This window comes from Festucalex cinctus, chromosome 10 (assembly GCF_051991245.1).
Source record: "Festucalex cinctus isolate MCC-2025b chromosome 10, RoL_Fcin_1.0, whole genome shotgun sequence".
NCBI classification, from domain to species: Eukaryota; Metazoa; Chordata; class Actinopteri; order Syngnathiformes; family Syngnathidae; genus Festucalex; species Festucalex cinctus.
This window is the reverse complement of record NC_135420.1, coordinates 23237527-23525884: the sequence shown is the minus strand read 5'-3', so window position 1 is coordinate 23525884 and position 288358 is coordinate 23237527. Positions and strand designations below refer to the sequence as shown.

The following is a 288358-nucleotide window of genomic DNA, read 5'->3' as shown; positions in this document are numbered from 1 at the left end:
GAAGGGCGTATCAAAGTCATTTGCGGAGCTTGACGGGAAATCGCAAGTGAGCGCACGCCGCTCGATCAACCCAACCCCGTCTGCAAAAAAAACAAAACACGTTCTCACGCGACGCTCATATGACTCAGCGCAGCAGCTATCCACTTGTTAGGGGAATTAAAGAATGCACTCATCATGTGGCATTGAAATAAGAGACGGTGAGGGGTGAGTCAGTGTTCCGTTGTGCAGAGGAATAGATAACCGTAGGGGATGAATTGCATTTCAGAGAATAAAATATATTTTTTTTACACAGATGTTAATGGTGTCATGTTGGCGTCAGAATATGGGTTTTGTTTATTTTTTAAACAATAACATCATAAGTATTTCCATGGACAAGTGATGAAAACGATGACATTTTACCGTTTGTTTACAGGATAATAGCATTTTTGGTGTCAGAAGATGGGTCCCAAAGTGGATTTTTCACAAAGATATAGAAAGTAGCTTTTTACACAAGTCTGCTTTCTATAGATAACTGCTAAAAAATTTCTTTTGACATCAGAAAAGGGATCCTAAGGTTAAAGGGATACTTCACTTATTTAGCCCTTTATAGCAATAAAAAGTTCATATTTTGTCTATAATTAATTTGATTCTTTCATTATTTTTCACGTACAATGAGTACCTTTAAAAACACACTTTGCAACTTACTGTCGACTGAACATGACATCACAAGGGCTCAGGCAACCAATCACAGCTCACCTGTTTTCTAGGTTTGGTCATGTGACATTCACAAGCTGAGCTGTCATTGGTTACCTGAGCCCTTGTGATGTCATTTTCAGTCGACAGCAAGTTGCAAAATGTGTTTTTAAAGGTACTCATTGTACATGGAAAATAATGAAAATATCAAATTTATTATAGGTAAAATATTAATATTTGACTGCCAAAAAGGGCTAAATAAGTAAAGTATCCCTTTAAATTATTTTGGTATCAGAGTCCCGATTTTTTTTTTAAACCAACATTACCATGTCCACAAAAAAACAAAAACAAACAAAAAAACAACGTGTGAAAACAAGCCATTGGTGTCAGAAGATGGGTCTCAGAGTCTACTTTTTTAAAGACAGACAGAGAAAGCGGTTCTTTACCCAGGAACTTGTTTTTGACATCCGAAAAGAGATCCCAAAAAATGTCTCCGTTTCGACATGAAACCAACATTGCTGCTAGTTTAAGGCTTTATGGCAAAAGTATATTTCTGGTGCCAGAAAATGGTTCCCTAATTGAACTTTTGGCGTTAATACAAAACACTGCAGTTTGGACCAGTACAATGTTGCTAGCCTACCATCCTGCACCTTTAAACATCCATTTAGTAAGTAATTGCATATACAAGGAAAAAACAAAACAAAACATCAAAGTCGGGAGGAAGTAAGAAGTCATTACGGCCGCAGCATTTTTCGTTCGGCCATGTGGCCTGCGGAATCAAAACATCGCGTTTCCTCAACAACCCTCAAAACACCACAAGCAACTCTTTGTGCCGCTGCACTTATCAGCGGAATGCTCTTATTATAAATATGCCGGCCGCTCGGCCTATTTTGAGGCCTGATCAAAACGGCTATTCTGAGGTTAGAATGAGGGGAACGTGACTCAGGGACGAGTGACGGTCGGAAAATAGACCCGAGCAACTATTTGGAGCCTTCTTTATCAACCTCTTGAAGGTGAACGCGGCAGGTCTGTCATCGTCATTGCGCTTTTCTGTTATGTGACGCTCCACTTCCACATGGCGCTAATATGAGGATGATGTAAGCTCAATGTTCTTATGTCACTCTTTATTCAACCTCGGTGGCTTTGAGTCGCTATCTACTTGGCTGCGGAAGCCTCTTGAGCTAGGCAGAATGCTAACATAACATGATGGGAGTAAATGGTCAAAATCGTAACCCCACGTGCTGGGTCAAATCCTAAACGGAATCAGCCAGGTTAGCAATGTCACCCATTTTAGGTTAAATTTGACCCATCAGTTTAAACAAGTAAGTAGAAAAAATGCTTAAGTACTAGTAGTATTAGTTCTTTTAACTCATTAATGTAATGTGTTCGACTCTCATTACCAGTAGTAGATTACTGGTTCAAATTACAAAATGCTAACATGCTAAAGATTGTGACTCTTCACAACGTTGATGAAATGTTAGCATGCTAACCGTTTATACGTTAACATTCAGTATAGCAAGAAAGAAAACTTTCAGTTCTTTGCTCCACAGTCAAGTCAAGTCAAGTCAAGTCAAGTCATCTTTATTTATATAGCGCATTCAAACAGTGGTTTTGTAGGAATGTCTAGTTTTGAATACTGGTGTATTAAAAATAGATAAAAATTGTGGATTTTGGAGAAACATAAAAATTTATATTTTGAATTATTATTATTACTATTATTATTATTATTATTATTAAACAAGTAATAAAGCTGTATTTTATTAAGAAAATTCTGAATCTTTCCTAGAAGAAAAGTATATTGTATATTTTCTTAAAAAAAAAAAACTGCAGAAAAAAGTAGTATTTGGAAAAAAGGCCTAATTATTTTGAAAAAAAAATTGTATATAAACATAAAAAATAAGTCACAGGTGTATTTTAAAGAAAAAACTAAACTTTTTTTTTTTTTAAACGGAGAAAAAAATGTGTATATAATTGAAGAAAAAAAGTGGTCATCTTAGACTAACAGTGTTTTATATTTTCGAGTAAAAGTCTTTTTTTTTTTAAAGAGATATTGAAAAAAAATGTCATAACTGATAGTTCATATCACAAAATGTGAACATGATTGTTACTCTTTGATATCGCAAAGTTGATAAAACGTTAGCATGCTAACTGTTTATACGTTGACATTCAGCATAGCAAGAAGGAAAACTTTCGCTTTTTGCTCCATGGAGCTGATTGGATAGTGCAGGTGTCCCTAATGAAGCGTCTATTGGAACACTGAATTGCATTCATTCAAGTTTGAGCTGTGTTGGGCTCACTCGTCTCGGTGGGACGTTAAAAAAAGAAAGAAAGAAAAAAAACAACAACATTTTTCTTGTCACTGAGTCGCATTTTTTTTCTCCGCAGAAATGAACCGGCGACGGCCGAAAACCGAGAACACTCATGACTCGTCTTTCACCTCCACTTTGGCCAGTGTGTGTGCGCGCGCATACTTTCATGGTCGATCAGTGAAATCTAGCACTCGCAACTCCACAGACTGAAAAAAAGGAGCAAAAATGAGAACGTTGCACGCAATCCAACTTGAGACCCCTGCTTCACATGCAAGGAGGTGAGCGGGGGTGGCGGTGGCGGTTGAGGGATGAATTATGGGATGTAAAACAAACCCGCTTTTAGCACATCAGGCCTGTCTGTACAGTGTGTCGGACTTCCTGCTTTGGCTTTCAGCAGTTATATAAGCACGATGATCAGCATACACTTTCATACAGAGCAAAAAGCAGCGCATGCCAAAGAATTATATATATCGTTTACGTAATAGCAAAGCCAAATGTCTTTAAGTCTAGATTGTCAGGTCAGCTGTCGTTTTCCCAAAATGTTCTAATGTGACTTGGGCCACGATGTTATTAAGCTAACAATAAGGAGAACATTGATAAAGAAAGTTCAAATAGTCAATTTGAATTTCCCAAAATGTAATTTCCGGAAAATAAAATTGTATACTTTCGAGATTTTTTTAAAATCTAATTATTAGGATGATGAAGATGATTATTATTATTATTATTATTATTATTATTATTTATTTATTTATTTACACATTTTCAAGAATTTGAAATGTTTTCTTTTTTTTTTTTTTTTTTAAATGTTTTTGTTTTTTTTGAGAAAAAAGGTTGTGTGCAGTATTTAGTAGTTTAATAAATATTCGAATTATAACAATTGCAGATTTTAAAGTTGGATGTTTAAGAAAAATAAATAAAAACTTACATATATTTACATATATTTAAAAAAAACAAAATATTTGAGATGTATGCATTTTTTTTTTCGAAAAACATGTTTTAAGCAATTTTAAAAAAAGTTTTATTATTTAAAACAAATTTATGACAAAAATTGCATTTTCAAAAACATTATTTCACAAAAAAAAACCTCACATTAAAAAAAGTAAATTAAAAATTCAAACTTTTTGGCGAGAAAAAGTTGAGAATTTTAAATTTTTTTATAAAAAATATAAAATATTTACGACATATACAACAAAGGGTGCATATTTTCAAAAAGTTGTATATTCTTAAAGGAAAATATGTTTAAAAAATAAAGTATTATATTTTTGAGAATTTGCACACACACAAAAAAAAAAAGTATTTCAGTGATTTTTGGGGCAGAAAAAAAAAGCTGCATATTTTAAGTAAATTCATGGCAAAAATTTGCATATTTTTAAAAAGTTGTAAATTGCTGCATATTTTCAAGAAAAATGTAGTAGACTTACTAAAAAGTTTCATTCTGGAGGTAGGATGTTTTTAATGAATGGATTTATTAGCCGATTAAGTGGCGTGTCCAAATATTGTCGACTGAAGTGTGAAATGTGAGCTCAAGAGGATAAAGAAAAGATTAAAGCTGAGCTCAGTAAAAGTCAGTACAAATGTTTGCCAAAGCTAAATGAACCAACAGCATGACTAAGGAGCACTTCAAAAGCAAATACATACAGTACATACAAGTGCTCCAGTGCGCACTGTGAAGTGTTCACTAGTTCTTTTGAGCATTCAGCATCTTTTTTTTTTTTTTTTTTTTGAAGTGCTTATTAGGCCTCGGCCCTTGAGATTTATGTTGCTCGCACGGTAACAGATAGATAACAGAACCCCTTGTCTCATAAGTTCTTGCATTCAATTAGGTCACATAAAAAAGGAAAATAAAAGTCGTACACTGACTGCAAAAAAGTTTTGAGAAAACAAATAGAATTTTGTACAAAAATGCATACAGTGTCATTAGTTGTTTTTTTTTTAAATTAAATAAAAATAAAATAAATAAAAATAAATATGCCCTATTCTCAACTTCTTACTTTTATTTATTTTTATAACAAATTTAAACATCAGGCAAAGTTAATCCATGTAAAAATAAAATGCACAGTTTTAGGTTTTATATTGTGATAGATTATAACTAATTCCCTGCCACTTGCCAATTATGTTTTTTTCAATGGGGATGGGTGGGGGAGCGTCTGATGCTGCTCCATTGTAAATTTCAAATTTGGAAACAAACTTTAATGATGCACAACCAAACAGAAGAGAACTGAAGTGGTGGTGGTGGTGGTAGTACAATGGTCTGCGGCTGCTATGTTACTTCAGGACATGGACGACTTGCTAAATCCATCCATCCATCCATCCATCCATCCATCCATTTTCTTAACCGCTTGCTCCTCACAAGGGTCGTGGGGGTGCTGGAGCCTATCCCAGCCAGCTTCAGGCAATAGGCGTGGTACACTCTGAATTGGTTGCCAGCCAATCGCAGACTTGCTAAAACCATGAATGAATTCTGCTTTAGCAGGAAATCCTGAGAACGAATGTCCAGTTTGTGACCTCAAGTTGAAGTGCAATTGGGTTCTGCATAAAGAAAAAATAACATTAAAAAAACCCACAAGCAAGTCACCGTTTCAATGGCGCAATGTGAAAATGTGGCTAAATTGGAGATGGAGCTCACCATTTGAAGGTCCGCATGAAACAGGAGCTTTAGAAAAATACAGAAATAGCTTTTCGGGGCCAAACTTAACCTAATGATTCACTGACTGCTTCATCAAATTAAAATGTTATATAAGCCGTTTCTTTATTCAGCCAGTCTTACACAACCACGAAAGTATTCTACCTCTTGAAAACAACCTTGTCTGTCAAAAGAAACCATTCGCAGCATTTTTCCACCAGTTATTCGGTTCAATATATTGATTTTTTTTTTCTTCTCATGAATAGCCTTGCTGGCATACAGTCTGCATCAATCGGCAATTGTTTGTTACACAATCATAGCTGCGCATGTGCGTGTGTGTGAAGGAATGTCATTAGGTCCGCGATGACTGAACGAGTGTGCCAGGTCACAATTTCTATTATGATTACTATTTGCTGATATATGCTGACGGTCAGTGATGGAGAGCAGGCAAACAGGTGTGTGGGGGTGTGCGTGTGTGGGGGTGTGTGCGCGCGCACCTCCGAACCGATCGCAGAGCCTTTTCAACACTTCTCAATTCAAAATCATTCCTGTGGTCCGACGTCAGAAACTGCATACATCAGGTTGTTCCACAGCATACAGGAAAAAATTGATTTAAATAGAAAGAAGTTTTATTTATATATTTTTTTACTCTTTAAAAAAAACAAAACAACAAACAAAAAAAAAAAAAAGAGTTGCTTGTAGAGAAAATTGTCCCGAGAATATTTTTGGGCAAAAACGTTTTTTTTTTACTTGTTCTTCTTAAAAAAAAAAAAAAAAAAAAAAGAAAAAAAAAGTGTCCTCTCACAAAGTGATTTATCTTTAAAAGTACTCAACTCTTTTTTTCTTTTATAATAAACAACTTCGTTAAAAAACGTTCAGTTGCTGAAAAGATAATAATAATAATAATGATAATAATAATAATAATCATAATAATAATAATGATGCATTATATTTAGAGGTGTCTTTCTTGCGCTCTAAGAAACCGTACAGTTTGTTGAGGGAATAAAAACAAAACAAAACAAAACAAAAAAGCACAAAACAATCAGCAAAAGTAGGACAGCACTGCCCTCCAGAGGGCCATTAGAAGTATTACACCAATCGTGACAACAGTTATTTTCAGACAACATACTTGTGCTTTTTTTATTTTTTTTTAAATATTGTGTCCTCTCAAAATGCAACTCTTATTTTCCTTTATAATATACAACTTGTGTAAAAAAAATAAATAAAAAAAATAAATAAAAAATAAAAAACAACAGTTGAGACGAGTAAATTGTGCACATAGCGCCCTCTGCCGGTCAAAAGGAGATTGACTCCTTACATATCAGCTGGGTTCACCATTTCCAGTCCTCAAGGTCCGGAGTCCTGCAGGTTTTAGATGTTTCAGCCCATCAGCATGCCTGATAAAAAATACCTTTGGTATCAGGAGTGTTAGTAGGCGGAAACATCTAAAACCTGCAGGACTCCGGAGCACGAGGACCGGAATTGGTGAACCCTGTGCTAGACTGCACACTGTCAAACTCAATTTCAATATACCGGTATACCACTAGAAATAACAAATACAATAATAACATGAAGCACCATAAGTAGCAACTGGGGGTTCAGTATCTTGCTCAAGGACAATTCAATATGGTCACAAGGGCCGAGGGTTGAACCCACAACCTTTGTTTGCACCATTTTAGCCATGCCGCTCCATATGCATATATATTAGTGGTCAGTGACAAGGTCAAAGAGGAGCATAGTGTGAACAAAACCCCCCCCCAAAAAAACCGACCTTCCTCGGGGACCAAACGTGCAGCTGGAATTTGCATCACTGGCGTGGACATGCACGCACACACAGGACCCTAAAAGTACCTGGGGGGCCCAAGGCCGAACCTCCCCGGAGTGCTGCCACACACTGGACTGGAGGGAGGAGGGGCCATCAATCAAAGAGGCCTCTCGAAAAAAAACACCTCTCTGAAAAAAAAAGTTATCGTCAAACCTTTCCTCTTGGACTGAGCTGGGGGGGGGGGGGGCTGCGATGGTGGGGGTTTATAAGGTCTTATTTTCACCGTCCGGGAAAAACACGGGCCTCGGCGCTGCTGTGTTTGTTTTCCAAGTAGAAACATGTGAACATGTTTGTTGCTCACTGGGCTAGAGTTACGCACCAGCATCCATTAACACATTGTGCACCGTTTAGTCACGCATGCACACACACATGGCTACAACAGCGTACAAATAAATTAGGCCCCCCCCACCCCCCCAATTGGAAATCATATAAACAATTACACACCCTCACATTCACATGCACATTGATCAGTTTCCTCTGGCGCCTGCGAAATTGAGCGCTGTCACCATGTAGATGGATTTCATAAATACATTTTTAAAAATCTGAGTAAAACTGAGAACCCTCCCGGGACCGTGGCTTTGCGCTCGTCAGACCGCCTCACAACGCTGGAGAAATTTTCCTCCATGTGTACGTAATAAATGGACAGTTCAAAAAGCTTTGAAAAAGGGCATCCTGCTCATTTACAAAATGACTTTAAGTACATTGACTGATGCAGTTGCTGACTTGGCCACAAGGGCGCACTGTTAGACAAGCCTGCAGCACATACTCTGTAACACCCGGCAACCCCCATCATTTCAGCCCCCCAACTTCTCAATCCATCCATCCAAAAACAGACCTCTCTGCCAGGAGAACTGGGGAGCTGTTTTTTCACGCTCTCCTGAGGGGGATAAGCATCTTTTTCTTTTTTTTTTTTTGAGGCGGCCCAGATGTGAGGCACCAAACCTGCTTGAATAAAAAACACAGTCACTTTCTCTGCTCCTCCTCCTCTTAACCTCCAACTATTCACTCCATTTTTAACACAAAGTGTCCAAGTGCATCTCGTCCTCCGCCCTTCCTCCCAAATTGGCCCCGTCTCCTTTTTCTTTCCTCGGCGTTGCGGGTTCCAAATAAACGCTCTCAAACACGCAACACATGCGTTGAAGAACAAAAGGCAATAAAGTGATACATAATGCCGAAAAAAAACAAATCAGAACCCGCGCTTATGCAGACGAGTCACACGGTCCCGACGACCCAGTGACAGACGCATCATTTCGCCTCCTCCACTTTGTTCTCCAGCTTATTGTTCCGCTCGTAAAATTCCCCACGTGTTTGTATGTGTGACATGTTAGTGCACATTTGTGATGGCACATCTGGATGGAGGGAGGGCGTGGCGGCTCACACGACTAAAAATCCATATGACGAACAAACATTTTTGAGAGGAACAAGGCAGAATTGTCTTATAGGGCGTCTAGCCTAGCTTGAATAACCAACACAAGTTGCTGCAAAGTGAATTTGGGATTTACAAGGCAAGGCCGAGACACCGGTAGGTGTGCTGTCTGCGTGGATTAAGCCTCTTTTTTTTTTCTTTTTTTTTTCCACGCACAGATCCCACAAAATTTCTGTATCTGAGGCGAGTAAGAGAAGACGTTCGTCCCCACTTGGCCTATTCATTCAGAAGCACGTTAGCGTTTGGGAGAAGTTACAGTTGAAAATTAAAAAAAAAAAATACTTCCAAGACCAGCTTCAACCATTAACCAAAAAAAAAAAAAAAAAAAGTCAATGACCAATGCCTGAAATCGAACAGGAAGTACACAAAAAAACAACAACTTCGAACCACAAACTTAGCGCTGAAGCTAATATGACAGAATAGTTAACAAATACAAGCCAAAAACACATACAAACCATCCAAATGCATCAAACTAGCATTTAAAAAAGTAACTCAGAGTGAAAAAAACCTGATGGCTAAACTTTAAGGCAAATAAACACACACATGGTCAAACAAGATAACGCGATATCAAATATGGCAGCCAAGCAGCCTCCAGTAAGCCCCCCCCCCCCCCCCCCCCCCCCCACTGCCGCTCCAAGCCGCCACGCCTCGCTAAACCATGCTAATGATGAGCTGGTGGGAGGGGCCTAGCTAAGGGCCCAGCCCAGGGTCACGTTGGGCCAATGTTCATTCCCGTCCCTTGACTGATTATAACACCAACAAAACAAACATGGACGCCGGACTTTTTTTTTTTTTTTTGGCCTATCAGATTTCAGTTTCTATGTTTCCAATACAACTTCAAATATATCAGAAATGTTTTTTTTAACCAATGTGATTTCATATTCTGCCTTCCGACTAATGAACCATCATTAGCGATTTGCACACGGCAGCCATTTTGAATCCCTGGCTCATTTAAAAAAAAAAAGGCTTTTGCGAATGAATAAGTACATCCCATTGAAGTTGATGTGCGGGCTCTTGTTCTTCTACAACTTCAAACCAAACGTACAATGCACTAATGGAATTAAAGAGACGTCAAATTATGTTAGCCTGCAAGTGAATCACGTTTACGACACTTAAATCAACAAAAACCAACAATGAGAAAAGAAAAAAGAAGAAACAATGGAGGACAGTAATGGACGCAGCCATTAGACAGGAGGAGGACAGATAGAAGCGAGGGTGGTGCTGCTGATGAAAAGACATGATTAACCTTTGATCCTCACTCACGTTTGTGACTGTGTGTGTGTGTCAGATGATAAGTGTGCTATGTGCTTTGGCGCTCCCAGGAGACACACATGCAGATAATGTTGAGGCTGCATGGTCAGACACTTTGTAATACTGCGTATGAGGTGGTGGTCGGGCCAAAAAGTTTCCATATTGTGCTTTTGAATTCAATTTCAGGATGAACCAAACATCACTTAATATGCAGTTCAGTTGTGTAACTTTACATTTGCAATTAATCTTTTGGAATTGTTTGTCCCCCCCCCCCCCCCCCAAAAAAAAAAATGGGCAAAGTCTTTTGTCCCCCCCCCCCCCAAAACAAAACAAAAAAACAAAAACAAAAAACAAAAAAAACAAAACAAAACAAAAAACCCCAAAACAAAACAAAAAAACTAGCTACTTAGCTAGCTAGCAAGACAATGTAATGTAGCAACTACATCGTTACTGTTTACAAACAAAACTAGCTACTTAGCTAGCTAGCAAGACAATGTAATGTAGCAACTACATCTTTACTGTTTACCAAAAAAAATAAAATAAAATAAAAACTAGCTACTTAGCTAGCTAGCAAGACAATGCCACGTAGCAACTACATCTTTACTCAGTCACAAAAACATGGACAAAATTCTTTGGTTACTAAAATAATTTCGATAGCTAGCTAGCGAGATTTAAAGATGTAGCTGCTACATTAGCTAACTAGCTAATAAGCTAACGTAGGAGCTACATCTCATTTCTTCATTTCGCTTAATAAAAAACAAATTTAACAGTTGAATTTATGCCGCATGTATACATTTTAATTCCTGGGGACGCAAATGGCACAAATTTGGTAGAAATTTTATTTGCACTGTGAATGCACCGTGACGCAACATGAAGCAAGATTACACACACGTGTTAAGATAAAAAATGCTGACTCACACATACTGTATGGTTTTCTTTATAGTGAAACAAATTAGTCACTGACATGCACTGACGGAGGACGGAGGACTTGCTTGCGCGCGCGCGTGTGTGGGTCTCGCACTGTTGCGCAAAGTCCACGCTTAACAAAGTGCAGGACCGAGAACAAAGACACATCTTTTTGTAGCGTGTGATCAGGCCGACTGATGACACATTCTTGTTAAGATGGAGCATCTCAACTTACACACAAACACACAGATGAGCACCAGAAGAAGACAGATGAGAGCAAGAAAGACGGAAAAATGCTGATGTTTTGGCCAATTTCGTTAAATATGGATACAAATGGCGCGGTGTTGAATATTTTTTGATAAGAAAACGGATGCAAATGTTTTGACAAGTTAAAACGGACGACCATAAGTTCATATTAAAACAGATACAAATTGTACTTTTGACCATTTGTTTACATGAAAATATACAAACTTTCGCCTTTGATAGATTGTTTACATGAAAAATTTTTATTTTTTTATTTTTTAAAAAGTGTCATTTTGGCTGTCTGTTGACATGAAAACTGATTTTAAAAAAAATGTAGTTTTGACTGTTTCTATGCATGGCAATGAATACAAATTGTGCAGTTTTTCTTTACATGGAAATGAATAAAAACCGCCATTTTGACTGTGTGTTTACTTGGAAATGGATACAACCATTTCCATGTGTGTTCTGCTTTGATTGTTTACATCAAAATTGACTCAGTGTGCTTTTGAACACTTGTTTGCATAAAAACAGACATCAACAGTATAAATGGTGTCACTGTTTCTTTGATTAAAACATTTTCTGTCCATTTGCTTACATTCAGTTAGTTTCTTCAAATGAAAACAGATACAGATTACTTCCAATGGGAAAAATTCAGTAAATCCCAACAAAACTGGACTAGTCAAATGGACGTTCCGCTGTATACGACAAGATACGAGGCGACTCCTTTATCTCAGGAGGAAGCGTCCTATCACAGGAAGTCCGATCCTCCTAATCGCGGCTGCGCTTCCCGTTCGGGTCCCTGAGCCACATCATCTGCAGACCTAAGAGGCCACGCGGGCAGGCGTCCCACACAAACATGCATTCATGCTGGGCTGGAGGAACAAGTGAAAGTGGATTACAGGGCGGACCGCTAGCAGACATAGCACTTAACGTATTATACGCTGACACTGTGACTTAAAAAACTAGCTAAAAACTCTGTACAAACTATAATTTCATCGTTTTCATGAAGTCTGTAATTAGAGAGTGCGCGTGTGTCATCCAGGTCTGAGAGGGTGATGCTGGGCTCGACCGTCGGCCACAATAACGTCTGATGATGTAGATGCTAACGCTTAGCATGACACAAATAACTCACACAGACATAAAGCTTGAACATATACTCGACTCTTACACACTGTGCAATTCAAGCTAAATAAATAACTATATTTTCCGGACTATAATTCACTCCGGAGTGTAAGTCCTAGTGTAGTCAAGACCTAGACCAGTACAGCTCGGATGCGCACCTGAAATCCGGGCTTTTTGGCATGGTAAAGAAGGTGGCCACTGGCATGAATGCATGTTTTTCTTCTTTATATTTTTCCTCTACTACTATTTCTACGACTACTACTAGTACATAGACTACTGCTACTACATTTTTGTGCATTACAACCACCTTCTGGCCACTAGGGGTAGGTATCGATTCTTATTTCCTCGAGTTCAGTTCGATTTCTTTCCCGATTCGATTCACTTAATTCAATCTGATATCGATTAATTATGGCACATCAATTCTTCTTCCATATCAAGTACATGATAAAAACTCCACAAATAGTAAATTCCAAAGTAAATTTTGTGGCGGCAGTAACTGCTCAAACGCTTTAGTTTATAAATGAAAACAACACATGTTGTAATCACTTAAATTTACACAAACATTGACATCAGCAAGGATGACACGAAAAATGTTCATAAACGTATCCAATTAATAATTGTAAATGAATTAAAAAGATTCAGAATTGTCTTCAAGGCGGGGTCTTCCGTTTTCACTCAGGAAAATGCACCTCTGGGCTTCTGTTAATTTGTGGTGGTGATTTTTTTCCTCAATATTTGCAAACCGCCCAAATAAAGTTAATACGATAAGAGATCAGGGATTTTAAGTGCCAGTCCGACTTTAAGTTCATGTTGCATACAAATTGTGTAATTTAATTATAATTGAAGACCAGTCAAACAAAGAAAAAAAAACAAACAAACAAAAAAACAAAACGTATGACTATAGAATGAAATTATGGAAAAAAAAACACAATATCAATCCAACGATAGTAAAATAAACGACAGTAATCCCCGCTATTTCTTGGTTCAACATTCTTGTCCATATTGCGGGTTCAAGGCCTTGTCGAGACAGACCACTACGAGGGCCAAACCTCGGCCAACACTTGTGGAAGGCATGCGTGCGACTTCTGATGTGTTTATTTTCTCAGGTGGGGGGGACATGAGCCGCAGACGGGCCATTATCGCGGCACACGTACACGCGCACGCCCACACGATAACACCAGCGACGGCTCTCTTGGACCAAAACGTTTCCCACGAGTGGAGGAACAGTGCTTCATTCATGACCTTCATCTCGCCACATCAGACACGGAATGGAACGTCTGCTCGGACCAGAGTTGGACGCCAATTGGACGATCGACCCGCAAAGAACATTCATTATTGTGGATTTAGGATGAGTTATAGGTAAAAAGCATCCATTTGCAATCTTCAATCATATATAGTATTGTTTTTTTTTTTAGCTGATCTTCTTCACTGATCCTCGTTCATGTTGACACCATTCCGATAAAACTGTTGCGATGCTAGCATCTGCGCTAAATTGAATCCCAACAAGACCATCCCCCCCGCACTCGAATGCTGTCGTGCCAGCCCATAATAAACAGCGCGCATGAGAACCATACACATGAAATAATACACGCAGGGTGTCCGTCCGTCCTCCCCGCTGCATGTAAACCGAACCATGGACACAAACCACAGAGAGAACAATTGAGTAAGTACAAACATTTGTAGTGCAAGATAGGGGAGGGGGTTGTTGGCTTTTTGGGACTCTTCATCCCTGACTGACTATCTTTTGGCTGGGCCTGCATTCCTTTAATGGGGACATTTTGATAAGACCCAACATTGCTCTTTTTTTTTTTTTTTTTTTTTTTACAATGTATGAAACCAAAGAGGGGGGGAAAAAGGGGGGAGTGTATTTGTTAGCTGATAGATGAGGGCGTGCAGGGGAACAAGGAGGTTTAAGGGGTGGCGTTCCCGTTGGCTCGGGCCTTGATTAACACCAGGCCTCCTGACAGGAAATGACCGGGGCCGACTCAGAGCGCCAGGAGAGCTTCCATCTGGTGCTGCCGAGGAGCCTTGGAGGAATTCTCCAACACGAGAATGAGATATCTGCGCGAAAAAGGACACTTCTGCTGTTCCGGGGCGCCGAGGACACAGTTTAAAGCGATCATCTTTTACACTATTCAGAAAGGACAGTTCAAATTTAGAGTTGCACACCTTCAGTGTAGTACCTCGTTGTGCCACAACATGCCTGGGCAGCACTGAGTTCTATTGGAAGAGATGCAGCATAATTTAGAGCAAGATGAAGAAGCATAGACCCTAAATCCTGTAACTCCAGCTAATCTGCATAAATACTGTAATGAAATAAAAAAAATAAAAAATAAAAAAATAAATATACGTTTTTTTTTTTTTAATTTCGCTGCACTTGTGTATAATACAGTGCCCAAATTTGCTAATATTTTAATTATTAGAGTGAATAATATGAATGACTAAAGATTCCAAAAGTTTCAATGCATCCTGTCGACGCTCTATCCAGTGTTTGAGGGGGGTCACGATCTGAGCGAACTGACGCGTGCGCGTCCGCGTGCGCTAATGTATTTTCGGAACCTTGCGTGGAGCGTATTTGCGCTCGTACGAGCGAGCGCGTGGGCCGCCGTCTCCTATTTCCATCGACACGTCCCCGCGGACAGACGGGCCGTTTTATGACGAGCATTTCCTGTCGTAAATAAGACGCTGAGGAATTCTAAAGCAAACACAGGCGTCAACAGCACACGAGGATCCGGAAAGCCGCGACGCCTCGCTACTGCACAGACTCGGATATGACAGACAAGGTTTTCTGGAACATCATCATGCTGCGTTTCTGCCAGTTATTGTACATATATAATTTTAAAGTAAACATATTATGCATTTCCTTCCCTACAGTCAATTATTGTACATATATAATTTTAAAGTGAACATATTGTGCATTTATTTCCCTACAATTAAAAACAGTTCCCACAGTTCCACTGTGTCAAACTAAATACCAAACAAAGTGAATTATACATTGTGTATTTATATTCGCTAGCTGAATGCTTACACAAAATGCAAAATGTCAAATGGATTTTTTGGCAGGGGAATGTTTGAATGTCAATATCTTTGTCTTGTATTCGAATGCGTTAATGCCTTTTTGAAAAATCAGCAAAAAAAAACCCTGCCATTTCTTTGCCGATTTTTTTTGAAGGGGGAATCTTTCAATGTCTAAAAAAATCATTCAACAACAACAAGAAACAAGTTTTTGTTGCATGAGTTTTTGGGGGGTGTTTGACTGTCATATTTGTCCTTGATAGTAATATGTTAATGTGTAATAAAAAAAAATAATAAAAAAAATCAAAAAAATCAGCAACAACAAAAAAATTGGCTGATTTGTACCAATTATTATTTTTTGTGGGTCGATGTTTGCTCCCCATTGCAATAGGTTAATGTAAAAAAATTAATAAATAAATAAATAAATAAACAATACAGAAAAAAATGTCCCCCCCCCCCCCCCCACAAAAAAATAAAAAATAAAAAAACATTTTTTTTTCAATTTTTCAATTTTTTATTTTTTATTTTTTTTGGGGGGGGGGGATGTTTGAATGTCATGTTTGTCCTATGTAGTAATGTATGAATGTTAAACAAATAAAACAAAATTTTAAAAAATCAGCAGATATCTGGAAAAAAATTATCGCTGATTTTTGCGATTTTTTTTAATGGAAGGAAATGTTTTTTGTAGCGTGTTAATGTCAAAAAAAGAAAAACAATCGGGAAAAAAAGAAAAACAATCGGGAAAAATTTGCAAAAAATAAAAATAAAAATCCTATTTTTGTAATATTGGGGGCAATGATTGAACGTCATTTTCTTTGTCCTATGTTGTGATGCATTAATGTCTGAAAAAATAAAAATAAAATCAGCAAAAACCTTACGTCATTGTTTTTAAGACGTTAAAAACAATTGCATAATCCGCCTCCTTGAAAACATTGCGTCGACAGTGAAGAAGGGGTTTCGTCTGGCCACACTTTCCTTCTTTTCCTATGGGAAAGCGGAGATAAAAAGAAGGCAACCGTGGTGGAGCCGCGACCACGAAGCTCACCACTTGGTGTCGGCAGGGGGTCTCCCACCACAGCTCGCTGTGTGGTCAGAATCTGAGGAGCTAGACGGTCTGCGATGGACCTCCCTTTTTAATTATGGCCTGTTCTCCGTGCCACCAGCTTATCTGATCAAGTCAACTAGCAGGAACAAGGCTAGCGGCTGCTTTACCAGTGAGTGTGTATGTGTTTATACAGTATGTGTGTGAGAGGAAGTGAAACAACGACCGCCAATTAAAAATAATTGAGACTAATTTCATAAACACGGTGACTATATTTAATCAGGCGCGATCGTTGCACCGACTTGAGCTCCACTTCCCTCGGCGACAAGCCCCGGCGGACCCTTTTGGGGTGAAGAGGAGGAAGCCCCATGGTAGTGGTGGTGGTGGTGGAGGAGGATGAATGAAGGAGTGCAAGCAGACATGGACAAGGAAATGAAGGAGAAGAAGAAAAATAAAGAGGAGAAGGGGAAAAAAAAAAAGTTTGAGACGTAGGCAAAATAAAACCGAGTTCAATGCGACTTCTTTCATGTCGCTCGCTTGGTCCGTGCCAAGCCAAATAGCGGCCTTGGGGGAGGTCCGGAGCTCTCGCTGAGACAACCCCCCCAGTCTTTCTTACAACACACACACACAGAACAGGATGAATAACAAACCTAGCGTTGACTTTGCAACTCTTTTTTTGTGCATATCAGTTATTTTCACGTTTTGCCGTTACAGTCCGCTTGCATTGGGGTCAAGCAGGGCAGTGAAAAATAGCGCAGCGTAATCAATTTCTGTGTAACTTTGCATTGACCGAGAAGGAAGTTATTCAACTTTGGTGCGGCTCAAGATACTTTTGCTGTTAAAGTCTGCTTGCAACGGGGCAAAGAGGGGCAGTGAACCGTCCGAGCCACCAGATGGAGCTGTGGAGACCTTGCGCCAAGATTTAGTTCACTAAAAGTAAAACACTAAAAAAAATTTAAAAAAAAATAAAAAAGAAAAGAAAAATTTCGTTCACGAAATAAAATAAAAACAAAAATGCTGAAACTACATTTTATGTTTACAAAACTAAAACTAATTAATTATATCAAAAATGTCCTTTGTTTTAGTCTTTGGTAATTAATTTAATCTTAGGGGATGATTTTAAATGTGATTTTTAAGTAGATTTATTTTGATATTAATCGGAATAAAGACGTTTGAAAGTGTGTCACACAGAATTGACGTCATCTAGCAGTAGCCAATAGAAAAGCACCTCAATATGATGTCGCTCCCATGGTGTTTTTTAAAATATTGCACACAAGTAATATACACTTAAAAAAAAAAAAAAAAAACTAAACTAAAACTAATACTGAAATTAACAAAAATTAAAACATTTATTAAATAACTAAAACTACTAAAAACTAACAGAACCAAGTCAAAACTAATTCAAAAGAACTAAATTTCAAAAAACAACCTCAAAACAAAATAAAAAAAAACTAAAACTAATACTGAAACTATCTAAAACTAAATTAAAACTAAGCATTTATTAAATAACTAAAACTACTAAAAACTAATAGAACCAATTCAAAACTAATTAAAACTCTAAATTATACTCAAAACAAAATAAAAAAAACTAAAACTAATACTGAAACTAACTAAAACTAAACTAAAACTAAGCATTTATTAAATAACTAAAACTACTAAAAACTAACAGAATCACTCTGAAAACTAATTAAAACTAACTAAAATAAATAAATAAATAAATAAATAAATAAATAAAATAAAATAAGAAAAAAAAGTAAAATGAAAAATTCCCAAACTATAATAACCGTTCCTTGCACCAATCGACTTCTTGTCATTTTGACCATTCCCATCTAGGGAGTGGGCATTAGTTCCCCGCAGTCAAAGTCAGGCCTCATCCCACTGAGCCGATGTCCCGGGGGTGAGGAATTAGGAAGGTTTGGCTTGGCCCGCTCGCCTCCTCTCTTGCTGAGGAGGAGGATGTTTGAGGGCGCCGCAAAGACAACAAAAACGCCAGGAAACACGTCCGCGGGGCACTGCGACACCAGCGTTCTGACCGCAAAAGCGCCATTTCCAAGCAGCGTGGCGACAGCCAATCAGGATCAAGCCTATGGGAAGCCCTTTGAGAATTTATTACCACTAATTACATGTACTAGTATGGCCTTTATCTTCACTTGTAAGACATTTCACTAGTAGAACGACTGTCTAACTAGTAACCTTTTTTTTTAACACTACGGTATGACGGCATTATAGCATGACAACTACATTACTAGTGGCATATTCACGCCACTAGTCAACAACTAGATTATTTGAACATTACTAGTCTAGTAGTACTAGTACCACACAGTCAACTAGTGCACAATTTTGCCTCACGTAGTGCAGACCAGAGCGCACTAGTAGAAAGACTGTCTTACCAGTGATGTTTTTTCCACTTCTGCAAGACAACACTCCACAATAACTTTGGCAAACTAGTAGTACAACTACAGTATTATAAATGTTACTGGTGAGGTAAATCTACTAGTGGGCATTTTGATGCTATTAACTCATTCACTCCCAACCATTTTTACTGAAGCAACCCCCTTTGCTACCGACTGTTTTAATAGATTTTGACTGATTTTGTAAGCCCCACAGACGATTGCGTTCTATTGTATAAAAACATGGAACCTACCAAAAGAAAGATTAGAGTCTCTTCTTTCATCAGGAATAAAAAGTATATTGGTATCGGTTTCCGTTTTTCAACAATTAGCATTAAAATATAGCTAAGTTTCATATTCCTGGTGAAAAGACTGGCAAAAAGACCTTGTTGCAACAAAGCCCAGGCTGATCTCTTATACTCTGCTGTCTCCTGCTGGTCGTTTTTTGTAATAACTACCATTTCTTTCAGCCACCTCTTCATGTCAGAAGCTATTTCAAAGCTTTCTGTATGCTCGAGCATAAAAAAAAACAAAAAACAAAAAAAAACATTTAGAAAAAGGTTTTTGGGCGTGCAGAACAAAGTAATAAAAACACATTTTTTACGTTTTTGGGTTAGAATGAGTTAAAAGGGTCTTGGACACTAGTAGTGGAAACATGTTATTAGTTATTAGGCATAATCGCTGGAAATTTAGAACAAAAGCTCCAAAACCAGGCATGACACTGGATGGGTATCGGACGTGTTAACAGGACGCATGGCTAAATTAAGCAGGAAGTCAGCCATTTTGGGCTGATTTTAGTGCTTTTTCTTTGACAAACTTCTGATGGAGAATTCTGACAAATAAGCCCCAATCTAATGGCACAAAATTTGTTGAACATGTTTATCATAACAGGACACATAAAAGTCTGCCCTATGTTGAACAGGAAGTCGGCCATTTTGTGCGAGCTCGGTGGCTCATACTACGCCAAAATCCCTACTATTCTCTCGCTCTCATGGCGACCAGGTTGCGCACAAAGTCTGCTTCTCATTTTAGGGCTTTAATTGGGGGGAGGGGAGGGTCATGTCACGATCAATGTTTTTCTCCGAGACGGCCGTCCGCCTCATGTTACTTCATAAAAACTCACTCGGCGCGTACACACGCTTCAAAAAAGGGAGGCACACACATATACGCAAAAAAACACAGCTGGCACACTACGACGGGGTCACTTGCAATGAAGTGTTTATAACGGAGAGTCGGGGGGGTTTGGACGCGAGGCCCCTCGCGGAGAACATGAAGTCGGCACAACTCGCGTAGGGAGGAAAAAGAAAAGAAAAAGAAATAAAGAGCACGCCTTTATTAGCGCTTTACATTAGATTTGTACGTCTAAGTGCAATATGAGAAGTTTGTTATTTGAGGGTGTGTGTAAAGGTGCACGAGCAGACCACAACTAAAAGTAGCTGTAATTATAAAGCAGAGGAGTGTCTAAGCTCAAGGTTAAAGACGCTATTATTGCCGTGCGGTTGCAGACAATCCATCCAATCTATATGGTCGACCTTCATACGCGCCGCCACATACCAGACTTATAAACACACACTATTGCAAGTTGACCGGACAGGTACAATGGTCATTATTGTGCTGATTGAGGGCTTGTTGTTGCTAGGTGAAAGGTTATTATGGGGTATATGCACATCTTTTCGTTATTTGTGACCATGGTGTGAAGAAAGAGGAAAAGGCTGTGAAGTTCTAATACAGTCCAGACAGTCACAGCCTGTAAAAGGACGCTTAAAAAAATAAAATAAATCAATGACTGACTGTGATGTGCGAAAGAACATCCTCCCATTAAAGTCAATGACGATTCACGGACCTGCACTTCGTGAATATAACTCTCACCTGTGAGTTTTTGCAGCAAGGGGCTGAGTCTGGTCTCCCTGGTAATGGCCAATGTGAGCCCTCCGATCAGCTCCCTCTCCAGCTTCTCCACCTCCGCCCCCAGCCGGGTGTCGTCCCGCTCCCCCGTCGGCTGGGCCTCGTCGGCCAACGAGTACAAGTACGCCAGCAGAAGGATCAGCTCGTCGGGGCCGCACTCGTCCCGCGCGAAGCCGCCGCTGTCGCCGTGCTGGCCCGCGCGAGGCGTCACCAAGGGCAGCATCTGACTCAGGACGGACGGGAAGTCGGCATCTCCGAGAGCCTGAAATGCAAGCAAACAGATGTGGGAAGGTTATGACAAGCCGATACAGTAAAAACACACAGTAGACCTTCCGCCAAAGCCTTATTTATGCACCTGAATATTATTATTATTATTCTTATTTTTTGCAGTTGTATATATAGTCAAGATATTCCTAAATATATAGTACATGTCATGAATTTGCTGTTGGGAGTAGCACAAGACAAAATATTAGGAACACTTAAATTAAACCAAGTCAAGTCAAGTCAAGTCAAGTCAAGAATGCCTGAAAATACTTAAAAAATAAAAATCGAAAAATACAGAAATATTGGAAAAAACAGCACTACAATATTTGAGGAAAAAGGCAAATCTAATAAAATTATTAGACAACAATATTGGATGAAAGATACACAAATATTTGGGAAAAATAGAAATATTTGCACAAAAAAATATATAATTATTACAAAAAAAGCAGAAAAAAAAACAAACTACAATAATATACTAAAAATTGACAAAATATTGAATGCGAAGTACAAAAGCACTTGATGAAAAGAACACAATATTATAAAAAATATGGTAAAAAGAGAAAAATATTTAAAAATGATTTGGTTGAAAACCAAAAAAATGGCCAAAAATATTTTAAAAAATGACAAAAATGCAATAATAGATTAAAATAAAAATACACATGAGGAAAACGTACAAATATATTAGGATGAAAAATGACAACTACTGGATGAAAAAATACATATGAGATATATGACCACGATGGAAATATATTCTGACAAAGTAATTTTATAATTATATTATCTGGAATTAATAAACAAGCACACAGATGTGGGAAAACTTTTATGAAAATTGATTAAAAATAGAGAAACATTAGAAAAAATCTCAAATTTAAAAATATTACAAAATAAAATACAAAATTTACAATAATATTATATAAAAATACATATTTACTGAATAACGGCTGGAAAAAATATATTTAAAAAAATATTAGGGTTCGAATAGAAGAATATCAAGAGAAAATAACTAAAACACAATAAGCTTACACTTTTTGTTTTTAAAAATATTTTTTAAAACCAAAAAGGTTCAAGGCAACTTTTTTTTTTGGGGGGTGGGGATTCACTGAATGGAAACAATAGGCCTTAACCCTAAAGGCCACACCATTCTTCAATGTCAGCTAACCATTGCATATTCAAGGCAAAAATAGTGTGTCAAGCCACTGAGGTAACACACCATTCACATTCATTGTGTTGCTTGGCAGGGCGGCTGAGCAACGTCCAGCCTCCGCCAACATTTCAGGGCAGCGTTTCAGACCAGTGACCTGATTTTGGGGGCCAGAACTATAACTGGTCCCAGTCCGTCCCTCACATGTGCAGCTGCAGCCCGACATGGCGTACCGTCGATCGGCAGACTGTTTATAACAGGCCGGGTGCTCGCACAACAGGGATGAGCTCATAGGAATGAGAACACAAAAGGGCGGGGATCTACTAAGCTGCCTGACCAACAGCGTGAACGAGGGAAGGGAGAAATGGGGAAAACGAGGTGGTGTTGACCATCTTTTTGAGTTGATCTCTTTTGAGTATATGACTCCACCTAACTGTGAAACTTAAGAGAAACGAGTCCTTTTGTGATCACCTCACTTGTGATCAAAAGACAGAATTTGTGTCATATAAGAGCAATTTTCAGTATGTTCAGGTTTCATTTTCAGTTGGAGCCAGCTTTTTGTGAACAATTGGCTCTCTAAGCTAGCTTGCTTGTCAATGCTAATCTAAAGGTAGAAGGTGGAATTTATGTTATATTTTAATCTTTTACATGACATCCGTTATTGGTCCTCAGCTAGAGCCAGTCTCGAACAACTTTTCGTAAACAAAGAACTAGCTTGTTGTTCATGAATTGTAATCAAAATGTAATGTGCTTTATTTGTATTTTGTATTAATATTTTCCATAAAAAAAAACAATGGCTAGCTCGCTTGCTTGTCACTTCTGATAAAAAGGTGAACTATTGTATTTATGTTATGTTATACATTTTAAAGGGAAACTTGTTGATCCTCTGCCACAGCCCGTAGCAGCAGCTTTTTGTCAACAAAGGACCGACTAGCTTGCTTGATTGTCACTTCTGAGCAAAAGGTGCGTTATATTTTAACATTTTTAAGGACACTTGTGATAAATCCTCACTTGGAGCCAGTATGGACCAGTTTTTTTTGTAAACAAAGGACTAGCTAGCTAGCTTGTTTGCCAACTGTGATCAAAATGTGTTTTGTGTTATCTAATATTTTACACTGAAATTGGGGTTGATCCTCAGGTAGAGCCTGTATCAAAGGTAAAGCATTTTATTTGTGCTATGCAATAATATTTTCCATGAAAATGTTGGTTGATCCTCAAACAGAGCCCGTATAAACCAGCTTTTTGTAAACAAAAAAAAGACATTGCTTATTTGGACCTTCTGCAACTGGCTTGTTTTTTAAACTACTTTCTACTGACACTTTCTACTTTGTACTGGCACTTGCATGACAGCTAAGACCGTTAAAATGAATATTTAAGTACCACCGCGGTGAAATAATACAGTATTTACAAGACAGTGCGTTTGTTTTGAAAGGATGTACAGTATTTCATTTCTAATGCGAGCGAGCGGCTTTGCGAGAGTCCGGGCGCAGTGGTGGTCCCGCTTGGGGGGGGGGATCCAGTGTCTGACCCAGAAGAAATGCGCTCTGAGCCAAAGAGGAAAGAGGCAGGGATGGAGGCAGGCCAAAACCTGACTGAATGACTGACCCTCGTGAAGAGAAGTCACATGACTGCAAGTTGAACTTGCCAACTCATCCTTTCCAAGGTAATCGCACCGCATCGCAACATGCCGTATCGAAGGTTGGGGAATTTCCAGTGAGTCAGTCAGTGAAAAAAAAGGGCTACGAAATACTACAATGGCCCAAAAAAACATTATCTTGACTTACACATGATGAGACTGAGAAATTTAACGAGACTTAAAAAACAGTGAATGTTTTCTGATGGCAACAGTGGAGTGAAAAAGAGCAGGAAGAGGAGCTGCGCGAGGAATCTTCCGGCACCATTCGTCAGCCGACACTCCGAGCTCCATCCAAAGTGCGACTTCCCGAATCCTCCAAATATTTAATATGCGCTCCACATTTGACATATCGCCCCGTTCGAGTTCATAACGACTCAACATGTGCTCCACAACGAAAAGCTGTACAAAGGTTACAGCTTATTCTTCCTCTTGCTAGCATGCAAACAGCCTATAGTCAATTTTGAATAGTCATCGTGAGCTAAGGACAGTTTTCAGTTTTGCAATAAATATTTAATATGTCAATAGATTTGGAAATAAGAGGAAGTTTGGCAATTCTAACTCTATTTAAACAACTGAATCGACAAAAGTAACTATCACTCGTTGTGACATCTGTTGCATGTCCACTTTGTCCTGTGCCATGTTTGCGAGCACGGGCCGTGACTGGCTCTCCTCAGCAGCTCTATAAAAGCTGCCTGTCAGCGGCCTGCCGTGATGGCGCCACGGCAGGAAATGGAGGCCTTAGGTAGAGAGAAGCCAGCTTGAAATCCAGAGAAGCCGATCTCAGTCCTTCCAGGGCCGAAGCAAAAAAAAATAAAAAATCAACACACACGAAGGTGTTGAGACAGTGGCGCTCGGCTAGCCATGATACTTTGGATAGCACAAGTGGGGGCTCTCAGAAATGGTTTGATTTATGAATTGGGGCCAGTTGGCTTGCCAGTTTTGCAGATAATACACCAGGAAGACAAAAGCGTTGAAACACATGGCCATTACCCGGAAGTTACATTGGACAGTGGGAATAAAAGAGGGCTCATGACTATCATCAAATTATGATGCCATGCACCCAAACATCAGGTGCCAAAATGGTAACCAGCTTCAACTCTTCAGCTCGCCCAAAACCAACTTCAACCCAATCTGCTAGGTCAAAGTAATTAACCCAACCTTGGGTGAAAGTAACCCTAACTGCTCAGGAACTACAACTGCCCAGAGAGTGGGTTGGGATTTATTTAGTTTTTTTTTAGTATGCATTTTTTTAAATGAGAAATTTTCAAAAACGAGAAAAATACTTGTATATAATTGTTTGATTTAACGTCTATAAAAGTGCATTACCACGTAATGGGCATGGGAATTGTGTCTATACTTTTAAAATGAGTTTTTACAGTATACAGTAGTTATTTTAATGCCCTCACGTGTGGGAAAGGAGAGCCATAGCTGCTGATGCAATTTTCAGCCATTTATTGAACACCAGGAAACCAATTAACGTAAAAACAATACACGAGGAGGGAGCTACTGTTGTCCATAGCTCATGTCCAGAAACTCACACACACCCGTCACACGTCGCCCCAACAGGCCCCGCCTCTTAAAGGCATATGCACAGACGGTGCAATTTTAAATATACATTAGGTGCTTGCACTTTTTTCTTGTGTTCAAATGTGTTATTTTTTTTTTTTTTACATATTTATTTATTATTATTTTAATGTTCATGTGCGTGTTTATAGAATGTGAATGGGGTAAAAATGTGAGAATGTTTTTATGCGATATCTTTAATTACGGCTTTCGCCAATTGTGGGTAGGTCTGGAATGCATCCTACACAAAAAACATGGATTACTTAAATGATTAAATTACTTAAATTTGAATAGATCCAAAACATTCAGTAAACAAACAAACAAAGGAAAACAGTATTTTAAGTGCAGTTAACTCATAGCTACTGCCTCATTCTCGTAATAACATGAAATACATATGATTATAAATTCAAATGCTCATGCTGCGATGTTTGAATGGGACCATTACTTGCAATTACAGAATAACCATCACAACAAAGTTAAAACTGGGACTCGCAAAAATTCAAACACAGATGTCACATTAAAATAAATAGTGAATGTCCAAGTTTCTTTGTTTCAGATAGTTTGTCGGAGAATTCCCGTAGCTGGCTCATTGGATCCTTGTACCAATCACATTGCACCTCTCTGCATAGGGTTCTGGTTTAAATCTGCGCGCGGCTGATTGACTGATCACCGTTTGGCCGTTGTTACCATCCCCGGGATCCATCAAGGCTCAGAGTGGCCCAATCACAGAGGCGGGCAAGGCTCAGCAAAAAAAAAAAAAATCTCCCTTCAAACAGGAAACCAGCTCCAGATGCAACCCCTGGAGGAAGGTAAGCGTCTCACAAGCAGCGCTAACCAGAAGCAGGCCTCGCTTGCCGCATTCACAATGAACCTTTTTTTGGGTGCGGCGACTGGCGCGGCGATGGGGGGGAGGAGGGGCAGTTTGCGGAAGGTGGCTCGGCGCGTTCGGCTTGCCCGTCCGTCAACGCCAAAATGCTAAATCGCATTCTTTGACAAGCAGTCTTCGAAGCGCAAATATGTAATCATATCCGCCAATCTGGAAGCCATACATGAGACCTCGAGAGACGGGTCGTAAATCTCCATGTCGGTCTCAATCGTGAACAGCAGGGCTGCTGTTTTTTTTTTTTTTTTTTTTTGACAAACAAATGTGTCCTCACCCTGACACACAACATGAGTGTCATGTTCCTCAGCAGAGGTGGCAAACGTACTCACATTCTGTACTTAAGATGAAGTACAGATACTTGTGACAAAAAAGGACTGGAAAAAAGTACTGAATTGTACTCTGTATTCTGACCGTCTCTGGAAATGTACTTAAGCACAAAGGCAAAACTGAATTTTTACTTTCAATTAATGAGGTGCCATATTGAACTTGCAGTGACCAGTCTAAGAGTGTGAGAGCGATAAAACCAAATTCAACACATCTGCTCCCCAATCACACAACACCAGAGCTGGAAAACGGATAATTGGGCCCAATTCGGACATTTTCACACTCACTTACTTTTGTTACCTTCAGTTTAGACCAATGGTTCTTAACCTTGTTCAGGGCTGGACTGGCCATCTGGCGTACAGGGCAGATGCCCGGTGGGCCGATGTAGTGCTTTTTAATTATTATTTTCCTCCATTTTACCCCAAGAGAATGGCCCACAATTTAGAGGGCACAGTCCATTAATCCATTTTAATATACACTTTAAAAATAATTGGGTCAAAGTAATCCAATTATGGATCACAAATGGACCGATCCATTTTATGGGTCAATTTGGCCCAACTTTGTAGGTTGTTTTATCCAAAATGACCCAATTTTTTTGACACAAGTAAATGATCTGACCAATATCTACGAGTTGTTTTACACTAAAAGACCCATTTTTTTTTTATTTTTTTTTTACCCATAGTTGGATTATTTTTGACCCAACTATGTTTAGAGTGTAGACAGCAAACGAAACCAACAGCCATCAATATCAGTGGCAGAACTATGAGTTAGAAAGGACTGGTCAGGAGTTAGGCTGGCAGGCTTAATGCAAAATGCCTGGGTTGATTTTTTGTTTTTTTGTTTTTGTGCCAGTCCAGCCCTGACCTTGTTGGAAGTACTGAACACCACCCGTTTCCTATGCACATTCACCAAACCCTTCTTTATTGAAAAATAAAATCAAATCTATATTTAGAGAGCAGTAAAAAAAAAAAAAAAAAAAAGGCCTCACAATTGAACCCTGTGGAACACCATACGTTCCGTTATACGTGATTTCATATTGCACATATTTGTCCAACCACTTTTTTTCTGCTCGACATAGTCATTTCTTAAGCATTTGTTAAGTGCGACTGTACACAAAAAATGGATTCAAGTACATTACAAAATGTTTGAACATTGTTACTTCCCAATCATAATCGAGGTTATTATCTGCTAGATGGCAATGATGAATGTGACAATGGGAAGCTTCTGCTTAATAAAAAAAAAAAAAGACAATTTTCTTTCCGAAAGTGGAGCATAAACGGAAACGTTTACTTTACGCCTATAAAACTGCAGTGATGGACAACATCCCCATGCAGGCCATGGCGGAAATGTGTGATTTTAAACAGAAAGACTGCAAGTTATAAATCTAACCCGAATCCAAAGTATCAACAGTGGAAGAGCAGAGATTTAACATGCATTTTTTTTTTTTCATTCACTTGTGAGAACTGTTCCATCGCGACTCACTTGGTAAAAAGACAAATTGCGCATTTCCTTTCTGCTTGCTTAAAACTGTTGGGTCAAAAGTAACCCATATTGTCTGAAAATGCTAACCCAGTACTTGGTTTGAGAATTTCCATCCATTCCCATCCTGACACGCATGTTTTAAAACCCCCGACAAAAGCCGTGAAATCGTGAGAAGCACTTAAAAGTAAGGCGACCTCTCGCTTCGGCTGCGTCTGTGTGTAACGGCCCGCATAAATCTCTGGCCTGCCTCACCACACAGAGTGAAAGCTCGCCCGGTTTTGTTTCTGATCGTGGCGTGCTAACATGTTCAGCAGCACAAATCAAAACGCAGCGCACTGCACACGGCCGGAGATGCACTTGAACGTCCTCGCCCTGCACTTTCCTCGTTTGTAATTTCGAAGCGACTCACAGACACAAACAGCGGTCACTGCGGCTAGAACATCTGCTTGGCGCACGGCAGCCCCCCCGCCAAGTGGTATGGTCCAGTTTAGTTCGCCACGCCACAGTATGGCTTGGAGCGCTAAATCTTAATCTGGTTTGTGTTTATAGGGTTTTATAGACACTATAAAATGTGTTTTTGTAAGAAAAAAATGTAAGTATAGTGGTATCCTGAATTAAGAGTTTGATTGGTTGTGTCACCAAGCTTGCAACTCAATTTATTTCTACAGTCAATTCAACCAGACCAGAACCAAAAGACTCCGGATTTAACTGACAGAAAATAAGTGTCCAATCCACTCAAAACAACACATTCTACAGTATCTTTCAAAGTTTCCGGCTTGCGCTGCTCTTTTGTCATAGATAAACAAACAGAGTAGATTAAAACAAGTGCTACAGTGGCAGCCATGTTGGCAGGGGCAACTTTCCTAAGAAACCAATGCAGGTACATAGGTAGCGGCCATACTAGCAGGGAAAACAGTCCCATAAAAGTTCATGAAAAGCATGGACATTAGTTTAGCATCAGGCGCTGGCCGTGTCTCTCAAACATGCTTTTTGTTACAGTATTTTTATTTTGTTTGCAAAACCCTTATCAGTGGCATCTAATTGTAACAGAGGTGAAAAAAGGAAGCGCTAACATCATAAATTTGGAGAAACTTTTCAAAGAGTTCAGAGCTTTTTAAATTCATTGAACAGTTTTGCACTGTATTGGCCATTTTTAGGATTTTGAAAAAGTACAAAACAGTAATTTTGTACTCTTGGGTGTTTTTAGGCCACTAAAAATAGTACTTCGATGTAATGGACAATCAGCCATAATGAATGACCCCTTGTCTGTTAAACTGAGGTTTCACTGTATATCAAATAAATTTTTATAAAAAAACAAAAAACAAAAAAAAAACACAATCAAAGACAATGTAAATTCTCATTATTATTATTGTAAAGTGGAATTCATAAATGTACTGTTATGTTCTGGGGTTGGCACTTTATTCGCATAACATCAAGAGGTGCGGAATTAACTTGACTCGACCAGAAACAAGGAGTATGTATCAAGAATCATGAGACGCTAAGCTAACTTGGGCTGTGGAGGTGCACAGGGAAACAGAAGAGCAGGTGGCCAGCTGGACAGAGGACTACATCGGCGCCAACAAACTTCACTGTCAGACTTATATAGACAGCGAATGGATCTGATTGGCTGTGGCCAGACGTGGCTAACAGGACTGACATGGAATTATCTGATTGGCTGTTGACCAGATACAGAGATTAAAGATTCCTGACATCACATAGCTTCTGACTTCACATAGCTTATTACCAGTTGAAACTAGTTGCTGTTACGTGCTGATTGCGTCAGACCCCAAACAAAGCACAGTCATGACAACTGTAATGTGTTGGATGTTCGCATTCAAGGAGCAGCTTCATTGACTTTTTAAAAAATATATATATATTATGAACACATTAGGACAAAAAAGGTAATGACTATTCGTTATATAATTTTTAATTAATCAGCCTATTAATTGTTTAGCGTAATTTTATTCTGTCAAATTTCACAATTGCCATCAGCCTAAAAAAATTCATATAAAAAAATTAATAATAATAATTATATAACACTTTGCAGGCAGGCAGTGCTTTAATGAACTTCCCACAAAATGTACCGTAGTTTTCGGACATTTGGGGCTCCTTTAAAAAGGCAAATAAATTGTCCAGATGATAATAATAAACACACAGAAGGTTTCCGCACCACGACCTAAAAAAGCGAACTATTTTGGTACCCTTGACAACGTTTGACAATGGGAAACCCCTCGTGGGAAAACACATGCTCGCCAACCCCACAGCTCTTTTGCTCGACTCCAAAGCTCTGAAGAAAGACGGCGCACTTAGATTGCGGTACTTAATGGGCCTAATGCGACACATTATGGCGCTCGTCCGCTTCCCACGCACACTGCGAGGAATCACGATGGCTCATCAGTAAACAAGCAGCCAGGACAGTTACATGCCATCCTCTAATTGACTCAGCAGGCTCCGGCATGGAGGAAAACATCCTGAGGTAAACACACGCTTGATTACAGTAAATACACCAAAGAGAACAGTTAACATTGCCAACTTTTTTTTTCCATTTTATTTTAATGTATACTGCAAATACAGGTGCCTAATTCCCAATCAATTTACATTAGCCCATCTACATTACGTTAGCATTAAGCTAGCCAAGTTTCGTTCAATGAAATGATACGGTTTATTTGAACACTTTGATGTTTCATTAAATATACGTGCTTAATTCTTTCAACTGGGGGCAACAAATAAACAGCTCGAAGCAAGCACACTTGACCTCTTATTTGAAGAAAAACGCGCAAGTGAGTCCCTCTTCATTTCCTCCATTGATTTTTTTGAGCGCCTCATTTCTTGACAGTAAGAACCGTCAGTAATGAACACTTTAAAAAGTGTGTTTTAATCCGTTTTAGCGCGTTTTCAAAACTTCAAATCTGTTTCAATCAATGGCCAAAACGCGAAACAAATTTTTCCTCAAACAAAATTCCTACAAATACAAAAACTATTTTTTCCCCAATAAATAAATAAATAAATAAATAAATAAATAAATAAATAAATAAATGAATAATTTTTATTTATTTATTTAAATGAATAAAAAAAAAATATATGTATTTATTTGAATAATTAATTACTAATTAATTTATTAAATACATATTTATTTATCTAAATAAAAAATAAATAAATAAATAAATAAATATTCCAGATAGGAGGTTTTGCATTGCGGGCCTCAATTTATTGTCTCCATTTTTGCAATAGTTTCGAATTATAGTGGATTTTTATTTGTGTTTTTTAGGCAGTATTTTGATGAGTTCAAGCTGGTACTGAGGTTGTCAATTTGCACATTAATGATCCATTTGGACAAAGCCCGATTCCGGTCTGAAGATATCTGATTCCATGCTTTTGGAAAAAAAGAAATAAAATATTTACACTTCCATGATACATATTCCAATTGCGTCACTTGAATCATGCGGTGTAAATTCAGCCTATGAGTTCTTTTTATGTGCGTGCTTAATTAAGAATTGTGAGGGATAAAAGGAGTCGGTTTCTGTCTCGCACATGGACAGCAGCAGGAGAAGGGTGGGGTAACCAAAAGTAGGCTGAAAAAGGGGGGTGGGTTGTACAACGAAAAGGCAATTCAGAGTGATTCCAATCCCTGTGGACGTGAGCCATATTATTTGCAAAAGAAGGAGTTAATTTCCAAGAAACCCCCATTCAAACATTAGGGGGCAATGTTGCACCACCTCAAAGCCCACCGGGGCTCCGGACAAGCTTTCCCTCCAAAACAAACGGCTTTCGGAGCGTTTCAGCCCATGAGCTGTACCTTCGGTGCATCCCAGCTGTGTCGTTAGGCATTCTGCAGTCCTGAGATCAGCAGACGTTTGGAACCGGGCACTCGTCACCATCCACCATCGTTCAGTTTTAACTAAATGGAGGGAACGCGTACATCTGGATGAAATCAGAAAGGGTGCGAGAGCCTCGCTAAGGGCCAGTGAGGGATGTAACAAAGTATAAATACTTTGTTAATATAGTGAAGTAGATTTGTCAGATATCTCGACTGAGTATGTAATTTTGCTAGGACTTTAAGCCCAAAACCGCTTGCTGTACATTCTACTCCTTTGACAAAATCTTGATCTCACACAACGTAAAAAAAAAAAAAAGACAGAAGTACAGATCAAAATCAAAACAGATATATAAAACTGACTATACTTACTAAAGTAGTTGAATTTGTGTCTGAGAAAAAATCCACGAGTAATTGATAATCCACCACATCACACAAAATATTTATAATTGCCGATAGTTGCCACAAGATGGTGGCAAAGTCCTACTTTTGTCGAAATGAATCTCCTCAATGCTCTTGAACATAGTTCCTTGGCACCAAGATGCCATGTGAAGGCAGCGAAGAGCTAATTTCGCGTAAATTAAGCTCCTTAACTTTCTACCACAAGATGGCGGCAAAGCACTATTTTTGTCTAGATGAAACACCATCTTGTTTCAACATAGTTCCATTGCACTAAGATGGCCGCAAATCACTACTTTTGTCTAAATGTTGCTCTGACTCATTTCAGCATAGCTCCTTGGCACCGTGATGCTGCAAGTTAGTTGCATTAGTTTTGTGTAAATGAAGCTCCTCAACTTTATTTAACATAGTTCCTTGGATTCCGTAAGACAGCAGAAAAGCACTATTTTTGTCTAAACGAAGCTCCTCAACTGTCATTAACATAGTGCCTTGGCACCAATATGCCCAAAATGGTGGTAAAGCACTACTTTTATCTCAATGAAGCTCCTCAAAAACATCTACGTGAAGGTGAAGCTACGAATGCCAAGGAACAAGTAGGCGTCGTGTTTCACTAAACCACTTTTAGTACTTTTTTTAAACAAGTATTTGTACCTCTACTTAAGTACAGTATGAGTACTTTTACCACGTCTGACGCCACGTTTACTTTTTTTCCCCATACAACTGTTGTGCAATGTGTACAAACTCCGTATCATTATCCCGACCTCTGTCACCGGCACGGACAAACATGTCGCCTACACACAGCTGAAAATCCCCTAAACATTTATAAAACTTTGCAAACGCATCCAACGGGAAAAAAAAAAAAAAAAAAAAAAAAAAATCTGGCTGGAGTACACACCTGGGGGAAAATGAATTTCGTGAACAGCGCCAAAAACCACAGGAATGTTCAAAAACTAAACAAAATGAGGACAGAGAGGGGGAAAGTAATCAAGTTTGGAATGATGGGAAGAAGAATTAAGATGGTATCACTGCTGGTGTGTGTCTTGTGAGTCAGGGAGATGTTCAATTACAAGTCAATTACAATCAATTAAGATTATTTACTGTCTGAGCCCGGGCTAACGAGGCGGGCATCCGAGTCAACAAAAAATGGACGACGCGTTCCCACAAGAATTTCAGTCAGTCAGTCATATACAGTTAAATGTAAGCTCACATTCGTAATTGCTTAAATCTTTTCTTGCAAGGAAAGTGAAACAGCAACAGTTTGTCTTCATTTTTGCAACATTAAAATTCTGTCTTCTGTTATGGAAAGTGCAATTAAATTAAATTAATTAAATTAATAATTACATATATTTTAAGGAAAGCGTAACCTCAGTAAGTCTTCTTTTCTAGAAAAGTGAAACATGAAGAGTTTGATTTCTTTTTAGAAAAATGCAACATTAATAGTTTGTCTTGTTTTTAATAAAGTGCAATGCCAATCATTTGTCTTCTGTTTAGAAAAGTGCAACATCAATAGTTTGTAATGTTTTGAAAGTTTACCAGTAATAGATTTTCTTGTGAGAAATGTTTCATGTCACTAGTTTGTCTTCTTTTTAGACAAATGTGACATCAAATGTTTTTCTTTTCTGAAAGTTCAATGTTAGTAGTTTGTCTTCTTTTCTGTAAAGTTCAATACGTTTTGTCTTCTTTTTGAGAAAGTATCACAATGCTTTGGCTTCTTTTTCGGTAAGTGTAAAATAGTCATTTTAGGAAAATGCAACATCAAAGTTTTTCCTTTTTTACAAAGTTCAACATGAATAGATTTCTTCTTTTTAGTAAAGTGCAATAACAGATTTTTCTTCTTTTTCGGAAAGTGTCATTAATGTTTTGTCTTCTTTTCGGATAGTGTAGCAATAACGGCTTAGTTTCTTGTTTGGGAGGTACAACATCAATTGTATGTCTTCATAAGAAAGTGTAACAACAAGGAGTTTCTTTTTCAGAAAGTTCAATGTTAATCGCGGTTAAGTGCACTCCCAATTTTTCTCTTCTTTTTTGTCACATTATTCTTTTGTCTTCTTTTTAGGAAAGCGTAAAATAAACAGTCTCTTTTTGTGTGTTTTCCTTTTCAGAATGCCGCACATTAATGCTTGTGTCGCAATAATGGTTTGACTTTTTTTTTTTTTTTGCGCAAAGTACATCAATGGGTTGTCTTCTCTTTAGGAAGGGAAAACATCAATTGGAGAGAAGTTACCTTATGATACGCAAGGAACGCCTGAGTCTTGATTACTGAGACCTCTGGACTGTGATGCAGACGTACGAACTACCAGGGCCACGCCCGTGTCTTATTACATCGATTAACAATAAATAGCACTCTATGACTGCGCTCACTTTCAGATTAGGGCGCTGCTGGGAAAGACAGCATTTACACTCATTAGATGTACAACCAAGAAGTGTCTTTGTATGAAAAGCAAGCGATTGTTATGAAAACTGATCGGAGGTCATTTCTCAAGCATTGGCTCGGGACGGGTCAGTCAAACTAACACAAAAAAACAAATATGGCAACATTCGCACGCCAGGTTTCAAATCAATCTAGGTCAAATGTAGCGCCACCATCTGACCATGTGCGCTGCTGTTATTCATTCCCTGGGTTCCTGTCCCTGGCTTGCGGCGATGCGATCCGCGGCGGAAGACAAACAGCGACAATAAGCCAGGAAAAACACAATGGGACTTGGCAGCCGCGGGGCTCGGCCGGAGCCTTTAAAAAGCGCACACACATAAATGCATACACAATTACATTGAGGCATTCATGAGGACCAAAAGGCATAATAAACACTCGCGGGCTTATTTTCCCATCCTGATTCCACATACAAAAAAGATAGCAAAGGGGAGGAAATGATCAAAATGAAAGAAAAAAAAAGGGAATTTATGATTTGTTTTTCATATTATTTCCATAATTTAACTGTCGAGCTGGGTCCTTTTTTCCAAGCTCATTTTCACACATGAATTTCCAGCGTATGATGAAGTGTATCATGTCAACACAGGGATACTTTACTTATTTAGCCATTTTTGGCAGTCAAACATTAATATTTTGCACATAATAAATTTGATATTTTCATTCTTTTTCATGTACAATTAAGTACCTTTAAAAACAGATTTTGCAACTTGCTGTCGACTGAAAATGACATCACAAGGGCTCAGGGAACCAATCACAGCTCAGCTTGTGAATGTCACATGACAAAACCTCAAAAACAGGTGAGCTGTGATTGGTTACCTGAGCCCTTGTGATGTCATTTTCAGTCGACAGCAAGTTGTAAAATGTGTTTTTAAAGGTACTAATTGCACGTGAAAAATAATGAAAGCATCAAATGAATTATAGACAAAATATTAACTTTAATATCGTCTACATGGTGGCATTCTGTGCGCATACAGCGGGCTTCTGTCACACACACACACGCCCACCCCAACACTTGGTCCAACACACGCATACGCACACACAAAGATAGATGTGTTGCGCTGGTGTTTACTCGGGTGTCACGGGCCGAGCGGACAGGACGCGCAGTGAAAGAGCGCACGCACCCGTCGTAATCCTCCTGCAGTCTGCATGTCTGCACTTGCAGAATGCATTTGCATGAATGATTCAAATGTTGAACTATAAAGACCGTTAAGAGACGTCACACTTCACATCTTTTTTTTTTACGGACTATTTTCAACAGCCTGCAATTGGCTGGCAATCAGTTCGGGTTGTACCCCGTCTACTGCCCACAGCCAGCTGGGATAGGCTCCAGCACCCCCATGACCCTTGTGAGGAGCAAGCTGTTAAGAAAATGGATGGATGGCTATTTTCAACAGTCGCATCAGAATGTGATGAAGTGTTGTCTTTGTTTGAGAAACAGTAAGAATGGCGGATGGCCTGCCACAATCAATATTTAAGGTAGCACACCACCAAATTACTATGGGTCTCACTATTTAAACTTATTAGAATTGATAATCCATTGACTATTCCATTGAATAATTGAGTAATCAACTGGATTTGCACCCCCTTAAGCCTCAATTCCAAACTACTGCCAGTCCCAAACCCAGATAAAAATGTGTTGGTTCCGGCAAGAAGGGGATCTGGTGTAAAATCTCATTGACTGCAATATTATATTCGCACCAATAGAGGCTGCTAATAAACTGTGAAAGAATAGCTTAGATACAGTAGAATGGAGGTTTACGTAGTAGGGCTAGAACAGTTATCGTCCGTGCCGATTATTAGTGTCGATATTTAGCATTTTGACAAATATCAGTATCAGCTTTTTTTTTTTTTTAATTATTATTATTATTATTTTTAAACCTAACAGCTCATAATAGATCAATTTCAAACTGTGTCAACTTCAAGGAAATATTTACTTAAACTTTCCGCTAACTTTGTCAGAGATTCTGTTGATCTTGCACCTTCTGTTTTTGCTTAAAATTAAAACTAAGATAAGTAAAAATTGAACATTCTCGATATCGAGACATTTTTGGAAAACTTTATTTACTGGAGAAAACAATCGGGAGTTACAGTACTTGTTTATGTTCTCATTTAACCTTTAAGACATGTTCCTAGAACTTTTTGTTACAATTTTAAAACAGATGTCTAAAAATCAATCAATCAATCAATACATTTTTAAAAAGTCAACATTTTTAGTGAAAGTGACTACTAGTAATAGTATTGGGCCTGAAAAAAAGGCCTATCTTTTTTATGTAGCCTGGATATGTAAGTAAGCAAGTTAGTACGCAATTTTTTATTTATATAGCACCTTTCACAGACAAAAAGGTCACAAAGTGCTTCACAGGTCAAATTAATCGCACAGATAAAAACAATCAAATACAAATGACAAAAAGTAAAGGTCGAAAAGACAGCCCATGATCAGCAGAAATCAGAAAGCTTGGCAAAACAAATATGTTTGAAGTTGGCTCTTAAAAGCATCAGCAGAATCGAGCAAACGTAGCGGGAGGTCATTCCGGAGCTTTGGAGCAACAGCCCGGAATGAACGATCAGCACGGGTCTTAAATTGAGTACGTGGGACCATAAGCAGAGGTTTTGATCCAACGATCTCAGGCCGTCTGTGTTGATGCCGTACACGGCAAAAAAATTGTGTCGACATATTTTTGTGGTCAACAACTGATTTAGTCAACTTTTTTTCTCTGTCTAAGGCTCACTCGTGAGAGTGAGAAATTGTAAACATGGCGGCCCCCAAAACATATAAACGCATACAACCTCAGATCTCATCTATTGTGGATTGGTCTGAAATGTCTCACTTGTCAACATTACACATCATACAGATTTGCTGGTGGCATGCCAGCTGAACTAATGAGTTCATGACAATGGTGGGATGGTTTGAAGCCAGGATGGAGACAAGCCGGGTGCCGATTGCATGGATGATTTTCCATGCGATGTGTGAAAAGAAAACACGTTCCCGTCATGTCGATAATGGGGCTCAACACACGCATACGCACAATGAAATAGAACAATACAAACAACATCAAACCAGGCTTCCGCTGCGCAAACATTCCCAGAGTCGTAAGCCGGGCGGCTCTGCTAAACACACGATAGCTTGGGGGGGTGACGACTAGGCAAAGCTAATTCCCCAAATCCACCTCGACACATCCATCCTTCTTGCTGCAACTGTCTAACTTTTTTTCCCCCCAGATTTATCGACAAAGCTCTTTCCTGTTTCTTGAGCACAGCGTCAGCAAAGTGAAGAAAGTACAAATATGGAAACGGGGATGTCCATCTCCATCACTGACTGATGCGATTTTTGATAGTCTGCAAACATTCGTAACGCAATACACTGGATAATGGTTGACAATGGTCCAGTAAGGTAACAAAATGAAAAATCAAAGTGCTTTTCCTTGGTGGAAAAATGAAATGATTTAATGGCATTATGATTATACCAAAAAAAACAGCAAACTACCGTAGCTGTAAATTCTCCAATAAATGAAAGATTCTCAAATAAATGTAATATGGTAAATTACAGACGGTCATTAGCACTTTTTTTTTCCCCAGACAGATACGATTACAAGTATTCGCTATGGTCGCACACTTTTTATGGGAGATACAGCATGACCGTATTTTCTAATGTATAGTCTCAATTTGCATAGTGAATTTTCAAATGGCGTAAAGATTGACAGCGACAAAAAAAAAAAAAAAAAAGGTAATCTGCTCATAAAGACTGAGTCAGGAATTTCATAGCAAATTTCAGACTGTTCACACTCTTCACATTTCATAACTTTAGAATTGTGCAGGTCCATGGTGCGTTTCTCTGTGTATAAAAGGTACAGTTTGACAGCTTTATTATATATCCTTCAAATCGATACAGGCAAGCATAAAAAACGAACTGGAATGCAGCTGTTTCCATCCACTTCCACTGAAGCGATTGTTTCAAATCAAAAGGCCCACTAAAGGACATTTATGGAAACAGGTTTGAAGATTCACATCTTATGTTTCCATGATATACTACAAAAAAAAAAAATCTTGACTAAATCAAATTTTCTGAATCACACCATATAACGCAAACCAATTCCACCAAAGACAGCTTTACAAGTCCCTGTAAGACGCGAGGCGCTGATGCCTGGTTGGACCGAGCGTGGCGGCAAAAGATGGATGGCGACATCAAATTCTGGGCAGGCAGAGCTCATTCCTCCTGTCTTCAGACCTTGTAGTCCCCGGAGTCTAATGGATCACCTTCGCTTCCTCGGACCACAGACTACCAACCCTGCACGCGGCCAGCATTATAAAATAGAGCTTGGCAAAGGTAACCCGCACTGACTTCTATGAGGATTTCCGACCGGGGGGTGTACATTAGCGGTCAAAATAAATCAGGCGCCTCACAGCAAAAGGACGAGTGGGATGTTTGCATAGCTAAAAACTTGGCACATTGGTACTTCCTCAGATGATCGTGCAGTTGCGCACCCTCGATCGTAACTACTTCCAAAGCGAACCCTTACCTCTGACTTTGGGGGGTTCATGTCCCAGGTGGCTGCTGTCATGCAACAAGTCAGCCATCACTGGCGCTCCCTGACCTGTGTTCTATTAAATGAAGACGGTCACGCTGCCATAGAGGCCGTTTGACTCTCCCGAGACGTGATGGGTGATGTCTCGCGGTAAAGCCTCGGAACCTTCTTTTCGGTGCGTCTCCTCCCTTTCTCGCCCCTCTTCGATCACGTCCCGTCCTTCCTGACCAGATGGTAAAGGCATCGCTAATTCCGTCTGTCTTGTTTGCCTAGCTCCTGACGCAGCGCAGAGCCCCGGCCGCTAAACAAGGCCTTCGCGGGCATGCGTGGAAAGGAGGGCCCCCTCTTCAAACAACGCCAGCGGCCAGCTGAGAAACGACGCTGTCACCTTGTGCTTGAAAGGTGGCAAAGTGCACCACTTAGCCTACAAATGCCGCTTGGTAGAATAAGTCATTTTCACACTACTACTGTTTACACTAGTCAGACAGGCCACATTGTATCGAGCCGTCTGATTAGGTACTTACAAGTGCACCAATCTGTCAGTTTTTTTTTTTTTAAAGCTGATGAGTGATATCTTAAAAAAACATTAAGTTACTGTAAAGCCCTCGCATGTGAGCAAGAAGAGCCTCAGTCGTCGACGTACAAACAATTTTCTATGGACTTGTGAAATACATGAAATGGCACATCAATAACAAATTTTTTTTAGATCAGGCCTCTTTTCAACAGTTGAAACCAGTTATGGTCATCGAGTCACACAGTCACATGGGCTAGGCAGAGCCGCCCTCAACCATTTCGGACAGATTTGACCTTCTTCCCCATCTGGCAAAATAGGGCTCCACGGCAGTTTCTAAATCTTTTTGGCAACCATTAAATAGTTCAACTGAGAATATACAGCAGTGATGTCAAAGTCCGTTCCTGGAGGGCCTGAGTCCTGCATGTTCTAGAGGTTTCTCACATTCAACACAGCTGATTCATATTTAAGCTCATCAGCAAGCTCTACAGAAGCCCGATCCTGATCATTGAATCAGGTGTGATGGAGTAGAGAAACCTCGAAAACATGCAGGACTCAGGCCATGGAGGACGGGATCTTGACACTTGATATACAGTCTTCTGATCATTACTGTTCCTATAATATCACGGGCATGAAGGATAAACTTTCACCAGAACCTTTCAAATCCTTGATGGACTATGTGAAAAAAATGAACAAGCATTAGTCGATCTAGCTAAGGGTAGTCTTTCTGGTCCCAGACGTAGCGTTCCTTCTTATCATATAGGATAACAGCTGTATCTGTTTTTGCACTCGAGACTTCACCTCCAGTTGACTTGTACTTCTTGAAGGCCAAAAAGTATAAAACTATAAGAAAGACTACCTTTATAGACCCACAGTGGGCAGATCAGTCACTACAGTTGGAGTATCTGGGACTTTAGTATCTGGAGGAAGGAGTCAGAGATTTTCTAGACGGTCACTCTATGAATCCCGATCTTTGCTATGAGTCAATGCATGAACTATGAACTAAACATCTTCAAAAGGATTTTTGGGGTGAGCGAGCCACTCCTCTTTCCTCTTCCCTTTCAGCTCGAGACGTTAGGGTGCCTATGAGTCTAAAAAGATGCCCCCAGGCTCTCTGCCAAGGTCTGGAAGTGGTTGAATGTCGCTCGTATTCAGAGTTATTACTACGTTCCGTAAGTTTCCTTAAGTCCTTGTGACTCTTGAGATGACAACTGATCATAGAAAGTTCTTGCGGCTTGACCTGTAAGATTTCAAGGTTTCATCCATTTTGCAATGAAAGGGGACATTTGTTGGAAAAGTGAATTTTTAACGGCTTGTATACAAATACCGAAGAGCAGAATTGCAATGCGCTATTTGCCATTTTTGTTTGCATTCCTATTTCAAGACAATAAGAAGGGCGTTCGTAGAGAGAATCTGAGCCTGCAGGCATCAAGAAAATATTCCTAAGCCAATCGGCTGGCGAGGCATAGATGTACTTGCCAGAAAGGCTGCATTCGCTTATCCCAATTACAACAAATGGAGACCAAATGCGCCCACGTTCGTAGAGGAGAACGTATTTAAACGAGTTACACGTCCGCAGGATTGCTGCCATGATGAACACGTGTACGCAGAGCTCTGATTGGCCCGCTGAGGCTTGCTGATCAATTTTCATGGTCACGGTGCGCACCAGTCGGTGCCAAAAAGTTAAGCCGATCCAGCTCTCCGCACTGCTTTGGATCCAACTACTTTCTGTGTATCTATATTTATAGCTTTCATGTGGGGGGACCTCATATGTCCTGCGTCTTCTTCTGGTCGCTTATTGTTTTCTGCATGGTGTTCATGGAGACACATGTGGCTCTGCTTGTGCCTTCGTGGATGTTTAAGAACAGGGAATGAAAGAAAGCAACCCAAAATGAGCACAGACGTCGAACGGCTAACGTTGAGCAGGAGGAGGAATTATATGCAAGTCACTCGCCATTTTCTCAATCGTTGCTTTTTCAAAAGCCACCTTATTCGCCCTCGCCTTCATGTTTTTGCAGTCCTCTTGCAACACAGACTATTTACATGCTGCCTATTGTGTTTTTAACACAGACAGTAAATCACGTGATGCACGTTTGTTCAGTTTGGGTGGCCATCGGAGTTCGCAGAAACCTTTAATCGGAGAGAAAATTAATGACTTTTAGAGCACAATAAACATGCGCAGTTCAAACAGCACTCATCATCCTCTCGTAAACAGAGCACGAAGATCTGGCGTTAGTGCCTGGAGCTATGCTACAATCTTATAGCGAGTCGTAGCAAAAAAGAAAATGCTAGAAGAGCATCCATCTATCTATTTTCTATTGCGCTGTTTTCATAAGAACGCTCTCATAGGTTCTCTTCATACCATCCATCCATCCTCTGTACCGTTTTTCCTTATTATAGTGAGGTTGAGCTGGATCAAATCCCAGCTGACTTTGGGGGTTGGAGGCGAGAAATGCATTCTTTTGTTTAAAAATAGTCTCTGAAACAGCATTTTACATTTTTAAACGCAGTTTCAAATGAGTCTAACAGCTATGATGCCCGCTAGTCAAAGGCTGAGCTGCTCTGTATTTGTTTATAGAGTAAACTAGTGACTAAGCACAAGTGAGAAACATTTCCTGTCACTTACCTAATGTGTTCCATGTGGGAACTTGGTACACCTCTGTAGTCTACCCCCCAAAATCTGAATATGAATATATGTCATTTTTCTTACTAGCTGTCCTAGGGGCTTCATCACATTTTTCCACCAAATTGAAGCATTTTCTTTTCATTCAAAGCAAATTCGGCAAAGGCATTACTTATGAACATCTACAACAAATTAACTTGAGCCATTACACTGTGGTGTGGAGTGTGTTAACTTAAGACTAATTATTTTCTGCAACAAACTGCTCAAAAAATGGTCCCAGGAAACAATCGTTATTCAACCTGTTCAATACTTGTTACGGACTCTGCGATTCTGACTTGAAACGGAATGATAGCCAATTAGTAATCATTAAGAAGCCAGCATTAATTAGCTTAGTTTCTTCTATCTCGTCTTCTTTGTCTTCATTTTATTTGGGATGACCTGTGGAACAGGTGAATCTTGGTACAGCAGGCATCTGTTTTGCTTTTTTTTCCCCACGCAATTGCCATGTTGCTCTCACATCGATAGATCGGTTAAAATTTGCGCAACCCTTCACGGTACTTCTTTGCACAAATCCCAAAACGCTAAAGACAATCAAAACACGCAACACTGAGGACTTTCATGACGTATCTTTCCCGAAATTTTCACCATCACTGGACCACAATCAAACACTTCACCTGATCACACAAAGAATCCCCCTATTGAGCTATGAGGTTACAAGTAGACCCCCAGGGAACTATGGGTAATTAATGACAGAGCAAGGGTAGCCAGAGTCTGTATCCGATTGACCCAGATTGACCCTCCTTGGTTTGTTGCCATGGTTATGGGTTATTATTCTCTCTGGGTGACTGGTCGAATCCCCGGGGCAACAAGGTGGGCACGAGGGGGGGGGGTGTGGGACAGGGGGGGCTTCAGATGGGTACAATTACACGCTTAGCAAAGAGGAGTCCTTGTGTCACCTTTGCTTTACCACCAGAGGGGATCGAACCCCCCCAATCCTCCTTATTGCCCCTTTTATCTCTACTGATGCGAGTCAACGCTCACCCCAAGCAGTAGGGGGCACTCCTAGACTACTGACCTTACTGTACAGAAGAACATTCATCACTTGGCCAAGTGAGAACTGACGTGCAGCCGTCAATCAATGGGGGCTGATGGTGGTGTAAGACAGCATTGTTTCAAGCACTGTTGACATCCATCTCAAACAATTTGGACCCTTTCCACAGACGTCGAAAACATCACCGCCGAATAAAACTACTCAACACCGAGCCAAGCCACCAAGCCACAAACGAGTTTGCAACACTATTAACAGCACTGAACATGTCCAAGTTTTTAAGAGGATGCAAATTTTAGTAACTCCTCATGCACTTTAAAGGAACTGTCAACTGTCCAACGTGCCTGCATCATTATCTAATCTAACAAAAAGAGACAGTCATAGGTGTTGGAATGCTGCTGTCTCCATTTCAGATGGGACACAAAGACACACATCCTACGGTCGGCTGACCTTTGCCGGCCCGCGCTCAGCAGGTAGTGACAAATGAGCTGATAGTTAATCTGTCCTGAGGTGCAGCTTTTTGGCCGAGGGAGTGGGGGGACAGAGGGCTTGTTTGTGACAACAGGAAGCTGAGCCCCCCCATTAGCAGAGTAAGCACATTAAAAGGACGAACGCATGTATGCACGCACGGCTTCACACGCGTAGCTGAGTAGGGGTATCATCGTCCTTGAAAAATTGAGTAAGGGACACCATTGGAAGGGAAGCGCATTACATGGGATTTTCCAGTTACAAAATGTAACTTAGTCGTTTTCATCATTACCGCCTCTGATAGTGCTCAGTGGCGCACTTAGTTAAGTGCATTGTCCAGTAAACAGGAGGTCCCAGGTTCAAATCCCACCTCCGACTGTACATTGCAAATATAACCAAGGCAATTATGCTTAGTGATATAAATGTTTACCAACTGACTATCATATCAGGAAATGTATTACAATTTCACTGGAATAATTAAATGCATGTTGTAATTCCCACAGAGGACCTGGATCAAACCCCGCCTGGACCACATTTTAGTACATTTGATGGTTCGATATCAACTGACTATCGTATAAGGAAATGGATTATTATTTCTCTGAAATGATTAAATCCCACATTGGACAGATTTTAGTTCGTTTTCTTTTTATTCATTTATCTTTCAACTTCAATTAAAAATTTTCACAATTTATCTTTCAATTTACTTCATAAGCATTCAGCTTAGCATTCAGCATTCCCACGCAATTTCTACAGAAATTGCACTTCATTTTATTCTTGCCAAATCATCAACATGGGAAAAAAAAAATCCATCTCAAGTTGGGCCCTAGTTTTTGGTGGGGCTTCAATTCATTTCAATGGGATAAAATTGATTTGATGTACAATAAATTGAGCTACAAGCTTGGTCAAAGAACAAATTCAACTCGTAAGTCAAGGCACTCTTGTATAAGGTGATGTGCCAATCAGAAATGGATAACTAGTCACTTCTGTTCAGCACAGCGGTTCTTTATGGGGGCTTCTCAAGACCAAGCCTCTTCTACGGCACTGTTTGTTCATCTTAACAGTGAATGCACGGCACTGTGGGACTTTTTTTTTTTTTTATTCCCATCCCCCACCGCCCCCGAAGTCTGCGGCGTCTTCTTGGAGCATGCTCAAATGGAGCCTGACGCCACAAGACCAAGTCAGCAGACCACACTGACCCGATTCACCGAGGACCGAGGGCTCTGAGAGACCCTCTCCTATGAGCTACTGAGACCACCTCATGCAAATACCGCTCAATGTGGCTTTGCAAATAACACTACGCCAAAGAAATATTACAGTTTATGTGGTTTTGCTTTATGGTGCTGACTATTGTTGCTGCTTTTGTTCTCGTACGACATATAATCATCGTATAAGTACAGTATTTCGAGTGTTTAGCTCAATCTCCAGCCATTATACACTATGTAGACTATTTATTAGTGCGTGTCTAGTTTATTGCTATAGAAAATATCGCTGACTATTTTTGCTGCTTTTGTTCACACCTGCATAAGTTGCATGCGTAGTTTATTTCAGTCTCAACTGCTTGTATATGGAAATACATAAAACATAACCCCTAACTTTAACCCTATAAGGGAACTTAAATAAATAAATAAATACTAAGGAACGGCTTGCAACTGGAAAAACTTCCCATGGTCCACTTTACTGCCATAAAAACAGAATTATCCATAATAGTAATAGGCTTTTATTCGATTCTACTCGAAATAAAGAACATAAAAGAACTTTGTCTGCATAGTCACCACAAAATAGAATGCACATTTGCAACTTGATACAAAATAATGCAGAGAGAGAGAGGGGGGGGGGGGGGGGGCTTGCTTAAGGGCGTGGTGGCATCCAATTTAACTTCTCCAGCCTTTTGCAAAGCTCTAACTCACTTCAACAGCTATTAAAGCCAAAGCAATTCCCACACGGTTTCAATTCAGTGAGGCGGGACGTGGCCGACATTTAGCAGAAAGATGCTTAGCGGAACAATTAAAATGCAAGCGCATGCAAATGACAATCGCGCGGCAAAGTGGTTTAATGGGAAGCGGCTCGACTGATTCCCGTGTTCATTGATTTTACCGGGGGACGCGGAAAGAAAACAAGCGGCAGCGACTGCCTAGCAGGCTGGCGGGGCGATTAGGGAGAAGTAATACGCGAGAGCGGAGCGAGCGAGGTAATGATAACAGGAAGTGAGATGAGTTTGTGTTGCCCCCCGGCCCACCACTCTATCACCTCTGTTAAAAAGGTTCCCCCTATATAAACAGCCCTCTCTCTGCCTATTAAACAGATAGTACATTAGGCCTGAGCTGCGCTGAACAATGTAAACACAGCCGTCTCAAGGTACCCGGGATGAGGGGTGTGTAATGGGAGGGGGGGCTTGAGGGGTGCTATTCCGGGGGTCTTGCTTGGGAGTGAACTGCATCAGATGTGATCATCTCTGGCCAAACACAGGAAGGAAGACAAATAAGTCGCTCGCTTGATAACCCCCCAAAAAAGTACGTTTAAGGGAGGGTTGCTTCAAACACAGATGGTTTGATGTGCAACAATTGCTGCAATGCGGTGGAAATACGACAAAGGACATGCAGGATGATACACGAAACACTAAATTTAAGTGGGACACATTATGCAAAATGGATTTTTTAATGGCTTGTAGAAAAATAGTCTCTGAGGTGCTTGTCCACCCGTCAAGTGTGAAATTAAACAATCAAGTACATCTTTTTATATCTTTTGTTCGCGGCTTGTTTCTGAAAACGTGTCTGAGCAAGCACAGATTAACTAAGATTCAGCGGGTTGGCGATGAAGTACTCCCTCCATGAGTGAAAATACAAGTGATGTTTTTTCATAGCTCGCAAAACATTTTATAAAGTAATTTGTTGTTCATTAATATTTCCTCTAGAGAAGGTGTCAAACGTTCTCAGTTTGATTCCTGTTTTTAAATATCAGACAAGTGTCTGTAACTCAAAACATTTGTAGCTCAAATCACATTTCCCCATTGAAAAGAGTGGAAATACTATTAATTCAGTTCTGGCCCGCAAAAAAAGAGCAAAAAAAAAAAAAAAGTAAATCACTTTAGAGTACTATATATTATAAAAACATATATAAAACAAAAATACGCAGTAATTACAAATTAAATGGAATATTTTTAATACTATAATAAATATTAATTAGTGAATAAATATTACCGGTACATACTTTGTACATCATGAATTCATCCTTCAATACCCATATGACATTGTGCTCCTTCTGGTGTTTGCGCCTTGGCCACCAGGAGGAAGTATAATACAGACATACATAATATCAGTAGAAGAGCCTCACAAAAGTATAAACATTTTCCACAGAGGTCAATAAATAAACGCCTGTGAGTGTTGATATATTGTCTGTTTACATGTGTTGATGGATCATTTGTGTTCAAAAAGCCGTTGCTTATTACAACATTTTCGTTAGCCTGTCGATAGCATTTTGCATTGTGTGTTAGCATTAAGCTAGCAGACTTTCATCATCCTTGCTTTATGTTTGAACTACAACTAGGGATGGCGTCAACGAAACACTTTGAACCAATTATCGGGCTAAAATAGGACGAGACAGCAAAGTCATTGACAAGGTTTTAACCTTTTTGACTTCTTTGAGCAGGACGGTGTTGCTTGCGGTGCTACAAGGGGATAAAAACGAGACGTGGAGGGACGGGGGAGACAGTCGAGCCTGGTTGTGAGGCTGTTAAACAGTGGGGAGACTGGAGGAGGTCAACTCCGGACAACTCGGGCCCTACAGTCATTTACACCCCTTTGTTACAATGCCCAGCGCCCGACATCTTCCAAGCGGGGACGCTACAGACATGGAGAAGACCAGCGAATGTCTGGGCTGCAGGGACAGACTCCGAACCCTTGGGGGAGAGGACTATTACAGACTTATAGCCACCCCCTCCCCCCCGTGACTTGACTAGTGGCATTCCGCTCAGATAAGATGAAAGTCAATGTTTAGAGCAATATCAACATTTTCCTGTGTCACCCGTCGGAATTATGCGATCCAGATGCTTCATATGCGAGCGGACGCAAAGCATTCTGGGAGATAGGCACGACCTCGTAAATCCTGAAATAACAGGGCAGTGACACGGGCTTTATTGTCAGTCGGGATGTCTGCTGGGCGTATACTGTGACTTTTACAGGTCAACGTACGTCCACGAGAGAGGGGCAAAGGAGAAAGGTGAAGGGTCTGGCAATTCCGCAGCAGCATAAACTGACACTTTGCTAAAATGCTGCTAAGTGGTCCAATGACTGCAATTAAAAAAAAAAAAAAGGGGGGGGGGGGGCTGATGTGTGTGCCTTGGCCACCTGGGGGCAGTATAATACAGACAGATGTACTGCACATGGAGCTCTCAGCTCCTCAACCACTGAACCACAGAAATATTAGCTGTTCTTCAAAGAGGATAAAGAATATATACTTGTGAATATTATGTTACGTATCTGTTTCTCCACCTTTTATGTTTATATCCATTGCAAAAAAAGGTCTTAACACTGTAACACTGATGCTATTCATTAGCCTGTGGTGGTTGGCCGTCATCCTTCTCAGTGCTGATGAACGCCTCCTGAGTGCCTTTCCTCACAGGGTTCTTCTGTGCCCCGCCATGTTGTGGTTTGTGTGTGTCTGTAGGTACGATTATGGGGATACGGGGGGGAGGGATGGCTTTTTCTCTTTGTTGTATTATGGATGCTTTAATTGTTCAGCACTTTGAGTTGCATTTGAATGTATAAAAGGTGCTATATAAATAAAGGTTGATTTGATTTGATAGCCTGTGCATTAAGCTAAGGAACATTTTTTGGGGGGAGAATTCCTCATTATATGCCAAACAATTCAAAGTGAAACGTTTCTAAATCATTCATTCCTTATCAAAATAATCGACTAATTTGATAATCAATTTGTTGTCAATTAATAGTTGCACCAAAAAATCCACAGGTAACAAGACCCCACACTGTAATTCATCTGAGAGATGCTTTGGTGCTGCTTTTCCGGTTAGCAACACAGTCAGCAATGTTATGAAATCACACTAATCTGAGAAATTGTTCACTTGCTTTGGTGCTGCTGTTTTAGTTAGCAACACGGTTGAAAATGTGCTCTGCAAGTAACACTAGCAATATGAATTCTTCGGAGAGACCATTAATGTGTTTTGGTGCCGTTGTTCTGGCGAGCAACTGAGTCGGAGACAGGCTCAGTTTAAACATATATTTGAGGAAACATCCAATTCTAAATCCACATATGTATACTATATGTATGTAGTCTAGCTGCATCATTATATAAAAAAGCAAACCATTACATTTAATTTTTTTTTTTTGATAAAAGACAACATTTGAGAAACTCTGAAAAAATCTACTTAATTGTTTTTGCGTAAACACACCCTCAAATAAGACGAGGACTGCGGTCGCATGGGGCTGTTTTTCCGGGCTCAGTTTTGGCGTGTATATACACGACATTTCATGTCAAACACGCAAGACAGGCAGATAAGAGCCAGGCGGGCGGTTAGCGCGACCCCAAGGGAGACGAGGCGACACGGGGGCCTGTGCGGTCTTTGCATCTGCGCAGCACACTGACCACTAATAACTCTTGAGCTTGAATGTTTGCAGAGGCATCCCCCCCCCCCCTTCGCTAATCCCAGCAGAGCGAGGCAAGCGGTCGCGGGGTTAGAGGTGAGCTCGTCTCCGCTGCTGCGCGCCTGTCGTCTGCATGGCGACACGCACACGCCAGAGGTGGCAAAAGTACTCATGTTGTACTTTAAAGTCTTTGCAAGGCAAAAATAAATGTCTTGACAGAGAAGAGTGTTGTAATCAATTGAGATGAACTGATACCCAATCAACCCCAAAAAAAGAAATTATTTTTTGTTGTTCCCAGGACTTCACGCTTTTCAATGTGCAATTATTGTACAAAAACGAGTAGGCATTGTGAGGTTAACTCATTTGCTCCCAATAACGTGTAAATCCGTTTTTTTTTATGTTTTAAATGTCCCAAAGACGTATTTATACGTTTTTTTGTTTGTTTGTTTTTTAATGCTAGAGCATACAGAAGGCTTTGATGCAGCCTCTCAACTGCAAAGAACGGTTGCAGAAATGGTAGTTATTACACAAACGGCCAGCAGGTGGCAGCAAAGCAAAGGAGATCAACCTGGGCCATCTAGAAAAAAGCTAAATTACTTAGAATTTTAAATAGATTTGTGAAAACTGATGAAACTTAGCTCTCTTCTAAAGCTAATTGCTGCAAAACGGAAACAGATAGAAAGATATTTTTTTTCCTGATGAAAGAAGAGACTTTAATCTTTCTTTTGATAGGTTCCATGCTTTTGTAGCAATTGCCACACAATATTCTGTGGGCTTTGCAAAATCAGTCAAAATTCAGTAAAACAGCCGGGAGTGAACGGGATTGCTTCTGTGAAAATGGCTGGGAGTGAATGAGTTTATGGAGATGCAAGGAAATTGCATCAAAAATATCAAAAAATGCAAACGGCAACTCTTTCATTTTTTTGAAAGCAAATCTCAAGTTCTAATATAGTGGGGGAGGAGAGACTCGTGACAGTTGCCCATCTATGTTACATCGTGAAAAAACTGCCACTGATGTTGCCTAAAACGCAACATCTGCAAATCTCATCCACCAATCACATCTGTGTAAAGTCACTTTTGTACATTGTGGCCGTTGCCATCCAGTTAAAAAAAGTAATAGGCACATTTTGACAAATTAAGGATAATAAAGCACAGCTATCAGTTTTGAAATGTAAGGAGTAAAAGTAAAAATAAATAATCAGGTAAAGCACAGACACCTGCAAAATCTACCCAAGTAGACTTCTGACACACCCACCCACACTCTGGTGAAAATGATGAAGCATCAACATGTCTTGCCAGTCTGCGCTCTGTGGGTGGCTCGTTGCGGTAGCGCGTGTTTAGCTTGGTGCGCCCCGGGCGCACGGAACGTTGATGGGAAGCTCGGTATCGCGTGCCTTGCGGTGTGCTGGGAAACGGAGAAAGAGGGCGCCTGTTGAGTTTCACCCTAATGGCCGTGCCACCCAAGTCCAGCCTCCACCCACCCTCCTCAATTCCAGCCTTTCACGCCGCGCCCGCGTCTCATGGCAGTCCAACAGAGGAGGCGGTCGGCGCGAGGTGGCCTACTCACAAGAGCTGTGGCCATTAACCGGCAGGCCGTAAATCTTACCAGAATAAACACTAACTATCACATTGACCGCATTTACGTTTCAGTTCAAGCAGCACTCTGCTTATGACCTCACAGCAGAAAGACCCAACAAGGTGCATTACGACTTCAAATCTGCACAAATTGGTTTCAGAAAATATGGTTACAAATTTGAATGACATCATGAATAGAATTTTCTATTGCAGTGGTTCTCATCATTTTAACACTATGTACCACCTAAAACAAAATACGAAGCTCTACAAATACGACACCATGATCGACATTAAAATACAGCCCATTGTAGTCTCTGTAAAATTATACAGTTTGAACATTACCATTGTGCAGAAAGGATACGAAATGTACTTAAATAATGATGTAGTTCAAGTGTTGCATATAAAAGTTACAGGGGAAGTCAACCATAAAAAAAAAAAAAAAAAAAATGACAATGTTATGTTATATGTGACCTCACTAGTCTACACATTACATTCTGATTAATATTACATTTGTGGAATATGCGTTACGAAGCAAAATCCAGCCGTTTTTACAGCTTCATAAAACAAGTGAGCTGTGATTGGTCGTTGCCTGAGCCCTGAGCAACTGTGATGTCACTTTCACGTGACAGCAAGTGGCAAAATGGCCGCCTTCTGATATCGATAAAAACGGCTGGATTTTGCTTCATAGCTCATATTCCACAAATGTAATATTAATCAGAATGTTATACTGAGACTAGTGTGGTCACATATAACATATTATTGTCAAGAAATGTTTAAGGTTGACCTCCCTGTTAAATAAATATTGAACCTAAATAAATATTCAGTACATACAAATGTATTGTAATTAAAAACTTAAATATAACTGAACTGTACTTGGGCAGTGAGTCTTTCACGTACCACTAGAGGGAGCTCACATAGCCACACTTTTTGACTGTAACTTTCTACCTACGCAAAACGATACCCAGTTTGGATTTTGGGTAAAACTATTTTGATGATGTTTTGTTTTTTGCAGATTTTCACCTGTTGTGTGTGTGTCTGGAATGTATCCCGCACGACAAACGGCGGTTTCACTGCATTTGATGTGTAATTTCCCATTGGTCAGAAGTCTAATTCAGCTACTGCCTCATGTTTTGCAACATATTGGAGCATATTTACAAAGAGACGAGGGTGTGAACTCCCAAGCCAAGCACTGAACTCGGTGGCCCTTCGCCTCAGCGGCCTGACGTGCCCGCTGCACGGCCCACAGCTGGCTGGGGTGGGCCTGGAAGAACTCACACTGTCACGAAGGCGACGGTCGCACCCGCAGCGGCCCGAGAGGCAAACACGCGCCGACCGCCGCGCCGGGCTAAAAGGAATTTTGTCGTGCGATTAATCCGCCCCTCAAAACCACAGCACACACAACTCATTACTCCTAATACCTCAATAAAAGGGAGGCCAACGTCAACTTCCCGCATTGTGAGATTGGATTCGCAAAGCACGGCCGACGGCTAACCGGCGAAAAAGTTCTAACGTGGCAGTTAGGCTGAGAAAGTTGAAAGTCAGGTAGTTGCAGGCAGCCAGCCATGGGAGCGAGGATCAAAGTGGAGTCACGGAGTTAATGGACGCTGGAACTTTAAGCCCCGGAGTCTTCCTCCTCGTTTTAATAAAACAGCCACGGCCTCTCGCTGGGGAACAGGAGGGTTTTTACGAGCATGTTTTCAAATTTCGACTTTTGGCAACCAGGCCGCTTGATTTTTCCATGATTTACTTTGATTAAGTCGGCCCAACGCTGCTCGGTCCTGCTTTGCGAAAAAGCGAGACAAGACAAAGGAGAAGATGATTCAGTTCAAGTGTACCCCTTAACCCCGTTAACATCATTGGATATTTTTCTTTTTAATTCATATTTACTGGATGTGACTATTTTCCCTCCAAACAACCTTGTTGACGAAGAGAGGAATCTACATTTTTTCCCCACCTAGCACTCTGTCAGTTCAAAAACACGTTAGCCACCGGCGAACAAAACCGCAGACACCCACTTACCTGCCCAGTCCGAGGCAAACTCAAATAGCAAATATTTACCCAAGGAAAAGGTGTGAATGGCTAATTGCAAATGTTTATTACAATTTTCTGCTGGTTAATGGCATCTCTGAAGTCGTATACAGGCGTGAATTTCAACAAAAATACGCTTCTAAAGTTGCTCACAATGATTAATTTGGCTTTTTTGCAACACTAATAAAGCACACCAAGTATTTTTTCATTATAAGTTTTCCCACGTTTCTTAAGAGCAAGTCTTTCATAACAATATCTCAAGCATCGAGAATTACAGCACAAGACAAAATCATATGGTTCAGTTGTAGAAATGTGGTGTTTAAATATACAATGTTAAAGTTAAATAATTACCATAGCATCTATGCTAATTTCCATGAGCCTGTCTATGGTGTTTTGTATTATATGTTAACATTAAGCTGTCTGACTTTTGTTAGACAAAATTACATGGTTTGGTTGAACATTTTTGTTGATATGTGTGTGCAAGCAGTTGTTTGAAAGTGAATATCACTATAACATCTCGAGTATGCTAATATCGGTTAGCTTGTCTATCGCGATTTGTAATATATGGTAGCTTTAAGCTAGTGGACTTTCATTACAGGAAATGATTTGGTTTGTTTGAACTTTTGTTTCTCCTTTGTTGTATGCTCTATAGTTGTTACTGCTCTGTGTGTGCTACAATATCGAATGTTTGACAATTTTCACTTCATCTAACATCTATGCTAATTTCTGTCAGCCCGTCAGTTTCACATCATATGCTAGCATTAAACTAGTTGACTTTTGCAAGACAAAATTATATGCTTTGGTTAAACATTTTTGTTGCCGCTTTGTGTGTGCTAAAGTAGCAGTTGCTAACATCTACAGTATGCTAATATCAGTTGGCTAGGTTTAAACTAGTGGACTTTCATTATAGGAAATTATATGATTTGGTTGAACATTTTCGATTTTCTTTGTTGTATCGTCTGTTGTTTTTGCTCTGCTGTGATTTGCAGTTAATGTGACATCTATGCTAATTTTGGTTATCCCTTTTATGGAATTTCATATTTGTCAGCATTAAGCTAGCGGATTGTCGATGAGAGTGTGTTTAATGAGTTTGTATGTGTGGAGGAGCAAATTTTTAAAAAAAATATTATTTTCTGTATAGTGGAGTAAATTGTGCATGTCGCAGATTTCGCAGTAAATGATTCTGGAATGTACCACCGCAATAAACTGAGGTCCACTCTATGTTTTTTGTCCCAATGCGAGAATTGACTAACCTGCAGCAGCAGCCTCTCGAAGGCCAGGCACGCGTCCCAGCGGGGTAACAGGGGGTGTTGGAGGGTCTGCGCCGTGGCCAGGCCCAGCTGAAGCACCCCGCAGTGAGTCTCTAGCGCCCCCGTGTCACCTCGGAACGGCCGTGCGTAGGAGCACAGCTGCTCGGGGGTCACGCGGCCTTGGGGGGGAAAGGGAGAAGACGGCGTTATCGCTGCAACATATACATAATCCTCAACGTTGTGGCTTGAAAATAAACAAAGAGGCAAAAGGATGGAGAGGACACGCAATTGGGGTAATGCATCCTGATGGGAACGTCGGCATGTGGTAACAGTACAAATAGACAAGCGGGGGTGAGGGACACCCTGCGCACAAGTGAGTCAACACAATGCCGAGGTGCGCTAATAAGAGCGTGACCAATACATGTGAATCCGAGCTGCTTTTGGATTATTTGCAGAGAATCCCGTGAAGACGTGCGGGGACGCGGGAAGAGCAACACCAGGGGATGGACGGCGGGGCCTGGAGGTGCGGGGATGGGGGCACGCATTAACTCCCCCGTAACCGCCACGTCTTCATGTTGATGCTCTGAACCAGCACCAGATGTGGGAGTATTTCCTGTTGGACTCGGGCGGCCAGTGTTTTCTTTAGCGTGGCCAAACACGACTCGAGTAGCACCAGGACACATGGACGGGAGCCTTCCAGAATGCTGAATATTTGCAGGGTTCACAAAACTCTTTGACCACCATGCTGATTATCAGAAAGTAACACTGTTAGCCAACGCTAATCCGAGCTAACGCTGCAGCTCTGCTTAGATTTAGGCTTTGACATGATAGCGCTTCCAGAACATTGCTTGGAAACTTTTTTTTAAATTTTATTGTATTTATTTTTCATATTTAGTCTTTTGCAACATTGTGTGCCAAAAAATGTGCCTCTAAATATAATGCATTTTTTATTATTATATTTATTATTAAATGGCAAATTTTCGCCAGGTCAAGCTGTTAAGTCATGAAAGGCAAAAAACTTGTGTAGGGACATAATAGGGATGTTACATAGATACCACTTTTTTTCTTTTCTTTCTTTCTCTTTCTCTTTTTTTTTTTTTTTTTTTTTGTTTTTGTTTTTTTTAGGCTAATACCACAGTACAAGTATGCACTTTTTGAGGACTCACCTGATATGTCGCTCTATTTAATTTTTATTTATAATTAATTAATTTATTTTTACTTTTAATTTTTACTTAATTTTTATACATACAATTTCATTTAACACAAAGACAAAAAATGTGAAGTAAGACATTTCATTCTGATGCAGTTGATTGCTGGTGTGTCAAACTGTCACAGTATAGCGCCAACTACTGCCAAGGAGGACTTATTTGATGACAGATTTTGACAGATATGACAGACATCAATAGCTGGTATCGGTACTCGCCCATCCCTAGGCAAAAATAAACCAGTAGCTTTGAAAGAAAAGAGAGTAACTCATTTCCTTCATTCCCTCTAATAGATTTAAAAAAAACACCTAAAAAAAAAAAAAAAGGCACCTCAATTATCCCATCAGGAAAAAATAATAATAACGGTAAATATTTTATCTTGATCAACACTCGTTCACACAGACATTAAATTGTTAACCTCTGAACGTTTGAGCTACGTTGCTAACTAAAACAGCAGCGCTAAAGTGAATTAACAGTGGCTCAGATGCATTGCGGAGTCTAAAGTGCATGTTGTAAATGAGATTAATATAATTTTATGATATGTGGAAAAAACATCTTTAACGATAATTAGCAATTAGCATTTATAATGCAGCAATTCAGTTAGCCATTTGTAAATTCAGGCATTTTTCAATAGTGCTTTGTACCTGTGGGAACCTGGAATACGGGACATTTTTTATTACATGGCCAAAAAAAAAAAATACTTAAATTTCCCAGAACTAAAAAAGAAAGCAATTACACAACTAAACTCTTTTAAAGCAAACTGACAGAGAAACACTTTTCCACTGAAAGAATCTGTATGTTTTGAGGCCAAGTACGAGCTTCTACAAAAGCTAAGGTCAAGTTGCGTGCTGAAATTAAAGCATGTTCATATAATAAGCTTCAGTGCGAACGCCTGAAAAGCTCTATTGTGAACACATCCCGCCATAAAAAAAAAATAAAATAAAAAAAATCCTGGCAGCATAAACCTCTTGGCTTCACCAGCCTTGATGTGCCAACCATAATTCAAGCCCAGAAACGCATCCAGTGCCAGGGCCAAGCTAAACCCCGCCGGCTAATGGGCGACTAAAACGGTGCGCAGTGTGTCGGGCGGAATCAAACTTGGCCCACGTGTGCGAAAGCCTGCTCTCGTTATCAAAGAACTCGGATTGAACCGTGGCTCTTATCTATGCTAATGAACGATCCGCGCGGGTCATTCCAGGACGACTCCCATAGAAAGTATCGAGGTTTTAGAAAAACAGAACCAAGGGAAGTGGGACTCCATGGAAGACCTTGCACGAAGTGATCTGATCACATTTGGCGTCACTCTGACTTGAGTTGGCTACCATGTCTGACCAAAAGGTTCGAAATGAGAGCTGCAGATATATTATGCATTTTTTTTCCACATTTAAATACTGTTTAAAGGTGTCGTAGGCATGGTCTTCCATTTTCACTCAGGAAAATGCACTATATAAATACAGGATATATACACATGAACTCCTTCTCAATCTACACCTCTGGGCTGCTGTTAATGTGTGGTGGTGATTTTTTCCTAAACCCCCCACCCCTCCCAAGCCTGTATTTTGCCATTTTGTGTTTTTTTTTGTCAACAGAGTGATGTTTCTGTGGACAGACAGTTGTTTACCCCTCCTACCAATCACAGTTCCGGGGGGGGGGACGAATTTGTCGGCTGCATGACATTACTCCTGCGGCAACTGGACAGCACGCACAGATTCTTTTTTTTTTCCACTCACTTATTTTTTTCACTCACTCACTCACTCACTCACTCACTCACTCACTCAGCTTGTCTGTTTGGAAAGTGGTTAGGAAAAAAAATCACCACCACACATTAACAGAAGCCCAGAGGTGTAGATTGAGAAGGAGTTCATGTGTATATATCCTGTATTTATATCGTGCATTATATAGTGAAAACGGAAGATCATGTCTTAAATAACAAAGACATTGAAATAATTGATTGTGTTTTCACTCTCGGAGGCAGCACTTCATCAAGCTGCACAATTACACTGAAAAATGTGGAAAATTGGAGTTATAATATTGCACTACAATCAGGAAAAATGTGTCAAAATTCTGCTGGCTGTGTAATGAGTGCCGGCTAGTCTCCATGTGAGTGTCTTGATGTGAGCTGTGGCCTACAACAGCTACTTGAGTGCGTTCTCCTTCTGTATTGTGAGTTTGACTGTTTGTCCCGTTCAAGAAACAGTTGAAAGTGCAGTAATGCGCTATAAATAAAACGAGCGAGTGAGGCCGAGCCGACGATGAAAGTCTTGAGGGATACGAAAAGGGCGGAAGGGCAAGCGATGATTTAGTCCGACTACTTGAAGACGACTGTAGGTGAGCCGGGGTGAATTTGAGGCTAAGCGATGTCGGATGTCGCACAAGTGTTGGAGGGGAGGCTGAGTTGTGGCCCACCTCAGCGGCCGGACAGCCTCGTAAGTAACTCTCGGTGAAAGGGGGACAACGGGAACAATCGAGGGAATCTTATTTACGCGCTCAGAGAGCGGAGAAGTGGAGGAAATTTTATGTGCGCTTGCCCGATTGAGGCCCCTTTTGAAGCTGGAAGACGTGCGATTGGCGATCACAGGCTGCTGTTTGGGATTAAGAACTCATTTTTCATTGTTAAAAGGAGACATGCTCATTTTTTCACAATGTAAAGCCGTTCCCAAGTGTCTTGTGCCACGTATGTGACGCGCTTTTATCAAAATGACTCATTGTTTAGGAATTACCGCACCATGATACTTTCTTCTTGTTGAAAAAGCAGTTTTATGGTTTTCATTCTGTTCCCTTACCGTTTCCAATGTGAACCAAACCATTACCAATCCTATACAATTGCACCGAACTGCGATTATTATTATTATTTTTTGGCATACCCTTACACCCCTTAACTCATTCACTCCCAGCCATTTTCACAGAAGCAATCCCGTTCGCTCCCGGCTGTTTTACTGGATTTTGACTGATTTTGCAAGGCCCACAGAATATTGTGTTCTCTTGCTATAAAAACATGGAACCTATCAAAAGAAAGATTAAAGTATCTTCTTTCATCAGGAGAAAAAAAGTAAGTTTCTATCTGTTTCCATTTTGCAGCAATTAGCATTAGAAGAGAGCTAAGTTTCATCAGTTTTCACAAATCTATTTAAAATGGTAAGTAATTTAGCTTTTTTTTCTAGATGGCCCTGGTTGATCTCCTTTGTTCTGCTGCCACCTGCTGGCCATTTGTGTAATAACTACCATTTCTACAACCATTTCTTTGCAGTTGAGAGGCTGCATCAAAGCCTTCTGTATGCTCTAACATAAAAAAACAAAAAAAACGTATAAATACGTCTTTGGGGCACTTAGAACATAAAAAAACGGACTTATACGTTATTGGGAGCAAATGAGTTAATAAATCCACATGATAATACACACACGCAAACAGATACAGACATATTGACAACGATGATATAGCTGTTCCGGAAAAGTTTCCAACACCGGACACGACTACATCCACACACAACCGCGCGCACACGTACAAGCCAGCAGGGGGAATTTCATCATCCGATTGTGCAGTGAGAAAGCTGACAGGTCAAGCGGAGGCTCTGAGAAAGTGGATTATTTTCCCGTTCTCTCGGTGGATGATGTTATCCTGTCGAGACGACGACGAGCCAAGTTGGGCCGCGATGGATGTGAGAATGTTGGCGTAGCACGAGTGAGTGGACTGATGGAGGAGTTTTCTTTTCTTTTCTTTTTTTTTGAGCTGGAGATGTACGAGGGCTGCATGATTTTAAAACATTCAAGTGGATGTATGAAAATGTCCATGTGTAAACATTATAGTTACCTTTTTTCTTTTTTTTTTGCTGATTTTTTTTGTGATGCTTTTGTAATGTCTAATCACGTTTTTTTTTGTTTTTTTTCAAATCTATTTTCTGCTTGATTTCAGCTTTTTGGCCATTTTTTCAAAGTCATCTGATATTTTTCTGTTTGAAGTAGGTTACTTCTCCACTCTATGTGGCAAGGGTACTAAATCACCCAAGCACTTATTGTTTTTCGCAACTGCATGTATTACTTCACACAAGTTTGCCTCTCTCCTACTACTCATCTTCTCTTCGTGATGAAGAGGAAGTCAACTTTAAACATTCCTTGACAATAATATGTTATATGAGAGTCTAAACATGACATTCTAAATAATATTATATTTTGGAATATGTGTTATGCAGCAAAATCCAGCCATTTTTATCCATCTCATGGGGCGGCCATTTTGCCACTTGCTGTCGACTGAAGATGACATCACAGTTGCTCAGTGGTCACGCAACGACCAATCACAGCTTACCCGTTTTCTGAAGCTGCGAAGTGGTTGTTGCCTCAGACCTGAGCAACTGTGAAGTCATTTTCACATGATGCTTAACTCATATTCCACTAACTATTAGCATTATTAACCAGAATACCGTATTTAGACTAGTGGGGCTGCATAGAACATATTGTTTATGATTTTGTTTTTGTTTTTTTTGGGAGGGGGGGGGGGACCTTTCCCTTTAAAGAAGTGAGGCTTTTTCGTTGACATGAAGCCATTGATTAGTGACTTATGCTATGTTGACAAGCGAACTTTGGCCTCCACAGCTCCACATTATGTTTCGCCACGTCAGCTAACTAGCTGTAGTTCATAGGTAGCCGCAAAATAGCGGCCACCAAGTATTCCCTGACACGAACAGCGGAAAACAACCTGGTGATGGGCAACTGTTTTATTTGAGTTCATCAGCAACTCTAAAACAGGCTGTTTTCGATGATACGAAATAATCCAACGATTTGCTTACTTCTTCACAAACACAAAATGAAAGTGGACATTGTAAACTTTCTTTCTTTCATTGAGATCTTTTTGACTCTCTCCTGGAGTTGTCCATACAATTTGTGCATTTCTGTCACACTTAGAAGTGAGCACAAAGGCATAATGACCATGTGTTACTGCAATTGGCCAGTAGGGTTCTATTAAATATGCCTTTTATACCACACACCCCAAAATACAACTCTTACTTAGACATAATATAAAATGGCTTTATTGACACAAACGTTCACATACATAAATTGCCACTAAAATGGACTGGCTAATCCTCTATTATTATGCTGCTCGTCGCCCGAAAGGAGATTTGTGTCGGACGTAAATCGACTTTTAAATGGAGAGTTTCACCCCGAGGTTAGCGTCCGTTTGCATCGAACGTCGGCGGTCGGCCACCTCATTGATCGCTGTTAAATGTTCAGATGGCCTGCAAATTGCGACTTTAAGCACAAAGGAGTGGAAGGAAAACCAAACCAGCGCGTGCGTATGTGTGAGCGTGTACACGATTGCTTGCCTGCGTCTGCTTGTGTGTCACTGTGTGACCTCCAACACATCAACCAACCTGCTTTGTTACCAGACACTTTTTTTGTTTTTTTTTGTTTTTTTACCTCACACATTACGGGAGCCGAGGGACCGAAGAGGGACTGCCCATTTTTTGTGCCAGATGCTAACATTCACACTAACACTGAAGGGGTGTGCGTACATCAGTCATGCAATGTGAGTCAGAAGGTTGCATAAAGGTGAACATGCACGGGGGGACTCGTAGACCTGTGTGTGCGTGCGTGCATTTACGCGTGTGTTTGCGAGATGACTTTATTTTTGCGTGCCAACACATATTTTTAACCTTCGCCTCGGCCTCCTTTGCTCCATTAACAAACAACAAAAGTTTGCAAACGGGTGTGCGTGTGTGTGCGTGTGTGTGTCACAGCTTCAACATGTGGTTCACATTTCCTCCACAGCCACATGTGCAAACACATAGTCCGAGCAAGGGCTTTGACTGACTCAGTAGGTGGCGCTAGGGAGCTGTAATCGGGTGCAACGACCTTTCTCTTGGAGTCATTTTGAAATTTGTGTCAAGTCAAGTCAAGTCAAGTCAAGTCATCTTGTCAGACAAATAAGTAGCCGGGAAGTAAGTATGAACAATTAATCAAATTCAAAACGACATTGCAATGCAGTAGAATGCATATTTCAAACAGCAATGGTTGTAATCTCAATTTAAATTATGACTGATTGATTTTTTTGTATTGTTTACAAGTATAATTGATATATCGATAAACTGTCTTACATATTAGTTCATGGATAACTTGCCTTTATTTTACTGTAAGCCTAACTTACCAACCCAAAACATTTGGGTATAATAAATCTGATGTAGTTTTACTGTAATACAGATTATGTATTGAGTTATTAAAAAAAAAATACACGAGAAGACCTTGAGGGAAAAAAAAAAGTATATTAAAGAGGGATGTAATGATATCCAAATGAGGTGTGGTGAGGTTGGCGAAAAAAAAAAAAAAAAAAAAAAAAGCTCAGTATATAGACATATTCATACCCATGCTCATCTTAATGGGCAGCTTCTCCTTGCTGGCCGCTTCCACGAGCTGCCGTCGCACCTCCATCACGCCTTCCTTGTGCTTGCTGGTGAGCATTGCCTCCCACAGTGAACGGGCGGCAGGTGACCTGGTAGCAAACGTGAAATGTGTTAATTTTTTTCTTGTATTAACGGCATAATGTTTATGTGTGGGGTTCCACAAGGCTCCATTCTATGCCCCATGATATTTATTCTTCAGTTACATAATACCACTTGGCCAAATTGTTAACAATTGATGATGCACATCCAATCATTCTCTTATCCTCACTTCAGATTGCGGATTACGATCGTGTCCACTGTCACCTCAACTTGCAAGTTGAGTTGCTAGGCAACAACAACAGACAGTGGACAAGATCGTCGTCCATTGCTGGAGCTCTCCATTGCAAACCGGCGAGACTTCCTTGTTCGCCGAGCTGCTCACTAGGCCAATGACAGGCAGTTTGCAATGGCGGAGTCCAACACAAGACACGCTTAGGACCGCCCCCTAATTTGAAAAACATTTTGACTTGGCAGGACGGCCCAAAAATGCCAAAATTCTAAATATATAAATGACTAAATAATAAATGACAAAATAACTAAATGACTAAATAAATAGATAACTAAATGACTAAATAAATAAATAAATGACTACATAATAAATGAAAAAAATAAATAAATTACTAAATAAATACATAAATAAATTATTAAATAAATAAATAAATGATATAAATAAACTAAATAAATAAATAAATGACAAAAACCGAAAACTGGTTTATTTCCATTTATATTTATTTTTTGGGATATAATTTTCGAATTATATTCTTTTATATTCATTTTTATTTTCACTTTGAGTCATTTATGTAATCATTTAGTCATTTATTTATTTTGAATTTTGGCAGTTTTGGTCCTCCAACCGGTACATGCTGGACTGGTTGACCAGTCAATCCCAGGGAACAAACTACCATTTCACCCTCACATTCAAACCTACAGACAATCAAGAGTCTGAAATGAACCTAACGTGTAGCCGCCTCACACACAATTCCAGGTAAACTGACAAATCAAGGGCGTAACAGTGCAGTGGAATTCTTTCACGTATTGCACAGATGTGTTGTTTACATTGACAAGACAGATGAGACGGGATCTCGTCAGTCTGAGATTGAGAGCGTGTCGACTCCCCTGCGGGACCCCGCACAGGAAAAAAGGCCGAATGAACACTGACTCAACATTTGGAATGTTCTCTCCATCCATGTTAATACTGTTGTAGTGTGTCAGAGCCTGCGGAGAGCAAAGCTCCTCTTGATAGCATCTCTCCCTGGTCTCCTTATCTCCTCGCTTACAGAACACTCTGATCCGCCTCGCTAATGGGACCTTAGCACAGGACGTGTGTGCGACACTATCAACATCTGCCAGAATGAACATCTAGGAAAATGACCAGATTTTGCCTAATATATTGCCTATATAAATAAGAACACGTTTTCATTCAAGTGCAAATCTCCAAAGACATCCTAATTAACAATTGCAAGTTTTAACCCAAAGCACAAGTCTGGAGACTTAACAAGTAGCCTATAGATTATTTCCCTGCTATATTATTATTACTATTATTATTATTATTATTATACAGCAGCCAAAGCTGAATTTAAAGTTAGGTGCACATTTTATTTTTCCTCCGGGGGCTAAAGGGCGGCTTGGTAGATAAAGGAGGACTGGGGGTCGGGGTGCTTAAATGGGGCTACACAGATTTCTGACAGTGATTAAAATGGGACTTTAAACTCTTGTCAATTAACATAAAAATGGGCAAATATGGCTACTAAATGCCAATGTGGTTGTATCTTTTAGTGCATTGATACAGTAATTTTATAGTACTTCATGAAGTTACAGTCAACGGTTACGGATTAAATTAGTACGAAACATTGAGTCATAGATTTGTGTTGAGGTAATCTGCTGCCACTAGGTGGCATTAGTGTTTTATGTTGGACATTTGTGAAAGAAACACTATTTTTTTTCTTTTCTTACTCAGATCAATTGGTAGACTGAAGCAACTCGTAAATTCCAAGACATTTTGTCCATTGTAAATTACAACTAGTCATCCGTTTCTACAAATACATCTAACTTTTTTTATTACATTTTTTTTATTGCTTAATTGTGTAATAGTGACTCCTTTGCCCAATGTTGCATTTAAAGTAAAACAAAAAAATGCATTCAAAATCTGTATGCCTCTCAAAATCGTATTTAATGCTTCTAAATGCTATTCAAGGCCTTGATTTCAGCATAAACCAGTTAATGACTTTTTAATGCTTTTTAATAATAGAGTATTTTTAACCTTTGTAAGTTTTTGCTGTATAAATTCTGAGGGCCCCAGAAAGACGAGCAACCACTTAGCCGAAGCTAATGGGGATCGTAAGAAAGAACTAGAAAAATATTGCGGATTTGGACTTGTCGCAGGTGGGTCGAGAAACCTGGGTTCTCTACAGATATGCGAAAACTAAGTCCAAAAGACACCTGTTAGTCACGTGCTCCAAATCCAAATGAATTGGAAACCATTCCAAGGAAATCCAAATTCACTCCATCTCATTCAAGAGAATTCAAACACCGATGACATATTTATTGCATTTCGCCTCTTTGATTTCCTGCAGCACTGACAGTTTGCTGTCGGGGGGACTAAACAAAAAAAAAACAAAAAAAAACATTCCCGTCTTTTACGTCTCTCTTACAAAATATTCAGAGACGGCGGCGTGCAGCGGGAGAAGCGGACAAAGAGCGAGTGGAGATAGATGGAGAGAGGGGGCGCTTGTTGACAAATGTGCTGCCTTTTTTTTTTTTTTTTTTTCCTTTTCTTCGTCATCGTCATCTTTTGTGCTTTCTAACTGCTGCCATGTGTTTAATATCAGATGTAATCTGTTCCAGACCTCAGGGCTGGACAAGGAGTTGGGGTGGGGGGGGGGGGGGGGGGGGGATTATCGCACTCGGATGGCCGCCATCTTTGCAGACGAGTAAAACAAAACAGAAAAAAAAAACAGCAAACACGACAGTCTGTTTAGTTGTTGCGAAAAAAAGATACACAAATATAAATCAGCTATTTCCCAACAATACGCACGCTTGCCTAAGTTGTGGGGAATTCCAGACGTTAGTCCAGACCGATGACATGCTTTCATTTCTGGAGAACATTATTATTCTTTTTTTCCACTTTTTTTTTTTTGGCAAGGGAGGGGGCAAATCGTGAAGTAACATCCCGCGTGTTTGACGTGTTTCAAATGCTACGCCTCGACTCGACCGTGTCCGAGGACGCGTACGTCTTCTTTTCTAGCGTGTTTGCAAAACATCTGAGTGTGTGTGCGTGTGTTCCCTCAGGACGAAAGAATGGATGAAATATGGTTCTCATTTGGCTCCGTGCCCACCCTTCACCACACGCACACACATCACCCCTTGACGCCTTCCCTGCTGGGCCATTTGGTCAGAAAAGGGGGCGGGGCTTCAAGCCGAAGTTCATAATGGCCCCAAACTAGGTGAGCAACACTCAACTTGGGAGCACTTGGGGTGGGGTGTTTGACAAATTTGCTATAAACCTGCCTAAAGGGGGCACTCTTGCACTCCTACTCGTCCTATTTAGTGCTGAAAGTGTGAGCGCTACAAAAGGTGGCTGAACATCACATAGTGTAAAGCAGGAGGAGGAATGAGTCGGCATATTTCAGTGATGAAATAACAGATGACTGTCTGCATGCATTAATGAGTGGGGGGGTGGGGGGTGGGGGGTTTAGGTGGGATTTGTTCCTGGAAGTGTGTGAGAAGGCAAAGAAGAATGTTTCTGTTTCCTGTGTGTGAATTCATTTTATGTATTGTGATTTATTTATTCTTTTTAGTACGGAGGAACCTCGAAGAGTGGTTAGTTTGGGTTTGGTTGGATTTTGAAAGAATTTCACCAAACTGTCGCTGTAAAAAATTAACAAGTAAGGATGTAACAATATCCAAACATCACGATACGATAATTATCACAATATTGTGGGGGAGTTGGCAATATTTAAAAAAGATCACAATATTGTAAGAAAAAAAAAAGAGCACAAAAAAAAAGAAGGCCAAAACATCCCTAATGAAAATTAAATTGCACTAATAAACTAGCCACTAGAGGGTGCTAGAACTGCACAAATGGAAATCAATCTGACTTTTTTAACTATCCATTGATTTTCGAAGTAAAAGCTTTTTTTTGGTTCAAAACAAAGATAATCAGTCCACTTTCATGGAGGACTACATAAATGGGAAAATATTTACTGAGGAGCTGAAATTGTGAGCATTTGGAAAAGATATCTAAACAATTTACTGATCATTAAAAATAATTGTCGATTCATTTTTAAATAGATTAGTTGTCGATTAATTGTTGCGCCTCTAACTTTTACACTTTCACACGATAGCCAAGTTGCTCAAATCTAGTTATGGGCTAAGCACAGTTGATACCTAAAGTTTCTCTTTTTTTTTTTTTTTTTTTAATACTACTTGGGTGGATGAGTAGTGAACACGTCCGCCTCCCAGTTCTGAGGGCTCGGGTTCAAGTCCAGGCTGCGGCCTTCCTGGGTGGCGTTAGCATGTTCTACCCGTGCCTGCGTGGGACTTCTCCGGGTACTCCAGTCTCCTCCCACATTCCAAAGACATGCTTGGCAGGTTAATTGGGCGGCGGGCGCTATGGAATGGAGGTATGCTTGTGAGTGTGGATGGTTTTTCGTCTCTGTGTGCCCTGCGATTGGCTGGCAACCAGTCCCGGGTGTACCCCGCCTACTGCCCAAAGCCAGCTGAGATAGGCTCCAGCACCCCCCGCGACCCTTGTGAGGAATAAGTGGTCAAGAAAATGAAAAAAATGGAAATGGGAAAAGGGAGGCGACGATTTGAGGGAGGCGTTTGCCTGTTTCACGTCAAACAACACACCTGTTAAGAACGGCCATGCTCGACCATAGAATGGGACAACTCAAAAAAGGGACTTTAGAGGTGTACTTTTGTGGACATTTGATGAAATTCCGATGATCGTACAGCATCAGGGGCGCTCGGACTGTCTTCATTTATGTATGACGCACTCTTGTACTTGCATAAAAACTTCATGTCATGATTCACGAGTGAGTCACACAGAATAAATACCATCCCTAAACAACATTCCGGGACGGGATTCAAATTTCTCGTAGGGCTCTATTAGCTTTTATTTTCCCGCTCACCTCTAACAGAATAATGTTGTCCGTTTGGCTGAGCTATCTGCCGCAGCTGCGACGCACAATTACGTTTTCTTTGTAACGGGCAACAGAACACAACCAAAAAAAAAACAGGGTCCAATAAAAAGCATAGGAGGAACCGCAACTGGAGTGAGAACATGTGTTTGCGCGAGGCCTGTCCAAAAACAACACAGCTTTTACGTCGCCTTTCATTTCAGACGCTTGTTGACCTGTCTGTTGTTGACAGCTGGGAAAGTTCAGAGCTGCACGGCGCTGAAGTCTTTTCAGGGGGGACGTTTGGAGCGTGTCAGCACCTACGCACGTCACACCTCGAACGTTATGGCAACCATAACGCAACCGACTGCGCGGCAAATGTGCTCCGGTGTATGAAGACGATCCGAAAGATGTTGCACTGTGAAGTTTGTGCAACAGATGTGCCACAGGAGGAGACGAGAGGCAGAAGCATTGAGCGTCTGTGTGTCCTGGCAAGAGCGACAGAGAAATGACCCAGCAGATTTATGGATGGGGGTGGTATTGAGGAGGGGCGGGGACTGCAGCAGGATGTGAGTAGAAGAAGGGAGACACGACTACAAATAAAACGTGAATGCAACGAATAGCCCCTCGTGCCTGCTTTTTCATGGCGAATCCTCAAAATGATCATCAAACATTGACGATTAGATTTGCCTCGATTGGACGGTGTTCAGCCATTTGTCTCAGATCCCTGCTTCTGATTGGGGCTTATCTGGTCCAATCCCATCGCAGGAGCTCCCAAGTGCCTTGGAATTTACCCAAAAATGGCTGCTTCAAACAAAAATGGCCGACTTGGTGTTCACTTTCAAGCAGACGAGACTTTTTCATGGTTCTTGTGATGATGGACATGTCGATCGGGTTCGAACTTTTCAAATCCTCGAAATGATCATCCACCGTGATCCTCAATCTTCGCATACATTAGATGGCATCGGCAAAACATCTTAGCGAGTTAGCGTCAACAACCTATCTAGGACACCACTGTGATGTCATAATTTGCATGATCAATTATGTCATTGATTGGATCAGAAAAATAAGACATTACAGCAAAAACTGAAAAAAATACAAATAAAATAAAAAACTGAAAGATGAGGTATGTTCAAGCATTTTTTTCCTTCATTGCGTTTTTTTAAACAATTTGGGGAGTATCATTTATATTTTTTTTCCACTGCATTTCAATGGACGTCAATTAAACGTGATTTTCACTACGACAGGGGTCGACTGTTGAGTACAGATACACGATCAAAATCGGTGAGTATTTTTTTTTTCCCCCAAACTCACTGATCACTGATTAACCTAAAAAATCCTGCTAGTGTAAAGTCTTTTTTTTTTTTTTTTTTTTTTTTAATATACAGTACATAAACAAAATACATTGACATATAGACATATTGGTCCATCTTGTCACTGGATCAGTGATCGTTTTTGTTTTTTTTAAAACTCATTGATTGATGATCAATTAACGGCTCCAAAAATCCTGATTGTGCAAAGTCCGATTTTCAAGTCAGTTTGTCAACGCATGACTCCTTGTGTTGAGCCTCATTGCTGACTAGCATGTTGCAGGACAACGTGGCACTCCAATAAAAGACGATTCGATACGTATGTTGATACAATAGGGTACAATTCAAGGACGGTAGAATCTAAAGTGGAACAATTCCATTCGATTAGATTCAATGGGATAATGATTTGACCTGAAAAGGTACGACTCAGTTCAAGAGGGTATGATACAAACGAGATTCTTGTCGAAAGTAGTTTTTCCCGATTGAAATCGGTTTTCATTTCCCCCCCAGTAAAAACCCATTAAATATGAATATTTCAAAACCTACAATATCGTGAGGGTGCAAACATCATTATATACTTGTAAGGATTCACAGTAAATGCAAGTAAATGCTACGATTGCTATTAATACAAAATGAAGTGAAGAAGGCTTTATTGTAAGCACTCCGGAGGAAGTCTGAGGGGGGCTTTTTATCATTTCCAATGAAAGGCAACAGCGTGGGCTCTTTGAAGGAGTTGGGCAAGAGGATCTGAAGCGTTATCTGTGCGGATGTTTGATCCGGCTGTTTCGGAATAAATGTGCAGTACTGTCCTTTGGTGGAAACGCAATAAAAGAGCATCAAACGGATGCACAAAAAAAAAAACAAAAAAAAAAACAAGGTTATGTTATCTGGGGCTTGACGGGAACAAGCTGCTCAGGTGAAAGCCGTCCGCTGCGCTGGCTTCACACATGGTCGACGTCCTCAGCATGTGAGGAGGCCAACAGCACGACTAAGACGTGAACTTTTTTTTTTTTTTTAATATTTGATATCTGTCTCATCTGAAGTTGAAGCCATCGCTGTTGATTAAAAGCCTGATAACATCTTAGAAGTAAAAAAAAAAAAACCTGGCACGGTTCAGTGTTGATATGATAAAGGGTGGATTTTTTAATTAATAAAAATACTATTTTAGTTTAATCTTTAATTTATGACAGAGATAAGACACGCAACACACAAAAGGTAATTTTGTGGAAGGAAAGGCAAATCAGAACTTACAAATCACCCTGTAGGATAGAACATGAGAACCTTCAGTCGATTTTAACAAAATACAGTGTTGCCCACAATAGAAAAACCTCACCACAAAACAAGAAGTCACAAAAAGTAGTAGCGTGATCCAAAATTTAAGGTACAAACCAGCTACAAATATGCCCCCGCTCGAGTGAAACCAAAGTGTACTGCAATGCCCTCACATGTGGGCAAGGAGAGCCAAAGTCACCAATGCACTTTCAGCCACATAGGACATGTAAGCACTCACAAGGAGCTACTGTCGACCACCACTCACACCCAGACGCTCACAAATGGACGAACAGACCAACATGGCCGCAGCTCCTGATGTCACTCAGTAAGCCACACCCATTAGAGGCACGCATTCAACACACAGATACGACAGTACGTGGGGTCATTACATTCACAATTGTTGCATTTGCCTTAAGAAGACAAACTTTATCGAATATCGGTATCGGCAAATCCTCAAATTCAAGTGACTTGGACTTGGGTGCAAAAAAATGTGATCGGGACATCCCTAATTATTTCTATTAAGTTTTTATACTATATAGTGCTATTTTTATTGAATAAAAAAAATTGCATTTTCGGGGTGTAATGGAACAAATTCAAGACATTTCAATTCATTTTAATGGGGGAAATTGATTTGATACTTCACAAATTGGCATCTCATTGTCACTTCATTGGATTGGCAAAGGCCAATAAATACCAAAACTATTAAGGCGCTGGTGTGATTTTTTTTTTCTTTTGCCGGATCTCTGTGTGAAAGACATTTAAATTTGTGCTTGTACCGTTCACACCAATCTTACACGCAACCTTAAATATAGCCTGCACAATGAGTGTGGCCAGTTTTCCTTCATCTCTTAGAGCTCGTCTGTCATTAGCACGTCTACCTCTGCTTTACATGATGCCAAAACGGCAATTTTTTTTTGTGTTCCCCAGTGCGGAACAGAAATAGGTGTTTTTCATTCTGCGCAATATGCCAGGCACATTTGAGGGAGATGGCAGCCCCACCGTATGTTTCCTCATGGCGAGGGTGCGGTCGGATACGCGGAACCAGATCTCCACCTTGGCCACCCATGCACTCTCACACACACACACACACACACACACTCCCCCAAACAGGATCAAGGTCCGAGGAGGAGCCAGGTTGAGGGGAAACTCGGTGCCCTCTTCCAGTGGGATACAGACGCACCACACAGGGCGAGGAAAGGATTTTCGGAGCCAAGCACAGCACAGACGTGGCGGCGAAGGTAGCCGACCGCAAACTTTCACTCCACATGGCACACGTTTATTCAACTCTGCACTTTGGGTTTATTCGACAGCTCAGGAAACCCTGAGAAAAGGTGCGCAGAGACACGGCGGAACCGCAAGGTCAAGGGCGGGGTTGTCAAGGCCTAACAATCCCCCTGACAGGTTACAGACACACACAAAAAAAAAAAAAAAAAAAAAAAAAAAAATGATGGTAATTGCAAAGTAAGTGTGGGGTCTACCCACCACCCACCAAGTATTTGGGGACGGAGGACATGCTAATTTCCGCAAATAACCTGGAATCACTCGAAGGAAATATCCTGCTACGCTAACCCAACTTTTAACAACAACAGAAAAGCCCTCGTCAAAACACAGTGAGTTTTAAAAATAACCGGACAAATCATAGCGTAGGTGTGTCAACATCAACATCCAGTAGGAGGAAACGCTTCACAGAGACGCGAAACGGCGCAGAGACAACCACCAGGTTTAATGAGGTGCAGCAGTGCGTCCGTTTTATTTTCTTTCTTTCGTGGAATTTAAAGCTCATTCATGGCAAAAAAATATTTCATAATACTGAACAGCTTAATGTGCTTCCTTTTTTTTTTTTTTTTTTTTTTTGACAAGCGAAACATCCATATTCTTTTTAACAAAGTGTAACGTCAATGTTTTGTGTTTTTTTCCTTTTTCTTTTTTGACATAGCGTAACATCATTAGTTTATCTTCTTTTTGGAAAAGTACAATTGTTTGTCTTCTTTCTATATGTGTGCACTCAATAGTTTTTAGGCAAGTGCAAAACCAAATAATTCCTAGTCTTCTTAGGAAAGTTCATCATCAAAATGTTTCTTCTTTTTAGGAAAGTGCGACTTTTGAAGAAATTGCAACATCAATGTTTTTTGTTGTTGTTTTTTTTCATGAAAGTGCAATGTCAATGGTTTTTGTCATCTTTTTAGGAAAGCACAACATCCTTAGTTTGTCTTAATTTTGGGGAAGTGCAACATTACTAAATTGTGTTCTTTTTTTAAACATGCACCCAATAGTTGGTCTTCTTTTTATAAAACTTCAAAATCAATTTTTAGGAAAGTACAACATAAAACGAGTTATTTTTAGGAAAGTGAAACAAACATTATATGTTGTCATTGTTTTCATTGGGAAATGTAACAATCAATAATCCGTCTTTTTAACAAAGTTCAACATTTGTAGGTTGTCTTCTTTTGAGAAAAGAGCAAAATCAATTTTATCTTAATTTTAGAAAGGGCAACATTAATGGTTTGTCTGTTTATGAAGGTGCAACATCAATTCGTCACCAACTTGGGAAAGTGAAAAGTTTGGAGTTATTCTAATGAAAGTACAATATTATATTAACATTTGATCTTCTTGGTAGAAATATTCAACATCAACTGTTTGTCTTCTTTTTGTTAACTGCAATATAAATAGATTGTCTTCTTTTTATGGAAGTGCAACATCAATAGACTGTCTTGTTTATTTGGGGGGTTTTTCCGTAAAAGAAATTGCGTTATTTTTAAGTTGACGTGCATGTTGGCGTAAACAAACACAAGCTGCTTCCTTTGAAAGGATTTGCACAAGAACATTAAAGAGCATTGTCTCAAACACAGCACTCGAGTAAATTGGGAAATCTGCGTTTTGTTGCCATGTTTTCCTTAGCGAACATCTGCGACGAGGCTCGACTGGGACATCTGTTCTGCAAAATGCCAGACTATAACACTCAAGCTGATCGCTCATTATGGTTGTGCACTGCACACACTCCACATCATCTTGCTTTTAATAGATTTGAACCAACTAAATCAAAAACATCTCAACGTTTTACTTGACTTTGGCATACGAAGAGGTTATGCTAACATGAACGTGACATCATTCACTCAACACCAGAGAAAATACCCTATTTAGGAGGTGATGTATGAAGCTGTTTGCTCCAGACTAGATCCTGCTTCCTTGTTGCTTAAGAGCATGCTAATGTTAATGCTGTAATGCGGGGATATGCCCGACCTCAAAACCTTCATGTGCTGTAAACAATAAAACAAAACACGGTTGATGATGAGGATGCTGGGCATAGTCATCGTTGAGTAATTGATCATGAGGAATTCTGTTGATTGTGGGGAATTAACTACTAATAATTCAACTAGTTTTGTTGACCGAAGAAACAAGATAGCTCATATCCAACCATGTGGAAAACTTGGATTCATAATCATAATCTATTTTGTATTGTTATATTTTTATTTACCAATACAGATACACACACATTTAAAGATACATCCATACAGATGTTTAAAAAACATTATTAATTCTTAAATTAGTTTAATTTCTTCAAAAATCATTATATAATATAGACGTGATGTAGCAGCAAATCATCTATATAAGCAAGTGTTGTTTTTATTTTATTTTTTATTTTTTTATTATTACTACATTACCGATTAACTTTAATGTCATTTTAGTTTCAGTGAATTATTGAATTACATTTTATAATCACAAATTACTAAGTAACTGAATCTCAGGCAAATCTATTGCACTCAATTTGCAGTATGTTTTTTTTTTTCCACCTTTGCTTTTTAATTTAAAGCTATTTTTGACCCTCAAATGAAGGCAGGTGCTGAAATACAGCGTTTGCATATGCGGTACATTCACTTAAGTGTGTTTGTGTACGCGTCGTCATGCATTCCTGTGTTCGCTTGCAGGGACTAATAAAGCAATAAAAGCCACAAGAGGTCTTCTCGGTCCCAGTCTCGCTGCGACCACATGAATGGGGCGAGGCGGGAATGGAACAAATGATGTGGGCCCGATCTCGGCCATGTACAACACGTGTTGGCCGCATAGCTTGACGCAACCGCTGGCACCTCACTTGTGGTGCTCGTATATGACAAGCAGTCCCATTCGGTGCGCGGGTGAACGTTATAGGCTCTCAAGTGGAAACAAAAAAATCCTCACGAATGATGTTATATGTGCATTTGGGGTCAGTCAATGCAACTATTATTAGATTAATGATTATAAGTATTGTCAGTGGTAAATTGTGGTTACATTCCATTGTTTTTTTTCTTATATATGCGTAATATGTTACGCATTGAGCTGGCGGGCTTTCAAATAACAGTTTTTGGTGTCCAAGTATAAAATTAAATTCCCTTTTGCTTAAATACGTTTAAATGTGTTTAAAGTAGGTGGGAGGAGTAAACCTATTAAAAAAAAAAAAAAGAAGTATGTGGCCATTATATATTAGCACTATTTATCCTTGTGTGGCAGCATCACAAAAAGCTAAAAGAAAAACAAATATAAAATAATAAATATTTGACTCACTGAGGTTGTGCCAGGCAGCCCGGTGCCACGCAATTCTCTGAACCTGGACCGATCAGCACGCCAGTCAGTTCTCGCATGTCGACCTGCACGTCCGTCACGTGACCCGGCAGAGGTTTCAGCGCCGTCAATATCTTCTCTGCCAGGCTGTCACCATGGTGACCGACAGCACCTTTTTTTTTTCACAGCAGGGGAAAAAAAAAAAAACAGTCTTAGGGAATGTCTCTCACAAGTAATATATTGTAATTTTTATAATGAAACACAAATTATCTGCAAGGATCATTATTTTATAAAACCTTCAGGCTTCTACAAGAATGCAAAAAAAAAGAAAAATAGTCAAGAAAAGCCTACAAGAACATCTGAACTTTATTTGGTGTTAATCAGAGGCACAAATTGTGGCAGGTATGTTCTCACTCCCATTTAAGATGAATTTGAATGTACGGTAATTGGTTAATTCTCAACAACTGATATGATGAAGTTATTAGTTACATTAATTGTAATCGGCTGACCAATTTATTAGGCCGATATTAGCTCTTATTTTTTTTTATTTATTTTTTTAATCGACAATAAACTGCCGATTATTTTTCTAATTGCTTTTTTTTTTTTTTTTTTTACATTTTTTTTTACACATTAAAACATCAGACAAACGTAAATGATATATGACATGACAATGTATATTGTTAGAGTCAAAAGTTCTGCCTGTATTTCATATCTTTATTGTTGTGTTAAGGTAGCAAAAAATAAGCTATTTTATTTTGGATATTTTCTTAATTAATAGGCAGATTAATACATTTTCAGAATTTTATTTTTCCAAATGTCGTAGTTGGCGTCGACCTAAAAGATATCCATATGTTAGGCCCTAAATTAAAAATGGGAGTTTAGACTTTTTATATGCACTACAAGTGACCTGGACAAGAAACAAGATGTACCCGTGATGTCCATGGTGCGGTCCACAAAGATGATGGAGGCTTTATTGGGAGCCGTCTTCCTACGGTTCTTAGCCTGGGGGTGACCTGCCAGCTCCCCAGCAATGAGGCGACTCATGGGGCCCACAGCGAAGCTCTCCTCCCTGGTGCCGGTGGCCTCAAACAGGGCGTTCAATGCCCCCGTCAACGCCTTGATCTCCAACTGCAGCTCGGCGGGGAGCGCGTGCATGTCCACATCCAGCAGGCTGGCGAAGCGCTTCTTGCCCGGCCGCTTGGCGTTGAGGGCGCGTAGATCGGGCGGTAGCAGCGGGAAGAGGCGCGCGAAGGCGGGCGCCAGGAGTAGCTGCTGTGACACGGGGGCGAAGGACAGCGGCACGTGCAGGACCTCGGCTGTGTAGTTCATGTCGCCCATCCACTCGCACAGCTTGTCCTCCAGCTGTTCAAAGACGGGCGTGGCGCCGTCCAAGTCCGCCGACGGCGCCACGTTGTTGGCGAGCAGGTGCAGCGGGTGGGACACGGCCGTGATCACTACGCAGTACTGCAGGTGGCTGAGCGAGATGATGTCCTTTAGGGTGTCCACGGTGCGTCCCTTCAACAAGGTGCTCACCTGGAGATGGAAAATGTCAAGTTCCATAAATGGGCATGGGTCAATTTGACCTACTGCATGTTAATTTATACAAAAATGAATAACGGAACTCTATTTAATTCATTTTCATAACTCACATTTCTTGAAATAACATTACTCAGTTACTTTGTGAACAAATGACAACAATTTAACGGCCATTTCACGTCTTTTACAGATATTTACCTTCCTTTATTGACTTCTACTCATCTTTAGTAGGTTAACTTGCAGTTGAGTTATGCTTTCCACTTCACCCCTTACAATACCTCGAACGTATGCCTCACAATTCCCATGGCACGTTATCCAGCCAAACCGTTTGTTTTTCTTATTATTGCTCACCACAAACACCGCCTTGGGCTCGTCCTCGCCACACGACTCGAAGCTGGAGAACTGCTTCACGTTTCGAGCTCCGGCGTCGAACAACGCGGCGGCACCGCCGGCGCTCCAGTGGAGGACTTCCGCGCAGGGGTCGTCCATGAAGACCACCGCCCGGTTCACCTTGGCCAGAACCCGGTCCCACATTTGCACCGGGAAGTCCCACACCGCCTCCGGAGTAAGCATTTCGGCCACACGAGAAGAGACGGCGGCTCAACGAGTGACAGCTCAGCCCGGAAGAAAACAAACGCGTTGATGACGTGTCAGTGCTGCGTCGCGTGTATTCTACGTCACAGCTGCGGAGCAGCGTTGCCATGGCGAAGCAGTATTATGCAACAGCAAGATAGATAGATAGATAGATAGATAGATAGATAGATATTTTTACAATATTATTATTATATGTTCAGGCCACATTTGAATGCAAAATACTGGATACTTCATTAGGTACACGTAGATGAGCAACAGAGGTCCAAGCAGTATTTTATTTTTTATTTTTTATTTTTTATTGATTTCATTTTAAACTATAGAATTCTCTCCATGTCATTACTGTATTTTATAAACTGTATTTATCTTATCAAATCAATATACAGTTCTTATTATTTTGATATTTCTTGTTTCTTGTCTAAATAATTTATTTTCCTTAACATTTATTTTATATTATTTATCTTATACAGTATACCCATAATTAATGAAGTGCCTTATTTGCCTCTCATGTATGGAAATTTATTATTTGTCAAAATTATATGTACCTATTTCAAAATGTTTTTAGTGATTAAATTGCAACTCCTTTGGGCTGTCACTATACTATACTATACTATACTATACTATACTATACGCACACAACTATAACAACAAACATATTGTTAAATACAGTACTATATGGATTGTACTTATGTGCCTAATACTCTGACCACTGTATGGTTTTCAGCATAATACATCATAGGTAAGAGGGCTTAATTGCAATTAACATGCCTTCCTTCTGCTGCCATTCTATTTCATAACATAAGTGGATTGTAGTGAGGCGTATTTCACTTTTAAAGCTCATTATAGCTGCAATATATGTGAGCAACGGCAGTCCTGTGAAATGCATCTAATGCTGAAAGCAATCATGCGGGGAACAATGGGGGCTAATTCAAGTCCCGTTAAATCCTCTACACCGGGCTGCATTCCATTAATACTTCCAACTGGATGTGTTTGCCATTGAACTGTGGTGCATTCAGGTAAAATCAGAACATAGGAGAAAAGCAACCTCACCTAAATTCCACTTTTGATATTCTGATTTATTTGTGGAATAAGAATTGGGCAAATTAATCCAACTGTTTTCACCAAGTTTAGAACGCTGCCATTTTGATCGAGTGCTGCCTTCTGCTGTCGACTGAAATTGACATTAAAGTGCCCTCGAGCTCGCATTGCGAAGGTCACGGCTTACCTGTTGCTGTTGGAGGGGTTTGCCAGCTCGCATTAAGCTTGGTTTATGGTTGACGCATCCGTGAAGCCAAAGTGCGGCAAAAATACGTCATTTAAGCAACCACTGTCTTACGTGTGAAATTTCAAATTTTCTGCAAGTGTTGTTCGTATGCCATAGAAGGTCTACACTGCCCCCTAAAGTCTGGGAGAATATCGGCTAACAGTGGGGCAAGCCATAAAGAGTTTAACTTTACTTAGTTTCAGAGTAAAATGCAGGTGGGAGTGACCATGAACAGCTTGAAAAAAGCAGTTTGAAAATTTGTTCCTGCTTTTTTGCTGCTTCAACCTCAACTCAAATTTTTGCTTACATCTCAAGACATGAAATCAGTCAAGCGACGGCTCATATCTCCAAAACTCGTTAGTCCGTTCACTCGTAAGTGGAGGTACCACTGATTTATTTTTATCCCCTACTCTTGACTAACTCCTCATGACAGAAAGGGGTTAGTGTCCCATCTGTGTGTGCGTGTGCATGCGTGTGTGTGTGAACATGCTTGGCGGGGGTGTGAATGTGATGACTATAAAGAGCCTGTTTGGCGAAGACGAGCCAAGATGACCCAGTTCAGGAGTTTTAATGCGTTAATGGAGCCGCGGGAGTTGTTGCGGGGACGTAAGGGAGCGAGATTAGGACGTGTCCTGTTTTTTTATCTGTTAAAAAACAACGTTACATAAATGCACATCTGACATTTTAGGCGGACGCGATATATCCTAACTCTTGCCATTTTTTTTCCCCCAGAGTTCAATGATTGTCTGTTTTCAATCCTATTTAAATTGTGAAAAAAAAACCCATCACATTTAGCCACACAACTAAGCGTGATGTGTTTCTTCTATGAAAAGTTGACTGCTGTTTGCTGAGTGCACAAGAAGCAGCCGCACTGCACAAAGCGCTGGCGCCAAATTGGAGACGACAATTCATGTTTACCAGCCTCAAAGTGGATGATGTGCAGCGGCCAATTCAATTTGTAGCAACGCACAATTGGCTAACATTCGATTCTCTTGCCTCGTCCTTTAGCAACACACCTCTCGCAGCCTGAGAGACGGACTTGATGTGATTTTCCTCTGATGGCGCTTTAGCTCCGCTGTGGGGCGGCCTATTTTTAGCTCGTATGAAATAATTGAGGTGGTACAAGCACTGTGAACGCTTGCTGGGGTTAGACCCAGTGCAAACAGTCCTGAAATGAATTAGAATTGTTTATATTAATAGTTTAAACACGAAATAGCCACTAAACTATGGTGTCCAAAACACTTTAATACAAATTCAAACTCCTGACTCTGAAATCATGTTCTCCATTCACAAATTAACCTACAGTATTTTCTGTTTTGTTTATTTATTTTTATTTTTTTCTGTTTAACCTTGCTCCTGCTATTTATTGGAAAACTCACCAAGTTGCGAAATTTGTGCATTTTACTAGTCTCTTTCCGCAGCCCCCCAAATTGCCACAAGATGGCGCTAAAGTCCTGGCTAACAGTGATCTCGTTTAAAGACCCTGTAAAGTGAATTCCGAGATTTGTTTCTCAAAGTGGTGCCTTGTGACACGAGTTTTTCAGGACCATGCTTGTTACTCAAAACAAAGTCGCATCTCAAATCAACTTTTGTGCTGATCTCGCTAGATGATACGACTAAGATTAGTCGTTCTTCGCAGAGGATCAAGAATATATGACTGTGATTACTGTTACATTGTCTTTCTACACGTGTCAAAGGGTTATAGAATGGCAACAAATTTAATTAGTGTTAAGATAGAAGACTAAATATAATGTCATTTTATTTTTAGCTTGACAGTAAATATCAAGTGAGAGTAGCAGAGAGTAGTTTTCAAACACATTTCCCAGAGTCTACTCACTTTTCCTTTCTAATAAACAGACTTGAGTCAAAGGTTCTGTTGTAATCGGCCTTGATTTTATTTTTTTTTATTTTTTTTTTAAAATTAATGCCCATGTTGCAACACAATCAGTTCACGCACACATAGGGCTTCCTTTGAAGGCATAAGCAGCCACGCACATCTGGATACCATCCCCTCTCTTTTCTTTTTCTTTCCACAAAGACCCCTGCTTAGCTTGTGAGGGGGGCTCACAGCAGTTTTTCGGCCACACGAGGACCACCGAACGGCTTGAAACCAAAGTAAGAATAATAGTGGTTCAATGACGAACATAGAAAAAAAAAGAGCTAGCGTAGTGCAACGTTCGTCACAAGTCCCGTGAATTAAAAATTGGGTTTGTGAATCATAGCTTGGGAGTCCACAAACTAATACACAAAAACTTATTATGACGCGACATAATGGCTTTGTCGATTTCATTAGCATATCAATGGTACTTTGCACTGTACAGGTACGTTAGCATCATGCTACTGGATTTTCGTTAGGGTAAATTATTCTGTTTTGTTGAACATTTAGCTTTTTTTTTTGGTTTATACACAATATTTAATTCACTTTTGTTTTATGTGGCAGTTTTACAGCAAAACTTCAAAACTCCCGAGACTGTGGACTACACACACACGAGCGCACGCACACACGCTGCAGTTAGCGTGAGTAATTGTTTCCTACCTGTGGTGCTCTCGCAGTGAATGTTTGATGAGGGGCACAAAGTTGCATGCTTGGCAGCGTATGCGAGCACTAACTGCTCGGGGCTAATAGCAGCCCAAATGTGCTTGCGTGGCTTCTTGGCGCTCTTGCTTCACATTTGCACACTGGGAGATGGAGCTGATAGATTTCACGGCGGCGTGAGGTGAACCGCTACTGTCGCCGACACAGTGGGAACACAATTTTATATGACTTTCATTGAAAGTGGCTGTAAAGGGGAAGTCAACCTTAAACATTTATTGACAATAATGTGTTATATTTGACCTCACTAGTCTACATGACATTCTGATTAATATTACATTTGTGGAATATGAGTTATGAAGCAAAATCCAGCCGTTTCTATCAATATCATGGAGCCAGCCATTTTGCTACTTACGTTTTACTGACATCAGCTTCTGAGGTCTTAACAGCAACTCCCCACTCAGCTAGAAGCTAACAGGCTAACTCTCCTTTTCCACATAACAAAACCTTCCCACCCGGAACTCCTCACTTCGTCATAACGTTCCGTGGGTGAATTATGTTCCCATCACTACAAGTTATTCAAACATAAAGAACATGCTAACAAGTTCACCAAACAATCAGTTTCACTCCAAATCACTAAATCCAATGAAATCTTCATCCTCGGTGTCACTTTTAAACAACTCCCCCAACTCGGGAGCTAGACGATGGCCGCTCCCTCTTCAATGTTGAACTTATCAACACAGGCCTAGAGCGCCCTCTTGCGGTTTAGTGTGAAAATGACGTGAAATGATATAATAATGTGTTAATTTCACACATAAGTCGCACCCCCGGCCAAACTATGAAAAAAAAAATGCAATTTATAATCCGAAAAATACGGTATGTTATCATATAGTTTCTCCAATGAAGAACTGCTTCTGTTTGCAATGACGAATGCTTTGCTCTGTTCCCACTCACATTCACATAGCCTGGTTATATTTGAAGATGACTCAAATAGCTGAAGAACCACAACATCTAACGCAGCAGAATGGTTCGAGCCAGTCTGCTGAGGTCGCCAGGCGTCGTACATAGACAAATTCAGGCAGCAAATCATGTTGACTCGTTAAATTACATTCAATCTCAAATTTCCAGTTTAAGGGAAGCAAAACAGATATTTGAGTCTGAGAGCTATGAACAACATGTCAGCCTAAGGATTTAAATTTATTTCATAATATTTTACTTTAAAGTTTGCTCAATGACGATGGTAAATTGTCAAGATCAATGATAAACAATTTCTCTGGCTGTAAAAGCAAATAAACAAAACAAAATAAGAGAACGAGGATAATTTTGTCCTTGTTTTATTAGTTGTAAAATCCAACGTGACATCTTACCCATTGGTGGGGTAACATGTCACATGTTCACTCCCTCTATTTGATGGCTTATAACTCTGCACTGACACAAAGTACAAAAATGACATGAATACAAAAAAATTACTCAAGATTTTGGTCTTTCATCTGGTATACGTTTTGTTTATATATGATGTATTGATTCCAAGAAATATATCAAAGTATAAATAGCCCCGGTTTCACCCTACAACCCGTCACAAAGGAAAAGCCAGTTAGTAACATACAACATGGATGGCTGTAACCATTTCAATAGCTGTGATCTTTAACAGATCAGAAGATTCCCATCCGGTCCTGGGGCCTTACACCTTGTGGACCCACTGAAGTACTTTGTTACTTCCCACCATTGTACCCGGGGATCCTGTCTTTGTGACCCAGAAACCAAAGCAATATTTGCAAACGTTCTTGGGCTCGGGGGGGGACTGCAATTAGCAATTAGCCGCTGACGCTCAACCTTGTATGACATCTACTGTACACCAAACTCACAAACAAAAACATCTGACGAAAAATACATTTGCCTCTCTTATATTTTGCTTCTGGCGAGGTCCCTGTGGCGGGCCTGTTCAGCACATTTCTCCCGGCAAAAACGACAGAGTCAGCGCTTTTTTTTTTTTTTTTTTTTTCCTTGCAGGGGGCTATTTTTATCACACACAAAAAAAGAAGGCAGGCACTACAACTTAAAGAAAAATGGAGCGTTATGGATAAAAGTGATGTAAAAGCTCTTTAAAAAGTGCCGTCTGCGGGATGTTTGGCACTTGAAGTGTATTTAGTGGACTCTTGGCACGGCTTCACCTGCTGGCAACATGGCGACTAACAGAGGGTGAAGGAGGCTCGGATGAGATAAAAATAGAGATTCTATTTCGGGATCTTTTGAAGATAAAGATGTGCTCTTGCTGTGAAGCCTTCCTGGATCGTCTGTGGATTCGCTCCAGAGAGGTTCAATGCACACCTGGTTTCAGGAAGACTTACAACCCCCCCCCCAGCCCCCCTAATGCGCACCATCCTACACAGGATTGTTTATTATGACACTGCAGCTTGTGCACCCCGAATTGCAAATCAGTCATTTTTGCAGCTGCATGCGTGCATGAGGTGACCCACGGGAGGTTCTCCAAGGGGGCCTTTTGAACCCCAAAATTGAACACGATCGCCCTCGAGGGCCTGCAAAGACAACATATGAGAATGTAAAGCAGGGGTGTCCAAACTTTTTCCTCTGAGGGCCACATACAGAAAAATAGAAAGCTGCAAGGGCCACTTTGATTCTTTTTTTTTTTTTAAGTTATTTATTAACACATTCATTGCCAGGCCAGCAAAAAATGCATCATTTGACATCTTTTTCCGTCAATGGCAGTGAACGTGTTAAACATGGTAAAAAGTCAATGAAGCAATTATAAATTGTTGATATAATGTACAGTTACTTATTGAAAACTGCTAACAGTCACAAGGCAAATAGTGACCCCTGTGTGCCCCTGTTCTGGACACCCCTGATGTAAAGGGATATTGATACAGCTATTTGGTCTGTAGGGATAAATAAAATAAGTGAAGTACAATGATAGGCAACTTTGGCTTTTTGAAGCATTTGACCCATATGTAACAGACACGAACGAAAAGGGGTCCAAGGACTGACCCTTGCGGGACCCCACATGCCATATCCTATTAACAAAAGTACACAAACTAACCATTCTAGTTTGGCTGCTTCACCAGCACTAAAAATCAAATACCATCTGACGCAAACATCTTTTTTTCACATAAATGCATGTATGTGAATATTAGGGATGTTCGATATCACTTTTTTTCAGACCGATACCGATACTCAGACCCTCAGTACTCACCGATACCAACTGCCGATACCAGTAGTACATTTTGACAAGTAAAAAAAAAATCACTGAAAGATATTTGTAAACAAATATATTTCCTTTAGCTTTGACAACAACAAAAAACAGCACAGTCACTCTTCAATTGTCTTCAATAGTCAAACCGGTGAAGTTTTGGTGAAAAACTGCTGCAAGCTAGCGCCAGTTACAGGCAAGGAGGACTCACTTAACGTCTTCCCCCTTCTGCCATCGGTCGCTTGTACTCGTCTGCGTCACGAGTACTCGAGTACATGAAAAAAAGCTGGTATCGGCCCGATACCGATACCTGGTATCGGTACTCGCCCATCCCTAGTGAATACTACACTCACTCCACTGGCATCATTAGCAGCGTGAACCTCGGTGATGGCACACGCAAGCGGTAGCAAATCCTCACGGTTCCTCGCTAAAAATAGTCAGGATCACTTTCATTCGTCATGGCAGGAGAGGAGAACGCAACCTCTACACATGGATGTGCATGCGTGTTTGTGTGGAGGTGTGAAGTATGATGTAGGACACGCACGCACCCGCACAACACAATGGGTGACATTCGGATGGAGGGAAGAACAATCTATTAATATCTCCGATGTGCGTTTGTCACGCACATCGGTCTCCCACGTCCCCTCGTTTGACCCACGAGAGCGTCATGCCGCAGTACACGAGTGCTTGAAGTGAACGCGAACAGGGGCGGATGAACAGTACTCGCTTCTAACATCATTGCATCCCACTTCTGACCACATTCGACACAATATTTTTAAGGGTGCCAACTAACAATCTTGCTGTCTGACATTTGTTCGCAGGTGGTTAAAACCGAAAGCCAAATAACAATTTTGGGGTTTGTTGCATGTGTTACCTACTGTCAAAAGTATCATTTTAGGTCAAATAAATAACAAAATAAATCTGTCTGAAGCCTGCAAAATATTTGAACATTGTGATGAAGGAAACGGTGTGTTCGTGTTAGTCTATTAGCCCCAAGAGCTAATTACAGCTGCACCACAATAAAAAATATGAGAGCAGCATCCAGTACAAATACATTCATTTTCTTCCAGCCTTTTGTCTTCCATTTTTGGATTTAGTCTTTTTTTTTTTTTTCTTGGTAATTTTTTTTCATGCTTTTTAAGAATTTTCTCTTCTGTCAAATTTCTGGGAATTTTATGGGCATATTATGGTAATTTCCTGCCTCTCTTTTTGGACATTTTATGTCTTTTTTTTTTTTTTGCCTTTTTTTGCTGTCAATGCTGACATTTTGAGCAATTTTTTGGACATTTTGTGGTAATTTGGGGGATATTTTTTTGGGGGGAGGGGCACTTTATAGTTACTTTTTTTCTGTGTTTTTTAAATGTATTTTATTTTATAATCAATTTTCTGACTATTCTTTTTTTTTGTTTTTTTGCAATTCCAAAGACATTTTATGGTAATTTGGGGGAGTTTTTTTTTTTTTTTTTTTTTTTTTTTGTGGGGGAGGGGGGGGGGGGGGCGATTTATAGTTACTTTTTTTCTGTCTTTTTAAAAATTTATTTTTATTTTATTTTATTTTTTATTTTTTTGCAATTCCAAAGACATTTTATGGTAATTTTCTGCCTTCTTTTGATTTTAGACATTTTATGGTTACTTTTTGAACGTTTTCTTTTTTTTGCTTTTTAATTCATTCACTGCCGTTGACGGAAAAATATGTCAAATGATGCATTTTTTTTGCTGGGCTGGCAGTGAATGTTTTAAAATGTAATTCTCTGATATTTTTGGCAATTTCATGGACAATTTCTGGTAATTTTCTGCTTTTCATCTTCCTTTTGAGATATTTTATGGTAACTTTTTAGATAATTTAAATATGTTTTCACCTACCTTTCATCTCTCTTTTTCTGACAACATAAAAATATGGACTTTGACATTTTTGGAAAATGTAATTATTTATTTTTAAAAATCCAAATCATGAATTTGTTTAAAGAATATGTAAAAAAACATATATACTATTTTCTAAATTTTCATTTTATTTATTTATTCATTTATTTATTTATTTTTTAGAGATGACACCATTTGGCTGTTTTATAAGTATGGTGGCACCTTACAAAAGTATCCCAAGGATACCCTTTTGAGTTCTTTACAACTTTACTAAATATTTCTGTCGACTGAAGAGTTCCTATTTTGTAACCAAACCCAAAAAAACTAAAGGAGATGGAGTATAAATCAGATAAGTGGATACGCTTGTGATGGAATTCACTTGGACGTGTGCTGGGAAGCATTCCATTAAAGGAGCTTGACTTCACCTGCGGTTGACTCTGAAGTCTTCCAGCGTCCGTCCATCCATCCAGACGGACGGACGGACGGACGGACAGAGACCCTTTGACGCGGAGCCAGTCACTTCAAACACGAGTGAGCTTTGAAGGCCGTTGTTGTGCGCTCGGATTCGTCTGTTTGCATGTTGGCTCGCTCCCTTCTTTCTTCTGGCGTTTCCTCAAATGAAAGACATATTGCGAACGCTGCCGCTAACGGTAGAAGAAGAAAAAAAAAAAACGGTCATAAATGCGCCTACAAGTCAAAGAGGGCTTTCGATGAAAACCTATCTTAAAAATATGATTTACATTTTAACCGGATACTTGACTTATTTAGCCATTTTTGGCAGTCAAACAATATTTTGTCTATAATAAATCTGATACTTTCATTATTTTTAAAAACACATTTTGCAACTTGCTGTCGACTGAAAATGACAGGGCTCAAGGCAACCAATCACAGCTCACCTGTTTTCTAGGTTTGGTCATGTGACATTCACAAGCTGAGCTGTGATTGGATACCTGAGCCCTTGTGATGTCATTTTCAGTTGACAGCAAGTTGCAAAATGTTTTTTTTTTAAAATAATAATAAAAAAAATAAAAGTATCAAATTAATTATCGACAAAATATTAACGTTTTATTGCTTTAATGGGCTAAATAAGTGAAGTATCCGTTTACGGATGATGCTGAAGTAGCGATTTTTTCAGCTGATATTGACTAACCGAGTATCACAAATATTTGTATTATTTGATGTACCTCATGGAACCATCCCCATCCCACTTCAGTTTTGTGTCAGAAGTGAGATGATAAGTTAGTATTTATGACTAGTTTGTTTTCTTTTAAGTACTGTGACAAACTGTGCCTGAAGTTGCACAGTAATGATGTCAGAAACGGGACAGTTAATTATTACGCTGACATGTATGCGTGGGTGCAAGAAGTGAGGAGAGCGGCTGTTTTTTTTTGGCTATTTTATTTGATCTACTTTTACGGGAAAGCCGTATTTCTTGGCTCCGTATTGTAGAATATAATATAAAGTTATTCTCAGAAGTATACATTTTGAAAGTCAGTCATTTCCTGCCCACATGTCTTCCGTCAGCCTCAAACGGGAGCAGCTCCGTAAATTTAAGAGCAGAAATACCAACTTGTGATGCCGGCACCATTTTTTCCTGCGCTCCCGCTCGCATTGTTCTCGTTTGGGTCTTACGAATGTTGTGTGCACGTGTGTGCGTAAGTGAAGGCTGACGGCCAGCGAGCATGGATTGAATGAGCCCAGAATAGTGCGCGAAGATGGACCGGGACCAAAGAAATGATTGGTTTCATGATCAGAGGGCCGCAGCTGCTCGACAGACCGTGTTAAACGTCACAAGACGTCTTAGCCGGAGATTTAAAATCAACATTTGTTATGAGATTTTTTTTTTATGGCGAGATTGAGATTTAAGACATTCAACTGTCTTCAGTCTTATATGCACAGTCGAAAAAGTTGATATTTAATCCATTTAAAGCTTTAAAAAGTCAGATAAAGTTCAATGTGTTTTTAATCTTGTTGTGAAAATAAAAATGAAGTCTAAACATCTCAAGTCGAACTTTTAGGGAAAGCGTTTCTCAAAAGACGTTCTGTGACCATTGGCGTCACAAATTGGTGTCAGAAGTGTGATTATTTGTGTATTTCTATGTTGAATGGCGTCAGAAGTGGAACGGTTCATAGAGGTGCATTATAATCATCATAATGTCAGATGTGTGTTAGGAGTGTTTTGTGATAAATGCAGAAGAAATGGGACAGTTGGTACACATTTCTGATCAAAGGTGTCAGAAGTGGGGTGGTTAGTGTATTTCTGTGAAAAACATATCTCAGACGTGGGACAGTTAGTGGAGTTCTGTGATAAATGGTGACAGAAGTGGGGTGCTACATAGGGTTATATGACAACTAGTGGAGAAGTGGAATGGTTTGTCAATGGTGTCAGAAGTTGCACTGCTAGTGTAGTTAAATGATGAATGGTGCAAGAAGTGGGAGGATTAGTAGAGTTCTGTGAGGTATTGTGTCAGAAGTGGGATGATTAGCAGAGTTCTGCGATGAATGATATTAAAAGCGAGGTGGTTAGCAGAGTTGTGTGATCATTGGTGTCAGAAGTGGGACAATTTGTAAGGTTCTCTGAGAAATGGTGTCAGAAGTAGGATGTTTATAGAGTTCTCTCATAAATGGTGTCAGAAATGGGACACTTTTGAAGATATCTCTTGTTTCACAAGTGGAATGTTGGTTTAATTCTGCGAAAAATGGTTTCAGAAGTTGGATTGATGAGTAGAATTCTGTGATTAACGGTGTCAGAAGTGGCGTAGGTTCAATGATAAACAGTGTCAGGAGCTGAGAGGTTAGTAAAGTATTTTCAGAAGTGGAATGGTTTGTAGACCACAACTCAACTGGTGTCAGAAGTTGGATAATTAGAAGGGTTCCACAATCAGTGGTGTCAGAAGTAAGGCGTAAGCAGCAATCTGTAATATATGATTTAAAAGTGAAATAGGTTTAGTTGGGTTCTGCAATATATAGTCTTAGAAGTGGGTATGCTTGTTGGTGTCAGAAGTTGCACCCGACAAGTTTGACATTTCGTTCCAATCTATGAGCGCCATTTTGGAGGCAGCTTTTCCAAAACAGCACATGCAGTTTTGGTATGTGAACTTGTTGGTGGTCCACAAGTCAACAAGCGCAAACTTGGAAGTTGTCCTGTTTACGTTTTCTGTCCTTGGCTACAAATGCCCAAATAAGGCGGAGAGACAACCGAGCGCGTTGCGCCTCCGCTTTGCTGTTTATCAGTCGCGCGTCCGTCCTTCCTTCCCTCCCTCGCTCACCGCCCGTCTGCGGACTCTCAATTTGAGCTTTTGATTTACCCGTTGGAGGTCAGCGGCGAGCGGTTGGCTGGAAAGCTTCGCAACTCACACGATCGAGTTGGCTTTCCCTGACTGTCCTGCGCTCATGCGGTTTCTTTTCCGTCAAGGACTTTCTCCTCTCTTCTCTTTATGAATCATTTCCTTTTTAGCTTCTCTTGACACGCACGTGTGCAACATCTCCGCTCCCCTGCTGCTGCTGCTTCTGCTCAACTTCTCCCACCGGGATATTAGGAACAGCAGGTTCTCCTGGCGCCAGCGCCGTCCATATTTAGCGTTTGACAGGGGGGGGGGGGGGGGGACTCCTGCTTGTTAACCTCCAGAGACAGACGGATGGGAAGAGAAGCTACAAAATATATATATAAAAAAACCGGATGGAAAGCAGGGGAGGGAAAGAACATCGTTTACCTGGCAAGGTGTTCTGATGCTGATAAATGGTGTCAGAAGTGGGATGATGAGTAAAGTTTGGTCAGAAATGGTGTCGGCAGTGAGATATGTTAGTCGAATTCGGTGACAAATAGTGTCAGAAGTGGGATGGTTACCTCCGGTGTCAGAAGTGGGATCACTAAATAATGGTATCAGACGTTGGGTGTTAGTAGAATTCTGCAAGGTGAGACAACATCTGTGATTAGGGATTTCAGAAGTGGAATGATGAGTAGATTTGTATGCTAAATACTGTCAGAAGTGGGATGATTATTAGAGTTCTGCGTCAAAAGCAGTGTCAGGTTAACGTCAGAAGTTGGATATGTCAGTTTAGTTCTGTGAGAAATGCTGCTATAAGTGCAATGTTGAAATCTATTATGAAAGTGTCAGAAGTGGGATGATTAAGAGTTTTCTAAAAAAAAAAAATGTTTCAGAAGTTGGCTTTAAGTAGAGTTCTATAAGGTGATATAGCTTGTGGAGATCTGTTGTTTCAGAAGTGGGATGATTAGTAGAGTTCTGTGACAAATGGTGACAGAAGTAGGATGGTGAGAAGATAATGTATGCTGAATACTGTCAGAAGTGGGATGATTTTTAGAGTTCTATGACAAATGTGTCAAAAGCAGTGTCGGATTGGTTGAAGTCAGAAGTTGGATCTGTGATAAAATGCTGCTAGAAATGGGATGTTGAAATCTCTGATGAACGTGTCAGAAGTGGGATGGTTAGTGGAGTTATGAAATATATGGTGTCAGAAGCGAGGTGTTTAGTGTTCCATGACTGGTGTCAGAAGTGGGATGGTACATATAGTTAGGTGTCAGAAGTGGGATGTAGGTAAAGCTCTGGGACAAATGGTGTCAGAAGTGGGATGGTTGGACTTCCGTGACAAATGGTGTCAGAAGCGGGGTGACTCATACAGTTAGGTGTCAGAAGTGGGATCTAGGTAGAGCTCTATGACAAAATAATTAGAACTGCGTGATTAAAACAGTGTCAGAAGTGGGACAAATTGTACAATAAATTGTTTCTGAAGCACGATGTTAGTAGAGGTCAGTGATAAATATGTCAGAAGTGGGATAGGTTAGCAGAATTTTGTGATAAATGATGTCAAAAGTTGTTTCTGTAGCTCCTTCGATAAATTATATAAGAAGTGGGATGATTAGTAGAGTCGTGTGACCAATCGGTCTCTGAAGTGGGACAGTGGGTAGACTTCTCTCAAACAAATAGGTTCAGAAGCGGGATCACTTGTCGAGTTTTTGGCAAATTGTTTCAGAAGCTTTTTATGTCAAATGGTGTCAGAAGCGACCACGTGCACAGCATTTCTATTCGCAAGTCAATGTCAGGGTATGCATGCGTGTGCGTGACAAGAGCGAAGTGGACGCGTGTGTCCCCGGGTGAGCGCTTGCAAAAAAAATGTCGACTGGTGCACGCGGCGTCTTCCCGACTGCGGGCGAGCGCAAACATTACACACTTGCAGGGCAGCTCAAGTCAAAACAATTGTTCATAATAAAACTTGACATTCTGATTTATACTGCGTAAGAAAAAAAATCTATCTAATATATTTCTACAGCATTAACATTTTTCGTAACGAATCGCACATGTATATATTTGTTTTACATATAGATGTGTGTTTGAAATATTTGTGCAATAAAGATTGATTAAAAAAAAAAAAAAAAAAAAACTTTGGCATCCAAATATGGTCCTATTGGGCTTGAGTCCTTGCCAAGTGGCAAAATGGCCGCCCCCTGAGATGGATAAAAAACAGATGGATTCTGCTGGACTTCCCCTTTAAAGTGGACTCGAAGGACGATGACATTTTCTATTTTTAGTTATTTTTTGTCAGTTGTCACCAGTTATCTACTAGCATAGCATCACACTTTTAAAATACACATACACACAAAAAAAATAAATAAATCATATCGGATGAGAACCGCAAGTGATCTGTTCTGCTGACGTCATGTTTTTCAAATGACTTTTATTGACCATTGAACCAAGTGTACCGATATCAGATATACGACACGGGCCAAAGCGGACACAAAACCATGGACGGCTTCCGAGGACCACCGACGGATACACAGCAACCAAGTCAGTTTTTTTGTTTTTTTAAATCTCTTAAAAGTAAGAAAATGAGTAAGGCCTCCACAAAGTCACCTCATTATTTAAATAGCATCTTTAAACATCTTTATGAACACATTTTGTTTCTTTAAATCCGAAAGAAATGACACAGACGACTACTTGGCAACGTGTTGTATGATAACAGATGTAGTACTCGTGCTTCAATCATTTTTTTTTTTTTTTTTTAATACACACCTGACATTTACAGTTGTAGAACCACACGCGTTCTGTGTCCATGTCCCCAGAGACAAAAAAAAAAGTCCCGTCTCAAGAGGGCGCCACTCAAAAGTCCTTTCACATCAAACTTCCCGGCCAGGACACGATGGTCAACGTGATCCTTCCCCGAAGTTCCTTGAGGAGACGTACCAACGCCATGTGGGTCATGCCCCACGTACTCTTTCCATTCACCTCCAGTAAGATGTCCCCGCACCTACAAACACGCACATCAGTAAATGATCCATAAAATAAATAAATAAAATCTGCCTCGCGTCTTACCTTATCCCGCCGTCATTGTAGGCCGGCGTGCCCTTGACGATGGAGCGTATAAAAAAGCACTGGTTGCAGTTGACTTCCTCCTGACCCCCCACGATGCTGAAGCCCAGGCTGCCCGACATGCTCCGCCGCAGCACGATGTCCTTGCAGCTGTAAAGGTGCCTGCAGGATCAAGCACAGGGGGCAAGCTGGACATTTTTGGGGTCAATGTGTCATCAAACGTGCGTATTGGCAAGATAAGGGCGGAGCCGGAAAGCCGTTGTCATTGCCTTTAATTTGAGGTGTGAGTCGATGGGGTTTGTCGCACATGGATGTTTTTGTTTTGTTTTTTGCTTTTTCTTTGGCTTTCTTTGGCTTTATGGATACAAAGTATAAGATACGAGGTACGTTTTCCACGCACAGGATGACAAATTATGAACCATCGATGCAATTAAATTGCCTGTAATAATTCACTGGACCAAACAGATGCTAATATAACCAGCATGCATTTTTGTAATAAACATTTTTGATTTGCATAAAAAATGTTTTTTATTGAGGTTCTTTTTTAGTTTCATCCCATAAACATAAAAATGACAAAAATGGGCATAAGTATTTTTCACAGTTAAGCGACGATATGTATTAAACTAGCAGTTGTTTGAAGTTTTATTATTAGCATAACAGCTATGCTAATTTCTGCTAGCACCCATACTAGCATTAAGCTAACACAACATTATATTTAACTCTTAGTTGTAGTTTACTGCCAAACTAAACTAAATTGTATGTGTATTTAAAAGAGCGTAACAACTTACATTAATGCTAATTCTAATTAGCATCTATGCTAATTTCTGCTTGCCCCATACTAGCATTAAGCTAAGACGAAATTATATTTAACTCTTAGCTGTAGTTTACTGCCAAACTCAACTCGACTGTATGTGTGTTTAAAAGAGCGGAACAACACACTAGTGCTAATCTTAATTAGCATCTATGCTAATTTATGCTAGCCCCCATACTAGCATTAAGCTAAGACGAAATTATATTTAACTCTTAGCTGTAGTTTACTTCCAAACTCAACTCGACTGTATGTGTATTTAAAAGAGCGTAACAACACACTAGTGCTAATGCTAATTAGCATCTATGCTAATTTATGCTAGCCCCCATACTAGCATTAAGCTAAGACGAAATTATATTGAACTCTTAGTTGTAGTTTACTACTAAACTAAGCTAAACTGTATGTGTATTTAAAAGAGCGTAACGACTTAGCTTAATGCTAATGCTAATTAGCATCTATGCTAATTTCTGCTAGCTCCCATAATAGCATTAAGCTAAGACGAAGTTATATTTAACTCTGAGTTGTAGTTTACTGCCAAACAAAACAAAATAGAACTGTGTATTTAAAAGAGCGACATAGAATGTCTTTTAGGTGTTTTTTGAGGGGGTGTTATTATATTTTTTTCAAATGACTTCTACGATGTCCAATGACAAACCTGGGCAGCTGCAGCCATGACACCCACAGCGGGGAGTAGTCGCTGTTGGGCAGCGGGCTTTTGGCGGTGCCGTCGGGCGAGGACGCCAGGCAGGGCGGCAGCTCGCCCTCGGGCAGACCCTCGTCGGGGGGCCGCATCTCCAGGACTTTGAGCACCACGGGCGACGAGGTGTTCTTCAGGTTGGCCACGGCCTCGCTTCGCGTCACCCCCGTCAGATCCACGCCGTTCACGTTCAGCAAGATGTCGCCTACGGGGAGGGAGGAGGGGAAAAGGTTGAGCTGCATGAAATATTCAACATCCTCCAAAAGGCGCCCAGAGCGAGCGCCACCTGCGTTTCTGAAAAGAGCAAAGGGTGTTTTTCGAGCTGGCGTGTGAGAGACAGGTTGCTGTGTGAGCATATGCAAATTTCATGAATATTTATTCAGCCTCCTGTTAAGTTGCGGGTCAATTTGACCCATTTAGAAAATGAAAAGTAGTTTTCTGCTTGGCTTAATAATGTCACATAATTGCAGACCAATTGTTAGTAATGCATTTCATGATGAGATATCAACAATGATTATTGTTTTTTTGTGTGTGTTTTTGTTTTTTTACACTTAGTGATATGAAACATCACATTTTTTTAAATCAAAAATATATTAACTCAGTCACTCCCAGACATTTTCACTGCAGCAACCCCTCTTCAGTCTTGGCTGTTTTACTGGATTTTGAAAGGCCCACAGACTACTGTGTTCTATTACTATAAAAACATGGAACCCACCAAAATAAAAGAGTCTCTTCTTTCATCAGAAAAAAAGTATATTTCTATCTGTTTCCGTTTTGTACCAATTAGCATTAGAATATAGCTAAGTTTCATCATGATTCACAAATCTGTTTACAACAGTGGCGAAAAGAGCTTGTTTTCAATATGGCCCTCCTTGATCTCTTATACTCTGCTGCCACCTGCTGGCCGTTTTTGTAACAACTACCATTGCTTCAAGCGTTCTCTTCAGTTCAGAGGCTGCATCAAAGCATTCTGTATGCGCTAGCGTAAAAAAACGTATAAACACGTCTTTGGGACCATGGTAATATTTTAAATGTTATGTGTTTTTTCAGAGCAAATTAGTTAATTGGAAATGAAACATTGTGAAATAAACAGTTAAATTAAGTTAGGGAACAAAAAAATAAAAAAATAAAAAAATTCTAACCATGAAATGAAATTATTAATGTAAATTAATCAGTAGTATTTGATTTAATTTTTTGTGTTTTCTTAAAAAAAAAAATGACAAAAATGACTGAGTACATTATTTTTGGAAGGTGATAATATATAAAAAAGGGAGATAAACGTGTTCTAGGTTAAAATGACCCAATGACATAAAATGATCACGCAGCCAGTTCCCCTCCTTCCTGGTGCTATGTTAATGCTAATGCTAATGTAATGTACATTTATTTTATTCATCACAAATTTAAGGTACCACACTTTTTTTTTTCTTTTTAACAAAGCGTGCAGATGGCGATGTTACCTTTGCGTATGGAACCCTCCTGGCCTACAACTCCGTCAGGGTCCACGTTGGTGACGTAGATGGGCAGGTCCCACCCACGGCTGGACATGCCGCCGGCCACGGCCATGCCCAGCGAGTCGTACGGCTCCTTGGTCAGCGTCACCGTCTTCTCGTAGCAGGCGGGCTTCTGGCACGAGTCCTACGAGATTAACGATAATTTAAGGCCATATTCGCATTACATATCGTTGTGTTTGTGTGCGAGCTGACCACCAGCGTTTGCTCAATGTCAACGGGGGAATACGGCGGCGGGCCGTCCATGGCCCATGGAGCTTCCTGGAGGATGTCGGGCGTAGGCAAGCAGATCTGGCGGGACACGACGAAATGGACGCCTTCCTCGCTGGCCTGGCAAAGGGGATTTGATTGGACATTTTAGTTATGCTAATTTACATTAGCTTGTCTATGACGTTTTGCATAACATGTTAGCATTAGGGTAGTAGATTTCCTTTACACGAAATGATATCGGTTGGTTGAATATTAAAAATAAAATAAAATTTAATTCCCTTTTTTTTTTTTTAATATATAATTTAATTTAACATAATTATAATATATATATATATAAAAGAGAGAAACCAAATGGGCCTATCACAACTTCTAAAAAGGTTTAATGACGAATCCCATTACTTTTGCCCTCCATTTTTCTCAGCCTAAAATAGCTTATGGTAATATAATTGAGTCTCATTTCTTATTGAAGTCACTCCCGTAAGGAGCACAAGTGAGTGGCTAAGTGTGCTGGCATTTCCTTGATTGGCTCGGATTGTGCTATGAGAGCTTTTTTTTTTTTTTTTTTTTTTTTTTAAACTACACAGAGTAGATACTTTTTAAAACGACTCTACCCTTATTTGCATTTGCCATCTGGTGAGCTCCCAATCACATGCACTTATTCACACTTTTGCCTGACGACTAACCAACTGTTTCGGTTTCCTTCCCTCCTCTGAGAGTCGCCCTAGTCTCCACAGCGCACCGCTCAACTCCTTAATAAGCCAGTCCTGGGCCCATTATTGCCTTAATTGGCCTAATTTAATTTCAGACCCGCTGGCTGTTAATCTCTGTCAGAAAGCGCCTGGCTCGGGGAGGACCCAGTAGAGCCAGTCGGTCTGAACTTCAGGCCCGGAGACCCTGAACGACTTCACGGCAATTAAATGCCATTAGCCAGCACGATGACTGGCGTGGCTCTGTCAGGGAATCGGCGCAATCAAATGTAGACAACCACAATTATCGCAAATGACTACAATTACCTTTAATACCGGCAATACCGTAGTTCCTCAAATAGTGGACGCCAATTCCATTTGACGACATGGCCCGGTTAGACAAATAAACACCTTTCTTTTTCCATCAACAAATTTCCACCAACCTGTATAAGCAGAGCTGCATGCTCTGGTGCTCCGTAGCGCAGGTCGTGCCCGTTGATGGCGAGCACGCGGTCTCCGACCCACAGCTGTCCGTCGCGCGCCGCCAGGCCGCCCTCCAGCAGGTCAAAGATGTACAGGCCGGGCTCCTCGGGCCGCCGCACCAGCTTGATGCCCAGCTGCTCGTCCGGCGCGCTTTTGCTCAGCACCACGTGGACGCTGTCGTCCCGGAAGGGGTGGTGGTGGGGCAGGCCGTGGGACGGGTGGCCCCCGGCGACGGCGGCCATGTGCGGGTGGCGGTAGCGGTGGCGCTGCTCTCGGAGGATGGTGAGACGCAGGAGCTGGCACGGCTGCTTGAGGGTGGCCACGGCGAAGCAGTGGGATACGTTGCTGATGTCGATGCCGTTCACCTGACACGTTTGGCAAAAAGGAGGAACCAAGTATTCACTTTATTGCTGCTCGTAATAATTGTAATCACAATTAGGACAATCATTTGGGGTTTTTTTGGTATAAAATAAGAAAATGTTTAAAGGGATACTTGACTCATTGAGCCATTTTCAGCAATAAAAAGTTAATATTTTGTCAATAATACACGTGTTAACTTCATTATTTTTCATGTACAATTAATACCTTTAAAAAGTAATACATTTTTCTACTTGCTGTCGACTGATGATGACATCACCTGTGCTGAAGAAGTAGGTAACAACCAATCATGGCTCAGTTTATTGACCAAACCCAGAAAACAGGTGAGCCTACCTATCTGGACAAAACTTTTCACTGCTGAAAATTGTTCAATGAGTCAAGTATCCCTTTAAACGTGTAAAAAATATTAAGACAAATACATTTCTTTGAAACACTATTACACAAACAAACTAAACAAGATATATTAAATTAGTCATTAGAAAATGGAAAAAAAAAGGTGAAAATATTAAAAATTAATCAACACAAAATTTTTATTAATAATCTTTTATTTTTGAACAATTATGCTGAGTTTGTAATTGTGGAGTGTAATAATTGAAATTGCAATTGAATTCTGATTAATTGCACAGCCCTAATACACTTCATTTTAATTATTATTATCATTATTTTAAATTTATTCTAATATTTTATTTGAATTTAACGCAATAAAAATTGTATCAAATAATTTGATTTAATACATTTAATTTTAATTATTTTATTCAATTACCTACATACATCAATGTTTTAAAATATTTTGACTATAATACTATTTTAATAACATTTATGATGCATATTTTTTATTTTATGTAAATGATCAAACAATGAAATGAATCATAATTAACGTTTGGGCATTTTCTGCACTGTCATTTGAAAACTTTCTCCTATTTTTGAATGAAGGGATGGAAATTATTAAAAATTGACCTCATCGGTTAATCGATAAAATAATCGAGAAACTACTTAACAGTTAAAGGAGAAGTCAACCCCAATTTTATTTTATTTTATTTTTGATAATAATATGTTCTATGCAGCCCCACAGGTCTAAATATGGTATTCTGGATAATATTGCCTAAGTGGAATATGAGGCAGCTCAGCTTCAGAAAACAGGTGAGCTGTGATTGGTCGTTGCCTGAGCAACTGTGATGTCATCTACAGTCGACAACAAGTGGCAAAATGGCCGCCCCCTGAGATGGATAAAAACGGCTGGATTTTGCTTCATAACTCTTATTCCACAAAAGTAATATTAATCAGAATGTCATGTTTAGAACTCACATATATTATTGTCAAGAAATGTTTAAGGTTAGCTTGAAAATACTCGTGTATCTTGGTGATACCTTGAGGATCATGTCCCCGGGAAGCAGGCGTCCATCTCTGGCGATGACCCCCTCCCTGTAGATGTCCTGGATGAGGATGCGCACCAGCGGCGTCTCATTGCCCCCGACGATGCTGATGGCGAGCGGCTCGGACGGCTCCGCGCGCGTGATTTTAATACTGGTCACCTCCCCGTCGGGGATCAGGTGGTGGAGCTGCGGCAGAGCCAACACTGATGGAGAAAATAAGGAAGAAGAAAAGTTGGAGTCCAGCTGTACATTGCAAAGAAAGAAAAAAAAAACACATTTTGAAAGCCAAGTTAAACAGGAGAGGAAGTTTGAGAAGATGGCGGAGCAGCTGTCTCGACTCCCTCAGGTTACTCAAACAACCCGGTAGGAGCCAAGAAAAAGCAAAAAAGGCGCTTGGCTGATTGTCCTCGCTTGATGTTTGTGCAATTAGTCACATACATCTGTATGCAATGTGCATGGGAACCGGCTCAAACTACAAATCTCCTCCGCTGGTGCGCGCCAGTGTTGCTGTGAAACAAAGCGTTTTCGAGCACTGATTGGGAAAGAAACAAAGACATCCTTCATTTCACTGTGCGTGCAACACTGCAATTTGGATGGATTTGACTCGGAGGCGCGGTTAATTTTTCATACAACGGAAATCTGTTATCAGAATGCTGATAGCATTTTTAGACGAACACTTGTATTCTGATTATTCTGTGCAATACTTAGTCCCCGCACAGGACAAATGAAGTCTCCAACAGTGTATCTATGGGGGAGAGATTTGTCTCAAAATAATTCTTAACATTGCTTTTAAGCTAGATTTGCGTAGGGCAATCTGAGGGAACACTCCGACATATACCCGACATGTCATCCAAAATTCAAGAAGCTTCTAATAGCTGAGGCGGCGGCCCGTACTTTTTACCTCATTGGTCAGCGGTCTGCGCTCCCAGAGAGGATTGGGTTGGAAAAGTGAAAACGTCGCCCCTTTCAGCATTTACCATCCATTTTTCATGGAAAAGCGCCTTTTTGAAGAATTCTTTTGGGTATGTTTAAAAAAAAAAAAAAAAAATCCCTCAAATTATCATCATTTTTTTAAATTAATTAACGGGTCACTCAGAGTGTGGTCGAGGCTGTACGTGGTTGCCCATCCCTGCCTCAGATGTTGGCGGTGGCTAGTGTGGTGGTTCGCTCCGCCAATGTAAACTGGCATTGCACTTTTCTAAAAAGAAGAAAATAAAGCTATCAAACTACTGATTGAACCCTTTACTGGTGCATCTTACTAAAAACACAAACTCTCTCTGCACTTACCTAAAAAGAAGACACATTTTTGATGGTGCATTTTAATGTTAAACAGGGTTCTTGATAACTGCTGAATGTTAACTATTAAAGTGATCTGACTTAACGTGTTGAAGTTACCAGTAAAGTAACTAAGTTACTTTCGAAAGCATATAATCAATATAGTAACTTTTAAAATGAATCGGTAAAGTAACTAAATTACTTTTTAAATCAAGTAATCAGTAAATAACTTACTTTTAAAATGAAGTATTGTAATCAGTAAAGTAACTAAGTTACCTTTTAAAGCAAATAATCAGTAAATTAGTTACTTTTAACTCATTCACACCCAGCCATTTTCACTGAGGCAACTCCCTTCGCTCCCAGCTGTTTTACGGGATTTTGCAAGGACCGCAGAAAATTGTGTTCTTTTGCTGTAAAAACATGGAATCTACCAAAAGAAAGATTAGCATCTCTTCTTTCATCAGGAAAAAAAAAAGTACATTTCTATCTGTTTCCGTTTTGCAGCAATTAACATTAGAATATAGCTCAGTGTCATCATTATTCATTCACAAATCTGTTTAGAATTGTAAGGAAACGGCTTGTTTTCAACATGGCCTTGGTTGATCTCTTATACTCTGCTGCCACCTGATGGCCGTTTTTGTAATTACTACCATTGCTTCCCTCCGTTCTCTGTAGTTGAGATGCTGCATCAAAGCCTTCTCTATGCTCTAGCATAAAAACAAAACAAAACAAAAAAAACAACAACATTTGGGACATTTAAAACATTTAAAATAAAACATATTTATACGTTTTTGGGAGCAAATGAGTTCAAATGAATCAGTAAAGTAACTTAGTTTCTTTTAAAATGAAGTCATCAGTAAAGTAACTCAGTCACATTTTCAAGCTAACTGGCAACACAGTTCCTTACAAAATAAAAGTATCGAAACCAAACCAATCCAAAGCCACCGACACGCATAAAGAGATGCGCAAATTCACACACAGAAATTATCCACACACTTGTCATACACGTACAGCATGTAAGAACACTGAAGGAAGGCAAAGTACGAGCAATACTATCAATTTTACTGACCTATTTATAGCATTAGCTGAAAATGGGCCATTTAACTGCGAAATGGTGAGAAAGGTCGCTAAGGAATCCTTTAAAAAGTGTCGAAAGCATGTGGAAGGGTTAAAACTATTTGAAAAATGTTTATTATACGGTCTCTCTATATCACATATTTTCATCTATCACGTGTGGGTCTGGAACACCTCGCCTGTGCTAAACACGGGTTCACTGCATCGAAAAAATGAATTGTTAGTTTTATCCAATTGCCACATCCTGGCGTGCCAGAGGTGGATTTTAGCCAGCCGCCACGGGCCCTCAACGACAGAAATGATGCATCCCCGCTTTTATTTCTGTTTTGCCGGCTGGAGATGAAAAATGTGTCCTCATCCCTCAGCGGCGCGTCGTCCGTCCCCCCTCGCTCGCGTTGCACTTCCAGAGTCAATATTTTGCGCGCGCATTGCTTCAAGGTGGAGAGCGTGGAGTTATATTGGCCGCAATTATGTAAGGCTCCCGACTCCGCTCACGTCTCGCACTGTTCCGTTATCGCTCTTGTGTTTCTGCTTGTATCGTCCCTGCCCAGGAATGTTTAATCAGCGACTCCGCTGGCAATTCATTCCCTGGTCGTTTGTCATCCTTCCCTCAAAGATGACTGTGCCGCATCGTCGCCAGGGTGTGCATATAAAAGTAGACGTGAAAAGATTTCATTTTTGTATACTTTACACCAGTGGTTCGAAGCATCGTGAGATTGGTCTTAGCATTCAGTTTTCAGCATTCCCTCACAATTTCTCCAGAAATTGCACTGAGTCTAGTTTTGTTGGCAAGTCGTGACCCATTTTAGAGAACAATAACACTTTATTTTGTTTCAAAATAGCCGTTGAAAATACATGTGACATTTCCACTTTCAAGTTAATCATCACCAAAGACTAATGGATCCACCAGGTTGCACATGACTTCCTCCACAGGGACATTCCATCAAAGTATGAAGGAAGACTGTTATCCCGTCCCGTCCCTGTCCGAAAGCGCCTCGGGCGAGCGCTCTCCCCCCACGTCCCGATTCGCCTCCCGCGATGCAACTCTTACGCAATGCGCAGCTGAATTATTAAAAGGAACATCTGCTTGGGCTCGGAGCCGTGTCACCGTCCTTGTTTCAGCTGGGGGAGCGTCACAAATACACATGCACACACTCTTCGGGGAATCGTAAAGTGCAGATGAGGCAGTTAACCCCCGTGGGCTCTTTGCTGGCCAATTGTGTGACCACCTTGGCTTTAAAAAAAAAAAAAAAAAAAAAAAAAAAAAGCTCTCCTAGTGTAAATGTATTGAAACTTCTAATGTTGAGGAATTTTGTTTGATTGTGTTTCTTACGGGGCGGCACGGTGGCTGAGTACTGAGGACGCAAGATCGAGTCTAGGCTCCGGTCTTCCTGGGTGGAGTTTGCATGTTCTCCCCGTACCTGCGTGGGTCTTCTCCGGGTTCTCCGGGCTCCTCCCACATTCCAAAGACATGCATGGCAGGTAGATTGGGCGCTCTAAATTGTCCCTAGGTGTGATTGTGAGTGTGGATGGTTGTTCGCCTCTGTGTGCCCTGCGATTGGTTGACTCCAGTTCAGGCTGTATCCCGCCTAATGCCCGAAGCTAGCTTGGATAGGCTCCAGCACCCCCACGACCCTTGTGAGGAACAAGCGGTTAAAAAAATAGATGGATGGATGTGTTTCTTACTTAAACCTATCTCCTGCAACCCTTTCACTCATAGTTTTCAGACTAGTTTCAGGTTTTAATTGACTGACATGACGAAATGTAGCCATCCTTTAAGCAATCCTTCAATTCGATTTCACAACACTACAATGATACAGCAAGTCCACTGTGGCTCAGTGGGTAGTGCTGGCAACCAGTTCAGGGTGTACCCCGCCTACTGCCTGAAGCCAGCTGGAATAGGCTCCAGCACCGTGACCCTTATGAAAAATAAGCGGTCAAGAAAATGGATGGATGGATATTCACAAAGTTTATCTTTCAATTTACTTCATAAGCATTCCACATTCATTCAAATCTTAGCATTCAGGTTTCAGCATTCCCACACATTTTTTCCAGAAATTGCACTTAATCTAGTTGTGGGAATGCTGAAAGCAAGAATCACAAGAGATTAAAGCTTATCAATTAATGCATAACAAGCACAAGGATTCCCAAACGGTACTACTTGCTGACGCGTACCTCCTTGTGGCACACTGGAATTCCTGGCATTGTCCCGCTCCTCCGAGGTCTCGTGGTTGACGGCGGTTCCGCTCTTGGTCCTCCGCAGGACGCTGAACGCCCGGTTGAGCCTCCGGAAAGAACGGCTGCGCACTGGGAAAGGCAGTTGAAGAGTGAGGGTGAGAGGGACTTTATAGACATGAGGAGTCAACATGTCCGGACATGTCTGAAAAGGGGCTGCAGACGTTTGCACCCGATTGGTCACCCTTTGGTAACCACTGATACCTTCCTTGGTAATACATAACAGATGACTAGATACTAACAATTGGTAGTACTTTGACACATCTGCTGCTCAATCAAACAGCAACAGTGATAGAAAAATACCAGTTAGAAGTGGAATAATACATGCTGACTGAGTAGATAGAAAATGCACAATTTTAGTTGAATTTAGTTCCATGCTGTTGGTTTGAGCGTCACTTGTGGAGCTGCGTTCAACAAGCCCAAGCGATGCATTTGTTCTGTAAAGAGGCCCTGCTAGCAACCAGCTCCGCAATTAGTCAAGCCGATCTGTGCTGTGCTTGCGTAACGACAGCAGGATGTAACGGACCGTGCGTACTGTCATCCCCATGTTGAAAGGTGCGCCCTGACAGGCTCAGTTTCTAGTAAAGTGCAGCAAAAATGTAAACTTAATGCTTTTTCTGGAGCATGTGGGGAACCTTGTATTTATATTCACATTGGTTTTGCTTCTTTTGAACCTTAATATCTTTTATGGAGAGTTTTAGCGCTCGACTTAAATAAAAAATATCTGATTGTAGGGCACTTTGTTAAAGCCGTTGGTTGTTGTTATAGTGTGCTATAAATAAAGTTGAGATAAATTGAATATCAGATTGTCAAGGAAAAATTTGCATTTTCAATATTTTTTTTTTTAAATAAAAAAAGGGTATATGTAGCCATATTAGTATTAATATTCTGACTTTTTCCATGTAAAAATATGACTGCAATTATAATTTTCTATTTTTTTTTTTTTTTGGATGGACAGATAAACTATTGCAAAGAAAAACTTATGATCTAGCTAATTATTTAATTACCTAGCTAACGCTACCTAATATGGCAAAATACGAATTTTCCACTTTAAAATATAGTTAAAAATGTCAAATAATAATCTTATTTTAAAAATAGACAGGTTTGTTCTCATAATATATATTTCTTTAAATCTAGAAGTATAATTGAAAATAAAAATGTGAAAAAATTAGACAAAAACAATTATTTCCAAAATCAATTCTACTTCATTTTTGTAAGGTTGACTTTATTTTCATAGTATAATTTGACAAAGTATGGAGAATTTGGAAGTTACAAATCATCTTACTCGAATAAAGTTTTCTTTTCTTATCTTATTTTCTCTGACTTTTCTTCTCCAAATTATACACACTGTGTCAGAAAATTTGCAGCTCTGATGTCACAGAAGTTATCTTTCAAACTACAAAGAACAAGTTTTCCCATTCAAAGTCATCCTCCCGGAGTCAAACGCACTTTTCCCAGGCTTCTTTGCCACGCCTTCATGTACTCCTGGTACTTCTCTGCCAGGAAGTGTCAGATGCTCAAGGCATTGTGAGCAGGATCTCTTTGTAGATGTGCTGATTGATCGTCCGTCCCATATTAAAGTTGGAAGCTCATACTTTGTAGATTGGGTTTTGGAACCTTTATGACACCTTGTGCAACTTTATTCTCTAGGTCTAATTTTTCAAAAAAGTTTGAGAAAAAAAACTTCCGTATTTCCATATTTCCCCCCTCACTGTGAGGCCTCGACACCGCCGCTCCCTCGCCGCCCTCTGCGGAGCCGAGGAGATGCGATGGCTCCTGACAGCTACATTATTCTTTAAAAGCCGCGGTCGCTTCTGGCCGTGACAGCTTGCTCAGCGTTGGTGACGCGCACGGCTGCGACGGCCCGCGGTGGAAAGTGCTGCGCGACGTCATTTGGAGTCCCCGATGACTGAACGCTCAAGTTATGGGCGGGGACTTTTGACTTGCGTTCAGGTGGGAAATGTTGTCACTTTAAAGGCATGCTAGCACTGGCTATATTTAAACTCCATCTCCATCAACTTCTTTAGCTCCTTGACTGCATAACGTGCTCGTTGAGTAAAATAACCACATTCACTTTTGTAGTACACGTAGTTGAAGGTTTGTAACTATCCAACAAAATATTTCGTCCTTGAAGGACCCTTGGCTACTTCATTTAAAAATTATTACGGTAACTTCCTCTATGTTTATAGAAATGGGTTCTTGATACTTTTTTGTGAATCTACTCGGGCTAGAGATGCCTCCCCCTACATTTTATGTTGTTGAGTGAAACTGGTTTCAGGGATTGAATTTTCCAAAAATTACCTGAGGTGTTCGAGATAATTTTAAAGGAATTTCATGAGGGCCCTTACATTGTTAAAATGGCTTTTTGAACCAAAGTGACAGTCTTCCTGTATCTTATTGAGCATAGGTTCTTGAGACTTTTTTGTGCGTCTACTCTTGCTAGACACGCCTACCAAATTTCACGTTGCTATGTGAAACTGTCTTTGGGGGCTGAATTTTCTAAATTGAATTGAGTGGCAAAACATAGACACACAATCAAACAAAAAAACAAAACTTCCTCTGTCCCTTCAGGACTGGGCTCTTGCGACTCACGATAAGCATGCCTACCAAATTTCACATCATTCCATGAAAATGTCTTTGGGGCTGGATTTTGCAAAAATTACCATAGGGGTTACTGAGCACAATTTTCAGGCAATTTCATGTGGACCTTTGCACTGCTAAAATAGCTTCTTTGAACCAAAATGACAGACTTCCTGTATCTTATTGGGCATATGTTCTTGAGGCTTTTTTGTGCGTGTACTCTTGCTAGACACGCCTACCAAATCTCATGTTGCTAAGTCAAACTGCCTTTGGGGGCTGAATTTTCCCCAAATTATGAAGACTGAGATTACTGAGCAATTTTTCCAATAAATTTCGCACTACTCAAATGGCTTCTTCAGAGGTCCGGTATCTTTGTGAGGATGGGTTCTTGAGACTTTTTTGGCCGTCTATTCATGCTAGACATGCCTACCAAATTTCATGTTGCTAAGTGAAACTACCTTCAGAGGGTGAATTTTCCAAAAATTACTATAGCAGCTGAGCAAACTTTTCGGGCCTTTGCACTGTTAAAACAGCTTCTTTGAACAAAAATGACAATCTTCCTGTAATTTTTTGGGCAAAGGTTCTTGAGACTTTTTTGTGCGTCTACTTGTGATAGACACACCTACCAAATTTCATGCGGCTAAGTGACACCGTCTTCGGGGGCTGAATTTTTCAAGATGCGCAACTCACACTCACTCTTCTTGCTGCTGCAGCGGGCCGCCAGGCTGCTGGTGCTGCCCGACTGGCTGTGCTCCTCCATGCTGGCGTCGAAGGCCGGGTTGACCAGACCCGCCTCGTCTGACAGCAGGGCCACGGCGGCGGACGCGGGGCCGTCGCCGGGCAGCGTGGCGATGGTGAGCTCCGACGTGCTGTCGGTGCACTCGCCCTCTTGAGAGCGCCGCTTCCTGTCCGCCGAGAGCCCATAGTGAGAGGCGCCTTTACACCTGAATCGGGAAAGAGCGTGTCAGACAATTATCGAGTATGTCGGACAAATTACGCGTCGGTGATATTTTCAGGAATCTTTTGTAATGAATAATGTGCCGAAGCAGTTTTGGCGGTGAGTAAAAGTCAATAAATTCATGAGAGGGAATGAAAAGGTCACAGGAAAAAAATGGTGAGCAGACTTCCTGTTATGTATTTTACGGGTCATGAACACGACCTACCAAAACTCACTCAGTAAACCAAAGGAAGGTTTTAAAGAAAAAAACAATCATCTCAAACCCTGCACATCCGGGTCACCACCTCTTCCACTATTACTAGTACTTGGCCAATAAAGATGATTCTGATTCTGATCACCACTTTGAAGTATTACTAGGCAATATGGAAAGATGGTTGACATTGAATTATGATGTTGAAAGCTGGTTCAAAATCACATGAAATCGAAGCTGTTCAACCAATCCGGCCCATCCACAGTAATCCACTCATACACGTAAACACAGGTAGACAGGGTGTCAAAAGACTTTCCACAGCCAGGTAACACAATCCCAGCGGAACACTTTTTTTCCTGCATCTATGCTTCATCTGAAACAGAAAATAGCTTCGGCCCCCCGCCCCCCAATCTGGTCTCTACGGAGCTATCAGCATGGACGTTTAACTGGGCCGTAATGAGCTGGATCAAACCCAGCCTGGGAGAAGAAAAATCCATTCCGACTCCAACGAGAGGGTAAAAAAAACAAAACAAAACGAGATAAAGCGAAGGCCTGGGGAGAATTGGCTGACCTGACTGTGTCCATATTTCACTGTGAAAAAAAATGCTCCTTTGCTTCTACATATCGCTAACATCTTTTACTTTCACTCACAGATCACAGCGGGTTGAAGGGAGCTTTACACAAAGGCCCTCCCCCAGAGTCGCCATCGATCCCATCGAGCCGCCGCACTCTTACGTAACGCCGCCGGGCCGGGCCTGCCTCCGAGAGTTATTCCTGCTCGTTCGGTTAGTAAATTGAATGCCATCAAGCATGTCGCTGCGGCAACATGGAAGTTAAACCTGCTAAAGTGGTTGAATAGAGCAATATGTCAATCCACTTCAGCGCAAGGGGGATGTGGGGAGGGGGGGAGGGGGGGGGGGGGGCAGTGCAGGCTCGTTTGTCTGTAAGACGCGAGGGCTTTCGACACGGCAGGGAAACGTTTGTGTTTAATGCAACTATTAACTTGTATTTGGGTTACAGACTGCTAAGAATTTAAGAACTCCAAAATATTGCTTGTGGTCCCAGATAAAAGAGGCTCGTTACAAATGAAATGTGGTGTAATTAATTAGTGACCTCATTTTTAGGGGTTGTTGTTGTTATAATTGTGAATACAATTTATGAAAACTGTATGGAAAAATAAGAGTAGTTTTGTGGCAAAATATAGCATATATTGCATTTTCATGAGAGAACTGCAGTTTGTAGGGAAAACAGTGTTATGCATGAAAATATTGCAATTTTGCGGTCAAATTTATTTTTATTGTGAAATGCAGTTCTGTGTGAACATTCATTTTTTTTATTCAATTTTAATTTTTAGCGTAAATAACAACTATAAACACTGTTCAGCATGGACCGAAAGGTTCCAGGTGGAAATTTTGTGTAAAAATATTGCGTTTTGTGGAAAAATATTTTTTTGTTAGGGAAATATTGATTTTCTTTTAGTCATTCATAAAATGTACCACCATCAGTTTTAGTAATAGATAAAAGGTCGAGAGCTCACTGAAATCAAAAGAATTCACATTAAAGCACTTCAAGCAACTGCATGCGGCCTAATATACCCGTTAAACATTCTTATATTCCTTCCCTTATTCACTTAATGAATACATGAACTTGCTCTTTGCTGTCAACTGCATACTCGAATTGGATGCATTTTGTCGTTCGGCCCTTCCTTAATTGGTTCTTTGACATCAGGCCGTTTGGCCGTGACTTGTGGGTAATTGAAAACCACGGTGAAGTGGTGCAACTTAGCAAAGAGTAAAAGTAATTGCACTTTTTTTATGTGCTCTCCGAAGCGGGACTTTATAAAGGATGTAATGGAAAAAGGGACTCGACGCTAGCTCCTGGTTTTTCTGACTAGGCACACATCCAACACACAAATACTACAGTAGGTACATTAGTTCACTTTATAAAGCTCTTTATTAGCAGAGTCATTATAACACCTCGCAGCTATTTTAAATTGTGACCACAAAAAAAACATACGTAGTACATCTTCAACTCCCAAAGAGAATATATTTAGTGTTGTCACATCACAGGAAAATCAGTTTTGCAGCACGGAAACAGCTTCTTTAATATGAAAATGCTTTTATTAATAGCTTTGTCTTGTATCTTAAAAGGAGAGAATCTTTCAAGCAGTCATATTGATGTTGAATGTTTGGATTTCTTATTTTAAGGCCACAGCCTGTCACGAGAAAAGCGTGACTGACTGAATGGTGTTGCAGGGTGAATGCCGACGAAGGTTGTCAGTCACATGCAAACGTCCCCCCCCCCCCCCCCCCCCCGTCGTTACGCCGCGCTAAAATAAACGTCGGAGAGCGTATACGCATCACAAACGTCACGGTTCCCCTCAGGCGGCTCGTGGATGCTTGTTAGCGCCGCCGTATCCTCGTTCCCGCATCATTCCTCGGATGTGGGATGAGATAAGGCGCAGAAGATACCCAGCGCAACCCCACCCCTTCATCCCTCGCTGCCAATGTGACATGAAAACAACAGTCTATCATCATGGAAATGTGTCCAAAAAAATTTGAAAATGAATGAAAGAAATCAGTGCATCATTGTAGAAATAAAATTAGAAACGAGACTAAGTGCGATTTCTGGAGAAATTGCGTGGGAATGCTGAAAGCTGAAAGCCAATAGGTGAATGCTAAGCAGAATGCTTATGAAGTAAATTGAAAGATAAATTATAGGGGTGTGAATTGCCTAGTACCTGACGATTCGATTCGTATCACGATTCACAGGTCACGATTCGATTCGATACCGATTAATCCCGATACGAATGGTCACGATTCGATACCGATTAATCCCGATACGAATTTATAAGTCGATTGTTGCGATTTTTTTTCATTCATATTTAGAAAATACTAATCAGTAAGCTTGTAGAGTGTAAGATTTATATGAAAATGTATTATTTATTTATCTGAAATTTCAGTCTTATAGAGGTTGTAATCTGTTTCATGTTTGAACAGCATTAAAATAAAAATATTAAGCCTTAATGTGCCGTTCATATAACATTCTTCCATGCTCAAGGTGTGAATCCTAAAAAAAAAAAAAAAAAAAAAAAAAAAAAAAAAAAAAAAAAAAAAATCGATTCTGCCGATTATTGAATCGATTCGAGAATCGCGCGATGTAGTATCGCGATATATCGCCGAATCGATTTTTTTTAACACCCCTAATAAATCATGTGAAAATTACAAAGTTTTAACTGAAGTTGAAAGATACATGAATAAAAAGTACTTAGCAGTATCACAGAGCTGGTAATGATGATCAGTCGTATGCATGGAAGTGGGCGTGGAAGGTGGAACTTGAAAATGAATGGGGAAAAGTTGATATTTAACGTCAAATTGTGCGAGTACTGTAAGTAATGTGGAATCAGACGATATATAGCCCGGAATGTATGAATTTTTGAAGGAAGTTGAAATTTGAACGGTGTAAATCGGAAGTATTATGTGGGGTGAGGAGAATAAAAATCCGAATAACAGATGTGGGATGATTTCAGCATTCCCACAAGCAGAAAATGTTGTAGCTGGCCAATTTTGCAGAAATAAAATTTGTAAAAAATGTGAAACTGACAATCACAGACAAAATAAACAAATACATAAAAATGAAATAATAAGAATAAAAAAATAATTTAAAATAATTACAAAAAAAAAAAAAAACAGGAAAATGTCATGACTGTCTTTCACCGCAAAAATAAAATGAAAAATTAAACGTTTATCATCATCAAAGTCAAACAAGAAAACATTGGAACTGTGAATGTAACTGTCTATGATTGCGTAAATGAAATTAAAAATGAGAAAATGTTGCAACTCTTCAGCATCAGAAATAAAATGGAAAAAAATTATATCAGCACAAAAGCAAGAAAACATTGTAACTGTCCATTATCATTGAAGTAAAATGGGAAAAAAATGTTGTGACTGTTGATAATTGCAGAAACTACATTCAAAGGGAAAATATATCATATCTGTTCATCATTGCAGAAATAAAATGGGAAAAAAAGAAAACCTATATACATAAAAAAAATAAAATAAAAACTATATCAGTGCAAAAGTAAAATAAGAAACATCGTAACTGTCAAGGTTTGTGTTGTGGGCTGTGTCTAATTGTGTCAATTAGTGCGCGTGTATTTAGTTTCTTGTCTCCCCGCTGTCATTTGTCCATTCGTTGTTATTTCCTCCTGACATGCTGCCGGATTTTTTGCCCCATAGTTCCTCCCACGTTTGCCTTCCTTGCATTCCCTGAGTTTGTTTGTTGTTTCTGACCAGTACCTCGTTTACCTCCTTGTTTTGTTCTATTAAATCAATTTTTGGCTTCACCTCTGCCTCCTTGCCCTGCTTCCCTGCAGTTGGGTCCACCACCACACATCAATCTTGACAATAACTATCCAAACTAAGAGAAAAATGTCAAAACTGTCCATCGCAGAAAATAAATTTAAAACAACAACAACAAAAAATGTTGTGACTGCCCATGACAGAAGTAAAACCAGCCAACGCGGTACCCGCATCCCTTCGTCCCTCATCTCCAAGTGCCGTCACAATTACCCACAATGCTGTGGGGGCGTGCCTGGATGCGACACAAACAGCCACGTTCTTGCGCTGGGAAATAAACACCCGGCTCACAAGTCATCAAAGCCCGTGAGACGCTCCAATCCTCTTTGGGGCGCGAATGGATTATCCGTACTAACCCACATACTCTCGCTCTCCGCTCCCTGGCTGACGAACGACACCACGTCGCAAATTAACACCCTCCGCCAACCACCACAGCTGCCGAGATGACTGCGGGTCAAAAGAGGCGCATTCTCACACGCTGCAGGAATGCTTGGAAGGATCTTTACTGTAGCTTATTGGTGGTATAAAATGTAAAGTATGTCAGTTCTTAGCTGCTATGGTGAAATCATGACATTGCAGAAAAAGAAATACAAATTGAGAAAATGTCAACTATTTCTATCAAGGCAGAAATTAAAACCGAAAAAAAAAATGTCACAATGCCAATGATCACAGAAATTATATCAAACGTGTAACTGTCTACCATCACAGAAATGAATATGAAAAATGAAAAAAATGTCACCATCTTTCATCACGGATGTAAAGCCGAAAAACAAGATTTTGTCCAACACACACACAAAAAAAACATGCTGTAAATGTCCATCACAAAAGTAAAACAAGAAAAGTTGCCTGCCCATGTTACTGGGAAAAAAAAAAAAAAGTGTAACTCAAACTTTCAAACATTATAAAAGTAAAAAACAAAAAAAAACAAAAACAAAAAAACGTTGCAACTGTCCATGATCACAGAAACAGAAAGCATTTCAACTGTCTATCATCACAGGAATAAAACAAGGAAAGTAAAAAAAATAAATAAAATAAAATAAAAAAATTATACATCATCATCGCAGAAATAAAATAAAAATAAAGGAGAAAATATCACAAGTGTTGACCGTTAAAAACTAAAAAATGAGAAAATGTAGACTCGTAACTGTTATCTCAAAACAAATTTGAAAAAAAAATGATAAAATGTTAAAGACCATCACTGAAGAAATGATACTAGCAAAATTTAATCTAAAAATCAAAATCTAAAAAAAGAAAATGTTACAACTGTCTATCATCACAGTAATAAAACTGGAAAAGAGAACATTCATAACAGAAATAAAATGAGCAAATGTAACTGTCATCGCAAAAAAAAAAAAAAAAAAATGTTTTTATACATCATCATTGCTGAAACAAAATAAATGAGAAAATATCACAAGTGTCGACCATAAAAACTAAAAAACGAGCAAATAGACTCATAACTGTCGGTTATCTCAAAACAAATAATAATTTAAAAAAAATGATAGTGTTGCTACAGACCATCACTGAAGAAATGAAATTAGAAATGAGAACATTTTACTGGCCATCAATGCTAAAAGAAAATAAAAAAACGAGAAAATGTCATCATGGTCTATCATCATAAAAACAAAAACATTTACCAACTGTCCACCATCATAGAAATCCAAATAAATTTATTATCGTCATAGAAACAAAAATCCGATTTTGAAAGCGGACTTGGAAGAGGCCAAATTCAGATCACGTGTAGCCCAACTGCGCCGTTGCAATTGTGTCGCTTGAAAAATGTCTTGTAAACACGGCCTAAGCCAATGTTGCTCTCTCCATCCCTATTATCCATATCTGCATCAAAATGTTTCATACCATTGTGTTGGCTGAGGCAACTAGCAGCTATGAAACAAAGAGCGCAAAGACAATAAGGCACAAGGGAGATAAACTGCAAGCCTGACAAGACACGAGTCTATCGTGTTTGTTGTTCCTCTCTCGTGTATTCACTTCACATTGTGTTTTCACATGACATCGCCTCGGAAAAAAAAAAAAAAAAAAAATGGCGTCAGCCGGTTCCTCCGTCTCCAACTTATTGATCGGAAAAATCAGCGGACGTCGTTGCCAATTTTGGTCTGTGACGGCCAATTTTCTGAAAATACATCAGCGACACCTGACACGTAAAAAGCTGAGTGGCGAAAAAAAACTAAAATAAAATAAAGGGAAAAAACATCTGCGGTGTCTCTGCCAGCCCGAAGGACGCCCAAGGCTATTTCTCCCGGAAGAATGTGCGAAAAACAATGTGGAAGAATATGTATGGGAGAAGATGCCAAGTGTAACGAGAATGCAGATAGAAGACTGCTGCAGTCCTTGGACTTACACATTTTTTTCCATTACATTTACATCTACTTTCAAGTGAGCGATATCACTGAATACAAAGTATGGAGGAAACAACTAGTGCAGAAAAATAAGTGACATCATTAGGAAGCAACAACACGGGTTAGAGTCATAGTTGCATACCATTTAATTAGCCTTTAAATGGGTAAATAAAAGTATTAGTCTACTAGCGGTGAAATTCTACCGATGATTTTTGCTACCATTTATAACTTAAAATTCAAATCTATTTTTCCTGTACATAACTTATTTTTTTTAAACGTCATTCAAAATGTTACATTCAGTAAAATATGACTGAGGCCTGATTCAAAATCTGATGACGCATGATTCCATACAACAAAATGATGCTCAAAAGCTACATGTGGCATAACAATCACACAGTCATATGCTCAAAACGATCTGGCATAACAATTACATTCCTATGTACTAAAAAAAAAAAAATCACTCTCAAAGCTATTTGTGCCATAATCAACCTCACCCACTAAAAAGGATCACACTCAAAACTAGGTGTGGCATAACAATCCACATAACAATGTGGCACAAGTTAACGAATATAACAATGATACCACCCCATATTTTCCCTTTTTAATAATTAAAAATAAGTACATCTAAAGGTAAGATGAACACTTAAATGCAATATCGTCTTAGACATGTTTTTGCAAAAAAAAACAAAAAAACTTTTTTTTTTTTTTTGCATAAATCATCTTGTCCTCAAAAGGTTCAATTTTTTGTGTTTCCTGAAAAATGATTTAGGTGATTATTTTAAGAAAGTGCCAATATAAAACTCAGCTTAAAATGGCTTACAAATAATTTAATTGCCAAAATAAAATAAAAAACAAAACACATCAGCAAAAACATTCATATACGACAAAGTTTCTGTAACTTTTGCTCACAACAAAAGGCAACTTAGCTCCTCCCCTTCAGTCCAGATGTATCATTTCAACATCCTTCCTTGACACCAATTACTAATTTCCTATTATTAACCTGGGCTTTGGTGCCATCTTGTGGCATTTGAGGTTACTATAGAAAAAGCATGATATTGTTATCCTGACATTCGCTAGCCAGAGACTGAGCTGCACTGTGTTTGTTTACAGAGTAGACGACTGCAGCAACCCTTCATGTCCCTTAAATAAAAGGAGCAAAACAAAACTTTAGGTGACCATTAAAAAAAACAAAAAAAAACAGCCTTAGTTGGATTAGTTTCTTAGTTAGGCCTTCATCAGGCACTCTATGCGCCAGATGCATGAAGTTGTATCGGGATGGCCGCCGGGAGCGAGCAGAGGCGCATAACGGCAGCGTAATCCCGTTAATGGCGAATTAGAGAGGTGTTAATCAGAGGACGGCGCCTTGATTGGATCCGCCCGATGCGCACGTTCATCCCATCTGCTGCACGGGCAGCAGCAGGCGTTCAGGGTGAACTACTGTGCACGGATTAGAAAGGCGACATTCAGGTGCACAATCTGTGGCTCATTTTGTTCTTTTCGGGAATGGAAAACTGAAAAAGTGGGGGGGGGAAAGTAACAAAAAAATGATTCATTTTTCAATATTGAAGATTAGACTCAGATCAACAACGTGATCCGCATAAAGCTAAGTTAGCTTGAAAGGTGAGTTGAAATGACATAAATTGATTACAATAAAAGTCTTAAAAAAAGTCTTTAAATGACTGATCGTGGTTCTTTGTTTGACTAAAGGTGACCAAAAAAAGTAACAAAAAAAACCCTCACTTTTCACAATTGAAGTTTAGACTTAGATCAACAACGTGATCCGCGTAAAGCTAAGTTAGCTTGCTAGCTGCCACAATCACCCGCTAAGATTTATTGGCAAGTCATTGTAACGAGGTGGAAAGAAAATAATGAGTTGAAATGACATAAGTTGATTAGAATATGTCTTCAAACTAATTTGTCCTTAAATGACCGATCGTGGTTCTTTGTTTGACCAAATGTGACCATAAAAAAAATAACAAAAAATTACTCACTTGTTTAGACTTAAGTCAACAATGTGATCCGCATAAAGCTAAGTTAGCTTGCTAGCTGCCACAATCACTCGCTAAGATTTATCGGTAAGTCATTGTAACGAGGTTGAAAGGAAAACAATGAGTTGAAACAACATAAGTTGATTACAATACACGTCTTCAAACTAATTTGTCCTTAAATGACCGATCGTGGTTGTCATGTTGACGCTAGCAAGCTGACGTAGCTATACTAATGCTCATTACCTAACTGAAAACTGAATCGCGTCCGTTTTCCTTTGCAGTGCGTTCAGCAGATTTGGCGCGCCGGCTCACCTGAGTCATGGCTTCCCCCGCCCAATCAATATGTCCAATCATGAGTGGAGCTGGCCTCCTGATCGCACTGGAAGGACGCTTTTATACTGTGAGGGTGTCGCCTTACAGCCAACCATGTAGTGGAAGTCCACGCGAGCCAGCCTATTTTCCATGTCTCCAAATTCCCAAGGCAGCTGATTCCAATGACAGCTAATCAGCCAGCTCTGGAGAAGCCTGATAACGATCCTCACCTGCGTTGCAATTGGGAGACATGGAAAACAGGCTGGCTACGGGGGCGTGAGGACCGGAATTGAGAAACACTGTTCACCATTCACATAACATTCTTCCTTGCTTAAAGTGTGAACCCTAACCCAAAGTAAGACTTTTGTTGAATATTTACATCCAAAATTTGTTGTTTAAACATTGATTTGAATATATATATATATACACACACATGAGAGAACATCGTAACTGTCCACATTCACAGAAGAAAAAGCAAAAAATGAAGAATTGTAACAGTCCATTATCACAAAAGGAAGAAAAGTATACTAATTTGTCACTTATACAAGTGATCAACAAAACGCTCTAGATTCGCAATCGAGGCCCTCCACTTGTCAGGCCCCTTTTGTCCAGTATATCCACCGAAACCATGGCTAATTTCCCTGACTTGAACTGTTGTAATCCTCTCAACATAGAAAGAGCCATCGCGGAGAAAGCTTTTGGCCTCCATCTCTCCCCCATGTGCCTCAGTGACCCCCCCCCAGGCAGCGTCCTGGTTTACCGCCCTCCCACGTGCTGACAGGCGGCCAGCCTGGGCCAACCCTGACCTCTGAAGCCCTGGCACTCACGGCGCTCGCGTGAGGGATTAACGCCACCGCTGTCACTTACACCCTGGCTGCCGACGAGCCAAAAAGAAGCGATCAGGGAAAAAAACTCAAAGAACTGACATTTGCAGGCGGAGGTCACCAGATTTCGTCTTCTCAAGCCATCCGGGCGACGAAAAGCACTTGAATGATTTGGAAGCAGGTATTAAAGCGTGCTGCATTGCGGAGGGAATACAAAGAACGAAAAGCTCATTGATGACTGTGGCTCTCCTTTCCCACACGTGAGGGCATTGCACTAAGTAAACATACTGTAAAAGAAAACAATATAGAGGAAGAGATTTATAGACGGTTGTTAGATCAAATTCACAGATCTTCCCATTTTATGGAATTTCTGATTCTGTTGCGGATTTTCAGTTTTAGCTGGTACATTCAATATGCTCACTACTGCCACCTACGCTCCAATATATATATTTTTTGCATCAAATTTCGCAACGCCTTATCCCACCATACATCTAGATTGAATGCGACAGGGGCTCGGACAAAAACGTCTAATTAGTTAAGAGATTTGAGTCATGAGGTGCTCTGACCTGATGACTCGGACCCTCTGCTGTAAAAACCAGTGAGTCGTACAGTTGGGATTCTGCTAGCGCGTACCTCCCGGGTTGCTAATCCTGTTAGGGTGCGTCCATGCTGAAGCGTGATCAAACGGCCCGCAGATGCGGGCTGAAGGGCCAAGCATCGCCGGGCTAATGGTCGCGTTTAAGAAGTTGAGCCCTGGAGGAGAAAAAGCACTTTGATTTTTTTTCCTCCCCGTAGGTGGCAGTAATTCACATAACAAACTGCGTAGAATTTTTTTTATATCTATTCAAAAGTGATTTATTTTATTTTTTTTTGCATGTGATTGTTATGCCAAGTGACTGTTTAAGCTACGTACGTGCGTGTTTTTATGCCACACAACCGTTGAAAGAATTTTTTTTCACTACACAGGTGTATGATTTGTTACACAACACATAGCTTTGATTGTTTTGGCTATGTATGTGTTGTCATTGTTATGCTACACAACTTTGAGAGTGATTGTTTTTTAAGGACACGGGCATGTGATTGTAATGCCGCGTACATGAATGTGATTGCTTTGCTACATACAAGAGTCCAATTGTTATGCTACATACACAGTTGTGAGATTGTTATGGCACATACTGTACATGAGCATGAGATTTTTATGCTAGACATAGCTTTAAGAGAGATTTGTTTACCACACAGTCATGTCATTGTTATACTACAGCTAGGTTTGAGTGTGACAATTTTAGTAGGTGAGTTTGTGATTATGTCTTGGGATTGATTTGTTATGCCACAGTGGTTGTTCCGGCTACACGTGTTCATGTTTTTATGCCACACAACCTTTGTAGGATTTTTTTTCTCACTACACGGGTGTATGATTGTTATACCACACATAGCTTTGAGACTGATTATTTTGGCTATACCTGCGTTGTCATTGTTATGCTTCACAACTTTGAGAGTGATTTTTTTTTTAAGGACACGGACATGTGATTGTAAAGCTGCGTACACAAGTGTGATTGCTATGCCACATATATACAAGAGTCTAATTGTTATGCTACATACACCGGTGTGTGATTGTTGTCACATACATGAGTATGTTATTTTTATGCTAGCTTTGAGGGAGATTTGTTTACCACACAGTCATGTTCTTGTTATTCCACAGCTAGGTTTGAGTGTGATCATCTTAAGAGGTGAGTTGTGATTATGCCTTTGGACCGATTTGTTACTAAACAGGGATGTGATTGTTATGCTGCATATAGCGTTGATCATGATTGTTTTGACTTACAAGGGAATGTGATTGTTATGCCACATACAGTATAACCTTTCCTGCTAACCATTCCTTTAGGACTATTCTATTTACAATATGACAATTCTATTGCCTGTGAACCAAAACTGTATCTCACTTTGGCGCAGAGCCTTGTGGGACATGCCTGCAGCTTTTTTTTTTTTTTTTTGCCTTGCTCTTTGAATAAAGACAATGATTTCTCGTGAAATCATTTCTCCATTGCAGAAACTCCACTACCTCTATGTAATTCTGTATCCACCTGTCTGTAGTACATATCGCACACTGCATGTCCGGCAAACCCAGTACGAGATACGCAACCTCGAGAATAAAAGCGAAAAGACGAGTAGGCAAACAGAGCGAACCTACTCCTGTCAGCTTGGAAGACGAAGAAAAATGGAGCGCGGCCACTCGCTCCAGCCAGCCGGAAAAACACCACGTCCGCGTTTGTCCGTCACATCATAATCGACCGTTTGCGGCTGTCACGAGAGGCAGACGCTTCCCCCACCCGACTCTGACAATTTGCCCCGGAGCTCGCCGCGCTCCAACTGACCCACATACAGTAAGCGGACACCATTAGAAGTCAAGCGGGCGTATGTACGGGCAGATGGAGGGTAAAAAGCACAGGAAGTGACCTTATACCCTCTTGTCTAATCTCATCTGACGTTAGTCTGAGTGGAAAGTAGACTTCTTCTTCCGAAACCATCCGTCCTCAGGCGGGGTACTTTGCCAGACCTATCGCTTGACAATCACAATCTCAAATTCCCACATACGGACAATTTAGGGTCTTTGATGAACCTAACATGCATGCTTGTATGACAAAGCCGGAATACCTGGAGAAAACGTGCAAATGCTACACAGAGATGCACCAACAGATATTAAAACAGATCTATTGACTGGAGCAGCAGACGGGCGAACAACTATAGGCTAACACTGTGGTGCCTTCATCAATTCTCCGATACGTTAACAAAGAGCTTCAATAAGTGACTTCCATTCAAAGGAAGGAGGAATTCAAGAATAATTCAAAGGACCTGGATTAGGTCATTTGCTTACATTGAGCAAAACACTTGGAGCAGATTTGTTGGTCACTGATCAGAGTACAACTGTGAGAATCTGGGTACGCCTTGGACCGGTTGCCAGCCATTCGCAGGGTACATACCGACAAGCAACCGTTCATACTTGCATTTACTCCTCTGGAGTCCTTAACCAACCGAACCAAGACATTATCCAGAATAGATAGTGGCGAGACAAGACCAAGACTGTATCTATCAAAGAAAATCACACATAAAAAGTGAACAAAATGACCAGTATCTTTTTTTTGCATTACGTTTGTGCCAAAAAGAAATTCTGCGATTCTCACTGATCAGAGGAGTCCTGGTCCTAATCAAGAACCCAAATCCAGCTTGTCTCAGACAAAACTGAGTGAAAATGCTTCAGAGACAGGACCAAGACCCTTAAAAAGTGGTCTCAAGACCACGACCGATCTCAAGTTCTACAACCCTAGAATATGCGAGGAAGCTGGAGTACCAGGGAAACCAAGCCAGGATTCAAACCCCAAATCTCAAAACTGCTAGGCAGATGTGTTAACCACTCTTTCCCTGTCCCGCCTGGTTTGTTTTCAAACATCGCAAACCGAATTTCTTGAAATAACAACGCAACAAAACGACAGCAGTGACGTGAATTTTGTTGGCAAAAGTCACCACTCCGGATGCGTTTATAAGCTAAGCTACGCTGCTTGTTAAAAGCGCATCATCAAGGCTGGCTCAGTGGCAGTTTTAGTGGTTGTCGCTGCCAAAAACTGCAGCATCCAAACAGTCCTAGAGAGCGCAACGCGCTACCCGCAGACTCGAGCGCGTCTACGGTACGGACTCCGCTTCGAGTCGTCCTACTGTATGGATGGGAAGATGTTTGAGGCTAATCACGTTGTTACCACACAAACATGGACCAGTGGAGTGGAATGGGAATGATGGGCAGGTCGGGGAGGGGGTTTGTTGATGTTATGGTTTTGACGGCGTGAGGGTTTTCGTACTCACAGCTCGGAATAGAGGATGTGCAGGTTGCCCAAATTGTCAGTGTAGTTGGCCGGGCTGAGCCAGGGCAGAACCAGCAGCAACAGAGCCTTCATGGTCGCCTCCTTCCCTTCCCCGCTCTGCTGGCTCCTCGCCGCGCTCTTCTGGCTCCCTCTTCGTCTTCTCCCACTACTCCCCGCCCCCCCGCGCAACCACCCTCCTGCCCCCCCTCCTCGTCTTCCTCTTCCACCTCCACTACTTTACACCAGACCTCCACCCCTGCTAACCCCCCCGCCTCCACCCCCTCTCCCTTATCTCGCCAGAATGAATCCTTTCCGTCCCGTAGAGCCGGGCAGGTTGCTCCTCTGCCTCAGGCGGGCTGGAGGATGTCGGAAGAAGAAGATGATGAAGAAGATGAAGAAGAAGAAGGTCCCGCTGTGGTACAGGAGGAAGAAGACAAAGTGCAGGAAGAAGAAGGAGGAAGGTGGCACATTTGGACTACAATCGGAGATGTGCAGCCCCCCCTTTAATCTGCTCTGGGCAGCGGCCAGTTGTAAGAGGATTTGTGCTCGTATGCGTGTGTGTTTGTCTCCATCCCCGTGCGTGTGTGTTATAGACAAGAGCACAGACTGTGACTTATACTGCAGCAGAAACCAATGAGGAGGAGGGAGGGAGCTGGTGGTGAGATGGAGCGGACCAAATTGAGGCAGGAGGGGAAAGGGGTGGGCTACCTGCTACGCTGCCGCCATTGGCTCTTCCCTCGCACACATACGCTCGCATAGAGTCGGACGCACACACGTATACAACCTCTGCATTGGCCTCCGAAGGGGAGGAGAGAGAGCGGGAGGACGAGGACGAGGAAATCACCCCCCCACCCTCAATCCTCTTCATCGATGGGCCGCTCGCTGTGCAGCAGATTGGTGTGACGGCTAGAATGAACCTGCCTACTGTATATCGGAGACGTTCGAAAGAGTCTCTAAGAGCAGCCTTCCAAAAAAAAACACCACCATTTTAGACTGTTACACGTATTTCCGGGTTATATCTGTTGTTGCAGACAGAAGCTGTTCTTCAATTTGCGTTCTTGTCCGTTCTTATGTCCTTGTGATCTCGTGAAATATCTTCCGTTGCGGCCCAAGCACGGTTCCAATTCAAAGTACGACCGCACGGCACACCCGGATTGTTCTTGTCAGCTAGCTTAAACCAAGAGTGCATTTTGTGCTGCTATCATGTTAATACGCTGGCGTTATCAAGTACACAGCAGTTCTCCCGTAGGTTCTTAGGTAGACCGTACTTGGTGTTTTCACGAGACCATACTTTTCTTCATATTGCTGCTGCATTTGAGGATAGTCGGAAGTCGGTCTTTTCCGAGTTCAAAGCAGGAAGTGTGTACGGGAACTCGGAAATTCCACTTGCAAAGTCGGAAAAAAAAAGGACCGCGACTTCACCGACAGACTACAAGTGACGTCACTCGACACCTCTTTGGAAACACAGACCGTCAATGGTAAAAGACAATTTACTCGAGTATAAAACTAGACAGCTTTCTTCATTCATAAATATAAACATAACGACGTAACACAACGTACGTGACAGTAGTGACAGCCTGTGAACTACTTAACTGCAAGGAATGTTTATGAAAGCAAAATTGCAAAAAGGTAAGTTTGTTGGAGGTCAAAATGAGTTTTGAGGACCAAAATAAAAAACAATTAATCACTAGCCGCCATTTTGGTTGTTTACTTTCACCTCGAATGCTTTCAGATCGGAACTGCGAAAAACGAACTCCGATATATCCGACTTCCGACCATCCTCGAATGCAGCACGAGACACGACCATACAAATGGACCAGATCCAGCTGACATACGTGACTATGTGGCGGCCATGTTGGCAGGAGCGACATTCCCATCAATGGCAAATTTCGTGTGACGAGTTAAACATGGCTCTTTTGCATGACGCGACGTATGTGAGTTTTCGTCGACGAGCTGATACTTGAGGAAAACGTCTGTTATATGTTCAACATACGTGCTCAGCTAACCATGCTAATTGCTAAGTGCTTACCATACATTATAATGTTACTCAACAATAGACTTGTTTTGACTTTCATAGTCATTGTTGTGCTTGTTTGATAGTTATGTTCATTCTATCTTCTTAACTTTTATTGTTTTTTTTGTTTTGTTTTTTACTTAACTAGACTTTCACCCAATGCGGCTCACAATGTTGTTGCGTTTGCCTTAATGAACTGTGGACAATTTAGGATAATGAAGGGTTGTTAAAATCGGGAAGCTAAATCAAAGCCATCTAACACGAATGACGCTGCTTTCACTGTAAAACAATCCAATTGTAACGTAAAACATACAGTGAAAGATCAAGTTACGTTTCTGGTGCTAAAATTGTACAATAACAGTCATTTTAATTGCTAAACTTAAAACAATTGATTTTGGCAGCTAACAAGCGCATTTTTATATCATAAATATCACACACGCGCTACTGTACCTCATGCTACTTTCAGCAGGGCATAAATAAACTAGGCCGCATGGACGTGCTTTGCTTACAGCCGGAATGTGTCGCTGTGGCGTACATTACATTTTCCCGTCCTATTTGAATTGCCCGCTGGGTATGCGGAGGAAATGGAAATTGCGACGGGATGCAGTTTGCGTGTGGAAAGCGGTGTGGCCCCTCGAGGAGTCGTTTAATAGGTTTCTACATTAACGCGCCGAGACGCTCACATCTCAATTTTCCTTGTTAATTTCCCTCCCACGGCAGACGATTATTACCTGACTGTAATAATCACCCTGCCGAGTTGCTATATTACGATCACTTTGACTAAAAAGATGAGAATTGAAGCTATTATAAATAATGTATGAATTGAATAATCACAGTCAATGAACATGCAGTTAGCAAAAACCGTTTTCGAGCCGCCAAATAGACCACTGAGTGACTTTGACCAAGCTTTTTGCTTTGGATTTAAACAACACGTGTCCCTAATGAAGTGACCTAGTGCTGTGCCTTGGCACTGAAGAAAACCTGTTGTCAACTCGCAGTTAGGTGAGACCGAATTCCGAGCAAGTTCTGACACGATCGTCCCCAAAAAAAAAGCCGTTGGGGAGAACCGACACCTTGGATGGAAACGGCATCCATTTTGCATTTGATTGTGCCTTGAATAACCATTCGTCACAGGGACTCTGATACCAGGCAGGATTCAACAAGCGTGAAAGCAGCAATACGACCAGATGGCGCGGCACGGCGGTCTCAGCCATGACAACACTTGAACCGCTGCCAGATTGCTCCCTGACGGTGCTGTTGGCCCCTCCCACTGTGGGAAGTGTCATACGCAGGAATGGGTTATAATTGCTTCCTATTTCAAGTCACTGTGAGACTGTGAGAGGCAACGCAAGGTGCAAAGCATCATGGACATGCCGTACTGCGACAGTACATATTAAGATTCCTTGTTAGAGTCAAGTATAAATTAGATCTCACCAAGTACATAAGGGTGTCCTCAGTGACTCCTCACATACCGTAAACCAATAGCGATTGAGCCTAGCCACATAAAACAAAAAACCCGCTAGTAATTGGTTAGCGATAGATTTCCACTGACGTTCAAATTTGGGATAGGTTGCCAACATTGGAGCAGAAATCTAAAAAAAAAGAAAGAAAGATTACCTCAAAAGTCATAAAAAAAAATTAGTATGTCTGTAGGTGGAAGAAAAGAAGATAAACATGCTAGCATTAGCTGCTAGTGCTAACCACTCGCTACACAGTTTTTAGACAGCTTTTAAGTAAATCTAGCAAGACATAACCTTAGCACACCAGTTAAGCGAGCAACAAAGGGCTGAATTGTTTATTTTATTTTAATTGTTGAATTTACTGAGAGGGAACAACAATTTGACAAGAATAAAACCAACGCTGCTGACATTTAGCTGTTAGCGGTAATCACATGATAGTTAGCTGACAACAGGCTAACCGCTACATAGACAAAAGTTGGAACTTTTTAGCATTTTACAATGACATGAACAAGTTAAGTTAAAATAAATAACATCATTCTTTTGTTGAAATACTCAAATAACAATTACAACACCTTGTCACCCTTTTTCTAAATCTGTTTTGAGCTGGTAGTCCCGTCTCATGCAAATGAGCCATTGCTCACCCGAGACAAGAAACAAGAAGCCCAACACAAACACACACAAAAAGTTAGTTTTTTTTTTTTTTTAAACATATAGAGTGAATGAGATTGTGGCTCTGCTGCTCGTGTCTGGGAAAAACTTGCTGAGATGCACTAATCATCTCCGAGGCCTTCAGGCTAGCCGAGTGCTAATGAGCGTTAATGAAAACACGGCCCGACCGAAAGGAAACCAAAACACAGTGCTCTTAATGTTGGATAAACACGGGGGCTGTGTTAGTTTGGATGAAAGCTTTCCCTTTTGGGCACAGCAGCCGCAGTTTGACAATTTAGAATAAAGCGGTTAGTCAGTTAAACACAGTAAATAGGAAAGAATACGCTGAAAAGGCAGGACATTTTTGGGGGGGGACGTATTTAGTGCCTTGTGATAAACTGCAGTATTTTTTTTCTTAAATTTTCTGCTGTCCTTTTTGCAGTGTAGTGACAGCACCCCTTACCTGTATTTGATGTGGTCCTCCATATCACCGCGGGCCAGGACTTCGGTGCAGTGATCCTTGAAGGGGCAAATCACAGTCAGCTTGTCCAGCAGCTTGTGCACCAGCAGGCTTGGCTTCCTGCAGCTCTGCAGCATGAGGGCGGCGCGGCACACCGGGCAGAAGTCGCTCTCCAGCAGGAAGCTGGTGAGGCACTCCTGGCAGTAGGTGTGCCCGCAGGGCGTGTCCAGCGGTCGGATGAGCGGCTGCAGGCAGATGTGGCACATCAGGTCGTTGTCCACGTCGTCTTTGTAAAGGTACTCGTGGTTCTCCTCCAGCTGGTGGCTGTGGCCGCATGAGGCGCACAGGTCCGGTCGCGGTGACTGACGAGCTGAATCGGAGGAAACGGGCGGCGCCGGCGGGGCGTCCTCCATCGCCACAGCGGGTTCGGGAGGCCCACTGAAAAATTTTGGGAGAATTTTTGGGAGAATTAGGACAGGCCAATATGTTTTTTGCAGAGCCAATACGATACCGATTATTAATAGGCAAGGATGCCGATAACCGATATTTGGAGCCGATATTCATTTTCGCTAAAAGGTAAAATATTGGCATCAAAATTAGAAAAAATTCAAACTCCAGCTCTTACTTTTCTTGGGGGGGGGGGGGTTGAAACCATATGTTAAACAACTTTTAGCACTTGTAAAATATTGGAGTTTAAAAAAAAAAAAAATCTTAGACATTTTTGTTTTAAAAATCTAACAAAAATTTCCAGGATCTCCCAAGGCCAGTAGCATGTTTTGAAAATTTAAATAAAAATGTAAACAATTGTTTTCTACATTAAACAAAGTATTGCAAAATAAAAGTATTAATATTTTACATATCTTCACACATCTCTAAAAATTTTAAAATAAAAAACAAACAAACAACAAAAAAACAAATTAGTGACCTGAAGTTTTTTTTTTTTTTTTTTTTTTTTTTTTTATGGATCTATCCCGAGTTTCCTACCTGTTGCTCATAGGTTCCTCCAAGTTACCAGGTGCTTGGACTTGGACTGGGCGAGTCACCGCCATCTTGTCCAGCAACCTCTGCAAGAGCAGGCTGGGTTCTTTGCCGTTCTGCAGCACGAGGGGCTCGCGGCACACCGGGCAAAGGTTGCTCTCCGACAGGCAGCTGGCGAGACACGTCTGGCAGTAGGTGTGTCCGCAGGGCACGTCCGACGGTTGGTCGAGCGGCTGCAGGCATTTGTGGCAGACGGGCTCGTTGAGGGGCGGCGTGGAGGCCTCCGCCATTGTGAGTTGAGGCTGCGGTTCTGGTTAGATCCGATCAGGTGGACACGGGCCGGACACATGGGAGGGTAACGTAGCTAGGAAAAGAAAAGGTAAGAAACACCTGTCAACAAATACTATAGGGGTGTCATTATTAGTGAGTTAATATCGAGTTTATTTAAAGTTCCTTTAACGCTAATTTTTTAACACTCGATTAACACCCACCTCTTTCAGTAGTGTCATCAATGTACAACATTAAACGCTTATGCCATCTACTGGCAGGACACAAATCAATGTCTCACTTTTTTTTTTTTTTTACATTACAGTACATTTTTTTAAACTTTAACTTCAAATAACTACGAATTACAGCATTCCCTTGCTATAATGCTGTTCACTTTTCGCAGCCTCGCAATTTTGCATACATTTTGTTTTACAGTAATGTAATAATTATGTACAATTTATGGTTTGAACATTGAGAATGTTTACACAGAAGAGAAAATGTAAATGCCTCGATGAGAAAAGTGTATAAACTGCGGTGAGTTGTTTTTTTTTTTTTTTTTTTTTTTTTAAGAGCCTTAAACAGTTATAAGAAATGTAAAACATAAAGCTAACTACTTTGCAGATTTCATTTATTGCGGGCATTTTTTGGAACCTAACGAGGGAACACTGTACTATGAAATTACTGTAACAATGAAGTAAAAGATACCACCATACAGTATTTGTATTAGGTTAACATATTTTTCCACTGTTATGTTAACAAGAGTATGACAAATGGGGAAAAAAAATATTTTAATGTACATTTAGAACCGATGCAAAACGTGAGATTAATCTGCGATTAATCACGAGTTAATTACTGATGTCATGCGATTAATTACGATTAAAAACATTTAATCAACTGACACCCCTAAAATATACGTAATTTTTCTTTATAATAAAGTTGATTCTGGATCCTAGAAAGCAAACTCTAGTGCACTGCAATAAACCTCAGTTAAAGCGAGACCCATCGGATCAATGTTGCTCAGACAGTGCGGTTGGTTTTGGTTTGGCTTCAAGGAACAAGATCAAGGAACAAGCGGACCCAGACGACCGATTCATATGACATCTCCCTGCACTGATAATCCGTCGAGCAACACGTACGCAGCCAACATGCCAATTCTCTGTTGCCCCGCGGCTTTGCGTCATCCAGAAAGCGGGCCACGAACAGATGGGCCCAGTCAGACGAACGTCACCTTGGCAATTGGCATCTCCACGGGGCTCGAACAACGGGATGCCGCTTGCTTTCAGGACCCCGTCATTCGGTCCTGGCTGCAGCATCACATTATCAACGCTGCACATTCAACACGCCACAGACCAAAGGAAGGAAATATAATAAGATCTTCCTATGAACTGTCAAATTACGGCTTGATCTGATGCTACATGAAGCGCTAAGTGGGATTTCCCGTGTTTGAATTCAATTGCTGCCAAATGCGCAAACGGGATCCCATCTAGATTGAACCTAAAAAGCTTTAAGCCGGCGTAGACACTACAAGATATTTATAGTTAATGCCATCATTGTGGAATGGAGTGGCCCATATTAACACACAAAAAAATAGATATAAATAAAAGCATTTTAAAATGATGTTTTGAAATAAATTAGTTTTACATTTTATTCTTTATAACAAATTTCATCCATTTAAAAAATATATATATATTAATTAATTAATGTATTTATTTATCAAAACACCATAATGGAATGGAATACACTATAATTCTAGATGACCCCATGCATATTAAATTAATTTATTAAATATGTTTTTTTTTTTTAATTATATTATATTTATGGAGTAGCCCATATTAACACAATAATAAAAAGATAGGTATAAATAACAGCATCTTAAAATTAGATTTTGAACTCAAATTAGTTTTACATTTTATTTTTTAATAATAAATTGCAACCATTTTTTAAATCAAATATTTATTTATGTATTTATTTATTTATTTATTTTTTTAGAATTTTTTAATCAAAACACCATAATGGAATGGGCTGGCACTATAATTCTAGATGACCCAATACATATTAAATTAAATTATTTAAATGTGTTTTTTGTTATATTATATTTATGGAGTGGCCCATATTAATGCAACAATAAATAAAATATATAAATAAAAGCATTTTAAAATTATATTTTAAAATAAAATTAGTTTTACAACAAATTGCAACCATTTTTAAAAATCAAATATTTATTTATTATTATTATTATTTTAGAAATTTTTTTTTAATCAAAACACCATAATGGAAGGGAATGGCACTATAATTCTAGATGACCCCATACATATTACATTAAATTATTTAAACATGTTTTTTTTTTTTGTTTTTTTTTTAAAATTATATCATATTTACTTTGGCTTACTTAAAATACTGTAGCTTCAGGATTTTTTGCTTCCACTTTTGGCAACTATTTTGGTTAAATTGTTTTTGTGGAAAAGACTGGAATCATTGATTAAATCAAATCAAATAACACATCGAAAAATAAAATAAAATACACGGAGGATATAAAATGAAATAATGTACACGCAAAAAATAAAATGAAATTTCATAAATAGAAAAACATTAATTGAAAGGCAACTTTGTCCTCACTATCCTCCAGTGTCCGCAATAGACAAAAGTGATTGCCTAATGGCATCCAAGCTGCATCTGGAATGAGGATAACACAATAAAAAAAACATTTTCCCTTGCACACAATTGCATGCAGAGGCATGCACATGTCCCACACACATGCCTTTACGGAGCGCACCGGCATGTTCCGATAAGGCGGCTGATCAACTTGAGCACCTGAACACCGACGTTTAATCAATAACTCACCCTGCAATGTAATACACAAACACTCCAAGACTGCAAAGTAATCACTCCTTGCTTTGTCATTTGTGATAACAAAACAAGGGAAAGGGCTCTTGGCACGACAGGATCATGTTTCAGTTTGTTTAAGAGCGTATATGTTCATGCTTGTGTGTACTCTGATATATGAATAATCTCATTCTGAACTTTTCCAAGGTAAAAATCATTGTAATATTTTTGCCAAAGAGAAAACTTGTTTCAAAGCAACCACGTGATTGTTGTTTTTAGGGTATGTGATTTGAAACGATCTTGACAAGTTAATCATGATATGTTATGCCACGCCAGCTATTTTTTATTTTTTTTTTTAAACGCTCTGGTCTGAAGATCAACCAAGTGTAACCATATACTGGTGAGCCAAGAGCAAGCCACACTCACTATGCTAAAATAGTTGCGGCGAGTGGAAAATACACCTTTTTAGCCTCGCGGATAAAAGGTACAGTTTTCCATCATTCCAGAGAAGTCGCCGGTATTTATGGTCCCATCTTTTCTAGAGTGAAGTGAAATGATGTGCATCTGTATGTAAACACCGGAGGCAGAGCACTTAACAGTGATTTACTGGAGACAACAGCACTGCAACATGATGCTAACAAGGTGAAGCAAGCAGCTAGCATCAACACGGAAACGCCATAAAAATACAAATAACAAGATGGCTGCCCATGACACTGAAACAGCATTTTTTTCCCTTCTGCTAACTGGCACTGCCTTTGACGGATGAGCGAGCAACTCTGCTTGGACATGAAACTAAACATTTACTCGGAACAACAAATTAACATCAGGCATGCCAAAACGCAATCAAGTCACTTTTTTGTTCAGGCATGTCGCTGAATCAGAGAATTCCAGGAAGAAGGCTGTTTTTTTTTTTTTTTCCCCCTCCCTTTCACATTCATTTAGCTGGAATCCACTTCAACTACATGAAGTATTTTTTAACTGTTCTTTCTAAGTTCAACTTCACACACTTTAGATGCTCTCTCTAGGAGAGACCACTAGCTTGTTACAAAGCTAGGTAGCTAGCTAATAAGACTGCTAAAGACATGGCTGGATAAATATCTAACTACAGCAGATTGACAGCTCGGGAGCTTGTTAGAGTCATTCAAAAAGATATCTACTGGAGATACTATACATATCTAAATAACTTCTTGTCTAACTAGCTAGGAAAATAATGGGATGACTAGATAGCTAAATAGCTAATCAGCTAAGCTACGTAGTTGGCTGCTGTGAAGTGGGCACTTGACTCCTTTCCACCCCTGATTGTGTGTGACAAGTAACCCCCACCACCTAATAGCTGTGCTGCGCTCAGGGGGTTGCTTTAAAAAACAAAACAAAACACATCAAAGATGATAATAATAATTCTGAATTGATTTCTACAATGATTCAGACAGATTGATGCACGATGTTGTATTTATGAATGAGATACAATGACATCCACCACACACATCCACAGAGGTCAAAAGTTATCTTCCTGCACATCACATTCTAATACCTGCACCAAAACTTAGACCTGCTTTTATCTGGTCTAAAGTTGAGTCCACTTTCTGTTTTTTCTATCCGCCGGAACACCCAGGAAAGCTCAGCGTGGTCTGCCAAATTCCCAAACACGGCAAACTAGACTTGCCGGGGCATGAAAATGAAGATGTGGCATGTTTTTACGCCAAGTTCATGTGCGCCTGTCTATGAAAATAGAGCCCGTCAAGTTATATGAAAAAGAGTTTGACAAGGATTTCAACGCGAACGCAGCCTGTCTATTCAGGTAGAGAATGTAAATGTATGACGAGAACAGTTGCCGGCAGATGTGAAGCCCCCTCCAAGTATCTTTAACATCCAAACAGAGCGCTGAAATTACAACGTTGTGCACCAAACATGCACTGAAACAGAATCTAAACACACAAAAACCAAAACACAACCAGACACCATTTGGCACAACTTCAATCAAACTTGTTTAAAGAGAAACATTTGAGTTTTGTTGTTGTTGAATAGAGGGGAAAAGTATACGTACTTACATGACTTCATGAACAGTGCAGTTCACCTGGACAGGTAGAATGCTGTAACACTAAACCGCAGAGGAAAGGGGCGGAAGGAAGGACTTTGTCCCCGTCTGCCTGGGTCGGCCGGGAAACTTTAGCCAGCAGCGCTGTTCTTCGGGGGTGAATTCTCCGACCCGCAGTGACTTCGCAGGCGGCGGCTCACCTACGACGGGCCAAGGTGAGCATGAAACAGGAAGTTGCAGGGCAGACATGGGTGGGGCCAGAGATATTGTCAACCGGAGACGAACCGGACAAACCTGATTGCCCAGCAGGGGACAGATAAAGAACAAAAAGAAACCGAGGTGAGCAGTTTGGCTAAATAACGCCAAGAGAACATACACGGTAACTTGGAATCTTGGAAAACTAGAAAAGGCGGATTTTGTGGTGAGGAAAAAAAATTGCCTTTTTTCAGGGATAAAGAAAAGTTGTAGTTTCACTCATAAAGTAGAATTATGCAAACAATGGATTAAAATTTGTGAAAAAAGTTAAAAAATAAATAAATAACATTCTTACATCTGGATAAGTCAAGGGAAATTATTTTTCTCAAAACAAGCAAAATATGCATTTTCTCCCATGAGTCATTTTAATTTAGAAAAAGTAATTATAACTTCTACTTTATGCTTTAAACGTGTATTTTTGAGGGAAAAATAATTATTTTGAGGAAAAAAAATCATATACGGTGAAGAAATTTTAAGGGAAACAAAGTCTTATTTTGAAAAAAATGTTGTACTGTACTTTTAAGTTAATAATCCAATATAGTTCAAGCCAGGGAACAAGTATTATTTTCTTCCTTTTTCATTTTTTTATTATTTTTTTATTTTTATTTATTTTCTTTTGGGGATGGGGGCGTGCTCATATCTGTATACTTAGGTTAACGTAAATATAAATCTTTATTTTTGAGGGGAAAAAACATATTTGTATTAGTTTCAGTATGAACTTAAAAAAAAAAATCTAATTTTTGAAGGAATCAACTCAAAATGTTAAAATGTCTTTATATTTTGAGGGGGGTGGCGGGGCAATCATTAACAATCATTTTTTGAAATTAATTTTGTCTCCTAATATCATAACAGTGCTGCCTTGAGATGCGAGAATAATTTGCTCCGTGACCACGTTTTAAACGAACCCGACATCGATGCTATTTGTTAGCATGTCTATGATGCTTTGCATTGTTTGTTAGCATTCGGCTAAACAGACTTATTGAAAGCAAACCCGCAAGTCAAAGCAAAAAGTCTTTAGTCAAAAATAAAAAATAAATAAAATATAGACTATTTCTTCCAACATTATACCTTTATTCTTATAAGAAGACAAGTTGTTTTTCTTTACAGTATTACGCAGGTGAAGTGCAGTTGTCATTAATGACATCTCGCATGCGCTAACGTATAATAAGCCTCATTTACTCTCAATTTTCGCAACATGAGTTGTTTTTTGTAAGGCTGACAACTTAATCCTGCTTTAAGATGTACTTTCCCTCTCTGATTGTGACACCATCGAAACACATAACAAGCATTTAGGTGTGAGTCAGCCATTGACGCAAACTCGGCTGAATCATGGCTGCTACACAGTGAGCTGTCGTGGCAGTACTAAAAAAAACAAAAAAACATACCAAAAACTTAAACCTGTTTAATTTGTCTCTACTCCTGTCTCTTGCTAACTAGCTAGCTAGCTAGCTAGACTAGATTGTCCAGCTAGCTAGACCAAAAAAAAAAAAAGTGATTCCAGATGATTTTCTCACAATTCTTTTCAGCAGTAATGTGTCCAATCTATGTCAGTAAGTATTTCTGAATATAAACCCACAGACAAAACAATAGGCGGGCACCCAAAGCTCGTAAAGATGCCAAACTGACTAATGTTTCACATCTGTATCCTGCGGAACGGCTCATTCGAGACCCCAACACTGTTACATTACATTCACTCAGCATGGTACCCACTCAGGTGGCACTTTGCTATCCACTTGTACTTCAAAGCGCAACGTCAACGCTACTGTACTTTTGTCTTTGTTTTTGTTGAGTTCTCTTCTCACCACATATACTTGTTTGAATTCAACTGGTCATTTTTTTTATTTTATAGTTTAATCATTTGTTTCGGCGGGAAGGTCACATTGAGATAAAATCGGTCCAAGGAGGCGGGAAAGCAAACGATAAAAAGTTTCATAAAAAGATAGCAAGGAAAACAGTCAATCACTGCAAAAGTGGCTGATGGAAAAGATAAAATAAAAATAAAAATGAAGATGTAGACGTAGAAAACAACACTTGTGTATGCAATGTGGTGAACACAAAAGTAGCTATTTGCATAGCAAATGCAGCTATCTTACCTATTTGTAATAATGTTCTTGTGTTTTGGATGATTTTCATGAAACCTCCTTGTCTGTTCTCGTCTCATTTGCATAACAGTGATAAACTAGGCTAGTCAATTTCACTCCCGCGCGGTACTAATGGCTTTATAGAAGGATTCATCAGTCTGCTGTCTATTTTTGACCCAGGGAGGAGTGTCAAAATTCCTGCACGAGGTGTTTGTGAACACTGTCACGCGTGGGCAGCGCCGCTTGCTTGACAATTTGTCGCCTGTCACACTGAAGAAGAGGAAGGCAGTCGTACATGTGGGACAGGCCAGACGCTAACTATGATGTAGTGTCGGAATCGCGAAGAACAGCCAGCGCTGTATCGAGACCCCTTTTTTAAGCATCAGACGGTGGTCGAAAGGCCCCGGGAGTCGGCTAACGACAGGCTGCAAATGAAGATGAATCTGGCTAATTTCTCAGGGTGTCAGGAACGCACCTTTGAACATGCTGGCTAACAGCGTAAACACACTCAGTGTTGCAAACAAGCCACAGGAAAGAAAGAAAAAAAAAAAAAAGGCAGAATTTGACTCCATCCATTTAGTTTTTAATCATTTTGGAATAATTCCCGTAAAACAGTGTTTGGGAACTATTGAGGTGCAAAAACCTGTCAAAATATGTTCATATTAGCAGCCATTATTTGTTTCGTTGGTTAGCTAGCTGTGCTAGCTATCAAGCTAGCTACCAAGTGAGATTGATGAATGGGTTGAACTACGTCGTGTTTGACTTTTGAGGCATACGCGTTAACATTATTATCTGACCACGTGTTTGTCAGTTTGTGACGCTGATTATTTTCTGTGGGTCTGTCGCCATGGCAACATATTCCTATTGATGTTCACCTCACTCTGGCGCGTTGCCTGGGCGACGTGTGATGATGCTCCTTTTGTGGTCATTGTCCTCCTCAGCGGAACAGCAGCCTCTCGAAGACGGCCACCGGTGAATAACTACGCCGCCTTTGATGTGTAGCATTACACAACGCCTCGGGGCTCACTTTCACAGCCTGCCGTGGATTTGGAACCGAGCCACCTGGAACAAAGACTGCAGACGACATCACGCGGCATCTGGTACAGAACCGATGCTTTGTCCTTGTTGAATGCCTTACAAATCCACAAACACAGGTTAACCTGATGCACCTAATTGCACTGTTGGTAACCGCCGTTTGTTGGGCTCTTGGCTGGATGGCTAACTAGCTAGCTAGATAGCTAAGCTAATTCAATAAATTGTTAAACAACTAATTTCTACAACATTTTGGGGAGCGGAGAAAGAGTTAGTTAGTTAGTTAGTTAGTTAGTTAGTTAGTTAGTTGAAGGAGGAAACTAATGCAATTGCATTCTATTAAATGTATTGGAGTAGCCAGCTAGCTCTTATTACCCTCTGAAATTATTTTTGGAAGCATGGATGGGAATGTTATCTCGCAAGTAATCTAGTTAATTAGTAACTTAATCAGTAAGTCAGTTTATACAAAAAAATAATGTTCAACCAAATCCTGAGGAAGTTTGACATGAGGAGGGGACATGAGAATGTGACGTAGCTATTAAGCTAGTAGTTGAGTAGTTGAGTAGTTGAGTAGAGTGCTATAAGTTAGTTAGTTAGTTAGTTAGTTAGTTATATTGTGTAAAACACAACCATATTCAGTCAAATCTTAGAATGTTGGGAATGTGAACAGCTAGTGCTGAAACTATTCACTCTCATTGTAATTAACTACTTAGTTAGTTAGTTAGTTAGTTGAATCATGCTAAAAGTAATCAATTGTTGAAATGTGGTAAATGGGTGTTAAGCTGAGCTAAATAGTTCCTTTATTTGCATTTTCTGCAGTAGCTATGTTGTAGAGTCGTGTTAAGTTTAGCTAGCTAGTTAGTTTGTTGCTTTGTTCATTCCTAGGATAGATGAATTATGCTAAAACTATTGTTTTTTTTCTAAATGTATATGGTATGTGGGAAGGTTAGTTAGCAAGTTAGTTAATTACTTGTTCCATTGTTAGTTAAATTATGCTAAAACTCCTCAATTTTGCTGAAATGTTATGGGATGGGAAATTTACAGTAACTAGCTAGTTAGCTTTTTGCTTTGTTCCTTCGCTCTTTATTAGTTGAATCATGCTTAAAATAACTTGGTGGTCAGAATGTTAACTATGTTGACATATATTATTACTCACATGCATTTTTGTGTGTGTGTGAACTCAAACTAACTCGGGTCATTCTCCATCTCACTCATTACCATCGCTTGACTCGATTGCGTCACCAGAGCAACACAGCTGGAGCAATCTTCCTGTAACCTGCGGGCCACAGAAGACATTAACTCAATAAGCAGCACCGTAGATTAAAATGAGAAGTGAATGTTGGAGCAAATGTGGCTAATTACAGGAAGCGAAATGGACGTCAGAGCCAGTCAGGTGTGTCATGTTCTCTCATCCTTTCCCCCTCCTTGACCTCCCCTGCGGCGGCTCCGTGACGCCAGGCGAGCATGGAGGATGGAGATGGAGGAGGGGAGGAAGGGGGCTTTTCAGACATAAATAAACGCTGACCTATCGCAAACACGCTTACAAAACACTAACGCGACTGTATTAACATAATCTCTTTAGTGTGTTTTGTGGGATTATCATTTGGAAAAAGGCTTGATTCCCAGGAAGTGATGTCCTTTATTTGACCTTCACTGTAAAATGATGCAAAATCAATCACTGTTCAAATGTATTCAAATCTAATTAGCAAGTGGCAAGTTCTACATTTTTTACCTGGGCTTTCTGTGGGGGAGTTTAATCTCTCTCTAAATACCACTAGCATCATGTTGCAATTATAAAAAAAAAAAAACATCAATACTATACAAAAATTCAATTTAACAATACATAACTGTGCAACATTATCTGGAGCAATTCACAATCAGTATTTATCTAAATCGCATTAATGCATCTGATTGCAGTTTTGAACAGTTTTTCTCTGACCAGCCAATCAGGACAAAAAAAAAAAATGTTGACGTCATCAAGAGCTAGCACTCTGAACCTGCGAATGAGAATTTGAGTTCTTATTTAAATCAGCTAGCAATACTGATTCTGCAGGCCCTGGGCAGATTAGATTGACCTAGCAACAGAGAGGATGAAATCTGATTGGACAAAAGCATTCATGGGTACTGGAAGCAGTGCAGTGAAAAGAAACATTATAAAACGAAAAGAAAATATCAGTAATATATGAATACAATTCCATGGAACAAATATTAGAATTTAGTTTGTAAACATAGCGTTGCTGGCTCTGACAACCAACCAATGCTAATTAGGATGGCATTGCATTGACAATTCAAGATACAGGATGAGTTCATATAAAAATCAGCAGTAAAAGATGACATTGTTCATCCCCTCTGTGTCATTTTCATTAAAGCGTCAGCCGTTATGCTAAATTATTCAAATGGGAACGGCTGGCAATAAAGGCATTACGTAACACGGCGGGCGGTGAAAAGGGAACAAATGTCGCGCACGCCATTGATTTGAGTGTGCGTACATGCAAGTAAAGGTTGAGTCGGCTTTCGTGTGCAGTAAACACGCAGAAGACGCGAGCGGGAATCAACATCGCCGCACAGCTCGTGTTCATGTACTGATGACATTTCATACAAAAATGGCTTTAATGACTTAAACCATTTTGTTTCTTCACTGAAAAATAATAATTTATTGAATTTAGTCTTTTATTTTATCTGTCGTTTTCTTTTAATAATGTAATTTGGAATTTTTTTTGTACTTATTTTTTTAAATATTTTTTTTTTACTGTAGTTTTTTTTGTAGCATATTTTTAGTTCTGTTGTGTTTCTTTTTTTAAATTGAATTTAAATTTCACTTTAAATGTATGTTTATTTTTTATTTTTTATTTAGCATACTAACATTATTTTTTTTCTAAATTGTATTTTTAATCGTATGCATAAAAAAATGTGATGTTTGAAAAAAAATCGGTACAGTACATAATATATTTACTTATTTGATTGAGTGTTATGCAAATAATTTTAATGAAAATGTCATCTCTTAATTAAACTTGAGCACTTTGCTATTTGTCTTTTATTTACTTTTAGAATTTAGTCTTTATTTTTAATTTTTAGATGTTAAGATGTATTATGTTTTTATTTAAAAATTTTAAGTAAAAACATTTGATTTGTTAAAATACATTTTAAAAATGGTTATTTTTATTCATTTATTTCATTATGTTTATTTAATTGATTTTATATGTGAATTATTAAATTAAAACAAACGTCATTTTACACACTGTAATTTATGCCTTTGAGACAACTACAATATTAATTTCCTCCATTTTCATCCTAAACAGATCCCCAAAAGATTTGTGATAAATGGGTTTACTCTATTGTTATTTTATTGTCAGGTTACGCCACTAAGAATTTCACACATATGGCGACTAGCGGATAATAGCTTCCAGGCCGGACAACTAGCAGTGCCGCAAATTGATACACTACCAAGCGGCGGCACACTACTTAGCGGTAATGAGCCTGTGACTTGAAGGCACATCAATGAGCGCCTCATTCATAATGAAGAGCTGCGGTCCTGCAGCCGACTGGATGGAAATGATCTTCGGAAGGAGCCCAGGCTAACTCTGGAGGCTCGCACACGAGAGATGCTAACGTGTTAGCAGCAGGCAATAATGAGAAAGAGCAGACTGTAATTTGGATTGTCACTATGCAAATGTTTCTCCTCTACAGCCGAGGAAAGAAGACCAGAGGGCTGACAAAAGTTAGTCGTACTTTACTCTTGGAACTTATGTGGGTTTAAAATACCCTGTGCAGCCCTATTTTTCTTGTTTAGCATTTTAATTGCGCGCTATGTGTTTCTAAATACAATGTACATGTGCATAATTGCTGAAATGTGAGACATAAGAATATGTAATCAATTGTGGAGCTACTGTGTAGTCTTTTTCACCATTTTCGTTTCCCTGATTTTGTTTTTTGTTTTGTTTTTTTTTTGGGGGGGGGGGCGTGGCTAAAAGGAGGCCCAGTGACACGTGGCCACTCCCACACTATTTAAAAATCTGAGGGGCCTATTCACTAAAGGTTTGCGAAATCCGTCACTAAGTGCGCTGCCAACCTGATTGCGCCCCGGTGTTATTTGCGCGTATGTAAATATAAGTAATTTGCATACATTTGGCGCAAAATATGCCCACCCCAATGCAAATGAGACTCTTGAGACAGTGTGCAGCATCTTATTCACTAACGCCAGCGCAAATATCTGCATGGAGTTTGCGTGACGCAAATAACGTTTATGGAAAGCATGTATAAACCTGCCGCAACCTCGATCCCGGGATCATGACAGCAGTGAGTGAGTGAGTGAGTGAGTGAGTGAGTGAACCCGAGCTGATTGGCAATGGCGGGGAGGCATTTTACGATCATTCTTACGTGCCAGATGCATACTGTACGCCCACGCCAACCTCTGAAAATATGTTTTTAAAAAACGATCGAACCAATAATTTGTACTTTATGAATGAATGACGTCGTCGGCGTCCTCTCTGCTCTGTACAGCTTAATGGCGCTATCAACGCTTACTCTCGGTCCAACCTCGCTTTCTGATAATGTCATCTTTCTCGCAACTGTTACTATGACAACCATGTTCTTGGCGCAAATCCGTTGCCATGTGTAGTAAATCAGGTGCAAATTTGCTCCAAGCTGTCAGTTTTGTGGGCGTGTTTGCGCCGGTATATGATTAGAGCAATATCCTTAGTGAATAGGTGCGAATATGGTGGCGTGGCCGCTTTAGAGTGCCTCGTTGTTGGCCGTGAGTGTGCGTATATCACTGAGAGAGACATACATCTTTTTTCACTTTACAAATATGTTTTCCTTTAAGTTGCGTGAGTGAGAGAGAGTGTGCGTCATCTCCATCAGGCACGTTGATGCGGGTGCATCAATATTACTGACACGGATGCTGACCTTTCGCCGAGACATTTTCCAGCGTCCAAGCCCAGCTGGTGCCGACGGCGTCGCTCCGGGGCTTCGCTGCCACACCAACATCGGATGCTTTTAAACAATCACATTTACAATTAGACGACGGTGTGAATGTGAGTGTAAACGCTCGCTTGTCTGTACGTGACCCGCGATTGATGGGCGACCGGTCCAGGATGTCGCCACCCCTCGACAAATGTCGGCTGATGAAGTGCAGGAGGTGGGAAGGGGGACTTGTGCAAGAGAAATGCACAATTACACAAAGCCGACTGCGGCCGTGGAAGGCTCGAAATAGCTCAAATGAGGCAAAGCATGCGGAGATTTATGGAGCCCGCAGCCGTCACCTTCCTCAGGGCCGGCGGAGCAAACCGGGCCCACGCGAAAACCTCTTTACTGGGACACCAAAAGAACTGCAAAGCTCTGACTGGAAGACTTCATTAGGCTGCCAGGAATTATTATCAAAACATGTCTGGACAGAGGAAGGAAGCGTTCTTTTTTTCTGACCTCGTTTCTTCCTTTTTTGGATCCTCTCTTCCAAGATGAGGGTAAAAAAAAAATAACTACAAAGTATGTATTAGGAGAAAGTGACACAATGGTGGACAAGCCATGGGCGAAGAGGACAAAAATGGGCATGTCCTACAAAAAGACGGCAAAAATAGTGGATATTTCCCAGGGTTACAATAGTTTAGAATTTCTCATTATAGTCTGTTTTTATTTTATTTTGACTTTTCTTTTCTTTTTTTTTAGTAGGTTTTAATTAATTCCTAAGAGCAGGTTTGCTCATTTTGTTTTTATAATTTAACTTTTTATAATTTAAGTTTTTTTTTTTTATATTTTATTTATTCATGTATCATTTGTGCTTCAATTTCTTTTGCTTTTATTAGTTTAGTATTATTTTTCTATTTTATTTTGACTTTTTTTTTTGTAAGTTTTAATTAATTCCTCAGAGCAGGTTTGTTTATTTTCTTTTTATTATTTAACTGTTTTTTAAATATTTTATTTATTTGTGTATTTATTTTTTATTTTAGCTAAAATTTATGCTTCATTTTCTTTTGTTTTTTATTAGTTTTTATTTTATTTTGACTTTTTTTTATTTAGTAGGTTTTAATTAATTCTCAAGAGCAGGTTTGTTAATTTTCTTTTGATTATTTAACTCTGTTTTTTTTTAAACATTTTATTTATTTGTGTATTTATTCATTATTTATTTTAGCTATCGTTTATGCTTCATTTTATTTTTTTTATATTAATTTAGTATTAGTTTTTATTTTATTTAAATTTATTTATTTAAGGGGACCAAAAAAATGTGCAAAAGTGGACGTCCTGGAAAAAAATTATACAGGATTATACAGGATGGATAGATCGTATATGACTTTAAACTATTTTTGTCCATGGCTCTAAATAGTTATCATTTGATTTAGTGGGAAAAGTGTCAACTCAAAAATAGCGTAGTTGGCCCATTTAGATGATTGCCATTTGAAATGGGTTGTTTTGTGGCAATATTGTCTTTTTCGAGTGTTTTTTTTCCCCCCCGCTGTGATGAATAATTCTATTCCTATTTCTCAGTCTGCCTTTTAATCTGCCGCGCATAAATCACCGAGCGACCCCGAGCGAGCGCGTTGCTCTTACTCGACGCTCATCATCTTGCTTTTGCGCCTTCAGATGTTATCCTCACGGCGGCGTCTGAGGCGGGGCCGTCTGAGGTATCGATTGAAGTGTCTCCATCCATCCTGACATCCCTTGAGTGGCGTTATGTAACGGAGATGCCAAAAAAAAAAAAACATCCACAAAGTCAAATGGGATGGGAGGAGGGAAAGGGAATTTTAAACAGAAGGAATGTGAAGAAGCCATCCTGGGATCGACAAAATATTATTGTAACATGCACGGTTGATTCGATACAGGACCATAAAAAAAAAAAAACTGTACTTAAATAATAATTTAATTAAAATATAGTGCAAATATGTTGGAAAAAAATTACCTGAATAAATGTAAAAAAAATATTTTTCATGTTTAAAAGGTATTTTAATTTATTTTCTATTTAATTCAGTCTTTTGCATACCACTAGAGGGCGCAATATAAAACTGAGAAACCACAATGGATCTCACGTGCTGGAAAATACTTTGATGGATTGGTGGGACTGTCTGACCTCCATCATCATCATCATCATCATCATCATCATCATCATCATCATTTGTCATCTTGAGAGAGATGCAGATGTTTCTGTGTCAAAAGATGATTTGGGAAAAAGGGGGAAAGTGGGTTAATGTTCTCGAGAGGGACGTCGAGTTCACATTCATCAGAACAGACGCAAAACACATCAATAAGCTCCCAAAAAGTTCCTGTGAAGTTTATCGATTGTGAAAGGATTGATGCGTTATTTGGAAGACGGCGAGGCAATTAACACTGGGGACTAAATCTGCATATAATTGACGTACGTTATAAAAGCATTGAAAAAGGATGAATGGAAAAAGAAAATCTTGAAAAAATGCTGATAAACCATCTATAATTTCCTATTAAAAATAAATAAAAAAATATTGGGGGTTGCTATCGTTTATGCTTCATTTTATTTTTTTCATATTAATTTAGTATTAGTTTTTATTTTATTTTGACTTTTTTTAATATTTAATTTTAACTTTTTTTTTTTATTTAAAATCTTGAAAAAATGCTGATAAACCATCTATAATTTCCTATTAAAAAATTAAAAAGCAAATATTGGGGGTTGCCTTCCACACAATGCAAAAAAAAAAAAAAAAAAAATCTCGAAAGACTCAAAAAAAAAAAAAAAAAACATCTCGAAAGACTCATAAGTTGGGCACCGCAATCATTTCAAAGGCCAGCAGCCGTCTGGCGAAACAAACCAGAAAAGAACGCAACATACGTAAACAGGACAAATGGTTTTTGTTAACACATGACGTTCTCTCCCCGACCCCCCCGCCGTGATGTACAAACGTGGCCACATATGGCTCGATATGTGAACTTTGAACCCTGCCAGACGGACCCTGGCAAGCCGGACAGGCTTCAAACCACATCTGAAGCACAATCGGCATCGTCTGTCCTCTCACGTCCTCATAATCGAATCACACAAAGGCAAGTGGAAGTCCATCTCTTTACAAAAAAAAAGAAGGCAATTTTGCTTATGGGATGTAAGCAGAGAGGCAGGTAAATAAATAGTACGTCATTGGAGCCTTGTAAAAAGCTCCACATGCAGTAAAAATCCATTTATGTGCTCTTTGTGACTGTCTGCAGGAACAATAAAATAAAAGAGGCAAAGTTCAATGAATGAAGCTTTTAGTGCAGACATGAGAAAGCACATTGATTCATACACGGAGACGCAATCCATAACATTAACTGCAAGTCAATTGGGTCGTTTTTATTATGAAAAGAAATCTTTTTTTTTTTTTTGGAAAAAGTAGTTGGGATAGGCTCCAGCAACCCCTACAACCCTTCTGAGGAGCAAGTGGTTAAGAAAATTGATGGATGGATGGATGGATGGAAAAAGTAGAAATTCAATATGAGCGGGGGAAAAAAATACATTAATTTTATGAGTATTAGCGTCACCTACATGACACTCAAAGGGAAAAATTAAAAATCCATCCATCCATCCATTTTCCTAACCGCTTATTCCTCACAAGGGTCGCGGGGGGTGCTGGAGCCTATCTCAGCTGGCTTTGTGCAGTAGGCAATCGCAGGAAAATTAAAAATAAAAAATGAAAAGAAAACACTTCAGCAAAAAGGGGAAAGAAACATTTAAGGGTAAAATGAAATTCATTATTTTACAATTAAAATTTAAGAGAAAACAACAAAAAATTCTAAAAAAAATAAATAAATATGAGCAAAAGAGTAATACTTAGGGTAAAAGCTCAAAATTCTATTAAGAAAAAAAAAACAGTATTTTGAAGCTAGATGCATCATACAACAGACAAAAATATTAAGAAAAACTTAAAGTAAAGTAACTTAAGTAAAGAGTAAAATCTATTTTTAAAATGTTTTTTATATGCTCATTTTATAAGAACGTTTTTTTTAAAGATTTTTTTTTTATGTGCAAAAAATATTTTGAGGCCAACAACAGACCAAAACAACTTTTAAGAAGAAAAAAAAAGTTTTAGAAAGATAAGAAACCTGATGAGTAAAATGTATTTTTGCCCAAAAAATTATTTTTTGAAGAAAACTAATAATAATAATTTGGGGTGGCTAAAAATGTAAAAAGCCAAATAAAATGCGTCATACACAGACACAAAATAATTTGAAAAACAATTTTAGGTTAGTTATATTTTAAAGAAAAAAAAAAAGTTGTTTTTTTTTTTGCTGCAAAACTTCAGGTGTACCTAATATTGTCCCCAATAAGCATTTTCATTTCATACAGCATTTGAGTTTGTTGCCATCATGATGACAAATGTATCTTTTCATCCCCTTCTGCTGTAGACAGAACTTCAAACTAAACCACATGTAGAGTGTACATGTATTATGTATAGAAGTATGCATCACCACGTACAGGTCAGAGCTCACGTTGAAGACGATGATGTCGCGCCGCAATGCGACCCCGTGAGGTCGCATTACACGGCGGAATACTAAAAAATCCATTTTGGTTGGGTTCTTTCATTTAAAACGAAAAAGTAAAATAAAAAGGCCTTTTCATGGTGAGCCGTCCTTCAAATGGAACATTAGCAGTCGGTTGCGGTTGCTAAGCAATATCCAGCCGCACAATGGAGACAAGTCTTACTTTGAATAATGTATTCCGTCCACATGCAATTTAAATCAGCTAACATGATGATTCCTCGGGATATAAACTATTTATAATATCACTATTAGGATATGTGAAAAACACAATAAATGAGAAACTGACACCAGACAGTTTAGTCACTTTTGTTGAAAAAAAAAAAAAATCGTGCATCCTTGCTAAAGTAAACAGACGTAAACATGATCCGTATTAATGAGCGTGACGCCTCCATGCCGTCGCATCTACGTAAACACGGAGGTCACGCGGCAGAGTTCGCGGCGGCGCCCGCTGACCCGCGGGTCGACCCGCAGGGCGAAAATGGGGGGGGGCGACCATCCATCACGGGCCCGTCGTGGCCAAGGTGAGCGTTTGTGACGGGGCCGCACGCCGAGAGGATGAGACGGGCGGCGGCGAGGGCCCGGGTCAAAGGTCATTTCTGTTCCCACAGTAGCAAAAGGGGGGGCAGTGTCTTGTGTCTGTTTGCGACTGTAAATTTGGTAGGAAGGAAAAGTACGTTTAAAGAGGGAGAATTTATTTCATAATCACATGCTACTTTTAAAAATGCGACTGTACCATTTGTAATTCAACAAGGGGGGGGGGGGGGGGGTCTCGGGGGTGACCTCGTGATTGAAAGGTGAAAAGGAAAAAATACAATCCCCAATCAAAACGTGCAAAAAAAAAAAAAATCATTAGTTACCATGAGGGAAACTCATGTATACATATTTTTAGTAAAGTTGTAATTTTTTGTCATGAAAACTATTTTTTGATGAACACAAGTTATGTCATAAAATATATATTTTTTTTAAATTAAAGGTAAAGAAATTTTCTGGAAAAAGTTATATTTTTGTGAACATTTTTTCAAATTGTAATATGAGCACAAATTATTTATTGTAAAATTGTAAAAACCGTTTAAAAAAAAAAATCTTACTTTAATGAGGAACAACAATCTTGACATTAAAAATGTATCTTGGTTTGGGTTAAATGTCATGATTTGATAACAGAATTAAAAAATGGTTTCATTAGAAAAAATATTCGACTTAAATAATTTTAGATTACAAATGATCATGTTTCAATAAAAATAAAAGTACATTTTAGAGATTTAAAAGACTTGTATTGGGAACACAATTTTTTTATGATTTTCTAAAAAAAATAAAAAAAAGCTTAAGATTTAAAGATAAAAACCTTCCTATTTGTTTAAAAAATAAATAATTTGGACTAGCATTTTTTTTTTTATAGCAACACCTTTCTAAAAAGATTTTATGAGGAAGAATATTAATAATTATTAAAAAAAAAAAAAAAGTTTGAGGGGAAAAATACACTAACTTGAATTCTGCTCTAACCCTGAAAAAGTAAAAACTTAATTGTATTTATTTATTTTTTTCTTCTGATTTTTTTGTGGTAAAAAGCTGTAATTCTGAAAAGCGGGGAAAACGAGATGTTTAGACAATGTGACAAATTTACATAATTTTCTAATTTTTAATATTTTTTTTTTTAAACAAAAAAAAACGTGTTATCCTCAAGAAGTTATTGTAATTTTTACAACCATTTTTTTGTGTGTGAAAAAAAAATAATCTAATTTACTGCCTTGTAATCTAGATCTTCCTGACAAGAGCGCCAAAAGTTGCGTTTCTTGTTTTTTGGCCTCGTTCTCATGTCCCTGCTTTCACCTCAACTTCTTGTTCGGTGCAGCCGTCTCAAACCTCCTCCATCGGATGAGAGAGCTCCTGCCGTGTTCTGACTTTAAGGGGCGGGCTGCCATGAAGCTCTTCAGCCCCGAGCGATCGATGCTTCGCACCAGGGGGCTGTTTATCGCCTTCCTGCACGCTTCTCATCACCCAGACAGAGCGAGAGCGAGCGCGAAAAGAACACCTTGTTCTCGCTGGTTGTTGACTTTTAATTCAGGGCACGCCGGTTTGCCACCTTTGGAATTGCACAGTAGTACAACTTAGACACCCAAACAGTTAGCGGAGGTAGCAGATGGGTAGAAATGGTGTGTTACCAAAGTTCTAACTGCTCAGTATAATAAGCCTAAGAAAGTTGACCTTCACCTTTCTACAGGGCACGCAATAACATCCATTTGAAGATTAATTGTGGGAATGCTGAAGCATTCCCAACAACTCCCACATAATTCTTCCAATTTACATTGTTCAAATTTCAACTGGCTTCAAAAATCCACGCCTCCCGAGGTATATATCATCTGATTCCACATTACTTACAGTATTTGTACAATTTAACATTTAACTCATTCACTGCCATTGACGGAAAAAGACGTCAAATGATGCATTTTTTGCTGCTTTGGCAATGAATGTGTTAATATCAACTTTTCTCCATTCATTTTCAATGGGACAGACATTGAACTTTTTCGAAGTATCACTTTCCACGCCCACTTCCAGCCATATAACTTATCATCATTACCAGGTGTCCGATACTGCTCGGTGGCACAGTTGCTAAAGCGCATTGGCCAGTAACCAGGAGGTTATTATTTCATAATTTATCTCTCAATTTACTTCATAAGCATTCCACATACATTCAAATCTTAGCATTCACCTATTAGCATTCAGCTTTCGGCATTCCCACGCAATTTCTCCAGAAATTGCACGTAATCTAATTAAAAGGAAAATTGATGAGGATTTTTTTAATTTTTTTTATTTTTTGGCCAAGCGGGGTATGGATTTTTTTTTAAGACATTCGGAAAGAAAATATTTGTTGAGGATTTTTTTAAGTACATAAATTTGTTACTTTCATGAGGGGAAATGTATATTTATAATTGCTTTTAAAAATAGAAGTTATTTTTAATGATTACATTTTTTTTTTTTTTTTTTTTAATAATTGAAAACATTCTGAAAAAAAGTGACCTTTTTTTCGACCGGAAAAAAAACATTTTTAAAATAATAGACAAATTATATATATATATTTTTTAAAATGTAATATATATTTTTTCCAGAACAAATGCATTCTTTTAACCAACAAAGCATCATTCAAGGCGGCTGCGTGATTGTCCTTACTTGAAACATCCATGTTTTGAATTTTTAAGGTTAGCTCCCTGTGGCTACTTTTGCCTGACAAAAAATAAATAAATAAATAGAAATAAAATAAAACGTGTGACCACGCTCCAGCAAACTCTGTTGGGAGCAAGCTGCTGCTGGCGTTGAGCTTTAGATAAGAATGTCAGTAATCTCAGGTCTCGCTATCGCGGTGACATCAAAAACATGACCTTAATCCCTGCACCACAGTAGATATACACTACTTTTTATTTATCACCCATATATACACGTCTTAAGGCTCGGAATAAGCGGAATAAGCAGTTTTGCATTAAAGTTTTTAAGTCAAAGTTTTACACCTTATTAAATCACACTGATGTATTAAACCAAACCTGACAATCACAGATGTACATTAACACGCTTATGTCACCTACATGAGGGACATAAGCGGCCGAGGCTAGCTAGGTCAGCGCTACATCGCACCAGCTAGCTCAGAGCTACGTCGCACAAGCTAGCTAGCTACGTGCTTAGTGCGGCTAAACACGTTTAGCTTTAAGCTTACACTTCTCATGAAGGGATGACGAGGAGTAATTAAAAGAAGACGGAGACGCCATGCTAATTGCTAAGCTAACGGTAAGATTGCTACCTAATCGTGGATCGAGTACACTTTTCACAGACTTGTGGCTAGAACCACATTAAAGTAGAGCGCTTCCAACATCAAATTTTCATTAGTTATACAGATTATATTGATTGAACCTGCAAAGAAAATATTGCTCTTCAAAATTGTAATGAAGCAAATGGTGAAATGTGTGCGCAGTTCTCCACACTCTAGCTAGCCGCATGGAGCTGGCTGAGCGCCTTAATTACACATCCCCTCGTGATAGATCGCGGCTCACCTCGCCGCTCGCCTTCATCCGAAAGCGTGTCCGACCTAATTGCAACTGTTAACCTCAAAGTCGCCTTGGTGAATGAAATTGACAAGCTGTCGGGCGCCATTACGTCGCCGCGCCCAACGGATCGGGTCATTTTCTACCCAGACGCTACCGTCCCTTACCCAAGACTTTTTTTTTTTTCCCACCTTTAGTCGAGCGCTGACGCTGACCTGGGTGGAAGCGTGAGCATTTTCAACGGCAGTCAAATGTTCATAATTTACGCCTTGACATGCTACCGCTAATAGTGAGCGAGGAACAGTAAGTTTAAAATGACGTAACAAATTACGCTAACTAGTTACTAATCTGAATAATCTGACTGGATGCTTTTGACTTGCTACTCACATTTTACCTGTTATTATAAAAATTTCTACTTATTCTACAAAAAAAAAATACAAGTACAAGACTATAGTTGTGACTTGAACTTATTTTGACTATATCGCTAACATTGCATCTTTTTTCTTTAAAAACTTATCTTCATCGTCACAATTTCCCACTCCAAAAATTGACAATTGTCAAGAAATTTTGACAATTATTCTTATAAAATAAAAACACAAAATAGAAAATACACAATTATTTTTAATTGGCCTTTTTCATAAGATTCTGACTTTTTTCTTGAAACATTCAGATTCCATCGTAACTTTCCTTGCAATATTTTGACATTTTTTTGCTGAAATATTATGACTTTATAAGATTACAATTTTTTTTTAACGATATCTAAAAACTGGCACGATCGCATCTTTTCCCCCCCAAAGTATTTCAATTTTATTGTCATAAAATTACGGCCATATTCTTGTAATCACTTAATTCTCATAAAAATGCAAGTTTTTTCTGTTTTTTTTCCGTATTATCACGTTTATTCTCGCAAAATTGGATGGGGAAATATCTGGAAATCCCGACTTAATGACTATTTTCATAAGATTGCAACTTTCACAAAATACTACAACTAGATAAACCTTGCTTGATATATGACGACAAAAATCTGATAAGATTGTCAACTTTTTTTTCTTGAAATATGCTGACACTCGTATTGTTGTTATTTCTTGAGAAATTAAGACTTAGAATCTCAAAATATTGCAGCATATACTTGAAATATAACATTCTTGTTAAAGTTCTACTTTTGTAAAAAAATCAAAATAAAAATCATCATAAGATTATTTTCTTCTGGAAAAAAAATCTGAAAGATTGTAATTATTTTTTTCTTGAAATTGAACTTTTTCGTAAATAGCAAAAAAATTCAAAAACAGGATTATTCTTGCAGTTATTTTCTAGAATAAAAAAAAAAATGCAATTCTCATAAAATAGAACCTGTTAAAGTATTATACTAATTAAGGTGAGTTTGTTTTGACAATTTTATGTCTGTTGTCCAAAAACTTTTCGAGTTTGACGATCACAAGATCCAAGCGCGATCTGTCCCAGTTTGGTCCACTCTCGCGTCCTTTGATGCCGTGCCAGGTCAACTTTTCCACATCCTTATTTTTTCTGCCCGCCATTTTGATGAGTGCCAAATGTTACGCAACGCCAAACATCAAAGATGTCGTTTGGACGCTCGCCACCGAGTTTTTTCGAGTGAAACGTAAGCTCGCGCTTGTGGAAAACTCGCCGGCGCGCCGTACGTCCTCGCCGGGGGTGACGTATGAATCATGTAAAGCAGTTATGCATATCCATCAGCTCCAGTCTAACCTGGAGGGAAGTCCAAAGTGTTGGAAGCGTCGTTCTATTAATGCAGCTGCTATTAATGCTGCTTTATGGATGAATATCGAAAAACGGATAGCTTCCCACACCCAATAAATAAAACTCTATAAAATAGAGAAAAATGTCTTTTAGCTAAAAAAATATTACGTTGTATTATGTATGATTGTCTGCTGATTTTAGTGTGCATAGTTCAAAGCGCCTACCTGAGGTATGGAGGTGGTGACCAGGATGTGGAGGGTCCCACAGAATTTTGACCTTTGTCCTTCCCTCCCAGCAATTGCCTGCTGCTGTGGGATTTTATCCTTTTTTTGTGGCGGCACCAAACCAGACTCTGATGGATGAACACACGACTGATTAGATTGACACGGTAACACATGACACGGTTAAATCTGATTGGACAAAAAAAACATAACAAAACAGCCAACTTGATGGATGAGAGATGATTTGCAAAACAGGTCGTGTGGCCAAATAAATAGAAAACGACAAGAAATGACAAACGCCATCAGTCGTCTTCGTCGCCCCGGAGCGGAGAATCAAAGCGGGAAGGAGGCAGAGACAAAGTGAGCGCTGACATGAAATACGGGAGAGCGAGCAAATGATGGATCGGTCGCCGAGCGAGTGAAGTTTGCTCGCCGCGTGACGTGAAGACTTCGACGGGGAATTCCATGAAAGTCGCGCAGGTGGGGAGGACACAAGCTAACATAAAACAATGACAAAAAAATAAAAAATAGCAATGAGAGCAGCACAACTGGCTTTGAATCATCTTTTTAGTGTTAGGAATATCATTCAGGTATTAGCTCTCACACATAGTACTCACAGCCTCTCACATTTCTAGAATGTTTTTTTTTTTGTTCGTTTACTGAGATGCGCACATAAACAAACCTGAAAGACTCACAAACACACACACTAGTCAAACGCTCTCACATTTAAAAGAAAGACTCTCACACATTAGTCAAATGTCACACACACTTGTCAAATACTCTCACACATTAGTCAGACATTCACACGTACTTTAGTCAAACTCACACACTTTAGTCAAACACTCATACACTTTAGTCAAACACGCACACTAGTGCAAAGTTCTCACACACTAGTCAAACGTTCTCACATGCACTAGTCTAAACACTCTTATGCAAACTAGTCAGACACTCTTACACACATCAGTCAAACACTCACTCGTCACTAGACATTTTTACACACTAGTCAAATGCTCTCGCACTTTAGACAAATGCTCACATCAGTCAAATGTTCTCACACACATACTAGTCAAACACTCTCACAAAAATTAATCAAACTCTCACACACACACACAAGTCAAACACTTTCATGCATATTAGTCAAATGCTCTCACACGTTAGTCCAATGCTCATATTAGTCAAACATTCTTACGCCTTCTAGTCAAACACTCTAATGTACACTAGTCTAATGCTCTCACACATTATTGGGGGGGGGGGGGGGGGGGGGGGAATACTATTTTGGAGATTAAGACAGTTATGTGTAAATACTGATTTATTCTTTAAAATGATCTGTACTCCTTTACATATAATGTTACACTTGGACTTGTTTCTAATTATACATTTTAAAACCAGACAAACTTTGTTTTTTTTTGTATATATATATGAAGAAAGAAAGAAAAAAAAACAGACTACACTGTTGACCAGCGCTGAGTATTAATAACAAAGATGAGTCAGTGTTTGCACACACATCGGCGCGAACGGTTACGAATGAGCAGCAGTGAGTCACATGGGACACACTGCACACAAGTGCGCGTGCGTGCGTGTTCAGAACTCGCCGGGCTCTTTTATCTGCGCCGTGGCCGCGATCCACATGATGTAACGGCGCCATTGAAATATCATCAGTATACAGAGCAGAAAGAAAGACCGAGATCGAGAAAGACGGACGCAGGAAGCGGCGTGCCACCCGAAAACACAACTGGAATATTCATCAAGATCTTACGTAACACTGAGGATGGGTCTTGATAAAAACGTTGTCATATGCATGCCAGGTCAGCAGTCGGTGATCTCACAATATTTTTTTTGTTTCCACTGTGACCCGAATATCTCATTGGTGGCGTCATGCTAAATGATGTCCTGATATGATACGAAGATAACCCAACGAGATCGTCTTTAGCAGAAAGGTGACGCCGGGTTCTTGATCTCAGGAAGCACTTCATCTTTGCCGAGGCAGCCGCGCAGATGTCTCAAATATTTACATGATACCGGGCGCTTCCTCTCGCTCTTCCTGCCCGGTGAAGGGCCGGGGATTCTCGACAAACACTTTTATTCGACCTATTAAGAGAAGCTAAATATTTGCGTAAAGTATCAAGGGAGGAAGAAGACGGGCACAAAAACGACATTTACTACACAAGCATTTTTTCTGATGTTTTTCCTTTTTGTTGTTTGAAACACACGGAAAAACACGTCTTTGGTTGTTTGACACTTCTGATACTATTCAGTTGCCCTTCTGGCTTTTAATTGGGGCAGTGCTGTCACTATCGAATATTTTTAGAATTGATGAATATACCGACTAATCATATTCATTTTAATTTTGCTCGAAAATGTATTATAAAAGCTTTTTTCCCCCTGATTACTGTTTATTAACCAGTGATTTGTAATTGGTATTCATATAGTGATTGAAAAAGGGGGGATTGATGTTGCACTACGTTACCAGTTCGGTTATTGTTTTCAAACTAAAAATGAATAAACACAGAAGCTAATCAGTCTCCTTCCATGAAGGATGATGGAAATCAGGGAACAATTACTGTTGATATACTGAAATCAGAGGATTTGTGTTGTGATCTGGGGTTGGATCCCAAAAACACAGACACAAATAAGACTATTTATCACATCGAGAGGCGTGGAACAAACTTGACTAGACGAGAAACAACGAGAGTTGCACAGAGGAACAGAGGTAATAATCCGACAAAAACACACATTTCTCAGACAGCTGCTATAGACAGTGAATCGATCTGATTGGTTGTGGCCAGACATGTGGGTAAAAGGACTGACATGGAATTATCTGATTGGCTGTTGACTAGATAACGAGATTAAAGATTCCTGACGCCACATAGCTTGACATCACATAGCGTATTACCCGTTGAAACTAGATGCTGTTTACATCAGTTCAAAACAGACACTTGACCCCACGGTCATGACCCGAACATAACCTGGCCCCGAATAACACGCAGGCCAAACACGGTCATGACAATTGGGACTATTTTAAATGAAAAAAAAAAAAAGGCTCCAAACAATTACTCAATTATTAAAATATTAGTCAATTAATTTGAAATAATCGATTACTGGTCGATTAATTTTGACAGCTCTAGATTGGGGCAAATTGGCTAAGATTCAGGGGGTCACTACTGAGTGAAAAATGACTGAGTCAAACCAAAATGGATGACTTACTGTTCATTTTTGGGACATGGATCCTTGAGACTTTTTTGCGCAACCTATGGACCCAATTTCATGTTCAACTGTTAAACTATCTTCTTTTTTTTTACCCCCAACTTTCTGTAAGTTTCCTCATTTTTTTTAAGCATCTCTTCCGAGTCTTCCTTTGGACTAATATTTGTCTTTTCCACCTCCTCCCTCCTCTGTGAACATCTGGACTGAAACTTCGCAGAAACATCAACTTCCTTGGAGACTTTAGTGGCTTTGCGTCAGCATGTCAATGTTCTTCATCATTAGTATCATTCACAGGTAATACGGTAGATCACGACAAACGTCACACCGCTAGTCTCGTTAGCATAGCTTGCTAATGTCTCATGTTAGCAGTATAACGCCAAAGGTTTTTAATGAGTTAACTTAATTTTTTTTTTTTTTTTTTTTTACATATTATTATTTTATATATGCAAGTATATTCCTTATATTGGAGCAGACTCAACTGAGTACATCAGGCCCGCAGCAAATACTAAAAATAATTTTTCAATGCTGTTTAAAAAAAAAAAAAAAAAAAAAAAAGAGGGTGGATTAAACATTTCTAGCTATGCAAAGACACAAACTTGCAGCTACGAATTCAGTTCCAGAAATAAACAGCTTCATCCACTCGTTTCTTAGTGTCAAGGTCCAATTTGTGAAAACATCACATTTGATTAATGATTCTTAAGTGTGGTCAGTTGACAACCGATTGTTCTTGTTGTGGTTCAGAATGTCAAGTTGGGATCAGCTGCTACTCAGTGGAGAGGCGTATCTATTATAGTGGCACACAGGGGTCACTATTATCAGTTTTCAATAAGTAACTGTACATTATATCAACAATTTATAATTGCTTCATTGATTTTTTCCATGTTTAACTCATTCATTCACTGCTATTGACGGAAAAAGACGTCAAATGCATTTTTCGCAGGTCTGGCAATGAACGTGTTAACTTAAAAAAAAAAATCAAAATGGCCCTTGCAGCTTTCTATTTTTCTGTATGTGGCCCTCAGAAGAGAAAGTTTGGACACCCCTCGACTACATGTTCGACCGCATGAGCTGGACTACGGCACATCTGCACCACCTACGTGAAAGGGAAGCAAAAGGACAAAAGTGGAGGCTCTTATCTTTTACTTTCCAGCTGAAAGAAGCACAAACCAACCGGGGCTTCCACTTCCAGTCCAATTTCCAACAAGTGATGAAAGTCGTGATTGTTCTGCTTCTCGGCTCTGATTGAAGTCCTTTAAAAAAAAAGAAGGCACAATTGGTGTTGAGGTGGCGGGTGCTGGGGGCTGCTGAAGTTTAGTATCGAGAAAAGGCCAGAGGCTGCTCGGTAATCAGCCAATCAGGAGTGAGAAAGATTGGGAGATGCAGGGAGCGCTCGGCTGCTTCATGACTGGCAATTGGGAGAAGCCGGCAAAATGCTGGAGTGCATGCGAGTTGAGTCTGTAGGTGGCAGCGGAGCACGCACTTGCCTGACAATCTCGTCTCTATCCAGCATATGACTGGCGTCGGGCGGAATCCTCATTCCACCAAAATCATCACTTTGCAGGAGACCCCCAAAAAACAACTACTTTGTTCAATCATGAACATTGCATTATCAAAGAGTCCAAATCATTTTCAATGCTTTTGATTGGGCTATATTGGGAAAAAAATAAAACCCACAGACATGGAATCAACAATAATTATAGACTTGTGAAAAAATGTGAAATGTACCAAATTGTGACATAGGAAGGTTCAGCTAGATGCCAGCAATATGCATGTCTGTGGAAAAAAACAAAAATTAACAAGAAATGGGCACAAATGTGACAAAACCTTACAAAAAAAAAAAGAATAAATAAAAGAGTACAAAGTTAAATAAATAAATAAATAAATAATAGAAAAAGAAAACAGACAAAAGGCCAAAAAATGCAGGAAAAAAGAAAAATGTTACAATTGGGGAGCAAAACAAACAAAAATAGCAAAAATAATTAGGAACAAATGGACCAACCCATTTGTATTTTTTTTTTTTAAGCAAAATGTTGGCAAAATACACCAAAAACTGACTAAAACTGACCCAAAAGTAACAAATGAATAAGTTGATTAATTTATTTATTATGCCAAAAACATTGCCAAAAAGCTGGGGGAAAAAAACAAAAAAACAACTAAACACATTATGCAAAAATTAAAAAAAAAAAAAAAAAAAAGTAAAAGAAATTGACAAAAATAAATTGGTCTGATCAGATTTATGCATTGAAATAAATGAAATTTAAAACACTGTAAAACATACAAAACTTATTTAACAAAAAAAATTGATTATTTTATTTTATTTACATGAAATACAAATATTTATATATGTTCTGGGCCAGGGGAAAATAGATCTGACGGTCATCAGCATAAAAATGAAATAAAATACCATGTTTTCTAAAAACAGAACCAAGAGGTAATAAATAGAGAGCAAATAAAAGCCTTAGTACATGTACAGGATTGTGACCATGTTTTTGCTGTAACAACTGACCAGTGTCGGCTTTTGCACCACGTTGGCGCACATCCAACGGAAACGATCGGCAGATTGCTGGCGGTGCGACATGCACACGTCTAGTAAACCGAGTTCCATGAAGAAGAAGGAGGGGAAAAAAAGAAGGAGACGGATGGGAGCCGGCGGTTCGTCGAGTCCCCTCGTGAGGTCCTGGAAGGGCGCCCCCCCCCCGCTTGGCTTCTCTCCCTCCCCGGGGCCCCATCCTGCACTCGGCTCCCCGACATCTGGAGCCTGTTTAGCGTCATCCACGCGCTGTGACACTCGGCGGAAAAATGACAAGAATCTGGACGTTTTGCAACAGGGATGCTTTTCTTTTGCAGAAGGATCTCTTCGTCTGTGTCAACTACAAATTGAGTCAAGAGTTTGGATTAGATGCGAAGAAATGCTCTCGTAGAGTGAAAAAAAATGCTTGGGGGAGGGGCCAAGCTGCTGCGTGTAGCGAAAATCCGCGAGCAATTGACACCGCCCACAAAAGGTTTGTAATTGCCTATGAATGACAGCAAAGCCCTACTTTCGTCTAAATGGAACTCCTCAACCCACTTCAACAAAGTTCCTTGGGACAGAAATACCACAAGATGGTGGCAAAGCACAACTTTTGTCTAAATTCCTCAGTAGTAATTATATTTAATGACTTGAGCAGACGTACAGTAGGATGGATGTGTCAGAGGGCGGGGGGGGGGGGGGGGGGGGGTACGCCCTCCGCCACCAACCGACATTAAAATGTTTGGAATGCAGAACATCGGAGCCCAAAAACAAAACATGGCAGCTTACACACACATGCGCACACGCATACACGCAAACAAGCAAACATTTGACAAAAACTGACAAAAATCAGGCAAAAAAAAAAAAAAGACAACAAAAAAAAAGACAAAATGACAAAACATTGACATAAATGTGTCAAAACCTCACCAAAATAAGGGGTAAAAATCAGTGGGTAAAAAAAATGACTAAAATATGCTGACAAAACTGATAGAAATCTGACACAAACAGGGGAAAAAATGACTCCCCACAAAAATAAATTAATTAATTAAAGAAAGCAGAAAAAAACTGTTAGTTGACATAAAAAAAATATTGCAAAAACTATCAAAAATGCATGTGTCCACACCCACACGTTTATATATAAAAAAAAAAAAAAAAAAAAAAAAAAAAGGGGAGAGCAATTATGATAAGACGTTGAATCGGTAAGACTACCGAATTAACAATTCTGAGCTGTCTCTTAAAAAAACAAAAAACAACAAATAAAAACTATCAAAAATGCATACAAAAATAAAGCAAAAAAAAGAAAAGACACATTTGTAACAATATGTCTAAAAAATCAACTTGGGGGGGGGGGGTGAAAGGAAGAAAAACATTTTTAAAAAATGGACAAAAAAAACCAACAACAAAAACAATGATACCTGGACAAACAAACATTTCAAAACCTGACAAAAATCATTCTAAGAGAAAAATGTCCAAAAATGGCTAAAATTTGTAAAATCCTGACAAAAACATGCAAAAAAAGACGAAAAAAAAATGTACACAAAAGAAGCTGACCAAAAGGTTCAAAAGTTATCATCTGTTCCAGACTGCTGATCAAAATGTAAAAACCAAATATGTCGAGTATTTGTTTTTGTTGTTGTCATAATGACTGCCCAGTATCGGCTTTAATTAGGAGTCGGCCCACATGTTGTATGATGTGGTATGCTTTGGATCATGACAGCCACACAGATTTTTCTCTTGCGTCATGATAGCAACATCCCGATTTTAAATCCCTCCCTCTATTTAAAACATTTCTCTTGTTTGACAAAAGCACATCAAACGGTGCCGACATGCGAATGACGGTGACGCGGCAACAATGGCTGTTGTCTTTACTGCGAAAGAAGCGGAGGTGGGGGTGCAGTGAGGAGCCCCCAGGTACACCCCCGAAGGATTAAAGTGATAGTATCACATTGTCATTAGATGGCGAGAGGTCATTTTCCTCACTCACTGCAGGAAATCATTTAACGATTCAATGAGCAGCAACAATGAAAACACAGGAAGCAAAGATGAAAAAGTTGCTTTCAACCCACGAATAATAAAACATGGCCATTGAAAACATATTTATGCACCTAAAAAGAGCTTTTCGTATTGGCAATATTTGGTTTTATTTCCACCCCCCCCCCCCCAAATTAAGACCTATTCTTTTTTTAAATGAGTGATTTAGAAAAAAAAATATATATATATATATTATATATATATATATATATTTTCTTTTAAATACATCTACAGTTCAAGCTGTGATTCAAATATACAAAAGAATAATGGAAAAAAAATGGGGGGAAAATATAGAGGAAAAATAATTTGCATGAATGTGCCATTTTAATTAAAAGTTAGAATACTCAAATATTCATATGGAGTAATACTGGAATCTACTAGACAATACAAATGTATTAAAAAAAATGTAGATGTTAAAAACTCCTCACTTGTGATGAACAAGTAGCCACTCGAGTGACAATGTCAGCCTGAATTTTCTGCAGGCACAGATAGAGGGCAGCGTTTGTCTTTTCAATCATTCTGGTTTGCCTGCAGACGACAAACAACACCACCAAAAGTGATTCATCTCAAACAAACTGACTGCTGTGCATTTGTTTGCATTCCAAATCAAATCTTTAAATGCAGGCATGCTCCCCCTCTGCCCTACTTTGTTTCTTCTTCTAACAATGATTGCATTTTGGTGTAATTGGCTCTCTTGTACCTTTGTGTGCCGTCAAGAGAGCGTCTCAAGACGAGGCCCCGAGTGGATGCGTCTCGAAAGATGAGTGCTGTCGTAAGCGGCCTCATTTGCTCCCTTGCGCCTCAAAACCTGCGCGCAACAACGAATGCCACACATGCGGTACATGTGTGCTGTTTATTTTTCAAAATATTTATATTGGAACTGCCTTCAAACGGCGCCAATAAATTAATGACATCATTTTTCTTTGAAGTAGGGACATGAGAACACAACAACACCATTCAGTTTGGCTCGTCACCTACAAATGACCTCTAAAATGAATTACAAGCGGCCCTGCGGTAAGGCCCTCTCACCCCAATGTGAAGTCATTTGGGTGCCACCTATACCTGCAAAAAGACTCAAATGAGAGCAGAAGTGACATCATCACAAGTCCTGTCTTTTTATGTTTGGATGCATGTGTGCCAGATGAAGGAAAGAAGAAAAAAGGAAGTAAAATAAAAATAAAATAAAAAAAAAAAAGATGGTCAAGATGGACCAAACTAAAAAAAAAAAAAGAAAGCAAAGAAAATAACGGAAAGGGAAGGACAAAAGAATGAACATTGGAAATAAAGGGAAAAAAGAAGTAAAGAAAAACTTGTAATTTGAGAGAAAAAAATGGAGGAAAGAAGGAAAAATGTAAAGATAGAAAAAATAAAGGAAGAAAAAATAATGGGAAAAGTATGAGAAGATGAACAGAAGAAAGGAAGAAATCAAAAGGAAAAATAGAAGAGGGGAAGAAAAGAGACATAAGGAAAGAAAGGATAGATAGAAAGAGAAGGAAAAGGAGAAGGAAAGGAATTTAAAAAAGAAGGAAAGAAAGCAAGGAAAAAAAAGAAAATAAAAAACCAACAATAGTAGTAAAAATAGAAAAAAAATCGAAAAAAGAAAGATGGAGGGAAGTAAAAAGATGAGGGAAAACAAGAACGTGGAAAAACGGTTGCAATGAGAAAGGAAGAAAGAAAGCAGGAAAGGAAAAAAAGGAAATTACAAAAGGAAAAATACAAGATAAGAACAAAGGGAATAAAAGGAAATAAAGAATGTAAATATGACAGAAAGGTGAAAAGAAGGAAAATAGAAGGGAAAAAATAACAGAAAAACGAATAAAAGGGAAAAGGGAAAGTAAAATAAAGGAAAGAAACGGAAAAAGGGTTAAATGAGGGCGAAAAAAAGGAAAGAAGAAAAAAAGGAAGGGTAGAAGGAAAAAGAAGGGACAAAAGGTAAGAAAGAAAGAAAGCAAGAAAGAAAGAAAAAAGTAAGAAAACGGGGAAAAGGATGATAGGAGATAACACAAATAAAGGGGAAGAGAAAGAAAGAAAGAAAGAAAGAAAGAAAGAAAGAAAAACAAAAAAGAAAGAAGGAAAGAAAGAAGGGAAGAACAAAAGATAATAAAAGGATATCAAAGGACAAAAGAAGGAATAATAATAATAATAATAATAATAAAGGTAGAGCAAAATGAAGGAAAGAAAACCGCCCAAAAGAAAGTAAGCAATTGCTGTCAAAAGTCAAAGCGAGTCAACTTTGAGCATGTGAGTGCGTATTGTTGTTTTGGAGTTCAAACGATCTCTCTTCAACTTCCGCAAGTTAACTAACAGCATTTATGAACTGAGCTAATTACAACTACTTCCTGCTTTTCCTTTTGCCCCCGACGGTACGAGGGAGGCGTGCGTTTACGACGACGCGAGTCATTTTCAAGTAGTAAAAGTCTGAATGAAAGTGGAACGGTGACGAGTGTATTTTATTGTATTTATTTTTTTGTCAGCGGCCGCCATTGTGCTCGCGGCCTGTTTCAGGAGGATGAGCTTCATCGTGGGGATCCAGATCTGCCGGGGCCTGGCTTGCGGCCAGATCTCGGGCTGTTGGTTTAGCCGCTGATCCCGGCAAGTGGCGGAGGAAGACCACGACTACTTTATTACAGCTCACATTGTGACCGTAGTAAAATGTTTCAATATAATCATTCAAAATAGAAGTGGAAAAGTACTGATTCAACTCTTGTATTGAAGTACAAATATATTGCCTGTACAGTTGAGAAAGATTTTAAAACGACAGTTTGACACCGTAAATCTCATGTGATTCAAGCGATGTAAACAACCTCATCCTCCCATGTGCAGACCCACCATGTGAAGCAGATGCTCTTCGGGCCGGCTAATCAGAAGCAGCGAAATCGTGCGCCGCAGCCGAGCGAAAGCTCACCAGACCCGGCACGCCGCAGAGGACAATTTGTTTTTTGTTCTCCCAACAAAGACAAGATGCGGCTCTACTCAAGAGACGCTTTTTAAAGGGCGACATGTGGAAGGCAAACTAGGACTCCGGACAAGCTAAACAGAACCAATCGCATCAAATGATTTCAGGGTCGTACAATGACGGGAAGGGTTTGGGTTTATTTTAAGCATGTGCTAGTCCATACAAAGAGGCAAACAGAGCGAACGTTAGGATGTTGGGTTATACAAAGTGACAGGCTGATTAGACAGTAGAAACTAACCGATGACTAGGACGCAAGGAAAAGACAGAGAAGTCAGTTGCTAGATGTGTTGGACCATCGGAAACCACATTGGACTCGAGAATGAAGGATGAACTAGTTGATGAAGAGACAGACAAACTGGATCCTACGAAGTGACAGGTTGGTTGAACTCGAGGATGTTGGTTCCAGTAAAGACTGGACTCTGGGAAGACAGAACAGTCAGTTGCTACAACGATACGGACCATCAGACTTTTAAAGCGAGAGACACAAATGTTGGCTGCTCGGGACTGTTGTGTTGGAGTGTCAGGGGCCAGAGATACTAGACACTAGAAACTTACAGATGAGTTGGACACAAGGAAGAGACAGACGGGTTAATTGCTTGGCACAGACAGGTTTGTTCTACCATTGGAAAAGAAAGAAAAGTCAAACACGAGGATGTTTCATCAGGTTGGATGCAGGGACTAGACAAACGGATTAGACACTAGAAAATAAAAATAATGTATGTTTGACACAAAGAGGAAATGGGAAGGTTGGACAGATGTATTGAACCCTTAGATGTCCGATCACATGAAGAGACCAACGGGTTAGTCGTGATAAAGACAACTGTATTGGGCTTTCTAGACTGACAAGGACACTAGTGTCTTAGATCTTTTGATGAGCCATAAGATCTGGAACATAAGACGATACGATAGACCCTACAAATTGATAGATGGGTAAGAACCCACGTAGAGATAAACAGGGACAGTTGGATATTAGATCTTTGAAGAGACCGACCATCAGGGTAACACTTAGCAATAGACAGATAAGACACTCGAAAGAGACATCATTGGGACCATTGGAAGAGACAGGTTAGCTAGTTAGAAGAAACAAAATGAAAGGAACTCGAGAGAGCTATACCGGTTAATTGGTAGGAAGAAACAGACGTTTTGACGGTAGGATAAGACCGAATGTAAGGACCATAGGAGAGAGCATCGAGATGGTAGGAAGAGATACAGTAGTGTATTAGATCCAGAGGTGGCAAATCCAGGTCCAGAAAGTAAAAACCCTGACCTTAATACCAAGGTTAACAAGCTCCAGAGCTCATCTTGAGTAGAAGCACCTGTGGCTAAAGCCAAACTGTGGCAGAGTTACTTTCTGGACGTGGACTTGCCACCTCTGATTGGATTATAGAGAGACCAAATGTCTTGGACCTTTATCTGTCGGACATTGGACCACCGGTAGAGCAGGTCGGGACGCGCTATTTGCCAGCATCATCATCACCATCACAAGCACACTACGCTTGTGTCAATGTGGAGGTCAGATGTGCGCTTTTGAAGAAGCGTCTGTGCGAACGCGGCGAGGACAAAAGACGTCCCCGTCACACGAAATGCAGCGACGAGGACGCGCCAAAATATTTGCGGATAAAACCACAATAGAATGCCTTCAAAGCACTGACGGGGTTTAATAAAAATGCGTGACAGTTAATATCGTGCTTTGAGAGAAACTTGAAATGTCTATTGTGCGGAGTGATGATCCGTACACTTGTCACCATCATTCTATCAAAAACTCAATCTCTTGGTTTACCCTTGATCGCCGTGTGGGGCAAACATCCCCCACCCGGCGGCCCCCCGCTGTAATGGAAAGTGTTATGAATGTATGTGCGTCTTAATTCTCCCGCGGCCGACGTTTGTGGGTGGCGAAATTGGGGTGGGCCGACTTAAATGGAAAACCGTGTCCAGTTTAACCGAGCTTGCGCTAAGCCGATTCTTTAAGGTCACGTTGGCACCAATGGGGGATTAGCTCGGGTCGAATCAATGTCTGATTGGGAGCTTTCTCTTGCCCATTGCCTCCCCGTGTCCTGGCAGAATGCTGCCACAGTCTGCCGATTTGTACCGAGCCGACAAGAAAGCTCTCCCCTCCCACGGTGGACAAAGACGCACATTAGCTCACTTTTTGCGTTTTTTTCGATGTGCGCCAGGCCCCCGAAAGGATCAAACGGACGAAGACTCAAAGAAGACGAGCAAGCAGGTGTCATCTGTTAGCTGTTACCGACTGAGGTAGCAGTAAGCCGCTCGTATCCTGATTTACAGAGGACCCAATAGCTGGACCATCAAAAAAACTCAGAGCGTTTCCTCAAAACTTTACAGAAATACCAAGCCAGGTTCAGAACCTTAACTAAAACCTAAACTAGGCTTGCACCAATTTTAAATAAAAGTTGATTGAAACACCAACCCAAACATAAAGTCCTACTTTGAGATCCTATCCCTGATCCAAAACCCTAACCCTTGATTGAAAAAGTCAACTGAGGCTTGAAACTTTAACTCTAGCTTGAAACACTAAGTTATAACATTAACCTCTGTTTGAAACTCCAACAAAGGCTTGAAACCCTATTCTGAAACCTTAACACCGGTTTAAAACAATAATTTGAAACTGTAGCCCTTGTTTGAAAACCCAACCCTGACTTCAAACCCTTTGAAACATCAACCTTGGTTTTAGCCTGTAACCGTCGTTTTAAACCCAAACACTGGATTCAAAGCATTATGTGAAACCCTAACTCATGCTTTAAACCCTACTTGACATGCTCAACCCTGGCTTGAAACCCTGTTTTGAAACCCTACTTGGAAACTGTAACCTTGACTTAACCGTTGTTTGATACTCTGAGTTTTGAAATTGTAAACAAGTCTTGAATTCCCAATTTGAAATGTTAACCCTTGTTTGAAACACTAATCCAAGCTTGTCACCGTAATCTGGGCTTCAAACCTTACACATTATTTGAAATCCGAACATATCAAGTCTCGGACCTGGTGAGACCGTCTGGATCAAAAGCATCAAGTCGGCGTGTGAATCTCTGACGAGGACGTTGTCGGCGCGGGTTTGAATGGTCGTTGTGCGCTGACACAACAAGTCTCAAGTGACCGGCCGCCGCCGTAAGTGGATGGCGAGGGCCCGCCGCCCGCCGCTTACAGAAAGGGACACTCCGCCCCCTTCAGTCGAAGGCCATTGAGAGGCTCAGCAGCTGGGAGTGTTTGTCTCCTTGTCGCAAACGTGGGGGGGGTCACGCGGAGGGAGCGGGGGTCACGGCGCCCAATAGCTTTAATTGACACTGAGCTGGCCGTCACCTGTGACATCCCCGACATAATGGCACGAAAGCTACTCGAGTCTTTTAATGAGCAAACACGCGCACAATGGCGGCCTTGTGGGCGGAGAAGACGACATGGGGGACAAAAGTATTGGGACGCCTGCCATTATGCTGACAGGAAGTGAAGAACGGCCTCCATTCTCTGCGAGACTTTGGACAAGATGTGAGAGCGTGTCGAAAGGTGTTTGATGGGCTCTTCCAAGCACGCCTCTATAGAAGCCCTAACCCGGACTTCAGACCTTACTTTGATAACCTAATCCTTGCTTGAAATCCCAATTGTGGCTTGAAACCCCAATTTGGAACTCTAGCCCACTTTGAAATCCTAACTGTGCTTTACAAAAAAAAAATTGAAACCCTAAACCAGACTTGAAACTCTCATTTTCAAACATAACTAGTATTTGAAACTCCAAAACTGACTTAACTTCATTCATATGAAACCCGAAATATTAAATTTTAAACATACTACTACTACTTTGAAACCAAAACCCTGGCTTGAAACCCTCATTTTAAACCCTAACAACAAACCTGATTCGAAACCCTAATTGAGACCCTAAACCTCATTTGAAATGCTAACGCTGGCTTAAAACCCAACTTCAACACACTAAGCCTGTTTAGAACGCTCCTTTTAAACCCTAACCCCTTGTTTGGAACCCCAACCCAGGCTTGAAACTTAACTGTGCTTCAAATCCAAAGTTTTAAACCATCACTCTGGCTTGACACCCTACTTTGAAACTCTAACCAATGGTTGAGACGCTACTATGAAGCTCTAACTCTTATTTGTAACGCGAAGACAGGCTTGAAACCCTAACTGTACTTTAAATACCAATTTAACTCGTTGATTTCCAGCCATCTTGACTGAAGCAACCCCCTTCGCTGTTTTACTGGATTTTGACTGATTTTGCAAGGTCCACAAAATATCGTGTTCTATTGCTATAAAAACATGGAACATACCAAAAGAAAGATTAGAGTCTCTTCTTTCATTAGGAAAAAAATGTATATTTCTATCCGTTTCCGTTTGGCAGCAATTAGCATGAGAATATAGCTAAGTTTCATCATTATACACAAATCTGTTTAAAACAGTGGGGAAAAGAGTTTTTTGCAACATGGCCTTGGTTGATCTCTTATACTCTGCTGCCACCTGCTGGCCGTTTTTGTTATAACTACCATTGCCATTACCATTCTCTTTAGTTCAGAGGCTGCATCAAAACCTTCTGTGTATGTTCTAGCATTTAAAAAAATAAAAAATAAAAATAAAAAAAAGTATAAATACGTCTTTGGGAGCATGGTAATATTTAAAATAGAACGCATTTATACGTTTTTTGGGAGTAAATGAGTTAATAAACCCAACTGTGCTTCAACACTCTACTTTGAAGCCCTAACCCTGACTCGAAACACTCGTTTAAAACCAGAACCCTTATTTGAAATGCAAACCCTAATTTGAAACATTAACACTTGTTTGAAATGCTAACTCTGGCTTGAAACACTAATTTACAACCCTAACCACGTGAGTTTCTGGATTTGAACTTTCTCAAACTCGTGCAAGGGAATTTGAGCAGAAAGAAGCAGATATCCACATTTTTATTATTTTTTTTTGCCATTTAAATGGTCAGTTTGACCCGTGACAGAACAGGAAGTTTCTGCTGGTTTTGATCAAGTCTTCCCAAGGAGGCGTTTGTTTTGCTCGGTCGTCGCTTCAGAGTGACAGCGCACCTGTGAAGGAGCAAGGGCGTGAAAAGAAGCTTCCTCAGCTCGGCAAACCACTTCAGTTCTCACTTGAGTGCCTCTCTTTAGACCCGGAGCCCTATAGCCCGGCCCCGCCCCCTTCCCCAATCGAGCCACCGCTTCTCAAATTCCTCCACTGGCCTCGCACCGTGGACCCCCATGCCCCCCCTCCCCCGGCATCGAGGGGCATTCAAAACAAATTAACACCCAATCAATGGGGGAACGTTGAAAAAAGGGCAAAAAGAGAGAACGGGCAGAAAGGGAGAAATCTCCTTAGCAACATAATCTAGGCGGTCTGGCGAGAGAGGAGCGTTGAAAGGAGGAGAAAAGGAGTCTTGTCGGCCGCGCCGCTGTTTTGGGGAGGCGCGAGGGATGGGACACAAAGGCGGCGGCCACAAAATGGAAAATTAACACATAAGAAACTGTTCCCTTTTTAGCCTCCCAGAAAAAAAAAAAAAAAGAGCACAATTGGGCACATTAAACCCGAGCCAGGCCTCTCGCTCTTGTGGAGCAAGACATTAACTGTAAAAGGAAGTCACAATTACCGCAAGAAAATAATCGTTAGAATAGAACGCTCTGTGCTGCCGTTAAAGTGCAACCTGGAAGTTTGTAAAATTGACTAAAACATTTGGGGAAAATAGGACTTCGCTCAATTTTTATGATGTATCACTTTCCTAAGAAGAAGATAAACTATTGATGGTGCTCTTTTCTATACCGAGGACAAACTACTGATTTGCACATTATCATTATTATTATTATTATTTATTTATTTATTTATTTATTTTTTAGAAAAGAGGGCCAAATATTGGTTTTGCTTAAAGAAGAAAACGTTTTGACGCTGAGCTTTCCTAAAAGGAAGTCAAACTAAAATATTACAGTTACACTTTCCAAAAAAGACAAACTTAACTCTTTGATTGCCAAAAACGTTTCATAACGATCAGTAAAATCACTACGTATGCCGCCATAAACGTTAAATGATGTCAACTAAGTTTTTTATTTATTTATTTTTTCTCAGTGCAAAGTCCAAGTGCAGAGTTGCCTGGTCTGGTCAATGGGTTGTGGAATCAAAAATATTCTAACTATGGCCAGCAGATGGAAGCATTGTATCTCTTTTCGTTAACGATCAAAGCCTTTGTCCTATCAAAGTTTTTAGTTTTGATAACGTGTGGCAGTAAAAGAGTTAATGTTTCGCTTTCGTAAAAAGATGTCATTTCATAAAAAAAAAAAAAGATGAACTTGACGTTGAACTTTTCTCATCAAGAAAGTTGTATTTTAAAGACCAGCCTTTGACGTTGCACTTTGCTAAAAAGAAAATAAATGACTGATGCTTCACTTTCTTAAAATGAAGACAAACTATTTGTTATGACTCGGGTCATGAAGGAGTGATGTTTGAATGATGTTTTTGTTTCATGTGATGTTTTTGTCTCATGTAACCATCATCAGGTTTTCTACTCGTTTTGTGTTATATGATGTCAGAACTATACGATACCTCGGTGATGTGTGTGGTGACAGGAATCTTTAGTACTGTGTGATGTATTTGTCAACAGCCAATCGGAGAATTTCATGTCATATGATGAGATTGATTGATTCTCTATGTAAGCTGTCTGAAAGATGTTTGCTGGATTATTGATCTCTGTTCCTGTGTACAGCTCTCTTAGTTTCTGCCTCTCAGTGTGAATAAATAGATCAAATCTTATTTGTGGCTGCACAAAACACTATTGATGCTTCGTTTTCCAAAAAGACACTTTGGATTTTGTACTTCCCTAAAAGGAAGACGATGATGTTGAACTTTCCTAAAATGAAAAAGTAAAAACTGTTTCAAAATATTCAATAGTTTTTATTTTACAAAGACACAAAGGTGTCAATACGTGACAATAAGCTAAAGAAGGATGACCAAAAAAAAAAAAACTTCTTGGAATGCCATTGGAAAATGAACTCAAAATCAGACCAAATCAAAGGTGGAACCGTCTCCCGGAAAAAGGTTGCGTTTGATGTATTTGCGCTGGGCTAAGCCTGTTTGCAGACCTTATCTATTATCAAGTCACTTGTGGGAGGATTTACGGCGTCTCGTCTAGCCTTTCGACAAACACTCCCAAGTCTGATCTAAACAACTCCGGCAATTCGGAGTCTGCTTCAGGACAATGTAAACGCTGCCATGCAGGGTCCTGACAACCCATTAAGGTTGCAGAGTGCGCTTTCCCCCAGCCGTGTTATGATATTGTTTCCATATCGGAGAGCAATTAGCGAGAGGGCCAAGCCCCGTGGCCACCAGCCACCCCGTAAGCGGCCTTTGACCTCCCAGCCCATTGAGAGGAGGGTGGGCTTTAATTAGGAGGCCAATAACCCTCCTGCTCTGTTCCTTTCTCAGCAACAGCAATCATGCTACGGGGTCAATTTGACCCGGGCCAGGTTTGACCAGCAAATGTGTTGAAAATGAGAATGTAACATGCTAAACTGTAAAGATCCAGACACAGTGTTGTTTCGTTTAGTATGGAGTAATGTTATAAAAAAAAAAAAAAATCTTCTGCTCAGGGTCAAACTGACCCACTGACTGGTAATTAAGGTAAATGTTGAGGATTTGTATTGAAACACTACTTTTGAACAAGAACCTAATTACAAGCTTCCTACAAAAATGCTTTTTACCGCAAACTTTTTACTATTAGCTTAAAACATGGGTCAATTTGACCCGACATAATGTGAGAGTTATGAGTTTTGTTTTTGTTAAACACTCAGAAGTAGTATTAATGCAAATGAGTGGGCAGAATTCAGAAGTTTCATAACGGAAAAAAATTACAACAAATATTAGCTTTAAAAATGGGTCAATTTGACCCGCCACATACAGTAACATGAGGCTAATAAGCAACCTCCACATATTGGACAGGAGTTTGCTTTGCTGATCATTGAAATAATGTTACTGGAGTAAAAATAAAAATCCATTACTGACAAAAAAAAACAAAAAAACTTTCAAACATGGGTCAATTTGACCCGCAACATAACTTGGCTGTTTACATCAACTTCCACACATCAGAGGCGTTTCCTTTGCTAAACTACTCTGAAAAAGTAAATTCACAACTTCGATGTAAAAAAAAAAAAAGCACTAAGAAATTTTAAGTCTGAACATGGGTCAATTTGACCCGCCCAATCGGCTTTATAAATGAAACTTCCACACATTGGAAAGGAGTTTGCGTTACTAAATATTGACAAGGAGAATTAATGTATTACAGGAGAAAATCTCGAAAACAACAATTTTAAACAAATTGTAACTTTAAACTTGGGTCAATCTGACCCGGCACAAAACAGGGGGGCAATTATCCAATGCTCATTCATTGGACAAACTTTTAATAATTGATGGTAATGCATTAGACTAGACGTTTCATACAGAAAAGCTACTTTTAACTTTAAATATGGGTCAAATTGACCCGCCACGGTGTTAGGGGAGAAGTAATGCAATGGTGAAGAGTAAATGTGACTTAAAATGTAAATAATGAGTATGAGGAAAATCCACTTGTTTTTCCCTCCATGTTCTACATGTGTGATGTGAAGGTCAACGTTTAAAAAAAAAAAAAAAAAAAAAAAGAATCTGAAAGGCGGGTCAGCACCAGAGCAGAGAAAAGCGTCTAAAGAGGTGAGACAAAGTCAAAAGGTGGAGAAAAAAAAATAGATGACAAGAGCGATTCTCTGCATTCAAGCGGCTGATTTCACACTGGCACAAAGACGCTTTGGGGACGTTTCATCCTTTTCACATTTCCTGCACGTTTATTCAGCGTTTATTCGCCGGGCGCGACGTCCGCTGGAAGGAGTCGGCTCCATTCACAGCGCTTCTTTTTTTTTTATATATATATAAATGGCCCCAGCATGCAGCAGCAGACCGCGGCCAATCGGCCAATTACGCCCCCCCTCGGCACACCGGGGCCGCAAAAGAAGGCGGCGCACAATGGGATCACAGGGCAGATAAACGACCCTTTAATGGAGTCGCCCCGCAAACAGGCCCAAACCGCGCGCCCCACTTACGTATTCCATCACGCCGCTGCCCCTCGCGTTTCCTCTTGCAGCAGGCACAGCTGGGGAGAAGCCAGCGCCAGGAAAAATGACTCTTTTCCCCGGGGCCCCCCTCGCCCCACACGGTCGCGGCCCCTTTGAGACTTTTGGCCCAACAAAAGCATCTGTTGCAATACTGTGCTGCCCCCGCCCTCCATCTTAACTCTTTTGGTAAGCAAGCACTGCGACAAATTAACGCGTTTAAAAGTTTTTTTAAAAATCAGGAAAAATATGTTTTTAATTAACACTCATTTTTGTTCTTTTATTTCATTTGGAGGCCTGAGAACCTGGCAACCGCTGCGTTTATTATTCTCCTTCTGACAAATTAATGGACTTTTTAGACGTGCATTTGCTTCTTGGAAATTCTAGTGGGGACTAACCCAATTAATAGCACGTAAAAATGATTAAAAACCCATCAATAAATTGAATATAAAGCCAGCAAGGGCTCTGAGGTCTGCAAACTCAGGGCAATTACGGAGCACAGGCTTCAAAGCAAACATGGTGAAGTGGCATTTCGTTGTTATGCCGCATGCAAATGGGATACGTTGCAGGTGAAGATAGCCCCAAGTATGAATGTCTTTAAATCCAGGTTAAATACTATACAAAAACAAAATCTGAATAAATACTCACCAGAGATGCTGATTATTAGATGTATTCGTGTGTTTAACAATGCTACAGGTGTCTTTTTGCTCGTTGAACAGGTTTGCTCTAACCAACCAATCAGAAGCCGGAAAAGCGCTGACATCATCGAGGGCCAGAGCACTGTGAGGATGAATTTAAAAATAAAAATACTACTACTACTACTACTAATACTACTACTACTACTACTAATAATAATAATAATAATAATAATAAGTTAAATAGACTGAATGATAAGTTAGCAGTTTTGGTTTGATATTTTTTTTAACTCATAATCATTTAAATGATTTTACAACTTTAAAACAAAACCAAAAAGAGGCTTCTCTCCTCTCAAGGACCCATTCAGGAAATTGAACAGGAAGTCAGCCATTTTGAATTTGAAGAAGCCATATTAGGCAAATTCCAAGGCTTATAGTTTGGAATTTACCCAAATCAGGTATCATCAACAGATATGCGATGCTGAATTTCCAAACCTATTGCCCCCCCCCCCCAAAAAAAAAAAAAAACTGACTGAGTAAAGAAGTTGGCCATTTTGTCGCGACTCACCCGTTACTAACTTAGATGATCATATTCCCGAATCAACACGACATTTGTGCATCACAGTCCACGCTTGGAAAAGCCCTTAAGGACCTCTGCACGTAATTGAGCAGGAAGTCAGCCATTTTGATTTCAATCAGCAATTTCTCACTCAGTGACGACCACTGGAATGTCAACAAGTATAGCCTCTTAAATTCGCATTGCTTGTTCTGCAACTGTGTTTCTACATGACCAACAAAGATGATTCGGATCCTGAGCTCGAGCGGTGATGTGCCGTACGCAGCTGAGGCTTGCTCACCTTGTGCCACTCGCTATTGTGCGCCATCCCAGGAGCCTTCTCATCCATCTTTGTCTCTTAGGCTCAAATAGATACAAGTGAGAGAGCGAGAGAGAGAGAGAGAGAGATGGACTGCGAAAAGAGAGGAGGAGAAGTGCAGCTGCGGGATGAATAGGAGTGGGAACGAAGGGATGAGTTGGGAAGGGGCAGCTGCAGGGTGGTCCCCCCCCCCCCTATTTCTTGCCCCATGCCGGTCCGGCAGCGCTACATTTTGTATGGATTCACACGTCGGCCGACATTATTTAGTCATCACGCTACTAAATGGGACTGTTAAAATGCTTGAATGCACAAGCAAACAAGATTTTTCATAAGCTTCTTAGGCAATCAGGTCATACAATGCTGAATATTACTTGCTTGAATACTTATTAGCTGAAGTTTGATTGTCATTTTGAAACGACAGAATCAGAAATGCAACTTGCAAAATGTTTGAATTCTGATGTAAAAACAATCTCCCAATGCAAGTTCGCCACTGCGTTGATTTGTATTGGATTTTGGCGGCATATTGCGGCATACAAGTTGAAAGCACTTCAGGGTGTATGATTTCATATTCGACCAAAATTTGTGTCCCAACAATGTTCACTGAGGAGCTTAACTTGGTCCGTTGGGATTTTTTGGGGGCGTGTATATAGAACTGTTCCACTGTGATAAACATGAAAAGGAAGATTGTTGTCACATGTAGGATACAACCAGTGCACATTTTTGCTTTTATATCTTAATATAGACTTATTCAATATTTACTCTTGAATGACAGTTCACAGTTGGCAATAGTTTTATCATGGCGCAGTTCCAGGTGGTAAAGCGCGTGCTAGGGAGTCGTCACATTTTGGAACCCACCAGCACAATTCTCTGCTTCCATGTCATCATATTAGAAGTGATTCAGTTCTTTGACCCTACATTGCGGGCATACAGACACTTTAAAGTTCAAACAATTTCTTAGTATAGACTTAGAAGAAGGAGTACAAGAAGAAGTGAAAGGAGTAGAAGTAAAGTAAGAGTAGAAGAAGAAGAAGAAGAAGTAAGAGTAGAAGAAGAAGAAGAAAAAGTAAGAGTAGAAGAAGAAGAAGAAAAGGAGGAGAGGAAGAAAAAAGGAGGAGAAGAAGAAGAAGAAAAAGGAGGAGAGGAAGAAAAAGGAGGAGAAGAAGAAGGAGGAGAAGAAGAAGAAAAAGGAGGAGAAGAAGAAGGAGTAGAAGAAGGAGGAGGAGAAGAAGAAAAAGGAGGAGAGGAAGAAAAAGGAGTAGAAGAAGAAGAAGAAGAAGAAGAAGAAGAAGAAGAAAAAGGAGGAGGGGGAGAGGAAGAAAAAGGAGAAGAAGAAGAAGAGGAAGAAAAAGGAGAAGAAGAAGAAGAGGAAGAAAAAGGAGAAGAAGAAGAGGAAGAAAAAGGAGGAGGAGAAGAAGAAGAAGAAGAAGAAGAAAAAGGAGGAGAAGAAGAAGAAGAAGAAGAAAAAGGAGGAGAAGAAGAAGAAGAAGAAAAAGGAGGAGAAGAAGAAGAAGAAAAAGAAGAAGAAGAAGAAGAGGAAGAAGAGGAAGAAGAAAAAGAAGGAGTAGAAGAAGGAGGAGGAGGAGAAGGAGGAGAAGAAGAAAAAGGAGGAGAGGAAGAAAAAGGAGTAGAAGAAGAAGAAGAAGAAGAAGGAGGAGGGGGAGGCAGGAAGGAGTAGAAGAACAAGATAATGAAGGAGTAGAAGAAGAAGAATTAGTAGAAGAAGAATTAGTTAGTTAATTAGAATTAATTAGAATTAGAAGAATTAACTAAATTAGCATTTAGCTAGCAGACTTTCGTTTGACAAAATTACCATGAGGAATATTTTTGGTGTTTCCATTTAAAATGTTGAATTATCTTTTTGTATGTGTGAGTTTTAAAGTGAACTTTGAAGTTTAGAGTAACCTTCCACTTGAAATGACTAATAAAAGTGAAGCACACTTTGCTCTTATTTGGTGAACTGAGTGATGTTATAAGACGAGCACAAACGCTAAAGAATAGTCTGACAGGTCTGTTTTCTCAAGTTTAAAAGCGTTTAATACGTTTGAATGTGTTTAAAGTTATCCAGTCTCTCTTTATCGAGGGTTTTCGCCAATCGTGGTCGGGTCTGAAACTGGGCCTCACTTAATTAGGTCCTTAAAAGAACAGAACCAAAGACTTGCAACACTTTGACGAATGAATAACGTGACAAAAGCTGCAGGTGCAAATAAAAAGTGTCAGCAAGTTCAAATCCCTCCTCCTTCCCCCACCCTCTCTCGTGTCCGGCGGGTCGCACTCATCAGCCAAACCTCCACCCTTCCCGTCCACCTGCCGGTGCCCCCAAACGCACCGCTCATGTGCGATCGCCCAAAACAGAAAGTTCGAATTAAAAAGATCCTCTCGCCGGGGGAGGTCCGGGCCTCATTTTGAATGCGGGCCGCGTCCGGCTCTACAGTACCAGATATCGCCACGTCGCACTTAAAACAAATTTACTCCGGGCGCTATTGTGGAACTTCTTTTTAAAGAGTGTGTTTAGCATTCAGCTCGGCTCGGGAAGTCTTTGTCCGGCCCGCTTGCTCTTCAAACCTCCCGAGTGTCGGCGGTGGGCGGGGGGGGATCGATTTGATTCTAATCGGAGCATGAAAAGAACATGATCTAACTGCTTTCACAGGCGAGTATATTTAGGCCCCAGTCCTCGAGGCCGCCGCCCCCTCCTAAGACTCAACGCGGGGCCACAATGAAGCTGGGACAATTTAAAAAAGCTTTGAATGTCTCGTCAATGACTTTGTGAATGCAAAGGAGAGATTTGGAGAGAGAGAGAGAAGTGACAGGGTGGAGGGAAAAGAGGGTGTTTAAAAAAAAAAAAAAAAAAAAAAAAAAAAAAAAGGCCAGAGAGCAGACATAAAAATTCCAAGAGTTGTTTAAGGCGTGGGTGGGTTCATTTGCATGACAGCGCCTGCTGAATACGACTGACCCCTCTCGGACCGCCCCGGTGCACGGGGCCCGACGCGCACGCTTTGACCCGGCTCATTGACTCTCAATGGATACTCTGTCCGAAAGAGAAGGCTGGGACGTCACGTGTGTACAAAAAAATAAATAACCCCCAAAAAATCTTACGATAATATGTTGGAAAGAGTTGCTGGTTAGAACTCACATTTGTTCCTCGGTATCAATTTTGCCATAGAAAACATGAGATAACACAAAAGGGAGATTGTTGTCACGTGTAGGACGCAGTCAATTTTATCTGAAAAACACTTGATTGCATTCCATTTCTTCTGTGTATTATGCACACAAAGTAAAAATGTTACAGTAGATGCTTAATGACCAAATATGTAGAAGGAGATTGTTGTCACATGTAGGGCACAAGCTTTGGTTGGACATGCCAGAAATTCCCCATACACAGAAAAAAAAAAAGAAGGTAACATGTAAAGTCAGTAAACTTAATCTAAACTGTGATGACGAAGGTGGCAACAAAGACGCACAGGGAGATTGTTGTCACGTGTAGGGTACAGTGCTTGAAATAAGCAAACAGTAAATGCGTTTCATGGTCAAACTGTTACCATCCTAAAACCTTCCCATGTCGCCATCAAATAGAAGTTAACTGGTGAAAAAAAAAAAAAAAAACTGAAAAAACAATAATTCAAGTACTCAAGTTAAATTGACATATGAAAGGTAGATTGTTGTCACGTAAGGAAAAAAAGTGCTGTTTGTGTATACAAAATTCACGCAGCCCCCGTTGGAGTATTACATACATAGAGACAGACAAAATACAGTACAGTCAAAAAAAAAAAGCGGACGTGTGAGGAGATTGTTAGCACATGTAGGTCACAAATTTTGGTTGCACTCTAAATAATTAAATCATGAAGTGCATTTAATTTCACAGATTTCTCTTAAGCATGCTAATTTGCTATAGTTTGATGAAGGCAATGGTGAATGTGAAATGGAAGATTGTTGTCACATGTAGGAAAACAGCAGGTAAGTGCATATTTCTTAAATTATTACTGCTGCTTTAATTGCACAGAACTGCCAGATGTCGGTGACAAATGTGGTAAAGAACGTGTAAAGGGAGACTGTTGTCACATGTAGGACAAAGTCAGCTTCGTCCATATCTACAAAAACCCTCTCATCACTGACCCACAGGCCTGTTGTGAAGTTATCGAAGCCCACTAACATCAATCAACGAGACTAAGTGCAATTTCTGGAGAAATTGCGCAGGAATGCTGAAAGCACATTGAGAGATAAATTATGAAATTATATACCCCGGGAATTTTTGAAGCTAGTTGAAATTTGAACAATGTAAATTGGAAGTATTATTGTGGGAGTTGTTAGGCGGCAAAAAAGTGTGGAGAATAAAAATCACAATAACATGTGGGAATGCTTCAGCATTCCCACAACAAGCACACAAACGGATTTCATACACCCGACAGGTGCAGCCGAGCTCTTGCACGTGCACCATTTTTAATGCAAACGGAGCAGGTGAGAGGGGGACATAAAGTGGAAGCCCCCCCCCCCCCCGAGTGGTGAGGCCTGCATACAAATCACTCCTAACCCTCGTCCCCTCGACCTCATGCAAAGTGGTGACAAAGCTCAGACGGGGGCTCAAACACTCGCCCCATTCATGCGGACCGCCACGGCGCAGACACGAGCTCCTGACCTCCACCTCAGCTGGCGCCCGGACGCTAAATTCACGCACGTCCTGTCATAACGCAGACAAAAAAAAAAACAACAAAAAAAACGGGATGGTCGCGGGGACACGCCCACAAATACGATACGACACATGCTGGTGCACACGCACGTCTCGGAAAGATTATCCTGAGGTAGGCGGTGTGGTAGAGTGATTTTCTGTTGACAATCAGTTGGAGCGGACAATCGCAAAGCAAGGTCAACACATGCGGAAATTTAACACCAAAAGCAGGCTACACCAATACCGATAATCGAGCCTAATTTGTGCATTTTTCTCCTCTTCTGAATCAAGTCTCGCAAGGGATGAAAATACACATTTTTAACATCTAAAACAGGCAAATACTGATAATAGGGCCTAAGTTAAACGATCTTCTGTTCCGATCAGTCAGTATGGGCCCGATTATCGGATCCCTCGAAAGTTTACCCCGAGCAAAGTGGAGTGATTTTTCCTCGCCTGCTTGGAAAACGGTTGGGTCGACAATCAACAATTTTCAGACCTCATTTGGGTATTTTTCCCCCTTTCGAAAGTCAGCAAAGGGACGATTATCGGATGTGTTAAAAAAATTATCCTTAGTTATTTCTTCCTTGTTAAGTGTGAGGTCTCTGAAAATCAGTTTCTATTTATAAAAAAAAAAAAAAAAAAAAAAAGCGGTATAAGTTAATTACAGTTTAGAAATTCGGGTAAAAAGTGAGAGCAAAAGGAAATAAACAACAAATATAAATAAATAAATAAATAAATAAATAAATAAATATAATGGATGGTAAAGACCCCATCTCTACCATTTCAAAAAAATCGATAAAAAATTTTTTTTTAAATCGGTATAGGTTTATTACAGTTCAGAAATGTTGGTAAAAAATAATGAGAGCAAAAGGAAATAAAATAAACAAAAAAAATAAAAATACATAAATAAGTACATTAATTAATAAATGAAAATAATGGATGGGGAAGATCGCATCTCTACCATTCCAAAAAAAGCGATTTCAATAAAAAAAAATAAAAAATAAATAAATAAAATAAATAAAAAAAATCGGTATAGGTTTAGGTTCAGGAATTTTGGTAAAAATTAATGAAAGCAAAAAGAAGAAGAAGAAAAATAAATAAAATAAAGAAAAATAAAATTAAGCACAATAAAATACAAAAAAATAACAATAAATAGATAAATTCATTAATTTAAAAACATTTAAGCAAATGCTCGATTTCAATTGAATAAACATCTGATGACGGTTCTTTTCCAGAACGTTTGTGAGGACGGATACTTGTCAAAGAAGAAATAACGATGACAAAGTCCAAACCCGAGTTTAAAATCAGAACGATTCTCCCTTCATTGCCCAAATGAGCCGACGGCCGCCACTTGTTCCTTCTTCTTGAGCTTGTCCATCAGAGGAGCACGAGATGAGAACGAGAGAGAAACGCGCTGCTTGTTCGACCTCAGACGCAGGACGAAGCGCTAACAAGCGGCCATGGAAATCGACATAATGACACACTCAATTTGACGTGACACTTTACCACATTTTATTGCATTGTGGAGTGTCGTTCGTTGAAGTCAATACACCAAATCGGCAGCCATTAAACTGTACAGTGCTAACTTGACTTTTGAGTTTGATTTGATCTGCGATCGAGCATCTCACTAAAATTACTCATTATTTATTTATTTTATTTTTTTTGCATTGAAATAGATTTAGAGCTTATAATGCCCAATATATGTTGAACCTACACACAATATTGTTAAATTTACAGCTGACGTTGGACCTGGTGGCCCCACTGAAGAGTTTTTTTTTTTTTTTTTTTTTTTTGGAAGAAACCGCCGCATCCCGGGACAGGTGCATGTCGCCGATTGCGCGACCGTTTGCGTGCTGTCTGATAAACAGAGGGACTGAGAGTCGTCTATTCACAACAAAAGACCCTAAACGCAACATTCCAGTCTGCTTCCACTCCAGCAAGCACGTTCAATCGCAAGAATCTTCCCCCCACCAGCCCACCCCTTCCCTGCCGCCTCCTCTCTGTGGAACATCGAGCTCCTTATGACTGTTGAACACAACTTCAAACATTTAACAGCAGTAAAAACACCCTAATTGTCCTTCATTTATGCTGAAATTCACTCTGAAATTGTAAGTAATTTTTACAAGAAGAGTTTTTAGCATATTTTACCAGTTCAGGTTTAGTTTGTGTTTTGTCTTTTTCCTCGTGTTTCTTTACGTTTCAGCCATGATGTGTGTTTTGTTTTGTTGTCCTGACGTTGTCGTGTCCACCTGTCCTTCCTCATGTGTCAACCAAGCAGCATCCTCTGCCACTTGTGTCTTGCCCAGCTGTGTCTAATCGTGTCAATTAGTGTGTGTCTATTTAGTTTCTTGTCTCCCCGCTGTCCATGTTGATTCATTGTTGTTTTCCCTCACGTCATGCTGCCCGTTTTTGCCCTATACGTTTTGCCTTGCTTATTTTGGGGATGTTGTTTTTCTCAGCCACATCTTGTTTACCTCCTTGTTTTAATTAAATCCCTTTTTGATTGCACCTCTGCCTCCTCGCCCTGTTTCCCTGCACCTGATAGAAGATCATCTTTTTTCAGCAAGGACTACAGAAATCAGTGAACAATTACTGTTGATAAGGTGAAATCAGAGGATTTGGACAATTTTGAATTAAAAAAAAAAAATGGCTCCAAACGGAGTACTCAATTTTTAAAATAGTTGTCGATTAATTTGATAATCGATTATTTCTCGATTAATCTTGACATCTCTAGTTATTATATAGATGGTGTCAGGCAGAATCCTTGCACCTCCAAGAGACCAGTTTTTGATCTCATTTTGGACACAATGCAGTATAACAGCAAGAGTGGCACGGCTCAGGTGATAGAGTTGCTGTCTCTCAAGCTGAAGGTCATTTGTTCCTCAACGCTTGAGTAACTTCTTTTAAATAAACTGGTAAAAGATACTCAAAACTTTTTTTGTAAAATTTACTTAGAACTTCTGTGTAAAAACTTTACTTTTTTTTTTTAAAGTAAATATTACTCTTTTTTTTTTTTTTTTACAGTGTACAGAATACTAAATAAAAAAATACACATTGTCTGCAATTGGCTGGCAACCAGTACAGGGTGTACCCTGCCTACTGCCCAGTGCCAGTTGAGATAGGCTCCAGCACCCTTCACGAACCTTGTGAGGAATAAGCGGTAAGGAAAATGGATGGATGGATGGATGGCTGAAAATACTCATTGTTGATGTTTGTATTCAAAACTAAGTTGGGACGATTTATGCAGACATTCAGGGAGGCAAAGAACAAACGTGAAGATTTTATCAAAACGGTCGCTCATTAACGAAGATAAACCAGCATCCTGAACCAGCAGGGAGCCCAATAACGAGTCCGAGGAAAAGCTTCTCATTACGACTAAGGCCAAAAAATTGCCGAGCGTTTGACAAGTGGAGCAAGAAAAGATTGAAATAAGGGCTGTTTTGCTTGCCGTAATTGCGTTTGCTTGGTCTGCCGGAAACAACAGAGGAAGGCGGCGATGGGCGCGGCGCGACAATAAGCTTTAATGGCGACGCGTTCTCGTGGGAACTTGACCGTGAGCCGCCGCCGTGGCCATCGCTCGCCGTTTATCTCCGTTTTGTTTTCGCCGGGACCTCGTTTAATTGCTGGCGATATCGGGGAGACGTCGCAGACGCGGTTGCGGGGGGGGGTCGCACTTCAGTCTGGAGCGCCGGGAGTGTCCGAGCGACTCCGGGAGGCTGAGGAGAAGCGGTCCTAATTAGCGGGGAGGGCGGCTGATGCGGGACGTCTGTATGGGGCTGCCCTTTGTTCGCTAGCCTCTTCTTCCTCTCAGGCTGTCACTTTACTTTTCTGTGAGACTGAGAGACGGGCCCTCGAAGCCTCCTCCAGCTTACAAACAGGACATTTGCGAGGCATAACAATCTTTCAAGGATGGCACACTAACCAATCTGTTTTCATCTATATAAGCTAAACGATGAGCTAAGAGCTAAGGACACCGTTGAAGGCTTCAAATGCAAAATGTTCTGTGAATTAAAAAAAAAAATGGATTCCAAGTTAAGCAGAGGTGGAAAATCCATATCCGGAAAGTACAAACCCTGCCACAGTTTGGCTTTAGCCCCTGATGCTAACACGCTAGCTCCCTGGCACATAAACGAGCAACATGGGAGCTAGCTCGGGAGCTAGCTAGATAGCACCTGGAGCTAAAGTCAAACTGTGGCAGAGTTCTTACTTTCTGGACCTGGATTTGCCACCTCTGATTATAAGTTAATATAAATTAAGCAATAAACTGTTTAATTCAGGGGGGCGGGGTGATCTTTCAAAGACGTCTGATGTAATTTCATCGCAAAAAAACCCACATCAGACATAACTATAAAATTACAGTGAACTGTTAAATATTACGCTTTAAAAAAAAAAAAAAAAACACTAATTCACGTTTCTACAAAAAAAATGCATTGGGTAGGGCATATTTTGTGTAATTTACCGGCACTTCCTTGTTCGTCAGTCAGGGCGCTTCGTTGATTGGCTACACTCATATTACAGCCCACAGAGTCAAAGAACTGGAGATGGATAAAAACACCTTCATAACTCCTATTCCATAAATGTAATAGTAATCAGAATGTCATGTTTTGACTCGTGAGGTCACATATAACGTATTATTGCGAAGAAATGTTTCAGGTTGACTATCAGTTGACTACCAAACAACTACGAGTCACGCGATCTACTTAAACGTGACTCCACTTGCATATAATCCGCCCCAAAATTAAAATTGTGTAGCCAGTCTAAACTCTTCATAGAGCTATTGCAAGGAATTCTTGTACAACTTCCCACAATGGTGAGAAAAAAAATCAGCATCGTTTTACAGACGTCAACCTCCCGTTGAGCGTCTCTTTGTTTCAGCCTCGGCTCGTCACTCGCGGTTCAGCAAAAAAGGCGCAATTATTTGCCGCTCATTTTTGCATACAAACCCAATTATTCACTGAGAGCTAAATGAGATTTTGTAGCCTTTTGCGAGAAGCCGCGAGATGGAGAGCGGCCTCTGCAGCTGCTATTCACAGCCACGAGATAATTGCCAATGAAAAGTCATCGCGCGGCATTATGTTGTCGGCCGGGGTCATTGTTCATCTCATTGAAGTCTATATGGCGGAGCAGAGTGTTTTCCTTTGAGTCGGGGGCATTGAGGATCTGTTGCCCGGTAACTAATAAAAGGGCCCAATCACCCACTGCATCGGCCAAGATGGGCCGCAGACCGGCCCCGCCTCGACAATGCCACGTTTGTAAAAAGGCGGTGATACAAGTTAATGATGCTTGTTCAACAAAACCTTAATGGGCTTCTTCACGCTCTAATATGGCATGGGATGGGTCGTGAATGAGGCGGGGGGGGACAATAAGTGGGGAGGGGGGTATATTTTAACTTGGACACTTTTAACAACTTTGTGTGTTTTTACTACAGGGAGGAGCTGGAAACACAACGCAATGGATGAAAAATGGTGGAAAGTGTTTTTTTTGTTTTTGATATCTTGGGTACTGAATCATCTTTTAGGCAACACCCCCCCTCTCCCCAGCACCCGTTAAAATTGAATTTTCATTGGATTGAATGGGACTGTGATTAATTGCCCATCAGGAAGTGAAAGGGGTGAATAGTGGCGGTTAACCGATGCGCTCACTCCAAAGTGGGAAAAAAAAAAAAAAAAAGAGAAGGCGCACAACTGTGAAACCAAAAAAAAAAAAAAAAAAAAAAAAAAAGGAGGCAAACAAGCGATGACTGAAAGGACCATGATGTGAAAAAAAAAATAGCGATCACATTTTACAAATAATAACTGCGAGAATACAATCAACTGAAGCCGTCATGTTACAAGGGAAAAGTTGTAAGGTTCTGAAAATAAAATACAAAGTCGGTATGTTAACAGACTGAAGTTATAAGTTGTAATATTATTAAAAACAAAACAAAAAAGTAGTAGCATATTACAAGAATAAAGTTGGCATGTTACCAAAATATGTTCTATTTTAAATATTACCAGTATCCCAAAGACATATTTATACGTTTTTTATGTTTTGTTTTGGGGTTTTTTTATGCTAGAGCATACAGAAGGCTACAGAAGGCCTCTCAACTGCAGAGAACGGTTGATGCAATGGCACTTATAACAAAAACAGCCAGCAGGTGGCAGCAGAGTATAACAGCTCAAGGGTCCAGGTTTTTATAGCAGTAGAACAGAATATGGCGCGGGCCTTGCAAAATCAGTCAAAATCCAGTGAAACAGCTGGGAGCGAATTTGCTTCAGTCAAAATGGCTGCGAGTGAATGAGTTAATAAGCATATTAGCAGTGTTAACATGAGGGCATACAGTTAAAAAAAAAAAAAAAAAAAAAAAAAGAACACTTTTTTATTGTACTATTACATATTTTGCTGGAGTCTGACTTTATTCTAATGGCATTTGATTTTATTCTTTTGACATTTTTTTTTTTTTTTACGTAAATCACAACTTTATACTTGTGACGAGGAGTGTCAGGCGATTCAAATTTTTAATCGTAATTAATCGCATTGATTGCAATTGCTAACTCGTGATTAATCACAAATATATCTGTTCTAAATGTACAATATTTTTTCTAAGTTGTCATACTCTTGTTAACATAAGTGGACAAAATGTTGAATTAATAGAAATATGGCTGCATCTTTTAGTCGTTGATACAGTAATTTCATAATTATTCATGAAATTGAGTTAAAATTAAAAAGATGTACTGTAAAAAAAAAAAGTGTAATATTGATTTGTGTTGAGGTAATTTTTCTGCCACTAGATGGCACAATTGCATTTGTAAGACGTTATTGACAGCTCAGTTCATTTTTCTTTAACATGAAGTAACTTGTGAAATTCTACACATTTTTAAAAATTGTAAAATACAACTTGACCCCAGTCTCCACAAACATATGCATTATTATAAGTACGCACTAATTTTGACACCCCTACTTGTAATATAGTTTTGTGGGCTTAATCACCAAAACAATGTTTTGTAACGCTAACCGTTTTCGCATACCTTTATGACTTCATTATCTTAAGTTCAACTTGTCAAATGATGCCTTTCTTTTTAATATCCTCTTTCATATGAGACACTTTTCCAAACTCATTTTTTTCATCACTGGTCGACACTCAAACAGGAATGATCTCAATTTTGAAATAAAGCAGGGCGGGCAGCCATATCCTCCCGAGCAGAATAAAATGGAATCATAGGATATACCTTTTTTTTTTTTATTTTTTTTTTTTTTTTTGCCCTTAAATGGACTAATTTTCTCCTTGAATTATGAAAGTAATGGCGAGGTAACAGCCTGTGCTGCTCGGTACCCGGCGGCTTAATGCCTGCTAAACCCTTCCACGTGGCTCCACTAGCCCCGGCAATTAGGCCTCATTATAGCCTCATAAAGGGCCTCGTTTGGGGGATTACTTAATAGACAATGAAATTTTATCGTGCGGAATTATGGAAAAATAATATCGTGTGCGATGGAGGGGGGGGTGGAGTGCGCCACGCATCATTCCGCATGGTTGGCTCGCTGCTCTCACAACTCAAACGCACGCACACACGGTTTGCTTTGCTGTAATAGCCGCGTGTGTGCGTGCATACGTGTCACACACCGGCCTCGCTTTATTATAGCAATTATGTTCCGTGTGTGATGTGACAGTTGGATTTGAGAGGGTTTTAGGGAAAGTTAGAAGCAACATGAGATCTTTACAAAATAAATAACTCCTTAAGAAGTAAAAATAACCAGTGTGAAATTATCATTGCGTATCCTTGAAATGATCAAAATTTGGTGGCAATGGAAATGTATTTTCTAAACTTACCAGAGGGTGCTATTAAGTGAGAAATGATTCAAACTAAAAGAGCTGACCTCCTGTTCAGATACGGGAAAGGTTTTCATGCGTCATGTTATGACAAACACGCTATCCCAATTTCATATTCATTGGTGGACCTGGTGGAAAGCAGCGGTTCATTTCTCTAACTTGTCACAAAGACATTTCAAACATATTCAGACAATTTTTCACCGTCTGCGAAGATCTTTTCAAAACCTTTTACGAACCCTGACGAAAATCCGAAATTAGCTACATTCGCATGCATTTGTCGCTCAGTGAGATACAGGGAACTTTTCATTTATCGATTTATTTAAATTTCTACTTTATAAAAAAATGATGTTGACACTGGGAACCAGAACTGTCAAATCCAGGTCCAGAAAGTAATAATCTTGTCACGGTTTGGCTTTAGCCCCAGGTGCTAGCTAGCTAGCTAGTTCCCTCGCTAGCTAGCGCTCTAGCTTGCTCCCATGCTTGTTTACATTTTAGGGAGCTAGCTATACCTAGCATCGGGGGCTAAAGCCAAACTGTGGCAGGGTTTTTACTTTCTGGACTTGGATTTGCTAGCTAGCTATCGCTCTAGCTAGCGCCCATGCTTGTTTACATTTTAGGGAGCTAGCTAGCTAGCAGCATGGGCTAAAGCCAAACTGTGGCAGAGTTTTTACTTTCTGCATGTGGATTTGCTACCTCTGCTGGGAACTCCCTCGAATTTTTATTGAAAAAATTTTTTAAGACATTATATTGAAATGCTGGAAAACTTTGACTGTAGAAAACTTTCGGAAACTATTTACTTGCTTAATTCTTAATTTAGCTTAACACATGCTAATAATTCCAGAAACGCCCTGAAAATTTTGTTGTAATTTTTAAACAAAGCTGTCAATCTTTATATGTTTGAAATTAAATTAAATGACAAAAGAAACTTAAAAAAAAAATGGCGCAAATATTTTCTCTTTTACTGCAAACTAATGTCATCTTGAAATATCACTAACATCTCCATCTAATTTCATGTTACTCAGTATAACTAGCATCAGGGGCTAATTGTTTTCTCACTTTCCAAGTCAGAAGTCAGAAAGGGCTGATTTAAACCAAAATGGCTAACGTACGCTTCAATATCTATGAGACTTTTACATACATCCTGATATGATAATTATGTCCGCCCATTTCCACTTTTTCTAACTTTCGAGAGCGTATAACCGAATGAGTTTTGGGGTGTCATGTTAAGGACCCCGAAAATACTTCCAACTTTCAAAATACACCGCCCATTCATACGAGAGAATAATAATAATAATAAAACACCAACACTCCTTCCGAGGGCTGCTGGATCTGAACCGAGTGGTTCCGAGGGTCCACTCGGCAGATGAAAGCAGAAGCTAAAGCCAGCAGTGACCCACCCGCCCGGCCGCCTGCTGCAGGGGCTGCTGGGTGTGGGGGTGGTTGGGATCAAACCCGCTAATTATCGTCACAAGATGAGGGATTAACGCATTTCTGGAATAACTGCCTGTTTACCCCCAGTGCTGGCCCACCTTTATAAACACTTTCTAATTGAATCCTAATCGCCATCCAATAGCCCTCACGCAGACGTGCACCGGGCGCGGCGCCACATTGCTGGACATGAGCAAATCACAAAAAAATAAAATAAATCTTATTACTGCCATTCCGCCAATTGGCGGACACTTCATTAGGTACACCATCATGAGATTCAATGCGAGGATTCAAATCAATGCTCACTTTTAAGAATGATTAAATAATGTGCTTTTTTTTTTTTTTGGGTGGTATTTGTTATTCTATTTGGAGATTTGTTTGTCCTCTCCTGTAAGGTGAGCAGATTATTAGCAATAGTGGTGTTGTAAACCACAGCAAACATTAATAAATAAAAAAGTTAAGTTACATATGCAAATGTAGACTTGCACATAAAAGTACAATCATGCATTAATGATAAGTGTTTGATTTGACATATGATGTGGTATGCTTTGGATCATGCAGTAGTTGTTTGATGTGGTATGCTTTGGGTCATGACTTTTCCCTTTACCAAGATGAATTTCTGAAATGTAACTGACACAACCATGTGGGTAGTTTATTACGAGCTTTTCTTTTCCATTAGCAAACATGAATGAACATAATTGTCATTAGATTTGCATATATACACACACATTAATGAATAATGTATTTTTTTTTATCAATAAATATAACTAAAAATGTTTTGATATATGCTGCTTCGGGTCATGATAAAATTGAACATTTTAGAGTAGGAGTGTGACGATATATCGATATCGTGATAAATCGTGATACTTTGCCTCCCGATAGATTATCGATACGCCTATGCAGGTATCGCGATATTTGTAGTTAATATTCAGCCACTATAATGGCTCCATTGTTCATGACTTATTGAGCAATGACTTGGCGGGCCACTAGGGGGAGTGCCTCATAAGAAATGGCGGGGAAATGGACAGAAGTCTTCAGGCAAAGAAGACTCATGAGCTTAGTTTTATTATTTTTATTTATTTATTTATATATGTTCATATTTTTATATTATATTATATTATATATTACATTTATATATTTTATTTTTTTATTATTATACTATTAATTGTTTTTTATTTCTATTATCTATTTTTTAGTTTTTATTGTATTTATTCGTATTTTATTTATTATTATTTTTATTTCATTTTTTTATGATTAGTTTTATCGTAGGTGATCGTGGATTTATGACCGGACCAATATATCGATAATCGCGGTATCGTCATATCATGAGATAATCGTTATCGTGAGGTACCCAGCGGTTCCCACCCCTATTTTAGAGTGTCCTTTTATTGATGTGGTATTCTTTGGATCATCAGCTTATACATTTTCTAGAAATAGTGCTTCATGAGTATTCATATCGCCAGCATTGTTTAGTTGTGTCTATTATCACCTGTAAATGGTCGAAAATATGCTAATTAGGGCAAATTATTTTAAACTACAAAAAAATAAAAAATCTTACTGTATATGCCAACCATTTACTTGAAGAACAAAAAACAAAATGTGTATATTCTCAATTAAATATTTGGTTTAACAACTACTTTAGCAACTAATTACTTTAAAAAAAAAAATGTAAAAAGTGGCTGGGTGATAACGATGGGTTGTTATGTGCAGCAATGATGTCGGGTGACGCTTCGCCCAGGGCCCACCCACACCACCGCCCCCTCCTCGTGCTCCCTTTTGTTGCGCCATCAAACATAAGCACCTTTTCCAGCTCCCGAGGGGCATCACATGCGCCGAGGAGCGTGCGTGCGCACTCCCCAACCCGACCATGTCCAGATCCTTCTACGTGGATTCGCTCATCGTCAAGGACGCCCGGCCGGCCGAACACCCGGCGGCGGTGACGGCGGCGGCGGCGGCGGCGGCGGCGGCGCACGACTTCCTGCTGCCCATCAGCGTGCACGCGCCGGGCGTGGTTCCGGCGTGCCCGTCCCGGAAGAGCGGCGCCTTCTGCGTGTGCCCGCTGTGCGTCACCACGCACCTCCACGCGCCCAGGAGCGGCGCGTCGAGCCTCAAGGGCCACTTCGCGGTCGGCGCGGGCGCCGAGGCGGCGCAGTACTGCCACCGGATCGCCCACCACCACCACCACCAGCACCAGCACCAGTCCGCCGCCTTGGCACATCCGGGTCACGCGCCTGTTTGCGCGGCGTCCGTTTTCGGCGACCCGAGGAGGTTCCATTGCATCTCCGTGGGTAAGTAAGACTATTAAGACTATCAATTGTCTAACTTTTTAGGTGCTACATGACAAATTTTAACAAAGTTCTGTAAACTTTTACTCGTGAAAATATCAAACGTATTACTATAAAATCCATAAATTTGCTAGAAAACTACCAAGGCAATGAAACAGGTTGTTGTGATGGATTTGTCCCTGCAAGTTTGTTTGTTTTTTTTTAACATAAAAAAAAAAATAGGCAATGGGTGTCTATTGATTGAACTTGGTTTGCTTTATTTGAACCAATTCAATGCAAATTGAGCACATATAAAAACAACACAACTTGACCCAAGTACTGAACAAACAAATCGATGCAGTAACATGACAGAAGTTTAAAACACAAAATAATATAAAACTAAAAAAATATATTGTCAATTAGGCATGTAATTGTATTTTAATTACAATATACTGTATGTGAAAAACGTCGGTTAGCATAACATCGTTTTTTAAAACAAATTCACAACAATTGCAACAATTATTTGCCTTTATTATTAATTATTTGCCTTTTTTTTTTTTTACTTAAAACACAAAAAGAAATTATGCTAACAGGCTAACAACATTTTACCTGCTCTGTTATACATTTTTGTCTGTGGTGTGCCAACAATTGTTGAGTTCTCATTGTGACCCAGCTTCATGTTTAAACATTTAATATGGGCAACCACAAAATTAATAAAATGATGAAGTCAATTTTTACCAAAACATGTTCCTGTCTGACGTGTGGCTGAAGCAAGGATCCCCAAAGTATGGGTTGGGGGCCTTAAATTGGTCCCACATCTCCAAAAATGTAAGAAATAATAATAATAATAATTATTATTATTATTATAATAATAATAATTATTATTATTATTATTATTATTATTATTGTTATTATTATTATTATTATATTAATAATAAGATTATATGATTCAATTCATTACCCTATTTCCTTAACTTAAAGTAAAAAAAAAAAAATTTAAAACAAAATTGCAGGGCGTCAAATGGACCCATTTAAATTTGACTCTATCTAAAAGTGTCAAACTCTATTGGATATCATTTTAATCAGTATTTATTAGTGATTACACTACACTACTATGTACAATGGGTCAAATTGACCCATGACAGGATGGTTAGATTGGTCTTAGATTGGAATTTAACTCACTTTCTAAAATTGTCAGAAACTAATAAACTCTCAATATATCTAATCATTAACTCCTTACTCATTATATTGAAAAAAAAATAATCATATATTTAGCCAACTTCAGCTAAATACATTTATTAAGTCACTACGCTGACTACTTTGTACTTTTATAAGTTTACAATGGGTCAGATTGACCCATGTACCCTACTGCTGTGTTGTAGGCCAAATTAATCCTTTTAAGGTATTAAAAATAATAATAATACTAAATAAAAAAATATATAATCAACTAAAAATTGCAGGATGGTTAATGTCATTGTTACCTCCATTTGGCATCATATCAATCTATTTATCATTCATTACTCTGACCCATTAACCTAAAAAAAATGTCAATAATGACTCAACTCCTAAAATTATTCTATATCTAATTGACCATATAAAGCAAAAGGAATACCTGATTACACTTGAAGTATGAACCCACTACACTTACTACTTTAGTGTGGGTCAATTTGACCCGTTATGCTGCGGGTCAAACTCAGCATCATTTCAATCAATATTTAACATTGATTATCGGAAATGAATAAAATCCCAATATGCATTGTTTGCATCCAATTATGTACTTATGTCCTCGATTACACATTGAGCCACTACAATTACTGCCCTAACTTTATAATGGGCCAAATTGGTCCACTTCATCCACTTATGTTATGCTGTGGCTCACATTAACATAAGGCCTAATGAGTGTAATTAAATACAAATATTGAGTTGAATACTGAGTAATGTAAAATAATTAGTTTGGGGGGATTTTTCACACGCCCCCATCCCTGACTCTTTTGTTTCAAATTGACCCATTGTATTTATTTATTTTAAGTAATAACTCTAGTGCCTTCTTCATAAGTGGCAATCAACTCAACTGCCCCTCCCCCCTCCTCCCCCCTCCCAACAGGCACCTCAGAGAGCAGCCACGCGCAGAACGGCAAGCGCATGCGCACAGCCTTCACCAGCACGCAACTGCTGGAGCTGGAGCGCGAGTTCTCCAGCAACATGTACCTGTCGCGCCTGCGCCGCATCGAGATCGCCACCTACCTGAGCCTGTCCGAGAAGCAGGTGAAGATCTGGTTCCAGAACCGCCGCGTCAAGCACAAGAAGGAAGGCAAGGCGGCGCAGAGGAGTTCCCACTCCGCCGGAGGAGGAGGAGGAGGCGGCGGAGGGTGCAAATGCTCGTCGGGCGCGCGCTACCCTCGCTCCGAAGACGAAGACTCCCTCTCTCCCGCCTCGGCCTCAGAGGAGAAGGACGGGGCGCTCATCATGTGACTGCAGACGCTTTTGGCGCGAGTGACCTCCGTGACCCGAAAACCTCCACCTGCATGAAAACTGTTGAAGAGGAAAACTTTATTGATAATGTGAATGCACGTTTTGACGGAAATGAACTTTTAAGACCTATAAGACCTATTTTTTCCTATAACAGGGTTCTCAAACTGGCCATAGCTTGGAGCATACCTACCTATATATAAGCCCCGCCCCCCCTCCAAAAAATATAAATAAATAAATAAATAAATAAATAAATAAATAAAATACGCCTTCTTAATAGTGGTGGGAACCTCTGGGTGCGCATATGATATGCGATACAAGGCTCACAATAACGATTATCTCACTATATGACGATACCGCGATTATCAATATATTGGTCAGGTCATGAATCCACGATAAAGCTAATCATAAAATAATAATAATAAATAAATAAATAAAAAATAAACATAAAATAATAAACTAATTCATAATTAAAGGGATACTTGACTTATTTAGCCCATTGTACCAATAAAAAGTTAATATTTTGTCTAAAATTAATTTGATACATTATGTTTCCTAGGTTTGGTCATGTGACATTCACAAGCTGAGCTCTGATTGGTTACCTGAGCCCTTGTGATGCCATTTTTCAGTTGACAGCAAGTTGCAAAATGTGTTTTTAAAAGGTACTAATTGTACATGGAAAAATAATGACAATATCAAATTTATTATAGGCAAAATATTCATGTTTGACTGCCAAAAATGGCTAAATAAGTAAAGTATCCCTTCAATAAAAAAAATATATATATATATATATATATATATATATATATATATATATACACACACACACACACACACACACACACTAAGCTCATGAGTCTTCTTCGCCTTCTTCATCCATTTCCCCGCCACTCTTATGAAGCGCTCCCCCTAGTGGCCCGCCAAGTAATTGCTCAATAAGTCATGAACAATGGAGCCATTATAGTGGCTGAATATTAAGTACAAATATCGCGATACTTACGTAGGCGTATCGATAATCTATCGGGAGACAAAGTTTCACGATTTATCGCGATATCGATATATCGTCACACTCCTACTTCTTAAGTTAGCTTTGGGCCAATGGAAAACATATTTTTTCTCAAGAATCCAGTTTGATGATCCCTAAAAAAAAAAAAAGTTTATGATAGCCTATAGATGCCAGAGGATGGCTTCAAAGCACTACTTTTGTCTAAACGGAACCCTCAACTCACTTCAAAACAATTAAATTCAACATCGTTCCAGTGAGGCGTGTTAGGACCCAAAAAGTTTGAGAACCCGTGACCTGATGTCCTCCACTTTGACCCTTCACTGTGAGTGTGCATGCGTGTGAATGCGGGCGCGTTAAAAATAAACCATTAGAAGCAATATAAAATTAGCATATAGGACAACCTGTGTGTGGAACCCGTAAGCAACATGTGTTTGCAAGCTATGTGAATATGATGTGTATTTATTGCAATAAACGATTTACTTTGGATCTGTCACTTATTTCCATAAAAAGGATGCATTTGACTGAAAATGACATCACAGTGCCTAAAGGTTCAGCTTGCGGATGTCACATGACCAAACCCAGAAAACAGGTGAGCCGTGATTGATCGTTACCGACGCAACTGATGTCATTTTTAGTCAACAGCAAGGCAAAATGGCCGCCGCCTGAGATGGATTAAAAACAGTTGGATTTTGCTGCTTAAAATCATATTCCACAAAAGTGATGTTAAATATTATAAGAGAACTAATAAATAAATAAATAAATAAATAAAAGTCACTCAAGGGTTGAGGAACAAACCCAAAACTTCAGGTTGTAGACAGCCAATCTACTCCCTGAGCAATGCAGCTCGTAACTCTATTTTGGATAAAAGAAACAGTAGGAGTGGCATAGCTCAGGTGGTAGAGTGGCAGTCACCCAAGCTTAAGGTCGTGAGTTCGTTCCTCAACCCTTGTGCAACTTTTTTTTTAACTCATTAGCTCCCAAAAACGAATAAATATGTTCTATTGTAGATTTTTTAAGTGCCCCAAAGACGTATTTATACGTTTTGTTTTGTTTGTTTTTATGCAAGAGCATAAAGAAGGCCTTGATGCAGCCTCTCTAATGCAGAGAACGGTTGAAACAATGGTAATAATTACAAAGACGGCCAGCAGGTGGCAAGAGAGTATAAGAGATCAACCAGGGCCGTGTTAAAACAAGCTGATTTCCCCACTGTTCTAAGCAGATTTGTGAATAATGATGAAACTTAGCTATATTATAATGCTAACTGCTGCAAAACGGAAACCGATAGAAACATACTTTTTTTTTTCCTGATTAAAGAAGACACTAATTTTTATTTTGGTAGGTTCCATGTTTTTATAGCAATAGAACACAATATTCTGTGGGCCTTGCAAAATCAGTCAAAATCCAGGAAAACACGTCAGTGAAAATGGCTGGGAGTGAATGAGTTAATGAAATCAAAGTCAAAATCTCTCTCTGCAAAATTTACTTGTACAAAAATATTCAATAGGTTTTTCATGGGATAAGAAAACTCTCATACACACTAAAAAAAAATACTTTGAGTAAAATGTATATATAATATAATTATATAATTAATAATAATTATATATAATAATAATAATTATTATTAATAATTATTAATAATAATTTATATAATAATATTTTACTCTTTTGCAAGTGTAAATTTTACTCTGATTAGAGTGGGACCAACTAGACTCTGTTTAGAGTAAAATTTACTCTACAGAATTAACAGATTTAGCTCATACTACATTTTTTTTTTTAAACTTCTATGTATTAACTTTTTGCTCAGCTTCCAGTCGTTACGTTACATTTTATTTATCAGAGGGCAATTTACATGATATAAGCCCTTGTTAATTCCGAATGGAGCTCACAAAGATTGCGATAATGGTCCGTTTTGCACACACGCACAAAAAAAGATCCCCCATCCGCACTCATACACACTTTTTTTTTCTGGGTGGTTGTTAAAAAGCAAGTTTAATTGCGTTTGGGGGTCCCCACGTCGCTTGATTGTATCCTAGCATTTGGGACAGTGCGACCGAGCGACAGGATATATAGAAGTGGCCAAAGGCTTTGACAGGTTAGATTGTCCCGAGGGGGAGACCCCCTGATGGGGGGGGGGGGTGTTGCGCGCTCACACCGCTTTTGAGGGTGGGAGGGTGCAAGTGTGTGTGTGTGTGTGTGGGGGGGGGGGGGGGGGATATCGACAGGGTTCCACACGGGGACCCACACAAGGCGAGTTTAGTCACTGTTTCATTAGGGCCCATTTGAACCTTTCAACTTGAGGGGGACGAATGGGAAAAGACCTCTGAGGAGGGGATTAGGGTGAAGGTGGGGGGGGGGGGCTTAAAAATTAGATGACGCCTAATTTAACTTGTTTCTCTCGGAGTTTGGGATACATTCCTAATTGAGAGGGGAAGCAGGTGAACTTTTTGGGGTTGCCATTCAGCACGGGAGTAAATGGCCCCCTTTCACACTCTGCTGCTGATCATATATTATTATTGGGTGAGAGGGGAGGGGGGTCACCTAATGAATATACACTAAAGTTCCTATTAAGTGAATTAGTGTTGCCTTGCAGGTGTTAGAGCAAGTGTTGTTGGTTGGGGCCACTCCTGGAACATTTTTAAGAAACTATTATCATCATCATTATCATCATCAGATGATAATTTTACGTTCCCACCCCCGAGGAAACATTTACCTGTCCAAAAGGGACTCAAATATCCATTATAAGGTGCTCCAACGAAGCCCCCGTGAGCCATTGAAAAAGTGAGCAATTACGCATGACAAAAGACAATTAATACGAGGGTCCTTTGAGCCGCAAGTGCAGCTGCCGTTTGACGAGGACGAGGAGGAGGACGAGGAGGGAAGCAAACCAGCTTCATTTGATCGCCGGGTGATGTCGAATCTGAGCCGATGAACTCCATTGGGAAACCGGTGCAGTTTAAATCCTCCAGTACTTACGTCAGGAATTTAACGGTAATTTAGCCACAAATTTGCACTCGATGGTGGCTTGTTGATGTCTTCAAGCTGTCGGCGTCTATTATTTATCAAAGGTTGTTATTTTCGTACCTGAGCGCTTGTTTCTGATTTTCAAAAGTCACTCCGAGGTGGAGTGTGACGTGAGTTGTCAATGTTATGAAAACACGTTACGTTATTACGTATCTTACGGACATTGCGTAAGGGGTCAAATAATTTTGTGGCCGTTTCAGAACGCCGGACAGCTCCCGCGGAAATGGACTGGACCCGGAAATAGCTGCGCGTGATGGCCGTGACGTCACGCCTGACAAATCGCGTCGTTATCTTCACTTCGGCAACTGTCATTACAAAAATTATTATTTTAATTAAAGGTTATAGCATTGAACAATTAAACGGTATTTTTGGAAAAATGCATTTTAAAGAGTAATTACATTGGTACCCTTTCTTCAATTAAAAAAAATGAGAAAATCAAACTTTAATCAAAAATGTCTAACAAAACCCTCCCCCGACCAGAAGCAGAGACCTCTAGTGGACAGTCAAGGATACGCAGACAGATCTTGAAGTAGAACAAAAATATGACAATTTAACTTTTGATAACGTAAATATTAACTTTAAGAGTAAATATATTGCATATATTCCCATATAGAATAATATTAAATCAGGATATGCGTTTTAAATGATCAAATGTCAAACTATACCTTCAACGGACACTTTATTAGGTACACCAGTCAGCAGCACAACCTGCAAATGGCATCCAGAAAGATTCACGTCATCTAACTTGAAGGTTAAATTGTATGCGAATGGTTGTATGTCATATCCTACAACTAACTAGTGACCAGTCCAGGGCGCACCACACCTCTCGCTCAAACAACTCACACGTGACCCTAATGAGAACAACGGCTGGATGACACAGTGCAGGTGTAACTAATAAAGTGGCTAGCGAGTAGCATATAGGCTACATGCTACATGGGAACTTTTAATGTTCTGCGCTCTCCACTCTGGATCGTCGTCAAACAAAGTTTCCAAACTCACTATACACTTTTCATGTCGTTATTTTAAGAGCACACACACACACACACACACACACACACAAAAAAAAACTTAAATAAATAAAACACTTGGTGTAAAATCCCACATAAGTGCAATGCTCGGCCATTTTGTGGTGGAAAGCTTCCAGGATCCTTTTGTTTGGAGAACAAGGACAGTGTTCTTGCAGCCAACATGTGGAAGTCATTGCGTCCAGCCAACGTCTGCGTGTAGGAGGAGGAGGGGGGGAGAAAGTGGTGAGTCTATATGGGACAGAGGGGGGCTGTGCGAGGACCCCTATTTCTTCACCTCGCGGCCCGCTTCGGGCTCTATACGGCAAACAGCTGACGCATGCGTGCCACTTGGTTGCACTTTGCCACAGCCATAAGGCTGGAGATTAAGATGGTGTTGGAGCGCCCTCTACAAGCTCAGCGCGCCACTGCACCTTGCAATAAGACTGCCAACTTATACTGGAGGTCGCTTGGCACTCCGAAAATAGTTGCGTCTACTTTGCTCACTTACTGTCACGTGACAAAAACAACAAACGAGACTGACCCAGCGTCATAAAAATATGTGTACGCCTAATGGAGAGGGACCAGGAAGATGTTGGCAAATACACTATCAATTCTTAACTCTTGATGTGCAAGTGCATAAAAATAAGAAATTGAAAAAAAGTAGCTCAATACCACTTAATTTTTCAGTTAGTTCAATATAACATTAATACATTAAAAAATATATACGTTAATGCCAAATTAAGATCCCAAAAAAGGGATGTTGGTGTAAAAAAAAAGAAATTATAAATAATCCCTAGGTGAACAAATGACTTCAAATTATTTTTAAATATTCCTATACATACCTTTTATAGATATCTGCGTTAAGTTTTCCAAGTGTTGTTTTGTTTTTGTTTTTTTCACCTTTAAAGGAGTAGCACCTTCTCTTGACCAGACTTACAAAGTTTGAGATACAAGCTGATGCTCGGTGGATTTTTATGTCTTCACTTGCGAGCAAAAATTGGAGTCGTGGGGGCTAAATGTTGGCAGCAAAATTCACAAGGAGCAGATGGTGACATTATTTTGGCTAAATAATTTCCAAAAGCCTGCTTTTACGCTGTCTGTTGCACATCCAAATTTAAGTTTAAACATAAAACAAAGAGGTTTACATTGAATCAAATTAGCAGAATTATAAAGGCCTGCTAGCTTAATGCTAACACAGAACAAAAAAAATGCCATAGACTGGCATATATTCTTTATCCTCTGTGAAAAAGTTTTCATGAGGAAAGAGTTGGTCTGTTCTCAAGCAGTTTTTACTGCCTACCTTAAAAAAAAAAAAAGAAAAAAAGTTGATTGGGCCCAAGGGGTGAGTGCCCACCCCCTCATTTGAACGCCCCTGCTCCCAGGTAGCATATATAATTCAGAAATAAAATAACATGATTTTAGTGTTGTTGCGTATAAAACGAGACTCATTGATGGAATTAAAAGAAACTCTTCTGCAAGAGTCTGGACGGTGCAAAAGGGAGGGGTGGTTACAGAGTGGGGAGGAGTTGGGAGGAAGGGGGGTGGGCATTTCCTGAGAGTGACTTACTTGAGCCAGATGATGACTTTGCTGAGGGGAGGGAGGGAAGGAGGGAGGCAGGGCTGTAAGTTGGACCCACTCGCAGGTCGTCCTCGCTCAGTCACTCAGTGGACGTGGACACACACACACACTCACATTGATACACACGCACTCTGTGGACTATCAAGCGCCTTTTTGGAGTCAACTTTTTTTTCCCCCACCTTGTGGATGTACTCTGAGGGATTGTAACGAGAGGATTACTCAAGGTAAATTGAAGACAGGAGTGGGAAATGTTCTTTTTTGGGGGGGGTTAATTCATTAAAATAGCACTTTTATATCACGTAACCACTTGTGTTATAATGGGTGGAAGATTGTGTATTCGCCATCTGGTCAGTGGTCAGCACCCCCCCCCCCCCCCGCCCCCCCTCACCGTTGGAGGTGAGGCCGGCTGGAGAGAAGCTCCACGCAGCTGGAGGTATCACCTCAAAAGTCCTGGAAGTCATCCGCACCGGCAGGATTCTTGTTTTTCCCCCAACTTTGGAATTTCACTACAGCTTGTTTTGTTTCCTGTGGAATGTGTGGAATTAATTAACAAAAAAAACAAAACAAACAAAAAAAAAAGCGGGGGAAAGCATCATTAAGAGAAGATTGGACTGTGGAGCATCGGACTACATGCACGTATTTTGGGTCAAAGCTTGTTTTTTTGTTTTTTTTTGTATGGTGGAAAAAAGTACTAAATTTAAAGCAAAATTGATACAGTTGTAGAACTTTACACTGAAAATGAGCGCAAGTAATGCAGCCATGGAGCAAACGGGGGATCGCAGCAAAGATAATTACGCTTTGAATCACACCTCGTCGTGTAAAACGGCTATAAAAAAAAAAAAAAAAAATCTTATGTAGAAATGCCAAAGAAAGAAAGCAGCATCGAAGGAGCCTTTTTTGCGCATTTAATAAAACTCGTGCCGTGACCAAAAGCTATATAACACGTCTGAGATGAAAACATCAAATTCCCTTTGTTTAAACCTGAATCTATATTGCAGAAAAAGATTTCACCCTACGAAGTCATGCAAACTTCAGAAAAAAAAAGAAAAAAAAAAAAAAACTTTTTTTCCCCCATTTAATTGACCGCACACGTCCAAAAGTCAAATTAAACACAAAAAGAAAATTAAGGTGTGAAAGACTTGTTTACAGTTAGGTATTATAAACCAGCAGCAGTTTGACATGTAAAAAACAAAAACAACAGGAACAATTAACTTTTTAGTGGGGTAAAGGGGAACGAAGAGGGGGAAAAAAAAGCAAAGCGGGGCTATTTCAAGAGGTGGACTGTGTCTCCCTCTAGTGGCAATCTGGTGAACTACAATTTCCGAATGAATTAAACCACCTGAATGTCTAATTGGTTGAAAGCAAAAGGAAGGGTGGGAAGGAGAAACAAAACAAAAAGCAGAGGTGGTAAAAATACCGAAACTCTGCACTTAAGTAGAAATACATATCCTTGCGTAAAAAAAATACTCAGGCAAAATTACTTTAGGTACATTTCAGTCTTTACTTTTTTAGGGAACCTTTTAAAAAATATTATTTTTATACTGTTAATAAAAAAAATACAACTTGGTTTGTAGCATGGCACAAGACAACAAATTCACCACGAATAATTCTTGGCGGGGACATCAAAAAATTCTCTAAAATAAGGCTGCGGATGTGGAATATCTTGCCTTTCCTATTTGTTGTATCATTTTCTTCTCTTCTTTTTTTTTTTTTTTTACCTTGTGCTGTCATCCAGAGGTTGAAAAAAACAAAAAGTTTATTTGATGAAATAAGGTGTCGATAGTATGTAGAGAGCAAAAGTAAAAAGTCACCAGACAATTGTAATAAGTATTGAAAATTGTATTTGATCCTTTAACTACTTTGCTCAACCAATTAGCAGAGCACAACAAATTTGTAGGACCATAGATGTCCGCTCAACAAAAGAATCATTTAACAATTATAGTGTGTGCTGTTGCACCCTTCACAAATGAGGTTAAAATACAAAATAGTCACTTTGGTAATATTTCTGCAATATTTCCATGTCACGAAAATCAACAATGAATGAATTAATACAAAAACCTGTGAATCTCATGACTGCAAACGTCAAAATTGCATATCTTTAAAAGAGTGCTCCCTCTTTTTCCGCGAGGGTTATGTTCCAAAAAATACCCGCAATAAGTGAAATCCGCAAAGTAGTTAATTTTATGTTTTATATTGATTCTAAATGTTTTAAGGCTCTAAAACCCCTCATCACACATTTTATACACTTTTCTAATAGTCATTTACATTTTCTCACATCTCTCTCTTATTTAAATATTATCAATGTTCAAACCTTCATAAATTTTATAAAATTACCGGGGAAAAAATGCATGCAAAATTGCACTAAAAACAATCCGCAATACGGCCGTGAAAAGTGAACCGCGCTATAGCGAGGGACCACTGTAAAATAATCTTTTTGTTCCTATTTTTCATCTGGGGATCATTGCAGGGTTATTTTCTAGCAATAATACTCAAGTGTGGTATTGTGTACCACTTCCACTTGAGGTACACTGGCTCCCTCTAGTGGCACCCAAAAGAATTACTGAATTAAATGTTCAAACTGCATTGTTTTTTTTTTTAAATTCAGAGCAGTACATTTAAGTACAGCGAATTTAAAATGTAGTGCAATAGTCTAGAATTGTTTTCATATTTACTGATATTTTAATTCAGTCATTTTACTTATTTATTTTAACTTTGCTGTACAGTGTTTTTTAGTGTTTTTATTGAACTTATATACAAAGTATTTAATCTTTCATGGGGATGGGGCATCATTTTCCTTTTCTTTACAGGCCAGAACGTCCATCAACATGGATGGTTCGAGAACATTCCTCGTGTTCTTTGGGTCCATCATGGCGTTGGCCGTCACAGGTGTGCTAGCGTTAGCTTTCATAGTTCAAACATTGGAGCGTTTCGTTAGTTCGAACTAAAGCGACAATGTGAATGTCACAGTCAAGTGCGGGCCGTCGCCACCCACAATCATCTCGGACGTGACGGAATTCATCCTGAGGCCCGACTCCGTGTTCAACGTCAGCTGCACCGGTACCGGCACCGTGGTCTGGGCCGAGCCGCTCCCCCGGAATACGTTCGTGTTGCCGGGCTACATGACGTCCACGCTGTTCATCTACAACGCCACCGTGGCGAACACCGGCTACTACGTGTGTGTGGACGAGGATTTGGCGTCAAACCCGGCGGCAGGTGACCCGGAAGTGGAGCACGAAGCCGAGATTTACGTTTTTGTTCCAGGTCAGTTATTTATTTATTTATGTATTTATTTATTTAGCGACAGAGAGCATTTGATATTTTTTCTAAATACACATTCACTATTGTTTTTGTTTGTTAATTTATTTTTATTTATTTTTATTTTTTTAAATAAAATAGAATGTTTACAAAATTCAGTCACATGCTTATCTAAATACAATTGGTTGGCCTGTGTGGTTGTAGTTAGTGGTGGCAGAGCTGCACCGCAGTTAATTCATCAAAAGACAGAAGCTCTTGTATTAAATCTCATTCTAACCTAATGAAACAAGATGTTAAAAGGTCCCTCTTTTGAACCCCCCAGATCCCCAGGTTCCCTTTGTCCCAGAGACCCCCAACAATCTGGTTGTCCCCATGGATGCCATGGGGGTGCCCATCTCCTGTCGCGTGTCCAATCCCCACTCCCACGTCACCCTGCGAAGCGTCCCCGGCGGGGAGAAGATGTTCGCCTTCTATGACAACAAGCTGGGCTTCTTCGGCAGCCTCTCCCCGGGACAGTACCGGTGTGAGACCACCGTTGACGGCCGGGTGTTCACCAGCGCTATCTACACTGTCAAAGATGATGGTACGGGGAGTCTATAACGTCGTTTACGGGTGTTGTAATCGATTAATTCACTCTGTTGACTGTGTGGGATCATTGTCCGTCAAGTACTGAGACAAAATGGAGAGCACTACTTGAAGTTAACTGAACATTGTGTTAATACAATACGGCATTTCAAATGAAAAAAAAAATAATTCCATTATTTTAGTAAATTAATCATTAAATTTCCTCATACAATTTAGGAAATATAGTAATATCATTGACCATCCCTAAAAAAGATCCAAATAAATCCAATTGCACATTACATATGTACCGTAAATTGCTACCAAGTGTATAACATGGATCAAAACTGGTTGGCAAAAATATATTTTGTTAAAGTGAGACATGATTTAAGTTAGGATAAATGGTAGTTTTAAATGTTGATGGTTTTTCACAGTGACATCATCAGTGTACATCAAGGACAGGGTCTAGAATTAAATGCGAACCCGCTAAATAATGCACCCAACTCACCCAGTGTATTTACGATGAGAGCATCGCCAGCTGATCTCACTGCACAAGAGCCATTATATTAGGTCACTATCGCAAGAGGGGAAATGACCTAACAGGCCTGTTTTCACTCAGTCAGTGCATGGATGTGCATGTGTCAACGCTGGATGACAAATTATGTGATCAAGTGGTCAGATGATGCTCTAACACTGCCTGTCCTCTGACTCTTCTAGTCGAGGCGGAGGCGGAGGACTTCGACGTGGACGTAAAAGTGAGCACGGAAGCGTTGCGGGCGGGGCAGCCCGTCAACATCACCTGCGTGGCCCCAGCAGGCTCCTCCTTTCAGCAGCAGTGGCTCCACCCCAAAACACAGGCAAGCCGTGTTGCGTTTTTCATCCTCTAAGCTCGAAAAACCTTCAAGATTCGCCCACCCTGTCCATCTTGTGCTCTATTTCCCTTCAAACCGCCGGTCACGCCTCCGTGTTGTTGTCCCCCGCAGGAGCTCCGAGTCTCAAATTAGCCAAGCGTTGGTTTTGGCCGTCCTTTTAGCGGCCTCAAAGCAAACGCCTTAGGAAAAACAGTTCTCGTGTGTTTACGATCAAGACGTCAGCCCTAACTGTTCGCGCGTAACAGTCGCGGGAAAGTCCAAGTGCGGAGCAAATGGCCCGGGAGAAGGAGGAAGTTCAAAGCGTTGCAAATCCTTTGACCCCCTACCAGCCTTCAGACTTGTAGGGCAGATGTTGTCTTGCACACGACAGCGAGGGCTTGGTTGTTATCCCTGTGCAGACCCGGTTTAATCTCAACAGCACATTGTAGGATCATGAGCTCAGGGGTTCCCCTGAGATTTTTTCCAATGACTTGGACTCTCTTGACTTCAGGTTCTGCACTCGGATGTGATTCATCTCTTGCCCCCGATGTTTTAACCATTAAGCGCTACTGTAAGCTTCAGTCCTCTGAAATATTCTTAACGTTCCTTCTTCTCGTTCTTGCAGGCTGTCAATGCGGTTCAGAAGAAAGAGAATTTCCCCGACAGGGTCGTCTACACTCTGGTTATACAACGAGCCAGCGTTCAGGATGGCGGCACCTACGAGTGCTCTGTCACCCACCAACCCAGCGGAAAGGTCCGGGTGAGCACCGTGGCTGTCACCGTCTTCGGTAAGTAAGACCCTTTGCCCCATCGTGGTGCGTGGAAGTCTTACCTCTGCTTTCAACATCTGATTCGCCGTTTATGCGATTGCTTCAGCAGATGTGTGACAGACCCTCTCCTCCATCACATTTCCTGCCCAGCCACCTCAGAATTCTCCCTTTTTAACCGCTTTTCCCCCCTATTCTGTTCAGAAGAAAGTTCCTTCGTGACTCTGGACCACAGCGGGATCCTAGCGACCGAGTTTGTCAGCCTTCTGGAGGAAACCGAGTTCACCATCTTCATCGATGCATCCCCCTCGCCCAAAGTGAGCTGGCAGCGAGATGGCAAAGACATAAAAGACAGTTACTACATTCTCACCAAAACAAGCCACCTCCAAGGCAACAAGTAAGAAAAGACTGTTTTGTGTTGGTCTCAAATCTGGAACAGGTTAGCTAGCCAGTCTGGCAAATTACTAGCGAAAAAGGCCTCTCATAAACATGTCATAATGTACAGTATCTCCAAACAAGCACTGAGGAGTTCTGTGCCAAATGTTCTTGGATGGTCGTGCCATGATCCCGGAGGCTTTTGGGCTGCTTTGGCTCCAGCCAAGCACTTAACCACCTGCAGAACTACATTGTTGATTTTATGTTTCTTTTTTTTCATACAGATCAAATAAACCACCTGAGCTGTAAGAGCTCTGGCTGATTCGTTGTTATGTTTGGTCTGAGCCAATTTTTTTTTTCTTTGTAACGGCACATCTGTTTTTAAGCTTCATGCTGAGCTAAAATAGCGACCACCTGTATCCACCGTAAATATAAAGACCTCAACTTAATTAGATGAATACCGAAAGACGAGCATTCACTCGCGTGCTGTTGTGCATCCAGAAAATATTTCTCGATCTTGCTGACAAAGGCATGCGTTCGTTCTTGTGGCAGGTACCAGAGCCTTCTGATATTTCGGCAGCCTCTGGAAAGAGACAGCGGGACGTATACAATCACGGCTGTGAGTGGCTCTCGCACGGCTCAGTTCTCCTTCACACTCAAAGTCAAAGGTAAGACCTTTAACTCATTCACTGCCAGTCATTATTGAAAATTTTTACATTTCCAATACTCACGTGATATTACATTCAATAATTATATATAAACCGAATCTACCAAATAACAGAATAGACTCCCTACTTTTTGTCCCGTCCCGTTCTTTTATAATTGACAGCAGAAAAATGTAGGTTTGCCAAAATACAGCCATTTCTCCCATGGACTCTGAAACTGTGTTTATTTCCTATAAAATGGGGCAATGATGTCATCTACCGGTGGTTGGGCATCAGTAAAGTTGTTTCCAAGTTTGATATTTACAGTGGAGCATGCTCAGATTCGCCCCCATTTAGCATCGCTCTAAAAAATACAATTGACAAGTATACTTGTCAAAGGCAGTGAATGAGTTAAGCAAGACCATCAACTGAGAGTTGCAGCAATAACAACAAAAACAACAAAAAGACGAGGCAAGAGTGCAAATGTGATGCCTGAGGACAGTCCAGGAAGATTTTTGATTCCTGTTTTTTTTTTTTTTTTTTCTCTTCAGCTTCCCCTGCCTTGACCTCCTTGCCGTCTTCGGGCCCGGTGCTGCTGCCACAGAGAGAGCAGATGGTGGTGGACCTCCACGCTCCCTTCTCGTTGACCTGCCGGGGCGAAGCGAGGCTGGCCTGGGACATGCCGCTCGATGCGCCCGAGCAGACTCAGGAGGACGGCAGCGGTCTGTTCGTCACCACCCTCACGGTGGAGCAAGCCACGGCCATGCACACCGGCTTCTACACTTGCTTCTACAGCCACAACAACACAGACGAGGCGGAGGAAAGCAGCATCTACGTCTACGTGCCAGGTCTGCTTCAGACGGCGCCTCGTTAGCATTCGGGTCATCCCATTCCTTACCCGGGCTGAGCAATTCTTTGTTTTTTTTGCTCAGATCCTGATGTTCCTTTTGTGCCGTCACCGGTACCCTTCGGGAATCACGTCCTGTCTGGCCACGAGGAAATGGAGATTCAATGCCGGGTGTCCGATCCCAGAGCTAATGTGACCCTGATTAACATGGACACCCAGCAGCCGGTCCCGATCGTCTATGACAGCAAGCGAGGCGCCTTAGGGGTGTTTACCGCTGGAACCTACGTCTGTAAGGCCGTCATAAACGGAGAAGTCCACTACAGCGAACAGTACATCGTCCATGGCTGGACCGGTGTGTATTCGCAAGGCTCGACGAGCAAATCAACCCTTCAACTTCCGCCCTTGACCGTCTTAATTATCGCATGTCAGGTGGTGGTGCTCTGCACGTCGAACTGGCCGCCAAACGGACCGCTCTACTGGTCGGAGACCCCATAACAGTCACTTGCTTGGCTCGCGGGTCTGAAATCCTGGAGGACCACTGGAAATACCCCGGCAAAATGGTGAGCGGTGCAAAAAAAAAAAAAGTTGCGGTCATGGCATCATATGTCAAGGCAGATCTGAAGTGAGTACTTTGTACTCGGCAGGCTAACCGTGCCATGAAGACGGTGCAGGAAAATAAGCGGGATCAGGAGATTCTTTACACTCTCACCATCCCACAAGCCTCCGCCAAAGACAGCGGCATCTACGCCTGCTCCATCACTGACATCATGAGTAATGAGAGCCAGACCAAACAACTCGCCATCACAGTTTATGGTATAAAAACACTCCGTGTTGTTATATACACAAGGTATTGTTAAACACTCGTAAAAACATCCCATAAACTGCTGGCCTCTGCTCTTGAACAGAGCGCGAGTTTCTGTTCCTGCGGCCGGAATTCAGCAGCCAGGAATCGGCGGAGCTGGACGAGGTCCGTGACTTCAGAGCCGAGATTGACTCGTTCCCCGGCGCTCGCGTCACCTGGCTTAAAGACGGCCTCCCGCTGAGCGACGTCACCGCCGAGATCTCCGCCAGTCTGCGTCAGGTCAGCGAGACCAGGTGAGATTCTCACTCCGGCGCCACCGATTAGCACGGCTGAAGTTCTAAGTGACTTTCCGGCACTGTGGGCTTAAGAGTGAACCTCAATTTATGGTCGTGTTTTTCCATGTAGGTACTCAGGCGTCCTCACGCTGATCCGTGCAAAAGAGGAAGACAGTGGGAACTACACCATGAGGGTGGAAAATGGAAACCAAACTCACAGTGTCAGCTTTAACCTCAAAGTCAAAGGTCAGCGAAAGGAATGCCCAAACCCCTCTCAGTGTGATTTTAATGTTATCACCTTCCTGCACTAGCAGGCTTTTAGCGACCTTATCTTACATACTTGTGACTCTTCCAGTCCCTGCAATCATTGTGGACCTGATGGACATCCACCACGGGTCAGCCTCGGGCCAATCTGTGGTGTGCATCGCCGGTGGGCAGCCCACTCCGGAAGTGGAATGGTTCATCTGTAAAAACATTAAACAGTAAGCCCCTGTCGCTTTGGAATTCAACCTGAGAGATTTTCGGAATGTTTCAGCACATCGTCTCTCGTTCAGCTGTGCCAACGACTCATCGTACTGGCTGCCGCTCCTGGCCAACTCCACGGACGTCGAGGTGGAGTCGCATGTGGACGAGGACAACAACCTGGAGAGCCAGGTCCTGTTTGGCCATCTGGAGAACACATTAGCGGTGCGCTGCTTGGCTCGCAACGAAATGGCCGCCGTCAGCCGGGAAGTGAAGCTCGTGTCCAGCGGTACGGATAAACAACATTCCCACACCCTTGAACTTCTGATGTTGTCAAGTCCCTTCCTGTTTTGCTGCAACGCAGTGTCTAAGCAGCCGTCAACAAGCAAGGTCTTGTTTTGACAGCTAATGCAGTCGTTTAACTATGTGGTCGTTCCAGAGCTTTACAACCCATCATCACCCTTAGTAAACTTCTCCCGCCCACCTCCTTGCTCCCAGAATACCTTTTGGCCTTAAACTAGGTTGACCAGATTTTCAAAATTAAAGACCGGAACACTACTATTTCACTGATAGTGAAATCTACAATAAATTATTACCAGGAACTACTTATGGCAAATGTAATTGTGAGTCAATCTGGTATCGTATTGACACACACATTGCCCAAACACAATTTGCACCGGGATTAGACCTGCGTACAAGTGTTAAAATCCTCAAACATCCTGAAAATCAGGACTGTCGCATTTATCCCGGGACGTCTGGTCACCCTTCGTTCAACAGCTTTTAAGTGCCCTTAAAGCCTGCCGGACATTTCCTGTAACTTCTCATCAAAGTAATCATACATGTCATCAGCAAACACATTTTACTGTCCTCCCAAACAGGCCCTCATCGGGAGCTGACTGTAGCTGCCGCCGTGCTGGTACTGCTGGTCATTGTCATCATCTCACTCATTGTCTTGGTCGTTATCTGGAAACAGGTACGACATTCATCCATTCATTCTCACGTATTCACGCCATCGTCTAACAGTTTGCAGCTCTCCCCATCAAATTCCATCACCGGCGATTGTCTAACAAGCGGCGATGTGTTTTCAGAAACCGCGCTACGAGATCCGCTGGAGGGTGATCGAGTCCGTGAGCCCGGATGGCCACGAGTACATCTATGTGGATCCCATGCAGCTGCCTTACGATTCCAGATGGGAGTTCCCGCGTGACAGGCTGGTGCTGGGTGAGCCATAAAGCCGGAATAAGCGACTCGACACTATTTGTAGAGCACTTTGCCAGTACACCTACTTGGACGTGACTCTGTAAGGAAATATGTAGTCAGACAACCCTCTGGGAAGACGTACAAGATTTTCAAGTGTGTCTGTGGAAATTTGAGTCCATTCCTCCAGATGATCCAAGAATTTTGCATTCACTTGCGCCAGAACATAAAATGACCTTTCTACAAAGTTGGAATTGCAGTATGCAATTGCCTAAAAGTAGGAAGTGTGTCCACTGAGAGCTTTGTGCTCAATGAACCAGCACCACAGATGATAAAGCAGACACATCCAGACTATGTTTGCATGCATGTTCTAGCTTGATAGTTGACCTTATGACTTTGCCTCCAGGTCGCATCCTGGGTTCCGGAGCCTTCGGGAAGGTTGTAGAAGGCACCGCCTATGGACTCAGTCGCTCTCAACCTGTCATGAAAGTGGCAGTGAAGATGCTAAAACGTGAGTCAACCTTGTTATTTTATCTCATCAATAAACAAAAACCTGATTAGCTCCAATTGAAGAATCGAAGTCGATGTTGTTGTTAGTGATAATAACCAAGTTGCCTTCTTGTATATAGCCACGGCCAGATCCAGTGAGAAACAAGCCCTGATGTCAGAACTGAAGATCATGACTCACCTCGGGCCTCATCTCAACATTGTTAACCTCCTGGGAGCCTGCACAAAGTCAGGTAGAGACCTAAAATTTACCATTTTCTTCCAGAACATTCGTTTGAGCGGAATCTTAACATGTGAAATTTGAAGCTTGCCATCTTGACCATGCCTGCTTTTAACAACCCACTGATAAGATTAGTCCACAGGCCGACTTTTTATCTGCCGTTTCCTTCCCAGGCCCGATCTATATTATCACTGAATACTGCTTCTACGGTGATCTGGTCAACTATCTGCACAAGAATAGAGAGAACTTCCTGAGCCTGAGCCCGGAGAAACAGAAGAAAGACTTGGACATCTTTGGAATCAACCCAGCAGACGAGAGCAGCAGAAGGTAGCGCACGGCTGTAATTTATTTATCAGAAGTGAGTCAGACGCTCGCAAAACCACCTAACATTGATTTGTTCCATTTCCTTACACACATTCCCCCAAAGCAGCGATCAGTAACTCTATCTTCATTCTCCCCCGTGGATTGAGGAGATCGTCTGGCGTCTTCGCCAAATCAAATCGCAGACCTGAAGCGGTCTCCGCTTTCACGCTAACTTCATTGCGACGGAGCTACAGTAGAGCTGTCAATCGTAACACGGTCAATCGGCAACCGTCTGTCCTGTCCGAGGGTCATCCGTGTTGACAGATGACTCACAGTGACCGCTCCTTGCAGTGACCGCAGGGCTTTCTAAATGTGGCGCGCGTTAGCCTCGACCGCGCTCTCCACTATACGCAGACGCATGCCGACATCAAGGAATAGTTTGCACACGAGAGAGATGCGTGAATATGATACAGAAGTGTGTGTGTGGGGGTGTAAATTACACAATAGCAAAGAAGCTAGTTAAAGTAAAGTATTAAGTGACTCAATGGAACTCAGCAATGTTAGCACCAATGCTAGCTTGGACATACTCTTGGACGTTTTCTGATCATTTCAGTGTGTGGAAAAGTAATCAATTCTGAATGCTTAGCGCAGATGCTAGCGCTAACACAATACAAGGCATGCCTATCAATATTATAAATCACCAAATTAAGTGTGGAAGTAGCTGAGCTAAACTCCAGCTCTCTGTAACTCTGGGATAAGCGGCATAGAAAGTGGATGAATGGATGGACTATAACCAGTAAATACAGATAAATACAGTTGTCTGCGATGTCTGGGTACAAAGATTTGCGTTGAATTTCCGGCGTCGGAAATTCCCAACCCATTTTCTGGAATGCGGCAATAGATTATGGTCAACGCAGGCTGGTAAAATTGGCCATGACACTTTGGTCCCTCGTCTTTCCCCACAGCTATGTGATCCTGTCCTTTGAGAGCAAAGGCGACTACATGGACATGAAGCAGGCGGACACCACTCAGCAATACGTGCCCATGCTGGAGATGCCCAACACCTCCAAATATTCCGACGTCCAGCGCTCGGACTACGACCATCCGCCCTCCCAGAAGGACTCGAGCGGTGAGTGCATATTTTTGTGCAGCTCCTTTTTGCCCTCTGTCCTCAGTTGTCGGTCCACGTTTGCTTGGCTTGTCGGTCCAGGGGTACACCCTTGTTGGAATTTAGGATGGGTACAGCCCTGTAATTACGCGGAGGAGAGAGGATAATTGCAGCACTTGCGTATTATTGCCCAGTTTCTCCCTGCCATTAGCCAAAGTCAGGTTGGCGCAGCCAGCGCTATATTTACAAGCACTTTTTTTTTGTGTTGCTGTCTCGAGCAGAAATGGAAGGGGACAACCTGCTGTCGGACGACATGGACGAAGGTCTCAGCACGACCGACCTGCTAAGCTTCACCTACCAGGTGGCTAAGGGCATGGAGTTCCTGGCTTCTAAAAATGTGAGTCTGGTACACTCAAAAAATATGCTTAAAAAACAGGGGGGAAAAAAAGTTAACAAATTGAAGAAAATATTTATTTTAAGCTAAATCTGTCAATGCAACAGGTAAATTAGACTGCAATGTTCATGCCTCAATAACACTAATATCTCAAAACAAATTTTGTATACTACGTACTAAAGACATTCAATACCACTTTTTTCACTACAAGTGCTGATATCACTAGTACTTTTGTACAACGGCATATTAGGGCCACATATAAATATATATATATATATATATATGTTTTTTAGAGGGCGGGGGCAATATTTCGAGAAAAAAAAAACTTGCAAATTTGCCACTTTAAAAAGTGGCAAATTTGCAAGTTTCCAAAGTGGTAAATTTGCGAGAAAAAAAAAAAAAAAAAAACCTTAGTCGTCAAATTTGTGAGTTTTTTTCTCGGAATATTGCCCCCGCCCTCTAAAAATAAAATGAAATATATATATAAAATGAAATATATATATATATATATATATATATATGGCCCTAAAAAACAGTCGTACTTTTGATACATGAAATGTATATAAAAATTGACAGATACTTAAAAAAAAAAAAAAAGACCTACATATCCCAATTTGGCATTTTTTTAATTCTTTTTTTCTGTTTATTGTTAAAATAGATATTTTGTATAGCACACACAATGAAATCAATTTAAATAAATAAAATGAAACAATCCAGTGCCCAGAATAAAACAGTTTTCACCCGATAATGGTATCGAAGTTTGTCGTCATTCTTAGACTGTTTTGATGATTTAAATGCTTTAGCAGACAAAGAACAAGCATATTTCACCGAGATAATTATAGACAGATATGTATTTAATCTTGGTTTGGTCCTCCCTTTTACTGTTCCGATTCTTGTGTGATGACTGCCAAGCCAAGCCGTTCATGTGATCGTCGTCTGATAAGAAGTCATAAGCTTGCTCAAGAGCGAAGTCCCGAGCGAGTCTGAATATAGCAGCAACACAGCCGCTCTAGAATTACCAGGCTAGCCTCATGGTTATTATCCCTAAATAAAATAAGTGGTCACATCCATCCATCCCACTGGCATGTTTATACAAGAATCATGCTGTGTGAAGCAATATGTATTATCATTAAATATGAGTTGGGTTTTAATGCAGAAATAGAAGTTCTGGGAAGCAAAGGAACGAGGAAACGACCGCTAATTTGGTTGCTCTTTTTTCACAGTGCGTGCACCGCGACCTCGCCGCCAGGAACGTTCTCCTCTCTCAGGGCAAGATTGTGAAGATCTGCGACTTTGGGCTGGCTCGAGACATCATGCACGACAACAACTACGTGTCCAAAGGCAGCGTAAGTCTGCAAGATTTTTTATTTTTTTTTGGCTGGCTTCCTCTTAAGATTTTCCCCCCTAAGACGTGTTTTTCCCGTGCAGACTTTCCTGCCTGTCAAGTGGATGGCACCGGAGAGCATTTTTGATAACATGTACACCACGCTGAGCGATGTCTGGTCGTACGGGATCCTCCTCTGGGAGATATTCTCCTTAGGTGAGCTAGCTGTAGATGCTAACGCTACAATATGCTAGCAAAACCGAGATGACCATGTGTTATTCCTGCTACCTCGTCAAAATAAATACCTTGACCATAGCTAGCTTGCTGACATTTACATTCCAAAGGGTTTGAGGAAGAATTGTAACCCTAATTATAACCCTAGCTACTGTATGAAGCTAGAATGACTTCAAACCAGAGGACTGAATCTTCTTGTATAGCTTTGCTTCGCACAAAGATAGAATGTGTTCTGCTTTGATATGGATCAATAATCCATAAGAGTATGTACATCGAAAAGTAGTACCGTATTTTCCGCACTATAAGGCGCACCTTCAATGAATGACATATTTTAAAACTTTTTACATATATAAGGCGCTACAGTAGAGGCTGGGGTTACGTTATGCATCCATTAGATGGTGCTGCGCTAAAGGGGATGTCAACAAAACAGTCAGATAGGTCAGTCAAACTTTATTAATAGATTACAAACCAGCTTTCTGACAACTCCATTCACTCCCAAAATGAATAAACAGCTGTTTTATTATTTTCTCTGAGGTAAAGTATTAGTATTAGCTCGCGATCCAAGATGGCGGGATCTTCTGCGCATGCACGTCACCGATCGTGCAGGGTCACCGATAGGGTCTTGACAGCGAGACCTGTTGTGGCTCAATATTGATCCATATATAAGGCGCACTGGATTATAAGGCGCATGGTCAGTTTTTGAAAAAATTGAAGGCTTTTAGGTGCGCCTTAGAGGGAGGAAAATACGGTAATTGAGTAGAGTTCTGAAGGTAAAACCTTGTCCCAATTTCACCTTTCATGACATCAATTTAATCCGTCTTGGGTTAACTAGCCATTGAAATTGATCCAATCTTTGCCTTGATATGATCAAAAAAAAAAAAGAAAAAAAAAAAAAAGTATGAAGCTAGAATCACTAAAAATGGAAAGGCTGCTCGAGCCCCGACCAGAATCAGATCATCTGATCGTGTGTATTTTTGCTTGAGGCAAAGATGGAAATTTTGCCCTGATATGAATCAGTAATCCATTAATAGAATTTAAAAACGGTAACTGGTTAGTCTCAAAGAGAAGCATGCACCGATTTAACTGTTGATTCACACTATACTAGTTATAGTTGATTAAATAGCCATTAAAATCACCATCACTGTTGCTTTAACACAGGGGTGTCCAAACTTTTTCATTTTAGGGCCACATACAGAAAATCAGAAGGACGCAAGGGCCTCATAATGTTATGAAGAAAAATTGTGTTTAGTCCTAAAGATTGTACAAAAAATTCATTTCTCCTTTTACATATTTATAAAAATGGCACAGTATATAAACCAATTTATTTGTAATATGGCAATAGGGTTATTATAGTTTTGGAATTTTTCATTTTAGTTTTTATTTTATTTCGAGTTTTGCTTTGTTAAATTTAGTTAGTTTTAATTAGTTTTCAGGGTGGTTCTGTTAGTTTTTTTTTAAATTAGTTTTAGTTCTTTAATACATGCTTAGTTTTAGTTTAGTTAGTTTCAGTATTAGTTTTAGTATTTAGGGTTGTTGTTGTTGTTTTTTATGTGTATTACTTGTGCACCGTATTATAAGTTATTATTCTGGTTTATATCTAAATAAATCTACTAAAAATCACATTTAAAATCATCCCCAAAGGCTCATGCATTAAATTAATTACCACTAAAACGAAGGACATTTTTGCTATAATTATAGTTAGTTTTATTTTTAGTTAGTTTTGTAAACATAAAATGTAGTTTCAGTTAGTTTTCTTTTTTTTAAAAAGCATCTTTGTTTTTATCTTATTTCGTTTATGAAATTGTAGTTTTGAATTTTTGTTTTTTTTCGTTAGTTTTAGTTAACTAAAATAAACTTTAATAGCACCTGTGTTTTTCGACACCTTCCCTTCTTACTTTGACCATCTCCAAACATTTTTGTTTTTATTTGATTTAAACTGAGTCAAATGCCATTTTTAGCATATGCCGCGGGCCACTAAAAAATGGATGGCGGGCCGCAAATGGCCCCCGGGCCGTAGTTTGGACACCTCTGCTTTAACAGATCAATAATCCATGAAAATATGTAGCGTACGTCTAAAAATGGTAACTGGGAGGGTCGTTGAACACAAGAATGCAGTTTTCCATTATTACCGGTTTTTGCCCATCTTGGATTTAAAATACATTCAAAAATCAAGATGATGCTTGTTTTGACTTGACTAAAATCCAAATATTTCTGCTTGACAAAGGCGGAACCCCGTATCCCGGTATGGTGGTGGACTCGAGCTTCTACAACAAGATCAAGAGTGGCTACAGGATGTCCAAGCCGGAGCACGCACCTCACGACGTGTACGTATGTCGGAGGAAAAATAACTCGACACTTTGCCGTTTTGAACTTTGAGAGTCAACACTGCGATGAACAAGCTCACCTGGCCTGTTTTTGTTTTTGTTTACAGTTACGAGCTGATGATGAAATGCTGGAACAGCGAGCCGGAGAAGAGGCCTTCCTTTTTGGGTCTGAGTGACACCGTATCGTCTCTGCTGCCTTCCAGCTACAAAAGAGTGAGTGGCCCCCTCGCAACCTTTCGGGCCCCAGCTGACGCTTGTTGTTCTATCTGCTTTCTGATGGAGCTCCTTTTATTTTTGACCCTTCGCTTCGACCTGCGCATTCTCCTCATGCCATCTTTTCCCGGAGGCTTTAATCGTGCATGACTTTGTTTTCAAGGTTTGTTGCTAAGCACTGAGTCTAAGGGTACTTTTCAGACGACAACAACCTCGTAAACACTGAATTTATTGTTCATGTAAAGATGTTACACAATCCCTGCATGAAGTAGTGTTTCTCATACTGGTGTACCTGCACATGCATTCGGATTTTTTTTGGTCAGGAACAATCGAGATGGTAAAAATCCAAACATAGGTCCTCACGCAGAATTATTTTTTTTTTCATAGCATTTGCATTCAGACTGTTCAAACTGTTACTATTATACTTGTCTGCATTGTTAATTTACGAAAATGAAGACAAATTGATGTTGCACTTTACTAACAAGAAAACAAACTATTGATGTACTTTCTAAAAAAAAAAGATGACAAACTGTTGATATTTTACTTTGCTAAAATTAGGACAAACTACTGATTCTGCACATTCCAAATACAAACTATTTAGCGCTTTCCTAAAAAAAAAAAAAAAAAAAAAAAAAAAAAAAAAAAAAAAAAGATGAACTGTTTTACTGGATTTTGACTGATTTTTCAAGGCCCACAGAATATTGTGTTCTATTGCTATAAAAACATGGAACCTACCAAAATAAAGATTAGAACCTCTTCTTTCATCACGAAAAAAAAGTACATTTGTATCTGTTTCCATTTTGCAGCAATTAGCATTAGAAAATAGCTACGTTTCATCATTATTCACAAACCTGTTGAAAACACGGGAAAAGAGATTGTTGCGACATGGACGTTTTTTGGAATAACTACCACTGCTTTAAGTGACCTCTTCAGGTCAGAGGCTGCATCATATGCTCCAGCATAAAAAAAAACAACAACAACAAAACAAAACAAAAACAAAAAAAAAACAAAAAAATGTAGAAATACGTTTTTGGGATCATGGCGATAATTAAACTAGAACGTGTTTATACGTTTTGGGAGCAAATGAGTTAAAAATAAGACAGATTATTGATATTGCACTTTCCTAAAATTAGGACAAACTATTGATGCTGCACTTTTCTAAAAAGAAGAAAAAAATGACATATACTTTCCTAAAAAGAAGAAATACTACTAAAAGACAAACTATTTGTTACACGTTCTTAAAAAGGATAGAGCTGATGCTGCACTTTCCTAAAAAGACGACAAAATGTTGATCAGTTTTACAGTGTTCGCTCTCTATAACACGGTTCACTTTTCCGCGGCAGTGGATTTTTTTCGTGCAATTTTGCAACCCTTTTTTACAGTAATGTACTTTTTTATATAAAATTTATGAAGGTTTGACATTGAGAATGTTTAAACGAGAGAAATGTAAGAAAATGTAAATGCTTCGATGAGAAAAGTGTATAAACTGTGTGGTGAGCGGTTTTAGAGCCTTAAAACATTTATAATAAATGTAAAACATAAAGCTAACTACTTCACAAATTTCATTTTTTGCGGGTATTTTTTTTTAACCTCACCGCAGCGGAAAACGATGGAACACTGTAATACAATATGTCACAAAGTGTGCATGCTTGGACAGCTGACATCCATCATAACAATATTTGACGCTTGTATATCAGAACAGAAAATGATACATTGCAATATTTGGTCCCTTCTTTGTGTAAATTCCCTGTAAATCTTCTCCAAAAGTAGCACTTTTCCAGAGTAATAGTCTCTTCCATTTCCTCTACCGCATGTGATTACATCGAAATAGCGCCAGCCGGTGGGCCTCACTTGGGTGTCCGCCCCACCACCCGACCCCACGTCCTCACCACAAGCAACCAAGCCCTTAATTACCCCGTTAAAGTCCACACCGCACAAGCTACATCAAAACGGCCACCTCAGACTTAACAGCTGAGAAGGGTGGGGGCCGTCGTGGGGCAAACTCATATTTTACCCATCTCAATGCGTTGACCCAAGCGCGATTTACCGCGTACATGGCACCATCTAGCTGTGATCGCACGTTGCCAACCGTCACAATACAATTTACAGTATTTTCCGCACGATAAGGCGCACCTAAAAGCCTTCAATTTTTTGAAAAGCTGACCATGCGCCTTATAATCCAGTGCGCCTTATATATGGATCAATAATGAGCCGCAACAGGTCTCACTGTCAAGACGCTATCGGTGACCCTGCACGATCGGTGACCCTGCACGATCGGTGACGTGCATGCGCAGAAGATCCCGCCATCTTGGATCGCTAGCTAATACTAATACTTTACCTCAGAGAAAATAATAAAACAGCTGTTGATTCATTTTGGGAGTGAATGGAGTTGTCAGAAAGCTGGTTTGTAATCTATTAATAAAGTTTGACTGACCTATCTGACTGTTTTGTTGACATTCCCTTTAGCGCAGCACCATCTAATGGATGCATAACATAACCCCAGCCTCTACTTTAGCGACTTTATATGGAAAAAGTTTTAAAATATGTATAATGCGGTGCGCCTTATAGTGCGGAAAATACGGTACTCGTCGTTGATCAACTGCATTTCTCCCGTGCAGCACTACGAGAGGGTCAACCGCGACTTCCTGAAGAGCGACCACCCGGCCGTGACGAGAGTCTGCATGGAGAGCGACGACGCCTACATCGGCATCGCCTACAAGAACCAGGGCAAAATGAAGGACCGGGAGAGCGGCTTCGATGAGCAGCGGCTCAGCTCCGACAGCGGCTACATCATCCCCCTTCCTGACCTCGACCCCATGTCCGACGACGAATACGGAAAGAGGAACAGGCACAGGTACCGCAATGGGTGATTCGATGATTTGGCCACTGGGGACTGGGTTAAGGTTATCGGGTTGAAGTTTTATTTATTTATTCATTTATTGATTTAAAATAAAAAACATGTAGGGACCTGGCTGGGATCGTACCAGCGAACTCATGGTTCGGGCTTCAGTGCTCTATCCGCTGTACCACGGAGGAAGTATGTAACACTTTGCTCCAAAGTTATAATAATCAGGTGATTCACCGAGGGCTTCGTAGGGTTGAAGTTTTCTTTTACATACCATCTATCACCACTGCTGGTATACTTGTGTTCTTCGAATTATTGATATGTGCCGTTTGAGGTCTTGTTTTGTTTCTACCGTATTTTTCGGATTATAAGTCGCACTTTTTCTTTCATAGTTTGGCCGGGGGTGCGACTTATACTCTGGTGCGACTTATGTGTGAAATTAACACATTATTATATCATTTCACATGTTATTTTCACACTAAACCGCAAGAGGGCGCTCTAGGCCTGTGTTGATAAGTTCAAGTTCGGTAGAAGAGCATCGTCTCCTCCCGAATTGGGGGAGTTGTTTAAAAGTTACACCAAGGATGAAGATTTCATTGGATTTCGTGATTTGGAGTGAAACTGATAGTTTGGTAAACTTGTTAGCATGTTCTTTATGCTAGAGTTGATAGCTGTTGATGTCATGTTAGTTAATTAACATATTGTTTGTAAACAGTTTTTCAGCATTCATGAAAACCGTTGTTGGTTAGTGCAAGTTTGCAGGAAAGTAGCTAAATTTGTTTTCAATGCTTGATATTAATGACATTGGGGGTGGGACTTATTAAGTTTTTCTTCCTCCTACTCCTTTTGAGGCTAGGTTTAGAAAAATTTGTCGAGAAAAATTGATATATTGTTGATGTTGACTACTGCCTGAAATAAATGAACAAATGAATGAAAATGAATGAGTTAGGCTAGTTACCTTAGGCTAGTCTGATGAAAAAAAAAAAATCTCTGCAGAACTAAAGTCGTAAGTCTAATTTTGCCAACAAAATTACATTACGTTTTACATTACTGTAAAACTGACATTTAAACAAAAGAGAATTAAACATTGCACATTTAAACAGCCAAATGTTTAATTAGATAATGTCATTTTTCAACGTTTCCTTGCAGCTCGCAGACATCCGAGGAGAGCGCCATCGAGACGGGCTCCAGCAGCTCCACGTTCGCCAAGCGCGAGGGCGAAACCCTGGAGGACATTACGCTTTTGGACGAGATGTGTCTGGACTGTAGCGACCTGGGGGAGGACAGCTTCCTGTGACATCATCATTGAGGGAGGGGCGCAGGGGTCGGGGGGCGGGACGGCCTACAAAGGACCCGCTGATCAACCCAACACTCCAGCCGTCCCGCCCTCCCACGCGGAGGACGAACCACTCGGACTTGAACTCTCTCGGGACGCTGCCCCCTGTTGGGCTGGAGGAGCGAGTGACATTTTTTCAGTAGAAGAGCTTTATTTATCGGGCATTCCTTTAATTCCGAGAAGGGAAGGACGAGCAGCTTTAAACCAAACGGCCCTCAGGACACCTTTAACCACTACGTCATCTGGTCCAGTCCAAGTTTGGCAGGTGGACCCCCTCCTCGCCTCCCCCACATCTAATTACTGTAGCACCTGATGCTGGCACAATCAGTTAAAGCACAAAACTCTGTGCACATGCATTATTATAACGTGACCACATGAGGGCTGAATACGCGTTTATTTTTTTTTACGTCGCCGTTATGTACACATGTATTATTTGTGAATATCGAGTAGTTAGTTAGCGTGAATGGATTTGGGGCTTGTGTAACAAAGAAAAATAAGGAGCTTTTGAATACTGTAAATAGCACCAGAGTTGTTTTTATAAAGAGATAATAAATGGGAAATCCTGTTTTTAATGCTAGCACATGTTAAGCTTCCCGGACATCATGCAGTAATTGAAATATGGTGAACAAGTGAGTTGAGGAGCTTCATTTTAAGACCAAAGTAGACATTTGCTGCCATCTTGTGGCCAAATTACAGTAAAGTTGAAACCTTCTTTGAGATGACTCAATTACTTGTGGATTTTCACCTGTGAATACTGTATACAGTATTTGACGAGTCATCATTCCAGCCACTACCAAACAAGCACCAAATAAAGTCAACGTGTTCACTGTTGTTGTGTGATGTCCCCCCCCACCCCCCCCCACCTTCCCACCAAGCTGTACCACTGCCTATTCTCTGTCAACTGTGATGTCATCAGCAATCAAATGTTGCACTTTCAATTGTTTGTTGGATTTTTTTTTTGCCACCCAAGCCGACGGTACGCTGTCTGCGTCATATTCCTAACAGCTAATCACCCAAATATGATGGTTTACTACTAGTATCGTTGTACATTCAGATGATTTACAATATATATTGCAATAAATGATTTATAATGTGGCTCCTGACCTGTGAATAATATCCATCCATTCATTTTCTTGACCGCTTATTTCCTCACAAGCGTCTCGGGAGGGTGCTGGAGCTCATCTGGCTTTGGGCAGTAGGCGGGGGGCACCCTGAACTGGTTGCCAGCCAATCGCAGCCTGTGAATAATATGAATGCATTTAATCAATATGAGCCACAGTGTGCATCACTCAATAACTATAACTATACTAGTTACTATCTAGCACTTGTAGTAGGCTACTAGTAGCACGCAGATGTCAAGTAGTGCAGTTTTGCATCAACAGTAACATGTAGTCATAAAGTGGTGGAAGGCACTAATAGTAAAACCGCTACTAGTAAGACAAAGTTGTTCTAAAGTAAATAAATAGTAGACTTTAAGAAGTAGAAAGTACTGATATGTATTCTCAAATGTACGGAGTAAAAGGAAAGTGATCAGAAAAACTCGCACTCAAAAAAGTACAGAGGGGGTAAAACATACTTAAACCGTGTATAGTAAGGCAGTTTTTTTTGTGTTTTTTGTTTTTGTACAGTAATGAAGAATTTGTTCATTACAATGCCCCAAATCAGCCACTAATCAGCCCCCCAGCCCCCCCCCAAAAAAAGGAATTGTGTTTTTAATAAGAAAGCTGGCACAACATAGCACTTACAAAAAAAAAGAAAAAGTAATGACATAATTCAACAGAATACAGAAATTAAACCGTTTTTTCAAAAAAAAAATTCCTGCTTCAATTAAATGGACATTGGATTGCTCGTTCTGGTGTGCGTGCCTCGGCCACAAGAGGGCAGTATAACACAAACATACACGTAGAAGTCTACAGATAGTTTGCTACAGCTCCTCAAACATCTGCTGTACTGTACAGCGATTGGAGCTGTTGTTCGGCATCAGTCCATCAGAGGGCGATAGAGGCCAGCAAATAGCACCTAATCCTCAGTTTACCGGACCTGAGCAACTGAAGTTTTTGGACCAAAATGGTGGAGGAGGGTCCGTTCGTTAGACTGTAATTGGTCTCACTAGCACATATTACAAATTCCAACTGGTGTTCGTTTACCTTTCATTTTAATAATGCATAGTGTGAGGTCATTTTATCACTTTAGGTTCACTCCAGTTCAAGCAATTTTGCTAATCAGTCATCCAAAATTACAGTCTAGTTTTACAGTTTTATTTTAGTTTTTCCCAGGTTGTGTTTTTTTTTTTATAGTGTTTGTTCAAAGTGGTAGGCCTCAAGGCAGATGTGCTCCAGCATGAAGGAAAACAAAAGACATCCAACATCTTCAAAGCAGCTGGCACCTCAAAGAAACAACTGTACGGGACAGGAGGCTCAAGACAGGCACTACTTTGTAGTTTGTTTCGTCTCATGACAAACACAGGTTGGGAGTTCAACTGGATGTGCAAGCTTCTTTAAAAATAAGAATGACGAGTAATAATGAGTACGACTGTTGCTGCATGAACAAAGTCTAAAAACTGTACTAAAGTATTAGGCCAAAAATTCAAAACATGATGCTAATATTGAGAAAAATACTGGAAAAAATATGATTTGCATATTCACATTTCCATATTTTTCAGTTTTGTTCAATATATGTATGTTGTTGGAAACAAAATAAAATTAAATAGAAATTGAATGATATGTAAGATATTAAATTATATGAAATGTGGAATGATGCTGGTGGGGAAAAAAAATGCAAACATATTGGTAAAAAATGTGGAATGTATTGACGAATATGGAATGATATTGAAAGATGCAGAATGAAATGTAATGGCCATGAATAATATGGAATGATATTGAAAAATATGGTATGACATTGAATAATATGGAATGATATTGAAAGATGCAGAATGAAATGTAATTGGAATGATATTGGAAAATATGGTATGACATTGAAAGATATGGAATGATATTGAAAGATGCAGAATGAAATGTAATTGGAATGATATTGGAAAATATGGTATGACATTGAAAAATATGAATATGGAATGATATTGAAAGACGTGAAATGATGTGGAATGATACTGGCAAAAAATGTGGGATGATATTGAATGATATGGACTGATACTGAAAGATGTGACATGTTGTGTAATTATACCGGTGAAAATGTGAAATATGTTGTGCGGAATGATATTGAACGATATGGAATGATGAGGAATGATTTGAAATGACGTGGAATTCTAATGCTGAGAATGTGCAATATTTTAGTGGAAAATGTATTTTCGGTGTGTTGGAATTGTGGGAATGCTGCAAATAATTCCCAACGTGAACTGAATTTGCTGAACTTTTTTTTTTTATTTTGAATGAGAATGATGTGAAATGAATCTATGTTCAATGTGTCACTGGGGACGAATGGGGAATTTTTGGATGAAAATGCGGAATTGTGGGAAAACTGTTGGAATGAGACGTAGAAACGCCTGCATGGCGTGAATGTTTGGAATATGTTGAAGCGGATTTGGTGAGAAAGAATCGATCGAGAAATTTGACATCACTGTCAATCAAAGTCAGTTGGACGACATCATCGCTTTGCAAAATTTGGGAGGGAAAACCGTTCCAAGCTTCTTTCCACGGTGGCTGTGCATCAGAAAGGCAAACTTTGTTCACGCACCTTTAGGAAACGCATGCAGTTAGCTCTGGTCGCTCGCTTCACAAGCATGCTAATGTGAAACGATCACAGTGTTCTTCGGCAAGGGCGGGAGAACAAAGAGTCGCATTATTGGCTGCGCTCAAACACAAGTTTATTTAGGAAAAGATTCGGTTTCACCGCCGTTGACAGGTTTCTCGGTAGTGTCCTCGTTTCGCGGATGTAAATCCAGACGGGCCCTAGCGTGCGTCACAGTAATGTGTTTCACTTGGCCGGGAAGGTACTGACAAAGGTCTGAAGGACTCAAAGGAAAACGGATATTGTTTTGACGGGGGTTTAAAGTTTCCAGGAAAGTCGGAATTTAGAGTTGCGGGACATCAGTGTAGCAAGGTTAGCAGAGTTCACAAAAATCAATGAAATAACTAAATCTAAAAACAAAAACAAAACAAAAAAAACTCGTAAATTGGTGTTTTAAAAAAAAAAGAATAAACTATATTTGTTTGCAAAACAAAACTATAATTATGATGAAAACCCTTTGTTTTTGTCTGCCAATTTCATACATGAGCTTATATTTAATATACATCTATCTTTACATGTATTCATCTATCTAATATATCTAGTAGTATCAGTCTTTTTTTTTTTTTTTTTTTTTTTTTTTGCACACAAGAAATACCCTGTTGGGGGAAAAACTAAAACGAACACTAAAACTAATACTGTGTATGTGTGTGCATATATATATACATACATATATATATATATATATATATATATATATATATACATATATATATATATACATATATATATATATATATACATATATATATATATATATACATACATACTAAATATTAGACAAAAATGGGAATTGATTACAACAAAACTAGACATACACTACACAATAACAAATTAGACACACATTGGATAGTGATGTATGAAACACTCAAATTGAGAAAAATATTAGGATGAGACATAAGAAAAAAAAAACATAAAATTGGAAAAAAAAATCTTAAAAAATAAAAAATAAAATAATAAATATTAAAAAATAATAGATAATATATATATATAGGAAAAAAACTGACGAAAAGCGTACAAAAATATTTGTTGATAAATGCATTAATATTACAAAGAAAAACAAAATGATTAGAACTCCTAGGCGGAAATATATACACATATTAGGGAACCAATATTGACATCCACTAGGTTGCTTTTTGTCTTCAATTTAGGCGATTAAAAAAATGCTAATAATAATTGGTGGACAGCAAGTGAAATTACATTTTTAGCCCTACGACCAACCAAATTCAGCTTCTTTGTTTCTGGTCATGTTTGCTTGTTGTCAGGCAGAATCCATCGGGCTCCATTTTAGTCAGACAAGCTAAAACATTTGGATGTACAAAATCTCTGTTGTCGACCATGTCGACAAAAAAAAATATTTTACAAATTTTGCTGCGAACATGAACAAACAATTGACTTTAGTATGACGAATAAAGACCTCTTGACAATATAGACAGACACGCCTGGCGGTTGTGAAAGCGATTGAGGAGAATTTAATTGCGCGATGTTTTACCCGGCCAGAGTGAGGCGGAATCTGATTTTGATTTTGATTGGCCCGAGTGAGTGAGACACAATTGGATTTGCCATCTTCCTCGGGAGTGTTTGATATGTAACATCACTCCCACGTGAAACGTGACGCTTTGTTGCCTCCTCTGAGGTCTTGGCCGTGTGATCCGAGGGGAGACCGAGTCGGCTGCGTGTCCTCAACTGCGGATTCTCTTTCCCAGCTTTTCAAATGATGAGCTGCTTGGGTGTGGACGACATGTGCACATCATCGTTTGGAACAGATACGCTGGGAATTGCGGAGTAATTACCTCTAATGTAATATAGCAATGTTTTGATTGTGCAATAACATACTGGGGAAAAACAATATTCGAGAGCAATAAATGTGAACTTTCAATCCTAATTTTTGCTTTCATTTTGTTTTCCATTGCACTTTACTTGGTTTGTTTTTGACAAACTTGGTTTTCATCCACAGTAAATATTTGGATATTCATCAACTGTACATACTTGATTTGGTTTCCTTGACTGTAAATGCTTCTTGTTTTCATTAGCTATAGATCAGGGGGTCACGAACATGGTGCCCATGAGCACGTGGGTAACCCCGAAGGACCTCATGAGTAGCCTTAAAAATTTTCTAGGAATGTTGTATAAGTCATTTGAAAATGTAAACACTACCCGAAATTTATAAAATAAAGGTTATTTGAGCAAATTCATCATTTCAGAAGTGCATACTTGGGTTTCATATACTGCACATGTCAGGGGTCACGCCTGGGTTAAGTTTGAGTTGAGTTCATGACCTGTTGAGTGCGAGGTCAAGTGTCGGTTTTGTACTGATGTAACCAGCACCAGGTTTCGGCTGGTTTAATGCTATGTGATGTTATGTGATGTCAAGAACTATCTGTAAGAACTATGTGATGTCAAGAATCACATAGAAGAGAATTCCATGTCAGTACTGGGACCCAACATGTCTAGCCACAACCAATGGGATCGATTTACTGTCTATATAAACTGTCTGAGAATTGTGTGTGGTTGCCGGATTATTGCTCTCTGTTCCTCTGTGCTTCTCCGCAGCCCAAGCGGGCTTGGCGTCTCGTGATTCTCTATGTCTCATTTTTCGTTTAGTCAAGTTATGTGAATAAATAGTTAAAACTAGGGGTGTGAATTGCCTAGTACTTGACGATTCGATTCGTATCACGATTCACAGGTCACGATTCGATTCGATACCGATTAATCCCGATACGAATTTATAAGTCGATTGTTGCGATTTTTTTCATTCAAATTTAGAAAATACTAATCAGTAAGCTTGTAGAGTGTAAGATTTATATGAAAATGTATTATTTATTTATCTGAAATTTCAGTCTTATAGAGGTTGTAATCTGTTTCATGTTTGAACAGCATTAAAATAAAATATTAAGGCTTAATGTTCCGTTCATATAACATTCTTCCATGCTCAAGGTGTGAATCCTAACCCGAAGTCAGACGTTTTGTTGAATATTTTTCCATTAAAAATGGAAGTTTAAAAATCGATTCACACACACACACAAAAAAAAAAAAAATGCAATGATGATAAGACGTTGAATCGGTAAGACTACCGAATGAACAATTCTGAGCTCTTTAAAAAAAAAAATAAATAAATAAAAATAAAAAATAAAAATCGATTTTTTTTTATTGAATCGATTCGAGAATCGCGCGATGTTGTATCGCGATATATCGCCGAATCGATTTTTTTAACACCCCTAGTTAAAACCATATCTGTGTCTGCGCTTTGGGATCCGACTTCAGCACATAACAGCACATAGTTTTAATCATACATCAATACGAAAAAGAAAAAAGGAAAATAAACTGAGGTTATTTGAGAAAGAGTTGGACTGGTATGTTGACCTGATTTAACTAAATTCCACTATTATTGCAGCCCTTTGCATTCTGGTCCACCGCACCGGTATATTTTTCACGACGGTACCATTGGAATGGAACCTGGTCATTGTTAAAATATAAACAAGCATCTCCGGGAAGAAAAAAAAAAAAAAAAAAAAGAGAATTTTTGAAAAATCGTCTTCACATGTTTCCAGTAAGTTATGAAAAAAGTCAGAAGCGTATCGTTAAAATAAAGTGACAGATGATCCATTTGGGGCCTTGGTAAAAAATAAAACAAAATGTTTGGGAAACTCTGACCTAGATAGTCCAAGGAAGCAAAAAAAAAAAAAAAAAAAAAAAATAGATATGTTGAGTTTGGTTTCACTGTCATGAATCTGCGTGACTTTAATAAGAGCTTCATTCAACGCCCTTCAGTCCTATATGTTGACAGCCGACAAATGAATTGATTGGAATCCTTAACTTCGATGTTGTTGCCGGATACTCGCCTCCAGGCCAGGAAAAACATGCAAACTCATGACTACGGAGACTTTGCACTTAGAATCATATGAGAGTGCTCCGGGCTGGCAGAGTGATCCAAACAACACTTGACTCACTCCTTTTATATTTTGAACAAAAATATTTGTTGACTCGTTCCTTGAATTCGCAGATGAAAACAAAAACGGGGAGATATTTTGAAACACAGTTTCTTATTGTCCTATGGCGTATGTTGTTATGTTTCTGTAAAATTGACCATGTCCTCTTAAATTAAGCGTGTATAATTTATTCCCGAGGGCTGGTTTGAATACATTTTTTCCCCCACATTAGTTGCATCCGTCTTAACAAACACCTTGTTAAATGTTGATTTCATGACAAATTGCATGGGTACTGTATAATGCTGTCATACTGAATCGCAGTCCGTGTTGGCACGAAACCTTCAGGTTACTGCTATAAAGCAAAAGCGTTAAGGAATGCAGACTGGAACTTCTGAAATTGATTTGGGCACTTTAAATGGTGGCAGGTGCTTGCTCACTCCCATTTTCAACCAGTGTGGTTGTGAAATACATAACTGGATACTAGACGTGCAGATAAAATTTCTAGGATTTGTTGTTTCTTGTAAGGTAAAATTAGTTATGGTCAGTAAATTTTAAATACAGGGTGTTCCAAAATGGTTGACCCCATTCTAAATGGCCATATCTCGGAAACTACTTGATGGATCTTAATGAAACTAAATACGCTTTATGTTGAAGGTCATAAGTTTTATTGGTTAAATTTACAAAGAAAAGAAAATTTGTGAAGAAGGCACGCTGCACTGTCTTCAGTGACTGAGTCCAAGCATACTCCAACACGCAAAATGCCTTTTCTTTTGAACGGCATTTCTTAACCTGAAAAGATAGAAATGCCAAACGTTACACACAAAGACTTGAAACGTTTCTACACAAGCTGTGAAAATTTGAGGTAATTCCAACAAAAATTGTCAAAATTATTGGCCTACGAAATGGGGTCAAAACATTTTGGAACACCCTGTATATTCCTTTTGTACGTATATTGCTTTGCAATAAAACAATGGGGAAAACAAAAAGTGATGTTGTGAGGGTCTCCCTGTACCCAAAAAGTTTGAAAACAGTCAAATACTAATGGCTAAAAACGAAGCACTGTGAATGTTCCATGAGGACAATATTTTAGGAACAGTGTAAATAATACATTCAGAGCAAGTAAACAAGTGAACAAACCTGCTCTTTGTAAAACAGTGTGAAGCTTGAAAACAGCAACCAGAAGTTTGCAATTTGTCACTCGTTCTCCTCAAAGTTCCTCTTCGTACTCTTTCAAAAAAGCTACAAATATTTCTTCGACAGCCGTACTGCTTCCACATTTTCACAATTTACAATCACGGTTGAACTCCGCTCGTGATGTTAGCCAAAAACGTCTCTGTTAGCAGCTAGCAAGCTAGGTAAAAAGTCTGCCATATGTAAACGCAATGTGTTTTTTTTTTCTTACTGTCAATACAATCGATCGATTATCTTTCAAATCAATTTTAAATCAAGATATTTCATCTGGGTAGCCAGCTTGCCTCCAACAGATTGATATAGTTAGATCGCTAGAATACAAATCTATATGTTGTATATTAAGACATGTCTTTTAGATTTTAAATTGGAATAATAAAATAATTTTTAAAGTGTATTATTTTTTTTTAAATTGGGTATCATCTTATAAATGAAAGACAATAGTAAAAACAAGGACAGGTTAAAATAAAAAGACCTATTACACATGATCATAAGATAGCTTTTTTGTCAAGGTCTTTACTTTGTTGTTTTCAAAACTGATGGCGAATACAAACAAGGGATTTTTTTTTTATCTCTATCTCTTCCCAAGTCGAAACGATTTGCTCGGACCACTGCATGTGCCATTGTCACGGGTTAAGTACTGGTGCAAAATTCCATCACTCAGCCATAACAAATTCAACTGGATGTTCTACTTGTATTTGGGTAGGGAGGAGGGGAAGTCGACTGGAATTCTGTGTCCTCCAGAGTAGCCAACTGATCGGTCCCACCGCAGTGTTACTAGTGACTGTCTTGTTTTTCCCAAGATCATGACTGATTTTGTCCTGAAATGTGCAAAAATGTGAGGAAAAAGAAACAATGTTAAAAAAAAAAAAAAAAAAAAACATTTTTAGACTACACTCATTGTATGTGACACGCAAAGTTGCGCACATCTTTATTGTAGTCAACCTACACAATGAAAATTATTCATTTTATATATTTGTACATTAATAAAAAAAATGTGTTTGTACATTGAAAAATAAAACAAAAACTCTCTAATTGAATGTCAATTTTCCAACCAATAACATTTCTGCTACCAACCAAGTAGCTGTGGCTAACATTGGCTTGTTTACAGTGCTAATGCTAGCTTATTAGTGCTAGTGCTGCTATTTTGTTGAAGCTGGTTATCTCTGTGAGACTTTGTCACGGCTATGTACTTTCATGATCGCATGCCTTCATGAACGGCCATGTTGAAGAAACATGCTCATGTACGCAAACTTTGGTCAGATTCGTCACGACGAGTGAAATGATGCTACATTCAAATCTTGCTAGCAGCTTTCAGCAAAGTCTCCTTTTAAACATACCCTGGGTAAATTTGACAGATTATAAACTTGGATTTTGTTGTTGCTCTTGTTTTTTTTTTTAGTGTGTAATCAACACAAATTTGTATATTAAAAAAAGGTTTTAGATTTTTTTTGTTTTGGTTTTTTTAGTTAAAAACAATGCAATGGTTCTTTTTGGTGATATTAACTGTTCTATAGTCAATAAGGAGATACAAAGAAAAAAAAATTGATCATTCAAAAGGTCTTATATTCTTGATCTTTACGTGTTTTTCATACGTTTGCTGTAATTTTCACATTACTATTGTTTTAGTGTAAATTAGTGATATACGACACGTTCAGATTTTCATACAAATTTGGTTTATGTCACCACAGTAAATTGAGATGACATTAAAAAAAAAAAACAACAACGATCAAGGCAACAGATGGTACAAATGTGAGGGTTGTGGACCATATGTGGTATTGAATATGCGTAGTACAATAAATCACACAAAATTGTCTCCCCCCAAGCCAAATGCGTTGAACTTAGTGACGGATTTTTGATATCTGCTCCCAAATTTAGACAAAACGAAAAGACTAAATGTTATCGGCATCACTGCGCTAAATCCGTTCTCATACATGACTCCTACCCCCCCCCACCATCTTTACTCATTCTATTCAGCTATGGAACAATTCTCCTCTTGTTGCTTCCTCGGTGATTGACTACAATGTTTATTGAAAACGTTTATGTGCTTATGTGTCTTGTTTTTGTGCGCTGGGTTCATGTGTGCGCTATTAACTGGTGTGGCTGTGTCATGTGCTTTTTGATTGCAGACCGTGGCCGGGGGCACAACACCCCGCCGTTCATGTGATCGCCAGCTGTGGGTGTTACAGGCACTCCGGAGGACCTCGAGGCTCACCGGGGAGATACTTTGCTTTCATAAGACGGACTGACACAAATAAAGTCAGAAAAACAGAGAATACTGAGAACGGATTCTTTTCCAGGTGGTCAACTAATATAAGGCCGTTTCTAGGTCCCCCTAGAGTGCCAAACTACAATGAAGAGATTCCTAATAATACAGAATATTAATTAAAAATCAATCTGTTTTTATATTAAAAACTGTGATGTACAGTGTTTGTACCTAATTACGAATGTGTCACTTTTATGCATGTTCTACAATAATTTATATATCATACGAGTTGAACTAGGGGCGGGCCAAGAGAAAGTTAACATCTATAAATAAATGCCAGAGGCTAGCGAGTTGGCTCGCAAAACAAATAAACAAACTTGATAAAACAAATAAAATAAAATGGAGTTTCACCTCCAACTATCCATCAGCATCAAGTCCCTTACCTTTCCCCTTTGGCCGTTTGTCATTTTCAGTTTTCTTTTTCTTCCGTTTTTCCGCGCCGCTTCTTTTTGATGACATTACGGTGTCTGTTTTATTTAGTAGCACTCTCACTAACGGGAAGACGAGATGAGTAGCTGTCAATCATTCTCACACGGTGACGTTACTGACGTAGCGTCACAAACTGACACAAAAACACCAGCCACTGCTTCACGTCACAGTTTGTTTTATTTATGTCCTATGTTTGTTTTTTTTAATCAAAAATGAGATGGAATAAACAAATATTAGAGACACAATAAAGACAGGACATTTTAATCATCCTCAGGTAAGACTACACATCGCGCTTTTCTTGTAAACATTTGATTGTTACCATGCAAAGACCTCATGACGAATCTTTCAAATCCAACAATGATAGTTCCAAATTTCTTCTCTATGACAGTAATGGAAGTGTCAGGTCTTTGAAGCCATTACGAAAAATTACCCGTTTTGAATTTTAGTGCTCATGTACGCCAAGTAAAAATTTTGTATTTTGCTCAAGATAACTGAAAGGCGATACTATTTTTGTCCCCCCAAAAAAGGGCTTAACGGGTTTTTGTGTATTTGACATTTAAATGTAAAATAAACACAGTTGTAACTTAATCGTATATTTACCATTCATCACTCTATGTCAAACATTCCCTCACGTTTCCCTTGAGGAGTTTCAAAATTTGCTCTGAGGGTTGAACTTCATGCTTTGTTGAAAATTACCTTACACTATTTTTCCAAGCGGTACATATTGTTCCACCATGATGCTTATGACTCCACTGCGGTACTTTTCGGCAAATTCTGCTTTCACTCGTGTTCCTTACGAACGGTCGCTGTGTATATACACACATGAGAAGGGAATTGTTGCATCCAAGATGATGGAGACGCCCAAAGCGATAATCACAGCAGTTCGGCTCCAGTGAAGAAATCCATTAATTCTGTCCCCTGAGTTATAGAAGCGTGTGTTCTCATTTTCAGCAGTTGAAGATGGTAATGAATAAAGTTTTATTTCATAACCTGACAAATTATGAATGTGTCACTGTACGGCACGAACGTTGCAGGGGAAAAAAACAACTGTTGGATTGATGGATACTTTTGATGTTGCTTAATTTAAGGATATCAGGGGTAGGGTATCGCCATAAGAAATACATTTAATTGTCCATGTCTGGTTTTCGGGGTCGGTCCTATGTCCTATTGGGCTAGTCTTGATTACAGTTTGGGTTAAACTCAGGTAGGTTTGTGTTAAATTGCAGTGATGCCCAGGTTGCTATTTGGGTTACGGTTCAGGAAGAGTTAGGGTTGGGAATTTATTTCAATGAGTCATTTAAAGCACATTTTTTTTGTTAGTTTTTTTTTATGCTAGAGCATACAGAAGGCTTTGATGCAGCCTCTCAACTGCAAAGAACGATTGCAGAAATGGTAGTTATTACACAAACGGCCAGCAGGTGGCAGCAGAGCAAAGGAGATAAACCAGGGCCATGTAGAAAAAAAGCTCAATTACTTAGAATTTTAAATAGATTTGTGAGAACTGATGAAACTTAGCTCTCTTCTAATGCTAATTGCTGCAAAATGGAAACAGATAGAAACATACTTTTTTTCCTGATGAAAGAAGAGACTTTAATCTTTCTTTTGGTAGGTTCCGTGCTTTTATAGCAATATCCATCCATCCATTTTCTTGACCGCTTATTCCTCACAAGGGTCGCGGGGGCTGCTGGCGCCTATCTTAGCTGGCTCTGGGCAGTAGGCAGGGGACACCCTGGACTGGTTGCCAACCAATCGCAGGGCACACAGAGACGAACAACCATCCACACTCACACGCACACGCACACCTAGGGACAATTCGGAGCGCCCAATTAACCTGCCATGCATGTCTTTGGAATGTGGGAGGAGACCGGAGTACCCGGAGAAGACCCACGCGGGCACGGGGAGAACATGCAAACTCCACCCAGGAAGGTCCGAGCCTGGACTCGAACCGGAGACCTCAGAACTGGGAAGCGGACGTGCTAACCACTCGCCTACCGTGCCGCCCCTTTCATAGCAATAGAAAACAATATTCTGTGGGCCTTGCAAAATCTGTCAAAATCCAGTAAAACAGCGAACGGGACTGCTTCTGTGAAAATGGCTGGGAGTGAATAAGTTAAAGGGCATTATTTAGAAATACCATACACAATAGTATAACATTTTTGAAAGTTGTCTCCCGAACTCTACAGTATGGCAAAGGTGGCATCGGGGTTACCTCAACATCCGAGCAGCGGGGAACCTGGTCAACAACACGTGCTTCACATTTCTCAACATTGATATAGAGCAATGAGATCATCAGGTTTAGACTACAGCTAAGGCTGTATAAGCTGAAACAGATGGGCGGAACTATCCAGGAGTCTTCAGGCAAAATGACAATCATCACATATCTGGAATAAGGTTTGGGTGTTTATTCGATATCCTTGATATCCAGCCATGGACGAGTGCACGCTTTGTCATCACCTAGTAAGACACACTATAGACCAGCTGTGATGCATTAGTAGAATGGCTGTGTCACTAGTTGCATGGAACTGTCAACTAGTGCATAGTTGTCCTATCAGTAAGGATAGAGGTTACTAAAGGTGATTTGAACCAGCTCACCTTGAACTTAAATGACCAGCAATACATTATTCATCATCATTTATTTCATGCAAGAGTGTGAATCTCCACGTTGTTGAAACGAGCTCACCACTCTGAATTCTTACTACCTGTTAAGGAACAACACTGTGCAGTCGTTGACTAGGACAATATTTAGATATGCAGAATATTAAGATATGCAGAAAAGGCCTGCAGGGAAAGTTGCATGATAATCCTCCTGTGTTTCTTACCTGCCAGGAGAGAAAAGTTTGAAAAACAACAACAACTTGCCCTTGAGGAAGTTACAGGAAATGACGACCATTCATATCAGGCTCAATGACACATTTGAACCCACAAACTCACAGTTGGGAGATGACCACTCTACCACTGAGCCATGCCGCCCTCAAATAGGTCCCTCAAAATCACCCCTTAAAAGCTGTTTTTTCTCTGTACTTGTGTGTAATACGGTCCCCCAATTTGCTGGATTCCTTTATTATCTGAGTGAATAATATGAATAAAGATTCAAAACATACCAATAAAGTGTAAAAACTTTTGGAGCGAAACGACAACTCGAACCTGCTCCGTGACCTCCCTGATAAAACACAAATCGTCTTACTCTCAGGCAACAACAGGGATGCTCGATAAGTCACATGAATTCTGCATTTTTTTTTTCTCCCTGTTCACAGGCCGCAAAATACAAGGCTTCCTTCATGGTCCGTGAAAACACTACTTGGATTTATAGTCACTGGTGAAACATGTTATGTTTCAACATCCCATGTGAAACTCACTGCAAGCGCAAACAACAAACACATCAATCCAAGTTGAAAACTCCACTGACAACCTAAAAGGCTTACTTCCCAGTGATTTTATGTAAGGTTACTACCATTTGATGTTTTTTTTTTTTTTTTTTAAGTCAGTAATTGCATGATGTATTTTGGCAAAATATCTGTCCTTTGCAACATCCGATCCAAAATCTTAAAGCTGCTCTCTGTAACAATTTGCCCAAAAATATCTTCTTCACAAGAGCCTTTTTATTTGACCATTTATGGCTGAAACATCTTAGGTGTTCACAATGGATACTCCTGCAAGCTTCTAGGCAAAAGTTTTCAGATTGGATTCAGGTTTGAATTTCCTGCCCTCTATCTGTGGATATGACGTCATGTACAATGCGCGTATGTGAAGAAGGTTGTGTGCCGTTTCATTTTCCGTCAACAGGTAGCAGTAGCGATTCAAAATTGAATTTTCGTTCAGTAGCTTAAAGACTGAAAAGCTATAAATACTGTATTGGATTTACTTAACACACACACAAAGTTACAAACAAGCAATTAGTGCTGTTATGATTGATGTCTTCATCGCCTAATGACATGTTAATAGTGAATGAAAAGCAGGCCAATGAAGATGAAGTCAGACCTGCAGTAGAAACCCACAAATGTCACAATGACAGGAGTGATGAAGTGCCAACTGATTGAATGGAATTGGATGATTATTGTGGATTTGGTTTATTTTGTTGCGCTTCTATTATTAACTTATTTATGGTATTTCCTTCACCCGCTTTGTTCCGGTTGCATTCTTAGCCCTGCTTTGTGTTTTTGTTTTACCGGGACTTTTGCCAAACTGCATGTGGTGCGTTGGAGGCGATTTCTTTATCTCCACCAAAAATCAGACAAACCAAAGAAAAGCAGGCCAATGACGAAAAACAAAGATAAGGGGAAAATAAATGAAATGGGATTATGTTACAGTGAGTCAACAGGCCCAAACGTCCAAATGTTCTGGATGTTTCGTCAAAGGATTCTGCTTTTGGATCTTGATTAACTTGTTCCAAAACTCCAGCTGTGCTAATGATTTCAAAAAACTCCGATTTCAGTGTTGGAGATTCAAATTATGGCTCTTTACATGATGGAATTGTTTAACTCTTTGATTCACTGCAGTTTAGGGTAGAATGGTGGACTTGACTGGACTAAAGTTGTTATGGAGCCACTTTACAGGAGGTTATTTTTCCACGGTTCCTTGATTGGCCTTATTGGCTAAAGCGCCGTGCAACCTGTCGCTTTTGGCAGGCGATTGGCAGACTCTGAAACACGACTGTTGCTGAAGAGAATGAAGAACAAAAAGCGTGGGCCACCGACTTCGACCACACACATTGTCCTTCTCAGTCGTGCGATGGAAAACGAGAGCAGCGTGCCAACGGGAGACCGAGTGCCGACACCAGCACGGTTGCTTACGGGCATGTGATAAGATCTTGAAAAGGGGAGAAAAAAAAACTTGACGAAAAGTTGATCAAACTCTAGATATGTAGAACGTTGTCATGCCATGTGAGAGGCACGGGCCGTCTTCATGAGCAAGGCAGACACAGGATTGCATGTATAAGCTTGTTCTCAATAGTTCTCACGACTGGCTGAGAATAGACTGAAGAGACGGAACCAGACTAAAGAAAAAGTATTATATAAGTTCATATAATGTGACGTCAACTCCAGTCTATTGACTTAAGGTATTTTCTGCACTGAATTGGATTTAAAGCCACCATGGCATGATTATAGATGATTCACCACAGAAAACAACTGCATGAATGTCAACAAGTGGTGTATCGAATAGGACGTTTCGCCGATTTGTCCGGCACGGCGCGCGTCAAATTTGCAAAACAAGCATCTCGCAGACGGATGTTGATATTGTTGATTTGAGCTTCTGTGGCTGGTTGACACAGACAAACTGGTTTGATAAACTACCTTCAGTGTAACTCTAAACCAAACGCCAACCCAACCTTCACGCTCTAATCATTGCCCGTTTCACTTAACACTACCCCGCAAATTAAATCCGTTAAGTTTCATTTCCAAGGTCACGGGACGAAAGAGTCACATGCGGCTCTAAGACCAACTCAACGCCAACCCAAGTTCACCTTCCGAAACAACCATCTAAACCTAACACGGGTTGTTCGTCTCTGTGTGCCCTGCGATTGGCTGGCAACCAGTCCCGGGTGTACCCCGCCCACTGCCCAAAGCCAGCTGAGATAGGCTCCAGCACCCCCTGCGACCCTTGTGAGGAATAAGCGGTCAAGAAGATGGATGGATGGATGTTTTTAAGAGTGAGTTTAACTATATAAAGCTGAGTGACCCAAAATGGCCCAAATTGAGTGAATCTGCACAAGGTCAATTTCGAAGCCCAACAACGGCGTCAATCTGGCCAAGGCAGACTCACAAAGTAAACTTGAGCAAGTCTGTATAAAGTTCGACACATAGCCATCAACATAGATACCAGCCCAGGCTAAGTGAATCTGAACAATGCTAAAATAAATCTAATCACAATAGACACATAAAGCAACAAGTTGATTTGATAAAGGTTTAGCAATGGCAACAGATTGGATCTGGAACTAATAATTCTGCATTATTTCCCATAGGAAATACCATTTATTTTATAACTGGCATGATAGAACCATTGTGTCCCATTATGAACATTCCGCCAGATTTTTTTTTTTGTTACATTTTTTTTTAACTTGAAACAAAAATCTTGACGTCTGTCACAGTGGCTAATGTTTTGAAAGTATGTCTAACACCAAACAGTGGCAACGCCTTTTGTGTTTACTGCTCCCTTTTTCTCATACATGCGCATGCCGGCATAATTGTAATTGCACACCAACCCAACGTAGACGGGCTCCAACGTGCTCTCTGGTGTCTATTGTAGCGCCGCTAATGTGAATTAAAGAAAAGAAAATAATCAATGCGTGATAACTGACGTGTCGTTTACAAGCGTTAATGTGTTGAGGATGTTCAATTAGAGGTACGGTTTCAGCGCGTGAGCCACCCGAGCCGTTAAGAGTGCTTAAGAGTTGATGGCAGACGAGAGGCACAATTTATAGAGGGTAGACACAAAGTAGACCAGATACCTGGCGGCGTACCAACACTGGAAATTGCTGTTGCTCATTAAAGCGACTTATTCTGCAAGCCAAAAACTCATCAGGGCCACAATATACTCTGGTATGCACATCAAAGGCGGGGCCAATGCATCTGTACAAGATTGTTGCATAACCTGAAACGAGTGAATCCATAAAATGTATTTGATTGTTGAAATTTATGAGGAACACATGCCAGAACTTTTTTTTTTTTAATAGCACCGAAGCTGTATTTTTGCATTTTGAACGCAAACACATGCTAAATAACGCAGCCAATGAGAGCCTACGAAACGCCTCACTTGTTGCTTGACCTCATTCACACATTTACGACGGTGCACGACTATCATATGTGGCCTCTTGGTTTGTCAACATATAACAGAGTGGCCAGTTATAAACTGTTCACCATAAATCACAAGTCTGGTAAAAATGTGACATGAGCACATTTGCTGTAATTTGTGGAAGAAAGCAGCAATGTACTCTGTAGTCATTCCACCTGATCTGTGAAAACTGAAAATTTTTTGTAGTGTTTCTCTTGACTTGCACTGCTTAAAGTGTGTGCATTTGTGTGTTATTTTTTTCCCCCAATCAGATTTTAGCCTTGTCATGTAACAGTAGATCCAGCCAATGTAAGTGTTAACAATGGGACTGCTTCTTGAACCAATTTTGGATTTTGGCCTTTTTTTTATTGCCTCTTCTCCATTGTTATGTACTGTATTTACCTTAGTTTTTTTTCTTGCCGCCTGTAAAGTAATTAGTTCTGTTTGTGTGATTAAGGGCAAAACAAACTTGACTTGAAAATTGACTTCAAATTCACCCCATAGTTGTGAGAATGCTGAAGCATTCCCACATGTTATTGTGATTTTTATTCTCCACACTTTTTTGCCGCCGAACAACTCCCACATAATAATTCCAATTTACATTGTTCAAATTTTAACTAGCTTAAAAAAAAAAAAAAATCACGCTTCCCGGGGTATATATCGTCTGATTCCACATTATACTTACATTATTTGCACAATTTAACATTTCCCCATTCATTTTCAATGGGACAATCATTGCACTTTTTCTAAGTATCACTTTACACGCCCACTTCCATATATATAACTTATCATCATTACCAGGTGTCCGATACTGCTCGGTGGCACAGTTGGTAAAGCACATTGTCCAGTAACCAGGAGGTTATAATTTCATCATTTATCTCTCAATATTCTTTCAGCATTCCCACACAATTTCTCCAGAAATTGCATTAGTCTAGTTTGCCATGCTATTAAATTTATTAAATTAAATTATTAAATTATGCTATAAATTTTGATTTTGAACTGCAACCATCTATTTTTCCTAAAATTTTAACCCCAAATTAAAACAAAAGCAGAAAGTTATATGCCTAAGTGTGAAGTGTATTTTTTATTTTTTTTTAATCACAATTTTGTGTGTTATGTTGTGAAATTCAATTGAAACAAAACGTAACTAAAAATAAAGTTTGGTATTTTGTTTGATTTTATAATTAGGATATGTGGCGAGCAAACCTTTGGACATTACTGTGGTAGAACAGGATGTCACAAGACACCAACAAACAGCAAATAAATGTTATGTCTGTTTTTTTTTATTATTATTTTTAAACACCCACAACAGCCAGCCCCTCCCCTAACGATTCCGTCCTTATTTCTGTCAACAATTGAAGATGCGGCCTCCAGGCGTGTGCGAGTTGTGTGCCAGCGTTCAAATGGTGCAACATGTGATCTCAGGAGGGAACAAAACATAAAGGGTCGTTGTAAACTAGTGGTTTATTTGAACCGGGTTCAATAAGTCCACACTGTGTGGAATGACAAGTCAAAATTTTGGAGCACAACATAACTTATAAGTTTGGTGGACATAGGATTAATAGAGGACTTAAGATAGTTGGGAAGTCTGAAATATGCCACTATTATGTATGAATGCCACAAGATGGTGGGAAAATAAAGCAATGAAAATGGAGAGCGTAATAATATATCAACATCATGCATGATGTGCATGTACACAATCATGAAACCATGTCACATAAATGACCATATTCAGTTTTACGAGGCTCTTCAACATTATTAGCTACAGCATATTAGCCCAAGCTGACGCGATTTCACACGTGGGCCAACAAATCCTCGCACTAGCATTGAACAAAAATAACTCAACTCAACTTTATTTATAAAGTGCCTTAAGAACAAACAAAGTGCTGTACATGAACATAAATATCGGCTGTGCAGTAAAGAATAAGGTAACGAAACAAGAACAAAGCAAACATTTTGAAATGTGAATACAAGTTTGTTTTTTTTACAAGTAAATACATTTTACATTTTCAATCTTATGGCCCAGAGCACAAATCCAGTGAATAGTCCAATTTTTTAGCGAATAACAGAGGATGGGGTTCGCTAAAATGCTCTTTTCTTAGCATAGCGGTTCAAAATCCATGTTTGGTGTTATTCAATTAGCATTCCAATCATAATTGGTGGTTGAAAATTTATGGTTGGAATTTTTCACGTAAAATTCCAATTGCAGTTGGAAGTCCAACATTTATGATGATTTATGCACATTTCAATAGACTTTTACGATTTAAATGTCCTTGGTAGAAGCTGAAAATGAACAATTTCAGTTCTCTGAGTTTTTCCTCATCAGTGATGGGACATTTTTGGGTGTTTTAATGTGCTTTTCTTAGTCTAAGGTCTGAAATTTCCATCGAGTACGGTGCCATGTACTTGTTTATCTCTGAGTTTGGAAATATTTGACTATCAAATGCTCACTTCCTAGGAAAGGCTGCAGAATTTCCAGTTGGAGATGTTTGAGTGCCATTCCAATAGGACTTTTCTTTGTCCAAGTTAGACAGGTTGTGGCATTCCAATGCACACTGTCATCACAGGGCAGACATTTCACGGTAGGCGCTTTCAAAGTGGTGTTTCAACACACTTAGTTAGAGTTCGGAATTGTATGATTTGGCTGATTTGAAAGGCATCCCAATGGACTTCACCTTGTCTGAGGTCAATTACATTTGGTGTTCCGGGGCATTTTTTCATAGTCAGGGTTTGGAAATGTCAGAAATTTCAGTCTCGAAAGTGAAGGAGATGGAAAAAAGTGATAACATAACTATGAAATTCCAAAGGAAGTTTGGAAAGGGACTGCTGACCCTCAATTCCGAAGACTTTGAGACCACTAGTAATTTGATACATAAAATGTCCCCACAAAACAATAACAGGTAATTTTACAGAAATATGTACCGGTAAATATCCTAATATGGTTCCCTTAAAAATTAAAACACTAAATTAATGGAAATATTCTATTCTTCTCATTTCTAGTTCCTGATCTTAAAATGGCCACAAGAGGGTGACCGATACAGGTATCGGTCACAGTCACAAGTACCGATACATTGAAATAAGGCTGCGTTCGACCTGATACTGACGCCTGGTATCTGTACTTGCATATTTCTTTAGATTTTTCAACAACAACAAAAATGTCTTTCATTGAAGGTATTTAAAAAAAAAACAAAAAAAAAACGTAATTTTTGGCTTTTAGCTACAGTGAAATGCTTTTGGAATAAAAATAAGCTCAAGAGTTTAACACACCGATAGTTTCAATCTATCAAAAAAATTGGCAAATTGGAGATAAAACTGCCAGAATGTTTATTTTTGCGATCGTACTGTAGTACTGTATTTTGAAATCTACAAAAAAAAAAAAAAAAACAAAAAAAAAAAAAAAGGCAGAACAGTTTAAAATTATCATGGTTTGAAGGGGTGCAAAAAAATAATGCAGAAATTAGAGGTAACCCCCTGAAATTTTTAATTTTGGGCTTTTATTTTGAAATTTTGAAAACAAATAATGATAAAATTTCTCTCTCTCTCTCTCACCACCCCCCCCCCCCCCGTCCCTACCTCCCTCCCCTCCCTCTCTTAAGCGGTGCGGTTCAGCGCGGCGGCCGCACACACACGCACACGCACGAGCGCAAGAGCATGTCCGCGGCGCAGTCTCAGCCAGTCACGCACACCTGCTCGCCGTGCAGTGCACGCTCCGGGCCCGGAGATGTCCACTGACTCCGACCCGCGCTTCGGAAGAAGACTTCTACGAGCACCTCTTCTTTTTTACCACCATCATCACCACCACCACCATTTTCTTCTTCTTCTTTTATTCCCACGAGAGTGGAGTATTGTGGAGTAGTGGAGCTCCGCCACTCTAACCGGCCGCCTCCCACACCTTCACCGGCTCTCGCGCACAGCTACACCCATGGAAGTCTAACTATGGATTACCGCTTGATACCGCTGCTGTCTGTCGTGCTGCAATTCACCTTCCACCCAGGTAAGTTTTTTTTTTTTTTCTCCCCCTCTGAGGGTTTATGAACCGCAACTTGTTTCAGCTTTTACGCACGGCGCGCGTAAATGCGCACGTTTATTTTCTAAGTGTGTACGTTGCATGGGAGGGCTTTTTTCTTTCTTTTTTTATTGCGTAGATAACTGACACGCGAGGCAAGTGGACACCCGCGGATACCGAACACAGCTGCTTGAATTATTTAAACGAGGCGAGCAAGGGCACGAGCTGTGAAGAAAATAAAATTAAAACTGTAGAAAGAGTGTGTGTTGCGCGCGCACACTGAAAACAAACGAGCATTTTTGATTTCATGCAATCGGGCAGATGTTGCAATACGGTCGTCGTCGCTTTTTTTTTTTTTTTTTTTATTGTCCACTTCTAACAAATAAGTGTCAAAATTGCGAGCAGACTTTCAAAACATTTTTTTTTTTGGTTGCCCTTTTATATATATTCAGATGCAATACGATTGCAATCACAAGCATACGATTGTGATTGGCACAATTGTGGTGAAATCAATGTTGATATACAGGAGACATTTTGCATTGATAAGTACACATGGTTTTGATTTATTACAGTCCCAAAAAAACAATTTTCATTGTCATTTAGACAATTATTGTGCGTGGCAATCCTTGTGTTATTGATTACAAAGCAAGCGCACGATTGAATTCAAGTCACGGTTTGCATTGTTTTGTCTCAACATTATGCAACCCAGTACGTGCCGGAATTCGTTTTAAAGACCTGAATGGTGCGGAAAAAGTGTGTGAAAAGCCGCTTCAAAGTCAAGCAAAAGAACTTTTGGTGACTTTTTCTAGAGCAATTGCGTCTTGTGGCAGGCAGGGGAAGAAGAATATCTGCTGGCCGACCTGCGTGCTCGGGCTTACCTGTCATGTGACGCAACGGGGCAACGCTATGTGAAGTTTGCCTTTAAGCTCGTCTGCGCACGCATGCAGCAACAGGAGGAAGCCTAATTCACCATTACACTGTGGTTAAAATTGTCTTCCCTCAGTATGTGTGTGTGTTTAGTCACCCAGCCTGAATACCGAGATCATTAACAGCGCATGCCCCGTTTTGCTCCTGTGGTTGTGGAGATCATAACACGCCATGCGAATGAATTGCACCAATTAAGGATAATGGAAGGTTCCGCTTTTTGCGGTCCGTGACACTTTTACAGCTTGGGAACGTGCGTTGTTTATTTATCAGGTCTGGGAAACATTGGAGACCTGGAATTCAGACTAAGTGCAGTGTGAAAATGTTCTACTACAAGTTATTTACGTTTTAGTTGGAATACAAACAAGCTGGTGCACTTTTTGCATGTTACAAATTGCACATTTCCACATTAGAAATTCCAAATATTTTCTATACTGCTTTTTATCACTAGGGGCGCCATTGAGCGGGGCCATTTTGGGTGAGAGGCACCGTGCACCCTGGACTGGTTGCCATGAATTCCGTGGCACACGCAGACATATGAAGTAATCAAAGTACCATTCATGTCAATGGACTTCAAAATTATGCAAACTGCACACAAGAAGGCCATATCTAAAATAGCATTTGTTGTCATACATCTAATTTTGATAGTGTGTGGTCCTATGTGCACCAAAGTCGTATACTGATGAAAATTTATATAATTAATCGCTACTGGACGCAGAAAATTGAATCTGCATTTCCCTTTCTTCACATACAAACGCGCACATGATGTCACAACCGCAGACAGAGAGCAGCAAATTCGAACCCAAATTCTGTCTGAAAACTATTGGCCAGAGGCTTGCAGGAGTACCCATTGCGAACAGCCAAGGTGTTCATCGAGTAATCAGAAGTCATAAATGGTCAAATAAAAAGGCTAGTGTAAAAATATTTTTGGCCAAAATGTTAGAGAGAGCAGCTTTAAGTTGCATAGAAAATGTTTATAATGAGCAAGATAGAGGCATTTATTGCAGATTGGAAAAATATAAACTTGCAAAGTGTTGCAAAGTGTGGTTGACAGACATTTTTTTTCCGTCTTGTTGCTCTGGCTGTGACGCTCTTGTATCATCTGCAGCGTGAGAGAAGTTTGAAAAGTTGTGTGTTGTGGATATGTGCCGTCTCTGATAATGTTCTGTTCCCTCTTTGTTGCACGGATGTCATTGCATTGGGTGTAATGCTGCTCCACAGATGTGTTGTGCAGTTTTTTTTTATATATAATGGGGAGCCCACCTGTCCTGTGCGGTACAGTTCACATGGCATGACTCTGATGGGTTTCGGTCAGGCTGCGCATCGGCACAGTAGGGATGTAACAATATCCAAACATCACGATACAATATTATCACGATATGAAGGTGACGATACGATCATTATCACGATATTGTGGGGGCATTGGCGATATTTAAAAGCGATCACAATATTGTAAAGAAAAAGAGCTCATACTAAAAAAAAATAATAATAAAAAATAATAAAAAAAATAAAAAAAAATAAACCACCTACAATTGCTAATAACAATATTGAGGCACTTACTTGCTAATGCAAGCACACATTGATCGCTTCACAAGCAAATTTGGTTCCCCTTCATGTGCAATTAGCATAGATTTTAAACATAGAAGGCCAAAACATCCGTAATGAAAATAAACTAGCCACTAGAGGGTGCTAGAACTGCACAAATGGAAACCAACCTGACTTTTTGAATAGATGTGTTCCTTTTAAATATTGTGAACACAACAACGACGATATTGTGGCAGTTTTAATATCACGATATCACGATATTGACTTTATCGTGACATCCCTACTGCACAGAAGTGTGAATGTGAATGGTCGGTTGTCCATATTTGCGCTGCGATTGGCCGGTGAACACTTCAGGGTGTACCCCGCCTCCCGTCCCGAAGGTCAGCGGGGATAGACTCCAGATCACACGCAACGGATTGACAACGCAAGGATGGATTTACTGAGCGTGATTGTGATAATGAAGTCAAAATGTTGTTCCCTTTTGTGGCATTTTTTTCCGCCCACATTTTGTTCATACAAGCTATTTATCTTGACTTCATTATTTTCCAACGTGCATTTAGGCTGAAGTCAGACTATGTTAAGCAAAAGGCTTGAGTTGAGTTCTTGAGATTTAGCTGGTTGATGTACATGCATCTGGTGTATTGCACACCTTTAGAATATCACAACTTTCCCATTAAATTACCCTCAATTACCAGCTAATTACCATAAATTCCCCTCAATCCTCATAATTTTAATGGAAAGTTTCCAAAATTTCTTAACTTCCATGGAAACTTAACCGAAACCTTTGGAAATTTCCATCCATTTTCACAAATGTATTTTATTGGTCAGTCCACACATGTGGGTCATTTTTCTTACATCTTTGAAAATGGCTTGGTCTCGTTGATAATGCAATATTAATGAGTTTTTGTGGTCTCCTGAAACGTGATGATTTTGGAGGTACAAGGATGCCGCCCGCTGCCAAATGGCAACCAATTAGAAAAGGCAAAAAAAAATACATGATAACACGGCACAAGAAGATACGGTCAGTCACCACCATACTTCCTGTTTTTCAGTGGATTATTTTATTTTTAATGCCTACTAGTGTTTAACATAAATATTTACCATAAATATGACTTTACTGCTGAGTTAGCGTAGGTTAATGGCACACTGCGGCCTGTTCTGACTCTGAGATGGCACTCTGTCATAAACTGAGGATCTCTGTTCTACTCTCAAAGATGCTAAATACGCTAGCAATGAGAAACATTTGAAATGGTAATAGAGTGCTCATTATTTGCGAACCTGCTATAGTATATATCACGTTGTTTTAAGCAATTGTGTTTTGTTTTGTTTTTTTTTGGGGGGGGGGGGGGGGGTAGGTTCGGATTAGGGTTATACGTACCGACCGTCATGCCAGTGCATGTGGGAAAGGAGAGCCATGCATGTTTCATGGCTAATAAAGTAGCTTTTGGAGTTTTTGTTTGAGAATTGGCGACTCAGTACAAATTCATCTCTGAAAGTCTGGTGTTGGGGCAGAAAGGTGAGCTGTAGACTTTTGCTGGCAGTGGCTGGATGGCTCAGTGGCGAACACTGCATCAGGAAGGGTAAAAAGTGACTGTGGAAACAGTTGGGTCAAAAATAACCCAATTTGGGTCAAAAATGTGCTTACTAAGGTCAATTTGACCATTCGACTTTGGGTTGTTTTGCATTAAACAACCCAGAAAAATGGGGTCAAATTCACTCAAGTAGTGGGTCGGTCCCTTTTTGACGCAAATTAGGTTATTTTTGACCCCAACTATTTTTAGGGCGTGTTACTCGAGTGCCTCGCTGCGGTGACCCCTGACGGGAATGTTGCTTCTTCTTACGAAATGTTGGGATCGAAATCAATATTTGAAACCACATCTATACTGATAATCAGGCAACCAATTTTCTTGGTAGCTTAAACTCATTAGCGCCCCTTCTGGTTTTGCAGCCATTTTGTTTGCTTCCAGGCACGATTAATCCATCCCACACAGTCTTTAATCGATTTTTATGCCCTTCTCTAAATTGGGAGTGCAGTATTGAAGATGCCTTGCCGAAGGGCCTGGGAAGTCAGTTGACTTCCCCACGGCAAACAGTCAGAGAGCAAGTATCCCGACACACGACAGCACACCCGACTAGGAAAAATACACATTCTGGCATTACAATTGCAGTGCTTGTTTTGTTTTTTTACAGTCACACATTTAAATTCGTTGAAATAGTCTAAGCCACACTATACAGTTAGGCATTAACATAACAGGACGCTCCAAATTTTTATGTCAACCAGTTGAATAGCGTAACAAACATACAAACGAAACACATTGAAAAGCAATCGTGTGGAACCGGTTGACATGAAAACATTGAGAAAAAGTCAACATAGAGACTCGCTTGTGTCCTGGATAGTTTTAATCTGTTTATAAAACATGGTCTCGATCCGCATGACCGTGTTGCCGCCACAAAGCTCGTGTTATCGACTTTGATGCAGGTACAATCTTTTGTTTATGTTCGCGTTGGAGATTGTGTCTTTAAGCCCGCGTAATGCACGAGAATACAGTCGGGCTATGGTGGTGGGATGTAAACAAGTACAAATGCAATAAAAGTAGATTTTTCAGGTTTGTTTTTTTCTGTAACTATGTTTTTTACATTCTACTTTTTCTGTACTTTCAACTTGCTTTGTCAAACTAAGCTCGTTGCTTTTTTATGACTTACATAAAGGGGTAAAGTCAATCTTGATGGATTGAGATCTTGGGGGTCTTAAAAGGCAGAAAAAGAATTTGAATCATTGATGGTCTTATTTAAGAGAATTATCTGATGTTATCGTAAAAAAAATATGTTGTCTTGTGCCAGCCTCAAAACCACCAGCTTCTGCAAAAATCACCTTTCTATTTGAAAAATCTATTTTTTTCCAGTTGTCGTCATTAGCTTATTCAGTATTTTCGTTAGCCAGATGACAGCGTTAGCAAAGCACGTTTTGATAGTATAAAAGTTGAGGCAGCACAACAACATGCAACATCTCAGTTAAAATGGGAAACTACTGTATTACTAAATTGACAGTTTAAAAAAAATCCTTTATATATTTAGTAGATTCTGTATTTTTGTTGAGTTAATACTACTTTTCTCACACTTTTTTTTTTTTTTTATCACACACAACTATCTGTAAAACTTCTACTAGTTTTCACCACCTCCGATGTGCTTACATTGCTTTTTGCGTGCGAGTCAAAGAGGGGTGTTTATGATGTAATAATTTTCTCACAAAGATTTTTACTATCTTGAGTATTTTACTGTAGGCATCCATCATGTCATGGGTTATAAAATGTGGGAAGACTTTGGCGTATTGTTAAAATGACATCTTGTGATTGGATCTTGGACAGGTTGCTTTACTTCAGCTAAGCTCAGGAAATAAGTCCGCCATTTTCTCAGAGCAGAGAGAATCATACCTGTGACTTGATATATGCTCTGTTTGTACGGAATATGTCGCTTGCTCAATGTGTGTCGAAGTAGCAGTTGTTCAAATGTTTATGATTGCTTTACTGTTAATTTGGGGTTCTGATGTGTTAGCATTTAGCTAGCAAACTTAGATAAAATGATAGTTTGGGTGAACATTTTGGTGTTTAAATATCCTTCTCTTCGTTTTCCTATAGCAATTCTATTTTGTTATGAGTCAGTTTTACAGATAACTTCACATTGGAAAGACAATTAAACATTGTTTCCACAACTGTTGTATGATACGATACAATATGCGTATACGTGTGTTACATATGGGTACTTTAAAAAGACTATTTCACGCAGGTAACAGGGCAAAAATTATTTTAAATAGGTTTTTTTTATATGGTCGTTCCATATATTTTGGATTTAATTGAACCTTCGGGCCTTAACTTGTATGGGCTGCTTTGCAGATGTTAACCCCGATAATGCTAAGCTGTGCATCCAATAACAATGCAGGTGTCAGGAAAAATCTGCATTTGTCTTTGGCATGATAGTGTTCACATGTAATGTGTGACAGAGGCAAAAAAAAAAAAAAAAACGAAAAAATAAAAAGTGGATCATAAGTCATGGATAGACAATCTTGGCTTGCAACAAGTATTATGTCAATTAGCCAACCAGTGATGTTGCAATCCTGTGTTCTCATACCCAGTCATTAGTCCGTAACATATTTTCCACAAGCGCTTGGGAGATCATGTCGTTCCAAAATTGCAGAATTAAGGTCAAACTTTTAGGTAATAATTCACACCGTTCATCACTAAAAGAACGCCATACCTACAGAGCAGCACTATGGTGGCAGCATAATCCTCTATGGTTGTTTTTCTTCAGCTGGAACTGGGGTCTTAGTCAAAGTGGAGGGAATTATCAGCAGCTCCAAATAGTCCTCGTTGGCGCAAAACCTTCAGGTTTCTGCCAGAAAGGGAAAAAGTGTCAGAAAAAGCCTACTAGAAAATCTGAAATTGATTTGAAGTTAATTAGAGGCACCTAGAAAAGACATTTACCAACTTTCCCTCATCTTGGGTCCCGTTTCTGCCATCCAGGCCACACCAAGCCCAGCATCACCCCCGCGGGACCCCAACTGGTGGTCCCGCTCAACGCGCCCTTTGACCTGCGCTGCCAGGGCGAGAAGGAGATGCAGTGGCGCCGGGAGGAGCGGCCCAAGGTGCGGGGCGAGCGGCGGACGGAGGGCATGTCGGCGTTGCACGTGGCCCGCGCCTTGCCCGTCCACATGGGTCGCTACGTCTGCCTGGAGAGGACCAGCGGCGAGCAGACGTCCATCTACGTCTTCGTCAACGGTAGACGCACGCCTCACTGGAGAACCAAAATACAAGTTTTTTCTCGTCAACAAATTTATGAAATTCTATGATTTTATTCAAGTAATATTCTGGCTTCATCTTTGTATTATAAAAAAAATAACGTCATATTACATCTTTCATTTTGTATTATTGATATTTTTCACACAATATTAAGACTTTACTTTTGTTATGTTCTGAGGTTGGGTCCCAAAGCGCAGACACAAATAAGATTTTAACTCTTTTTTTTTTTTTTTTCACATCGAGAGGCGTGGAACAAACTTGACTAGATGAGAACAAACGAGAGTTGCACAGAGGAACAGAGGTAATAATCCGACAAAAACACACACTTCTCAGACAGGCTTATATAGACAGCGAATCGATCGGATTCGTCGTGGCTGGACATGTGGGTAACAGGACTGACATGGAATTACCTGATTGGCTGTTGACTAGATAAAGAGATTAAAGATTCCTGACATCACATAGCTTTTGACATCACATAGCGTCTTACCAGTTGCTAACTAGATGCTGGTTACATCAGTGCAAAACAGACACTTGACCTCAGTTCAAAACAGACACTTGGCCACACGGTCATGACCCAAACATAACCCTTGCATGGCCCTAGTAATAACCCTTACGTGACCCTAGTCATGACAGTAAATATTACCCTTGCATGACCCTTGTCAGAACAGTAAGCATAACCCTTGCATGACCCTAGTCATGACAGTATAAGCATAACCCTTGCATGACCTTGTCATAACAGTAAGCATAGCCCTTGCATGACCCTACTCATAACAGTAAGCATAACCCTTGCATGACCCTAGTCATGACAACTTTTGCAGCATGAGTCGTAATTTTTTTAATCTAATGATTTATAAAATTAAAATTATTAAATTAAAAATATTTCTTTAGTTTGTTTTCATAATGCTACAATTTTTTCTTTGTAAAATAAATATTCATATTTACAATTATTTTAGATTATGACTTCCCATAAAAAAAAACAATTCATCTAGATTTTAAACCTGCAATATTCTGACTTTATTTTAAAAAATAAATAAATATGTGTTTTATCATTTTATTATTTCTATTAAGTGTGAAGGCGTACGTGACGGAATTGGCGTCATGACCTGGTGCAGGTAGCGAGCAGGCATGACTGTTTTGACCTTCACGTTCCCTTGGCTCGTAGCCATCGCTGCAGGATGATATCATGTGCTGCTAAGTCCCGTCAGAACACTCCTTCCTCACAGGCAGCAAACACAAAAGCGCTTTTTCATGAAGAAGGCCAAGACTCAGCACTACGGGCAATACAGGTTTTTTTTTTTTTTATATACTTCTTTTATCTTTAACAACGTTTTTGTTAATCTTAACATATTCACCTCCACGGCACTAGATTTGTGAAACGTTGAAATCAAAAGAATAGCTTGAGAAGTAAGCACCACAATTCTGTGATTGTTTTTGGCCACTGAAAAATGATTGTTAGATTGAGTGAGTATTTAACATTTTTGACCTACAAAGATATGATTTGGGGGGTGGGGGGGTTATGGGGCGGGTGGATGAACAAGTCTTATTCTGACCAAGAATCAGAGGACATAAAAATACTGGCCAGCACTCTGGCCCCGCGTGGACGAATTTGGTTCAAGAAACCGTCGCATTGCTAATATCGTTGAAGATACATTGGCCATAAAGTTTTCTCTCCATCCTTGTGGGCAGATTAGATAGATAATGCAACACACAAAGACCAAAATCTGATTGGACAAAAACAGAGCTGCTGAGAGAAATGTTACAAAATCAAGACAACAATCAACTCGCTAATTTATTGCGCTGGATTAAAATGGTGCCCACCCCGACCAGACAAAAAACTTTTAACATTTCAAAAAAATGCAAATGACTGCAGTTACATAATCTTCCAAAACTTTTTTTTTTTAAAGGTCTTAGAGCCGTGAGCCACTTCCTTCTCGAATTACAGTGATTTTTTATTTATTTATTTTTTGCTAACCAACTTTTTGGGTAACTATAGATTTAAAGCAGATCGGGTTACCTTTTAACCTGGCAATAGCCAGATGGATAATATCCATCTTACCAGCTAGAAATGCACGAAGCGCCTCTCGCTGTTCAACATTCAACAAGGAAACGGTGAGAACAAAATTCTGCGAGAACAAAATTAATTGCAGCGTCCATTCGTCCATGTTGGGTTTGTTTGTTAGCCCCGGCGTCGGCACTAGCTTCCTGGTTTCGTCACAGTTGCATATCCCACCCCCCAAACACAATGTCGCTCTGTGATTGGTCCAATCTGGTGGTTCGGACCAATCACAGAGCGGTTATCTGCGGGAGCGGTACAAGATGTGTTCTCCGGAGTTTGTGAACTCACACATTACACCAGTTTTAAAATCGCTGCATTGGCTCCCCGTGCGTTTCAGGATTGATTTTAAGGTGCTTTTATTAGTTTTTAAATGTCTTAACGGTCTTGGCCCATCTTATTTATCTGACTTGCTTTTACCCTATTACCCCTCGCGGCCTCTGAGGTCTTCTGGAAGCGGCCTTTTAACTATTCCAAAGGTGAGGACCAAGACACATGGTGAATCTGCCTTTAGCCACTATGGTCCTCACCTATGGAATGGCCTGCCAGAGAGCATCAGGTCTGCAGAGAATATTTATGTTTTTAAGAGGAGGCTTAAGACTTACTTTTTTAGTTTGGCATTTGATTGACCTTTTTTATTTTTATTTTATTTTACGTGTTTAACCGTTTTCTTTTGGTGTTTAAATGTTTTTATTTGGTAGTTATAAAATTTTTAGCTCCAGTTTTTTCTCATGGGGGAGCCTCCACAGTGAGAGGGATGCTTGGTCTTCATCCATCTCACTGTGGATGAACTCCTCCTGGGTGCCTTTCCTTACAGGGTACATCTGTGTACCATGTTGTGGTTTTCATGTGTTTGTTGGGTTTTGGGTGTGTCTGTGGGTACGATCATGGGGATGGGGGGGCTTTTTCTTTCTTTTCTTTTATTGCATTATGGATGTCCAGCACTTTGAGTTGCATTTTAAATGTATGAAAGGTGCTATATAAATAAAGTTGATTGATTGATTGATTGATTGATTGAAATATCGCGAGAATTAATCTTGCGAGAGCAAGGTTAGTTATTTTGACAAGGTTGGGTAAATTATTTTGAGTTGAGGATTGTCTGATGATTGTCAGCATTTCAAACACGATTTTGTTGTGTCCTCAAATTGAAGTAAATTTAATGTATCATTCTTAGAAAATGTTAGTGACAATGGTTAACAATGCTGACATTGGATTAGATTGACTGTGATCTAAAACATACAGAAGCTGTTGATTTAGAAAAATGTCTCAATTGGATAAAAAAAAAAAAACGAAAATAAGTGGAAAAACAAATCAAACAAGCATTCCAACACCTCACTCATCTGCCCCCTTTCACCCGACGCTTTTGTTTTGTTTTGGCAGATCCTGACAACCCTTTCAGGAAATCGATGGTGTTCAACATCCTCACCCGTGTGGGCGACGCCGCATCCATCCCCTGCCTGGCAACCGATCCAAGCCTGTCCGACCTGCACCTGGAGACGTGCTCCGGGGCGGCTCTGGCCCCCGGCCTGCGCCTCAACGCCAGCCTGGAGCAAGGCGTGTTGGTCCGGAACGCGCAAAAGGCCTACGAGGGCTGCTACGTGTGCGCCGGCACGCTGCGGGGGCGACGCGTACGCTCGCACAACTATCACCTGACCGTCAAACCAGGTAACCGTGACTCTACTTTTCCTACTTAAGCTCATTTTCCATGGGCACATGATATGTTTGAACCGAGCAGAGGTCATTCTCATAATCGTCTCCAGTATTTAAGTTCAGTCTTTGTATGTGGGACTTCAGTCGGTCTCACTTGTCCTCGTTCACCTTTCAGTCCCCGTGGCGCCACCCGTCATCGATATGCAAGCGCCCGAGCGGGTCATCCTAACCCTGAACGAGGCTCTGGGCCTCACCTGCAACACCACCAACGTCAACGGCGAGATCAAGCTCAAGTGGGTCGCCCCGCCCGGCTCGGTGAGACACTTATGCATTCTTCTACCAGTCTGCATGTGTCTGCTCATGGATATTTTCTGTTAATGTGAAGTGTCACACGTTATGTTCGTCAGGAGCAGCAAAAAATGCTTTGAATGACCCAAAAGTGTCAGGGGAAAAAAAAAAAACTTCCAAAATGCATTGTTTAGATTACATTACTTACCATTTCTATCAATCCTGATAGTCCAACACACTAAAAACTTTACAATGGGTCAATTTGACCCGTATCCAAAAATATCAGAAACTGGAAAAACTCACAATAAGACATTGTTTATATGACATTAATTCCATCACAGTCACACAAAAATCCAAATCTGACATTGTTTAAATCTTATTATCAACTCTAATTACAGTCACCCAATAAAACCCAACAATTTTGCAATGGGTCAATTTGACCCGTTACCCAAAAGATTCAGGGGGGGGAATCCAAATAAGACATTGTTTATATCTTTTTTTTTTTTTTTAACGCCGCTGCAGTCACTCACTACTTAACTTAATAAAACCCAATAACTTTGCAATGGGTCAATTTGACCCGTTACCAAAAAGAGTCAGGGAAAAATCCAAATAAGACATTGTTTATATCTTTTTACTAACACCGCTGCAGTCTGTCACTACTTAACTTAATAAAACCTAATAACTTTGCAATGGGTCAATTTGACCCGTTACCAAAAAGAGTCAGGGAAAAATCCAAATAAGACATTGTTTATATCTTTTTACTAACACCGCTGCAGTCAGTCACTACTTAACTTAATAAAGCCCAATAACTTTGCAATGGGTCAATTTGACACATTATATATATATATATATTTTTTTTTTTAAAGTAACAAATTAGCAATGGGTCTGTTTGACCCATTATCCAAAAGTGTTTTTTTTTTTTTTTTTTTTTTTTTTTTTTTAAAAGGCCAATTATGACATTGTTTACACTACTTAACAAAACCCAATAACTTTGCAATGGGTCAATTTGACCCATTACCCAAAATAGACAGAAATGGGGGTGGATCTCAAAAGCGTTGTTAAAACCTCATTGTTAAGGATGGTACTTACCATTTCAATCAATGCTGATAGTTGATTTCATTTATTAAGTCACTACACTTACGATATAAAAAAAAATTACAATGGGTCATTATGACTCATTATCCAAAAGTGTCTGAAACTCCCAAAACATTGGTAATTATGTCCCAACCTTTACTTGATTACTCGCAATCAGTGCCTTGTGAATGTGTGTGTAAAGCAAGGGTGTCCAAACTACGACTTGAAGGCCATTTGCAGAATTTCCAATTGTTTTTCTGTATACGGCCCTCGGAGGAACAAGTTTGGACACCCCTTGTTTGAGGGGTCACAGCTTCAAGATCTGGACTGTGTGTATTGTACGTGTATTGTGTGCGTGTGTCATTGTGGTTGGCGAGGATAGCCGTGCAAGACGGGGTTAATCTCTAGAGATCTCTGGGCGTTGACAGGGTGCCGTCTGGTATCCACAGCAACCAGCAAAGGTTGAGACTGCATCGCGTATCCGGGCGGAGCACTTCGACCACATGCGCAGCGCCACCCTGCGCGTGGCCGCCGCCGCGCGCCGCGACTCCGGACGCTACCGCTGCGAGGCCGAGAACGAGAAGGGGGTCAGCGTGCGCTCCGTGTGGCTCGATGTCTACGGTGAGTCCGTGAAAGGGAACACGAGATAACGGCAACAATTCTGCCATCGTATTGACAAGCAAGCCCATCTTCATCCTTTTCTTCCTTCATTCCTTCCACCTTTTTTGTCACACTAGCCTTCTCCTTCCTTCTTTCCATCATATTCCTTCAATCATCCATTCCTTCCTCTTTTCATTATTCTTTCCTTCCTTTATCCTTTCCTCCATTGTTTCTTTCAATCTTTTCTTTCTCCTTTGCTTCCTTCTTTACATCATATTCCTTCAATACATCCTTTCCTTCCTCCGTTCCATTCCCTCATGCTTTCCTTCCTTCATTCTTTCCTCCATTCCTTAAATCTTTCTTTCTCCTTTCCTTCCTTTGATTATTCATTTCCTTCCTTCTCAATTTCTTTCCTCCTGCCATCCATCCCTTCTTTCCTTTATTTCCTTCCACCTATTCTTCCTTTTGTCTTTTACCTGCCTTCCTTTTCCCACCATTCCTTCCTTTCTCCCCTCTATACTCATCCTTTCTTACTTCCCTCCTCCCTCCCTTCATCCCTTTCTCCATCATTCCTTCCTTCCTTCCATCCTACTTCCTCTTTGTCCCATTTCTTGCTACTACTATTCTTCCGTTCTTTCCATCTTCCCTCCCTTCCTTTTTCATTCCTTCTTCAATCATATCTTCCGGCTTTTCTTCCTTCCATCACACGTCCCATCAATCCACTTTCTTCCTCCTTTCTTTCGTCCCTGCCACCATTCTCCCCATCCTTCCTTTCTTCTTCCAGCCTATCTTCCTACTTTCTTTCCTCCCATCATACACTCCATCCAACACATCTTTACTTCATTTCCTTCCTTGCATCACTCTTTAATTCCTTCCTTTCCTCTTTTCTTCCTTCCTTACAATCTTTACTTTCTCCTTCTCTTCCTAAGATAAGTTAAATTAACTTTCCCGTTTGGGGATTCATTTTGTGGGGTTAGTCCGCCTTTATTATGCTGCCGTGTTATTGTGAAGGCAGATTGTGTGCTATTTCCCACATGATATAATAACCTGTGTAGCTTTACACCACCGTGCATTTTTCTTTTCCCAGACAAAGGATTCATCAACGTAACGTCAACGAGCAACAGGACCATCCACGTGCGCTCAGGTGACAGTTTATCCCTGTTGGTGGAGATGGAGGCTTACCCCAGGCCCCGTGCCTTCTCCTGGAGCTTCATGGGCCACGAGCTGAAGAACAACAGCGACCACGTCATCACTACGCAGAGCACGCGTGACTACAGGTGTGACAACACCCCCCCAGCACCGCCTCTCTAGGGATGTAACGATAAGGGCAATGTCGTGATATCGTGATATTAAAACTGCCACAATATCGTCCTCGTCATGTTCATAATATTAAATGGAACACATCTGTGGAAAAAAAAAGGCAGTTTGATGTCCATTTGTGCAGTCCTCGCACCCTATAGTGGCTAGTTTATTAGTGCAATTTAATTTTCATTAGGGATGTTTTGGCCTTCTATGTTTAAAATCTATGCTAATTGTCAGATGAAGGGGAACCTAATTTGCTTGTGAAGCGATCAATGTGTGCTTGCATTAGCAAGTAAGTGACTCAATATTAGAGATTGTGGTTGGTTTATATGCATTGTTGTTATGTACAAAAGCACATTGTGATTTTCTTCTTTTTTAGGGATTAGCTTTTTTTTGTTTTTACAATATTGTGATCTATTTTAAATATCGCCAATCCCCCACCCACACACACAATATTGTGATAATTATCGTATCGTGACCTTCATATCATGATAATATCGTATGGTGATGTTTGGATATCATTACATCCCTACGCCTCTCCCAACTCCTTCCCCGCAACCAACGGCAGTGGAATTTAGCATGGAGTTACCCGCGGGGACTCGCAGCTCCTTGACAAATATGAAGAAGTGAAGAGCACCTCGGGTTGTTTGAACCAAAAAAAGTTGCCGCCATTCAAATGCGCGCAAAGAAAACATGTTTAAATAGTTAAAAAAATGAATAAATAAAACTTCAATGTAGTTTTTGTAATGAAACTTAGTGTTAGTGTACAACGTATAAAACGGAAATGACGGTCAAATTAATACAATGAAAATTGTTTGAAATTGTTAGTCCCGGATTATTCACAAAAATATGATCAAACTGAAAAAAATTGTTGGTTTTGGAATTTTGTTTATGTGGAAATATCGGTTAAACGTTTACAGTACTTTTACATTTTACAGTTTGCTGTGATGCTCTCATGCGGGAAAGCAGAGCCGCAGTCGCCTATGCAATTTTCAGGCATTTACTGGACAATAAACTGAGGTTATTGCGACAAAATATTTGCGGGATTTAGTGACATTGTTTTTACGTAATCCTGCAAACTGGTGGAAATACAAACAATGCAAATATGATTACTTCATTGCTGAATTTTACATTTTTCGTTTATTGCGTAATCAAAATGTCTCCCCCTGGTGTTCAGGTACAGCAGCGAGCTGAGGTTAGTGCGACTGAAGACATCGGAAGGAGGCGTTTACACATTTAAAGTCTCCAACCGTGACACCTCACTGAACGAGACCTTTACCATCTTCGTAACCTGTAAGTGGCTTCAATTTGTTTTGTATTTTTTTTAAGCAAAAAGTATTATGCTTGACTTCTTACATTTGTAATCATGTCTCATTTCCTACTAGCTAAACCTGAGATTGTGTCGCACGAGGGTCCGGTGGACGGGCAAGTGCGCTGCGTGGCCGAGGGATTCCCTGCGCCCAAGATTGCCTGGTACTACTGCGAGCAACCCTACATCAGGTAAGCGCCAAACAATTACCGTCAAGACACTAGTGTAGCGACACTAGTCTAGTGTAAACAACGGCTCCCTTTGAAGTTATTTCAATTCAGGTTACGAAACTACTTTATTATTAAGATTACCCATATTCATTTGGGTGTGTCAGTTTGTATAACTTAATTTTGTTTACTTTCCTGAATTAATAAAATCGCAAAATTAAATATTTTCACCTCGGGAAATTAGTGTACCACATCATAATATGTTGTCTCCGCTGTCCAAAAAACGACCGTGTTCAAATTTTGGAGAAAGTTTTACATTTTAACTGCAGTGTTTTGCAGGGTTTTTTTGTTTGTTTTTTTAACAAAGCAAACAGAGTTTGTTTCAACCCAAACTAAAATAGTTTGTAGCTAACTTTTTTTTTTTTAACTAAACTTTGTACTTGTGTGTTTTACATCAAAATAAAACACTATGACACATTAAGCAAAACACAAAGAAAAATATCTGATGTCTCTGGATAAAAATTAGCAAGTTTTTATTATTTTTAAAGAAACACGCTTTAACAGCGGTTTGGCAGCCATTCCTTAAGGCTTTCCTAATAATTTGGCAAGTCGATGCACAGAAACACGACCCGAGCCCGCCTTTAACCCAAACTAAACCTGTGGTGTGCTAGTGTCAAAAATGGAGTCTGGTGTTCATTTTACACACGTCATCTGTCAAACCCCTGGAACACATTTCTTAATAAGGAATGTCTTCACAAAAAATTGTAGCATGAAAATGCTAACATGGAGCTGGAGATGCTTCTCATCAATAACATGTTTTGTGTCACAGCGTCAACAAAAAACAAAACAAAACATAACAAGCAGAAGCAGCATAGCATAAGCCCAGTTATCAACGTTATGTTAATAACACACATAAGAACATAGGAGTATAACCACAACATTAGCATAGCATCAAATCTGTCATAAAACAGATAGGAGATAGTAGTAACAGATAATAGAGGATTAGCTCAGTTAGCAACACAGTTGTGTTCTACTGTTGTACAACCACTGGCAAACTTTCCATTTATTTGGATTTACTTGGCATGTTTTTCTCTATATTGTATTTTTATTTGCTTTTTTGTTTTGTTTTTATAGTGAATAACAACGTGTGGACTTAAGTCGGTATACTTACATGTGGACAACTAATAACCATTCTGCGCTAGCTCAATTAGCATCAGCGCTATATTAATAGGAAATTTAAGCTAGCCTGTAGTGCACCATTAGCATATTTAGCATCAAAAACGGTCGGAAAACAGATACCGCGTAATAAAACAGAGCTTGGCTAGGATTATCACAGTAAGCAACACAGCTGTGCTGCGCAACCACACAAATTGGTCTGATAAAAATTCCTGGCTGTCCACAAATGTGCCTGACTAAAACAATAACCGTTGTTGTGATTTTTCAACAGTGTGTGGTCTTAAGTCTGCATGCTTACATCTGGACAACTAATAACCAGTTTGCTGTTAATGCAAGATTCTTCACAACAACATCTGACCCCCCCCCAAACCACTTCTCTTCAATGCTGCCCCCCTTTTTCTCCAGGTGCTCCCAGCAGGTGAATGCCACCCAAGAAGAAACGGACATCATCACCATTACGTTGTTCAGCCCCATGTTTGGCAAAACGGAGGTGGAAAGCCGGGTGAACGTCAGCCGGGGACGCTTTAGCACGCTGGAGTGCGTGGCGACAGTGGAGGGCGAGCAGGCCTACACGCTTTTCTCCATTAGTGGTAATAAACACAACAATGACAATAGGCTTACTAAATTAACATACACTGCTCACCAAAAAGTTTGGGTTATTTGTGTACTCATTCACCCAAGCACTCAATTCCAGTCTTTCACAACTACATGTCAATCTTAGGTTAGCTTAGCAATTAGCATGTCTTCTCCATCTTCTATTAATTACTCCTCGCCATCATTCCAGAGAACGATACTTGTCAGAAGTGTAGCTTATTCACCGCTACGGCGATGAGGACTGACTCATTAGAGAGTCTGCAACGTGTTTAGCCACACTAGTAGCCAGCTGGAGCTTGTAGTTAGCTAGATGGTGTGGCGTAGCACCAGGCTAGCTTGCCTCGACAGCATGTAGGTGACGTAAGCGCGTTGTGGCAACGTTAATGTGCCTGTTCGATCCTTGCTCATTTAAAGATGCCATGTGTGCTTTCTTTGTCAACAAGACTTTATGGGAACAACAAACCAATGTTGATTGGATACATGCCCTAACTTCCCCGGCGGAGTGGGCTGTCTACATACCTTTTAATACCTTTTAATTAGGGAAGAGTGCTGTCTTGCTTTTACAACTGCGGTGAGTTTTTGTAAGGGATCATCACCATTACCTTGTTGTTTTGCTCATTGGAGTAGTGCATGCCGCAGCAAATTTCATTCAGACGTCTGAATCATGGATGTTTTATGGCACAATCAGTGTGTGAATGGACAAATCCAAGCCAATTAAGACACACCTTTCTTTAGAGGTGGTGCTGAAATTAAAGAGTGCTTGTAGGTGCAGTATTTGTGACTGTGGCGGGTCATTGTAATTGGTTACGCACTCGGCTTCTTCGTTTTGCTCCTCGGTCTGAAATCTTCAAATGGGATGACTTTTAAATGGGAATAAATTGCAATGTAAAATGCACTTTTTTTTTAACAGGTATGCAAGACGTTTAACTGAAACAACTAAGTAAATCTACTGTGAGCCATTCTGAATTTTGCCAGATTGTGATGTGACAATTTTGCTCAATTATGTATTTACTTGCCAAGTAGGCTACTGTGATAATTGCAATTCGGTGATGAAGTGCTGCCTCCATGAGTGAAAATACAAGCCATGCGTTTACTGTCTTGTATTCACACTGGGCTTGTAGTAGTAGTAGTAGTAGTAGTAGCTGCTCACCTTGTTGCAGCCCATTAGCCTCCCTCTGGTCGTCATAACGAAATCCATACTTGGTGTAGTAGAGGGGGCGGATCAGGCTCATTTCAGCAATATTTTTATCCGGGGTGGTTTAATTTCTGAACATTTAAAAAATGTGTTTAATATAGATGCAACATTTTTTTTTTATGTGGAATCTTATAATAACCCTCCTTGACATTTGTTACCCCCCCCTCCCCCTTCCCCCAAACAACCAAGAACGTTTTTATGTTTTTACAGCTGTGGCGAGTCACACAGTCGTATGTGTTCAGTCTCCCCTTCCGTGCCTGGCTTGGCCTTATTGTTCGCTCCACTGTCCACTGGTGTGTAATAAGCTCTTTATAGAGATAAGGAGCTTTCTCCCCACTTCAAATCTGAGAATGCCGAGTCTGCAGGAACAAATCCGCCAGTAAACCCGTCAGTGGTTCCTAAAGCTCTACGTGTGCGCCACGACATCGCCAAGCCTCGTCCAAGGCAGCCGGGACCCCCTACCACTCGCCGACACGCTGGCACCCCAGGTGGCTCGCGCCAACCTCAGCCAGTCGCGATAGCGCTTTTTTGTTTTTTTTTTTGCAGTAGGGGGGAATTGCGGCAGATGGGGAAGTCGTTATGACACATCATGGATTTGAAGTCATAAAGTAAACAATGGACTCCAGCTAATTCCTATCTGCACATCTTATCGCGGCCAATCATATCTCTCCTGGCTGCTGTTTACCAAACGGTTTATGGGAGACGAGGGTAAAGCCATGCCTAAATTGTGCTTTTAGTCAATATTTTGAGTTGGGACACATTCACATTTTTGGGGCTTTGTATCGACAATATTGGTTAACATAAGGTGACACAAGGGCAACACTTTTTAAATCAATAGACTCACAAAATAATATTTGGTTGGGTAAATGTTGACCTTCACTGTGAGGTAGTTGGACAGTAACAACACAGTTTGGTTGAATAAGAGTCAGATGATTATTCGGTTGACATTTGGAAATTTGTGGGATTTAATAATGCCGGATGTGGGATTTATATGTCCGGATTTTAACCAAAATTACTGGAATTTGGTCTGCCTTTTGAAAATAATTAGATTTTAATCATGCCCTAAACAAGCAACATTACTGTTTGACATTTGAAAATTTGAGAACTGTAATCCTTAGGGGTGTGCAATTAAAGCAAACAGAAGACAAAAAGTATCGACTGTAGTTTCACTCATGGATGCAGAACATCGTTACCAAAAGCAAATACCTTGCCATTTTTTGTGTTTTGTAAGCGCTTTGTGACAGTTCAGGCTGTTTGAAAGCGCTATATAAATAAACTCGAGATGAGTTGAGTTCAATTAATCACTAATAGGCTCCGCAATGCTTTTATTTTTGTCCCGACAGAGAGAACCATTCCACACGGTCTGTTCACCCCATTGCTGGTCGGCTCAGTATCGGCAGCCTCCATCCTCTGCCTAGTCCTCATCATGCTCTTCTACAAGTACCTGCAGGTATTTACTGGAGTTATCCATCAAACAACATAGCACTTGACCGGCTTTGTAATTGCGTGTTGTGGTTGTTTTGTTCCAGAAACCTAAGTACCAAGTGCAGTGGAAGGTCATCGAAGGTATCCACGGTAACAACTATGTCTACATTGACCCCACCCAACTACCCTACGATCACCAGTGGGAGTTTCCCAGAAACAACCTGCGTTTCGGTGAGCCGCCGGCGCCCCTCACAAATTAGTGTAACATGCTTGTCACGCTAGTCTGCGGCGCGTGCCTTGGCGCATAGCATGCACGTGTCACTTCTGACAAGACTCGGGCCTCCCAGTAAACATTTTTAAGGGTAAGAACCAGCAAAAGTAGGAAGAATTCAGTTGTGGAGATTTAGCATTAATCAGTTAGTCACGTTTTCAGGTTGTTGTTTTTTGTTTTGTTTTTTGGCGGGGGTTGCATAACACACTTTGCAGTCCGGTTTCCCGACAAAAGAGCATAACTGTCCAAGTAGCATACATTGCGCTTCTGTGCGTGCGCTGTAGGGAACGGGTCATGTGCAGTTGGGTGTTAGGTTGAGTTTAGTGTGAGGCTAAGATAGAGGCAGCTATACGGATATGCTGATCTGACGGAACACCAGCATGAGTTACCCCTCCTCCACTGCCAGGTGACTCAGCAGTTATCTGACACAGTTGTGACATGTAGTTAGCTAGCTAGCTAGCTAGCTATACCTTCAGATAGTCCGTTGGTTTGTCAAAATTTAGAGTGCCTCATTGTATGATGTGAGTGCATGCTTGTCATGCAGAGAAAGGTGTTAGTGAAAAGGGATGATTTTTTTTTTCTCTCAAAAACATCTTGATTTTTTTCATAGTCTATGACCATTTGAAACACATCTTAGTAATGTAGCTTAACCAAATTGTTTACTTGCCAATTACATGGGGAAAAAAATTGCTGTATATCAGTCACACCCACCAAGCTGTTTGAATGGCCCGTCAAGAACATAAAGCTCATTCATTTTCCACACCGGTTTATCCTAACTGACTTGATAAGAGGCAGACCCTGGTCACTAGGGGTGTTAAAAAAAATCGATTCGGCGATATATCGCGATACTACATCGCGCGATTCTCGAATCGATTCAATAATGGGCAGAATCGATTTTTTTTTTTTTTTTTTTTTTTTTTTTTTTTTTTTTTAGGATTCACACCTTGAGCATGGAAGAATGTTATATGAACGGCACATTAAGCCTTAATATTTTTATTTTAATGCTGTTCAAATGTGAAACAGATTGCAAACTGTTTGTGTACAGTGGCTCACGGTTATAAGCCTCAAGTTTTAGATAAATATATTCATACAAATCTTACAGTGTACATGTACAAATTTACTGATAGTATTTTCTAAATTTGAATGGAAAAAAATCGCAACAATCGACTTATAAATTCGTATCGGGATTAATCGGTATCGAATCGTGACCATTCGTATCGGGATTAATCGGTATCGTATCGAATCGTGACCTGTGAATCGTGATACGAATCGAATCGTCAGGTACTAGGCAATTCACACCCCTACTGGTCACCAGTTTAGAAAGCATAAGCAGAGCTCTGTATTAAATACACACATTGAGCATCATTTGGTGGAACAGTAAACTCCATTTATCCATTCATGCCGCTTCGTGCTCATGGGAAAACTAGAATCTAGCCCAGAGGTGCCCGTGTCCGGTCCTCGAGAGCCCCTATTCAGTCGGTTTCCCATGTCTCTCTCCTCCAATGCAGCTCAATCCAATCAATGATCAGCTCATCAGGCTCAAGCTTTGCAGAAGCCTGATCTTGAATCAAGTGTGTTGGTAGAGAGGAACGTGGAAAACAGGCTTGATAGGGGCTCTCAAGGACAGGACTTGGGCATCCCTGATGTAGCTCAACTGACAGGGGGTAAAAAGACAAACTCTATCCCGCACTGTTTATATGAAAGCCAACCATGTAACCCACTACATCAACAGTCACTGGAACTGTGACTCATGTCGTTCAGACTTAAAACACCAGATAAACGTCTGGGTAGTGGCGGGCTTAACATGGTATGATGTCACCCCCGCAACATTAATGGACATGTGGACAGAGCTGGTAAGCTGCAGTCCTATCCAGCAAAGGCAGTCACAGAGCTCAATCATGACAAAAACCTCCCCTCCCTCACTGCTAACCTCATATTGTTGACATACCCAGGGTGTTGTTTTTTAGCCAACCTCCTCCAACAGCATCCTGCACGTCCTGGTGCTTGAGCACACAGCCCGGGGGCTCAACTGGTGTTGTCCCAGTAATGTTGGCGGGGGGGGTCAGGGAAAGGGAAGGGAGGGGAAAACAGGATGGGCGGTAAGCTTTCTGGATTTCTTTTATGTTTTTGCAGGGAAGACACTGGGCTCCGGCGCTTTTGGAAAAGTGGTGGAAGCCGCGGCTTACGGAATCTCCGAGGCGGACGCGGTCACCACGGTGGCGGTCAAGATGCTTAAATGTACGTTGGAGCTAAGATAAGATGAGGTGTGGTGTGCTGTTGGTATAACTCTGCCACAGGGCTTTGAGTCAGATGTCAAACATCACATGTCGCCCATTAAAACAGACTGGATTATCAGGATGAACTCAGAAATCTATTAAAATGAAGTTTGGGGGAACGCCCTCTTGAATAGTTTAGCGCTTCACAAATCAATTGGGGTCATCAATACAATTACCAGACTACACATTGGATCAACATCGTGATGGAATAAAATATTCTTACATATTATTACTTTGAATACCATTTTATGTTTCAAAAGGGAATTTGTTTTCCCACATAGTTTTTTGGCGAAGACTGAAGGTCTCGCAATCCTTTCATCATTAAATTAAGGTTTCAGTTACATCCATCAATACAAAATATGCAGTTTAATCCAACTTCACTTGGGGTTTTCCTGGTTTTCTTCGACAGCGAGCGCTCATGCCACCGAAAAGGAGGCCCTGATGTCCGAGCTGAAGGTTCTCAGTTACCTGGGAAACCACATGAACATCGTCAACCTGCTAGGAGCCTGCACCGTGGGAGGTAGGGGCGCCTCTGTTCTCACCATGGTGGGGATGTTCAGGATCACTCTTGCCCCGTTTACCTCGCATATTAAATATGACATATTTGTCTACGCCGGAAGGCCCCACGCTGGTGATTACGGAGTACTGCTGCTTCGGTGACCTGCTCAACTTTTTACGGAGGAAGAGGGAATGTTTCTTCTTCTCCAAGACGGATGAAGACGGTTACTACCGCAATGTGATGTTGCAGAGGGGCAACGCGGGGTGAGTTGATTAAAGTACACAAGAAAAGATTTGTTCATAGCAGAATCTGAAATCCCATACTTCCAGACCCCAACAAATGTCCGAAAGTGATACAAGATTACTTTCTTTACTGATCCATCATTTACTGAGCCAAGTCATTATGGACTGCGACCCATTTCTAGTCAAAACAAAATACGAGCTGCAAAATGAGAATTGGGCGTGAAGTCCTGGAGAGCGTCAAAGTGCTGTTTACTATCCAGAACGTGCGTAGGAGTTGGGCGTTTAGAGGCGGCCCCTTTCTCAGACTGCTCCTTTCCTCTCCTCGCAGCGACAGCTTGAACGGCTACATGGCCATGAGGCCTTCTGCCGCTGGCAATCCGCCTTCATCCTCATCTTCATCCTCATCATCAACCATCGCGGAAAAGAGAAGCTCCTTCCGTAAAGGTGAGTCGGACTTTTCAGTTTAAAAAGCATCCGAAGAGTGTTGATCTTAAATGACGTCACGTTTCCCTCATGAATATGCATGAGTCGGACAAAATAGAGTAGGACACACGCGTACACAACATTGTAGAAGAGAGCGATATCCCAGGCGTGAAATTTCAACATGGTTCAATCAACAAACGCACTTTGGAACAGTTTAAACTAGGGGTGTGAATTGCCTAGTACCTGACGATTCGATTCGTATCACGGTTCACAGGTCACGATTCGATTCGATACCGATTAATCCCGATACGAATTTATAAGTCGATTGTTGCGATTTTTTTCATTCAAATTTAGAAAATACTAATCAGTAAGCTTGTAGAGTGTAAGATTTATATGAAAATGTATTATTTATTTATCTGAAATTTCAGTCTTATAGAGGTTGTAATCTGTTTCATGTTTGAACAGCATTAAAATAAATTATTAAGGCTTAATGTTCCGTTCATATAACATTCTTCCATGCTCAAGGTGCGAATCCTAAAAAAAAAAAAAAAAAAAAAAAAAAAAAAAATCGATTCTGCCGATTATTGAATCGATTCGAGAATCGCGCGATGTAGTATCGCGATATATCGCCGAATCGATTTTTTTTTTAACACCCCTAGTTTAAACTTTAAACAATGGTTGACATGCGATGATCTCAAAGTGGGCGGAAAGAACGCCGTTTTCGTAGAAAGGTAAGATTTATTGTATGATCGTTGCTGGCACTCCGGTGCGATCTCGATAGCTGCTAATCTCGTGTTAGTCACTAATTTTCACAAAAACTAAACATTAAAGTCAGGATGTTCATTTGAAGCTTTTAAGCCTACCTTTGGGCTGTTACTTTTGTTAAAGTGGCGTGGTGACACAGTGACCGCTCACATCACTGATCAACTAGCATGTTGTAGGCATTGGGTTCTATAGCGCTGATACTTTATATTAAATTTCACATCGAAGCAGCAGTGGCTTCCGTAGGTAAACTCGAATGATGGATAGTAGCTAGCATGTTGTAGCAGGCAGATAGCAAGGCAAACACTGAGAAAAAAAAAAAAAAAAAAGACGATAAACATACCTACCGTCGCTCATATTGGGTCTGGATTTTCAGCTGCTGGCCCATTTCCACTGATGAAATGTAGAGAGCACATATAGGTGTCTTCGGTGCCGTTTACATGCTTAAAGCCAGTGTAACATTCCTCTAGTTTCCTCCTGGAAACTCCCTTCATTTTATCGCATCGCCAGTCACATAGCGGCAGACACCAAAGTAGCTGAGGTTCGTTGTAACCATAATACATTTGTTAAGGATATTTATGATGAAATAGCGAACCAGTTCACAAGTTTTGGCTCGTACGAATACACTCGACTCAGTCGCCTGCCTGTGCACTGCTCCATTTCTTGTTCGAAACTCAACCGGCCACGCCCAAGCGCAGTGCGCTGTTCTAAAAATAGTACGTTGGGGTAATTGTGAACAGCCCTATTAACATTTAATGTCTTATTAATTCTTTTTCAGGCGGCTACTATGGCGAAGGGGACGCCGAGGGAGAAATGTTTGACGACGACGGCCTATCGCTGGACACTGAGGATCTCCTCAGCTTCTCCTACCAGGTGGCCAAGGGGATGGAATTCTTGGCTTCCAAGAATGTGAGTTATCCCCAACTATCAACTTATCATACCTCATCATCAGTAACATCAAACTGATTTACACTGTTACATAACTTCTTCATCGGGCCATTGGCCAGTTATAGTCAAGTTATATTGAGACAGATTCATTAGTTTGTGCACAAATGCACTCAAATCTCCTAAATCAAAAACATATTTTCCATTCAAACCAGCTTTCTTTACACCCCTAATATACATGCATATAGATTGCATATACATACCAACTGGATACTATATACACATAGGCGTGCACATCTCTCCAATAAAAGACGATTTCGTATACGTATCTCAATAGGTTCTCGATACAGATGCTACATTTTAAAGTATGATTTACAATATGAGAATCTGGCACGGCTTTATTGCTTAATGCATTTCCTTTTTCTACAACCACTAAATATTCTCCACACAAAAATGGTTGTATTCAACTGACCCAGTTATCCTTTGCTAATAGTACATTTTTAAAGTTCTGTATGTGCTTATGCACACTATTTCAGGGCTGGCACTGGTATGCTACACTGAGGCCATGTGTCTCAACACCTTTCATGATAGTATTGTAGTCTTCTTGATTTATCTGATTTCTGGCTCCACATAAAGCACTGCTCGTGTTTCCACGGCTTGTAAGCGTATTCAGAAAGCGTGTCGCGGCACGCCGTTGAAAATTTAATTACTGTCGGAGTCAAGTGTCAGCTGGTAAAAACGGAAAAAATACGCAACACTTGGTTGATGTCACACAGAACATGTCTCATTAGCGCTTCCCTATCCACAGTGCATTCACAGAGACCTGGCAGCCAGAAACATCCTGCTCACTCAAGGGCGAGTGGCGAAGATCTGTGATTTCGGCTTGGCCCGAGACATCACCACAGATTCCAACTATGTGGTCAAAGGCAATGTGAGTCTCTGATTTTTTGTTTTTTTTTATCAAGGAATACTAGATTACATTCAGGTACACTAGGAAAGTCAGTCTATTTAGTAAAAAAGCGGTCTCAAGTTTCATCTATATGTCAAAATATACATTTACAAAAGTAACTAAGTTACAGAAGATGCTGAATACTTGATTAAAAGAAATGGAAGCATTTCCACTCCAGTACTGTAGGTGGCGGTAAGTAACGATCATGTTCACACAGCATCCTCCTCAATTCCTGGGAAACGCAAATTGCATAAGCGCAGTCAGCTGCTTCAGTACCATTACCACAAATAAAAACAAGCATTTCAAATGAGGATTTAATTCCCGTAGGCAGTATCTTATTTTGAAATGACTTGGTCAGACCCATTAAAAAGCCCAAAACGGGTCGCAATCCTGCCTACGGGCTACCAGTGCATATTCTTGTAATCTGATATTGCTTCTCAAGTCGATTTAATCTCATTTCATTAGTGTGTCTTCTGAGAACTTTTTTGCATGGCACTGAAGTCTCTCTCGCACGATTTTGTCGGTAAATTTAATACGGCGCCATAATTTTTCCATCCACTGTCAACTCAGGCTCGGCTGCCGGTCAAATGGATGTCTCCGGAGAGCATCTTCGAGTGCGTGTACACGTTTGAGAGTGACGTGTGGTCGTACGGCATTCTGCTGTGGGAGATTTTCTCGCTAGGTATACGCATCCATCCTCCATTTGTGTACGTTGTCGTTTTTCCGTGTCTTTTCTGACCAGAGAAATCCTACCTGCAGGAAACAGTCCTTATCCTGGAGTGCCCGTGGACGCCAAGTTCTACAAGCGGATTAAAGAAGGATACAGGCTGGACTCTCCCGAGTTTGCACCCTGTGAAATGTGAGACTGAAAGGATGCGTTTTTATTTTATTTATTTTTTTAAAGGTGTTGATGGCGGCGAATACATCAAAAATGTGAGAATTTTATGACGGCCCACTCTCATCCTGTTTCACTGGCAGACAACTACTCAACCAGTAACTTGTTCTACTCCAGAAAACAACAAGAGCCCCACAAATGTATTTAACAAATTGATCATCGCTCTGCAATGACTTAAAAAAAACAAAGACAAACACCGAAAAACATAACTTTCCAATTGTAAACTGAAATACTGTCTGCAAATAGTGGCTTCCACTCAAATTGACACAGGTAAATAAATTATGAGGTGAGCCATCAACTTGATTACATAAATGCCCTACCTCATAATATAAACACCTCATTTTTCATACTTAACCAGCTAAGCAACGATGATCCAAACATATATTCTGCATCGCATCATACCCTATTTACTGTCACAGTGAACTGCTTACCCTATTTGAACCCAGTTGCTAACCAAAACAGCAGCACCTAACAATGAGTACATTTTAAGTATGGAATTATCTATGCACATAATGAACGCATAGTATTAATAGAATATCAATGACAGAAATTCATGTGCATTAGTAGCATTGTTTTTAAATGGTTATACAGTAAAACATAATATATGTGTGACCGCTCCACAGGTATCAAATCATGCGGTCGTGTTGGGATGCCAACCCCATCCAGAGGCCCTCGTTCAGGAAGGTGGTGGAGAGAATTGAGCAGCAGCTGTCGGATGCTACCAAGCATGTAAGTGTCGACACCTCAGAGAGTAATCACTAAACACAGCCAATGACATAATATCCCTCGTGGCGACACTGCTTTCAAGGCAGTGAGCCTCCGTTGTTAAAACAGTCATAGCTAGTGATGTCCCAGGACAAATACATGATGTGCCTTTTTATTTATAAAATGCATTCTGTGTCAATTACAACCTCATAATTAGAGCATGACGACCTTGTTCCTGTCTCTCTCGCTGTGATGTTGTATGACATAGCTGTGAGACAACGCGAGATGTTCATGCGTGTACAATACGGTATGACCTCACTTAAGAATGTATTAAGTAGCTCTTGAAGTATCTGTGAGTTTGAATTGACCTTACCGTTGCACGCGCCTCCCCGCCTACATTGTGAGTACCAATGTAGCAATAAATTGAGATTTAAACATTTCTAGGCACTCTAATTTCCACCAGTAGGACAACCCAGAATTTTCGGAAAGCAAATCTACTGACACCTATTTAGGTCTTGGAGTCAAAAGGCCAGTGTGGACCAGTCAGCAAAATAGAAAGGAGCCACTGTACAGCCATGCTATTTTATTTATGCTAACAAGCATGTAATGGATGCTGACTGGGGCATTGTCTTTTCAGATCTATCTGAACTTCAACTCCAAGATTACGGTGCCGCCCAGAGCCGCCACGTCCACCACCACCACCACGGCCACGGAGGAGGCAGACGAGCCCAGCATTCCGAACACGGCGTTCCAGCTCAGCTCAAACGGCAACAGCGCTCCGACGCAGCCCTTACTGGCCCAGCACGAGGTTTTCCTGGACGGCACAGGACTCGGAGTCCAGCGGGCGTGAGGCGCTTCGACCCCCATGCCTCTTTAAAAGAAGTGCCTCTCATGTTCTGCTACTGCAACAAAAACAAAAAACACTGCCACCCCTTTCAAAAGACTGCCCACATCCTCTACAAAGACTGCCCCTGTGGTGCAAAAAAACTAAACTCAACACTGGTCTCCGCCTACTACCTTCAGCCCCACCACTGCCACCACCCATCGGGGTACTCTAGATAAAACAAAGGAATTTTGTTATTAATGTGACTGACTTTCAAGGGATGGCAGTTAAGGAAAAAAAGAAAAAACTCAATGTTTCACGCGCTCTCTTTTGAAGTTTTTCCCTTTTTACCACATTTTTCTTACACTTCTCATATTTTGTCTGGAAAGGAACAAGAAAAATGCACTCGAGGCACTTCTCGTCGTTCCACACATCCCGTAGTGCAGCTTTAATGTGTGTTTTTTTTTCTTTTTATTGTCAGTATTACATGTTTCAAATGAAGGCGATGTTTATTCAGGGTCCAATTTTTCAAACGGAGCTACTGGGACACTGGTTTCTATAAGCTATTATTAAGACAGCCTGGTCCGCTTTGAGGAGATTTCTGACATTTCACTGCCACAGAGCTGCGGGCCGCGATAAAGGCTGGACGACACGGTACGCTAGCTTGCTTTGTAGATAGTCGTTTTTTTTGTTTTTTTTTGTTTGTTTGTTTGTTTTTGCAAGATGCTGGGGACGAAGGCAAAGCTTTAGCAGGCTAGCTTTAGCAGGTGAATATATAAAAAAAAAAAGAAAGTTTGTTTCCTCCTCGTTTACATGCTGGTACTGCCATTTCAGAGATTTGTGGGGTTGTTTTTTTTTTGTTTTTTGTGATCACCCGGGAAACAAAATGGCTGACTGTTTGGGACTTGCCATTCAATGGACTGGAAAGCAGACATTACGGTTCAATCAATGTCATTGTTCCCTGGACACACGTTGCTTTTCCCCATTCTCCCCTTTGAGTCCAGATGTTCGCTCCACAACGGTGCGCTTCCTAGCTTACCATCGGGAAAATGTCCTCTTAAGTGTGTATGAACATGTTTGTGGTTGGGAGTATGTGTGCGCTTCCATGAACGATTTAAAAAAAAGAATTGTATAATAATAATAATTACCCATTCTCCAAATTACATTTTAATATTATTATTAGATATGCCGCTATTATTCTTCATTGTCCCTGCATTTACATGACGACGTTTTGCTTCGCTAGCACATTAAACCAAAACCAACACTTGAATATCATTTCATATTACAACATTATCGTTAAAAAAAATATGGCTTACTGTTTGTTTTTAAAAATGCCAAAATATAAAGATCAGCAATGTATCACTTCAGTTTATGTACTTGACACAAATTATTCCTATTATTAGATTTTGGCGCCATCTTAAGGCATTAGAGAAAGATCCCAATAATTAAGCAGATTATGTGAAGAAACAAAATTCATGTGAATTTATAAATAATTTGGCAGCGTCTTACTATACAACAAATTAACAAATCAGCTTCATCGTCATCAAACTTTGATGCCATGCTCCTCCCACATTAGATGGAGTAGCATCGCCGAGATGCCGTCAGAATTTCGCAAAAAATGGTCGCTTCAAACCAAAATGGCCGACTTCCTGTTCAATTTTGAGCATGGAACGTTGAGACTATTTTAAGGGTCCTGTTAAGACAGTCATAAGTTAATGTTGGAAATTATTAACTGGATGGATTTTTTTTCTAACTTTGCAGCGGACGCTTCTGACTAAGTTTTGGGAGCTTGTCTTCAGAAGTGACATGAGACAAACTTATGTTAACTTTTTTCCAGGACACATGACAGTTAGTTGTTATTAAGTCCCCAAAAGGCGATCCGATTTCCACAAGTATAATAAACAGCGATTCCTAAAACAAACTGGCATTTAAATAAATTGGGGAAAATTGGCTCGTTTTATCGTTGGAATTATCAATGACAAAGAATGCCACATAGACATTCTATTTCAACAATTGATTGAACAACAGTTCTTCGGAATGTAAACTACTACGACTGAAAACAATGCAAAAAACTGTGAGCAAGTAATGAATACGTGTGAACAACTGAGTAACTTATTACTAAGCCCACACAACATTTAAAATATTTTTATTTAATTGTTTTTAACTGGGGGTGTTTTCATCTTAACGCTAAAAATGGCATAAATAACAGTGCATGTGCATTATTTCTTTACAATGTGACGTCATCTAACAGTGGCCCGGCATGCATATTATGTCGTCATGTAAATATCCTAAAACATGATCTCTCTGCTCCACTTGGTGTAAATAGACATTTTACTCTGCATATATTGTAAAGTCATATCAGAAGGCGGCCATCTTAATGAAGACATGGTACACATAATATACAGAAAATATTCATATGCAGGTTTTCCGTGCGTGTACTGTACACGTTGTCGCCTCGGTAACAGAGACAGATTGAACTTCTCTCTCAACACTTTTCTCATTTGACGAAGTAAAAGAAAGAATTGGACCGTCTATCGTTGGACTTTTCCTCGTCCATCGTCGCTATTTATTAAACCTGAGGCTTTATTTAGTGTTGCTGTGTATAATGGATGTGTTACATGTGTCAATGTAAATAAAAAAGTTCTATATTGAAATAGCAACGAGTGGAAATACTGCAAAGGAATCCCAGTCATTAATCCAGTGTGTGTGTGGGGCCGGATGCATTTGGTTAGTCGCGCCCGAGTGCGTGCCAATAGGTGCTTGTCCCATAGAGCGCATGTCACAAGTAATTCAGATAATCTCTTTGTTGTGAAATGGAGCTTAACGGGCTCTTGCTCGCACTAAATGCAAAGACCAGTAGCGCCGACCTTCAACGGTTTTTGCTACTGTATCCATTTCAAACTTGTCAAATAAATGACCAAACTATTACAAGTACACTTGTGAGAAAAGGGGGCGAAGGCAATTTAAACACACAAACAAAGCATTGATTGAAAACAATAGGGATAGACCGATTATCGGCAGGGCCTTTTTACAAGTCTGAAGGCCGATCAAGCTGGAATCTCACGGAGCGGTGAATGCTTGCGAACTTAGCAAATTTTGTGTTTTCATCAGGATTTTCAAGATGTTCACAGACACTTTTTACTTGCTTCAAAGAAATTTCAAACATATTCAGACAATTTTTCACTGTCTGGAAAGATCTTTTCAACCCTCACGAAAACCCAAAATTAGATACAGTTAATTTTGCATACATTTGTCATTGCTGACACTGGGAAGTCCCAACACTTTTAATTTATAAAAAAGTAATAATTATTAAAAAAAAAAAAAAAAAAGAAAAGAAAAATTGAAATTATGTTGAAATTTTGGAAAACTTTATTTACAGTAGAAAACTTTAGAAAAATATTTATTTATTCACTGCAAACACTGGGAAGTTCCCAAATTTTTTAATTTATATAAAAAAAAATAAAAAAAAATATGTTGAAATCTTGGAAAACGTTATTTACAGACTCAGTAGAAAACTATTTATTTATTTATTCATTTATTTATTTATTTATTTACTTGCTTAATTTTTAATTTAGCTTAACACATGCTGATGACCCTGGAAGCTCCCAACAATTTCTGTTAAAAAAATTTAATTAAACGAAGCTGTTTATTCTTTATGTTTACAATTAAAAGCAAAGGTGATTTAAAAAAAAATAATAATTGTACGCTATTATTTTCTCTTTTACTGCAAATAAATATCGGCTCCAAATATCAGTTATCGGCCTCCTTGACAACAAATAATCAGTATCGGCATCGGCCCTGAAAAAACATCTCGGTCTATCACAAGAAAACAACACAGCAAAAAATGAAAGCAGAAAGTGAGACAGTTGTTAACCCACTCATTGGTAATAAATTACCCTCTTAGTCAAGAAGAAGTATAACCTTTCATTAACAGGCTAGCCTAAAACACACTCAGATCCCACAAATACATAGATAAGCCCTTAAAAAAACGAAATCTTGCCCATATATTCACCAGTTATAGCTTCAAGTTAGAGAACTGACATTAAAATTGGAAAATCTGAATCATGAAAAGTGACTTTTGAATTGCTTGTATACAAAACGTTTGGTAACAGGAGTGCCTGCCCGCCCACCAAGAGTGAAATTACACAAGCAAAGAAATCGTTTTGAGAGTTCAACAACGTCTTTGTTGTGAAATGGAGCTTAACTGGCTCATGTTATCCTAAATGCCAAAACCAGTAGCACACTTGCGCAAGCTGTCTCAGGTCACGTTTCATTCAGAAGCCACTATTCACTTTTGAGCTTTGAATTCCAAATTACATTTTCATTATGGAAAATTGAATTGGAATGGCTTGCATAAAAATTGGTGGTTCTCTGTGAAATTGCATAAATAACAAAATTAAGCCGTGGATTTTATTAAAGTAGCACCAACTTCAAAGGAATAGCCACCCCAGAGGTAAAACTGAGATAGGTGAGTGTTACAGAGAAATCTTACACAACCCTCAAGAATTTGTTTCCCTGATTCTTGCTGTGACGAGAGGCCAATTGGAGCTGAGAAGGCATCGCTTTAAACACCCTTAGCCAGGTCAAAGCACTTCTTCTTCTTCTTTCTTTTCTTTTTTTAAATCAACAACTGTTTTTAATAATCAAGTAATCGTTTGGAGCATTTTTTTTCTTTAAAATTGTCCAAATCCTGTGATTTCAACATATCAACAGTAATTGTTCGCCAATTTCTGTTGTCCTTCATGAAAGAAGACTGATTACCTTCTGTGTTTAAACAAAATATGACATCTGCAAACATCTGTTTTTACTTTGGAAAACAATGATCGAACTGGTAACATAGTACAACATCAATCCCCCTCCTTTTTTTTTTTTTTTTTTTTTTTTAAATCACTATATGAATATGAAGTACGAAGTAAACACCAATAACTGGTTAACCGCTTGCTCCTCACAAGGGTCGCGGGGGTGCTGGAGCCGATCCCAGCTGGCTTCGGGCAGTAGGCGGGGTACACCCTGAACTAGTTGCCAGCCAATCGCAGGGCACACAGAGACAAACAACCACCCACACACACAAGCACACCTAGGGAGCGCCCAATTAACCTGCCATGCATATCTTTGGAACGTGGGAGGAGACCGGAGTACCCGGAGAAGACCCAACATGGAAAAGCATCTACTGAAAAAGTGTACGCATAATTTTTGACAAGGATACAATAACAATAATAATGTTGGTCTTAAATGTATTATAGTTGTATTGTTTTGGAATGAGTCTGAATGGTAAACATCTCATAAAAACGTGGTAGTATGCGCCTTGTAAAGTATGATAAATGGCATGATAGTATTTGTGGTATCAGCATTGCCAATCTTTGCGAAAGATAGCCCGATGGAGAGATGTCTGAGGTTAGAATGCCGGCTTACGACGTGATCTTATCAAAAACGGACATTGTCAAACAAGTGTTGGATGTTATCTGATTTGTGGCTTCTTCCTGTTCTACACTCGCTGGCTCCTGCTGGCACGAGGCCAGGAGGCAGACATCTGGTGCTGAGGAGAACGTCGAAAGGACGACGGCGGCCAATCTCACGTGGGCAGCGTCCATTGTTTTCACAAACAAGCTGATAAGAGCTCGAGAAGGAAATCCCGCCATTGAACGTCTGACTTATTTTTTGGTTTGTTTTAAAGAGGAAGCGCCAGTCATCAAGGGATTACAAGTAACTGCATCATGTCGCTTCATTAAAAAGCCCATAAAACATGTCTGTTCAATACCTCCCGCCTACAGGTCTAATCCCTTTGCTCATAAAATCACATTTCATCTTTCATTAAATCGTATTCATGACTGTTCATAACAGATCCTATTGACCCTCAGGTTTTAGCATTCCTTGAGGGAAATCACAGAGAAAAATTAAATCTACAAATATGAAAACGTTCCAGTTCAAGGAAGCGGACCAAACCTTATTAATCCTGACATTTATACCGCCATTTTTTGTAATAGGACCATCAAACTGCAGTGCAAGACTCCAAATGAACTGTCCTGTTATGTGAAAATTAGCAAGTTTGAAACTCATATTGTTGCCATGCATATTTTTATATATTTTGTATATAAGTTGCATGTTTTCCCTTTAAATCACCACCCAAGAAAAATCTATTCAGACTGCAAATGTAATCCAAAAACCAGGGCGTATCCCTCGTCTATGAAGGTTATCACATTCTCAACAGCTATATAGCTACTTTAGCAAAATTGACATAGCTGCTTTTAAGTGTAAAATGAGTCATACAGTAAAGTCTTGTTACTTACACGGGTCAGGGACGAAGTCAGACCCGATGCGAAAATCAAACATTTGCAAACCACTTAAAAAGGTTTATAATACGCCAAACTTCCTGTATTTAAAAACATGATATCAAGACCCAAACATAATGCTAATATTAGCATCTAGCTAAGGTTGAAAAGCTCCAAAAAGCTACGCTAGCTACTGTACATACCATTTTGTACCTGAAGTACACTAAGTACAGTACATATAAGAAACATATTCAGACTCCAAATTTAATGCTAATGTTAGCAACGCAATTCCATGAAAGTTAGCAACCTCCAAAGAGCAACATTAGCTTTTACTAAGACTGCTTGGCATAAACATCTGTGTAAATGTGTACATTTTTATTTCCAAGCTTCATTTTTTTTTCCCGTTAAGTAGTACGAGTAAAAGATATCCCGACTCCAAATGCAATCATAACGTTAGTATCTAGCCATGTTGTGTAACGAGTTGTTTTCTCCTCAATCTCCTCAACTTCTCCTCTTGCGCTATGTAAGAAGACGTTAATCTGTGTGTTCTGGCGCCGTCTGCATGCGGTGCGGCCGCTCAACCGTTCCACACAACTTGCGGTTGTAAATTTGCCCGGCGTGTCACTCTCCTTCCGAGCAGTTAAACGTCTTCTAAGAAAGAAGGAAACAGTTAAAGAACGAGACAAGTGCTGTGGGCAACGGAACATGACGCAAGCAAGGCAACCTGCTAGCTTTGTTAGCCAGCTAGCTATGCACGGGGGATAGAGACCAAGGGCGTGGGGGGGGCATTGGGAATTTTGGGAGTTTGCCGAATCATTTCCAGGCCATCGACGAACGACGGATAGGAATCGCTGCATGTCGGCCGCTGACATTATTTTACTTGTTAATATCATTTATTTTTAAAGTCTTGGTAGTTGAATAAGTACTAAATTGTGTTTATTAATCAGGATTTCAATATATATAAAAAAAATTAAAAAAAAATCATGGTTATTCATTTTTTCATAATTACCCAGCTCTATTTAAGGGTGCACAGATTACTAGAAAAGCATTGAGAGAAAAAAAATAAAAATAATAAATAAGATTCTCCCTTTCAAAGTCATTCCTACACCCAAAAAGTTAAAACTATCCTTTATCCTGAGTGTGCGTTTATCTGAGTTAGTTTTGGGGTCATGTGTACCATGTGATGCTCATCACAAGTGTGGGTCACATTTTGTCAGCCACAAGACTTTTAGAGTCAATGAATGGTGGCTATTGTTGCGCAAAGACTGCCCTGCAACATCATAAGAGCAACATAAAGAACCAAAACCCTCTATGTAATATTTTAATGTACTTGCAAGGCAATATGGAGGCCGCATATGGCTTTCTTAATGGTCAATTCCCAATATTTTCTGCTCAAGCTGCTCAGGAAACTGTGACCCTGCTTGGCAGACCTCTAGAGGTGGTATAGTTAAGGGGAGAGGGGGGTTCTACCTAGTTTACACTGAGGAGGACCTTCTGTTTAGGGACGAGAACAGGCCCCGGAACAGATGGCTGCCATGATAACAGCGGTACGAACCACGACAAGCCCGGTGGGTGAACGAGTAATTGGAAGTCGCGTTTACTGCAGTAAGAAAAGTTAGTGCAGTTATAATGCTATTGACCTTATTGATCACTCACTTTGACCGATTGTCAGCATAACCGAAGTTTTAGGACATTATTCCTGTTAAGCAAGGAAAGAATGAATTTATATGAGCTCATAGTTTCAATGTTTTGTTGGCATTTATCGTAAATAGTAAGTCAACAAACGTGTGGCCGGTTAGCTAGCCGGCGCGATCATTAGCCTTTGGCTCAAAACAACAATGGAGAACATGACCTTCGTGCAGCTGCAGACATAATAGTTTCTTGTTTTGGTCATTTTGGAGGGATTCGACTGGTCGTGTGTGCAAAGTTTGTTATGTTGGCATTAATATGAATAGCAAGTCAACAAACGTGTGGACGGTTAGCTACCCAGGGCTATCATTCGTATCTATCAGCTATCAGACTTAGCAGTTTCTTGTTCTGGTCATTTTGGAGGGATTCGACTGGTCGTGTGTGTGTGTGGTGCTCCACAAAGTTTGATCCAGCGCAGACATTTTTCGAAGTTGTTTGAGGGTTTAGTGAAGGGAATAAACCGGACAGTGTCTCTCTCTCCTTCTCCCTTACACAAGCCGTGACTACAGCGAAAAATTTTACTGATTTTTTTCTTGGTTTTGAACAACCACGCAATGCACTACCGGGAGCGGGATTGCTTTTGTTTATCCGCAGCAAAACGCACGTGTCGTCGCATGACGTCTTGATTGGTTTACTAGGTCATGCGAGCGTGGTTTACGATAAGGTCAATTGAAATTGCTGGGGAATGTTAGCAGAAATCGGAATTGCCAATATTCTTGAATTTAGCGTGAGCATTTTAACGTTGTTACTGAATTGAGTTCAACATATTCAGCCGTCAGAATGTGTGACCTCAGGTTTTAAATAAGTCAGGGTTTAAAAAGTAAGGTTTTAAAATAGGGTTTGGCTTCCATGCAGTGTCGCAACATTTGCTACAAAATTGATTTTTGGTTGATTCTTCATTTCTTTTCCTCCAATTTTTCAATATGTAAATACGCTCACAGAAATATCAATTTGTCTCATAAATGTAGCAATTACAAAACTGATATCTGACATTAAAATCAAAGTTTTTAGTGGAGGATTTTTTTTTTCTTCCCAACCCAAGCTTGTCTAAAGTAGCTTGAATTGCACAGACGGAAAGAACGACGACATGCAAGTGGAACTCAATGAGATCTACTGTGGTGTGCGACACACAAAGAAACCTGAGATTAAAAAAAAAAAGAATTGGATACCTCCGCGCTCAATATTTGATGAGCGGATAGCACATGAGGGGACAAGACAGGTGATAGCTTCTTATCCAGTGGAAATTGCCTCAAGGCACACACTGACCTTGTGTTGATGAGTCAAAGTTGTTTCATGAAACATCATTCCACATAATACACAAGCAACATATCAGCCAGTTACTGATTGCGTGGCGCACTAACATTTCCCCACACTTTGCACGAGTGAATATGGCAGCAGCAATGCATTTGAGAGTAGTGATTGCAATGAAGCTCGAAGTGATGAAATAAAAGTACCGTAGTTATTTAATAGAAATGCTCACACACACACGGAAATGGAAATATACGACAAATTCCAATTGATAGCTGACTAACATGCTTGGGAGGAGAGTCCCATCACATTAACAAAGAATATAGCCCACACACTTCGGGCCGGAGGCCAGTCTCAGACTGCAGGTCTGAGCGGATTAAGAGCTGTCAACATCATCTTTTAACCTGTCACAATTCACCTGAATGAACAGACACTAAAACGCACACTCACCCGAGGTGGCGGATATAGAATTATGTCCATGTTGACTGATTTATACATTAACGTAAGCATTGGATCGGTTGGGTAGAGTACTCACCAAAAATATATTTTAAAAAAATAATAATAAATACTAAATATATATAATATATATAAATATATATAAATACTAAAAAAATAATAAAATACTCAAAAGTACTCGGGAAATATGCCTCGAGTTGAACCAAAAGCTAGTCGTCCTCCAAATAATTACCTGAATATGAGTAAGTAAGTACTCAATGAATAAACTACTGAAGTACTGAGTAACTGGTGATTAATTTCTTATTTATGAGATTTGGTCATTGACGCTGACTTCCCACCATGCCTAACCACAATCGTAAACAGTCTGAGGCTCAGACTGTTTACATAATTAGCTCAGACTCTGAGCTAATTATGTTTCATCATTAGCTAGCTGTTGTGTTTACTGTAGCGTAATCCCTAATTAAAAAAAAATACATGAACATTAGGGGTGGGGATCTTTGATTGTCTCATTTTCAATTGAAAATGATTTGATTGATTGACAGTGACTGCTGCTTCGATTTAGAGATGAGCAAAGAACCATCATGATCTATCCAGTCGGACTCGCTAATGCTAATTAGCGTGCTACTCTACTCGTGGCACTTTCATCACTCAAAAGAACGCCTATCCATACAAAACACAGCATCTTAACATGACTCACTGGCATATGCGCTACCTACGCTGCAAAAAAACAAAAAACAAAAAAAACTTATTGGCATAACGTGATCGGGACTTTTTCCATTTACGCTTTAATGTGGCTACAACTTAACTGTGCATCCGAACGCGCGGAACCACACTGCCACTAAGTGGCCAAATCGGGTACAACATTGCCAGTAAGGGCACACACAAACAAAGGGCAAGAAAGTATAAAATAATTTCAATAAAATCGATTTGGGGACATTTAAAATTAAATCTGAATCGTACTAAATGAGAATCACGATTCTTATGAGAATCGATTTTTTTTTTTTTTTTTTTTTTGTTGCTTTGATACTACACTGAGTACAATGATTCCAAAAAGTGTCTCAAGTAAATGTTAACGTGTTACTACAACCCAGCTCTGTTTTGGATTTCATTGCCCGGGGACATCTGCCTCAGGCTCCTGTTCAGTTGGTGAAGGAGTCCTTTCTGCTTAAATAAACGAGATTGTGGTTCATTTTCTGCACAGTGCAAGGCTTTCTTCAGCAACGGAAATAACATCGTTGAGGTTAACCTTTAAAGTGCAAAAAAAAAATCTGATAAAACATTACGATAATTTAAAGGAATGTCAATGACACGGCACGGTGGGATAGTTCACAAACAAGGTGCAGTAGCAGTGCCGTCACTTTGAATTAACAGCCCAGCTTAGGACGGCCCCTTGGAAACATTTCCTTTCCTGTTGCCGCATCCGCATGACCGCCCCTTGCGAGTCGCCTAACGCACGCATGATTCTGATATCATGTGCGTTGATCGACTGCATTGATAAGCACTGCGGGGCCTCACAAATTGCCACTGGCTCCGTAAAAATTAAAAAAAAAAAAAAAAGCAGAAATGAAAAACTCATCATATTACAATAAATCATGTCACTGAGGAGACCGGAACGTCTGGCGTAAGAGTTACAGGAAGTCCCCAGTGCCTGAAGACATAGACCGCTGTTTATAAAAAATGATCGCTCATTAGCATACGCCGCATGGAAAAGGCAGCCATTAAATTGACTTACAGGAAGTGTGCAATGAAGGAATAATTGCTTGGTCACTGTCTAATGCGCTAATTCAAGCACGCAAAACAATACAATATCACAACAAAAAGTCAGACATTGAGGGAAACAAGGCAACACTTTCACGGTATTAATCTTGACAAATTACTCAACTGAAAGATATTAAGGACTATTAGCACAATTTTAAAAAAAAAAAGGATGTAGATGAAGCAGAACAAAAAAAATGGTTAAAAAAGGAAACAGTAAAATTAATACATTTCAATTTTGTTATTGTTATTTATATTTATTTAACCACATGGCAGAGTCTACCTGATCAATCAATGCAGAAATCAATTCATAATGCATCATCATTATTATTTTCTGTCTTTTTATACCATCATATTGTTATTTTTTTTTTTCCCCCTCACATCTTAAACAAAATATACATAACAATCGGGGAAGGTGGTGGTGCCAACTTCACGCTGTGATCCTAGTGCGCGGACTAACATCATATTTCAAAGTCACCACTCTTTCAGATCTCAGCTTGTGCTCGTCTGCAAAATTACCAGCATTGGGTCGAACCCACCCCTGGGCAGAGATAAGCTATCTGCTACAGGTCATGAAAATAGAGCCCTCTGTCTCTACTTAAGGTTTTACAACAGGTGGTAAATGTCCATGTTTGACTCCAATGAGAAAAAGGTTGTTAGGTGACCCGACATACGAGTTAGTCAAGATACGAGCCATCGTTCAGATTTTTTATTTATTTTTTTTGCTTTGATTTATAAGCAAAAATTGAGATACAAGCTTTATATGGTGGCAGTAACTCAATTGACTTCAAAACTAATAGCAGTTTGGCAAATATTAAGTCTTCCAAAAAGACACTTCAAACTTACCATTTACTCTCAAACTAAATTTAAAACAAAAGAAAATGATGCATTGTGGATAACTTAAGTCTGCTAGCTTAATGCTAAGCCAAAAACTAACAAAACTAGGATTGATAGTGTCGGTGGTAGCTACAAACCTTTAAAACCTGTATTTTTACAAATGGAGCATATAACAACAGGCATATATTCTTTATCCTCTGTAAAAAATTATATATTACAGCAGCTTGTTGTGATCTTGTTGTCTATGTGTATTATGTATGTATTATACTGCCCCTGGTGGCCAGAAGAAGCAGCACGTTGTCCATTAAAGGGATACTTGACTCATTGAACAATTTTCAGCAGTGAAAAGTTAATATTTTGTCCAGAATGAATTTGATAACTTCATTATTTTTCATGTACAATTAGTACCTTTAAAAAGTCATTTTTCTACTTGCTGTCGACTGATGATGACATCACCTGTGCTGAGGAAATAGGCAACGGCCAATAGTGGCTCACCTGTTTTCTGGCTTTGATCAGTAAACTGAGCCATGATTGGTCGTTACCTACTTCCTCAGCACAGGTGATGTCATCATCAGTCGACAGCAAGTAGAAAAATTACTTTTTAAAGGTACTAATTTGTAGATGAAAAGTAATGAAGTTACCACATTAATTGTAGACAAAATGATAACTTTTTACTGCTGAAAATGGCTCAATGAGTCAAATATCCCTTTAAATTAAAAATATATATATATCGCAAAACTGTTTAGCCCTGTGTCGGATATGAATAAGGACCTATCAGTGGGCCTTCATTGGTCCTTCTGGCGAACTGAGATCAGTCATGCGCATCAGCTTCCCGTGAGTCACGCTATGCTGCGAACCGTCTGCACTCCCTCGGCCTCTTCGTCGCATATGGTGCAAATGAACGAGTCACTATGGAGCAACGAGTCACGGACGTGTGAGGAAGGTCTAACTTTGGTTCAAGCGATACACGCGAGAGGGACCCCGGCCTCGAGCTCCACACCGTAACGCAATTATGCCATTATTATTTTTTACTAATCCCATCGCTCTCCTCCCTTGTTTGGCTAACGTTGCCGGGAGGAACTGACTTGGAAAAACATGTTGCGAATGGAATTGAACTGAATACTTCTTATATGCATGCTTGCTTGTTTATACCATTCTCAGTCATGTGTTGAGTGCTGTGCAGTTTTCACAGGCAACTAATTTATCACTATGAACAAAAACAGACGAGATACTGTGGCTCGCTACTGTGACTATAGCAGGAGGCCTGGTTTTAACAACTGCATCAACAGAAAGCATTTGTAAGATATCAGAAATTTAACAAACTGCTCAGTTTTGGCAAAGACGAGTCTTTGTTTTTTTCCCCCCTGAGAGGCACGCGTCATTCTTCTTCATCCACATGATCATTTTCGAGTGATCACAGGGCGAGAAGAAGTTGACCTCCATTGCAATGAATGTGTACTTTAAATACTGACTGTAGATTGGATATTTGATATCAATTTCCCCCATAGGAAATAATGGAAAATTTTGTCACATCTGACTGCCCCCATCCTAATGGCAATGTTCTAAGGGACATTTTCAAATTACTAGCTGTCACGCAAGTGTCAAAATAAAGACATAAAAATTACAAAAGACTTTCAAAAGGTCTAATGTTGCAGAATGCTGCTATTGTTAACACTACATTGTCATAAATTGTGTTTTAAAAAAAAAACAAGTAAATAAAATCAACTGTTTTTTTTTAACCAAACAAGCTTTTTTTTTTTTTTTTTTTTTCTTAAAAAACATTTGGCACATTCATATAAGAATACAAATAATTAATGAATAGTGTGAATTGTTAAGGTAACATTTTAAATCAGTTTTAACATGTACAATCCATAAGAGTCATACAACTGTAAAAATATTTGAATTTTTTTTTTAATTAAAAAAAACAAAAAATGTAACAACTGTAACAAAAAACAAAACAAAAACAAAAAACAAAAGAAGATAAAATGAGTTTAAGCTAAAAAAAAAAATACAAAATAAAAAAAAAAGTGAAAGTCATGGTTAAACTCAATTTCTATGAGGAAATTACTCGTTAATTTGCTACCTGAAACTTGAAAACTACACTTTACAAAATAAAACATGGATTACTGTGCCCTAAAGCGGCCAGATAGAGGCTTATTTTTTCAAACTAGAAGCAGATAGAAGACCTCCTTAGAAGACATCCTTCAGACAGGAAAAGTCTTCTTAATAACAGTTATTATTAAAGTTTCACCGAAAACCACCACGCATCCCACCCCAGGGCCATATGTGAAAGTTGGAAGAACAAAACAAAATTGTCCTAAAATAGCTGCTTTAAAAATGGCCGACTTTCAGTGTCTCTTTTTATGAATGGGTTCTTGAAACTTTTTGGTGGTGGGTGTCACCAATGTGCACCAATGTACACTCGAACAGTTTTCATAAACCGTCACACTTCTGATTACGTTGAATTAGCTGGATTTACATGTTCACAATCATAGTTTTTAAGGTAAAAAAGAAAGCAGTACTGCTAGCAAAGCTATGTGTTAGCTTACCATTTTTGGTGGGTTTTGTGACGACGATTGGGGTTTGACGTTGTAGTTGTTTTTTATTCTTGGAACCAAGCAATTTTGCCAACTTCATCGACGTAATCCATGAATTTGATCATCCTCCGGTCTCCTTCCATTGTTGGTGGTGTCCAATGTAGCTACTTCACTTCAACATTGCACCGTAACGCTTGCCAGGGTTGCCAGGTTGACACGAATCAAACAAACCCCCTTTTTCTTTCTTTCTTTCTTTCTTTCTTTCTTTCTTTCTTTCTTTCTTTCTTTCTTTCTTTCTTTCTTTCTTTCTTTCTTTCTTTCTTTCTTTCTTTCCTCACTAAAAAGGCAAACGGTTAAAATGAAGATTTGCAACTATAAATAAGAGTAATGTAGTTAAAACTAGTTGCAAGTCCAGTCAAGTTTCAAAACAAACCAAACAAAAATTTCAGGCTCTTTAGTGTTTTTTTCCTTTTCTTTTTTATTTTTTATTTTTATTTTGGGTTACTCATGATAGATTTGCCTTTCAAATTGAATATTGTTGTAAAATTGACTTAGAGTGCTGAGTTTAAAAGTAAAAAGAAATTCCATTGTGGCAATACAGACACACTTTTGAGGGTTCATGTCTGTGACTCCTAAAAAATAAAAAATAAATTTGGCGAGTATGGGAAATCTCCCAAAGTAGGGTAAGAAGCCATTTTAAGAAGGCATGCTCAGGTCCAAATATTTAACATGAAGAAATCCAACATGGTGGTCGGATTCTGGCGGGCGTGCGTCTGAGCGTCCGATGCTGGCTCTCCCCCGTTCTTCTTCTTAAGGCTTTTTTCCTAATCTGGCCGCTGACCTCCACTCGAGGCCGCACGCAAATCCCACTTTGATGAAGGTTATTAACAGGGATTTCTCAATGGGATTGTAATGAGATTTCATTCGATGAAGGAGACATCGAGTTAAGTTGCAAAAGGTTAATTAAGCTGTCTGAATACAACAAAAACAGACTGGATGTTATTGGGATTCATGTCATGATTATTGAATTCTCTAATGTCACGCTTTAATGTTTATTTTCTGATGTCACATACCATTAAAGGGCGCTCCAATGGAACGTGTCCTCATTTGATTGCGGCCATTTTGTTTTCCACTTGTCCTTTGTGATTGTGTTGCTGTCGTCATTTGACCAGACACGCACGCACGTTAAACGACCACATGCTGTGACCCAGCAACGTCCTGTGCCGAGCAGCGCTTAACCTGAGAACTTTTCTGCCTTCCTGTCCAGCTGCACTTGACCGGCGCGACAACAACAACGCGCACGCAGGAATGAATTATTCAGCACAACCGGTGACATATACACCCACCTGCCACAACATTAGGAACACCTGCATCAGAGAGAACAGTTTGGGGGTCAAAGGTCATATTTGATCATATTAACAAATGGAACAGTTGGTGATAAAAATAAGTAATTTGTTTGTTTTTATTGGATTGCATTACCTCTAGAGGTGCAACGATTAATTGATTAATCCACAACTAATCGATAACCAAATTAATCGTTAATTATTTTGATCGTCGATAAATACTTTGAATAACTTTTTTTTTTCCATTTAAAATAGTTTAATTTCCCGGAATTTTGAGCTCCTCCACAGTAAATTCTCTGTTTTCTACAGTCCTCCATAAAACAATTATTTTGCTTTGGGAAAAAAAAAAAAAAAAACATTTTTGCCAATTTTCCTCACATCAGAGCTGGACTGGACATCTGGCATACAGGGTAGATGCCCGGTGGGCCGGCATCTTTTAGGGCCGATGCAGTTCTTTTTAGCTATTTTCCTCCATTTTACTGGACCATAATTTAGAGGTACTTGTCAATTCATCCATTTTGAATATAGACAGCAAACTGAATTAATATCATTCAAAATATCAGTGGCAGAACAACACGTTAGACAGGTATGATTAGGAGTCGAGCTAGGCCGGTCAAAATGCCAAAATAATTATTAAAATAATTGTGTTGCAGCCCCAATTACCTTATACAATAAATGAGAAACTGTTAAACATACTGTTTATGTACATTTGTTAAAAATATATTTGTGTTTTTAGTAGTGTTGTTCCGATACCGATACTGGTATCGGCAGAGGTGCCGATACTGCATAAAAACAGTGGTATCGGTATCGGTGACTACTCACAAGTAACATGCCGATACCATTAATTCCAACGCTAATATCGGATTTTGGATGCAGCATCTTGTGTCTTGCTCGTGCACAAAATTCACTGATATGTGACATGTTCACTGCATGCCCATCTCAGATATCCTATTGGCCCTTGAAAGCTCTGAACCAATGGCAGGACAGCTTTTTCATGTTGAGGAAAAAAAAAACTTAAGTATCGGTATGGTATCGGCATCGGCTGGGTATCGGAATCGGTATCTGGGGCTAAAAAACGGTATCGGAACAACACTAGTTTTTAGTGAAGTAAACAAATTATGAGAACGTGTTTTTTAACTATCTCCTGATTTATATTGGTGGGAGTCCAATTTTTAGACGTTTCGCATCATCGCCAAGCTGCTATGAGCGCCTTTAAAAGTAGGCGGAACCTCAGGTCAGTGAGGCGTATCGCCGCTCGTCTCCATCCATCACGCACCTGCACGTCTCCAGCCCAGTTGACAGGCTAACATCATCATCTTTGAGTTACCGCGTCAGCGCAGCCCCATCAGTCATCCGTCGTGTTCTTTTGTGCCAGGAAGAAGGCGGAACGTTGCCAGTCCATCACTCAGTTGGCGGGAGAGAGCGAGGAGACGGGAGGCGTCCCGATGACAGACGGCGGCGATGGGTGTCTGGTGTCACCTGTGCACACCTGTAAGGCCAAACCTGCTCTGTAATCAGCGCTTCTTTGAACTCTTTCGACTGTTATTTAGTTCTATGGAGACGCGGGGATGTTTGGTGTGAGTACAAACTCACGGGCCGCAACGTGAGGTAGACTTAGGCGAATCAATCTTGAGTAGAGCCACCAAAAAAAGCTCAAGTCACAAAAACGAAAGGATCATATATAAGACATGGCCATAATACTCACAATTTTATTGACTGGGACTCAATTGTGAACATTTACATAGGGATAATAATAGGGGTGTTTTGTTTTGTTTTGTTTTGTTTTGTTTTGTTCTGTTTTGTTTTGTTTTGTTTTGTTTTGTTTTGTTTTGTTTTGTTTTGTTTTGTTTTGTTTTGTTTTGTTTTGTTTTGTTTTTGCTGTGGCCCAGAATGCTTGGAAAATGTAGCCCTCAATGCTAGTTTTGTGTTTTTGTGGTAAGTCAAACTTCGGCGCCTTGCACCACTCATGAATTTTGACCCCCCCCCCCCCCCCCCCCCCAAAAAAAAACATCAAATTCGTCCCAATTTAGTATGGAAGGTTCGAATTTGGTAGCAATGAGAGAAAATCTCCAGGGTGAGTTGCTCTTTGAAGTACACTTGGAATGGCATACGTCAAAGCAAAATGGCCGACTTGCTGTGTATTTTCAATTATTATTGTTGTTTTTTTGTTTTTTTTGGGAGGTCTACTCATGTTGTTACATTGCTACCAAATTTCATGCTGCTTTTTAAACTTAGTTTGGGGGCTGAATTTTCAAAAAATAAATAAATAAATAAATAAATATATTTAAAAAAGCATTGAAAAATGTTGGCTCCGAATCATCAATTTTATTTTTTATGATCAAAAGATGCTCCTAAATGACTTTTTTTTTTTATGTTTTGCAATAGAAGTAAAGTTCCTTTAGCCATACTCTTTAAAACTCATTTACTCCCAATAACGTATAAATACGGTTTTTTTTATATGTTCTAAGTGTCCCAAAGACGTTTTTATAAGGTTTTTTGGGGGTTTTTTTTTAGCTAGAGCATACAGAAGGCTTTGATGCAGCCTCTCAACTGCAAAGAACGGTTGCAGAAATGGTAGTTATTACACAAACGGCCAGCAGGTGGCAGCAGAGCAAAGGAGATCAACCAGGGCCATGTAGAAAAAAAAACTAAATTACTTTACAATTTTTAATAGATTTGTGAAAACTGATGAAACTTAGCTCTCTTCTAATGCTAATTGCTGCAAAACAGAAACAGATCGAAACATACTTTTTTTTCCCAATGAAAGAAGAGACTTTAATCTTTCTTTTGATAGGTTCCATGTTTTTATAGCAAGAGAACACAATATTCTGTGGGCCTCGCAAAATCAGTCAAAATCCAGTAAAACAGCCGGGAGCGAACGGGATTGCTTCTGTGAAAATGGCTGGGAGTGAAAGAGTTAAAATTGATAGCAACTGGACAAAATCTCTGAAACGATTTTTTTGAAGGACGCCTGGCAAAAACTCTAAAAAGAGCACTTCAAAACAAAATGGTGGATTCCCTGTGTCCCTGTGTTTTGTGAGACTTTTTTTTTACGGGTCAGTTCATGATAGACATTCCAACCAAATTCCATATTGCCACGTGATACTGGCGTAAGGGGCGTGTAGCCCCCCCATGCTTGTTTAAACTACAGTCACAACATCATGTAACATGTCGGCGCTGGAATTGCACTGAAGTCACTGAACTATGGCTAGCATGTAAAGAATCTCAAATCATAGCACTTTTAGTGGCGGTCACGGTGGGTTCAACACATGCACACACAGGCTAACTTACCCTTGTGCGTGCGTAGCAATGTTGATGTGCTTGACAGAAGGAAAACAAAACAAATGAACTGCTTTGAATTGTATTTGGTCCAACTTTCCCATGGCGCTTTTCACCAGCTCACATTTTGTTAGTAGCAGGAGGAAATGAATAAAGTGGGCCAACATTGTTTTCGCGCGGCGTAAACATGCGCAGCTGCATAGGCGTAATGTGCGTGTGCGTGTGTTTATATTGCACAATTAGCTATTATTATGAGCAGGACAAAGCAGGAAGTACTAGTGGTGGTAACGTCCATTCACAAATTTCTTGCGGGGTCACACAGCTGTCAGGGTGTCATGACCACACAAAAAAAACATTTTTATACATGTAAATAATATGAAATAAAAGCTGCAATTCAGACCTTTTTTCTCATATTCATCGTTTGATCTGAAACCTAAACGTGTACTATGCTAAGCGTATGAACATCAAGCTTTTTTGACCGACTGACTGACAGACTAGCGGCCTTTACATGACAACCCGAGATAAGGCAGCCAGAAGCCTATCGGCAGCATGACTGTCAATCAAATCTGTGTGTGTGCATGTGTGTGATTGCGCTTTTGTGTTTGTAACTCGATGTGGCACAACCTTTCACACAGTGTGTTGCATTGTACTTGTCATGTTTTTGGTTCTCTGGGGTGGGAATTTTGTTTTAGTTTGGTGTTTTTTGGGTGTGTTTTGTCATGTATTCCTTGTTTCTTCCCTTCTCTCATTATGTCTAACCACGTCTTCCCAGTGTGTGACCAATTACTGCCCTCAGACACTTGTTTTTTTTCCCCCCAGGTGTGTGTCTCGTTAGGTCATTAGTGTTGGTGTATTTAGTCTGTTGGGGTTTTCCAGTCGGTGTGGGTGCATTGCTGGCTGTCTCGTGGGTCAAGTCAAGTCAAGTCAAGTCAAGTCAAGTCAAGTCAAGTCAAGTCACAATTCTTTCAAGTCAAGTCACGTCACAATTTTTGTCAAGTCAAGTCACATCACAATTTTTGCCAAGTCACGTCACAATTTTGTCAAGTCACAATTCTGTCAAGTCAAGTCACGTCACAATCCTGTCAAGTCACATCACAATTTTGTCAAGTCACAATTCTGTCAAGTCAAGTCACGTCACAATTTTGTCAAGTCACGTCACAATTCTGTCAAGTCAAGTCACGTCACAATTCTGTCAAGTCAAGTCACGTCACAATTTTGTCAAGTCAAGTCACGTCACAATTTTGTCAAGTCAAGTCACGTCACAATTTTGTTAAGTCAAGTCACGTCACAATATTGTCAAACTCACGTCACAATTTTG

The 288358-nt window shown here is 40.0% G+C and overlaps 6 protein-coding genes across 20 annotated transcripts in view; 3 read left to right on the top strand and 3 right to left on the bottom strand.

The window, feature by feature from the left end:
- scfd2 (sec1 family domain containing 2) overlaps positions 1–80199 on the bottom strand; it is a 93742-nt gene extending 13543 nt beyond the window's left edge. The window contains exons 1-7 of one of the 2 annotated variants that reach the window (XM_077535239.1): positions 80085–80199; positions 76045–76251; positions 75087–75690; positions 74161–74329; positions 61842–61969; positions 54290–54465; positions 20694–20991 (exon numbers count right to left, since the gene is read on the bottom strand). In XM_077535239.1, coding sequence (XP_077391365.1) covers positions 20694–20991; positions 54290–54465; positions 61842–61969; positions 74161–74329; positions 75087–75690; positions 76045–76251; positions 80085–80132 — 1630 coding nt within the window. In that variant the 5' untranslated portion in view covers positions 80133–80199. Of the gene's footprint in view, positions 1–20693; positions 20992–54289; positions 54466–61841; positions 61970–74160; positions 74330–75086; positions 75691–76044; positions 76252–77509; positions 77657–80084 lie in introns of those variants that run through there. The other variant, XM_077535240.1, reaches the window with a different exon arrangement.
- Positions 80200–90820: 10621 nt separating this feature from the next.
- Positions 90821–134409, bottom strand: lnx1 (ligand of numb-protein X 1). 4 transcript variants are annotated; one of them, XM_077534022.1, is made up of 13 exons: positions 133511–134409; positions 130309–130499; positions 125181–125538; positions 124200–124634; positions 105470–105723; positions 102140–102271; positions 97610–97818; positions 95825–96229; positions 94681–94815; positions 94435–94612; positions 92936–93182; positions 91476–91634; positions 90821–91410 (listed from the first exon to the last, which is right to left on the bottom strand). In XM_077534022.1, exons 3-13 carry the CDS (start codon positions 125462–125464, stop codon positions 91275–91277), a joined length of 2574 nt encoding a protein of 857 aa, XP_077390148.1. In that variant the 5' UTR covers positions 125465–125538; positions 130309–130499; positions 133511–134409; the 3' UTR covers positions 90821–91274. The 4 variants fall into 4 exon arrangements, with proteins under 4 accessions (XP_077390148.1, XP_077390147.1, XP_077390149.1 ...); XM_077534021.1 differs by having other exon boundaries at positions 130313–130499; XM_077534023.1 differs by having other exon boundaries at positions 105476–105723; positions 130313–130499.
- Positions 134410–139465: 5056 nt separating this feature from the next.
- On the bottom strand, positions 139466–283515 carry LOC144026660 (uncharacterized). Of its 9 annotated transcripts, XR_013285253.1 has the most exons (8): positions 282431–283426; positions 245750–246059; positions 245523–245657; positions 217580–217713; positions 188794–189081; positions 157276–157375; positions 149107–149234; positions 139466–140801 (listed from the first exon to the last, which is right to left on the bottom strand). XR_013285253.1 is itself a non-coding variant. In XM_077533531.1 (5 exons), the coding sequence occupies exons 1-5, from the start codon at positions 170414–170416 to the stop codon at positions 140240–140242; spliced, it is 468 nt and encodes a 155-aa protein (XP_077389657.1). In that variant the 5' UTR covers positions 170417–170432; the 3' UTR covers positions 139466–140239. The 9 variants fall into 9 exon arrangements, 2 of the variants coding, with proteins under 2 accessions (XP_077389657.1, XP_077389658.1); XR_013285256.1 differs by lacking the exons at positions 157276–157375; positions 282431–283426 and adding an exon at positions 283492–283515; XR_013285255.1 differs by lacking the exon at positions 157276–157375 and having other exon boundaries at positions 245733–246059.
- gsx2 (GS homeobox 2) lies at positions 178143–189141 on the top strand. Its single transcript, XM_077533530.1, has 3 exons — positions 178143–178210; positions 186096–186573; positions 188654–189141. The coding sequence occupies exons 2-3, from the start codon at positions 186153–186155 to the stop codon at positions 189019–189021; spliced, it is 789 nt and encodes a 262-aa protein (XP_077389656.1). The 5' UTR covers positions 178143–178210; positions 186096–186152; the 3' UTR covers positions 189022–189141.
- pdgfra (platelet-derived growth factor receptor, alpha polypeptide) lies at positions 195728–217570 on the top strand. Of its 2 annotated transcripts, none has more exons than XM_077533527.1 (29): positions 195728–195855; positions 198439–198517; positions 198599–198892; positions 199209–199469; positions 200165–200304; positions 200924–201086; positions 201273–201462; positions 201993–202108; positions 202636–202932; positions 203017–203283; positions 203361–203491; positions 203576–203744; positions 203837–204026; positions 204139–204254; positions 204364–204490; positions 204563–204759; positions 205349–205443; positions 205559–205691; positions 206074–206178; positions 206297–206407; positions 206568–206721; positions 207663–207826; positions 208087–208202; positions 209423–209545; positions 209628–209739; positions 211982–212081; positions 212189–212294; positions 214913–215148; positions 216289–217570. In XM_077533527.1, the coding sequence occupies exons 2-29, from the start codon at positions 198457–198459 to the stop codon at positions 216434–216436; spliced, it is 4422 nt and encodes a 1473-aa protein (XP_077389653.1). In that variant the 5' UTR covers positions 195728–195855; positions 198439–198456; the 3' UTR covers positions 216437–217570. The 2 variants fall into 2 exon arrangements, with proteins under 2 accessions (XP_077389653.1, XP_077389652.1); XM_077533526.1 differs by having other exon boundaries at positions 201270–201462.
- Positions 238423–270287, top strand: kita (KIT proto-oncogene, receptor tyrosine kinase a). Of its 2 annotated transcripts, none has more exons than XM_077533529.1 (21): positions 238423–238790; positions 245789–246043; positions 249498–249782; positions 249943–250082; positions 251579–251750; positions 252817–253006; positions 254209–254324; positions 254417–254531; positions 256089–256273; positions 258816–258922; positions 259002–259128; positions 261302–261406; positions 261854–261964; positions 262065–262206; positions 262514–262629; positions 264149–264279; positions 265064–265186; positions 265775–265886; positions 265964–266063; positions 266723–266828; positions 267442–270287. In XM_077533529.1, the coding sequence occupies exons 1-21, from the start codon at positions 238733–238735 to the stop codon at positions 267652–267654; spliced, it is 3009 nt and encodes a 1002-aa protein (XP_077389655.1). In that variant the 5' UTR covers positions 238423–238732; the 3' UTR covers positions 267655–270287. The 2 variants fall into 2 exon arrangements, with proteins under 2 accessions (XP_077389655.1, XP_077389654.1); XM_077533528.1 differs by having other exon boundaries at positions 251558–251750.
- Positions 283516–288358: the final 4843 nt, after the last annotated feature.

Bases quoted from the DNA above. Each gene is read 5' to 3' on its own strand.
- lnx1 (XM_077534022.1), bottom strand. From the start codon at position 125,464: ATGGCGGAGGCCTCCACGCCGCCCCTCAACGAGCCCGTCTGCCACAAA. The intron at 105,724-124,199 runs GTAAGGGGTGCT...TTCCCGATTCAG, and splicing joins GAGGACCACATCAAATACAG to GTGTAAAGGCGCCTCTCACT. The intron at 102,272-105,469 runs GTGAGTTGCGCA...TGCCTTTCCCAG, and splicing joins CAGCAGCAAGAAGAGTGAGT to TGCGCAGCCGTTCTTTCCGG.
- LOC144026660 (XM_077533531.1), bottom strand. From the start codon at position 170,416: ATGAGAAGGCTCCTGGGATGGCGCACAATAGCGAGTGGCACAAG. The intron at 157,376-170,372 runs GTGAGCAAGCCT...TGTCGTCTGCAG, and splicing joins ACAATAGCGAGTGGCACAAG to GCAAACCAGAATGATTGAAA. The intron at 140,321-140,686 runs GTGAGATCCATT...ACGCCACTCAAG, and splicing joins ATCAAAGTATTTTCCAGCAC to GGATGTCAGGATGGATGGAG.
- pdgfra (XM_077533526.1), top strand. From the start codon at position 198,457: ATGGATGGTTCGAGAACATTCCTCGTGTTCTTTGGGTCCATCATGGCG. The intron at 204,760-205,348 runs GTACGGATAAAC...CCTCCCAAACAG, and splicing joins AGTGAAGCTCGTGTCCAGCG to GCCCTCATCGGGAGCTGACT. The intron at 206,408-206,567 runs GTAGAGACCTAA...TTTCCTTCCCAG, and splicing joins GGGAGCCTGCACAAAGTCAG to GCCCGATCTATATTATCACT.
- kita (XM_077533528.1), top strand. From the start codon at position 238,733: ATGGATTACCGCTTGATACCGCTGCTGTCTGTCGTGCTGCAATTCACC. The intron at 258,923-259,001 runs GTATTTACTGGA...GTTTTGTTCCAG, and splicing joins TCTTCTACAAGTACCTGCAG to AAACCTAAGTACCAAGTGCA. The intron at 266,064-266,722 runs GTGAGACTGAAA...ACCGCTCCACAG, and splicing joins GAGTTTGCACCCTGTGAAAT to GTATCAAATCATGCGGTCGT.
- gsx2 (XM_077533530.1), top strand. From the start codon at position 186,153: ATGTCCAGATCCTTCTACGTGGATTCGCTCATCGTCAAGGACGCCCGG. The intron at 186,574-188,653 runs GTAAGTAAGACT...CCCTCCCAACAG, and splicing joins GTTCCATTGCATCTCCGTGG to GCACCTCAGAGAGCAGCCAC.